Genomic DNA, 288358 nt, shown 5'->3' with positions numbered 1-288358 from the left:
AGCGAAGTGAGAGAGAGAGAGAGAGAGAGAGAAGCTCACCTGTGGTCCCAGGAAGTAAAAACAGAGTGATAGCTTCTCAGGAGCTATCTTATAGACCTGGTGAGCCCCCCTGCTGTTTGCCTGTCTGGAAAATTTGCGCCCAAAACGTTCCAATGCACAAGAGAAAAGCTGTTGATTGGATGATTCAAAGTGGTTGGAATGGGTTAATGTGTCTACACTGTGGGGCCGAAATGTTCCCACCCACATCCAGAGCTCACCTGGGCTAAAACAAAAGGGAATGCAACAGCCCTATTGTTCAGAATGATGGGTGATTTAAACCCATTCAATGCTTAAACTGTTCCCATTCAAAATCCGGTCCATGGTTTCAATGTCTCATTGTGTGTCTGAATTGATTGTCCTGTGGTTATTCTCAAGTGGGCTAATCTCTTAAGTAAATAAGCAACTTCAAGTGCTTCTGAAGGGAACCTCCCTTTGATTGGCAGGTCTATGACTGCCACTGTATCCTCCCACTTTTTCACACAGACAACTCGAGCTGCTTTTTTTCAAGCCCCATTCTTCGTGGACAATGCTTTCTGTGGCCATTTTAAAACCTTTTGTGATTGCCCAAACTCCAGGGAACAATTTTATTAATAAAAGCACTGTCTTAAGGTGTGTGAATATTTTCCACAGAGCTCTACGACTCCGGTGTTGTCCACATTCTGTCCATCTCAAAGCAGTCTTTTGCAGTTCTCGGCACATTTTAAAACACTGTAGACAAGTCACATCACCCAATTCTTTGTCCACGATGTGGACCAATATTTTCAATCTTCTGGGAAATAGGGGATTTTGCGAAACCCCTACAATATGTTTATAGATAAATGTATTAATTATGCTTGGAATAATATTGTGGTCTCTCTCATTTCACCTTTGGGCTTAGGAGGACCCTGTGATATGGCATGAGACAGGGATTATATGACGGGAATGTGGTGAGCTATGGGGATCTGGGGTTTCATTCATGCGAATCGGAGTCTGATGAGCCGCTCACGGACAGCCCGTCCAGAAGGCCAATTGTCTCACTGCCCCCGCTCCCTCCCTTCTGGAGGGCGAGGTCCACTGCCAGTACTGCCCCCATGACTTTTAGCAAGTGTTGTCGGTTGGAGCTTTTCAGAAATAATTATGGAGTTTTGTACTTGCCACAACACTCTGATACCAAAGAACCTTGAAATGAATAAAGAACACTCTTCCAGTAGCAGGAAATAGCACACAGCCACTCAAACTTCAATAACCTGTCAGGTCCAAGTGATTGGTGAGGATCCCTTTAAATAGCGTCACTGGAGCCAGCTTCCTGCTGCTGCACACCACCTCAACCTGTCGTTGCTTTCTCCAGCCAATAAGTTCAATGGCCGAAGTTGGGAGATCGGGCATCAAATGAGCGTTGCATACTTACTGACATCATGATCTCTGTGACTGCGAAGTCCCTGGCGATCCAGTTTACCGGCAGCGCAAGATAGATACAGCGTACGGCACTGGAACCACCATCAGCTAGTGGTAGAGCTCTGAACGGCGTTTAGTGCCATCTTGTGGTGCTAATGTATGGCGCTAAACATGTGAATTTCTAGCCCTAAATATTTTGTTTGTAATTTGAGAACATTTAAGTTTACGGTTGAGTTAGCTCAGTTTATAACTTTTGGTGGCAGTTCTCATGGTAAGGTACGTTCTCTTCTTCTGGAGTCTCCCTGCATCACATACCATCCTGATTAAGATCATAGGTAGGAATACTGCTGCCTAGCTACTGTCAATGCCCCTATAAAACCTGCCAAAGAAAGGTGTGAGTGAGCAGACGTTACTATCCCTCTAATTATTTCACTCTCGCTATGGGGCATGCCTGGCCTCTGCCTGGCACCTCTCAAATAGCATGACTGAAATTGGAAACTTAGTATATGTGGATGTGAACCACTCTGCAGTGCAGTATTTGGTTGCCTGAAGAAGAGAGTGTTTGAAGACCAGGACCTCAAACCTGGCACTAAGCTCATGGTCTACAGAGCAGCAGTGATACCCGCCCTCCTGTATGCCTCAGCGACATGGACTATGTACAGCAGGCACCTCAAAGCACTGGAGAGGTACCACCAAAGCTGCCTCCGCAAGATCCTGCAAATCCATTGGCAGGATAGGTGCACCAACGTCAGTGTTCTTGCTCAGGCCAACATCCCCAGCATCGAAACTTTGACCACACTCGATCAGCTCCGATGGATGGGTCACGTTGTCCGCATGCATGATACGAGACTCTCAAAACAAGCTCTCTACTCGGAGCTCCGACATGGCAAGGGAGCCCCAGGTGGGCAGAGGAAATGCTTCAAGGACACCCTCAAAGCCTCCTTTAAAAAGTGCAACAACCCCACCGACACCTGGGAATCCCCGGCCCAAGGACTGCACAAAGTGGAGGAGAAGCATCTGGGAAGGCGGCGAACACCTCGAGTCTCTTTGCCGGGAGCAAGCGGAAGCCAAGTGCAAACAGCGCAAGGAGCGCACGTCAACCCAAGCACCCCACCTACCCGTCCCTTCAGCCACCATCTGCCCCACCTGTGACAGAGACTGTAGATCCTGCACTGGACTCATCAGTCACCTGAGAACTCATTTTTAACGTGGAAGCAAGTCATCCTCGGTTCCGAGGGAATGCCTAAGAAGAAGAAGATTTGGGACTCCATTCCACTATGCCACTATGCCACCCTTTGATTTTCCTTGTTTGAATTGTTTAGTTTCCCTTTAGTTTGAAAAACATGACAAACCTCTAACAGTACAAAGAAACAGAGAAGTAACTGTAGCAAAGACACAAACACATTAATCAGTAAATGAAATGCTGCATGCCCTGAGAGTATCATCCCCTGGGAGAAAATACGTTGATCCTTTCAAGCTCTCTTCTACTGATTGAAGATTATGGACAACACAATATCAGGTGTCCCTTCTCTCCTCAAGTGAAGGACATCTTGACATTGAGAACATATTTTATAAACTTTATACTTAACAATATCATCATTCAGGACCACATCTCACAAACGAAGGGTCTCTCTTAGCCAATCTCTTGATGCCTTGTTTATTTCCAATAACAATCCAACACTGGGGAACTCAGGCCCCAGAGCAACCGTAGTGACACTCGAAGGGGTCACTGAAAGGGGTGATTCTAATTAACTTGCGGAAAATTCCACACAACTTGTTTGTTATAATGAATGAGCAGTTTCCACTTTTGTGTTTAGGTTTCAGTGCTGGATGCCAGTGCTCACTGGATAAGACGGGCTCCAACTTGGCATCTTTCACTATGGCTGGCCAGCTCCCCTCACAGCAATTACTTACATGCACAATCCTAAAACCCCTTCCTCCACTTTAGCAACCTTATACTCCCAAATCTCTTGCTTCACCTACCCCATGCCACTTGGCTGCCTTCCCTCAACTTAGCTTCCTTCACTCTATCTTCCTGCAGGACAATTTGGCACACGATGTCCATCACAGACAAGGCCCTGTAGGGGGACCCCAGCCTTTAGTATCTCCTTTGTGGACAGAGCCATGGAGCTCATGGGGAGGGGGCAAAATTGGGTCATGCCCCCTTTGGGGCACTAACTTTGCCGGGGCGCTACTTTTAGTGCCCCAAAAAGGTTAGCGCCCCCGCGCCCAAAATTCACTGGTAGCGCCCCAAGAGGGAGGCGGTGCGCTACTGGAAGTGCTGCTCCTCACTCTTGGGACGCTGTGAGTGAATATCGCAGCACTACGTGCAGCAACACCGCGGTACTGCAGGCCTTCCTCCCCTTATTAAAGGGGAGGGGCCTAGCGCAGCGTGACCTGGGGCCCAGCTGGGTCACCAGGGGTCGGAGTGCTGGCAAAAGAGCCCGGCACTCAAGAGAAGTGCCGGGCTCACGGAGTGCAGCCAGCACCCCATGGGGGGGGGGGGCTGCACAAGAGGCCTGGGACAGCCACGGGGGCAGGTGCTGGCAGGTGGCCAGCAACAAAAATGGCCTCCTGGCACCTCCCCTTTACTTTGCGCTGCCCCGGCCAAAGGTAGGCCCCCTTGACCCTGTCGGACATAGCGTCCTGTGGTAATTCAGGGGGTGCTACTGAAGATCGCAGCCATGGCGCGAGCGGGGCACTGCGCATGGTGATGACATCATCACTGGAGGGGCAGCGCCACGGGGTGCTAATGATTACTGTAGTGTATGTACTTTGCAGAAGGAACTATATTCTGCAGCCCCTGTATATTGCAGTACCAGTAGTGACCACCCCTGTATATAAGCCTGTGCAGTAACTTTTGCATAGTAGTTCCAGGTTGTCTCCACTCAGTAAAGACCTGTTATAACCAACTCCTGCAGTCCGTGTCTCAATTACACATGGACATAATACTGGCGACGAGCAGATCCAAACTTACCGACAGTCTGCACCACCTCATGGGGATCCATCCCTGAAGCGAAGTTATCAGAGGTCGAGGCCAGAAGGAAGAAAGAAAAAAAAAAAAAATCAAACGAACAGAAGAAACGGGCGTCGACCGTGGGCATCCGCCTCTGATTCATCGGAGTTGAAGATTTGCAGGAGAGGCTGTCGAGAACGGGGCTTGGTTATCCTGTTGATGGTGTTTCAGCTAATCGGGCTGGTGGCAGATAGTACACTGATCCTTCCTGGGCTGCGGCGGTCTAGAGCTCGATCGGGTGGCTTTTCAACGGGGCCGAGCAGCGTTGTCGGGAAGAGGAGAGAGAGAGAGGGTGGAGCACACAGGGCGCGGCCGGTGCTACGAAGCCGGGCAGTGTACAGACCCGAGAAGAGGGAGGCAAGTGTCCCGCAAGGTTGCGCCGACGACGGGGAAATAATAAAAATTAGAAGCGCAGAAAGCCATGAGGAGCTGCAGTTTGCTACGGGAACCGCAGAGAGCGGTGTTAGCAGCAGTGCAGGGGGAAGTGCGCGAAGACCATAGGGCGTCGCCATCAAGGCATAAAACGCCAGCAACAGCGCTAGCAGCAGCGGAGAAGACAGAAAGCGCGGGAGGCGCCATCTTAATCCAGCGGGGAAGAAGGCAAAGCACGGGAGGTGCCATTTTGTTAAATCGGGGAAGAAGGCAAAGCGCGGGAGGTGCCATCTTAGATTTCCAAGATGCCGAAGACTGGCAATATCACTGCCTTCGATAATGCAATAGAAGACTGGACCACGTATGTGGAAAGAGTCGAGGTATATTGCGAGGCAAACAAAGTAGCCGATGAGAAAAAGGCATCGGTACTACTAAACTTAATGGGCGCAAGAATGTACGGCCTATTGCGGAACCTGATTACTCCAGCCAAACCGAAGGCGAAGAGTTTTAATGAAATTGTTGATATCCTACAGGAACACCTAAATCCTACACCGCTGCTGATAGCAGAAAGATTTAAATTCCACAGGAGAAATCAGCATAAAGATGAGAGCAATGCTGATTACCTTACGGAACTACGCAAGCTATCAAAGCACTGCCAGTCCGGAGCAGGACTGGCAGATACCCTATGGGACAAATTTGTCTGCGGACTCCTGAGTGAAGGAACCCAGAAGAGGTTACTCTCAGAGAAAGAGCTGACGCTAGATAAGGCTTTCAGCGTGGCAGTATCATACGAAGCAGCAGCAAGGGGAGCTGCGGAAATACAGCAAAAGCCACAGGAATACGGCACCCACGAAATGACACGGGGATTTGAAAAATGTTATCGCTGCGGCAGAACAACCCATGACCAGAAGGACTGCTGGTCCAAGGACAAAATATGCAGGCAATGCGGAAAGATGGGACACATTGCACGAGTTTGCAGGTCTGGGAAGAAGACTAACGACAGCAAAAAGGCTACAAAGGAACAGTACAGGAAAGTACAAAAGATGACGGACAGTAGTTCCGAAGACCAGATGAGCGATAGTGAATCCGGGAACAAGAGACTAAGCTGTCTCAAACTTCACAACGTAATTGCAAAAGAGGATCACCGAACCATTTGGGTCACCCTCACGATAGCAGGGTCCCAAGTCAAAATGGAATTGGATACAGGATCAGCTCTGACCGTCATGAATCGACGAGACTATGAGCGGCTATTCTCACACATACCCTTGAAAGAGACATCCATTGTCTTGAAGACATATAGGGGGCAAAAAGTATACCCCAGAGGAAAAATAAGGGTGCCTGTCGAATACAACGGCAAGGAAATACAGAAATTGTATCTGTACATACTGCAATATGGTGGACCAACGTTATTGGGACGTGAATGGATCAGAAAGATAAGTTTAGACTGGCACTCCATTCAGGCACTGATGGTGGCTGGTAAAAAGGATGACGATGTCACTCCTGGACGATTGTCAACAATCTTAGCTAAAGCCAAAGAGGTATTTCAACAAGAACTGGGAACTCTTAAAGGCGTAACCGCCTCGATAAAAATAGAAGAGAATGCAATTCCCAAGTTTTTCAAAGCAAGACCGGTACCATATGCAATTCGCCCAGCCGTCGAGGCAGAGCTGGAGAATCTGGAGAATGCAGGCGTGTTATCTAAGGTAGACTGGAGCGAGTGGGCAACACCCATCGTTCCTGTCATGAAGAAAACGTTAAACAATAAGTCTGAGGAGCCAAGGCAGGTTTGCATCTGTGGGGAGTAGCATCAGCTCTGGCGATATGGCAAAGAGCGATGGAACAAGTCCTGCAAGGGATTCCATGGACTCAGTGTTAATTGGACGACATCCTAGTGACAAGTGAAGATAACAGTGAACACCTTGCCAACCTAGAGCAGGTGCTCACTAGACTAAGAGAACATGGGCTACGAGCCAATCGCTCCAAGTGCGAGTTTTTTAAGAAACAGATATCGTATTGTGGCCACGTGATTGATGTGAAGAGGGGTTACATAAGTCCCCTGACAAAATTGAAGCGGCAGTTAAGGCTCCAGCGCCTGAAAATGTGTCGCAACTGAGGTCATTCTTCGGATTGGTGAATTACTACCATAAGTTTTTGCCGATTTTGTCCACAATTCTGCACCCACTGAACGCCCTACTACAAACTGGAGTAGCATGGAAATGGAGCGATGAATGTAAGCGGGCCTTTCAGAAGAGTAAGGACCTAATGACTTCAAGAGAAGTATTGGCTCACTACAACCCATCACTACCGATAAGACTGGTGTGCGATGCGCCTCCCTACGGCATTGGAGCGGTACTGTCACATAAATTCCTTGATGGTTCAGAGAGGCCGATAGCTTTTGCGTCATGCTCGTTAACTTCAGCCAAGCGTAACTACGCCCAGATTGACAGAGAGGCCCTCAGCCTGGTGTGGGGGGTGAAGAAGTTCAATCACTACCTGCACGGTCAGAAATTTACTCTACTAACTGATAATCAACCTCTTGTCTCCATTTTCAACCCTCAGAAGGGCGTACCGATAATGACAGCGCAACGACTACAGAGGTGGTCCCTTTTCCTAGGGGCACACCAATATGACATCGAGTACAAAGTCAACTAAACAGCATGGGAATGCTGATGGATTGTCGCGCCTACCGTTGCCGATGGTGGAAGAAGCACCTGCAGTGGATCCAGTGGAGATATTCCACTCGACCATAGTCGAATGTCTCCCTGTGACGAATGCAAACATAGAAAAGGAAACACAAAATGACCCGACACTCTCCTGGGTCTATGATTTAACGGTGAAGGGATGGCCAGCACATGGCGATCCACTGCTGCCAGCATTCTCGCTGAGAAGAGAACAGCTGTCAGTGTGCAGAGGAACCTTAATGTGTGGATCCAGATTAGTAATTCCACCCAAATTGAAGGATAGAGTGCTCAATGAGCTTCATGAGGGTCATCTGGGAGGGGTAAAAATGAAGAACTTAGCCAGAGCGTTTGTGTGGTGGCCGGGAATCAATTGAGAAATCGAAGAGATGACCAAGAGCTGTACAGGATGCCAGAAGGTCCAAAACGCCCCACCACAAGCCCCTCTACATCCATGGGAGTGGCCCTCATCTCCATGGCAAAGGGTGCACATTGATTTTGCTGGTCCATTTATGGACTCGATGTTTTTAATTGCGGTGGATGCACATTCAAAGTGGCCAGAGGTAATAAAAATGTCCTCAACCACCACAGAAAAAACTATCACAGTCTTACGAACCACATTCACCAGAAATGGGCTGCCTGAACAGATTTGCTCTGACAATGGACCACAGCTTGTGTCTGAAGAGTTCCGGAGGTTCTTAAAGAACAATGGTGTTAAGCATTACACATCCGCCCTGTCGTGTATGTGCTTTAAGTCAGAACTACTTTTTACAGCTCCTGTATACTGTAGTACCGGCAGTAACCACACCGGTATATAAGCTGTGCGCATGCCTCTGTACTCCAGTCTCGAGATTGCCCTGCTCCAGTAAAGACCTGTTATTTGTTATGTACAGCATCCATGTAATTATTTATCCACTAAACCACGGATCTAACAGTGGCGACGAGTGTTGATGCGAATCTACCTGCAACATTAAACAAAAAAAATAAAAAATAGTCGAGTCCAGGAACACGGGCGTCAACCGTGAGCAACCGCCCAGCAGTCAGGCAGAGATCCAACTTCACTGGGGAGGCTGTGGAGAGCCGGGCTTGGTTCCCCAGCCACAACGAGCAGTAAGAGACCGACGACAGGTCCAGAGCAGACCCTTCCCAAGCAGCGGCGGCTGGAGCCGACCGACGGCAGAGAGAGAGAGCCGGGCAGCGTCGACGGGGTAAGAAAAAGGGTGAAGAGAGCAGGGCGCAGCCGGGGGTTGATCACCGAGCGGCGTCGAGGATAAATACTGCAAAACCGGAGAGAGAGAGGGTAAGAAACAGCCGGGTTCTAGACTGAGCGGCGTCGACAAATATCAAGAGAAGAATGCGCAGAGCACAGCCAGGGATCACGGGCTGATCAGGGTCCACGGGGTGAAGCAAAGGGAGACGCCATTGAGGCGCGGAGAAGCAGGGAGAGCGCAGGAGACTCCATTTTGCGAAGCCACAGCGGAGAAGACGGGCGAGCGCGGGAAGGAAGGAAAGCACGGGAGACGCCATTTTGTGCCAGCGGAGAAGAAGGGGAAGCACGGGAGGCGCCATTGGTGATAGTTAACGCACAACCAAGGATGCTGAAGAGTGGCAGTATCTCTACGTTCGACAATGAAGTCGAAGATTGGGTGACATATGTGGAACGTATTGAGGTGTACTGCAGGGCGAATGAAGTGCCAGATGCTAATAAAGCACTGGTTCTGTTAAATTCCATGGGTGCAAAAACTTATGGGTTACTGCGAAATCTAATAACCCCAGAGAAGCCGGTCAACAAGAATTTTGAAAGCATAGTAGAAATCCTACAGGACCACTTAAACCCCACACCGCTGCTGATAGCAGAACAATTTAAGTTTCATAAAAGGAACCAACACAAAGACGAAAGCAATGCTGAGTACCTAACGGAACTGCGCAAGCTATCGAAATACTGCCAGTTTGGAGCGGGACTAGCAGACACGTTAAGGGACAAGTTTGTGTGTGGGCTACAAAGTGAAGGAACCCAGAAAAGGCTTCTATCAGAAAAGGGACCTTACGCTGGACAAAGCTTTCAGTATGGCAGTATCACACGAAGCAGCCGCAAGGGGCGCTGCAGAGATACAACGGAGATCGCAAGAATATGGCACCAACGAAATGACCTATGGAACAGGGAAATGCTATCGCTGCGGCAGAACAACACATGACCAGAAAGATTGTTGGTTCAAGGACCAAGTGTTCAGACAGTGTGGGAAAGCAGGACACATAGCAAGAGTATGCAGGTCTGGGAAGAAAACCAACAGCAAGAAATCTCCACAGGAGAAGTACAAAAAGGTACACCAGGTGATGGACAGTGGTTCAGACGAACAGAAAAGTGACACAGACTCCGGAAGCAAGGAGCTGGGTTGTCTGAAACTACATAATGTAACCGAAATGGAGGATCACCAGACTATCTGGGTTACACTCAAGATAGACAGAGTCCAAGTGGAAATGGAATTGGACACAGGGTCAGCTCTAACAGTCATAAATCAAAGAGACTACAAGCGGCTATTTTCACACATATCCTTGAAAGCTACAGAGATTGTCTTGAAGACGTATACGGGGCAAAAAGTCTACCCCAAAGGAAAAATAAGGGTGAAAGTGACATATAAAGGTCAGGAAATACCTAAAATGGATATATATGTATTGCCAAATGGAGGACCACCACTGCTAGGACGTGAATGGATCCAGAAGATACATTTAGATTGGCATTCCATACAGGCACTGAAGGTGGAGGCCAAAAAGGATGATGACGTCACACCTGGACGACTGTCAAAAATGCTAACTGACGCAAAAGAAGTGTTCCAGGAGGGACTAGGAACACTAAAAGGAATAACAGCAACAATTAAAATAGAGGATAATGCAAGCCCAAAGTTTCTGAAGGCAAGACCAGTGCCTTATGCGATCAGACCAGCGGTTGAAGCAGAGCTGGAAGGGTCGGAACGTTCAGGAGTACTGTCCAAAGTGGACTGGAGCGAGTGGGCTACACCCATCATTCCTGTAATGAAGAGGTTGTTGAGTAATACGCCTGGGGAACCAAAGAAGGTCCGCATCTGTGGGGATTTTAAGGTGACAGTGAACCCAGTCCTTCACACGGTGCAATATCCGCTTCCACAAATTGAGGATATTTTCGCCTCGCTATCTGGTGGTAAACGCTTCACAAAAATTGATCTTGCCCAGGCGTACTTGCAAATGGAGGTAGAAGAAGCTTCGAAACATTACTCACTCACACTCACAGAAACCCCACAATGCAGATAGAGGCCATTTCGGCCCATCGAGCCTGCACCGACACATATCCCACCCGATCCCCGTAACCCCTACACCAACACATATCCCACCCTATCCCCGTAACCCCACGTATTTAATCCCCCTAACACTAATGGTCAATTTTTATCATAGCCAATCAACCTAACCCGCACATCTTTGGACTGTGGGAGGAAACCGGAGCACCCGGAGGAAACCCACGCAAACACGGGGAGAATGTGCAAACTCCACACAGACAGTCGCCCGAGGCCGGATTCGAACCCGGGTCCCTGGCGCTGTGAGGCAACAGTGCTAACCACTATGCCACCGTGCTGCCCTTACGATCAACACCCATAAAGGTCTCTATCAATACAACCGGCTGGTGTTTGGAGTAGCCTCGGCTCCGGCTATCTGGCAAAGGGCGATGGATCAGGTCCTGCAAGGGATTCCAGGGACCCAGTGTTATTTGGACGACATCTTGGTCACGGGCGAAAATGACGGTGATCACCTCGCTAACTTGGAGAAGGTGCTCGCCAGATTAAAGGAATATGGGCTACGAGCTAATCGCCACAAGTGCGGGTTTTTCCAGAAACAGATCTCGTATTGTGGCCACGTCATCGATGAAGAGGGGTTACATAAGTCCCCTGACAAGATAGAGGCAGTAGTCAAGGCTCCAGCACCGGAAAATGTGCCACAACTGAGGTCGTTCCTCGGGCTGGTAAACTATTACCACAAGTTCTTACCAAATTTGTCTATGGTATTACACCCACTGAACACCCTACTGCAAACAGGGGTACCATGGAAGTGGGATGACGAACGTAGACGAGCTTTCCAGAAGTATAACGAATTGATCACATCAAAAGAGGTGTTGGCCCATTTCAACCCAGCACTACCAATTCATTTGGCATGTGATGCATCACCCTACGGCATTGGAGCGGTGCTGTCGCACAAATTCCCGGATGGTATGGAGAGGCCAGTAGCCTTTGCGTCTCGGTCACTAACCTCAGCCGAGCGCAACTATGCCCAGATTGACAGGGAGGCCCTCAGCCTAGTATGGGGAGTAAAAAAATTCAACCACTATCTGCATGGACAGAAGTTCACCTTGCTGACTGACCACCAACCACTTGTCTCCATCTTTAATCCTAAGAAGGGCGTGCCAGTAATGACTGCACAGCGGTGACAAAGATGGTCCCTGTTTCTAGGGGCGAATCAATATGAAATAGAATATAAAGGCATGAGACAGCATGGGAACGCTGATGGGCTATCGCGCCTGCCACTGCCTACAGTGGAGGAAGCACCAGCAGTGGACCCTATCGAGATATTTTATTCATCGATAATTGAACGATTGCCAGTAACTAACGCGGATATAGAGAAGGAGACCCGCAGTGATCCGACGCTGTCACGGGTATATGAATTGATGGTGAGGGGATGGCCAACACATGGCTACTCACTGTTGCCAGCATTCTCATCCAGAAGCGAACAGCTGTCAGTATGCCAGGGGACAGTGATGTGTGGATCCAGAGTGGTGATTCCACCCAAGTTAAGGGAGAGAGTGCTAAATGAGCTACATGAAGGTCAACTGGGGGGAGTGAAAATGAAAAGCCTAGCTAGGGCTTATGTGTGGTGGCCGGGAATCGATCAACAAATTGAAGACCTAACTAAGAGCTGCTTAGGATGCCAGAAGGTCCAAAATGCACCACCACATGCCCCATTACACCCATGGGAGTGGCCCTCCTCGCCATGGCAACGGGTGCACATTGATTTCGCTGGTCCATTCATGGACTCAATGTTCTTAATAGCAGTGGATGCTCATTCAAAGTGGCCTGAGGTGATAAAGATGTCTTCAACCACTACAGAGAACACGATTGCAGTCCTACGGACCATATTTGCCAAAAACGGGTTGCCAGAGCAGATCTGCTCTGATAATGGACCACAGTTTGTGTCCGATGAGTTCCAAAAATACATGAAAAGGAATGGGGTAAGGCATTACACATCTGCCCCGTACCATCCAGCCACCAATGGATTGGCTGAGAGGTTCGTACAAACCTTTAAGAAGGCGATAAATGCCATGTGCGATGACGAAATTCCACTACAGCATAAGATGGACAGTTTCTTATTAGCCTACCGAAACGCGACACATGCAGTTACCAACCAGACCCCGGCCATAATGTTCTTTAACCGAAGGTTGAGATCTCGTCTGGAGTTGCTCAGACCAAATGTGCGAAGAAATGTTGAGGACAAACAATTCCAGCACATCAACGAGAAGCCGACAAGGAGCTTCAATGTAGGGAAACCAGTCTTGGCCCGGGACTATCGAACAGAGAAGTGGCAACCCGGAACAATATGTACAAGGCAGGGGCCATTAATGTACACAGTGGATGTCGGGGAGAACATTGTGAGATGCCAAGTCGATCAGATCTTAGCATCACAGGAATGCGTCAACCCCATGTCTCGAGTACCTGGTGTAGGGGGGCATCTATTACCTGGTTTATGGTAACATACCTGGCCAGCAGCCTTTTTGCCTGCTACACTGTAAACAAATTTTAACAGCGGTTCCGAATCGCTACCCCACCTTTCAGTTCTGACTGGAGGACTTACAATTAATGATGTTAAAGCGGACAATTGGTTTGGATATGAGCAAAGTCAAAATTTATTAAACTAAAGAACCATAATCAAATATAAGCTGTACCACACGAACACAGTAAATGCAGTAAAAGTATATAACAAGGGGGTACAGACGGCAAAAACGAGGGACACAATGGCTACAATGTTATTTAAACAATCTTAGCAATTCCCTTAAATCACCACCCCAAACTCCTTGCTAGGTTGTCTTGTTGAGGAGTCAGAACATTCTGCTCACCTGTGGTCCAGCGAAGTAAAAAGAGCCCCGATAGCTTCTCAGTAGCTATCTTTATACCTGTGTGCTGCTGCCGTTCTGTCTGGAAAAATTCCCGCCTAAAGTTCCAGTACACAAACAAAAGGACTGTGATTGGTTGCTGAATTGCTTGTTTAAACATAGCCAGCCATAATCGGCCTTGGGTCAAGTGGGCAACTCCTGACCTCCCTGGTTTGATTGACAGGTCTTTCATGCTCCTGCCGTTCTGTCTGGCCAGTACACAAAAAAAGGACTGTGATTGGCTGCTGAATCATAGCCAGCCATAATCGGCCTTGGGTCAAGTGGGCAACTCCTAACCTCCCTGGTTTGATTGACAGGTCTTTCATGCTCCTGCCGTTCTGTCTGGCCAGCACACAAAAAAAGGACTGTGATTGGTTGCTGAATCATAGCCAGCCATAACAACCTGTCTCTGTGGCCTCGGGTCAAGTGGGCAACTCCTGACCTCCCTGGTTTGATTGACAGGTCTTTCACACAAACACATTACAAGCTGTAAACCTCTGTGTTTGACCGGGCTCAAAAGCACAAGCCTTAATCAAGATGTTCCTTCTCAATGTGTGTGAATACTTCCACGAATTTCCTCGACTCCGTTGTTGTCCAGCCCAGCAGTCTTTCGTGGCTCTGAGCATGCTTCAAAACATTGATCTGACCCAGAGGCAATTCAAAACACATAAATCTTCATCCACGATGTGGACCAATGTTTCTCTTGTTTTCAGGGGAATTTTGCGAAACTCCTACATTCCCCCCTTTTGATACTTCAAACTTGATTGTAGTATCGACTCGAAGGAGTGAGCAAAATTCTCTGACCCCCTCACAAACAACCATCCCCTGTATTTACCTAATAGCTATCTGCCACTGATCCCCGTCCCGTCTATTCCCCTCAAAATTCGAGAAAAACAAAACTGTGGTACCGTAGGCATCTCACAGATACATCAATTTTCAATAAGGGGTCTTATACCCCTATACGCTTGTAAAATTATACAATGTATTCCAAATTTACAAACTTTTTCCATTATAACTTATTACAAAATGTTACAGTCTTAGTTACACAATGTAATCAAAATGATCCCAAGCACGGAGAGGGTCCTACGCCTCTGCTCAACTTGGGGCTGTAACACAAAATACAAAAAACAACTCCATTAAACATTTTAAACAAAATGCTGAAATAGAACCATGACCATCCCGTGCCAATGATGGGTCGCGAAACTCGAGTGGGTAATGCTCCTCCCACCCGGGCAGTAAATATTCCTTCCACCCCCCCCCCTTTAATGGTCTTAAACTTTAAAAACACACAGAATGGATTTTCCCCAACAGTCCGCTCCACCAGCCCCGAGCCGTTCCCTTGTCCCTTTGTGGAGGCAGGGTGCCCCTCATGTTTCCCGCGGGCCCCCAGGTGAGTTCCTCCCTCCCCCGAATGCACCCATGCAACTCTTGGGTCTCCCCCTCCCCTATCCAATCTTTCCCGGGCCATCACCACCCACTCCCGTGGAACGCGTCCTTATCTAACCAGGCGCCCGCACTTCCCCACCATGACTCCTCAACAGCGAGGTCTCCCGCAAGTGAACTTCAGTCAGGATAGTGCTGGGTTGGGGGCCGTGCCCCACCCAGCTGGGGCCATCTCCTCCCCGTAGGAGGAGTAGGCAAGTTCCTCCGGACCCTGTCCGGTTTTTCCCAAAGATCGCTGCGGGGTCTCCTGGATTCGTCCAGTGGCGAGGTAATCCCCAACATTCTGTCTCCATATCTTCATTCGATGCCCAGCTCGGGCTGGGTGAACAGGGCTGCTCCTTGGTTTTCGTCTATTCTCCTGCAAAACATAAAAGGACATGCAGCCAGGTCTCTCCCTGACCTGCTGCTTTGGCGGAGGCGTGGTCGGGTCCCTCGACCTCGGACCAAAACACAAACATTTGGCACACTTGTAAACTTAAACTTACACTTAAACTCAAAACATTTGCAATTTAAAATACATCTTAAAAGCACGCTACGATCAAAACGCAATCAATACAAAGCTATAATACAAATGCCGCCCGTCTCTGGGCAGCCAGGCTAATCTCTGGCCCCATCGCAGATTGCTGCTGGCTGCAGCGAAGCTGGACTGCCTCCTGCTGCTGGTCCCTCGCAGCTTCTGGCTGTTGAGTGGGGACCCCTGCTCTTTGGCTTCTCCCTGGCTCGGGAGACTGCCTTACTCCACTGTAAAGTGGGTGACCAACTTGTCTCGGGCTTGCGGACCCGCTGAGACCTTCTGAGGGGCGTCTCTGTGGGGGAAACTTTGGCTGGCGGACCCTGAGCTTGGGTCACAGCCCTAGCTGGCTGGGAGCCTTCTCCCCCATGTCCAAAGCCTGTTACCAGCTCCCCTGCAAGAGGAATTGCTATCCCTACCCCCCCAGGATCCCACATCATGGGGGGAACCATTCTAGAGGCTGGCTGGGAAGCTGGTCCCTTTAAACAGGCGAGTGCGCCTGCGTGAATCTCCTCCCCTGAGTCCCGTGGCAGAGGCTGTGAAGCCTCTGTATTCAAACAGGCGGCCGCGCCTGCGCAAACCTCCTTTTGGCAAAACTCTCCCATCAGGCGCGCAACCGCGCCTGAGGGAGAAAACTGAGGAAGGTCCGCTGGGGGTACGGGCTGGGGAACCGCGCCTGCGCGAGCAGTTTCAGTGGATGGAGTGGCAACAGCCTGCAGATTTCTGATCCCAGGCTGCTGTTTCTCTGTTCCTAAGCCACCTAACCATTTCAAATTTGAACTTTTGTTAAAATTAGGGTCCCATTGAGGTAGGGAAGTGTCCCAATTTTTGGGCTGGACAACTTTTCCCTGGGAACAAGCCACAGTGCCTGTTTTTACAGTTTGTGGACTTGAACTTGTCAGGTGGGCAAACTCATGTTCCCTTACCTGGGTGGCTTTAAATGGGGAATTTTGGACTTGCCTTTGGTCTGGGGCCAAAACTATTCCCTGTGTGCCTCCCTTGTCCAGGATTTCTGCTACTGGACCTGCTCCACAGGGGTCCCAGAACTCTCCTTCCCTGTTCCCTGGCTTAAACAGCTTACTCTGCACAGGGATGGCTCCTCCCCCCACACAAGCCACAGTGCTTGCCTGTGAACTTGTGCCTGCTGTGGGCTGAGGATTCCTATTCTCAGGCTCACTCCCAGCTGCCTGGTTGGGGTTGTCTTTAAACCCCTTTCTTTCCAGTCATTGTGGGGAGGCAGAGGTGGGCGAGGGGGCTGCAGCACCACTGATGGCTGCTCCCCTTCCCTGGTTGGTCAGGAGAAACCGCATTGCCTCCAGTAGCGACTCGACTGAGGCGGGGGAAATTCCTGTCTCTACCCTTTGGGCTGGGGCTGTGGCATTCCTGGCTGTATCTTTTCTCCCAGGCTTTTTACAATCCCTGCGCCAGTGGCCCTCCTCCCCGCACTTGTAACAAGTGACCCTGTTCTGGGAGGGATGGCTCCCCTCCTGGCGCCATTCTTTCCTATATAGATCCCCAGGTTTAACCTCGTGGACCTTACCCTTTTGCTGGGGGCTCTCCCCATTCCTCCCGTTCCTAAATGCTACCGTGAGTTGCCGGATTACAGTCCCCTCGGTAGCTAGGGGGCCTCGGGAGTCAAACTGATATACCTTAAATAGCTACAGAGACTGGTAGTTAATATTAAACAGTTGGCTTTTAATAGCTTAGAACTGGACAGAACAGAACACACATGTTAGCCTTCTGACCAGCTTCTCAGAAGTGAACTAGGAGGCGGAGCCAGGGGCGAAGTAACAGATCAGGACAATCAATGGCACAGCAGAGTGGTATACAGTACATCAGCATTCCTGGCCAACCAAGAAAACAGCAGGGTTACAATAGATTACAATAGGAAACTATACACAGGTAGAATAAGGTATATACTTATAAGACTTATTTCACCACATTCACCCCTCCTATAAGTTAAGTCTGACCGGGGGTTTTACAGTTTGTAGTGAGCGACGTAGCGTCAGCCGAGGAACCTCTTGGGGGACTTGCTCAGGTTCCTCCGCTGTCCCGGCGTCTGCTGGGTTTTCCAAAACGACGTTTTGTACGTCTTGTACCTCCGGGCATCCCACCCCCACAGGCGGCGCATCACGGTGCTCCACACCCGCATCTTCGCTAGCAGCATCGCTCTCTCTCTCTTCTGCCGGAGCCAGGTCCTTTATTGAAACAGTATCCTCACGTCCATCAGGGTATTGAATATATGCGTACTGAGGATTGGCGTGGAGGAGCTGTACTTCCTCCACTAGGGGATCAGTCTTATGACCTCTCACATGTTTTCATAGCAGTACAGTGCCCGGGGACATCAACCACCCGGGTAGTGAAATACCTGAGGAAGATTTCCTGGGAATCCGAACATCCTCTCATGAGGAGTAGCATTTGTTGCGGTGTACAGCAGAGACCTTATGGAATGCAGTACATCGGGAAGAACTTCCTGCCAGCGAGAGGTCGGTAGGCCTTTCAATTTTAAAGACAGAACGACTGCCTTCCACACTGTCGCATTCTCCCTCTCAACCTGCCCATTGCCCCGGGGGTTGTAGCTAGTGGTTCTACTAGTAGCAATCCCTTTTGATAGTAAGAACCGGCGTAACTCATCACTCATAAACGACGTCCCTCTGTCGCTATGGATATAGTTGGGCATACCGAACAGACAGAATAAGTTGCAGAGGCTTTTGATTACCGTAGCACTGGTCATGTCCGGGCAGGGAATGGCAAAGGGGAAACGAGAGTATTCGTCTATAACGTTGAGGAAATAGACATTACGATCAACCGATGGGAGAGGACCTTTGAAATCAAGGCTTAGGCGCTCGAATGGCCGAGTTGCCTTGATGAGGTGAGCTTGTTCGGGCCTGTAGAAGTGGGGTTTGCATTCCGCACAAACGCGGCAGGCTCTGGTCATCGTTCGGACCTCCTCAATGGAGTAGGGTAAGTTGTGAGACTTGATGAAGTGATTCAATCGGGTGATTCCTGGGTGGCAGAGTGCGTCGTGGAGACTTTGGAGCTTGTCAGTACTAAGGCTGGCACATACCCCTCGAGATAGGGCATCGGGTGGCTCGTTGAGTGCTCCTGGCCTGTACATAATATCGTAGTCATAAGTGGACAGTTCTATCCGCCATCTTAGGATCTTGTCATTTTTTATCTTGCCTCGCTGCTTCGTGTTAAACATGAAGGCCACAGACCGCTGGTCAGTGAGGAGTGTGAAACGTTTGCCGGCGAGATAATGTCTCCAATGTCTGACCGCCTCGATAATTGCTTGTGCTTCCTTCTCAATGGAAGACTGCCTGACTTCAGGACCCTGTAGTGTACGGGAAAAGAAGGCTACCGGTCTCCCGGCCTGGTTGAGGGTTGCAGCCAACGTGAAATCAGAAGCATCGCTCTCTACCTGGAAGGGTATCCTCTCATCTACAGCATATACCACGGCCTTTTCAATGTCCCGTTTGATGTTGGTGAATGCCTCCTGCGCTTCTACTGATAGAGGGAAGGACGTTGACTTGATAAGGGCTCGGGCTTTGTCCGAATAGTTGGCCACCCACTGAGCATAATAAGAGAAGAATCCCAGACACCTTCTTAAGGCCTTAGGGTTATGTGGCAGTGGTAGTTCTTTAAGCAGGCGTAATCGTTCAGGGTCTGGCCCGATTACCCCATTCTCTACCACACAGCCGAGAATACACAGACGAGTCATGTTGAAAGTACATTTGTGCTCGTTATAGGTCAGGTTTAGCTTTTGGGCAGTCTCTAGAAATTTAGCGAGATTCCGGTCATGCTCCTGTTGGTCGCGTCCACAGATAGTAACATTGTCCAGGTACGGAAATGTTGCCTCCAACGCATTCTCATCTACCATACGGTCCATTTCCCGTTGGAAAACGGAAACTCCATTCGTGACCCCGAAGGGTACCCTAAGGAATTGGTACAGGCGTCCATTTGCTTCAAAAGCCGTATAAGGACGGTCGTCTACTTTTATGGGGAGCTGGTGATAGGCAGACTTTAAGTCAATAGTGGAAAACACACGATACTGGGCTATCTGGTTCACCATCTCGGAGATGCGAGGCAAGGGATAAGCGTCTAGTTGCGTATATATGTTGATGGTCTGGCTGTAGTTGACCACGAGCCGTTTCTTTTCGTTAGTTTTAACTACCACTACCTGAGCACGCCACGGGCTATTACTATTTTCAATGATACCCTCCCGCTGTAGCCTTCCTACTTCTTCTTTTATAAATGTTTTATCTTCCGAACTGTACCGTCGACTTTTGGTCGCGATAGGTCTACAGTTTGGGGTGAGGTTCGCAAACAGGGATGGCGGGCTTATCTTTAAAGTGGAGAGGCCGCAAACTGTGAGCGGGGGCTGGGATCCGCCATATGCAAGTGTGACGCTCTCGTGGTGGCACTGGAAATCTAGGCCTAGAATTAGTTTCACGCAGAGCTGTGGCAACACAAGGAGTTTAAAATCTTTATACTCTGTGCCCTTAACAGTCAGTGTTACTTTACAGAAACCGCTTACCTCCGAAGTGAGGGACTTAGATGCCATCGCGATTTTGCTCCGGGTAGGGTACACCTTTAGAGAGTACGGTTTGATGAGGCTAGGGTGAATAAAACTCTCAGTACTCCCGCAATCGATTAAACACTTCGTCGGGTGTCCGTTTACCTTAACGTCCATCATAGACTTTGATAGTGGATGCGGTCTGGACTGGTCAACCGTGACTGAGGCTATCGTAGATCCGTAGGCGGCCGCTGAGACGGTATCAAATTCTGGGACCACGTGTAGGGCCGCAGAGACTGTATCAGGTACGGGATTCCCCTTACATACCTTGCTGAAATGTCCCCGTTTCTTGCACTTGAAACATGTGGCGTCTCTCGCAGGACATCGGTGTCTGGGGTGCTTGAGCTGACCGCAGAAGTAGCATCTTGGTCCGCGGGACATCGCTGCAGTGGTGGGGCTGGGTGGAGACTCCCGTGGTGTAGGGCTGGTCCGAGGCCCAGGCGGAGAGGATGGCGCCTCCTCGCTCGGCGCGCACGAGGCTGAGAGGGCCGCATGGCCTGACGCATAGGTCTCGGAGTTCTTCTGCGCCACATCCAGCGATCGAGCTGTAGCCACGGCCGTCTTTAGATCCAGAGTGTCCCTTTCAAGCAACCTCTGCCTAATGTAATTCAATCGAAGGCCCGATATAAGCGAATCGCGAACCACTTCTTCCTGGTACAAAATGGCCGTCATGGCCTTGTAGTTGCAGTCCTTCGCCAGGGCCTTTAGGTTCTGTAGAAAATCATCCAGCGATTCCTCCAGTAGTTGCCTGCGGGTAGCCAAGAGATGCCTGGCATACACCTCGTTAACAGGCTTCAGGTATTGGGCCTTGAGAGTCGCGAGTGCATCCTCGTATGTAGAAGCGTCCTCGATTAGCGAGTAAGTCCGATGACTTACTAGGTTAGTCAGTAGGCCCAGTTTGTTGGCCCCATCATCGAGCGATGCAATGAAATGTTCGAAACACCGGAGCCAATGTGCGAATTTCTTCGATACGTCCGCCGAATGTGGATCACTGTCTAGACGCTCCGGCTTCAGGAGTCTGTCCATCCCTGGAAGTAATAAGCTATTAAAATTGATATACCTTAAATAGCTACAGAGACTGGTAGTTATAACTCAAACAGTTGGCTTTTAATAGCTTAGAACTGGACAGAACAGAACACACATGTTAGCCTTCTGACCAGCTTCTCAGAAGTGAACTAGGAGGCGGAGCCAGGGGCGAAGTAACAGATCAGGACAATCAATGGCACAGCAGAGTGGTATACAGTACATCAGCATTCCTGGCCAACCAAGAAAACAGCAGGGTTACAATAGATTACAATAGGAAACTATACACAGGTAGAATAAGGTATATACTTATAAGACTTATTTCACCACACAAACCAAGCATCAGCTTTTGCTCTTATCCGGGGCAGGCAATTGTACACCAGGCAACGAAGCCATTGGGTCCGCTGCCGCTGGTTCAGCTGTGCTCTATCTTGTCCCCCTGTACACGCACTGTTGTAGACTGGCCACAGCCTATCTGCAAATGCCTGTGGAGTCTCCCCTTCCTGCTGCAGTGTTTTTCTTACACGATCGAATGGATTGCCGTCGTTCGCACCCATGGCTTCCAGTATTTCCTCCTTCATGTCCTCAAAACCCTTCTGCCCTCTCTTGGCCTCATCTGAGAGGGTCTGATAGAGCCTGCTATCCACAGAGAAAAGCAACATTCTGGCTTTCTCTTCATCATCACAGCCGTTAACACCGGCTGCCTGGTCTACTTGTTGGAAGTGCAGTGATGGGCCTCCCTTTTCAGAGAGCATGGGAATGTGTTTCACCATACCTCTGAGCTGTGAGGTATCATAAGGCACGAGGAAGGTATTCTGAACAGCCCCTGGATCATTAGCATTCACGGGCTGACCGTACCTCCGTTGTCGGAGGGGGTACACTGGTCCTGGTCCCTGCCTGCCTAGCGGGACCTGCTGGCATCCTCCTACTGCCTCATTGTCCACCCCATCTTGCCGCCAGAGCCCCTGGAGACTCGGGGCTGTGGTCTGCGGTCTTGGGATCTCTAATTCCCTATCCAGCCCCGTTCTGGGTGCTGCCTGTGGGATGGTTTCACTTGGGCTGCCAGTAAAATCCGGCTGACCTGCCTTCGGGCTGATCATGCAAATCAACCCCTTGCTTTTAAAGCCATCTAAAGGCTTTCGATCTCTGCCCTACAGGGGCCCTGATCTGCTTGACTAAACCTTTCCTCCTGCCCTTTTACTTCTGAGATGAGGCGGACATTCTCTTCCCGCAGTCTCATCTCACTATCTCTGACCTCAGTGACTTCCTGCACAAGGCACTCTATAAATTCCTGGCATTTTTCAAACAGGGACTCCTGGCTCTTGGCCTCTTTAACCTCCTCCTGCTCTCTCCTCTCACCCTTCCTAGCCCAGCCACTTATACCCCGATAGGTCAGCCTACACGCTGCCACTACCTTCCACAGGACTGCCCACAGACTGAAAGCAAGAAAGAGAAGAGCTGATGCTTGCTGCAGATCCAAATCCCTCATCAAATCAAGAACTGCCTCCAGTCTCATCTGGGTCGCCATTTTGTAGGGGGGCATCTATTACCTGGTTTATGGTAACATACCTGGCCAGCAGCCTTTTTGCCTGCTACACTGTAAACCAATTTTAACAGCGGTTCCGAATCGCTACCCCACCTTTCAGTTCTGACTGGAGGACTTACAATTAATGATGTTAAAGCGGACAATTGGTTTGGATATGAGCAAAGTCAAAATTTATTAAACTAAAGAACCATAATCAAATATAAACTGTACCGCACGAACACAGTAAATGCAGTAAAAGTATATAACAAGGGGGTACAGACGGCAAAAACGAGGGATACAATGGCTACAATGTTATTTAAACAATCTTAGCAATTCCCTTAAATCACCACCCCAAACTCCTTGCTAGGTTGTCTTGTTGAGGAGTCAGAACATTCTGCTCACCTGTGGTCCAGCGAAGTAAAAAGAGCCCCGATAGCTTCTCAGTAGCTATCTTTATACCTGTGTGCTGCTGCCGTTCTGTCTGGAAAAATTCCCGCCTAAAGTTCCAGTACACAAACAAAAGGACTGTGATTGGTTGCTGAATTGCTTGTTTAAACATAGCCAGCCATAATCGGCCTTGGGTCAAGTGGGCAACTCCTGACCTCCCTGGTTTGATTGACAGGTCTTTCATGCTCCTGCCATTCTGTCTGGCCAGTACACAAAAAAAGGACTGTGATTGGCTGCTGAATCATAGCCAGCCATAATCGGCCTTGGGTCAAGTGGGCAACTCCTGACCTCCCTGGTTTGATTGACAGGTCTTTCATGCTCCTGCCATTCTGTCTGGCCAGCACACAAAAAAAGGACTGTGATTGGTTGCTGTATCATAGCCAGCCATAACAACCTGTCTCTGTGGCCTCGGGTCAAGTGGGCAACTCCTGACCTCCCTGGTTTGATTGACAGGTCTTTCACACAAACACATTACAAGCTGTAAACCTCTGTGTTTGACCGGGCTCAAAAGCACAAGCCTTAATCAAGATGTTCCTTCTCAATGTGTGTGAATACTTCCACGAATTTCCTCGACTTCGCTGTAGTCCAGCCCAGCAGTCTTTCATGGCTCTGAGCATGCTTCAAAACATTGATCTGACCCAGAGGCAATTCAAAACACATAAATCTTCATCCACGATGTGGACCAATGTTTCTCTTGTTTTCAGGGGAATTTTGCGAAACTCCTACATTGGGGATGAACCCGACATACCGGTAGTATCTACTTCAGACCCAGTAGCAGTGGAACCCGATGAACTACCCGATCAAAGGGGGTCAGAATCGCCTCTGCACCAAGAACAAGAACCTCCGGAAAGGCGCTATCCCGAAAGGGTCAGGAAGCCGCCCCAAAGACTGAATCTATAAATGGACTTTTGTTATTTGAATATTAAGGGGGTATTATTAATCTAAAAAGGGAGGAATTGTAGTGTATGTGCTTTAAGTCAGAACTACTTTTTACAGCTCCTGTATACTGTAGTACTGGCAGTAACCACACCGGTATATAAGCTCTGCGCATGCCTCTGTGCTCCAGTCTAGAGATTGCCCTCCTCCAGTAAAGACCTGTTATTTGTTATGTACAGCATCCGTGTAATTATTTATCCACTAAACCACGGATCTAACACGCCCCATATCATCCAGCCACCAATGGATTGGCTGAGAGGTTCATTCAAACATTCAAGAAGGCTCTCAAGGCAATGTGTAATGAAGACATACCCCTACAACACAAGGTGGATAACTTCTTGTTTGCCTACCGGAATGCGACACATGCAGTTACCAACCAAACTCCAGCCATGATGTTCTTCAATCGAAGACTACGATGCCGCTTGGATTTGGTTAAGCCAAACATCAGAAGAGATGTGGCGAACAGGCAGTTTCAGAATATGAATGAAAGGCCGATCAGGAGTTTTAAGATAGGTCAACCAGTTTTGGCCCGGGACTACCGCACAGAGAAATGGCAGCCAGGAACGATCTGTACACGGCAAGGACCTCTAATGTATACCGTGGACGTTGGAGAGAGCATTGTAAGACGTCATGCTGACCAGATTCTAGAGTCACTGGAAAACGTCAATTCCACACCACGATCCGATACACCTGGCGATGAAACCGAAGTACCAATTGCATCTACCTCAGAATCGGTGATATTGGAAGCAGACGAACCAAACAACGACGTTGATCCCGAATCAACTTTGCCAGAAGAACCTGATACCCCAAAGAGGCGTTATCCAGACAGAATCAGGAAGCCTCCTCAAAGACTGAACTTATAATTGCTTAACTTCAACTATTGTATCTAGCAACTGTAATTGTAAATATGTTATTTAATTATTAATCGAATGTTATGTACTGTTTAGCTAAAAGGGGAGGAATTGTAGTGTATGTACTTTGCAGAAGGAATTATATTCTGCAGCCCCTGTATACTGCAGTACCAGTAGTGACCACCCCTGTATATAAGCCTGTGTTGTAACTTTTGCATAGTAGTTCCAAGTTGTCTCCACTCAGTAAAGACCTGTTATAACCAACTCCTGCAGTCCGTGTCTCAATTACACACGGACATAATAATTACCGCTGCCACTAATCTCCCGCTGAATTTTGCGGGAGGCGTTAGCGGCGCCGCGCCCAGGCACTAGTTGCTTTGTGCCCCGTTAGCGCCCTCTTAGAGCACTAATGGGAGGCGCAAATTAATCGCACTTGCTGTGGGAGATGGCCGGGTTAACAGCATCTTGCCAGCACTAGGTTACTAAGAGAGGTCCTACATTGTCACCCTGGCATTCCGATGAAACAGCACACAGACAGAACCTTCAACCCACTTTCTCTGCTTCCTTAATCCCAAGTGGCTGATGCTCACCCATTCTTAGCTTCTACTCCCCTCTCCTGCAGTTCCGCCATAGCAACGGGCGGCAGAGGAGGAGGAAGATGTTGATGATGGTGAAGAGAGATGGTGAGGACCAAGCCACCAGGTAGTTACAGCTGCATGATACTGCCATCTCTCAGAATAGCAGCACATGCCAGGCCTCCAGCCAGCCCATCATAACATTACACCAGTGAAATGTGGGAGGTGACTTCAAGCTGGCAAAAAGAAAGCTGACATAAGACAAGGCCCACCTCAGTGCCCTGAGCCTTTTGTGTAACATGAGCAGCCAACCACCCCCTGCCATCCTGGCCCTCAGGTGGCACCCAGAAGAAGCAACAACAACTTGTGCCTTTAACATCGTAAAACGTCCCAAGGCGCGTCACAGGAGTGTTATAAGAATTTTTTTTTACACTAAGCCACATAAGGAGAAATTAGTGCAGATGACCAAAAGCTTGGTCGAAGAGGTAGGATTTAAGTATCATCTTAAAGGAGGAAAGAGAGGTAGCGAGGCGGAGAGGTTTAGGCCGGGAATTCCAGAGCTTAGGGCCGAGGCAACTGAAGGCACGGCCACCAATGGTTGAGCGATTATAATCAGGGATGCTCAAGAGGGCAGAATTAGAGGAGCGCAAATATCTCGGGGGGTTGTGGGGCTGAAGGAGATTAAAGAGATAGGGAGGGGCGAGGCCATGGAGGGATTTGAAAACAAGGATGAGAATTTTGAAATCGAGGTGTTGCTTATATTATACTCATTGGAATTTAGAAGAATGAGAGGTGATCGTATTGAAACATGTAAGATACTGAGGGGGCTCGACAAGGTAGATGCAGAGAGGATGTTTCCCCTCGTGGGGAAATCTAGAACTCGGGGGCATAGTTTCAGAATAAAGGGTCGCCCTTTTAGAACTGAGATGAGGAGGAATTTCTTCTCTCAGAGGGTCGTAAATCTGTGGAATTCTCTGCCCCAGAGAGCTGTGGGGCTGGGTCATTAAATACATTTAAGGTGGAGATAGACAGATTTTTGCAAGATAAGGGAGTGAACAGTTATGGGGAGCGGGCAGGGAAGTGGCTTTGAGCCCAAGATCAGCCATGATCTTATTGAATGGCGGAGCAGGCTCGAGGGGCCAAGTGGCCTATTCCTGCTCCTATTTCTTATGTTCTTATGTTAACTGGGAGCCAATGTACGTCAGTGAGCACAGGGGTGATGGGTGAACGGGACTTGGTGTGAGTTAGGACATGGGCAGCCGAGTTTTGCATGATTTCAAGTTTACGTAGGGTAGAACGTGGGAGGCCAGCCAGGAATGCTTTGGAATACTGAAGTCTAGAGATAACAAAGGCATGGGTGAGGGTTTCAGCAGCGGAGGAGCTGAGGCCAGGGCGGAGTCGGGTGATGTTATGGAGGTGGAAAGAGGCGGTCTTAGTTATGCCGTGGATATGTGGTCGGAAGCTCATTTCAGGGTCAAATATGAACAGTGTGGTTCAGCCTCAGACACATGCTAGGGAGAGGGATGGAGGCAGTGGCTAGGGAACGGAGTTAGTGGCGGGGACCAAAAACAATTTGAAATATTTAATTGGAGAAAATTTCTGCTCATCCAGTACTGGATGTCGGACAAGCAGTCTGACAATTTAGAGTCCATGGTCGAGAAGAGTGGTGGTGAGGTAGAGCTGGGTGTCGTCAGTGCACATGTGGAAACTGATGCTGTGTTTTCGGATGATGTCGCCAAGGGGCAGCATGTAGATGAGTAATAGAAGGGGGCCAAGGATAGATTCTTGGGGGACACCCGATGTAATGATGCAGGAGCAGGAAGAGAAGCCATTGCAGGTGATTTTCTGGATATGATTAGATAGATGGAACCAGGCCAGTGCATTCCCACCCTGTTAGACGATGGTGGAGAGGTGTTGGAGGAGGATGGAATGGTCAACCATGTCAAAGGCTGCAGACAAGTCGAGAAGGACAATTGGGATTGTTTACCTTTATCAGTCACAAAGGACGTCATTTGTGACTTTGACAAGAGCTGTTTCAGTACTGTGGCAGGGGTGGAAACCTGATTGGAGGGATTCAAACAAGGAGTTCTGGGAAAGATGGGCACGGATTTGGGAGGCAACAGCACATTCAAGGATTTTGGAGAGGAAAGGAAGGTTGGAGATGGGGCGGTAGTTTGCAAGGACGGAGGGAACAAGGGTTTTTTTTGAGGAGAGGGGTGATGACGGCAGATTTGAAGGAGAGGGGGACAGTACCTGAGGAGAGAGAACTGTTAACAATGTCAGCTAACATGGGAGCCAGAAAATAGGAAAATAGCCAGAAAACCCCCGAGAATAGATGTCAATAGGAAATGCCATATTTGCTCCTGAGAAGTCCTGACTATGGCAGAGGGTGGGGGTTTGGAGGTCTAAAAATCTGCCAGTCATTGTGACCATATGAGGAGCAGTCAGGAGCAAGTGCAGGTGTTTGTAGATAGAATGGCAAAAACAAAACTGCTTTAAAAACCATTTCATACCTGCAGAAATCTGTATTCAAAGATCTCCAGACTCTTCTGAGGGAGAAATTGGCGGCATTACTGCAACACGCACCCAAAGAGTGCACAGAGCAATAGCGGCTGAATTGAACACTCGCACCAGTCCTCAGGTAGGTCGTTGGGGAGGGGGGTGGGGGGGGTTGGGCAAATGGGAGGGCTCGTGCTACTCCTGGCGACACATTAAGGTACGTGAAAAAATGTTTGTCTTTGGAAACCTCTAGCAGTGCCTTTAAGGACCTTTAGTTAGGCCGATGTGGAGCCGGAACATCTAGTCGCAGATTGCGCGGCGCAAGCTCTGACTAGTTTTTGACCAATTTCAGAGCAGGATCCTTAAACAGGCATTCGCCCCATCATTAGCATATGCAAGGGCCCTCACACCTGTTTAGGGTGGCCACCTGGGATGCCTGAAGTCAAAATGGCATCGACGTCTTTCAGTTGTCCTTGGGGTATGGGTCATACCCCTGCAAATATTATACCTTCTTGCCCTTGCTTTTCACCTGAGAAATGGATGAAACAAGGTCCAATTTTGCCCCCTCTGTGTCAGGAACTCCTCACTTCTGCCTTGAGTATCTGAGTCTGACAGCTGCTGTCCTTCATGTAACCCAGTGTAACCTACCCTGAGTGCAAAAGTGGTCCAAATTCAGGAAACTCAGAGATATTTTGCCAGTGGCTCTCACTTAATATATTCAAATGAGGCCATTGGCAACTTGCCTGGAGGGAGAGCTGAAAAACGCAACAAAATTTGGGGAATCAGGTTTAAAGGCAGAAATTGGGTGGAAATAGCTTCCACGTGAATTTCCTTGCAAAGCAAAGATTTTTATGCTGTTCCTGCATGATGATTGTGCTGGGAATGGCAAGAAAATTCACCCCCGTGTTACATTTCACTTATCTCCATAATCCTGCGATGTGTAGAGAACTCAAGTCCACCAAGAATCGTGGATCTATGCCAGCCAAGAGAGTGCCAGGGGTCACATGCATACTAACTTCACAAGACCACCAAAAATCATTGACATGCCATAAATCAGCCATATCCTAAGCCTGAAAGACATCAAATACCTCTTTGGACCACCAGCAATCAGATGTAAATTCAACACTATGTCAGCAGTGCACAAGGATGCAATATTGCTGGAAGACTACTGAGAAGAATGCAACTGCCATTTTGGCCTGTTCTCCATGGAAAGATGAGATTGATTCTCATCCATAAATCACCAAGGATCCTATTCAACACAGGTACACCCTATTCTCAATTTCTATATGGCTTTGTATCAAACTGAGTGATGCCTTTATACAATAATCCATATGGGAGCTGGTGGCATCAGCTTGTCTAAAGGTCACAGAGATCTTGAGGTGGGTCTTGACTTTGTGCGATAGTGTAAAACAGGTGATAGCAAATCAGCAGCCCCTTGTACATTGCTCCCAATTTGTTTTAATTGAAGTCAGCGAAAATAAAGATCGGGAGAGATTACACTATCACGCAAAGTCAAGATCTATTCCCATAATTGTTATCTAACCTGACTTTCCAAAAAGCAACTCATAATAAAAATTAAGAATGAGTTAAATATTACAAAATTTCACATTTGATTAGCAGTTCTCTCGAGCATTTGATTCATGATTAATTATAAGTATATAATTTGTATAAATTGTGCAACAATGTGTTACATAGAATTAAATATGTTTAGCACTCTCAAACCTGCAATGGAGCAAAATTAATATGGCCACAATCTCTGAATGAGGGAGGAAAGTATTTATGCTATACATTAATCTCAGAAATGCAAAGGTTCAATATTCAATCATGTAGTGCAAAAATCTTAATGCAGCTATTCAGAATAAATGAGTTTCATCTACGCAATAGGACATTGCATCAGCATTCAGGCCAAAGGCAAATATCAGACCCGCTTACTAAATGCAGAATGCATTAGTCATTTTGTGTAAATATCTCAATTCCAAATTAAAATTACCTTGCCTTAAGGCATTCTTTTACTGAAACATGAGGAGCATCAACTATGAACCAGAGGTTGCTCTCCATGGTACCATGTGACCTAATGCATTCATGTCAGACTACAAATGATAAAGAATTGACATGCTATAAATCAGGCACTCACTTATATATTGTAGTAGACACTGACGATTAGTCTCTTCCTGGGACTTGGCTGAGCAAAATGCTTTGAGCATCTTTTGGGCACTGATCCCTGTCCGTTGCTTTTAATTGAACAATATGCTTCCATCACCGTTTAATCATAAAAACAGATATTCTTGTAATGTTCATGCTATTGAACAGAATTTTGTTTGAAGAAGATGATACATGTGAACAGGATATTTTTAATGAAATACAATTGTACAATTTTTATATCGAGCTTAGCCTGATACAAGTAAGCTTTTCCCAAGTACTCATTTTTCCTGACTGCTAGAGCTGGTACAGCCATTGTAATTCTAAACAGAATAGGGGATATTTTCTTGGGTTTGCACCCAAGCACACGTGATCACCTGACTAAAATGCATATCAGACAATTAGGCTGGTCAGAGCGCACGTTTGTAAAGAAACTTATCCTATTTTCCTTCTGTAGGAGTCTCTGCACTCCTAGCAAAGAATCTATAAACTCACTAGTAGTTAACAAACTGAGTTTAATGTAATAAAACTTTACAAAACAAGAAAATGCAGGAGAAGCTCTAAACAGGTCTATTCACTATCACTCCACACAAGGACTACCTGGAAACGCCCTCTACCTCTGACGTCATGACGTCATCACGTTTCCCACCGTTGGAATGTCACATAACCCACATGATGACGTCATCGCGTCAGATCGCGATTTTGTCGATCTAGCTGTTTAACCAGAGCCAACATTAAAAGGTAATAAACATAATTAAAGGCAATTGTACCAGTCACTGTGAGAGTCTCTTAGTGGCTTTGCCACATACGCCACCCCAGAATTGTCTGTAATGAGAAGAGTCAATCGCTGAGGAGGTCGGACCAGCCTGTTGGACCGACTCCTAAATTCCCGGAAGCGCCGATCGCCATCGTGGCCACGGGGGAAGTACGGGACCGGCGTGCTTGACTCGCGGCAGTCTATTCGACAGTCTGGTAACGAAACTGCACGGTGGGCGGCAGCAGCGGGCCTTCGGGCCGAAACGAGCATGGTAGTAACAGTAACCAGTCGTCGGAGGCGCCGTGGTTGGAGCCGGGGCCGGGGTCCTCGTGGCGGGGCGTTGCGTGATGGCGCAGTTCTGTTGCCGGACTGCGTAAATCTTATCCGCCTCTTTGGCGAGCGCGACGCAGTCTGCGGTTTCTGCTCGGGCGAGGGTTGCCTGGACTTGCTCGGGGAGCTGAGTAAGGAACAGCTCGCGAAACAGAAAGCACTGGGGCTCGGACCCCAGGAGAGTCAGCATGTGGCTCATAAGCTCCGAGGGTTTGGAGCCACCTAACCCTGGTAGCGTCAGTAAACGGCGAGCGCGCTCCGCTTTGGTAAGACCAAATGCCTGCAGCAATTGTGTCTTGATGGCTACATACTTGTCAGCATTCGGGGGACTCTCCAGAAGGCTGATGATTCTCGACGCCGTCGAGGGTGGAGACCACGTGGAGATATCTGGTCTGGTCCTGTACGACGTTGCGGAGTTCAAATTGCGCCTCGGCTTGCACAAACCAAGAGGCCGCCTATTGTTCCCAGAATTGGGGGAGCTTCAAGGCCACTGTGTTGGCCTCCATTCCTGGCCCGTGTTCTGCGTTCACCGCGAAAAACGATCGCGAGGATTCGGGGTCACCAATGTAGGAGTCTCTGCACTCCTAGCAAAGAATCTATAAACTCACTAGTATTTAACAAACTGAGTTTAATGTACTAAAACTTTACAAAACAAGAAAATGCAGGAGAAGCTCTAAACAGGTCTATTCACTATCACTCCACACGAGGACTACCTGGAAACGCCCTCTACCTCTGACGTCTTGACGTCATCACGTTTCCCGCTGTTGGAACATCACATGACCCACGTGATGATGTCATCGTGTCAGATCGCGATTTTGTTGATCTAGCTCTGTTTAACCAGAGCCAACATTAAAAGGTAATAAACATGATTAAAGGCAATTGTACCAGTCACTGTGAGAGTCTCTTAGTGGCTTTGCCACACTTTCTTTAGAGACTAAACAATTTATTAGCTTTTCTGGGTAATCAAAAATCTTCTCACACCCTTTGTGTATGAAAGCCCTTCTGTCTGTAAAATAGGCTGAGAGAAAGAGGCTTTTTGAAATAGGATGCAATGTAGGTAGCAGAAAGCATACTCAGTAAAAATACAGGAGGTTACAGGGAGCAGAGGGTACACCATGAGTTGTAGGACAGAATGCAGAAAGGTTATTCTGTTTAAACTAAGATATTCATTCCCAAAGAAAGAATATACTTGCCATAGAGGGAGTGCAGCGAAGGTTCACCGGACTGATTCCTGGGATGGCAGGACTGTCGTATGAGGAGAGATTGGGTCGGCTAGGCCTGTATTCACTAGAGTTTAGAAGAATGAGAGGGGAGCTCATTGAAACGTATAAAATTCTGACAGGGCTAGACAGGCTGGTTGCAGGGAGGATGTTTCCCCTGGCTGGGGGGGTCTAGAAAGAGGGGTCACAGTCTCAGGATACGGGGTAGGACATTTAGGACTGAGATGAGGAGAAATTTCTTCACTCAGAGGGTGGTGAGCCTGTGGAATTCTCTACCACAGAAGGCTGCGGAGGCCAAGTCACTGAATATATTTAAGAAGGAGATAGATAGACTTCTAGACACAAAAGGCGTCAAGGGGTATGGGGAGAGAGTGGGAATATGGTATTGAGATAGAGGATCAGCCATGATCATATTGAATGGCGGAGCAGGCTCGAAGGGCAGAATGGCCTACTCCTGCTCCTATTTTTCTATGTTTCTATGTTAATACGATGACCCACTGATGTGGGGGAAGTGTAGCATGTTTGTTATGTTATTATGCAAATGCACGTTAATTGATTGAACTAAGGAATCCAACATATAACTTTGCTCTGTGTATTCACCTGGTGTGAAATAAAGCAACTTAACAAATTGTATCAAGCCTCATTTCATCAAATGTTTGCTTTAGAGAGTGAGAAAATGCATGTGCAAAAGATACAAATATCCAGTTCAGATCACAAGGATGTACCATTGTTTCAGACCTGTTCTGCCCTCGCAACGCGCTTCTATGCAGAGCTAGACAGATAGCGAACAACTCGATATCTTCCAATAAAATCACAAGGCTTGACTTTTCTTGTAACGCTTTACTGAACGATTCTAATTGTAAAACTGAAATACAACACAGAAATGGAAGGACACATTAGTATACAGACGCATAATTGATATGTATACACAAATTTAGGTACGCCTGAGCAACACAGTACATTTAGCAAGCTGGAAGGCATTCTCTTTAAATTAGCCCTGTACATAGTGTATCAAATACGGCTGCTAGTTAACCAACTAGACAGAAAAAGTTACAACTAAACATTTTCTACAACATACAGTGTACGCTAATCGTCTATAGCATTCTAAATACTCACAGACAAACAATTTCCAAGACTGAAGCATGGGGACAATACAACCGAGGAGCACCGTGGCGCAGGTCTTGTTCCGGCGGCAGCTCCACGAGGAATGAACTTGCAGTGCCGTGGGGAGCGTGATGACCTCATCACGCTCGGGGTCGTGACGTCGTCGCGTTTGCTGGTAGTTGCGTCGCTGGCCGTTGGGGCCTAAGTCGGGAGCGGAAGAGAGCTGGGGGCCAGGCTGGGCCGGTGCTTGCCGCGGGAGCGGAAGATAGCGGTGCTCCCGGCGGCTGCTCGATGCGGCCGAAGATGCTGGGCCGGCGGCCTTCTGGCGAGCCGGGTCGGGGCGGCAGCCGCCTGACGCACGTCCCGTAGTACGTGGCGTGACGTCATCACGCTCGGGCGCGTCTTAAAGGGGCAATGGCCCTAAAAGGCGAGTTAAAGGGGCAACGGCCCTAACAGGTAAGTCATGCATATATAAGTAGGTTATGTACATACAGTAAGGTTGGGTTAGAGGGAGAGACAGCACACTCCCCGCTTGGTACAATTCCATTTGTACCACTACAGATACAAAATAACCTGGAGAAAACGTCCTTTGGCTGCCACACGCTCAGAGTCCGTTCTCTAGATTTCTTCGGAAAGGAGGATCTCTGAGACTGGCCTCAGAAACACTTTGATAGGCCCCTCCTTGACAATCTTCACCTCCACCTTGCGGACCCTCTTGTCCCTGGTCGGCAGAGTTTTGACAACCAGGCCCACTGGCCATTCATTTCTGCGTGCTTGGCTGTCTTTCAGCAAGACAACGTCTCTCACTTTGACGTTTGGCTTGTCTTCTGTCCATTTCCTACGGCTCTGTAGGGTGGACAAATACTCTCCTCTTTGCTTGGGGAATGTCTGTCCCTCTTCAAGACATTTGAATTCCTCCTTGAAGACATCATGCTGGACAGAGCCAATGATCACACCTTTGGCTTGTGAAGGCTCACTTGTGCTGGATAGCTCTTTAGAACGTTTCCATCCTTTGCGTTCTATGTTGTCCGAATTCCTCTTGAAGGATGCTGCTACATGAATGAGTCGGGCTGTGGTTCGGCAGAGTGTTCTCCAGCTTGAGAATCGCTCGAAGCTTTGTGAGCCCAACTGAGATTCTGAGGCTTTGGTGACCAGGGTCGTAACTTCAGGCCGAATCTCAGTATCAGCTTCAGGCTCGACAAGGGTGAAGGGATTGGACTCAGGAGTCTCCTCTGTGTTGACATTAGACAGGAAAGAGGGGCCCGAGAACCAACTGCTTTGCTGTAGGTGTGCTGCTGGTATAGACCTGGTAGCATGGTCTGCGGGGTTCAGGTCTGTGGAGACATAGCACCACTGGTCAGGGTGAGTGGATCGTCTGATACGAGTCACCCGGTTGGGAACATACACGTAAAACCTTCTCGTGAAGTTGTGGATGTAACCAAGTACAATCTTGCTGTCCGTGAAGAACTTGACGGCGCCCACATCGATGTCAATCTTGTCTCTGATCAACTGTAGGTTCCATTTTGCTTCTTTTTCTGGGAGGAGTGGAGCATCCCACTCACTCTGATCCGATGAGAGTTCCCGTACTAATGCTTTTCCTTGTATTGTTATGGGAGCTACGAACCCCAAAGGGTCGTACAAACTGTTGACTGTGGACAGGATGTCTCTCCGTGTGAATGGCCTTTCTTCACGGGACACCAGGAATGTGACGCTGTCTGTTTCCAGGTTCCAGGAGAGCCCCAGGCTCCGTTGAAGGGGGGGAGGATCCACTCCAAGGTGCAAATCCTTCAGATCCTTGGCACGGTCCTCTGCAGGGAAGGCTTCCATCACCTGTCCACTGTTCGATGCTACCTTGTGTAGTCTCAGGTTGGGCTCTTTCCATGACCAACAACTTTCAGGACGGCCATCTAACTCCAGAAGGCCCGAACTCAACAACTCTCGGCGGATAAGGCACCCAGCGAGGTCCTGTGTACCCTGTGGCTCGGGTGAGGACTGCTTGGCTGGATTGGCCGAGTGCTGTGGAGGTCTCTGTAGGTAAGTCTTGCTTGTTTCTTCTCCTTTAAGCTCAGTGTCTCCAAAAACAGGCTGTTTGCTACTGTGTTGAGTAGCTGGTTCTGCGTTGAGATAGTTGGATGTTTCCTTGGAGAACAATTTGGAGTGTTGTTGGACACACTCACTTGTACGTTGCACTGGACTGAGGGGCTGTCCCAGAACATATGTTTCCTGGCTGGGCTCCCCGCCTTCGTTCTCCTCACCTTCTTCATAAGCTGCGGCTTTAGCTTTAGCGGCAGCGGCAGCTCTCTGGCTTTGGAGAATGTGGAGACTGGCAGCGAGGTCAGCTCTCTGCTTCATAACCCTAGCTTCTTTTTCAGCAAGGGCCAATTGAGCCTGGGCAGCTTTTGCCTTGGCACGTGCTTTGGCGGCTGCAGAAGCTGTCGATGGCGACGGTCTGCTGGACTGCCGAGATGATCTAGTGGATACTTTAGAGGACTGTGCTGTCTGCTTCATCACACTAGCGTCGAGGTCAGCTCTCTGCTTCATCACACTAGCGTCGAGGTCGGCTCTCTGCTTCATAAGGTCAGCTTTCTGCTTCATCATAGTAGCTTCGAGGTCGGCTCTCTGCTTCATAAGGTCAGCTTCTTTTTCAGCGAAGGACAATTGAGCCTGGGCAGCTTTTGCCTTGGCACGTGCTTTGGCGGCTGCAGAAGCTGTCGATGACGACGGTCTGCTGGACCGCCGAGATGACCTAGGGGATACTTTAGAGGGCTGTGACTTGGCATCGTTTGCTAGGAGAGGCTCATGCTTCTCGCTTGACTGGTCGACGTCCTCTAGGGTATATTGTTTTCCTGAGCGTAGACTCATGGTAGCTGAGTGGTATCTTCCTGCGCTTGAGCCCGCTGTGCTGTTGTCTTTTTACTGTTCTGCCCTCGCAACGCGCTTCTATGCAGAGCTAGACAGATAGCGAACAACTCGATATCTTCCAATAAAATCACAAGGCTTGACTTTTCTTGTAACGCTTTACTGAACGATTCTAATTGTAAAACTGAAATACAACACAGAAATGGAAGGACACATTAGTATACAGACGCATAATTGATATGTATACACAAATTTAGGTACGTCTGGGCAACACAGTACATTTAGCAAGCTGGAAGGCATTCTCTTTAAATTAGCCCTGTACATAGTGTATCAAATACGGCTGCTAGTTAACCAACTAGACAGAAAAAGTTACAACTAAACATTTTCTACAACATACAGTGTACGCTAATCGTCTATAGCATTCTAAATACTCACAGACAAACAATTTCCAAGACTGAAGCATGGGGACAATACAACCGAGGAGCACCGTGGCGCAGGTCTTGTTCCGGCGGCAGCTCCACGAGGAATGAACTTGCAGTGCCGTGGGGAGCGTGATGACCTCATCACGCTCGGGGTCGTGACGTCGTCGCGTTTGCCGGTAGTTGCGTCGCTGGCCGTTGGGGCCTAAGTCGGGAGCGGAAGAGAGCTGGGGGCCAGGCTGGGCCGGTGCTTGCCGCGGGAGCGGAAGATAGCGGTGCTCCCGGCGGCTGCTCGATGCGGCCGAAGATGCTGGGCCGGCGGCCTTCTGGCGAGCCGGGTCGGGGCGGCAGCCGCCTGACGCACGTCCCGTAGTACGTGGCGTGACGTCATCACGCTCGGGCGCGTCTTAAAGGGGCAATGGCCCTAAAAGGCGAGTTAAAGGGGCAACGGCCCTAACAGGTAAGTCATGCATATATAAGTAGGTTATGTACATACAGTAAGGTTGGGTTAGAGGGAGAGACAGCACAAGACCCATTTCCCCACTCCCCAGGTCCCTCTATCATACAAGTAGGGCAGTGTGAGTCAATGCCCATAAATATAAGACACTCAGGCCTAGAAATCCAATAAAGCCCGAAAACACGTGCCCGTAAAAAGATCGCAGGCAGCACCATTATTTTGGCTGGAATTATGCAGGGGGTCAGCGGGCGGGATCGGTGCCGGGTTGGGTAGGAAAGTGTTTCTTTTAACAGCGGGTCAGGAACCCGCTGTGAACCCGCCGCCACACGCCTTTCCCAATGTCAGGTCTGTCAGCTCTGAGCAGACCCAACACACAGCAGTGGGGGACCCAATTAAGCTCATTGTGACCTTGTTTAGACATCATTAAGAATACATTTTAGTTTACCTTTTGACTTTACGCGCTCACCCACGGGGTCCTTGCTGCTCGGGGATCACGTCTATTAAGCTGAGGCAAGAGATGAATAGGCATGGAATCAGTTGATTACTTGACAGCTTGAAATGTGCTGTAAAAGCTCCCACCTCACAGCTGTTCACTTTCCAAGCTCAGAAACTGTTGCTTACTGCATTTGGAACACAGATTGAGCTTTATGCAGGTTACAGGTATTTGGAGCAAAATCTCTATCCAGTGTCACCTCATTGGAACAACCTCTCTCACCATTGACAGATCGTTTCTGCCATCTATTCAATCAGCATGGGTGCCCTTTATACTCTCTCACCTTGGTCCTCAGAATCCCACCACGATCAGCCCTAACACCAGCAGTACCAGGCACACCAGTAGCACCAACAACACCAACATTCTCCACAATCAACTGATGCTGCACAGGACAGAAGGTATATGCATCCAACCACATTGCTGCCTGGGAGGCCAGGGATGGGCTCAGCATGGCCAGATTTACTTCACTTGATACTGTACACCCTGGCTGCCACATGATGCGCCAGGTTGGCATCGCCCAACACCAATACCATAAAGCATCCCTACAATGCCCAAGCCATTCCTTTCACACTCATGACCATTGCAGGGGTACCGTTATGTCTCACCATTCACTGCAACTCACTAAGCCACTTCCAAAGGTGCACACAAATCTGTCCAGGAACGCATAGTGTTGAAAATAAAGGTTTCAATGTTTGACACCACATTAACAGAAACTTTACATGAACATTGCATAAAACACCCAAGTGCCTACCCTTGTGTGCTGTTAGTTGGTATGATTGCACTAGGATGAGGGTGAGTGTGAGGGGTGGCTAGTGAGATGGGGATGTGATGATATAGATAGAGAGGGTTGGGTGGAGGTGCAAGGTAAGTTGGTGTGAGTAAGGATGAGCAGGAGTAGGTTAGGGAAGGCAGAGTGATGGGGATGTGATGAGAGGCACAGCAGGATGAGGTTGAGTGTGGCTTTGTACTAACATTTTGTGATCTAATGAGATCATTGAAACATTTGCGGCATTGCACCCATGTCCTCCTGACCACATCCCTGCTTGTGCCCTCCTGTGCAATGTGCAACCAGGCTGTGTTGATCTCCTGGGGAGGTTTCTTCCACCCATGGGAAGGGAAGAGGACCTCCCTGTATGCTGTGACTCCTTCCATAAGCATATGGAGGGAGTCATGGGATGGCGTGGGTGCAGCCCTGTGCCTTTGTGCAGTCATTGTCCGTGTTTGCAGCACCTCAATGCTGTAGAACACTGACAGCACAAATGTCAAAATAAATTTGGACATGGTACCTTTAAAAAAATCGCCTGATTACGCGTCAAAATGACATCACCGGACCCGCTTTCTCTAATTGGCCGGGAAACATGCTGGGTGGGCTTAACAAGCCCTATCAAAGGAAAGTAATTTCAGACAGCGGGATGGAGCCAGCAGTGGGGCCACGACCTGCCATCGCCCGCCACGGATCCACCGAGGTGAGCAAAATCTCGGCCATGGGTGCTGCCTGCTGATTAAAATGATTGCAGCGCACAGCCTAGAGTGCAACACGCTGCTTCAGGCTGTGTGCTCAGCAGGAGGCCCAATGTAGCATGGTCATAGCATCCCTGGAGTGAGGCAGCATTTTCTTAAAGCTGGGTTGTCATTTTAGAAAGCAGTCTCGAGCCCTTAAAGGGGAACTGCCTTCTAAAGTAAAAAAATAATTTACAAATAGGCAGTCTTTATCCCTTAGAGCTCAACTGCCTTCTGAAAAAAGTAAAACATTATAACTAATTCCAAAATGGCAGTCTTCAGCTCATAAGCTGAACTATCTTCTGCATGTAAAAAAATTGTAAATGTGCTTTAGCACTACCATAAATGGTTCAACAGGCCAGGGAAAGGGCACCCAGGGTCTCGCATGCAGCACTCCAGCTTTGTGCAGGTGGTCAATACTGCAAGAGAGGTCCTCTACCCACAGGGGGCCAGCCGGCCCTCCAGAAAGAAAGATGTGTCAACAGTGTCACCCCCAGGACCCGGCTCCAGTGCCCAAAGAAGTTTCATAACCTTAGATGAGTGGTCAAGGTCAGTGAATGCATCTTCAAAAGCTGACTCCTATCAACTACACCACCAGCCTCACACACAGCTCAATGCATGACCCTGCTCCCCCATCACGCACCTATCAACAATCTCTACCAAACATGAGACATACCTCACATTCCTAGCTTCACCTCACCTTTTTGGAGGAGATGGTGCTGGCCATTCTTGGCAGGGGCATGGCTGAACCCTTGGCCAGTGGCAGGACTGAAAGAATACAAGATGCTGGTATCCTCATACGTTATCCTCCTTCCAACGTCATCCCAAATTCGCTTCTGATATATAAGCTGCGCATAGTGTAAGCATCTCTTGCTTTCCCACCCTCTCCTCACCACAACCCTACCCTTGTGCCTTCCTCATTTCAGACACCCAAGAAATGCAGCCTGCCCAGTCAGTGGTTGACCAAGAAGAGGGAGAGGAGAGCGAAGAAGATGAAGAATAAACACCATCACTCGATTTCACACTCCCAGCCACCAGCTCCTCGAGGTTGTCCTGCAAGGCCATCTGCAGTTGCACATTGATTGACGTCACGATCTGCTCTTTTGAATTTGAGATGCCAGCGCTAGCAACAAAATGGTGGCTGCCATGTCCCACACCAGAAGTGGGCGGAAGCGAGGCGGCTGCCATTTTTAAAAGAAATACGGCACGAACACACGCTGCTAAGGTAGGAAATTTCTAGGTCATAGACTCAGACTGTTTATGAGAGCAACAGATGCCAATGAACCCGAGAGGGGATCTATGGTAGATAAATTTGTAACGGCTACTTACAAATTATAGTACGAACATATTTACAATACATCTGATAGAACTTGTTGTGGAAATTGATACATAAAGGAATACTACAGGATAAGGCCTCAAAATGGCCTTTTGCGCAATAATTCCTCGAACTCCTTCCCAAATTACATTCAAAAGATCAATTTTATAAACTTTTATTTTGGAATGTCTTGGCCTTCTGGATGGAGCAGCCATTTCTGCAGTACTTCTATTTCTGGAAACCCAAGCATACTGTTTGAGCAATCAATGTTAGCTCTCAGCAGCCTTGTTGGTTCGGTGGAAGCAATAGACAGTGAGGGAGAGGGCTTGCTGTACTGGAGAACGAGGCTGAGCACCAAAATATCATCCATCAGCACCTATTCCCAGAAATGACATGAAAATGGAAAAGTCAACTTGAAGGCCAGCAAGATAAAAGCTTAAAGTATTTCTTTTAAAAAACGTGTTTTTTTATTTAGTGAAATATGGGTGGGTTAATTTTTACTGGATAAGTATTGTTAAGAAAGCATAGAGCAAAAATGGTCAATTTGAGTGTTTCAAATACAACAACAACTTGCATTTATATTGTGCCTTTAACGCAGGTGGTCAAAAACTTAGTCAAAGAGGTAGGTTTTAAGGAGCATCTTAAAGGAGGAGAGAGAGGTAGAGAGGCAGAGAGGCTTTGGGAAGGAATTCCAGAGCTTAGGGCTCAGGCACAGCTGGCAGTGGTGAAGCAATGAAAATCGGGGCTGCGCAAGAGACTAGAATTGGAGGAGCGCAGAGACCTTGGAGGGTTGGAGGGCTGGAGGAGGTTACAGAGATAGGAAGGGGCAAGGGCATGGAGGGATTTGAAAACAAGGATGAGAATTTTCAAATCAAGGCTTTGTCAGACCAGGAGCCAATTTAGGTCAGCAAGCACAGAGATGATGGGTGAACGGGATTCAGTGCAAGTTAAGATTCTGGCAGCAGAGTTTTTGATGGGTTCAGGTTTATGTAGGGTGAAAGATGGGAGGCTGGCCAGGAGAGCATTGGAATAGTTAAGCCTGGAGGTAACAAAGACATGGATGAGGGTTTTATAATGTATGCACCTTTAAGGGGGGAACTACTTTCTACAGCTCATGTATACTGTAGTACCGGCAGTGACCACACTTGTATATAACGCTGAGTAGTAATCTGTTGTTTCAGTTGCAGTTTGAACCACGTTGAGTAAACACCTGTTGTACCGTTCTCTGCAGTCCTTTTTTTATTATTACACGGACGTAACAGTGGCGACGAGCAAGTTCAAACCTACCTGCAATTCTGCATCACCTCCCAGGGATTCGCTCCTGGGGAAAAGTGGAAGAAGGTCGAGTCCAGAAGCATGGGCGTCGACCACGGGCAACCGCCCAGTCATCCAGCGGAGATTTGAGCATCGCAAGGGAGGCTGTCGAGAGCCAGGCTTGGCTTTCCAGTCACAGTGGTCCAGCGAAACGGGCTGGCAACAGGTACTGCGCAGACCCTTCCCGCACAGCGACGGGCTAGAGCCCGACCGAGCGGCACAGAGAAAGGCCGAGCAGCGTCGACGGGGGAGAGAGAGAGGGCAGAGCGCACAGGGCGCAGCCGGTGTTCAGGACCAAGCAGCGTCAACGGGGGAGAGAGGGGAGAGAGAGCAGAGCGCAGCCGATGTTCAAGGGCCGAGCAGTGTCAACGGGGGAGAGAGGCACGCAGGATAACACGAGGCACTGCCATTGCCACGAGGACCGGAGAGAGTGGCGTTGGCAGCAGTGCAGGAGCAGCGCGCGAAACCCACAGGGCGTCGCCATTTGCCACGAGGACCGCCGAGAGCGGCGTTGGCAGCAGCGCGGGAGACGCCATTTTAAGCCGCAGCGGGGAAGAAAGGAAAGCGCGGGAGATGCCATTTTAAGCCAGTCTAACCACAACCAAAAATGCCGAAGAGTGGCAGTGTCACAGCGTTCGACAATGAAGTCAAAGATTGGACGACATATGTCGAACGCATAGAAGTATACTGCAAGGCGAATGAAGTGCCAGATGACAAGAAAGCGCTGGTATTGTTGAATTCAATGGGTGCAAAAACGTATGGCTTACTACGAAACCTAGTAACCCCAGAGAAGCCAGCAGAAAAGGATTTTGAAAACATAGTGTCAATCCTACAGGACCACTTAAACCCCACACCGCTGCTGATAGCAGAAAGATTTAAGTTTCACAAAAGGAACCAACATGAAGATGAAAGTAATGCTGAGTATTTAACGGAACTGCGCAAGCTATCGAAACACTGCCAGTTTGGAACGGGACTAGCAGATACTTTAAGGGACAAGTTTGTGCGTGGGCTTCAAAGTGAAGGAACCCAGAAACGGCTTCTATCAGAAAAGGATCTTACGCTGGACAAGGCTTTCAGCATTGCAGTATCACACGAAGCAGCAGCACGGGGCGCTGCAGAGATACAATGGAGACCGCAAGAATATGGCACAAATGAAATGTCATGCGGAACAGTGAAGTGCTATCGCTGCGGCAGAACAACACATGATCACAATGATTGCTGGTTCAAGGACAAAGTGTGCAGACAGTGTGGAAAAGTACGACACATAGCACGAGTCTGCAGGTCATGAAAGAAAACCAGCAATAAGAAACCGACCAAAGGGAAGTACAAGAAGGTACATAAGATAACGGAGAATAGTTCAGATGAACAAAAGAGTGATAACGACTCCGAAAGCAGGGAACTGCGTTGTCTGAAACTACATAATGTGATCACAACGGAGGATCACTGAACCATTTGGGTCACTCTCAAGATAGCAGGAGTCCAGGTAAAGATGGAATTGGACACAGGATCAGCTCTAACAGTCATAAACCGACGGGACTACGAGCAGCTATTCTCACACATACCCTTGAGAGACACAAAAATTATTTCGAAGACGTACACGGGGCAAAAAGTCTACCCCAAAGGAAAAATAAGGGTGACCGTTATATATAACGGTAAGGAAACACCAAAACTAGACCTGTATGTATTGCAAGATGGAGGACCACCATTACTGGGACGTGAATGGATCCAGAAAATACAACTGGATTGGCATTCCATACAGGCACTGACTGTGGCTGACAAAAAGGATGACGACGTCACACCTGGGCGACTGTCAAAGATCCTAACTGATGCGAAAGAAGTGTTCCAGCAAGGACTCGGAACACTAAATGGCATGACAGCGACGATTAAAATTGAAGAAAATGCAAGCCCAAAATTCTTTAAGGCCAGACCGGTACCTTATGCAGAGCTGGAGAGTCTGGAACGTTCAGGTGTACTGTCCAAGGTAGACTGGAGCGAGTGGGCTACACCCATCGTCCCTGTGATGAAAAAGTCGTTGAGCAGCACGCCTGGGGAACCAAGGAAGGTTCGCATCTGTGGGGACTTTAAGGTAACAGTGAACCCGGTCCTACAAACCGTACAATATCCACTTCCGTGGATTGAAGATATTTTCGCCTCGCTATCTGGAGGGAAAAGCTTCACTAAGATTGATCTGGCACAGGCGTATCTGCAAATGGAGGTAGAAGAAGCTTCAAAAAAATACCTCACAATCAACACCCATAAAGGTCTCTACCAATACAACCGGCTGGTATTCGGGGTAGCATCAGCTCCGGCTATTTGGCAGAGGGCAATGGAAGAAGTCCTGCAAGGGATCCCAGGGACCCAGTGTTATTTGGAGCACAAATTCTCGGACGGCTCAGAGAGGCCAATAGCATTTGCGTCACGATCACTAACCTCAGCCGAGCGTAAATATGCCCAGATTGACAGGGAGGCACTCAGCCTAGTGTGGGGAGTGAAAAAGTTCAATCACTATCTGCACGGGCAGAAATTCACCTTGCTGACTGATCACCAGCCTCTTGTCTCCATTTTTAATCCAAAGAAGGGCGTTCCGGTGATGACTGCGCAACGACTACAAAGATGGTCACTTTTTCTAGGGGCGCAACACTATGAGATTGAATATAAGGGCACGAAACAGCATGGAAATGCTGATGGGCTATCACGCCTGCCACTGCCTACTGTAGAGGAAGCACCAGCAGTGGATCCTTTTGAAATATTCCATTCGACTATAGTTGAATACCTACCGGTAACTAACGCTTGTATCGAAAAGGAAACCCGAAATGACCCGACACTGTCTCGGGTATATGATTTGATGGTGAAGGGATGGCCAGCATATGGCGACTCACTGTTGCCAGCATTCTCAACAAGGAGAGAACAGCTGTCAGTGTGCTGGGGGACCTTGATGTGTGGATCCCGAGTGGTAATTCCACCCAAGTTAAGGGAGAGAGTGCTCAATGAGCTTCATGAGGGTCATCTGGGAGGGGTAAAAATGAAAAGCCTAGCCAGGGCTTATGTGCGGTGGCCGGGAATCGATAAACAAATCGAGGGCCTGACCAAGAGCTGCTCAGATTGCCAGAAAGTCCAAAATGCACCACCACAGGCCCCCCTACACCCATGGGAGTGGCCCTCATCTCTATGGCAACGGGTGCATATTGATTTTGCTGGTACATTCATGGACTCAATGTTTTTAATAGCCGTGGATGCGCACTCGAAATGGCCTGAGGTCGTCAAAATGTCCTCCACCACCACGGAGAAAACTATTGCAGTCCTACGGACCATTTTTGCCAGGAATGGCTTGCCAGAACAGATTTGCTCCGACAACGGACCACAGTTTGTGTCCGAAGAGTTTCGGAGTTTCTTGAAAAAGAATGGGGTAAGGCATTACACATCCGCCCCGTATCATCCAGCCACAAATGGATTGGCTGAGAGGTTCGTACAAACCTTTAAGAAGGCAATAAAGGCTATGTACAATGACAACATTCCGCTGCAGCACAAGGTGGACAATTTCCTGTTCGCCTACCGGAATGCGACACATGCAGTCACCAACCAGGCCCCAGCCATCATGTTCTTTAACCGAAGGTTAAGATCTCGCCTGGATTTGCTCAGACCAAACGTACGAAGAGATGTTGAGAGTAAGCAATTCCAGTACATCCATGAGAAGCCAACAAGGAGCTTCAATGTAGGGCAACCAGTCTTGGCCCGCGACTACCGAACAGATAAATGGCAGCCAGGAACGATATGCACACGGCAGGGTCCACTAATGTACACAGTGGACGTTGGGGAGAGCATCGTGAGATGCCATGCTGACCAGATCCTAGAATCACAAGAACAAGTCAACCCCATGCCTAGCCCATACATACCTGGTGATGAACCCGACGTACAGGTAGCATCTACCCCAGAAACAGTAGCATCGGAAGCTGATGAACCAACTGACGACAGGGGGCCAGAATCGCCTCCGCACCAAGAGCAAGACACTCGGGAAAGGCGCTATCCAGAAAGGATCAGGAAGCCTCCCCAAAGACTGAATTTATAAATAGACTATTTTCAGCTAATGTTGCATGTTAAAAGTGTTAATTGTAATTAGTTTGATATTTAATTGTTAAATGAGTGTTATGGTACTGTTAATCTAAAAGGGGAGGAATTGTAATGTATGTACCTTTAAGGGGGAGAACTACTTTTTACAGCTCATGTATACTGTAGTACCGGCAGTGACCTCACCTGTATATAATGCTGAGTAGTAATCTGTTGTTTCAGTTGCAGTTTGAACCACGTTGAGTAAACACCTGTTGTACCGTTCTCTGCAGTCCTTTTCTTATTATTACACAGACGTAACAGGTTTCAGTTGCAGATAAGTTGGGGTGGAGCAGACACGTGCGATGTTGCAGAGATGGAAGTTGGCAGATTGGGTGACCGCTCTGCGGAACACCTCTGTTCAGTCCGTAAGGGGGACCCCGAGCTCCCGGTGGCCTGTCACTTTAATTCACCGCCCCATTCCCATTCAGATCTCACCATCCTCGGCCTCTTGCATTGTTCTACGGAAGCTCAGCGTAAGCTCGAGGAACAGCACCTCATCTTTCGATTAGGTACTCTACAGCCCTCTGGAGTCAACAATTTCAGATCATAACCTCGGCCCCTATCACATATATGTACATTTTTATTATTTTTTTATCCCTACTTTTGTTTGGCCTTTTTTCTTCTCTCCCACATGGCAGCTGTCCTTCATTCTGCCAGTGCAATTCACACCTCATCTGGAGCCATCCTTTATTCCTTAACCTGTCCCATTACCACCTCCTCTTGCCTTATATCTCTTAATGTCTCTCAATGTCTCTTAATCTCTCCTGCTTTCTATCCTATCTCTGACCTTCCCTTTTGTTCTTTCATCCCCTCCCCCTTTTCCCAGCCCCTAACTTGCTTCACAATCTATTCCTTTTACATAAGAACATAAGAACATAAGAAATAGGAGCAGGAGTAGGCCAATCGGCCCCTCGAGCCTGCTCCGCCATTCAATAAGATCATGGCTGATCTGATCCTAACCGCCAATCCACTATCACAGAACCATCTCCTGAATCTAACAGAATTAGACACACGAAATAGGAGCAGGATCAGGCTACACGGCCCCTGGGCCCGCTCCGCTACCCATAGGGCCATGACCGATCCGAACCTAGACTCATGTCCAAATTCCTGCCCGCTCCCCGTAACCCTTAATTCCCTTTACTTCTAGGAAACTGTCTATTTCTGTTTTAAATTTATGTAATGATGTAGCTTCTACAGCTTTTTGGGGCAGCATATTCCATGGACCTACCACCCTCTGAGTGAAGTATTTCCTCCTCATCTCAGTCTTGAAAGAGCAGCCCCTTATTCTAAGACTATGCCCCCTAGTTCTAGTTTCACCCATCATCGGGAACATCTTCCCTGCATCCACCCGATCCAACCCCTTCACAATCTTATATGTTTCAATAAGATTGCCTCTCATTCTTCTGAACTCCAATGAGTAGAGTCCCAATCTACTCAACCTCTCCTCATATGTCCTTCCCCTCATCCCCGGGATTAACCGAGTGAACCTTCTTTGTACTGACTCGAGAGCAAGTATGTCCTTTCTGAAGTATGGACACCAAAACTGTACGCAGTATTCCAGGTGCGGTCTCACCAATACCTTGTACAACTGAAGCAATACCTCCCTATTTTTATATTCTATCCCCCTAGCAATGAAAGCCAACATTCCATTGGCCTTCTTAATCACTTGCTGCACCTGCATACTAACCTTTTGAGTTTCGTGCACCAGGACCCCCAAATCCCTTTGTACTTCAGTACTTTCCAGTTTCTTGACATTAAGATAATAACTTGCTCTACGATTTTTCCTGCCAAAGTGCATAACCTCACACTTTCCAGTATTGCATTCCATCTGCCAAATCTCTGCCCACTTACTTAGCCTGTCTATGTCCGCTTGAAGGTTTTTTATGTCCTCCTCACTCACTACTTTCCCCCCATCTTAGTATCATCTGCAAACTTTGATATGTTACACTCGGTCCCCTCCTCCAAATCGTTAATATAGATTGTAAAGAGTTGGGGACCCAGCACTGACCCCTGCGGAACACCACTAGTTACTGATTGCCAGTCTGAGAATGAACCATTTATCCCAACTCTCTGCCTTCTGTTAGATAGCCAATCCTCTATCCATGCCAGAATATTACCCCCAATCCCGTGATTTTTTATCTTAAGCAATAATCCTTTGTGTGGCACCTTGTCAAATGCCTTTTGGAAGTCTAAATACACTACGTCCACTGGTTCCCCTTTATCCACCCTATACGTTACTACCTCAAAGAACTCCAGCAAATTTGTCAAACATGACTTCCCCTTCATAAAACCATGCTGACTTTGTCCTATTAAATTATGATTATCCAAATGTCCTGTTACTGTCTCCTTAATAATGGACTCCAAAATGTTACCTACTACAAATGTTAGGCTAACCGGTCTATAGTTTCCAGCCTTCTGTCTACTGCCCTTGTTAAATAAGGGTGTTACATTAGCAGTTTTCCAGTCTGCCGGGACCATTGCCGAGTCCAGGGAGTTTTGGAAAATTATTACCAATGCATCCACAATCCCTACCGCCACTTCCCTCAAGACCCTAGGATGTAAGCCATCAGGTCCAGGTGATTTATTCACCTTGAGTCCCATTATTTTACCGAGTACCACTTCCTTAGTGATTTTGATTGTGTTTAGCTCCTCCCCCCCTTTAGCCCCCTGTTTGTCCAGTGTTGGGATATTCTTAGTGTCTTCTACTGTAAAGACTGATGTAAAATATTCATTCAGTGTTTTTGCCATCTCCATATTTCCCACCAGTAATTTCCCGGTCTCATCTTCTAAGGGACCAACATTTACTTTAGCCACCCTTTTTCTTTTTATATAACTATAAAAACTCTTACTATCTGTTTTTATATTTTTTGCTAATTTACTTTCATAATCTATCTTCCCTTTCTTAATCAATCTTTTTGTTATTTTTTGCTGTCTTTTAAAGTTTTCCCAATCCTCTATCCTCCCACTAGATTTGGCTACCTTATATGCCCTTGTTTTTAGTCGAATACTATCCTTAATTTCTTTACTTAGCCACGGATGGCTGTCTTTTCTTTTACACCCTTTTCTTCTCAGTGGAATATATATTTTTTGGAAGTTGTAAAATAACTCCTTAAATGTACACCACTGATCATGTATCGTCTTACCCTTTAATCTATTTTCCCAATCCACTCTGCTGAATTCCGCTCTCATACTTTCATAGTCTCCTTTATTCAAGCTTAGCATGCTTGTTTGAGATCCAACCTTCTCACCCTCTAATTGAATATGGAATTCAACCATGTTATGGTCACTCATTCCAAGGGGATCCTTTACTAGGACATTTTTAATAAATCCTGTCTCGTTACACAGGACCAGATCTAAGGTTGCCTGCCCCCTGGTCGGTTCAGTTACATACTGCTCAAGAAACCCATCCCTAATACACTCAATGAACTCACCCTCAAGGCAGCCCTGCCCAATTTGATTTGTCCAATTAATATGATAGTTAAAATCCCCCATAATTATAGATGTTCCCTTATTACAAGCCTCAACTATTTCCTTCTTTTTTCTAGTTCTGACGAAAGGTCATCGATCTGAAACGTTAACTCTGTTTCTCTCTCCACAGATGCTGCCCTGGCTTGCTGATTTTTCCCAGCTTTTTCTGTTGTTATTTCGGATTTCCAGCATCCGCAGTATTTTGCTATCGTGGAAGTTGGCAGTCTTGGTGATGGAGTGGATATGTGGACGGAAGCTCCACTCAGGGTCAAATAGGATGCCTAGTTTGCCAATGGTCTGATTCAGCCGCAGACAGTGACCAGGGAGACAGATGGAGTCGGTGGCTAAGAAACAGAGTTTGTGGCGGGGACCGAAGACAATGGTTTCCAGTTTTTAATATTTAGTTGGAGGAAATTTCTACTCATCCAGGATGGATGTCGGACAAACAGTGTGACAAATCACAGACAGTGGAGGGGTTGAGAGAGGTGGTGGTCCAGCACATATAAGCTTCCAAATGGTGAAGCCCTATTTAAAAATTAAAGGAAAGCTTTTCTTTGTGTCTCAGGGTGATGTCGATGCTTACCTTTTCGGTGTTTGAAAATTGCAAATACTACTTCTAGAGAAATATAGGTTGGTGATGGAACCAAATCACAGAAACTGAAGATGCAAAGAATTATGAAATCAATGTGGATATCAAAAAAAAGCATTCTGAGAATATAGCTGGGAGCAAAGTTTTCATACCCTATTATAATATGTTAAGCTTTAACTATTTAGAGTTGCCTTTCTCTTTTACGGTCCCTGACTGTTGCCTCTTGCTAGCATATTTCTTTCTTTCAATCTAGGTAGTAGGACAATCTAGACAATGAATATCTCTGTGGATCCCATAACAGATAAATGAGTGGCCAGCAGGGTTCTGATTCTTCATGGCTCATCTTGATAGTTATTTTGTTCCTCTCTGAGATGATGTGCTCTGTTGTCACAATGTGTTATATCTAGTGACCTGGCTTAGATTTGCTAAAATAACTCAATGGGGCTTAAATTTGGGAGTGCCCCACCTGTGGTGCCACCCCCTGGCATAGCGTTCATTCCCTACCCATAAATGGTGAGGTCTGAGGAGCCCCGAATATTGGGCCTCAGACCTCATCATCATGAAGACGCTACTGCAGGAGGAGGTAGGTACATCAGCTCGGGGTCGGGGGTTGAGTCAGCATTGGGGGACTAGGGTGCAGAGAATCAAGGACTTCAGAGTCAGCATCGGGGACTGGTGGGGTAGGATTGTGGGTCAAGTCAACTTCGGGGACTGCGGGAGGATCATGGGCTTCGGAGAAGCTATCGTGTTGTCCGAAGCAAGGGAACGAGGGTCATGGGGCCTGGAGGTCGGGGCTGGGGGGAGAAGGTAATCGGGGGTCGGAGCCTGGGACTAGAGATTGGAGGTCAGGGACCTTGGGACCGGGAGCGGCGGCAATTGTGGTAAGTACTTAATTTTTTTTTTACTTGTGCAATGATTAGGGTTGGCAGTGCTGGCTGCTTCGATGCAAACCAATGTTACAGCAGGGACCTGAAGCAGGCGTTAGGCCCCTTATTTGCATATGCAAATGGACTAACATCAGACGTGAATAAAGGGCACCTCTTGTTTGTCCTTATCCAATATGGCGGGTGGCGCAAGCTTCCGACCCACCATTTTGGAGCCTTAGGAGGCTGCGTAGCGCCTGAAAAACAGATGCTATGTGGTCCATTTTAGCCCCCAATGAATTTAGACAAGTTTCTAAAGTCAGTCAAGTATGAGATTTAATCTAACAAACCAGTAGCTCTATTGCTAGAGTTTCAGGGTTTCAGTAATATGTTGCTGCCAATTTATTTATTATTCCTAATATAAATAAAAATATCAACAAGTTATATCTTCATAATAAACAAAATGGAACCAACATTTATAATTGTGATTGTTCTGTGGGGTTCAAAACCAACATTGGTGTTTTGGGCCTACATATATTTTCAGTGACCCTTCTTCTGGTCAATTGTTGATGATTTTTGCTTTGCAAACATATGCAACTCTCCCAAAATTCTGGTGGACTCACTTGATAGCTGGGATTATTTGGCATTTTTTGACTTTTTGCCTCTATATAACTATCATTAATGCATGAAGCCTGAAAATGGCATGTAAAAAGAATATGTGATAGATACCCACTAAACACAACAGAAAAGTTAAGGCTTGTCCATTCCAGTAAATTTTTAATGTCATGATAAGTCTTCATTACTGCCAAACAACCTCTCTGGCACTGAAAGAGCAAAATCTGGCCCAACATAATTGAGGACAGGAGAGTCATGTTACCAGTACATTCTGTGACAGGCAAAGGTTCTGTTTATGAAGGCAGATCGGCAGTGCTGGTGGCAAGACCTGTATCTTAACTTGGGCAGCAAATGGCTGCTGTGAATTTAAGAGAAGGAAAATTGAGGATTCAAAGCAGCAGTCTTGTTAAATGTTACTTTCTTCCACAGATGTTCCTACTGGAATTTATTTCTGAATTAGACAATGAAAAATATTCAAAGACAGAAAAATATCCACAGTTTTGGTTGGCTTTTTCCAGTATTGGAAATTTTTAGATCAGAAAATTTCCATCAGCTGCTAGGCGTCAGCTGTAGCTCAGTGACTCAAAAGACTTCAACACAAAAATCTAGGCTGACGCTCCAGTGCTTGTACTGAGGTTAGTGCTGCACTGTCGGAGGTGCCGTCTCTCAGATGGGCATACAGGATCCCATGGTATTATTTGAAGAAGACAGTTCTCCCTGCTGTCCTGGTCAATATTTATCCCTCAACCAACATCACTAAAACAGCCATTTATCACATTGCTATTTAAGGGACCTTGCTGTGTACAAATTGGCTGCAAAATTTGCTACATTACAACAGTGACTACACTTCAACGGTATTTCATTGGCTTTAAAGCGCTTTGGAACTACCGAGGTCCGGAAAGGCACCATATAAACACCAAGGGCTAGATTTTCAGTATAGACAGTTTTGGGGCGCTAACCTTAGCGCCCGCCCGAAGTTAGCGCCCGCCCCAAAGTAGCGCCCCGTTGCCGGAAATTCAGTGGCTTCGCCCTAAGAGATTGGTGGAGCGCTAAAAGAGGTGTTCCACTCCTATCTTTAGGCGCTAAGCCGGCGGTCCAGAGGGATAGCGCCCAGGCGGGGCGCAGCGCGGGTGCGGTCATTTTTGGACTGACAGCAGACCCCGTGGCGCCGACCAGCTCTTAAAGGGGGAAGGGACGAATTGGTCTGCTGCCACGCCCTGCACACTGCAGCCTTGCAAAGAGGCCTCAACACTGCTGCTCAGCCCCAGGGAGTCATGGCAATGCCAGAGAAGGCCCGTCAGCGTGCCCTGCGCTTCTCAGAGGGTGATCTGGACATAATGGTCACAGGTCTGGAGGTGAGGCGCAAGATCTTGTTCCCAGAGAGTGGGAGGAATCCAACCCACCACGACTACACCAAAGCCTGGAAGCAGATCGCCCAGAGGGTGACGTTCACCGGCGATGCCCCCAGGACCCACAAACAATGTCGTAAAAAATACAACGATCTGACCAGGATTGTGAAGGTGAGTAGCCTTTCCAGTCTCCTCCTCATTCTTGCATGTACACCTGACATGATGGGCAAAGGGAGCTGAAAGTCCTATTGGCCAGCCCTCAGCCAGCAGCATTGGGACAGTCATGAGCATCACATGGCCATTCAGCACTCTACACTTTGTCCAAGCTATTCCACCATGGGAGGCAGTGCACACTACATCAGGGCTTCACTCTGTCCACGCTATTCCACCATGGGAGGCAGTGCACACTACATCAGGGCTTCACTCTGTCCACACTATTCCACCATGGGAGGCAGTGCACACTACATCAGGGCTTCACTCTGTCCACGCTATTCCACCATGGGAGGCAGTGCACACTACATCAGGGCTTCACTCTGTCCACGCTATTCCACCATGGGAGGCAGTGCACACTACATCAGGGCTTCACTCTGTCCACGCTATTCCACCATGGGAGGCAGTGCACACTACATCAGGGCTTCACTCTGTCCAAGCTATTCCACCATGGGAGGCAGTGCACACTACATCAGGGCTTCACTCTGTCCACGCTATTCCACCATGGGAGGCAGTGCACACTACATCAGGGCTTCACTCTGTCCAAACTATTCCACCATGGGAGGCAGTGCACACTACATCAGGGCTTCACTGCGCACTTACAGCCCATCCTTTCTCTTGCAGGCTAAAGTAGCGTTTAATCGCCAGGCGCGTGCCAGGGGTGGCCGCGCCAAGCTGCAGAAGCTCACTCGGCTGGAGGAGCGCGTGTGTGTGCTCATGGGAGCCCGTGTGATTGTCCCCACAGCGTGCGGAGTATCCGACCCTCCACTGCCCGGCAATGGTAAGGACCTCGCCTTTTGGCCCTCTCACGTCGCACTGGCCCATCCGAGCTACCTCCTTTGCCACTGTCCCACCAATGCGCTGAATGCCACCAGTCCTAACTCCCTCGCTGACGCCGTCTCCTCACTCTGAAGCTGCTCTTGTGCATTCCTGCTTTCAGCTGGTGACGACCAGGACCCTGAAGCTGCCAGTGACAGCACCTCCGACCAGGAGGAGGAGGAGGAGCAAGCCGGACCTTCGGGGGAACAGTCACGTCCCGCAGCAGAGGAGGAAATGCTTGACACCTCCTCACTGGACGAGTGCCTGGAGGAACTGTCGCAGGGCAATGCAGCTTCTGGGACCAGTGGCGTCCAGCCACCCAGGAGCCGTGCGCGTGGCCCACGGCCTTCCCCCCAAAGGGGGGAAGGATCAGAGGGGAGTGCTGCTGATCGGCACATTCACCGCCACCAACGCGGCAAGGGTCCCCTAGTTCGGCCCCCTCCTCCCCAGTGGGAGAGTCGCGACTCCAGTCCGGACATCTTCACCTCGGAGGAGGTGCGGAAGCTGGATAAGATGGCCGAGGATTCGGACCGGCGCCACACGGAGCTCATGAGCGTGGTGGGGCGCATGCCTGAGGCCATCGAGTCGCTGGCGACCAGTGTGCGCGAGTTCGGGGCAGCAACTGCCGTGAGTGGCCGCATGCTGACTGATGCCGTCAAGACCCTGGCGGCTGTGATGCGCGCGCACACCAGGACCACAGGGGCACTCACTGCTGCCACACGCGCTGTCTCAGGCAGGCATCGCCAGGGCAGCCGCCGTGCTGGACCATCCCAGCAAGCCGCCCCTCGGCTGATTGTTGCGGATCCTGCAGTGCGGGCCCGGCCGAGTGCCACCGCGCCACAGCACCAGCCAGCGCATCCCAGACGCCAGCTGGCCCACATTGCGCCATCCGTCGCCACCATTCCCCCACTGGGGCGTCAAGGGCAAGCGGCTGCAGCTGATGGTGGCCAGGCTCAGGTGCGCCACTCAGCAGACGGCCTCTCGAGGCCCAAACGCCGTGTAGGCCGCCCCCCAGTGGCATCTGGCGGAAGGGCATCTGAGCCTCAGGCGCCTTCCCCCAGCCTCGCAGCAGCCAGTGGGCAGAGCTTGCGAAGGAGCAGCAGGCCGGGCAGGGGAGGCAAAAGGCTGGGCAAGGTCTCGCCCTCGTGGGCCACTCAGTAGAGGGTGTGGGCAGCTTTCCTTTTATATGGCGGTGGCCATCTTTATTTTGCCCATGGTTGTGTTGTTGGAGGGCTTATTTTTTGCGTTAGGCCGACGTTGAGGCCCGGTTTGAAGAAAGGTGGAGTGACTCCTCCCCAGTTTGTGGGAGTGAGTCGTTTGTTGGGCTTTTTGTGGGGCCCGTTTATTGTTTTTGGGGATTCATGTGGGAAGGGCTTTTCGTTTTTGTGTAATAAAAAATTATCTTTATTCATGCAGTCTCCATGGTTGTTCTTCTTAGTGTTTGTTGGCTTCGCCGGCTGAGGGCTTGCGGAGCGGCTGCATTCATCTTCCCTCATGGCCCCTGGCCATTCCCTGACAGGGGGCTTAGAAGTACCGTGTAATAAGGTGGCGTCGTGCGGCCCTTGGCCCTGGTCGCTCCCTCCTGGGAACGTACTCCTGCTCCTCCTCCTCCTCCTCCTCATGCTCCTCCTGCTCCTCCTCCTGAGGTGCTGGTCCAACGTCAGGTGGCAGTGCCTGAGTCCTGCGGATAGCCAGGTTGTGTAGCATGCAGCAAACCACCACAAATTGGGAGACCCGGTCCGGCGAATACTGGAGAGCTCCTCCGGAGCGATCAAGGCAGCGGAACCGCTGCTTGAGGACCCCAATAGTTAGCTCGATGATGTTGCGGGTGGTTTGATGGCTCTCGTTGTAGGCCTCTTCAGCAGTGGTCCTGGGCGCGCGGAGCGGGGTCATGAGCCAGGTGCACAAAGGATAGCCTTTGTCCCCGAGTAGCTATCCTCTTGGGGGAGGCTGTGCCTGGAACATGTCATGCACAGTACTCTGCCGCAGGATAAAGGCATCGTGGCTGCTGCCTGGGAAGCTGGCATTGACTGCCATGATGCGCTGCTTGTGGTCACAGACCAGCTGCACATTCAGAGAATGGTAGCCCTTCCTGTTGCGATACTGCTCGCCATGCTCCAGAGGGGCCCGCAAAGCCACATGCGTACAGTCAATGGCGCCCTGCACCAAGGGGAATTCCCCGAGTCTGGAAAATCCCAATGCGTGCTGATGCTGGCTCTCCAGGGCCATGGGGAAGGAGATGAATTGGCTTCTCCTTCTGAACAGTGCTTCGGTCACCTGGCGGATGCAGCGATGCGCGCCGTACTGGGAGATGTTTGCTATGTCCCCAGCAGCGTATTGGAAGGAGCCGGTGGCATAGAAGTTCAATGCCACCGTCACCTTCACTTCCACCGACAGAGACGTCCTGCACCTGAGCTTTGGCCGCAGATCTCGGCGAAGCAGGTGGCAGATCTCTGCAATCACCTCCTTTCGGAATCGGAGCCTTTTAACACATCACGCGGCACTCATGTTTAGGTAGGAGCGCTGCTGGCGGTATAGCCTGACTGGGTAAGGCCTACGTGGCCGACGCCTGTAGCCCCCTCTGCCTCTAGCCAGGGCTGCCCCTCTCACAATGCGTCTGCGAGCCCTACGGACATGGAGCTGCAGCTCCGCGTTGGCACCCCATGCAACCCCCATCAAATCCTGGCAAACACTCTAATTTCCAAAAGGCCACTTGCAGCGCTCTGGCCTGAGTCCAAAAATACCTGGCTCTTGCTGCTTGAAACCAGTTAGCTATCCTCCTTGTTGTGTCTCCAGAAATGCGTTGCACAAGAGTGTTTTCTGAAAAAAGGCTGGCCTTTATACTGGAGAGTACGTCCCCTTTAATTTGCGCCCCCCGGGGCCCGCGCTGGTTGTGTTGCGTTCCTTTTTCCAAACGCTCCGGCCGCCAGCCGCACAATGGGGCGGTCCGACTGAAGTTTGGAATCGGGGCACACAAAGGGTGTTGCACGAGGATGTGACGTCATTTTCTGCACGCGCATCCGGGCGGGCGCTAAACTTTGCGCCGGCGCTAACGGGCAACTTAATTTGGGGCGGGGCGCAAACTGCGCTGCGCCCGGGCGCTACACGCATAGCGCCCGAAAATCACTTCTCTTAAGGCGCTAACTGCTGGCGCAAGCGACTGAAAATCTAGCCCCAAGTTCTTTCTTTCTTTTATGTTATTATCTTTAAGAATGAATAAGACAAGTAAAGACAACGCTTGTTCTTGGCTATGGTTGAGCACAGAATGTCTGCACAGATTTCTGTGACAAAGCAAAGCTGCAGCCTGAAATGTTATTAATGACTTTCCAGTTGAGCCTGCCCTGCAGTAAATAGGATCACATGCATTCTGCTGATGGAGTAGGTTGCTATAATTAGAAAAAACTTTGCAATGTTGTCTGTTCAGAAATATTTATTATTTTATTCTTTACAAGTACTGGTTTTACAACATCCAAGCTTCATGCTCATGTTCTCAATGGACATAAGACCATCATGCATCAATGATACAGAGTGCACAAAGCAGGTAAAACGATATAAGCCCAACCATGATATTAATTCCCACTTTACATTGAAGGCTATCAATTTGGTAGCAGTACCTGCTTCAGAGCCATGTGGCCTGATAGCCCTGAGTTATACCTCTGGCTCCGCATCCCTATCAAATTTCCCTGCACATAGCTATCTAAAAACATTCACAGTGACCTGCTACCCAGGCCAGTGTTTTCCACTTTGTTAGAATACTGGTGCTAATTGATTGAGTTGGAGTTCTGACTGCCCCCAAAGACCTGCCCCTGGCTCGAGCCAATTTTACAGGATCGGGTTAGTTTGCATGTTTTCAGTGAAATCTGCAGCAACCCTCAGTTGCCTACCATGGTGCAGCATGGTTAGTGGTTTCAGGCAGACTCAAAATGCAAGTACGTGTTTTTTTTGAATAATGCCTAAAGATAGCTCTTTAACTTTTAGTTCCTTCCCCCCACCCCACCCCCTTGCTGCCATAGCAACCCTGGACGTCAGGCATACACAAGCATTCCTAGCGTCCAGCATTGCTGAGGCAGAAAAGACAGCAAATAAATCTGATGACATATTCCAGTCATTTGCATCCCATTGCAATATACCTGCTCATATTGGGCCGATGTACCATACATTCCCTGTCATTTCAGGTGAAAAATGGCCTTTCACGACCTCAGGACATCCCAAAACGCTTCACAGCCAATGAAGTACTTTTGAAGTATAGTCACTGTTATAATGTGGGAAAATGCAGCAGCTAATTTATGCACAGCAAGGTTCTACAAGCAGCAATGAGATTAATGACCAGATAATCTGTTTTAGTGCTGTTAGTTGAGGATTAATATTGGTCAGGACACCAAGGAATCTTCTTCTTCTTCTTCTTAGGCAGTCCCTCGGAACTGAGGATGACTTGCTTCCACATTAAAAATGAATTCTCAGGTGACTGATGAGTCCAATGCGGGATCTACAGTCTCTGTCACAGGTGGGGCAGACGGTGGTTGAAGGGGCGTGTGGGTGGGATGCTTGGGTTGATGTGCACTCCTTGCGCTGCCTGCACTTGGCTTCCGCTTGCTCCCGGCGAAGAGACTCGAGGTGTTCGGCGCATTCCCGGATGCTTCTCCTCCACTTTGTGCGGTCTTGGGCAGGGATTCCCAGGTGTCGGTGGGGATGTTACACTTTTTCAAGGAGACTTTGAGGGTGTCCTTGAAGCATTTCCTCTGCCTTGCTGGAGCTCCGAATAGAGCGCTTGTTTTGGGAGTCGCGTTTCGGGCATGTTGACAATGTGACCCGTCCATCGGAGCTGATCGAGCGTGGTCAATGCTTTGATGCTGGGGATGTTGGCCTGAGCAAGAACACTGACATTGGTGCACCTATCCTGCCAAAGGATTTGCAGGATCTTGCGGAGGCAACATTGGTGGTACCTCCCCAGTGCTTTGAGGTGCCTGCTGTACATGGTCCATGTCTCTGAGGCATACAGCAGGGCGGGTATCACTGCTGCTCTGTAGACCATGTGCTTAGTGCCGGGTTTGAGGTCCTGGTCTTCAAACACTCTCTTCCTCAGGCGACCTGAAGGCTGCACTGGCACACTGACGGCGGTGTTGGACTTCATCGTCGACGTCTGCCCTTGTTGACAGTAGGCTCCCAAAGTATGGAAAGTGGCCCACGTTGTCCAAGGCCTTGTCGTGGATTTTGATAATCAGGGAGCAGTATGATTGCGGTAATTACAGAGGAGTTTCCCTGCTGTCTGCCACAGGGAAAGTCATCGGAAGAATCCTCCTCAATCGCCTTCTCCCAGTGGCCAAAGAACTCCTCCCAGAGTCGCAATGCGGATTCTGCCCACCAAGAGGCACAATGGACATGATCTTCACCGCACGTCAATTACAAGAGAAATGCAGGGAACAGCACCAACCACTGTACATGGCCTTCTTTGATCTCACAAAGGCCTTCGACACTGTCAACCGTGAGGGATTATGGACTGTTCTCCTCAAATTCGGCTGCCCTCAAAAGTTTGTCACCATCCTCCGCCTGCTTCACGACAACATGCAAGCCATGATCCTGACCAATGGTTCCACCACAGACCCAATTCACATACCGGGGTTAAGCAAGGCTGTGTCATCGCACCAACATTCTTCTCGATCTTCCTTGCTGCAATGCTCCATCTCACCCTCAGTAAGCTCCCCGCTGGAGTGGAGCTAATTTACAAAACAAATGGGAAACTGTTCAACCTCCATCACCTCCAGTCCAGACCCAAGGTCGTCCCATCCTCTGTGGTCGAATTACAGTATGCAGATGACGCTCGCGTCTGCGCTCACTCGGAGGTCGAACTCCAACCCATCGTCAACACCTTCACCGAAGCGTACGATGAGCCTTACACTAAACAGCCGTAAGACAAAGGTCCTCTACCAACCTGCCCCCGCCACACAGTACTGAGGAATACTCTCCTGCTTTGAACGAAGGCTGGCACCTTGAACTCCTTACCCACCACATGTTTTGGCAGTTTGTTTCAGAGGCTATAAATATCTACGGAAAGAAGTACCTCCTGGCATTTAACCTAACTCTTTGTCTATGGATTTTATATGCATGATCATTAGTGCTAACATCCCTATTCATCTCATACAACCTATCCAATTGGACTGAACCCAATACTTTTTATTATTTTAAAAACCTCAGTCATATCTGCTCTAAGTCAATGTTTGCCCAAAATAAATAGCCCTAACTCTATCCTCATAACTAAGAGCTCTGAAGTTAAGTATCACTCTGATTGCCCTTCTCTGCATCTTTTCCACAGCCTTAATATTCTTCACCATGTCTTGGAATCTAAACTGGACACAATATTACTTGTGAGATTCCATTCATGACCAGACCCTAATCAGATGCATTTCCATTAATCTGAACTGACTGCTTACAGGATTTCAGCTAGCTGCCTATCCAACATAATAGCTGTCCAATAATCCTGTATGGTTTAACTTTTGTCAGTTGCTGTCCATGTGGTACTCTGTCAAACACTTTTTGGAAATCAAGGTACACAACATCAAGAGATTTGCGATTATCTACCATTCTGGTCACCTTTCTGTTTAACTTTGAAATTGGGCATTATTTTAACAATAAAGTGTGACACCTGGAGTATGGGGGGTGAAATTGGGTGCCTTTGCACCTCACATTAGCGCACCCCAGGGGCTTTGCGACTGGGCGCGGCACTGACATCAGGAATTTTGTGGCGGTGCTATGGCGTTGTGCCCCGATCTCCTTCGTCTGGAGATCGTGGCATCATCACCGTGCGTATCGCCCCAGTAACGCCCTGGACCCAAAATTGACTTCCACCCCCTGCAGCAGCGCCAGTTGGAAACACCGACAGCTGCAGGACGTGTGCATCAGGTGGCCGGCCGTTTCACGGGCGATGATTAAAGGCGAGGTGGCCGAGGTAAGTGGAAAAAAACTTACCTTTCCTGTTCTAGTTTTTTTCGGAGGATCCTACCTGCGATCGAGCAGCCCGGCACTCTGCTGGAGTGCCGGGCTGATTGCACGGGATCACGGCTGCCTTGGTGGTCCAGGTAGGTACTTTTTAAATTGCAGAGCCTGCAGCGATGGCTCTTCCCTTTCAGGGAGGGAAGGAGCCTTTGAACGCGGCAGCACTGCACGGCCCAGTGTGCACGGCCTAGTGTTCACGGCCCAGTGTGCAGCGCTGTCGAAGTCTCCACCCCGCTCTGACATTAGCGCTCCACTTCCCTCTTGGGGCGCTAAAACACAATTTTGTGGTGGCCGGCGCTAATTACCACCGGGCGCTAAAGTTAGCACCCAGGTGATGTTAGTGCCCCAGAATGGTCGATACCGAATTTTTTCCCCTCCTTCCATTTGGCAGAATCACAGGGATCCCTCATTATAAATTTACAGTCCCACTATTTAGTCCCATTCACAATGACTTATCAGTAGGACTTCCTGTGGTTTTTGTGCCTTTTCTCTCAGACAATGGATGAGCAATGGAATATAATTAGTTTTTAAAGTATAAACCAACTTGTAATAGAACATAATGTAGTCAAAAAGCAAATTAGTTTTAGCACAGCTCATAGCACAAAGGAATAGTCAATCCATATGATTAACAATTCAGATAATAGATTCCATTTATTCTGGACAAAACCTAAATTTTGGAAGAAAAATGTCCTGAACAATACGATTATATTTGTATCTATATCTTAAGACAGAAGGTCTTAAAATTACTTTCTTGAACTTTCGTAAGAATATAATTTGTTACATTGATTTAAGTATTTGTATATAATTCTGAACATGGATTATATTACAGTCTCAAGATACACTGGCACAGTCACACATTAGACAAAATTACAACAAATCCAGAAGTTCAGAGGTTGAAAGTGTTGATCTCAAACCGTTAAGCTCAGAAGAGTATTTGCTTGTTTTAGAGATTGGCGAGTTAAACACCATAGTATGGGATTGTAATACTACCTGTTACTCTTATCAGCAACCCGGAAAAGGCTTTCACGGAGAAACAGGTGGTTGCTGAACTCCAGCCATGAACATTAGTTTATTGATATATCACTATAAAAGCTAAGAGCCTGTGAAGAATGAGAATACATCTTATCCTGTTAATTTTAATTGATTTTCATTCTAAAATTCTATACGCTACTGGGTTAAAATTAAACCATAAACATACTGCAGCCAATCAGAGTTTTATATATATATTCAACCACATCACAAAACCGAAATAAATATTTTAAGCATTATTAGGGAAATAATGGACAGACTGTGCGACAATGACCAGCTTCTGAGCAAAAGCTCTGCAAGGCAGGCTGAGAGAGTAGTGCTGTTGAAATGAACATTTTTTTTTGACATTATGTAATGTGGTTCTTCTAATTTAATTTCCTCCACATATTTATTACTTGCTTGGACATTTCATAAAATACTAGTGGATCTCCTGTGGTATGCTCACAGCTAGTCTGGAGTACAGACATGACATTCCGTTGCTAAAATGAAGCCAAGCTTAACCTGTTCTGCCCCTTTAAGACCACAACTTAAGTACTGCCTGATGTCTAAATAGGCTTGTAGCTATGTATCTATAGCCCCTCGATCTGGATACTTCAATCATTGGAAACAATCTACTTCTATTTACCCTGTCACATCCTTTCATAATTTTAATTACTTCTATCATATTCTGCATTATCTCAAGTCTTTCTTTGTATTTTCTCATACCAGATGCAGTACTACACCTTCTCCAATGACTCTTGCTGTATGTTCAGTGCAGCCTCAGAAGATGTCATGAAGGCCCTTTTGCTCAATTACCATCTCTCTTCTGAAGGCAGGCTCAGTAGGGTTCCAATCTCTTGCCCATAAAGAAGAGGAATTCCTTGGCCTGTGACCTTGAGCAGCTGCTTGCTGTTCTTCGGCTGCCACCTCTCCTTGCTCTGCCTCACTTGTGATGGGGATGTCACCTGGTTCTCTTTTCTCAAACTCACTATCTTAATGCCCTGGGATGCTTGGATCTTTGATGAGTGTTGTTCCAGATGGAATGTGTGATATGACCTGTTGTGAAATGCTGGGGCCCTGGCTGCCCCCAGATGGTACTTCATCCTGAAAATAACCTAGAAGAAGAGAGAAGGAAGATAGTTTCCGGATGGAATTCCTTCTAACGCGATCTGACACTCACACCGCCAGTCTCCCGCGCGACAGAATCTGTCACCTGAAAGTCACCCTACTGTGTCATGACATCACTGCTGGGATTGTGTTACTGTTGTTGGAAGAGCTCTAGGAGGACCAGTGCCAGTGGGAAGATCCAATAAAGAGCTAGTTGCACGAGATCCATACTTTGGGAGCCATCAGCACAACAAGAATATAAAAGCCGCTGAAAAGAACATAACTTGCAAGGTAGTTTGTTTTCCACCTTGGTGAAGTTAGAAAGTTATTTCCGCCTGCTTAGTTCGCGAGTGGACTTTTTCAACCCTGAATAATCATCCACTGCAGTCAACACATTCACAATTGGCTGATTTAGAAAACAGCGAGACAAGTATTTATTATAGTAGCTATTAAAGGTTTGCGAGTCCAGGATTAGACAAAGGTAAAGTGTAAATAATTGAAGAGGGGAATACAAGCTTTGTTAATTATAAATAGAGAACTAGGATGGGTTTAAATGCTTGTTTTGTGGTGGAGTTAGATTTTTCTCATTCCTTGTTTTTCTTGTGTTGCTAACTTCAAGTGACATGTTTTGAATTATAGGTTAATAGTTCATCATCCATGCTGCTGCATCTTGAATGCATTTTTTTCCTGTACAGTTATTCAATCTCTTATGTCAATTCATGTGACACCCTCAGAAGCAATACAAAACAATCTTCAAATTAGTGGTGCCAGGGGGATTCATGTAATGTACTCTTTGGAAAGCCTAAAATTTAATTTTCATTTTGAAGGGCATGTGTATAATTATAATGGATCATAATTTGCTGTAGCAGGTCATCATCTCACAGTCTCTAGTTAGACCTGCCCTTGCATGTTTAGGTTTTTAATTTTTTGGCGTGGCAAGTTGCTGAAAGTGCGAGCTGATAACGTCGCAGCAAGGGAAGCTGGGCATCTGGAACCTGAGTGAACAGGGCACGCAACTGTGCACCTCCTTAACCAATCAGAGTGTAGGATTGTGAAATTAACAGCGCAAGCACTGAGAAGGTAAGTTAGAGTGGGTGAATTCTATGGGCCGTATTTTGCGGCCCCTATGAGCGCGTACGAGGTGCGAACCGCGTGTGCCCCTGAGATACATGGGCCTCTACGCATGTCTACGCATAGAGGCCCAGGAGCGTGAGTTTCCGTGGATCCCGAGGCAGAAGGTAAGTTTGTAGATTTTTTGCCGGTCAGAGGCATCCGCCCACGGGAAGCCTCCAACCACAAATTCAGGCCTAATGTCAACTCAGGTACAGAAAGAGAAATAAAAAGAGGGAAAGAAAATTGGATTAAGAGAGAGAGGGAAAAAAGAGACGGAAAGGAAAAGTTAATTTTTTTTAACATTTTAAATTTTACATTTTAAAAATCTCCAACAATTAAAACCTGAAGAAATGAATCTCCACACTTGTAATAGTTAATTTTCAGTGCTAAAGAGGTTGGCTGGCAGCAATGAACCCTTATCATGTTGTAAAAAGAGTACTTAGACTGAAATGCACAAGACTTAACTTTCTATTACAAGTTTAGTTGTATCTACCGCACAAGGCCTGGAGTTTAGGAACATAAGATATAGGAGCAGGAGTAGGGCACTTGGCCCCTTGAGCCTGCTCCACCATTTAATGAGATCATGGCTGATCTGATCTTGGGCTCAGCTCCATTTCTCTGCCCGCTCCCCATAACCCTTCACTCCCTTATTGTTCATAAATCTGTCTATCTCCACCTTAAATATATTCAATGACCCAGCCTCCACAGCTCTCTGGGGCAGAGAATTCCACAGATTTACGACCATCTGAGAGAAGAAATTCCTCCTCATCTCAGTTTTAAATGGGTGACCCCTTATTCTGAAACTATGCCCCCTAGTTCTAGATTCCCCCATGAGGGGATACATCCTCACTACATCTACCTTGTCGAGCCCCCTCAGTATCTTATATGTTTCAATAAGATCACTTCTCATTCTTCTAAACTCATAGAAACATAGAAACATAGAAGATAGGAGCAGGAGTAGGCCATTCGGCCCCTCGAGCCTGCTCCGCCATTCAATGAGATCATGGCTGATCATCCAAACTCAGTATCCTGTCCCTGCTTTCTCCCCATATCCCTTGATCCCTTTAGCCTTAAGAAATATATCCAACTCCTTCTTGAATATATTTAATGAATTGGCCTCTACTGCCTTCTGTGGTAGAGAATTCCATAGGTTCACCACTCTCTGGGTGAAGAAATTCCTCCTCATTTCTGTCCTAAATGGCTTACCCCTTATCTTTAGACTGTGACCCCTGGTTCTGGATTCCTCGACCATCGGGAACATCCTTCCTGCATCTAGTCTGTCCAGTCCTGTCCGAATTTTATAAGTTCCAATGAGATCCCCTCTCATTCTTCTAAACTCCAGCGAGTATAAGCCCAATCGACCCAATCTCTCTTCATACGTCATTCCTGCCATCCCAGGTATCAGCCTGGTGAGTATAGGCCAATGAGTATAGGCCCAACCTGCTCAACCTTTCTTCATAAGTTAACCCCTTCACCTCAGGAATCAAACTCGTGAACCTTCCACTAGGTTGCACTGTTTTTTCAGTGCAATTTGCCTGAAATCGGCCAAACCAATACAAAAGATCAAGGAATTGCAAGCGCAAACTGCGTCCAGGTAAATCGAGCTTCCGCGATCTTTTGCACTGGTTTAAAAATCATTGCGCTAGAAGCCAGACCGGCCCACAGATCTGGCCACGCTCCCAGGGCGAATTAATCACCATGGAGAGTTTCCGCTAATTGCACCATTTAAGGGCCTTTGAGGAGGCTTTTAAAATTAAGCTTTTTTTAGTCGCAATGACAACAATAGGCATGTTTTAAAAGCTTTTAACTATTATTTGTTTTACTAAAAAACTGACTGCTGTAGGCCAATGAAACTAATAAATGGTTCTGTATAGTTTTTTAATGTCATTTTCAGTTATTTAAAATCGGGTTATTCACAGGTGGTGGACTTTTTGGTGATAAACCCATTTTCAGCTGTATTAATAAAACTGTACCAGGTTACCACTCTTAAATATATCACAAAATATTTTTTAACACAATTTTTTTTTAAATTACATTCTAAAACTCTACTCGATTGCACTGGTTCATGGAAGAATTTACGTAGGATTACATAGGATATACAGCACAGAAACAGGCCATGCGGGCCAGCCAGACTATGTCAGTGTTTATGCTCCACTCGAGCCTCCTTCCGTCTTTTCTCATCTAACCCTATCAGCATAACCCTCCATTCCCTTCTCCCTCAAATGCTTATCTAACTGCCCCTTCAACGCATCTATACTATTTGTTTCAACCACTCCCTGTGGTAGTGAGTTCCACATTCTCACCACTCTCTGGATAAAGAAGTTTCTTCTGAATTCCCTATTTGATTTGTTGGTGACTATCTTATATTGATGGCCTCTAGTTTTGCTCTTTCCCACAAGTGGAAACACTCTCTTCTGTATCTACTCTATCAAAACCTTTCAAGATTTTAAAGACCTCTATTAGGTCACCCCTCAGCCTTCTCTTTTCAAGAGAAAAGAGACCCAGCCTGTTCATCCTTTCCTGATAGGCGTACCCTCACATTTCTGGTATCATTCTTGTAAATCTTTTCTGCACCCTCTCCAGTGCCTCCACATCCTTTTTATAATATGGCGACCAGAGTTGCACACAGTACTCCAAGTGTGGTCTAACCAAGGTTCAATACAAGTTTAGCATAACTTCACTACTTTTCAATTCTGTCTCTCTCGAAATAAAACCGAATGCTTGGTTTGCTTTTTTTATGGCCTTGTTAACCTGTATCCATACTTTTAGTGATTTGTGTATTTGTACTGCTATACCCCTTTGTTCCTCTACCCCATTTAGATTCTTATTTTCCAAGTAATATGTGACCCTCCTATTTTTCTTACCAAAATGTAATACCTCACATTTATCTGTATTGAATTTCATTTGCCTATAATATGCCCATTCTGCAATTGTCTTCTTTAATTTGTTGCAGTCTTCCTCAGTATTGGCTTTCCTCTCCAATTTGGTGTCACCGCAAATTTAGAAATAGTGTTTTCGATTTCAAGGCCTAAATCATTAATATAAATTGTGAACAACAGTGGTCCCAGCATTGATCCTTGTGGAACACCACTACCTAACTTCTGCCACTCTGAATAGCTATCCTTAACTCCTACTCTCTGCTTTCTATCTTGAAGCCAGCTAGCTATCCATTCTGCTACTTGTCCCCTGACTCTGCATTCCCTGACCTTATTCATTAGTCTATTATGTGGTACCTTATCGAAGGCCTTTTGAATATCTAGATAAATTGGGGTGGCGTTGTTAGTAAAAGATGAAGTCAGAGCAATAGTGAGAAAGGATATGGGCTCAGAAAATTAAGATGTAGAATCAGTCTTGGTGGAGCTAACAAGCACCAAGGGGCAGAAAACATTGGTGGGAGTTGTCTATAGGCCTCCAAACAGTAGTGGTAATGTAGGGGACGGCATCAAACAGGAAATTAGAGATGCAAGTAACAAGGGTACTACAGTAATCATGGGAGACTTTAATCTATATATAGACTGGCCAAACCAAATTAGCAATAATACTGTGGAGGATGAATTCCTGGAGTGTGTACGAGATGGTTTTTAGACCAGTACATTGAGGAGCCAACTGGGGAACAGTCTATCCTAGATTAGGTATTGTGCAATGAGAAGGGGTTAATCAATAATCTTGTTGTGCGGGTCCTTTAGGGAAGAGTGACCATAACAGTTAGATCCGTGATTCTGAGAGTAGGATGTTTTTCAATAACCACACGGATGCTGTAAATTAACAATCAACAGGTATTTACTGGAGTAGGGTAGTCTCAAGACTGGGGTACAGAGGCATGCTCAAGGCTTATATACAGGTGTGGTCACTGCCGGTACTACAGTATACAGGAGCTGTAAAAGTAGTTCTCTCTTAAAGGTACATACACTACAATTCCTCCCCTTTTAGATTAGTAGTACCCATAATATTCAAATAACAATTAACACTTTAACATGTACATTAAACAACAATAGTCCATTTATAGATTCAATCTTTGGGGCGGCTTCCTGATCCTTTCGGGATAGCGCCTTTCCTGAGGTTCTTGCTCTTGGTGCGGAGGCGATTCTGGCCCCTTTTCGTCGGTTAGTTCATCGGGTTCCACTGCTACTTGTTCGGAGGTAGATGCTACCGGTATGTCGGGTTCATCCCCAGGTACGCAAGACATGGGGTTGACTCGTTCCTGTGACGCTAAGATCTGATCAATGTGGCGTCTCACAATGTTCTCCCCGACATCCACTGTGTACATTAATGGCCACTGCCTTGTGCATATCGTTCCGGGTTGCCATTTCTCTGTTCGGTAGTCACGGGCCAAGACTGGTTGTCCTATGTTGAAGCTCCTTGTCGGCTTCTCATTGATGTGCTGGAATTGTTTATCCTCAACATTTCTTCGCACATTTGGCCTAAGCAAGTCCAGACGAGATCGCAACCTTCGGTTAAAGAACATCATGGCCGGGGTCTGGTTGGTAACTGCATGTGTCGCGTTTCGGTAGGCTAACAAGAAATTGTCCACCTTATGCTGTAGTGGAATTTCCTCGTCGCACATGGCCTTTATCGCCTTCTTAAAGGTTTGTACGAACCTCTCAGCCAATCCATTTGTGGCTGGATGATACGGGGCGGATGTGTAATGCCTTACCCCATTCCTTCTCATAAATTTTTGAAACTCTTCGGACACAAACTGTGGCCCATTATCAGAGCAAATCTGCTCTGGCAAGTCGTTTCTGGCAAATATGGTCCGTAGGATTGCAATCGTTTCCTCTGTAGTGGTTGAGGACATTTTTATCACCTCAGGCCACTTCGACTGAGCATCCACTGCTATTAAGAACATTGAGTCTATGAATGGACCAGCAAAATCAATATGCACCTGTTGCCATGGAGAGGAGGGCCACTCCCATGGGTGTAGAGGGGCATGTGGTGGTGCATTTTGGACCTTCTGGCATCCTGAGCAGCTCTTGGTTAGGTCTTCGATTTGTTGATCGATTCCCGGCCACCACACATAAGCCCTAGCAAGGCTTTTCATTTTCACTCCCCCCAGATGGCCTTCATGTAGCTCATTTAGCACTCTCTCCCTTAACTTGGGTGGAATCACCACTCGGGATCCACACATCACTGTCCCCTGGCATACTGACAGCTGTTCTCTTCTGGATGAGAATGCTGGCAACAGTGAGTCGCCATGTGTTGGCCATCCCTCACCGTCAAATCATATACCCGAGACAGCGTCGGATCATTGCGGGTCTCCTTCTCTATATCCGCGTTCGTTACTGGCAATCGTTCAATTATTGATGAATAAAATATCTCGATAGGGTCCACTGCTGGTGCTTCCTCCACAGTCGGCAGTGGCAGGCGCGATAGCCCATCAGCATTTCCATGCTGTTTCGTGCCTTTATATTCTATTTCATATTGATTCGCCCCTAGAAACAGGGACCATCTTTGTAACCGTTGTGCAGTCATCACTGGAACGCCCTTCTTAGGATTAAAGATGGAGACAAGTGGTTGGTGGTCAGTCAGCAAGGTGAACCTCTGCCCATGCAGATAGTGGTTGAATTTTTTTACTCCCCATACTAGGCTGAGCGCCTCCCTGTCAATCTGGGCGTAGTTGCGCTCGGCTGAAGTTAGACCGACACGCAAAGGCTACTGGCCTCTCCAACCCATCTGGGAATTTGTGCGACAGCACCGCTCCAATACCATAGGGTGGTGCATCACATGCCAAACGAATTGGTAGTGCTGGGTTGAAATGTACCAACACCTCTTTTGATGTGATCAATTCTTTACACTTCTGGAAAGCTCATCTACGTTCGTCATTCCACTTCCATGGTACCCCTGTTTGCAGTAGGGTGTTCAGTGGGTGTAATACCGTGGACAAATTTGGTACGAACTTATGGTAGTAGTTCACCAGCCTGAGGAACTGCCTCAATCTTTTCAGGGGACTTATGTAACCCCTCTTCATCGATGACGTGGCCACAATACGAGATCTGCTTCTGGAAAAACTCGCACTTGTGGCGATTAGCTCGTAGCCCATATTCCTTTAATCTGGTGAGCACCTTCTCCAAGTTGGCGAGGTGATCACTGTCATTTTCGTCCGTGACCAGGATGTCATCCAAATAACACTGGGTCCCTGGAATCCCTTGCAGGACTTGATCCATCGCCCTTTGCCAAATAGCCGGAGCCGATGCTACCCCGAACACCAGCCGGTTGTATTGTTAAAGACCTTTATGAGTGTTAATCGTAAGGTATTGTTTCGAGGCTTCTTCTACCTCCATTTGCAAGTACGCCTGGGCTAGATCAATTTTGGTGAAGCGTTTACCTCCAGATAGCGAGGCAAAAATATCCTCAATTAGTGGAAGCGGATATTGTACCGTGTGAAGGACTGGGTTCACTGTCACCTTAATATCCCCACAGATGCGGACCTTCTTTGGTTCCCCAGGTGTATTACTCAACGACCTCTTCATTACAGGAATGATGGGTGTAGCCCACTCGCTCCAGTCTACTTTGGACTGTACTCCTGAACGCTCCAACCCTTCCAGCTCTGCTTCGACAGCTGGTCTGATCACATAAGGCACTGGTCTGGCCTTAAGAAACTTTGGGCTTGCATTTTCCTCTATTTTAATCGTTGCTGTTATGCCTTTTAGTGTTCCGAGTCCCCCCTGGAACACTTCTTTTGCGTCAGTTAGCATTTTTGACAGTCGTCCAGGTGTGACGTCGTCATCCTTTTTGGCCTCAACCTTCAGTGCCTGTATGGAATGCCAATCTAATTGTATCTTCTGGATCCATTCACATCCTAGTAGTGGTGGTCCGCCATCTGGCAATACATATATGTCCATTTTAGGTATTTCCTGGCCATTATATATCACTTTCACCCTTATTTTTCCTTTGGGGTAGAATTTTTGCCCCGTGTACATCTTCAAGACAATCTCTGTAGCTTTCAAGGGTATATGTGAAAATAGCCACTTGTAGTCCCTTTGGTTTATGACTGTTAGGGCTGATCCTGTGTCCAATTCCATTTTCACTTGGACTCCGTCTATCTTGAGTGTAACCCAGATAGTCTGGTGATCCTCCATTTTGGTTACCTTATGTAGTTTCAGACAACCCAGCTCCTTGCTTCCGGAGTCTGTGTCACTTTTCCGTTCGTCTGAACTACTGTCCATCACCTTGTGTACCTTTTTGTACTTCTACTGTGGAGATTTCTTACTGTTGGTTTTCTTCCCAGACATGCAGACCCTTGCTATGTGTCCTGCTTTTCCACACTGTCTGCACACTTGGTCCTTGAACCAACAATCCTTCTGGTCGTGTGTTGTTCTGCCGCAGCGATAGCACTTCCCTGTCCCATAGGACATTTCATTGGTGCCATATTCTTGCGGTCTCCGTTGTATCTCTGCAGTGCCCCTTGCAGCTGCTTCATGTGATACTGCCATGCTGAAAGCCTTGTCCAGCGTAAGATCCTTTTCTGAAAGAAGCCGTTTCTGGGTTCCTTCACTTTGCAGCCCACACACAAACTTGTCCCTTAACGTATCTGCTAGTCCCGCTCCAAACTGGCAGTGTTTTGATAGCTTGCACAGTTCCGTTAGGTACTCAGCATTGCTTTTGTCTTTGTGTTGGTTCCTTTTATGGAACTTAAATCGTTCTGCTGTCAGCAGCGGTGTGGGGTTTAAGTGGTCCTGTAGGATTTCTACTATGCTTTCGAAATTCTTGTTGACCGGCTTCTCTGGGGTTATTAGGTTTCGCAGTAACCCATAAGTTTTTGCACCCATGGAATTTAACAAAACCAGTGCTTTCCTAGCATCTGGCACTTCATTCACCCTGCAGTACACCGCAATACGTTCCACATATGTCGCCCAATCTTCGACTTCATTGTCGAACGTAGAGATACTGCCACTCTTCGGCATCCCTGGGTTTGATTTAACTGTCAAAAATGGCGTCTCCCGTGCTTCCCCTTCTTCTCCGCTAGCACAAAATGGCATCTCCCGCGCTTTCCTTCCTTCCCGCGCTCGCCCTTCTTCTCTGCTGCGGCTTCTAAAAATGGCGTCTCCCGCGCTCTTCCTTCTTCTCCGCGGCTCAATGGCGTCTCCCGTGCTCTCCCTTCTTCTCCCCGCGGACACTGTTCAGCCCTTGAGCCCTGGCTGTGCTCTGCGTGTTCTTTTTTTTTGTGCGCCTTTCCCGTTTCCGCCGCTCGGTCCTGAACCCGGCTGCTGCTTTACCCTCTCTCTCTCTGTTTTGTTTTTCCTCGACGCCGCTCGGTTTTCAACCCCCGGCTGCGCCCTGTGCGCTTCACCCTCTGTCTTACCCCGTCAACGCTGCTCGGCTTTCTCTCCGCGTTGGTTGGCTCCAGCCGCCGCTGTCCGGGAAGGGTCTGCGCTGTACCTGTCGTCAGTCTATTGCTGATCGTCGTGGCTGGGGAACCAAGCCCGGCTCTCCACAGCCTCCCCTGCGATGTTCACTCTCTGCCGGACACCTGCGCGGTTGCTCGTGGTCGACGCCCGTGCTTCTGGCCTCGACTTTCTTCCACCGCCCTCCCGGAGCGAATCCTCGAAGGGAAATGCAGAGTTGCAGGTAGATTCGAATCGACACTCGTCGCCACTGTTAGATCCGTGATTCTGAGAGTATGATGTTTTTCAATAACCACACAGATGCTGTAACTTAACAATCAACAGGTATTTACTGGAGTAGGGTAGTCTCAAGACTGGGGTACAGAGGCATGCTCAAGGCTTATATACAGGTGTGGTCACTGCCGTTACTACAGTATACAGGAGCTGTAAAAGTAGTTCTCTCTTAAAGGTACATACACTACAATAACATGATAGAATTCTTCATTAAGATGGAAAGTGAAGAAGTCCAATCTGAAACGAGGGTCCTAAATCTAAACAAAGGAAACTACGATGGTATGTGGAGGAATGGGCCTTCACCTTGTGAATGAAAACCTCCCCTTCCTCCCCCACTGCAGCCAGGATCTTTTCCAGCAGGGGTTTTACTGTGAGGGGTCTCCCGTCAGTGGAGCTGTATCCACGGCGGGACCAGATGGCCAGGTACTCCGTACACGAATTGCACGTGAACATGCTGTCCGAGCAAATCGTGTAGGGGGTGGGGAAGATTTTGGGGTGTGTAACAACGTACACCACCGTGGACAGTTCAGCCTGCTGGGCGCTCATGGTGCTGGGGAGCTTAATCGCCAGGGCAATATTTGCCGCTGGGTCGTTAACTCCACACCCCATGAGACGCTCGCCAGCAGATACCGTGCTGGAATCGTCAACATATATCTCGCGGCCTGTGGGATGTATCCCGGCCCGCAAACCTATGTTTACTTCCTAAACCCCTTCAATGGAACATCGGTGGGCTGTTCCAGGATATACCAGGTTGGCTGCGAGCTTTGGCTCACAGAGACCCTTCACCTTCAGATCCATCTGTGAGAGGAGCAAGGTCCAGCGGGCAATGCGGGCACTGCTCACTGTCCCATCCTTGATCCTCCCATCCAGAAGCATTTGGGTGGGTGTTTGATGGGTGAGGAGGGTGATGGGAGAGGTGCATGTGAAGATCAATGATCTTTTCACAGCCCAATGTGAGGCCAAAAGGTGCCGCTCACAGTTGGAATAGCTCCTTTCCACATCCGTGAGTATCCTGGAGGAGTAGACCATCGGCCTCAACCTGCCGTGACGCTCTTGGAGCAGCACAGCACTCAGGCTGTCCCCGCTGGCTGCTACCTCCAGGAAAAACTCTTTCCCCCCATCTATGGCCCCTAGAGCTGGTGCGGTCTGCAATTCTTTCTTGAGCCTGACAAATGCTGCCTGGCAACCCTCATCCCAAAGCCACTCCACTCCCTTGTGTAGGAGTCGGTGCAGAGGGGCTGTGGTGGCTGCATAGTCCTCAATGAAATCTCCACAGTACCCGGTTAGCCCTAGAAATGACCTCACACCCGTTACTGTGTTAGGGACCAGTAACTCTTGTACCGCTTCTCTCCTAGCCTTACCTAAGGCCCTTTCTCCAGCGCGCACGGTCAGGCCGAGGAATTTCACCTCCTGCTGGCCAATCTGCGCTTTCTTGGGGTTTACCTTGAAACCCTTCTGCCCTAACAGCTCCAGCAGTTCGGCCAATAGCAGGCCATGCTCCTCTTTCGAATCAGTGAACAGGAGCAGGTCATCCACATATTGGGCCAACTGTCTGGGCTGGCTAAAATCCTTCAAACTGTTGGCCATGCCCTGGTGGAAAATGCTGGGGCTGTTGTGGAAGCCCTGAGGCAAACAGTCCCACGTGTACTGTTGCTCTTTAAACATAAAGGCAAACTTGTACTGATCCTCCCTCCTTACAGGGATGGACCAAAACCCATTTGAAATATCCAGCACCGTGAAAGTGGTCACTGTTAAGTCCGTGAATGATTTAGAAACGGACTAGCAGGAGTGAAAACAAACAGATCTTTACTGGTGAAAGGCAATAACGAAACTAAACAACCGAGGCTCTCTAGCGCCTTTTATACAGGGGTGGTCACTGCCGGTACTGCAGTCTGAGACCAGTTATTCTCTTAAAGGTACATACACAACAATTCCTCCCCTTTTAGATAAACAGTACATAACATTCATTTAACAACTAAATGATAACGAATTACAATCACAATTACTGTTACTAGATACAGTGGTTAAATTTAAGCAATTATAAATTCAGTCTTTGAGGAGGCTTCCTGATTCTGTCTGGATAACGCCTCTTTGGGGTAATAGGTTCTTCTGGCAATGTTGAGTCGGAATCAATGTCGTTGTTTGGTTCATCTGCTTCCAATATTACCGGTTCTGCGGTAGCTGCAATTGGAACGTCGATTTCATTACCAGGTGTATCAGATCGTGGTGTGGAGTTGACGTTTTCCAGTGACTCTAGAATCTGGTCAGCATGGCGTCTTACAATGCTCTCCCCAATGTCCACGGTATACATGAGAGGTCCTTGTCGTGTACAAATCGTTCCTGGCTGCCATTTCTCAGTGCGGTAGTCCCGGGCCAAAACTGGTTGACCTATCTTAAAACTGCTGGTCGGCCTTTCATTCATATTCTGAAACTGCCTGTTCTCCACATCTCTTCGGACATTTGGCTTAACCAAATCCAAGCGGCATCGTAGTCTTCGATTGAAGAACATCATGGCTGGAGTTTGGTTGGTAACCGTATGTGTTGCATTCCGGTAGGCAAACAAGAAGTTGTCCACCTTGTGTTGTAGGGGTATATCTTCATTACACATTGCCTTGATAGCCTTCTTGAATGTTTGGACAAACCTCTCGGCCAATCCATTAGTGGCTGGATGATATGGTGCAGATGTGTAATGCTTAACACCATTGTTCTTTAAGAACCTCCGGAACTCTTCAGACACAAACTGTGGGCCATTGCCAGAGCAAATCTGTTCAGGCAGCCCATTCCTGGCGAATATGGTTCGTAAAACTGTGATAGTTTTTTCCATGGTGGTTGAGGACATTTTTATTACCTCTGGCCACTTTGAATGTGCATCCACCGCAATTAAAAACATCGAGTCCATGAAGGGACCAGCAAAATCAATGTGCACCCTTTGCCATGGAGATGAGGGCCACTCCCATGGATGCAGAGGAGCTTGTGGTGGGGCGTTTTGGACCTTCTGGCATCCTGCACAGCTCTTGGTCATCTCGTCAATTTCTCTATCGATTCCCGGCCACCACACAAACGCTCTGGCTAAGCTCTTCATTTTTACCCCACCCAGATGACACTCATGAAGCTCATTGAGCACTCTATCCATCAACTTAGGTGGAATTACTAATCTGGATCCACACATCAAGGTTCCTCTGCACACTGACAGCTGTTCTCTTCTTGGCGAAAATGCTGGCAGCAGTGGTTCGCCATGTGCTGGCCATCCCTTCACCGTTAAATCATAGACCCGTGATAGTGTCGGGTCATTCCGTGTTTCCTTTTCTATGTTTGCATTCGTCACAGGGAGACATTCGACTATGGTCGAGTGGAATAACTCCATTGGATCCACTGCAAGGTCTTCTTCTTCCACCGTCGGCAACGGTAGATGTGACAATCCATCAGCATTTCCATGCTGTTTAGTTCCTTTGTACTCGATGTCATATTGGTGTGCCCCTAGGAAAAGGGACCATCTCTGCAGCCGTTGTGCTGTCATTATCGGTACGCCCTTCTGAGGGTTGAAAATGGAGACAAGAGGTTGATGATCGGTTAGTAGAGTAAATTTTTGACCGTGTAGATAGTGATTGAACTTCTTCACCCCCCACACTAGGCTGAGGGCCTCTCTGTCAATCTGGGTGTAGTTACGCTCGGCAGAAGTTAACGAGCGTGACGCAAAAGCTATCGGCCTCTCCAAACCATCAAGGAATTTATGTGACAGTACCGCCCCAATGCCGTAGGGAGACGCATCACACGCCAGCCTGATTGGCAGCGCTGGGTTGTAGTGAGCCAATACTTCCTTCGAAGTGATTAAGTCCTTACTCTTCTGAAAAGCACGTTTACAATCATCACTCCATTTCCATACTACCCCCGTTCACAGCAGGGCGTTCAGTGGGTGCAGAATTGTCGACAAATTCAGCAAAAACTTATGATAGTAATTCACCAACCCGAGGAATGACCTCAGTTGCGACACATTTTCAGGCGCTGGGGCCTTAACAACCGCTTCAATTTTGTCAGGGGACTTATGTAACCCCTCTTCATCAATCACGTGGCCACAATACGATATCTGTTTCTTAAAAAATTCGCACTTGGGGCGGTTGGCTCGCAGCCCATGTTCCCGTAGTCGAGTGAGCACCTGTTCTAGGCTGTTAAGGTGTTCACTGTCATCTTCACCTGTTACAAGGATGTCGTCCAAGTAACACTGAGTCCCCGGAATCCCTTGCAGGACTTGTTCCATCGCTCTTTGCCATATCGCCGGAGCCGATGCTACTCCGAATACCAATCGATGATACTGGTAAAGACCTTTGTGAGTGTTTATCGTGAGATACTTCCTAGAGGACTCTTCAACCTCCACCTGCAAATATGCTTGTGGTAGGTCAATTTTTGTAAAACGCTTCCCGCCAGACAGTGAGGCGAAGATGTCTTCTATCCTTGGACAGGGTTCACCGTCACCTTGAAATCCCCACAGATGCGAATCTTCCTTGGCTCTCTGGACTTATTGCTTAACGTTTTCTTCATGACAGGAATGATGGGTGTCGCCCACTCATTCCAGTCGACCTTAGACAACACGCCCGCCTTCTCCAGATTCTCCAGCTCTGCCTCGACAGCTGGGCGAATTGCATATGGTACCGATCTCGCTTTGAAAAACTTGGGAACTGCATTCTCTTCTATTTTTAACAAGGCGGTTATGCCTTTAAGCGTGCCCAGTTCTTGTTGAAATACCTCTTTGGCGTTAGCTAAGATTGTTGACAATCATCCAGGAGTGACGTCGTCATCTTTTTTACCGTCCACCGTCATTGCATGAATGGAATGCCAGTCCAAGTTTATCTTCCTGATCCCATCCTCGTTGCCAGTGTTAAGTCCGTGAATGATTTAGACATGGACTAGTAGGAGTGAAAACAAACAGATCTTTACTGGTGAAAGGCAATAACGAAACTAAACAACCGAGGCTCTCTAGCGCCTTTTATACAGGGGTGGTCACTGCCGGTACTGCAGTCTGAGACCAGTTATTCTCTTAAAGGTACATACACAACAGTCACAGATGCTGGAATACTCCCGATGAGGTCGGCAACTGCTGCTACTGTGGGTGCACAGGCTGGGATGTTACTATTGAGCACTCGATAGTCCACCGTGGCCCTCCAGGAGTTGTCTGGCTTTCTGACCGGCCATAATGGAGAATTCACGTGGGTAGCTATCAGTCTCAGAACTCCCTGCTGCACTAACGAGGACATGGCTGCTTCCATGTCTGGTTCTGCTTCCCTGGGGAAGTTATACTGTTTCTGTGGTCGGGCTGACCTCAAACCCTGTGACCCTCCAGCAGTCATGCTTGTGAGTGGCAAATGTGGCCAGGTGGGCCTGTACAAATGCTGGAACTCTGGTGGGGTGTTGCTGACCATGAGCCCGAGGTTATAATCCTCTTTGGGCTTCATGGTGCAGAGGGTCCCCTTCCCTTCCTTTCCCGGGATTACTACGATCTCTCCATTCTTTACTTTACCTGCCCCTCAAAGGCAGTGATTCCTCAAATCCACTAGGATCCCATGGCCTACGATAAAGTCGGCTCCCAGGACCCCTCTTCCACACTCCACGTCCCATTTCATCAGGACACAGGTCCACTTGGAGCGGAGCGGTCCTAACCAAATGGTGAGCGGGATGGAAAATGAGCCAGCCTGTTCCCTACCCATGAACCCTGATAGACTTTATGGGACCCCGCTGGAGAGAGGTGAGGTGGCGGGGTTAGCTGAGTAGACCACGGTGCATGATGCCCACATGTCTAACAGATAGGTCCTCGTCATCTTCTCCACCTCGATCTCCAAAAGGGGTCTTTTCCACTCATCATATCGGAGAGAACACAGATAAACAGGCTGCGCTGGCTCTAGTCACGGCTGTGGGTTGGATGGGGCAGATGGGTTGAGAGCACCGGTGGCGGCTGCTACTCTCCCCTGGCCAGTCAGTAAGGACCTCATGGTGTCCAAAAGTGAGTCGACCTCTGCGGAAGGGATCCCTGCCCCCGCCTTTTGGACTGGGGCTATGGGATGCTTTCCCTTGTTATCTTTCCAAGGGTTTTTGCACTCCTTCCGCCAGTGACCATCCTTCCCACACCCGTAACAATTGGTCTTGGTGTTGGGGGGGTTACTCCCTTCCTGGTGCCACGCTTTCCTACCCGGTCCGGGTTTTACCTCATGCACCTTTCCCTTGGGTGGGTGTGCATCGGCTCCCCTACCATTTTTGTAAGCCAGAGTGAGCCGCCTAATTACCGTAAGTTCGGTGGTCTGGGGATTTTTGGGATCGAACCAGGCTTCTGCCTTGGCCCGGACCTGTGGCAAGCTGTTCACCACCAGGCAACGGAGCCAATGCGTCAGGGAATCCCTGTTCAGGAACGCCCGGTCCGACGTCCCTGGACAGGCCCTCCGTTACACCGGCCACAGCCGGTCCGCAAAAGCCTGCGGGGTTTCCCCTGATAGCTGGATCGTCTTCTCCACACGGGAGAAAGGATTTCCCTCATCCATCCCCATGGCCTCCAGAACTGCATCTCTGAGCTCCTAATACCCGCTCTGCCCCCTTTTGCACTCGTCAGAGAGGGATTGGAGGAGACTGCTCTCCAGGGTGAATAGCAGCATTTTGGCCTTCTCAGCGTCATCGCAGTCGTTGACGCTGGCGGTTTGCTCTACTTCCCTGAAGTGGATCAAGGGGTCTCCCTTTTCGGAAAGCCTCGGGAGATGGTTGACCATGGCCCTAAGCTGTTGGGTGTCAAAGGGTAATGCGAACTGGTTTTGGAGAGGTCCCCTCAATGTCGCCATTGGCGGGTGGGCCGAACCTCCGATGCTGTGCTGGGCACATCGGTCCCGGCTCCAGCCTCTCTGATGGGGGTTGTTCTACCTCTGCCTCCACCTCTGGCTCCACTCCAGGCTCCACCCCGGGTTCCACCCCCCTTTGCTGCCAAACCTCACTGAAACTTGGCGCTACGGGTGGTGGTCATGAGGTCTCCTCTCTCTCAACCGGGTCATCCCTAGACACTACCGGTGACGTTGGAACTGTCCTCCCCTCTTTCCCCATAAAATCTGCCTGGCCTGCCTTTGGGCTTAAGAGGCACACCATGCCTTTTGCCTTCCGGAGGGCCTGGCTCAGATTTTCTATCCTCTCTTTACAGGGGCCATGGTCTGCCTCCTCAAACCCCTGTTCGCTCACTAGCTTATACGCTGCCTTTACCTACTGTACTTTCTCTTCCTGTTCCCTAATCTGCCTTGCCAAGCGGACATTCTTGTCCCGCAACCTTAACTCATTTCCCTTTGCCTTGGTGACTTGGCACTGTAGGTATTCCAACTGGGCCTTGTGTTCTCCCACTAAATGCACTCTCTACTTTTCAGAGCCTGCAAAGCTACTAATGACTTCTCCCCTGCAAGAGCCTTATCCTGGATCTCCAGGACTGACTCCCTTAACTTAACTGCCTGTGCTGCAACGAGCCTGTCCAAAAGCTGGACATGTTTTTTAAAACACATCAGCCAAACTGCCTTCTCTAAGGACTTCTTGTGTTCCTCTCCCTCTGTCCACTTAGCTGCTGCATCTACCGGATGCCCAGCCTTTAACAGAGTGGTGATCCACTTCTTAGTGATATTCACCTTGCTAAACACATAATCAGAAATCCTTTCCTCCATCATGGTTCGCTCATCCGAACCACTGTCTACTGCATCGCAACCTTGTTGCTGGTGTCCTGCCGCGGTCGCCATTTCTGTAGGGTGTGGGGTGGCGCATGCGCCCAGTCAGTTATGCCTCTGACTGTTTGTGAGCGGTTCGAATCGCTCCCACACCCCTGGGTTCTAGACACCGGACTTAGGTACAAGGTGGCGATACAGAAAAGACTCGAGTAGACAGGTGGTTGGATGTAAACAAAAACCAAGATTTTTATTGAAAAATAAATGAACACAATCTTATGAAAAGTTACTAGTATAAAATTTACAGGCAAAATACAAAATAACAAAATTATACTGGGAATGGGGACCACACGGCACATCGAGAGAAAGCAAACTATCTTAACAATCCCCTTATCCTTATCCCACCCCTTATACCTAACTAGATTAAGCTATGAGGGGCCAGAATTCATGCTTACCAATCCAAAATAAAAGCCAACTATTAACGAGTGCGAGTTTTGAAGTCTGGTCTCTGGTCCTTCTAGGTACCCCGTCGCCACGTGGTCTTCAAGGGCGCGATGCTGGGTCTGCAACTGCGACACACCTTCTCCCCTCCGCTACCGTCATCGTCTCGTCTCGATGGGTTCTCCTCTTCTTCTCCCTCGGGTGGTCATCGGCGGTAATGTTATATTTATCGAACAGTCATCAGTTGTTACCGTTTAGATTTTACTAGCCATGCATCAAACGCCTGTATATTCATTGTGGCGTAGACACCTGCGTTCTCGCAGTTTAATGAGGTATTTGTCTTCACCATCCACAAGGACTTTCTTCCCCAAGCGTCAGCTTATAACTAGGCGCTTGGTTTACTTATCGATATGTTTTTCGCTGCCCTGCTCTGCCCTTATTGAGTTATTAACGTCTTCTTCGTCTCCACTCGTCTCGTCTCGTCGGACTACTATACAAGTCCTGGGCTACCTGCTCAACTTCGTCTTGCCCCTTTCTGCGGCCTGGGCATCCTGGATGGCTATGGGCTTGGGCCTCGTTCCCCTTCCTAACAGTTGGTATGGTGTCCTTAGCTACTGAAAATCTGCTCCGGGGAGAGTACCCGCCACGAGGCCAGGGCACGAGTATGAGCGGCAGCCCAAGAGGCCGGAGCCACGAGAGCAGAGTCAAGGGCAAGAGCAAGAGTCAAGAGAGAGATTGCTACCCGGGGCCTGCAGTTATACTCCTCACGAAAACCCTTATCTGCGTGCCAAATCAGGTTAGCTCATTGTCCCCAATCTTGGCGGGCTATTTTAAATAATGGTAGCAATCTACACTAACTGATTTTAGATGGCCGGTAATCACATCTACTGGCCTGATAATTGACTTGTTTCGTTATTAATACATCTTAATGGGCCTGTCCAGCCTCGGTGGCTTCCTTAAGCTGTTCCCAACTATTTATGCAAACTGCTTGATGGCCTTAATTATAGGCCTAACTGGGTTTTGATCTGTCTCCGATTTGGTGTAATACATAATTCAAAGTCCTGTCTGGTTTTCAAAATGCAAAGTCTCTCTTCACAGAAACTGCAGCTTTGGTTTCGATTTCTCCACGAGCTGCCTGTGCTGCAGAGTCCAAGTTTTAAAAATCTCACAGGCTTTCTGCCACGAGGCGCAGACGCCATCTTGGGTACCCTTTGTCATTAAAATGTCCATGCAGGGTCCCTTTTCTTATTAATAACCTTTGGGGAAATGTAGAAATTTTGCGAATCTTACATAACAAAGAGCATTTTGGTGAGAATGGCATGTATTTGCAATGTAGACCACTAATACAGTATTCTCACGATGCTTATATGTTTAATTGCAATCAAATTAACATAATCAGCATAGCCACATCAACAGTAATTAATGTTTTCCCCTCTGGCTCAGCATTTCCCCTCAGAAATAGAAGGTTTGGCTGCATTTTCTTTTCAGAGCACAGGTCTCTTAGTAGAACAGATGTTTTACTGCTGATTAATCAAAGCTGTAGACAGTTGTTATTAAACATGTTGCTTTCAGACTTTAAAACTCAAGAGCTTTGGCCTGCTTAGCTTCGTTGTCATGGAGGGGGGGAGGTGGTGGGGGTGCATAATTTTGACTTCGGGTGATAGTGTAAAATGGGCGCTATCGATTCAGCCGCCCCTTATATATCTTTCCCGATTTTTATTGCCATTGAAATCCAGGAAGTGTTCTGGCCTCTTTGCTTATTTTCCTCCAGTATCACAAGTGGGTTGCCCCTAGTAAACAGTGAGGAGGGTAGTGATAGACTTCAAGAGGACAGAGACAGGCTGGTGGAATGGGCAGACTCGTGGCAGATAAAATTTAATGCAGAAAAGTGCGAAGTGATACATTTTGGTAGGAAGAACAAGGAGAAGACATAAACTAAAGGGTACAATCCTAAAGGGGGTGCATGAACAGAGAGATCTAGGGGTATATGTGCACAAATCGTTGAAGGTGGCAGGGCAGGTTGAGAAAGCAGTTAAAAAAGCTTTTGGGATTCTGGGCTTCATGAATAGAGGTATAGAGTACAAAAGCATGGAAATTATGATGAACCTGTATAAAACACTGGTTCGGCCTCAACTGGAGTATTGAGTCCAATTCTGGGCACCGCACTTTAGGAAGCATATGAAGGCCTCAGAGAGGGTGCAGAAAAGATTTACGAGAATGATTCCAGGGATGAGGGACTTCAGTTATGTGGATAGATTGGAGAAGCTCGGGTTGTTCTCCTTCGAGCAGAGAAGAGTGAGAGGAGATTTGATAGAGGTGTTCGAAATCATGAGGGATCTGGACAGAGTAGATAGAGAGAAACTGTTCCTATTGGCAGAGGGTCAAGAAGCAGAGGACAAAGGCGACATGAGGAAAAACTTTTTTATGCAGTGAGTGGTTAGGATCTGGAATGCAATGCCTGAAAGGGTGGTGGAGGCAGACTCAATCACGGCTTTCAAAAGGGAGTTAAATAAGTACCGGAAGGAAAAAAATGTGCAGGGCTACAGGGAAAGGGCGGGGGAGTGAGACTAGCTGAAGTGCTCTTGCAGAAGCTGGCACAGGCTCGACGGGCCGAATGGCTTTCTTCCGTGCGGTAACCATTCAATGATTCTATGATTCTATGATTTTGAGGGACACCCAGAAAAGAAGGTATTAGGCCCTGCACCAGCACTCTCCGGCAACAGGCAGGACCCCAAAATAATTCCCTTTTTGGTTCTTAAAGGGACAGTATGTTGGGGATCTGAGAGAAAATCTTCTGGTCTCTGTTTCTGAACAGCCCAAAGGGTCCAATCACAATGGCTCTCAGGCCTGCAGTAGCTGCCTACTTTCCTTTCTCCATTTCCAGGTGTTAGACCTCACCAGGAAGAGCAGGCCTGTTGATGAGCATCTGGGCCATTTAAATGACCTAAACCCACAAGTACCGGTGGGTCATTTCAGACAGGGCACACCAGCTCAGCCTGCCTGTTGCCCAGGTGCAGAATCCAGAAAAAGATTTGCTCTAACGTGTCTTGCTATCAATACTATCAATAATAATTTGGTTGATTATGGTTCATTATAAGTTCTTGTACTGCAATGATGTTCTCAATGACATGATCAATTTAATGATGAGATTGAGATTATGGATGCTGCTATGGCTCAGATGCCAATTTTTCTCTGTAGCCATATCTAATTACCATTTGTTATTGTTTTCCTCACTAGTGCCATATGGCCTAATGAATTCAGGTCAAACATTCCTTACGTCCTTCAACATTAAAGTAACCTGGTGTATATCATCTCCCAGCAGCTCTGTGCTGACATTATGGGACAATTTCCTGAATTCACAATCCTGGCATGGAGCTTTGTCTACCAGGAGCATGTATTGTCAATTTGACTGAAGAGTTCATTTTAATGGATGCAAAATCCTGCAGAACCCCCTTGTCTCTACAATATTGACAATATGATGCCCGTTTACAGGCCCAGACTCAGCGCTGTGTGATCAGCGTCCACCCGGACCGAGAGGTCTGAGGATCAATGGAAATTGGTCATTGGGCCCCATCAGCATACTTCGTGCGAGCTGTCGGCTCTAATCACATCTCCGTACCCGACTCGTCTGAGCAACGACATCAACTTCAGGCCATTTGCTTTGCTGGCAGCAACCAAGAGGTAAGCCCCAGGAGGGGGAATTGGAGCGGGCTATGGGCGGGGGTTGGGGGTGGGGGGTGGCTGATTGTGACTCCCGTGGAGTCAGTGGACCACTCCTGCTCCTTCTAGCTCCACAGAATGGGTTTTATCATAGAATCGTTGATTCATACAGCACAGAAGGAGGCCATTCGGCCCATCGTGTCTGTGCCAGCTCTTTGATAGAGCTATCCAATTAATTCCAGTGCCCTACTTCTTCCCCATAGACCTGCAAAAAAAAAATGAACTTACCTAGAGTTGGTGGAAGAGCGGGCTGCTGAAGAATCCTGAGCGGGGCAGGCCCAACACTTGTGCAGATTGGACGCTGACTGTCCCACTGCTAAATTGGTAAGTTTTTCACCAACTTATGCTTGAAAAACAGGCGCAATTAATACCAACTTCTAGCTCAATTCTGTTTTGTTTTCAGGGAAGTATAGGCCACAATTATAAGAAGCAGCACTATTTAAAGTAAAATTGAATTATAGGACAAGAGTAAATAATGCAGAGTGTGATGTCAGATAGATGTTTTGCAGTTTTGTTTCATTTACCCTGGTGCGGGCAGGGGCAAATTTGCAGAAGCTTTCTTCAGGAGATTGAATGAATTGTGCACAGATTATACTGGGGCAGACTGTGGAGGGAAAGGACAAGCTAAATAGACCATATGGCCTTTTCTCATTCTGTGCTTCCTTATGTTGTGTTTGGAACATATTCTGAATCTCTTCGTACAAAAGTAATTTAGCCTTCATGTAAACAACTGAAGACTACCATGTAACACAACTTGAACCAAATGATTTCTTTTTAAACAGCTTGGTTAAGAATTTCACAATAACTTCCCTGCAAACAAAACAGTAACAGTCACATATAAAGGTTCAATCTTAATGAAACCACATCAAAGCAAATGCTCTTGCAAGAAACAAGTAAATGTGAATGATGTGTTCATCATTGTTTAATTTGCTATTTATATTACAGGACACAGAATGTTTGAAAAGATTCAGACTGTGTGAACGGGTCATATTAAAGTAAAGGCCACATTAAACAATAGTAGCATTTCTTGTCAGAGCCTTCCTGCTCTGGGAGAAGTAGATTACATTGGAAAGGAAACATCTTTAACTAACTGATAGCACAACTAGCCAAAATCAAGAAAAAACACAGAACAAGCTGTGAACACACAGCAGGTCAGTCAGCATCTCTGGAAAGAATGACCAAGGTGCCACTTCAAGCTGGGCCCATCTTTGGAACAGAATAAAAGATGAACAAGCTCAGATAAAGAGAGGGGGGTAATATAGACAGAGAGGAAGCATTCCTTTGCCTCTTGATGCCACAAGGAAATTTAAACTTACCTTTTGGACCTCTTCTGGCTCCAATCCAATTCCTTGCTCATTAGCTCTCACGGGAAACTCAATGCCATTTCCTACTCAGGCTTACTAGTAAAGATTGAGGTTGGGCCCGATGACATCATCGGGACGCGACATGCATATGCTAAAATGGATTCTACATTTCTCTGTTGTTCTTATGGTCAAAATATTCTGAAATTTCCTATTTATGCGAAGGTCATGAGAACATCTCTCTTTGAAAATGATTTTGGTTACTGGTCAGAAATGCGAGATTCATGTGACCCGGGCAGTTGCCTAAAACAGGCGTTAAATACCTTAAATATATAAATTCACTTGTTGAAATTAGTCACCCATTGAGAAAGTAATCGGTGATGAGCGGGGCAGGTCTGGGGCCTACCACACTCAGGATTCTTCAGCAATCCTGGCGATTGCCAACTCTAGGTAAATTAAACCTTTTTTACCCCATCCCGTGGAGCCAGGAGGAGCAGGTGTGTGAGTGCCCCTCCCCTACCCCACATTTCACTTCAATCTCCTTCCCAGGACTTACCTGAGGGCTGCTGCCAGTGAGACTTTGATGTCTTCACTCCAGTGAGCTGCCTGTGGTGACCATTGGCAGTAGCACTCGGCGAGTATGTTAATGAAGCCCGAGGACCAATTTCTATTGATCCTCGGGCCCCTTGACTCAGGTGCACACTGGTCGCGAAGCGCCTAATCTTGGCCTGAAAGGAGGCCCAGACTAATTTTTAGGCCGTTGTGTAATCCCTTGAGACCCCTGTCAATTCTAGGGAATTCTAAGATCTTGGGACAAAACAAATCATCATAGGAACAGGAGTAGGCCATTCAGTCCCTCAAGCCTGCTCTGCCATTCAATTAGATCACAGCTGATCTGTACCTCAACTCCATTCACCTGTCTCAGCTCCAAATCCCTTGATATCCTTAGTTAACAAAAGTCTATCGATCTGAGTATTGGAAGCGCCAATTGTCTCAGCATCCATAGCTTTTTAGGGTAGAGAATTCCAGATTTCTACTTCCCTTTCAGCTTCCTGACTTTTTTTTATCATTCCCTCCTAAATAGCCTAGCTCTAATTTTAAGATTATATCCCCTCATTCTTGATTCCCCTACCAGAGGAAATAGTTTCTCTGTATCTACCCTATCGAATCCTTTTAGCATTTTAACCACCTCAACCAGATCATAGAGTCATAGGGCTGGATTTTAATTCAGGGGTGGGCTGGGATCGTGTAATCCGCATTTTGTGTTATCCACCGGAATCTAAATCAATGTGGGAGAATGATGCGATTTTAACTTAACTGGCCAATTGAGTTCCAACGTGTGGGAGCCCATGGCAAATGCGTTTTTCCAGTCTGAAAGTCACCTCCAATGATGTCTTCATTGCCGCTGCATTTAAGGTCTGCAACAAGCCTTGCTTCTTCTGCAGACTGCCAACCTTTTGGCCTTTCATGCTACAGGGACCTGGAGGCAGAATGACCAGCGAGAGACCTAGGTCTGCTCCCAGGTTTGATGACGTTGCCTTGCAGGCTTTAGTTGAGGGAGCAAGAGCTCATAAAGAGGTGCTCTTCCCTTCTTCAGGGAGGAAGAAGCCTCCCCAGCAGACCAAGGTTGTGTGGATCCAGGTGGCAGAGGAGGTCAACTCATTATCAGTAACCCGCAGAACCTGGATTCAGTGCAGGAAGAGATTTCATGACCTTCAGCGCACTGGAAAAGTGAGTATGAATTTCCCATCACCCTCAATCTGATCCCCATTGCCTTTCCTCACCAGCACTCAGCTTTAGCAATCTCTTCCTCCACATCCCACTTGACACTGACATCCATGCACCCTTACCCATTCCCTCTCTCTCTATGGTCACATTCACCTAACTATTCGATTATGCAGCCCTCACACTCCCTATCACTGCGATGCTATGAAAACAACTGACAACACACAGGGAGGGCCCTTGGTCTTGCCATCTCACTCCATCTTTGTCTCCTTCTAAGTATCTATGCTATGGAATCTCTACACTCACTCCTTCATTCTCACTCAACCTCCACTTGTCTCCCTCATTGCAGGAAAAGAGATCCCACAATAAGCGAGAAAGAGCAAGGACAGAAGGAGGGCCACCCTCAGTAGCCCACCTCACCCCCTGGGAGGAGGCAGTCCTGGAGATCGTAGGAGTGGAGGAAGCTGCGCAAGTGGGGGACGGACAGGGGGGTGCATCACAGCAAGCAGGTGACAGAATAGTTTTCCATCTCTCTCATTGACATTGCATGAGTCGCTGATAATGATTCTGAAGCTCTAACAGATGGACTTATGATCATCTGCAATATGCAATGTGCATGTAACCTTGACATCACATCTCTGACTCTTTCCTTTACTCCCCCACAAGACCATTGCAAGCACCCGTCCCCACTAGCTAGGAGGAACAGCATGAGCCTCAAGACTTCTCAGAGGAAGCTGCAACCTCTGAGAGCACAGCTTCAGCAGAATTCCGCACACCCAGCACCAGCGCAGACACTCACACCTCGGTGGGACCTTCGGGACATAGAGTAGTGTTGTCACCTGGTGTATCACAGCTAACAAGTGAGCATCAGCAGATTGTGGAGACAAGGACAGCAGTGGAGAGTCCTAGTCAGAGGGCGCAGGACTCTGCCAGCTTGACTCAGCTGCATGTCGACGCTCTGCCTCTGGGTCCATCCATAAGATCAGCGGTGCTGGAACTCCAGGAACAGATGCAGGAGTCTCTGGCAGGTTTTGTCTCCGGGGTCGCTGCGAGTGTGGAGTGAATGGAGGAGTCCATAGTGAACAGGAGCAGAGCCTTTGTGGAGTCATTGGCGCATGAACGCATCACCTTGGAAAGGATGGCAACTTCCATGGAGGTGATAAGTTGCCAGAGCAGAAAACATGGTGAGTGTTCTGAATAGAATGACATCTCTGGAGGAGCGATGGCCATCTATTGAACAGAGAAACCAGACCTTCATGGAAGTCCTTCTGAGTAGGACTGCCAGTGCAGATACGGGTCCCCATGGCCCCCCTGATGTGCAACAAGGTGCTCTCAAGCCACTTGCAAGTGCTGAGGGGGACCTGACCCATGAGAGGGAAGTTGGCTGCAGACATCAAGGAACTGGGGGCACCTCTCCAAGCACTCACACTTCCATGCCACTGCAGAGCCCTTGGTCAGAGCCCCACCAGAATCCACACCCATCTGAGATCGGCGTCTCAACCCCTGCACAGCCGCAGCAACAGCAGATTGTTGCCGAGCCCTCACAGATTCGCAACCCCAGAGGACGCCCACCAAAGGTGTCAAGGCAGGAGCAGCAGGAAAGTGATCAAGGGACCTCCACATCTGCTGAAGCCACAGGGGAAGCACTACGTAGGAGCACGCGTAAGAGAAAGATACTGCACAAATAGTCACAAGGGTAGTCACTTGGGTGAAATTTGATGTTTTCTGTGAAAAAGCCATCAGATGAATAATGTAAATAAAAAATCTGATGGCGACTGCTGTAGTGTGGCATGTGTCATTTGGTGAATGGAACTTTCACATTGAGGGCTTACGATTACTTGCAATTGTCAGTATGGTGGTCAAATTGCTAGGAATCCGTTGGTCCTTGGCCACTGTCGATGCTCATGTAAGAAGCTGCGAGGCAAAAAGTGCTTGATTGGCTAGGCTAGGCAAATCTGGCCAAGATGAGTGCGTTCCTTGCATCTCGGGCAGCAATGTTCTCGTGTACTGCTGCCGCTGGTTGATGGGCCTCTGCATGATGTTCATTTTCACTCTCCTCCTCCTCCTTCTCCTCCTCATCTGAGGAGGATATGTTACGAGCCACTTGGTCCTCAGGAATCTGCAAGCCACGATGCTGTGCCATGTTGTGAAGTGCACAGCAAACCACGACGATTCTGGAGACCCTAGCTGATGAGTGCTGCAGGGCTCCACCTGATTTATCCAGGTATCTGAAGCGCATCTTCAGCAAATATAGAGGAAAAAATAAGTCAGACTGGAAGGCAGAGCAAATATGTAATGGCACAAGGGAGTAGGGCAAGGCTAAATGGCATTTATTTTAATGCAAGGAGTCTTACGAATAAGGTGGATGAACTGAAGGTGTTGATGAACACATGGGAGTATGATATTGTTGCTATCACGGAGACATGGTTGAGGGAGGGGCAAGACTGGCAGCTCAATATTCCGGGGTATCGAATCTTCAGGCGAGACAGAGAGGGGGGTTGTAAAAGAGGAGGGGGTGTCGTAATATTAATTAAGGAGTCAATTACTGCTGTAAGGAGGGATGATATATTAACAGGTTCCTCTAATGAGGCCATATGGGTAGAACTTAAAAACAAAAAGGGGGCAAGCACTTTGCTGGGAGTGTACTATAGGCCCCCAAACAGTCAGGGGGAGATAGAGTAACAGATATGTAGGCAAATCTCAGAGAAATGTGCAAATAATAGGGTAATAATAGTGGGGGATTTCAACTTCCCCAATATTAACTGAGATAGTCAGAGTGTGAAAGGCTTAGAGGGTGCAGAATTCTTAAGGTGCACCCAGGAGAGCTTTTTGAGCCAGCATGTAGAAAGTCCTACAAGAGCGGGGGTGGTACTGGACCTAATTCTAGGGAATGTGGCCGGGCAAGTGGTAGAAGTGTTAGTAGGTGAGCACTTTGGTGACAGTGACCATAATTCGGTGAGATTTAAGGTAGTCATGGAAAAGGACAAAGACGGACCGGAAATAAAGGTTCTAAATTGGGGGAAGGCCGATTTTAATATGATAAGGCAGGATCTGTCCAAAGTGGACTGGGATCAGCTACTTGTAGGAAAATCCACATCGGAGCAATGGGAGTCTTTCAGAAAGGAAATTGAGAGAGTACAATGGCAACATGTTCCTGTAAAGGTCAAGGGTGGGACCAACAAGCCCAGGGAAACTTGGATGTCAAGGGATATATGAAAATGGATTAGGAAAAAAAGGGGGGCTTTTGGCAGATACAAAGGACTAAAGACAGAGGAAGCCCTAGAGGAGTATAAAAAGTGCAGGGGGATACTTAAAAAAGAAATTAGGAGAGCGAGGAGGGGCCATGAAATAACACTAGCAAGCAAAATAAAGGAAAATCCTAAGGTGTTTTATAAATATATTAAGGGCAAGAGGATAACTAGGGAAAGAGTAGGACCCATTAGGGACCAAAGTGGCAATCTGTGTGTGGAGCCAGAAGATGTAGGTGGGGTTTTAAATGAATTTTTTGCATCTGTGTTCACTATGGAGAAGGACGATGTAGACATAGAAATCGGGCAGGGGGACTGTGATATACTTGAACATATTAGCATCGAGAGGGAGGAGGTACGAACGGTTTTAGCAGGCTTAAAAGTGGATAAATCCCCAGGCCCAGACGAGTTGTATCCCAGGCTGCTGTGTGAGGCAAAGGAGGAGATTGCAGGGGTTCTGACACAAATTTTCAGAACCTCTCTGGCCACAGGGGATGTGCCAGAGGACTGGAGAACAGCTAATGTAGTATCATTATTCAAGAAAGGTAGTAGGGATAAACCAGGGAATTACAGGCCAGTGAGCCTAACATCAGTGGTAGGGAAATTATTGGAAAAAATTCTGAGGGACAGAATTAGTCTCCACTTGGAGAGGCACGGATTAATCAGGGATAGTCAGCATGGCTTTGTCAAGGGAAGATCATGTCTGACTAATTTGATTGAATTTTTCGAGGGGGTGAATGAGGGTAGTGCAGTGGATGTGGTATACATGGATTTCAGTAAGGCTTTCGATAAAGTCCCACATATGAGACTGGTCAAGAAGGTAAGAGCCTATGGGATCCAGGGTGCCTTGGCACATTGGATCCAAAACTGGCTTAATGGCAGAAGGCAGAGGGTGATGGTTGAAGGTTGTTTATGTGAATGGAAGCCTGTGTCCAGTGGGGTACCGCAGGGATCGGTGCTGGGTCCCTTGCTGTTTGTGGTCTACATTAATGATTTGGATGTGAATGTAAAAGGTATGATCAGTAAGTTCGCAGATGACACGAAAATTGGTGGGGTGGTAAATAGTGAAGAGGGTAGCCTCAGTCTGCAGGACGGTATAGATGGGTTGGTTAGATGGGCGGAACAGTGGCAAATGCAATTTAACCCTGAAAAGTGTGAGGTGATGCATTTTGGAGGGACTAACAAGGCAAGGGAATATACAATGAATGGTAAGACCCTAGGAAAGAAAGAGGATCAGAGGGACCTTGGTGTGCATGTACATAGATCCCTGAAGGCAGCAGAACAGGTGGATAAGTTGGTTAAAAAGGCATATGGGACACTTGCCTTCATTAGCCAAGGCATAGAATATAAGAGTAGGGAGGTTATGATGGAGCTGTATAAAACGCTGGTTAGGCCACAGCTGGAATACTGTGTGCAGTTCTTGTCGCCACACTATAGGAAGGATGTGATTGCTTTGGAGAGGGTGCAGAGGAGATTCACCAGGATGTTACCTGGGCTGGAGCGCTTCAGCTATGAAGAAAGACTGGACAGGCTGGGGTTGTTTTCCTTGGAGCAGAGAAGGCTGAGGGGGGACCTGATTGAGGTGTACAAAATTATGAGGGGCATAGATAGGGTAGATAGACAGGAACTTTTTCCCTTAGTAGAGGGGTCAATAACAAGGGGGCATAGATTCAAGGTAAGGGGCAGGAGGTTTAGAGGGGATTTGAGGAAGAACTTTTTCACCCAGAGGGTGGTTGGAATCTGGAACTCACTGCCTGAAAGGGTGGTAGAGGCAGGAACCCTCACAACATTCAAGAAGCATTTGGATGAGCACTTGAAATGCCATAGCATACAAGGCTACGGACCAAATGCTGGAAAATGGGATTAGGTTAGACAGGGCCTGATGGCCGGCGCGGACGCGATGGGCCGAAGGGCCTCTTTCTGTGCTGTGTAACTCTATGACTCTATGACTCTATGACCCATCATGTCCGCGCCGGCCATCAAGCCCTGTCTATTCTAATCCCATTTTCCAGCACGTGGTCCGTAGCCTTGTATGCTATGGCATTTCTGGTGCTCATCTAAATGCTTCTTGAATGTTATGAGGGTTCCGGCCTCTACCACCCTTTCAGGCAGTGAGTTGCATATTCAAACCACCCTCTGGGTGAAAAAGTTGTTCCTCAAATCCCCTCTAAACCTCCTGCCCCTAATCTTGAAACTATGCCCCCTGGTTATTGACCCCTCAACTAAGGGGAAAAGTTCCTTTCTATCTACCCTATCTATGCCGTTCATAATTTTGTACACCTCAATCAGGTCCCCCCTCAGCCTTCTCTGCTCCAAGGAAAACAATGCCAGCTTGTTCAGTCTCTCTTCATAGCTGAAGCGCTCCAGCCCAGGTAACATCCTGGTGAATCCCCTCTGCACCCTCTCCAATGCAATCACATCCCTCCTATAGTGTGGTGAACAGAACTGCACACATTATTCCAGCTGTGGCCTAACTACCGTTTTGTACAGCTCCATCATAACCTCCCTGCTCTTATATATTAAAGGCAAGAGGATAACCAGGGAAAGAGTAGGACCCTTAGGGACCAAAGTGGCAATCTTTCTGTAGAGCTGGAAGATGTAGGTGAGGTTTTAAATGAATATTTTGCATCTGTGTTCACTATGGAGAAGGACGATGTAGGCATAGAAATCAGGCAGGGGGATTGTGATATACTTGAACAAATTAGTATTGAGGGGGAGGAGGTACTAACGGTTTTACCGGGCTTAAAAGTGGATAAATCCCCAGGCTGAGACGAGATGTATCCCAGGCTGCTGTGTGAGGCAAGGGAGGAGATTGCAGGGGCTCTGACACAAATTTTCAGAACCTCTCTGGCCACAGGGGAGGTGCCAGAGGACTGGAGGACAGCTAATGTCGTGCCATTATTCAAGAAGGGTAGTAGTGATAAACCAGGGAATCACAGGCCAGTGAGCCTAACATCAGTGGTAGGGAAATTATTGGAAAAAATTCTGAGGGACAGAATTAGTCTCCACTTGAAGAGGCAAGGATTAATCAAGGATAGTCAGCATGGCTTTGTCAAGGGGAGACCATGTCTAACCAAATTGATTGAATTTTTCAAGGGAGTGACTAGGTGTGTGGATGAGGGTAGTGCAGTTGATGTAGTCTACATGGACTTCAGTAAGGCTTTTGTCAAAGTCCCGCATGGTAGACTGGTCAAGAAGGTAAGAGCCCATGGGATCCAGGGCAATTTGGCACATTGGATCCAAAATTGGCTTAGTGACAGAAGGCAGAGTGTGATGGTCGAAGGTTGTTTTTGTGACTGGAAGCCTGTGTCCAGTGGTGTACCGCAGGAATTGGTGCTGGGTCCTTTGCTGTTTGTAGTGTACATTCATGATTTAGATATGAATGTAGGAGGTATGATCAGTAAGTTCGCAGATGACATGAAAATTGGTGGAGTGGTAAATAGCGAGAAGCGAAGCCTCAGGCTACAGGACGATATAGATGAGTTGGTCAGATGGTCAGAACAATGGCAAATGGAATTTAACCCTGAAAAGTGTGAGGTGATGCATTTTGGGAGAACTAAGGCAAGGGAATACACAATGAATGGTAGGACCCTAGGAAGGACAGAGGATCAGAAGGACCTTGGTGTGCATGTACATAGATCCCTGAAGGCAGCAGTACAGGTAGATAAGGTGGTTAAAAAGGCATATAAGATACTTGCCTTCATTAGCCGAGGCATAGAATATAAGAGCAGGGAGGTTATGATGGAGTTGTACAAAACGTTAGTTAGGCCACAGATGGAATACTGTGTGCAGTTCTGGTCGCCACACTATAGGAGGGATGTAATTGCATTGGAGAGGGTGCAGAGGAGATTCACCAGGATGTTACCTGGGCTGGAGTGCTTCAGCTATGAAGAGAGACTGGACAGGCTGGGGTTGTTTTCCTTAGAGCAGAGAAGGCTGAGGGGGGCCCTGATTGAGGTGTACAAAATTATGCGGGGCATAGATAGGGTAGATAGAAAGGAGCTTTTCCCCTTAGTTGAGGGGTCAATAACCAGGGGGCATAGTTTCTAGCTAATGGGCAAGAGGTTTAGAGGAGATTTGAGGAAAAACTTTTTCACCCAGGGGGTGGTTGGAATCTGGAACTCACTGCCTGAAAGGGTGGTAGAGGCAGGAACCCTCACAACATTCAAGAAGCATTTAGATGAGCACTTGAAATGACATAGCATACAAGGCTATGGACCAAGTGCCGGAAAATAGACAGGGCTTGATGGCCGGCACAGACACGATGGGCCGAAGGGCCTCTTTCTGTGTTGTATAACTCTATGACTCTATATTCTATGCCTTGGCTAATGAAGGCAAGTATCCCATATGCCTTTTTAACCACCTTACCTACCTGTCCTGCTGCCTTCAGGAATCTATGTACATGCACACCAAGGTCCCTCTGACCCTCTGTCCTTCCTAGGATACTACCAGTCATTGTGTATTCCCTTGCCTTGTTAGTCCTCCCAAAATGCATCACCTGACACTTTTCAGGGTTAAATTCCATTTGCCACTGTTCTGCTCATCTAACCATCCCGTCTATATTGTCCTCTAGCCTGAGGTTTCCCTCCTCGCTATTTACCATTCCACCAATTTTCGTTTCATCTGCGAACTTACTGATCATGACTCCTACATTCATATCTAAATAATTAATGTACACTACAAACAGCAAAGGACGCAGCATCGATCCCTGCGGTACACCACTGGATACAGGCTTCCAGTCACAAAAACAACCTGCGACCATCACCCTCTGCCTCCTGCCACTAAGCCCATTTTGGATCCAATGTGCCAAATTGTCCTGGATCCCATGGTCTCTTACCTTCTTGACCAGTCTCCCATGTGGGACTTTGTCAAATGCCTTACTGAAGGCCATGTAGACGACATCAACTGCATTACCCTCAGCCACACACCTAGTCACCCTCTCAAAAAATTCAATCAACTTGGTCAGACATGATCTCCCCCTGACAAAGCCATTCCGACTATCCTTGATTAATCCCTGCCTCTCCAAGTACTCCAGTACGATTTGGACAGGTTGGGTGATTGGGCAGAAAAATGGCAAATGCACTATAATGTGGATAAATGTGAGGTTATCCACTTTGGTGGCAAAAACAGGAAGGCAGATTATTATTTGAATGGCAATAGATTGGGAGAAGGGGAAGTGCAAAGAGACCTGGGTGTTCTTGTGCACCAGTCGCTGAAGGTAAGCATGCAGGTGCAGCAGGCGGTTAAGAAGGCAAATGGTATGTTGGCCTTCGTAGCAAGAGGGTTCGAGTACAGGAACAAGGATGTCTTGCTACAGTTGAGGAGAGATTGTGTCAATTGGGCTTATACTCACTGGAGTTTAGAAGATTGAGAGGGGATCTCATCGAAACCTATAAAATTCTGTCAGGCCTGGACAGACTAGATGCAGGAAGGATGTTTCTGATGGCCGGGGAGTCCAGAAACAGGGGTCATAGTCTAAGGATAAGGGGTAAGCCATTTAGGACTGAAATGAGGAGGAATTTCTTCACCCAGAGAGTGGTGAACCTGTGGAATTCCCTGCCACAGAGGGCGGTGGAGGCCAGTTCATTAAATATATTCAAGAAAGAGTTGGATATATTTCTTAAGGCTAAAGGGATCAAGGGGTATGGGGAGAAGGCAGGGACAGGGTACTGAACTTGGATGATCAGCCATGATCTCATTGAATGGCGGAGCAGGCTTGAAGGGCCGAATGGCCTACTCCTGCTCCTATCTTCTATGTTTCTATGTTTCTATGGAGACTAATTCTGTCCCTCTGAATTTTTTCTACTAATTTCCCTACCACTGATGTTAGGCTTACTGGCCTGTAATTCCCTGGTTTATCACTACTACCCTTCTTGAACAATGGTACTACATTAGCTGTTCTCCAGTCCTTTGGCACATCCTCTGTGGCCAGAGAGGTTCTGAAAATTTGTGTCAGAGCCCCTGCCATCTCCTCCCTTGCCTCACACAGCAGCCTGGGATACATCCCGTCAGGGCCTGGGGATTTATCCACTTTTATGCCCGTTAAAACCGCTAGTACCTCCTCCCTCTCAATATTAATTTGTTCAAGTATATCACAATCACCCTGCCTGATTTCTATGCCTACATCACCCTTCTCCATAGTGAACACAGATGCAAAATATTAATTTAAAACCTCACCTACATCTTCCAGCTCTACACACAAATTGCCACTTTGGTCCACAATGGGCCCTACTCTTTCCCTGGTTATCCTCTTGCCCTTAATATACTTATAAAACACCTTGGGATTTTCCTTTATTTTGCCCACCAGTGTTTTTTCCTGCCCCCTCTTCACAGAATCACAGAATCACAGAATCTACAGTGCAGATAGAGGCCATTTCGGCCCATCGAGCCTGCACCGACACATATCCCACCCTATCCCCGTAACCCCATGTAATTAATCCCCTAACACTAAGGGTCAATTTATCATAGCCAAATTAACCTAACCTGCACATCTTTGGACTGTGGGAGGAAACCGGAGCACCCGGAGGAAACCCACGCAGACACAGGGAGAATGTGCAAACTCCACACAGACAGTCGCCCGAGGCCAGATTTGAACCCGGGTCCCTGGCGCTGTGAGGCAACAGTGCTAACCACTATGCCACCGTGCCCCCCCCTTCACTCTCCTAATTTCTGTTTTAAGTATCCCCCTGCACTTTCTATACTCCTCTAGGGCTTCCACTGTTTTTAGTCCTTTGTATCTACCAAAAGCCTCCCTTTTTTTCCTAATCCATTCTTGTATATCCCTTGACGTCCAGGGTTCCCTGGGCTGGTTGGTCCCACCTTTGACCTTTATGGGAACATGTTGGCATTGTACTCTCTCTATTTCCTTTCTGAAAGACTCCCACTGCTCTGATGTGGATTTTCCTAAAAGTAGCTGATCCCAGTCTATTTTGGCCAGATCCTGCCTTATCATATTAAAATCGGCCTTCCCCCAATTTAGAACCTTTATTTCTGGTCCGTCTTTGTCCTTTTCCATGATTACCTTAAATCTCACCGAATTATGGTCACTGTCACCAAAATGCTTTCCTACTGACACATCTGCCACTTGCCCGGCTACATTCCCTAGAATTAGGTCCAGTCCACACCCTCTCTTGTAGGACTTTCTACATGCTGGCTCAAAAAGCTCTCCTGGGTTCACCTTAAGAATTCCGCACCCTCTAAGCCTTTCACACTCTGACTATCCCAGTTAATATTGGGGAAGTTGAAAGCCCTACTATTATTACCCTATTATTTCTACACTTCTCTGAGATTTGCCTACATATCTGTTACTCTATCTCCCCCTGACTGTTTGGGGGCCTATAGTACACTCCCAGCAAAGTGCTTGCCCCCTTTTTGTTTTTAAGTTCTACCCAAATGGCCTCATTAGAGGAACCTGCTAAGATATCATCCCTCCTTATAGCAGTAATTGACTCCTTGATTAATATTACGACACCCCCTCCTCTTTTACACCCCCCTCTGTCTCGTCTAAAGATTCGATACCCCGGAATATTGAGCTGCCAGTCCTGCCCCTCCCTCAACCATGTCTCCGTGATAGCAACAATATCATACTCCCATGTGTTCATCAACACCTTCAATTCAACTGCCTTACTCGCAAGACTCCTTGCATTAAAATAAATGCCGTCCAGCATTGCCATACTCCCTTGTGCCATTACATATTTGCTCTGCCTTCTAGGCTGACTTGTTTTTTCCTCTATATTTGGCTGTGCATCACCCCCTACTATAGCTCCACTCCATATCCCATCCCCCTGCCAAGTTCGTTTAAACCTCCCCCAACAGTACTAGCAAACCTCCCCGCAAGGATGTTGCTCCCGTTGTGGTTCAGGTGCAACCCGTCTGACTTGTACAGGTCCCACCTTCCCCAGAAGCAGACCCAGTGATCCAGGAAACTAAAGCCCTCCCTCCTGCACCAACTCTTTAGCCACACATTCATCTGCTCTATTCTCCTATTCCTATACTCACTAGCATGTGGCACTGGGAGTAATCCAGAGATTACCACCTTTGAGGTCCTGTTTTTTAATTTGCTACCTTGCTCCCTAAATTCTTGTTGCAGGACCTCATCCCTCTTTCTACCCATGTCGTTGGTACCAATGTGAACCACGACCTTTGACTGTTCACCTTCCCCCTTCAGAATGCCCTGCAGCCATTCAGTGACATCCTTGACTCTGGCACCAGGGAGGCAACATACCATCCTGGAGTCACGTCTGCGGCCACAGAAACGTCTATCTGTTCCCCTTACGATAGAATCCCCTATCACTATTGCTCTCCCACTCTTTTTCCTCCCCTCCTGTGCAGCTGAGCCACTCGTAGTGCCACAGACTTGGCTCTTGCTGCATTCCCCTGAGAAACCATCTCCCCCAGCAGTATCCAAAACGGAAAATCTGTTGGTGAGGGAGATGGACCCAGGGGACTCCTGCACTACCTTCCTAGTTCTTTTACTCTGTCTGGCAGTCACCCATTTCCTGTCTGCCTGTGCACTCTTTACCTGCAGTGTGACCACCTCGTTAAACGTGCTATCCACGAAGATCTCAGCTTCGCGGATGCTCCGCAGTGACTCCAGCCGCAGCTCCAGCTCCGAAACGCGGATTTTGAATAGCTGCAGCTGGAGACAATTCCTGCACATGTGTTCACCCTGGACACCTAAAGTGTCTCTGACTTCCCACATAGCACAGGAGGAGCACTCCACAAAGCCGAGCTGCCCTGCCATGTCCTACCCTTAATTTACTCCCTTTACTTCCTTTAAGTTAAAGAATATTAAATACACTAGGGACCTTCCTTCCCTTTAAACTCTACTTACTCTAAACTAGAGACCTTACTTTGACTTTAACGACTGGACTGTAGAAATACTCACCCAATCAGCTCCTTCCCTGGTTGTGACGTCACTTTAGCTGTTTTGCAGTTGTTGTTGTATGACTGCTCCCGCTCCCGGGCTCTTTCCTTGGTGTAAAGTAAGAACAAATTCCTGCACGGTGATAAGTTAGGAAAAACAAAGGCGAAGCAAGGGAGCTCCTCCTTCCACTCCTCACCTAACTCCCTGACTCACCCAACTCACAGCACTCTGTTTAAACCGCATTCAGTCTCCACACTCGGTCTCCACCCAGGGCCGCTCTCGCTGCTGCCGCTTGTGAGTCTGGCCCGCTCTCTCTCTCTCCCCACTCTTTAAATCTTTGGTCTTTGCGCTCAATCTCCACCCAGGGCCGCTCTCGCTGCTGCCGCCGGTGAGTCTGGGCCGCTCTCTCTCTCCCCCACTCTTTAAATCCTCGGTCTCTGCGCTCGGTCTCCACCCAGGGCCGCTCTCGCTGCTGCCGCCGGTGAGTCTGGGCTGCTCTCTCTCTCTCCCTGCTCCTTAAATCCTCGGTCTCCGCGCTCGGTCTCCACCCAGGGCCGCTCTCGCTGCTGCCGCCGGTGAGTCTCCCTCAATCTTCTGTACTCAGGGGAATACAAGCCAAGTTTATGAAACCAGTCCTCTTAATTTAACCCTCTAATCCCTGGTATCATTCTAGTTAATCTGCACTGCACTCCCTCCATATCCTTCCTGAGATGCAGTTCAGAAAACTGAACACAGTACTCCAGATGGTGTCTGACCAAGGCTCTGTACAACTGAAGCATAACTTCCTCCTCTTTGTATTCCAGCTCCCTTGAGATAAAGGCCAATATTCCATATGCCTTTTTGATGTTGTACCTGTCTACTAGCTTTAAATGATTTGTGAACTTGGATTCTCAAATCTTATAGCTCCTCTACATTTCCCAGTTCCTCACCATTTAGAAAATGTCCTGATTTATCTTTCTTAGGTCAAAAGTGGATGACCTCCATCTGCCATAGATTTGTCCACTCACCTAATCTGTCTATGTCCCTTTACAACTTCCTATTTTCATCTGCTCTGCTACTGTCATTCCTAATTTAGTGTCATCTGCAAGCTTGGATATACAACTCGCTATTGTTTCATCCAAGTCATTAATAAATATGGTGAAAAGTTGAGGCTCCAGAATAGATCACGAGGGAACACCATGGGGGTGATTTTCATTCAGAAGTCGGGAAGGAGGCGGGACTACAACTTTTGCAGTTGTAGTCCCACCTCCATCGAGATGTGGCCAATCCACACGATTTTAACTTGATTGACCTTGTTGAGCCCGCCCAGCAGGCTCAGCAGGCCAATTAAGGGCCATCCGGCAACAGGTGACGTCACAGACTGAAATTTCACCTGTCAAGACGTTTTGACAGATGAAATATCAGTGTTTCACAGCTGTTTGAAGCTGTCAAACACTGACAGTCTTACTTCTAACCTGAGTCCTTCTACACAGACTCAGTTAGAAATCTCACCGGCACAGAAAGCTGCAGGCTGTCACTTTTGACAGATCGCAGCCATTCTGCTTTCTGTGCCGGTTAGATGATGGACTCCCGAAACCTAGAGGAAGGAAGGCTGTAAAGGTAAATACAGATAATTTAAACTTCTTTACACACTTTAGACACACCAAACACACTTACCTTTGCACTCATGTACCCATCACTCACCTGAACACCAACATCTCGACCCCTCCAAGTCCTTCAACCCGACGGCCCGACTCCTCTAACTTGGCGTGGTTTGGAGCCGTCGGGAATCCCACACATCAAGCTTTAAAATAGGGATTAGGCTAAAAACTGCCTGTTAACTACCTGTTAACAGGCAATTAATTGGCACTAATCCCTTCCCGCCTCGGGTAAGCGGGTCCCAGTGCGGGGCGGGTACCCACCTCCTTTGAAACTTACATGGAGTCGGGTTGGGGGCGGGATGGTGTCAGGAACCCCGAATTTGGGACTTTAACCCCCCGCACGCCTCCAATTCTGCCTCCACGGGTCAATGAAAATCGACCCCTATTTGTCACATATAAAAAAGGAGCAATATAATGAAAATCATAATGTTAGTTTCTGGGTTTAATTCCCATTTTACTAAATCTTAATTGACTTAATATACAATGCCAAGTAGTGTTAATGTAACAACATCAAACAACAACATTTATATGGAGCCTTTGAAGCATCTCAAGGGGCTTCACATCAGAAATAAATGGACAACGGGCCAAAGAGATATTAGGATGGGTGACCGAAAGCTGTGCAAAAGAGATGGGTTGTAAGGATGGTCTTAAAGGAGGACAAGAAGGAGAAGAGTGGAGGGATTTAGGCAGGGAAATCCGGAGAGTGGGGCCTGGGTAGCTGAATGCATGACCATCAATGGTGGGGCGAAGGGAAGGGGGGATGCACAAAAGGCCAGTGGCAGAGGAATGGAGAGTTCATAAGAACATAAGAAATAGGAGCAGGAGTAGGCCAATCGGCCCCTCGAGCCTGCTCCGCCATTCAATAAGATCATGGCTGATCTGATCCTAACTGCCAATCTACTATCACAGAACCATCTCCTGAATCTAACAGAATTAGACACATGAAATAGGAGCAGGATCAGGCTACAAGGGCCCTGGGTCCACTCCGCTACCCACAGGGCCATGTCCAATCCGAACCTAGACTCATGTCCAAATTCCTGCCCGCTCCCCGTAACCCTTAATTCCCTTTACTTCTAGGAAACTGTCTATTTCTGTTTTAAATTTATGTAATGATGTAGCTTCTACAGCTTTTTGGGGCAGCATGTAGAAACATAGAAACATAGAAGATAGGAGCAGGAGTAGGCCATTCAGCCCCTCGAGCCTGCTCCGCCATTCAATGCGATCATGGCTGATCAACCAAACTCAGTACCCTGTCCCTGCCTTCTCCCATACCCCTTGATCCCTTTACAGAAATCACAGAAACCCCACAGTGCAGAGGCCATTTCGGCCCATCGAGCCTGCACTGACACATATCCCATCCGATTCCCGTAACCCCACGTATTTAATCCCCCTAACACTAAGGGTCAATTTATCATAGCCAATCAACCTAACCCGCACATCTTTGGACAGTGGGAGGAAACCGGAGCACCCGGAGGAAACCCACGCAAACACGGGGAGAATGTGCAAACTCCACACAGACAGTCACCCGAGGCCGGATTCGAACTCGGGTCCCTGGCGATGTGAGGCAACAGTGCTAACCATATTCCATGGACCTACCACCCTCTGAGTGAAGTAGTTCCTCCTCATCTCAGTTTTGAAAGAGCAGCCCCTTATTCTAAGACTATGCCCCCTAGTTCTAGTTTCACCCATCATCGGGAACATCCTCCCCGCATCCACCCGATCCAACCCCTTCACAATCTTATATGTTTCAATAAGATCGCCTCTCATTCTTCTGAACTCCAATGAGTAGAGTCCCAATCTACTCAACCTCTCCTCATATGTCCATCCCCTCATCCCCGGGATTAACCGAGTGAACCTTCTTTGTACTGACTCGAGAGCAAGTATGTATTTCCTTAAGTATGGACACCAAAACTGTACGCAGTATTCCAGGTGCGGTCTCATCAATAACTTGTACAACTGAAGCAATACCTCCCTATTTTTATATTCTATCCCCCTAGCAATGAAAGCCAACATTCCATTGGCCTTCTTAATCACTTGCTGCACCTGCATACTAACCTTTTGAGTTTCGTGCACCAGGACCCCCAGATCCCTTTGTACTTCAGTACTTTCCAGTTTCTTGCCATTAAGATAATAACTTGCTCTACGATTTTTCCTGCCAAAGTGCATAACCTCACACTTTTCAGTATTGTATTCCATCTGCCAAATCTCTGCCCACTTACTTAGCCTGTCTATGTCCCCTTGCAGGTTTTTTATGTCCTCCTCACTCACTACTTTCCCTCCCATCTTAGTATCATCTGCAAACTTTGATATGTTACACTCGGTCCCCTCCTCCAAATCATTAATATAGATTGTAAAGAGTTGGGGACCCAGCACTGACCCCTGTGGAACACCACTAGTTACTGATTGCCAGTCTGAGAATGAACCATTTATCCCAACTCTCTGCCTTCTGTTAGATAGCCAATCCTCTATCCATGCCAGAATATTACCCCCAATCCCGTGACTTTTTATCTTAAGCAATAATCTTTCGTGTGGCACCTTGTCAAATGCCTTTTGGAAGTCTAAATACACTACGTCCACTGGTTCCCCTTTATCCACCCTATATGTTACTTCCTCAAAGAACTCCAGCAAATTTGTCAAACATGACTTCCCCTTCATAAAACCATGCTGATTTTGTCCTATTAAATGATGATTATCCAAATGTCCTGTTACTGTCTCCTTAATAATGGACTCCAAAATTTTACCTACCACAGATGTTAGGCTAACCGGTCTATAGTTTCCAGCCTTCTGTCTACTGCCCTTTTTAAATAAGGGTGTTACATTAGCAGTTTTCCAGTCTGCCGGGACCTTTGCTGAGTCCAGGGAGTTTTGGAAAATTATTACCAATGCATCCACAATCCCTACCACCACTTCCCTCAAGACCCTAGGATGTAAGCCATCAGGTCCAGGTGATTTATCCGCCTTGAGTCCCATTATTTTACCGAGTACCACTTCCTTAGTGATTTTGATCGTGTTTAGCTCCTCCCCCCCTATAGCCCCCTGTTTGTCCAGTGTTGGCATATTCTTAGTGTCCTCTACTGTAAAGACTGATACAAAATATTCATTCAGTGTTTTTGCCATCTCCATATTTCCCACCATTAATTTCCCGGTCTCATCCTCTAAGGGACCAACATTTACTTTAGCCACTCTTTTTCTTTTTATATAACTATAAAAACTCTTACTATCTGTTTTTATATTTTTTGCTAATTTACTTTCATAATCTATCTTCCCTTTCTTAATCAATCTTTTTGTTATTTTTTGCTGTCTTTTAATGTTTTCCCAATCCTCTATCCTCCCACTAGATTTGGCTACCTTATATGCCCTTGTTTTTAGTCGAATACTATCCTTAATTTCTTTACTTAGCCACGGATAGCTGTCTTTTCTTTTACACCCTTTTCTTCTCAGTGGAATATATATTTTTTGGAAGTTGTAAAATAACTCCTTAAATGTACACCACTGATCATGTATCGTCTTACCCTTTAATCTATTTTCCCAATCCACTCTACTCAATTCCGCTCTCATACCTTCATAGTTTCCTTTATTCAAGCTTAGCACGCTTGTTTGAGATCCAACCTTCTCACCCTCTAATTGAATATGGAATTCAACCATGTTATGGTCACTCATTCCAAGGGGATCCTTTACTAGGACATTTTTAATAAATCCTGTCTCGTTACACAGGACCAGATCTAAGGTTGCTTGCCCCCTGGTCGGTTCAGTTACATACTGCTCAAGAAACCCATCCCTAATACACTCAATGAACTCATCCTCAAGGCAGCCCTGCCCAATTTGACTTGTCCAATTAATATGATAGTTAAAATTCCCCATAATTATAGATGTTCCCTTATTACAAGCCTCAACTATTTCCTGATTGATACTCCGTCCAACAGAGTTGCAACTGTTCGGAGGTCTATAGACTACGCCCAGTAGCGTTTTTTTCTCCTTATTATTCCTTACCTCCACCCAAACTGTTTCATTATCCTGATCTTTTGACCCAATATCATTTCTCTGTATTACAGTGATTCCTTCCTTTATTAACATAGCCACCCCACCTCCCCTTCCTTCCTGCCTGTCCTTCCTGATCGTTAAATAACCTGGTATGTTTAATTCCCAGGCATTGTCACCCTGCAGCCATGTTTCTGTAATGGCCACAAGATCATACCCATATGGAGTTATTTGTGCCATTAACTGGTCTATTTTGATACGAATGCTACGTGCATTCAGAGAGAGAACTTTCAAATATGTTTTGTGACACTTAGTTCCTGCTTTTGCCCTTTTTATTACTTTACCTTTTACTCCATACCTTCTGCCCCTTCCTGACACACTCTGGTTTTTAATTTCCCCACTGCTACCTAAGTCTATGACCTTCTCTGTTGTCATTTTTATTATTTGCTCTCTAGGAACCTCCCTCCACTAGTTAGTTTAAAGCCCTCTCTACAGCCCTAGTTATACGATCCGCCAGGACTCTAGTCCCAGCACTGGCCAAGTGAAGCCCGTCCCAACGGAACAGCTCCCTCCTGCCCCAGTACTGGTGCCAGTGTCCCAGGAAGCAAATCCCATTTCTCCCACACCAGTCTTTGAGCCACGCATTTAACTCTCTAATTTTATTTGTCCTAGCCAAATTCGCTCGTGGCTCAGGTAATAATCCAGAGATTATTACCCTTGAGGTTCTGTTTTTTAATTTGACCCCTAGCTGCTCATACTCCTTTAACAGAACCGGCTTCCTAGTCCTATCTACGTCGTTTGTACCAACATGGACCACGACAACTGGATCCACCCCCTCCCACTGCAAGTTTCTTTCCAGCCCAGAGGAGATGTCCTTAACCGTGGCACTGGGTAGGCAACACAGCCTTCGGGACTCTCGCTCTCAGCTGCAGAGAACTCTATCTATCCCCCTAATAATACTATCCCCTACCACTACAACATTTCTATTTACTCCCCCCTCTTGAATGGCCCCCTGTTCCACGGTGCTGTGGCCAGGTTGCTCATCCTCCCTGCAGTCCCTGCTCCTGTCCCCACAGGGAGTAAGAACCTCGAACCTGTTGGACAAGAGCAAGGGCTGCGGCTCCTCCAGCTCTACCTCCTGGATCCCCGTACCTGCCTCACTCGTAGTCACACCGTCCTGTCCCTGACCATGGGCAACATCTGAATTAATTAACTTCATAGGTGTGACCACCTCCTGATACACAGAGTCCAGGTACTTCTCCCACTCCCTGATGTGTCGCAGTGTCTGAAGCTCAGACTCCAGCTCATCAACATGGAGCTGGAGTTCCTGTAGCAGCAGACACTTGTCACAGACGTAATCACCGTGAGCCTCAATGGGGTTCACCGGCTCCCACATCTCGCAACAGTAACACATCACCTGCTCCATTCTATGTAATTAATTAATTTTTTTATTGTTAGTTATGGACACCCCTGCCCGATTTTAGATGCTAGTATCCCCTTTAATTAATTGGATTTAAATTAAATCAATCCCTCTAGTTACACCAGTTAAATTGTTTACCAACAGTCACTCTGCAGCAGAAAGGCCTTATTAACTACAACCCACAGAGTAAAAGTTTGAAAAGAGCACCTAACACCCCACTTACCCTAACTCACACTTACCCAAACTCACAGCACTCTTTGATGACTCGCACTAGGACTGGTCTTTTTATACTGTTTGTTTGTTTACAGCCAAATGAGTCACCCCTGCTGACCGGTTAGAAAACTGGTTTCCACTGCCTGCTGTGACAATTTACTCCTACTGCAGTGTAACCTTGTTTTACTCTTCTTAAACCAACAGAATCCCAAATATTTAACTTTTCCCCTTTACTTAAACTGCGTATGTAATCTTATCAAGAATGATTTAAAGAGAAATAACAATTAAAGAACTCTCACACTTACCCAAACTCACAGCACTCTTCGATGACTCACACTCAGTGCTTGCTCGCACTAGGACTGGTCTTTTTATACTGTTTGTTTGTTTACAGCCAAATGAGTCACCCCTGCTGATTGGTTAGAAAACTGGTTTCCACTGCCTGCTGTGCCAATTTACTCCTACTGCAGTGTAACCTTGTTTTACTCTTCTTAAACCAACAGAATCCCAAATTTTTATCTTTTCCCCTTTACTTAAACTGCTTAAGTAATCTTATCAAGAATGATTGAAAGAGAAATAACAATTAAAGAACTCTCACACTTACCCAAACTCACAGCACTCTTTGATGACTCGCACTCATGTGTGTTGTAAGGAGGTTACAGTTATAGGAACAGGTGATTCCATGAAGGGATTTATACATGAGGATGAGAATTTTATATTCGACTCGATGGGGGACTGGGAGCCCATAAAGGTCAGCAAGGACAGAAGTGATGGGAATGCAGGATTTGGTGTGGGAAGCAGAGTTTTGGATGAGCAGAAGTTTACAGAGGATGGGAGGCTAATCATGGGAGCATTGGAATAGCTCAGTCTGAAGGTAACAAAAGCATAGATGAAGGTTTCAGCAGCAGATGGATTGAGGCAGGGGCGGAGGCGGGTAATGTTACAGAAATGGAAATTGTCAGTCTTTTTGATGAGATCAGAAACTGATCTTGGGGTCGAATAGGATGTCAAGGTTGTGAAAAGTCTGGTTCAGCCTGAGACAAGGGCTGGGGAGAGGGGCAGAATTGGTGGTAAGGGTATGGAGTTTGTGGCGGAGGCTAAAGACGATGGCTGGAATTTTTCCATTGCCGGGCGTACGGGTTTGGGGGCGGGGCGACAGTAAAAATCGTTGAAATTGCCAGTGCATCGGGAACCTGCCATCATCCCGCTGACTCCTACATTTAACTCAGGCGTGTTTGGAGGCAGGCCACATACTCGATCGGGAGAGGCGTGCGACCTCATTCAAGTAATTGAATGCTTGTTGAGAGATGCTTAAGATAATTTTTAACACCAGCTTTTGGCTTTAACTTCAGGAGCATGGGCATCACACACCCCGGGAACCTCACCTGTGAAGGGGAGGCAGAAGCTCAGTGGCTATTGTGGGAGGGCATTAATTGAGAACTGGAAAAAACACATAAATACTCCCACATTACACCTGATTACTTGCCTAAGGGAAAGGCTCTTGCTGACTCCATTTTGTGCAGAGCTTTAGCTGTCAGGAGTTTGCAGGTCATTTCTGCAACCTCGGAAGCCACTCTCACCAGATTGCTAGTCACTATCAGAACATTGAGTGATTGTGCCTCTGATCTCTATTGTACCTGCCATCTATTACATCAGCATGGGTGCTGCTTATGCTCTCACACCTTGGACCTCAGAATCGAACCAAGATGAGCCACAGCACCAGCCACACCAGCAGCAGCAGCCACAGCACCAGCAGCAGCAGCAGCAGCAGCCACAACAGCACCTTCTCCTCAGCGACCTGGTGCTCCACATGAGAGAGGGGGGTCAGCACAGGGCTCCACTGCACTGGAGGCGATACATCCAACACAGCTTATACAGGTAGCGGATGAGCTTCCTGGACATGACTGAGCAGCAGTGCTTAAGGAGGCTCAGGCTATCATGCAAGATCGTCACAGACATTTGTAGCTTGCTGGAACAAGACCTGCTGCCCAGAGGACCTGGTGGACACTCCTTACCAGTGGCTGTCTAAGTCACCACCGCCCTCAACTTCTTCACCTCAGGCTCCTTCCAGGGATCTGCAGCAGATATTTGCAGGATCTCGCAGCCAGCTGCCACAGATGCATCACCCAGGTGATCAATGCTATGTTTACAAGTCAGTCAATTGTGTCAACTTTGCCACTGATGAAGCCAGTGTTACTGAGTGGCACTCAGCTTTGCCACTCTGGCTGGCTTACCACAAGTGCAGAGCATCATGGACTGTACACATGTTGTTATCAAGGCACACCTTCATTACCCAGGGGTGTTTGTGAACTGCAAAGGCTTCCACTCCCTCAATGTGCAGCTTGTCTGCAACCATAAAAAGATCATCATGCATGTGTGCACCAGATTCCCTGGCAGTTGTCATGTCTCTTTCATGCTGCGCCATTCCGCCTTCGCTCAGCTCTTCGTACCTCCAAACAGAATTACTGGCTTGCTGCTTGGAGATAAGGGCTATCCACTGAAGGCGTGGTTCATGACACCCTTGAGGAGGCCAAGTACTGAGGCCGAAGAGTATTATAATGAAAGCCACATGTACACCAGATGTGTCATAGTGCAAGCAATAGCCATGCTGAAGATGTGCTTCAGATGCCTTGACGATCTGGAGGAGCCCTTCAGTACGCACCAGCCAGCGTCTCCAAAATCATCGTTGTTTGCTGCGGGCTGTACAACATAGTGCAGCAACGAGGATTGGAGCTGCAGGAGGAGCAAGGCGCAGAGCACACAGCCTCTTCAGATGAGGGTGAGGAGGAGCAGGTGGAAGACAAAGAGGAGGAGGAAGAGGAACCTGCACCAGCAGCGGGGCACATTGCTGCCCGGAAGGCATGGGATGGCCTCATCATGGCCAGAGTTACTTAACTTGCTCCAGTGCACCCTTACGGCTGCCACATGCTGTACTAAGTTTCCCGCCGCCCCCCCCACCCCCCAACAACACCATAAAGCATCCCTACAATGACCAAACCATTCCTGTCACCCAAACGCCCATTGCTCGAGGCTAAGTAGCATCTCACCATTCACTCCAAGTGACAAAGCCACTTCTAAGGTAGCAAGCAAAAATAGAGAAGGCCAGAAAGTGGTGCAAAGAATTCTGTGTCACAAAAATAACTGAAACTTAACACGAACATTTCTTCATACACCCATGTGCATACCCTTGTGCATCTACTTTTCTGTCTTTTTTCTTTTCCGAGTGCTTCTACGAGGTGCAGCCCCTGTGGCTTCAGCAGAGGTCGAGGCAGGCTGCTCACTTCTCTGCGGCGACTCGTTAGACACTTTTGGCGGACATCCTCTGGGTTTTGGAGCCTGTGAGGGCCCTGCCAAAGTCTGCTCCTCCTACAACTGTGCAGGGGCAGACTCGGCCATTGGAATCTGAAGAAGCATGTGGGGGTCTAACTGAGAGGGAGGCAATGGGGGAGAAGTGGGAGCGCTTTGAGCTGAGTCCCCACTTCCATGTCCCCTCTCAACATCATCCCTCTCGTGGGCCATCCGCACTTCCCTGCTAGCAAGGAGCTGGAGAGCAACTTGCTGCACAGCAGTGGGGCGATGAACGCCCAAGTCTAAGTTTATATCCCGCCTAGAGAGGAGGTCTATGAGTGCCTGCCATCTGTTATCCACAGCTAGCATGTGCTCATGTTACCGGTGCATTTGTTGCTCCATGCAGGTGGCCATCCTTTCCATGGAACAGCACATCGTTGCCATCGCCTGCGACATGGTGGTGCTCATGTTAGAGATGGACTCCTCCATTCTCCGCACATTTGCAGACGTCGCAGCTGAAAAAGCTGCCTGAGTCTCATGCAATTGTTGCTGCCCCTAAAATGTCACCCTCTTTCTCGATGGCCCCCGAGGCTCAGCATCCGTATGCAGCTCAGCAGAGCTTGGAGCATCCTGCGCCGTCCAGCCAGGAATCTCCACTGCTGTCCCTGCCAGCACCACCTGCTCTTTCTCACTTGTGCAGTGTGAGACACCAAGTGACAACACTACTCTATCTCACACAGGACCCACTGAGGTGCACATATCTGCGCTGGTGCTGGGTGCGCATCGGTCTGGTGACGGTGCACCCTCAGAGCCTGGAGGCTCCTCTGAGGAGTCGTCGCCCTCATCCAGCTGGATTGTTGATAGGGGGGAGTGGGGGGCAATTGATGGGCCTGTGGGAGAGTAAAGAAACATAGAAACATAGAAGATAGGAGCAGGAGCAGGCCATTCGGCCCCTCGAGCCCACTCCGCCATTTAATGAGATCATGGCTGATCATTCAAATTCAGTACCTTGTGCCTGCTTTCTCCCCATATCCCTTGATCCCTTTAGCCTTAAGAAAGATATCTAACTCCTTCTTGAATATATTTAATTAATTGGCCTCAACTGCCTTCTGTGGTAGCGAATTCCACAGGTTCACCACTCTCTGGGTGAAGAAATTCCTCCTCATCTCAGTACTAAATGGCTTACCCCTTATCCTTAGACTGTGACCGCCATCAGGAACATCCTTCCTGCAGCTAGTCTGTCTAGTCCTGTTAGAATTTTATAAGTTTCAATGAGATCCCCTCTCATTCTTCTAAACTGCAGCGAATATAAGCCTAATCGACCCAATCTCTCCTCAGACGTCATTCCTGCCATCCCAGGTATCAGTCTGGTGAATCTTCGCTGCGCTCCCTCCATGGTAAAAACATCCTTCCTCAGGTAAGGCAACCAAAACTGCACACAATACTCAAGGTGTGGTCTCACCAAGGCCCTGTACAACTGCAGCAAGACATCCTTGCTCCTGTACTCGAATCCTCTCGCTATGAAGGCCAACATACCATTTCCCTTCTTAACCGCCTGCTGCACCTGCATGCTTACCTTCAGCGACTGGTGCACAAGGACACCCAGGTCTCGTTGCACTTCCCCTTCTCCCAATCTATTGCCGTTCAGATAATAATCTGCCTTCCTGTTTTTGCCACCAAAGTAGATAACCTCGCATTTATCCACATTATACTGCATCTGCCATGCATCTGCCCAATCACCCAACCTGTCCAAATCATACTGGAGTTTCTCTGCATCCTCCTCACAGCACACACGCCCACCTAGCTTTTGTGTCGTCTGCAATCTTGGAGATATTACATCTAGTTCCCTCGTCTAGATCATTAATATATATCGTGAATAGTTGGGGACCTAGCACCGATCCCTGCGGTACCCCACTAGTCACTGCCTGCCACTCGGAAAAAGACCCATTTATTCCAATTCTTTGCTTCCTGTCTGCCAACCAGTTCTCTATCCAAGACAGTACCTCTCATGCGGGACCTTATTGAAAGCCTTCTGAAAGTCCAAATACACCACATCCACTGGTTCTCCCTTATCTCTTCTACCAGTTATATCCTCAAAAAATTCCAGTAAATTAGTCAAGCATGATTTACCTTTTGTAAATCCATGTTGACTTCGTCCGATCCTGTCACTGTTTTCCAAGTGCTCTGCTACTACATCTTTTATAATGTACTCGAGCATTTTCCCCACTACTGATGTCAGACTTACCAGTGTATAATTCACCGTTTTCTCGCTATCACCTTTTTTAAATAGTAAGGTTATATTAGCTACCCTCCAATCCATGGGAACTGTTCCAGAGTCTACAGAATTTTTGAAGATGACCAGCAATGCATCTATTATTCCTAGGGCCACTTCCTTAAGTACCCTAAGATGCAGATTATCAGGCTCTGGGGATTTATCGGCCTTTAATCCCGTCAATTTCCCTAACATCACTTCCCTACAAATACTGATTTCATTCAGTTCCTCCCTCTCATTAGACCCTATGTTCCCCGATATCTCTGGGAGGTTATTTGTGTCCTCCTTTGTGAAGACAGAACCAAAGTATGTATTTAATTAGTCAGCCCTTTCTTTGCTCCCCATTATAAATTCCCTTGATTCTGACTGCAAGGGACCTACGCTTGACTTCACCAATCTTTTTCTCTTCACATATCTATAGAAGCTTTTACAGTCAGTTTTTGTGTTCCCTGCAAGCTTACTCTATTTTCCCCCTCTTAATTGAACTCTTTGTCCACCTTTACTTAATCCTAAACTGCACCCAATCCTCAGGTTTGCTGCTTTTTCTGGCCAATTTATATGTCCTCTCTTTGGATCTTATGCTATCCCTAATTTCCATTGTTAGCCACGGTTAAGCCACCTTTTTTGTTTTATTTTTATGCCAGACAGGGATGAACAAATTCTGTAGTTCATCCATACGATCTTTAAATGTTTGCCATTGCCTATCCAAGAGATGAATTAGAAGTGTAATAATAAGGATGGGTTACTTTACCATTATGCACATGATGAAAATTCACTGGCTGCTGACATCAATCACCATATGAGTAACTGTTGTATGCCCTGTGGCTGTATGAGATGCAATTCTGTCACCAGGTCACTGAAATGTCCCCCTAGCTACGAGAGAGTGGCATGACATTGCCAAATAGCCTCCTTCTGTGGAGTCATTGCTATGATTGGATTAGGATGAGGGTGAGTGTCAGTGGTGGTAAGTCAGCTGGGGATATGAGTAAGTGCATTGACAGAGAGGGATGGATGGATGTGCAAGATAGGTTGGTGTGAGGAATGATGTGCAGGAGTAGGCTTGGGAAGGCAGAGTGATGGGGTTGTGGTGACAGGCAGATCAGGATGAAGGTGAGTGTGGCAATGCACTCATCCTTCCTGACCTCATGATATCATTGAATCTTTTCCTGCACTGGATGCACATCACCTGGCAACATCCCTGCAGTAAACCTCCTCCAACCATGCTCTTCTGGTTTCTTTGGGTGGTCTTTTACACCTATCAGCAGGGAAGAGGACCTCCCTGTGTGCTCTCACTGCCTGCACCAGGATATCGAGCGATGTATCACTAAACCTTGGTGCAGCCCTCTGCCTTTGTGTATCCATGAGTGACACTTTTTTCACTTTCGTAATAATAGCCAGACCTCTGGAAATGACCTTACAGATTCCTTCATCAACCTTCAAATGAGATGTGTGCAAGCTGTGTGACACTACCACCGTGCTAAATGGGATAGACTCAGAACAGATCTAGCAGCTCAAAACTGGGTATCCTTGAGGCGCTGTGGGTCATCAGCAGCAGCAGAATTGTATTCCACCACAATCTGTAACCTCATGGTCCGGCATATCCCTCACTCTACCATTACCATCAAGCCAGCGGACCAACCCTGGTTCAACAAGGCGTGTAGAAGAGCATGCCAGGGCCAGCACCAGGCATACCTAAAGATGTGGTGCCAACCTGGGGAAGCTGCAACACAGGACTATATGCATGCTAAAAAGCGGAAGCAGCATGATATCGACAGAGCTCAGCGATCCCACAATCAACAGATCAGATCAAAGCTCTGCAGTCCTGCCACATCCAGTCGTGAATGGTGGTGAACCACTAAACAACTAACGGGAGGAGGAAGCTCCATGAACATCCCCATCCTCAATGATGGTGGAGCCCAGCACGTGAGTGCTAAAGACAAAGCTGAAGCGTTTGCAACCATCTTCAGTCAGAAGTGCTGAGTGGATGATCCATATTGTCCTCCTTCTGAGGTCCCCACCAGCACAGAAGCCTGTCTTCAGCCAATTTGATTCACTCCACATGATATCAACAACGGCTGAGCGCACTGGATACAGCAAAGGCTATGGGCCCCGACAACATCCCGGCTGTCGTGCTGAAGACTTGTGCTCCAAAACTAGCCATGCCTCTAGCCAAGCTGTTCTAGTACAGCTACAACACTGGCATCTATCCGACAATGTGGAAAACTGCCCAGGTATGTCCTGTCCACAAAAAGCAGGACAAATCCAATCCGGCCAATTACCGCCCCATCAGTCTACTCACAATCATCAGCAAAGTGATGGAAGGTGTCATCGACAGTGCTATCAAGCGACACTTACTCACCAATAACCTGCTCACTGATGCCCAGTTTGGGTTCCACCAGGACCACACGGCTCCAGACCTCATTACAGCCTTGGTCCAAACATGGACAAAAGAGCTGAATCCCAGAGGTGAGGTGTGAGTGACTGCCCTTGACATCAAGACAGCATTTGACCAAGTGTTGTATCAAGGAGCCCAAATAAAACTGAAGTCAATGGGAATCGGTGGGGGAAACTCTCCACTGGCTGGAGTCATACCTAACACAAAGGGAGTTGGTTGTGGTGGTTGGAGGTCAATCATCACAGGACATCGTTGCAGGAGTTCCTCAGGGCAGTGTCCCAGGCCCAACCAGCTTCAGCTGCTTCATCAATGACCTTCCCTCCATTATAAGGTCAGAAGTGGGGATGCTCGCTGATGACTGCACAGTGTTCAGTGCCATTCGCAACTCCTCAGATAATGAAGCAGTCCATGCCCGCATGCAGCAAGACCTGGACGACATTTAGGCTTGGGCTGATAAGTGGCAGGTAACATTTGCGCCACACAAGTGCGAACCAATGACTATCTCCAACAAGCGAGCATCTAACCACTGCCCCTTGACATTCAACAGCATTACTGTAGTGTATGTAACTGTTCTACCTTTAAGAGAACTATTGTATGTAACTGTCCACCTTTAAGAGAACTATTTTAGGTGTGGCACTACTTTATCTTGGCTGCTGTATACTGTAATACCGACGGTGACCACACCGGTATATAAGTGCTGTGTCAGGATTTATTGGGCAGACTCGCCCTGACCTTCGAATAGTAAAGTCCTGTTAAAGTTACTCTTGTAGTCTGTGTATTAATTCGCCATAATACCTACAGACTTTACAGTGGCGACGAGTTCGATCTTACCCTGCGGCAACAATACTTCCGAAGCAGTTAACGAGCGTCGAGAAGAGGCACCCGCCCTCGTCGTTCTGCTGAGAGAAAACTCGAGTCTGCAGAGCAAGGAAGAAGGAAGAATTCAGACACGAAGCCTTCCATCAGCAACAGGCACTGATTGTCCCTTCTGCCACGGTGGTGAGTGAGCCGATCAGCACGAGAAGCAAGTCGGCCACGGTGACTGTGAGTAAAGGGAAAATAAAAAATAAAAATAAACGGAGGATAAGGGCGGTGAACTCGACCACGGTCGGGGGAAAGGAGCCGGACAGAAGTCGGGCCCAGAGGCACTGAGACTGGGGCAGCGTGGAGCACGGAAGCCGCGGTACAAGCGGGCTGGGAGACGCAACGGCGTCGTGAGACAGCTAGACCGCGACCGGCGAAAAAGGCCGGGCAGCTACCGAGGCCACGAGGCGCTGCGACCGGGATCGTAAGGCGCGGGAAGATATAAAAATAAATAAACCGCGGTGAACTCAGCCGCAGCCGGGGAGGAAAGCACCGGACTGCGAGAGGGCTGGGAGGCGCGATTGGAAGCCGCTGAGGGAGAGACAGAGCCCGAGCGGGCGGGAGAGACAGAGCCCGAGCGAGGGAGACTGAGCGAGATCCAGCCCAGCGGCTGAAACTGTTCGCCGTCAACGGGTTGTACCCAGCGCCGGTTGCCCTGCCGAGAAAAGGGAACAAGGAACGCACTGAAGCCGACGCGCAGGCTGCGAACCCCGAAAGCCAGCGGTCGTCGCCCGAGGGAAAAGCTTACCCCTCCCGCCAGGGGAAGAAATGCGGGAAGCCGCCAGTAGGCGGGGAAGAAGACAGAAGCGGGAAACCGCCATTTTGAAAGTGGGCAGGGAAAGAAGACAAGCGCGGGAAACCGCCATTTTGGAAAAAAAAAAGTTAAAGAAATATTTCGTTGTTGTTTCTCAGGAAGAGTGTGAAGATGCCTAAGCGTAGTAACATCAACGGTTTCGATTCCGATGTGGAAGATTGGGCCACGTATGTAGAACGCATCGAGATATATTGTAAGGTCAATAAGATAGCAAATTATGACAAAGCTCTAACCTTACTAAACTCAATGGGTGCGAAGACATACGGGTTATTGAAGCATCTTCTATCACCAGCTAAACCGGCGGATCAGTCTTTCGCTAATATTGTTGCTGCCCTGAAGGATCATTTTAACCCCGCACTGCTGATGTTAGCGGAACGATCAAAATTTTACGTGAGAACGCAACAAAAAGAGGAAAGCAACGCGGAGTACCTGGTTGAACTGCGTAGGCTAGCAAAATACTGTCAGTTTGGGGTAAATCTGACAGAGGCACTGAGAGACAAGTTCGTGTGCGGGATGTCGAAGGAAGGAACACAAAAACGACTGCTCGAAGAGAACGATCTTACACTTGATAAGGCTGTCCTTATTGCAGCATCGCACGAAGCCGCAGCGAGAGGCACGGCGGAAATGCAGCGGAAGACAGCGGCACTCAGTGTGGATCAAATGACTTCGGGTACAACAAAATGTTATCGTTGTGGGAAGACAACACACGACCAGAACCAATGCTGGTTTAAAAACCAGGAATGTAGAAAATGTGGCAAGCTTGGTCACATAGCTAAGGTATGCCGGTCAGGAAAGAAGACCAGCAATAATAAGTCACCGCAGAAGAAGTACAGAAAGGTACATAAGGTGACTGGGAAGAGTCCAGATGAACAGAATTCGGACTCAGACTCCAACAGCAAGGAACTGGGTAGTCTGAGGATTCACAATGTGAGTAAAGAAGCTGACCGACAAACTATCTGGGTCACACTACAGATTGCAAAAGTCCAAGTGAAGATGGAAGTGGACACCGGATCGGCGTTGACGGTCATGAATAAGCAAGATTACAAAAAGTTATTCAAACATATTCCCCTACGGGATACGGAGATAGTAGTATACCCCATCGGAAAGATAAAAGTCAAGGTGAGATACAAGGACAATGATCACCAAGGGATGGACATGTATGTGCTGCCCAAGGGAGGCCACCACTTCTGGGACGGGGGTGGATCAGGAAAATAAAGATAGACTGGCATTCACTAAACACAATGACGGTAGATTCCGGAAAGGAAGATGTCAAACCTGAACGGTTGTCCAGAATATTGGACGAAGCTAAAGAGGTATTCCAGCAAGGACTGGGAACACTGAGAGGAATTAAAGCAAAAATCAAGATTGCAGAACATGCAAGCCCAAAATTTTTCAAAGCCAGATCGGTACCGTACGCGATACTACCTGCTGTGGAGGCAGAACTGGAAGAGCTTGAACGTTCAGGGGTACTGTCTAAGGTGGACTGGAGTGAGTGGGCCACGCCCATTGTTCCCGTCATGAAGTCTTCATCAAGTAACAAGCCAGGGGGACCGGGAAAGGTCCGCATCTGCGGAGACTTCAAGATCACAGTTAATCCGGTGCTTCACACAGTACAATACCCGCTCCCGCGGATTGAGGATATCTTTGCTTCATTGTCTGGCGGGAAACACTTCACCAAGATAGGCCTGGCACAAGCATACTTACAAATGGAAGTCGAGGAAGAGTCGCGCCAGTATCTCACAATCAACACGCACAGAGGCTTGTATCGTTATAATAGACTGGTTTTTGGAGTAGCTTCGGCTCCAGCAATTTGGCAGAGGGCCATGGAGCAGGTCTTACAGGGTATTCCAAGCACGCAGTGTTACTTGGACGATATCCTGATTACGGGAGAAGACGAGGAGGAACACCTCACAAATTTGAAACTGGTGCTCACCAGGTTGAAGGAATATGGCCTTCGAGTTAATTGCCAGAAATGTGAATTCTTCCAGAAACGGACCTCGTACTGCGGTCATGTCATTGACCAAGAGGGGCTGCACAAGTCACCTGACAAGATAGAAGCTGTCGTGAAGGCCCCCGCTCCGGAAAATGTATCACAGTTGAGATCGTTTCTGGGGTTGATTAATTATTACCACAAGTTTCTGCCAAATCTATCCATGGTGCTGCATCCGCTGAATGCTCTGTTGCGGAAAGAAGTACCATGGAAGTGGAGCAAGGACTGTAAGAAGGCCTTTCGCAGAAGCAAGGCGTTGATTACCTCTGAGGAAGTGTTGGCTCATTTCAACCCAACGTTACCTCTTCGTCTAGCTTGTGATGCTTCCCCTTATGGAATTGGAGCAGTACTTTCACACAAGTTACCAAATGGCTCGGAAAGGCCAGTCGCATTTGCGTCCCGATCATTGACCTCCGCTGCGCGAAATTATGCTCAGATAGATAGGGAGGCCCTCAGCCTTGTGTGGGGAGTAAAGAAATTCAATCATTACCTGCAGGGCAAGAAGTTCACATTACTGACAGACCACCAGCCGTTGCTGTCCATATTCAACCCTAACAAGGCCGTTTCCACTATGACAGCGCAAAGGCTACAGAGGTGGTCCGTGTTACTTGGGGCACACCAATATGACATCGAATACAAAAGGTCCAAACAGCATGGAAATGCTGATGGGTTATCGCGCCTACCGTTGCCAGTCGTAGAAGAGGCGGCTACAGTGGACCCGGTAGAGATGTTCCACTCATCCATAGTGGAATGTCTACCAGTAACAAATTCGATGATCGAAAATGAAACAAGAAATGACCCGACTCTCTCACGAGTCTACGATTTAACAGTGGAGGGATGGCCAGCACATGGCGAACCAACGCTGCCCGCATTTTCGCAAAGAAAAGAACAGCTGTCAGTGTGCCGAGGAACCTTGATGTGTGGATCTAGAGTGGTGATTCCACCCAAACTTCAGCATAAGGTGCTAAAGGAGCTTCATGAGGGGCATCTGGGTGGAGTGAAAATGAAGAACCTAGCAAGAGCATTTGTGTGGTGGCCAGGTATTGATGGAGACATCGAAGAAATAACCAAGAGCTGTCTAGGATGCCAGAAGGTCCAAACGCGCCACCACAAGCTCCTCTGCATCCATGGGAGTGGCCCTCATCTCCTTGGCAAAGGGTACACGTCGACTTTGCTGGTCCATTTATGGACTCAATGTTTCTAATCGCGGTGGATGCACACTCCAAGTGGCTGGAGGTAATAAAGATGTCCTCCACCACCACGGAAAAAACCATCACAGTATTAAGGACCATATTTGCCAGGAATGGGCTGCCGGAACCGATCTGTTCTGATAATGGACCGCAATTTGTGTCCGAAGAATTCAGGAAGTTCTTAAAAAGGAATGGGGTCAAGCACTACACGTCAGCCCCATACCATCCCGCCACCAATGGATTAGCTGAAAGGTTTGTCCAGACCTTCAAGAAGGCCATAAAGGCCATGGGTAATGAAGACATCAACCTACAACATAAGGTAGATAACTTCTTGTTGGCGTACAGGAATGCAACACATGCGGTCACAAACCAAACTCCCGCCATGATGTTTTTCAATAGAAGACTAAGATGCCGGCTGGATTTGATTAAGCCAAACGTCAGAAGGGACGTAGAGAACCGGCAATTTCAGGGCATGAATGAAAGGCCAACTAGATCCTTTCAGATAGGTCAACAAGTTTTGGCCCGGGACTACCGGACCGAGAAATGGCAGCCTGGAACTATTGGGAAAAGGCTAGGGCCGCTGATGTATACCGTGGGCATTGGTGACAGCATAATAAGGCGCCATGTTGACCAGATCATAGGGTCATCCACAAAGGACCAACCTACTCCACAACCTTACACGGCTAATGTTGAAGCAGAGATACCCAGAGCACCTACCTCCGATCTGGTAATACTGGAATCAGATGAACCTGACACTGTCCTTCAAGCCGAATCGACCTTGCCAGACGAACCTACTACCCCGCCGAAAACTACTACACCACCGAGGCGTTATCCGGACAGAGTCAGGAAGCCTCCAGAGAGACTGAATCTGTGAACTGTTTTGCATAAGTTGTATATATGTTATGATGTTATGTTAATGGGGAATAAGTATGTTGTAAGCTAAAAAGGGAGGATTGTAGTGTATGTAACTGTTCTACCTTTAAGAGAACTATTGTATGTAACCGTCCACCTTTAAGAGAACTATTTTAGGTGTGGCACTACTTTATCTTGGCTGCTGTATACTGTAATACCGACGCTGACCACACCGGTATATAAGTGCTGTGTCAGGATTTATTGGGCAGATTCGCCCTGACCTTCGAATAGTAAAGTCCTGTTAAAGTTACTCTTGTAGTCTGTGTATTAATTCGCCATAATACCTACAGACTTTACAATTACCACCGCCGAATCCCCCTACATCAATATCCTGGGGGCCGCCATTGACCAGAAACTTAACTGGACCAGCCACATAATAACTGTGGCAACAACAGCAGGTCAGAGGCTGGGTATTCTACCATGAGTATCTCACCTCCTGACTCCCCAAAGCCTTTCCACCATCTACAAGGCACAAGTCAGGAGTGTGATGGAATACTCTCCACTTGCCTGGATGAGTGCAGCTCCAACAATACTCAAGAAGCTCGACACCATCCAAGACAAAGCAGCCCGCTTGATTGGCACCCTATCCACCACCTTAAACATTCACTCCCTCCACCATCGGCGTACCGTGGCTACAGTGTGTACCATCTACAAGATACACTGCAGCAACTCACCAAGGCTTCTTTGGCAGCACCTCCCAAACCCGCGACCTCTACCACCTAGAAGGACAAGGGCAGCAGTCGCATGGGAACACCACCATCTCCAAGTTCCCCTCGAAGTCACACACCACCCTGATTTGGAAGTATATCGCCGTTCCTTCATCGTCGCTGGGTCAAAATCCTGGAACTCCCTCCCTAATAGCATTGTGGGAGTGCCTTCACCACACAGACTGCAGCGGTTCAAGAAGGTGGCTCACCACCACCTTCTCAAGGGCAATTAGGGATGGGCAATAAATGCTGGCCTTGCCAGCGACGCCCACATCCGATGAACGAATAAAAAAAAAGCCTGCTTTAAATATTGGCACTGGAAACGGGTCATCGATGACGTCTTCAGACCCGCTCTTTAATTGGGCTGGGAAACGCACCATTAAGTAAAAGTCACACTGAACAACGCGCTGCTCACAACATCGCGTTCCCGACCCGCTATGCATCCCGCACGCACAAAACCCCACTTCAAGGTAAAGATTCCGGCTGATGTCTTCAGTCTTCCCAATGTATAACTTTTGGCAATCTTAGTGACAAAGAAGTCCATGACCTTCTCACACTTGTCGTTGGAAGTCAGGGTGGATAGGACAGGGGTGGGATTTAGGGAAATTGATGGTAGAGAAAAAAAAACAAGAGTTATCTTTGCTCTCCAGAATGATCCTGGAGTTGTGGGCCATTTTTGCAGAGTAGAGTGAGGCTCAATAGCACTTGATGTGGTCCAATTACATCTGGTAATAGATGGCTGAACCAGCTGTGTGCCAGATACACTCACGTCTGCACCCCTTGAACTTGAGGAGCAAAAGATGTGGGTCATACAGGTGATCAACTGGGATAGACAAGATCAAAGATTATGCCACTTCCAAGTCAGGTATGATAGGTAAGAGCATTAATAATATAACAAATAGCTTTCCTGACTTTACTGTTACACCAACTTTATGTTTTTCTATCCTCCTCAATCTTAGTCCAGATATCAGAGCTGGAAGTGTTGCATCCATTGTTGTTTTGTGCTGTTCTTGCAGGTTAAACTATGAATTGTGACTGCCCAGAACTTGGAATGAATACTGTCAACATCAAATTTTATTGTGACCTTGAGAAGAAATTAAACCTTTATCTTCTTATAGTGCCTCAGTAAAACATTACTGACAATAATCAATGGATCACACCCATGGTCATTCTGTGTTGTAGATTCAAATTGATTGACAGCTTTACTTTGATTGCCAGCATTAAATTTTCTTATGATCTTGACAACAGGGACAGGGAGAGAATTATTTATCTCCCTGCTAGGTCTAAGTTTGGCATCACTGATATTCAGATGTGAAAAGCAATGATTGAAATGAAAGATTTGTCAAGAGTTTAATTTTGTCTTTGTGCTATGTTTAGCACAGGGATTATACATGTTCACATTTACTTCCAGCTTGTGCTATTTTAATGCAGCCATTAACCCACTGACTAAGGAAGTAAAACCCCATAAGCCTGGGAATTATATTGTGCAATATATTATATTAACACATTCGTATATAATTCCTCTGTCTGCTATTTTAACTGAGGTGTTAATCCATTTATTTGAAATGGGATAGCACCTGCGTTGAACTAGCAGACAAAAGAATTTTAATAAATCGTTGAATGTTCATCACATAACGATTCCAAGCTACAGTTTGGTGCAACATTTAACCCCTTAAAATGGCTATCCCGCTGTACTTTATGTCTGTTCTGTTTCTCAGAAGCAATTTTAAGCATTTAAGTTCACAAAAATTTTATCCCAATTTAACCAACATCTGAGTTAAATTTTCAGATGACCATTTATAAAAGCGCTCATCCATTAATAAATTCACCACTAGAGATGCTACTTGGTGACATTGGCACTGCAGTCCCTGGACTTGGGAAGATGCCAGACAGTACCATTACTGTAGCTCTGCAGAGTAGCTGCACACTGTAGGCAAGTGATTCCACTAAGGTAGTATTCAGGGAACATGCAATCAATTTGGTGTGAAGCACACACTCGCAAATTAACTTGAAATATCTAACTAGAGCATGATGCTCAACAAACATTAGCAAGTCAATTAAAAAATGACAATTCTAAAAATAAGAGAAATTGCTATCTTGAAATTAATATCTTAAAATTAATGTTTATAAATTACAAAACATACCCATGTGAGACACATAATTATGAAATGCGTGATTAGCAGCAGAAAATTGTTGAATAATGTTTCTGATTTTAGTAACTTCAATTAACAGCAACCCTCAGCGTCAAGTACTTCACTAGATAAGCCAACTGCTTTCAGCTCTTGAAACCTCATTATTTGAAACATTCTGCAAATGAAGTTGCAATGCATATAGCTTTTTACTGGCATAATTAATGTCATCTACTACAGGAAACTTTGGTTTATCCGGAGGTTGTATGTCCAGAAACCTCGATCTACCGGCAGAAATCAGGAGCCGTTTTGTTAGTTTTTTTTTCTTCTCGTGGCTTTTTTTTCAACAGTCAGGCTCTGTAAAGTCTCTCTGAAGCTATTCCTAAGCTACAGAGACGCTTCTTAGGTACGGCCTGTTAAGTCCGTGAATGATTGAGACACGGACCAGCAGGAGTGAAAGCAAACAAGTCTTTACTGGTGGAAGTCAATAGAGAAAACTAACAAACAGAGGCTCTCTAGCGCCTTTTATACAGGGGTGGTCACTGCCGGTACTGCAGTCTGAGATCAGTTATTCTCTTAAAGGTACATACACAACAATTCCTCCCCTTTTAGATAAACAGTACATAACATTCATTTAACAACTAAATGATAACGAATTACAATCACAATTACTGTTGCTAGATACATTGGTTAAGTTTAAGCAATTATAAGTTCAGTCTTTGAGGAGGCTTCCTGATTCTGTCTGGATAACGCCTCTTTGGAGTATCAGGTTCTTCTGGCAATGTTGCGTCGGGATCAATGTCTTTGTTTGGTTCATCTGCTTCCAATATTACCGGTTCTGTGGTAGCTGCAATTGGAACGTCAATTTCATTACCAGGTGTATCAGATCGTGGTGTGGAGTTGACGTTTTCCAGTGACTCCAGAATCTGGTCAGCGTGGCGTCTTACAATGCTCTCCCCAATGTCCATGGTATACATGAGAGGTCCTTGTCGTGTACAAATCGTTCCTGGCTGCCATTTCTCAGTGCGGTAGTCCCGGGCCAAAACTGGTTGACCTATCTTAAAACTCCTGGTCGGCCTTTCATTCATATTCTGAAACTGCCTGTTCTCCACATCTCTTCGGACGTTTGGCTTAACCAAATCCAAGCGGCATCGTAGTCTTCGATTGAAGAACATCATGGCTGGAGTTTGGTTGGTAACCGCATGTGTCGCATTCCGGTAGGCAAAGAAGAAGTTGTCCACCTTGTGTTGTAGGGGTATATCTTCATTACACATTGCCTTGATAGCCTTCTTGAAAGTTTGGACAAACCTCTCGGCCAATCCATTAGTGGCTGGATGATATGGGGCAGATGTGTAATGTTTAACGCCATTGTACTTTAAGAACCTCCGGAACTCTTCAGACACAAACTGTGGTCCATTGTCAGAGCAAATCTGATCAGGCAGCCCATTCCTGGTGAATATGGTACGCAAAACTGTGATAGTTTTTCCGTGGTGGTTGAGGACATTTTTATTACCTCTGGCCACTTTGAATGTGCATCCACCGCAATTAAAAACATCGAGTCCATGAAGGGACCAGCAAAATCAATGTGCACCCTTTGCCATGGAGATGAGGGCCACTCCCATGGATGCAGAGGAGCTTGTGGTGGGGCGTTTTGGACCTTCTGGCATCCTGCACAGCTCTTGGTCATCTCTTCGATTTCTCTATCGATTCCCGGCCACCACACAAACGCTCTGGCTAAGTTCTTCATTTTTACCCCACCCAGATGACCCTCATGAAGCTCATTGAGTACTCTATCCGTCAACTTAGGTGGAATTACTACTCTGGATCCACATATCAAGGTCCCTCTGCACACTGACAGCTGTTCTCTTCTCGGTGAGAATGCTGGCAGCAGTGGTTCGCCATGTGCTGGCCATCCCTTCACCGTTAAATCATAGACCTGTGATAGTGTCGGTTCATTCCGTGTTTCATTTTCTATGTTTGCATTTGTCACAGGGAGACATTCGACTATGGTCGAGTGGAATAACTCCATTGGATCCACTGCAAGGTCTTCTTCTTCCACCGTCGGCAATGGTAGGCGTGACAATCCATCAGCATTTCCATGCTGTTTAGTTCCTTTGTACTCGATGTCATATTGGTGTGCCCCTAGGAAAAGGGACCATCTCTGCAGCCGTTGTGCCGTCATTATCGGTACGCCCTTCTGAGGGTTGAAAATGGAGACAAGAGGTTGATGATCGGTTAGTAGAGTACATTTTTGACCGTGCAGGTAGTGATTGAACTTCTTCACCCCCCACACTAGGCTGAGGGCCTCTCTGTCAATCTGAGCGTAGTTACGCTCGGCAGAAGTTAACGAGCATGACGCAAAAGCTATCGGCCTCTCTAACCCATCAAGGAACTTATGTGACAGTACCGCCCCAATGCCGTAGCGAGACGCATCACACGCCAGTCTGATCGGCAGTGCTGGGTTGTAGTGAGCCAATACTTCCCTTGAAGTGATTAGGTCCTTACTCTTCTGAAAAGCACGCTTACAATTATCGCTCCATTTCCATGCTACCCCCGTTCGTAGCAGGGCATTCAGTGGGTGCAAAATTGTCAACAAATTCGGCAAAAACTTATGATAGTAATTCACCAATCCGAGGAATGACCTCAGTTGCGACACATTTTCAGGCGCTGGGGCCTTAACAACCGCTTCAATTTTGTCAGGGGACTTATGTAACCCCTCTTCATCAATCACGTGGCCACAATACGATATCTGTTTCTTAAAAAATTCGCACTTGGGGCGGTTGGCTCGCAGCCCATGTTCCCGTAGTCTAGTGAGCACCTGTTCTAGGTTGTTAAGGTGTTCACTCTCATCTTCACCTGTTACAAGGATGTCGTCCATGTAACACTGAGTCCCCGGAATCCCTTGCAGGACTTGTTCCATCGCTCTTTGCCATATCGCCGGAGCCGATGCTACTCTGAATACCAATCGATGATACTGGTAAAGACCTTTGTGAGTGTTTATCGTGAGATACTTCCTAGAGGACTCTTCAACCTCCATCTGCAAATATGCTTGTGCTAGGTCAATTTTTGTAAAACGCTTCCCTCCAGACAGTGAGGCGAAGATGTCTTCTATCCTTGGAAGAGGATATTGTACTGTGTGAAGGACAGGGTTCACCGTCACCTTGAAATCCCCACAGATGCAAATCTTCCTTGGCTCTCTGGACTTATTGCTTAACGTTTTCTTCATGACAGGAACGATGGGTATCACCCACTCGCTCCAGTCGACCTTAGACAACACGCCCGCCTTCTCCAGATTCTCCAGCTCTGCCTCGATGGCTGGGCGAATTGCATATGGTACCGGTCTTCCTTTGAAAAACTTGGGAACTGCATTCTCTTCTATTTTTATCGAGGCGGTTACGCCTTTAAGCATGCCCAGTTCTTGTTGAAATACCTCTTTGGCGTTAGCTAAGATTGTTGACAATCATCCAGGAGTGACGTCTTCATCTTTTTTACCGTCCACCGTCATTGCATGAATGGAATGCCAATCCAAGTTTATCTTCCTGATCCATTCCCATCCCAATAACGTGGTCCACCATTTGGCAGTATGTAGAGATACAATTTCCGTATTTTCTTGCCATTGTATTCGACAGGCACCCTTATTTTTCCTCTGGGGTATACTTTTTGCCCCGTATACGTCGTCAAGATGATGGATGTCTCTCTCAAGGGTATGTTTGAAAATAGCCGCTCGTAGTCTCGTTGATTCATGATGGTTAGCGCTGATCCTGTATCCAATTCCATTTTAACTTGGGACCCTGCTATCGTGAGGGTGACCCAAATGGTTCGGTGATCCTCTTTTGCGATTACATTGTGAAGTTTGAGACAGCTTAGTCTCCTGTTCTCGGATTCACTATCGCTCATCTGGTCTTCGGAACTACTGTCCGTCATCTTTTGTACTTTCTTGTACGGTTCCTTAGTAGCCTTTTTGTTGTTGCTGGTCTTCTTCCCAGACCTGCAAACTCGTGCAATGTGTCCAATCTTCCCGCATTGTCTGCATATTTTGTCTTTGGACCAGCAGTCCTGCTGGTCATGGTTAGTTCTGCCGCAGCGATAACATTTTGCAAATCCCCGTGTCATTTCGTGGGTGCCGTATTCCTTTGGTTTTTGTTGAATTTCTGCAGCTCCCCTGGCTGCTGCTTCATACGATACGGGCAGCACGGTGGCATAGTGGTTAGCACTGTTGCCTCACAGCGCCAGGGACCCGGGTTCGGATCCAGCCTCAGGTGACTGTCTGTGTGGAGTTTGCACATTCTCCCCGTGTTTGCGTGGGTTTTCTCCGGGTGCTCCGGTTTCCTCCCACAGTCCAAAGATGTGCGGGTTAGGTTGATTGGCTATGATAAATTGACCCTTAGTGTTAGGGGGATTAAAATATGTGGGGTTATTGGGATAGGGTGGGATATGTGTTGGTGTAGGGGTTACGGGGATCGGGTGGGATGTGTGTCGGTGCAGGCTCGATGGGCCAAAATGGCCTCTATCTGCACTGTGGGGTTTCTGTGATTTCTGTGATACTGCCACGCTGAAAGCCTTATCTAGCGTCAGCTCTTTTTCTGAGAGTAACTTCTTCTGTGTTCCTTCACTCAGGAGTCCACAGACAAATTTGTCCCGGAGGGTATCTGCCAGTCCTGCTCCAAACTGGCAGTGCTTTGATAGCTTGCGTAGTTCCGTAAGATACTCAGCATTGCTCTCATCTTTGTGCTGAGTTCTCCTGTGGAATTTACATCTTTCTGCTATCAACAGCAGTGCAGGGTTTAAGTGTTCCTGTAGGACAGCAACAATTTCGTTAAAACTCTTCGCCTTCGGTTTGGCTGGAGTAATCAGGTCCCACAATAGGCCGTACGTTCTAGCGCCCATTAAGTTTAGCAATATCGATGCCTTTTTCCCCTCCGCTATTTCGTTTGCCTCGAAATATACCTCGACTCTTTCCACATACGTGGTCCAGTCCTCTAATGTATTATCAAAAGCAGTGATACAGCCAGTCTTCGGCATCTTGCAAATCTACAATGGCGCCTCCCGCGCTTTGCCTTCTTCCACGATTTAACAAAATGGTGCCTCCCGCGCTTTGCCTTCTTCCCCGCTGTTGTTAGCGCTGCTTTCCATGGTTTCTTGCGCATTAAATATTGATTCTTTTTCTTTTATTATTTTCCCGTCGTGGAGCGGACCCTCTGCGACACTTCCCTCCCTCTTCTTAGGTCCGAACGCTGCCCGGCTTCGAAGCACCGGCCGCGCCCTGTGTGCTCCACCCTCTCTCTCTCTTTGCCTCCCGACTCGCTGCCCGGCCCCGTTGAAAAGCCACCCGATCGAGCTTCAGCCCGCCGCAGCCCAGGAAGGATCAGAGCACTACCTGCCACCAGCCCGACTAGCTGGGAAACCACAGACTGGTGAACCGAACCTGGCTCTTGACAGTCTCTCCTGCAAGTTTTCAAACCGATGATTGATGGTCGACGCCCGTTTCTCGAGTTTCTTTGGACTCAATTTTGTTTTTGTTTTTTTTCTTTCTTCTGGCTCCGACCTTCAACAACGTTGTCTGAGGTGCTGCCGAGTTGCAGGTAAGTTCGTTTCTTACTCGTCGCCAGTGTTAAGTCCGTGAATGATTGAGACACGGACCAGCAGGAGTGAAAACAAACAAGTCTTTACTGGTGGAAGTCAATAGTGAAAAGTAACAAACAGAGGCTCTCTAGCGCCTTTTATACAGGGGTGGTCACTGCCGGTACTGCAGTCTGAGACCAGCTATTCTCTTAAAGGTACATACACAACACGGCCGACTGTTTAGAAGCTGTTGCTAAGCAACAGTGTTTGTTGCCAGATACGGAGCTGCAAATCTCCGTATGCTTCAACATTAACGCTGGTATGTCCGGCAGTTTTGATAGATCGGCAACAGCTCGGTCCCGTCGGTGCCGGATATAACAAAGTTTCCTGTATTCAGAAACATTTCTGCTCTTGTGACTTCTTTTAACCATATTCACAAAACCCCAAGCAAAAGCATTTGTTTTTTCTTTACCTTGGGAACAATCTACAGTGATGGGTGTACTCAGTGTTATCATCAAAATCAAGAGATCTTAAATGAGCAGAGCTTACTCGGTTAGTGACTGGAATACCATTGTAACCCAAGACTGGGCGAAATTGCATACTTCAGGTGAGTTATGACAGTATTCCTTTGGGTGCAATGAAAATGGCATTGCACCATTACCAACATAGTTGCAAGCTAGTTTTTTATATGTTTTTCATTTAGACTGATTAGATGACAATATCTTCTAATTACTGGCTATGAGATTCATTCTAACATGAGATTGGGTTGTCCTAACTCAGATTATAATGAGGGGAGACCAATAGCGGCAAACTGCCTGTAACACGGCATCAATTAATACAAGATCTGCAAATCCCATTCAGAAATGCTGGTGTGAAGAACATTCATACTGTTGCAGTAAAGGGTGCTTCACTGAGTTTGGGGTTGAAGCACATTGTTATGGTAGAATGAAAGGACCTTTATTCTGCATCTGGTTTTGCTAAGCTTTATCTGGGATGTGGCTGATGTTTAACAAAAATGGAAAGGCTTTTCATTCGCAATACTGATATCTCTCACTGTGATAGATACAACATTTCACCACAAGGCAAGCACTCTTTATTTAAATGTTAGTGAGGATTGTTATAAGTACATGGCTTTTGAGGCAGATTCACCTCTGATCAGATGTTTTTGTCCATCATTTGTTTTTTTCATTTTCCTCCTTCATTTTATTAGTTTCTTCTCTTTTTTCAGATTCTCCCATGAGTTAGATGAACAGGTGACCTGCTGTCAGATTTTTGCCCTTGTTACTTTTTCACAGTCTGCAAGAGAGGTACACAACAGCAAACCAGAATAACATTTTGTAATTACTAGTGAATCTGTCATGGTGTTGCTTTTGGGTAATGTGGGGCCTGAAGTTGCTAGCCTGCCCTATTATTTAAAGGGCATTGTCCATGTGTGAATCCAGGTAAGTGGAGATATTTGTAAACTCCTTAGGTCAATTTTAGGTCAGGAGATTGATTGTAAAGTTCATGCTCCAGGATAAAACAACTTTTACAACTGTAACACGTAAACTGTGACATCTGGAGGGTCATACATTAAACTGTAATATCTTTAGATATCTATACTAGTGGATCTCCCATGCAGCTGCTCCTGGTAAGTTGGTTATGTTATTTTATGACTGTTGCAGCATGTAATATATAATATAGTTGCGTTTAGCAGGATATTACTCATAGATTTAAAAAAATCTGTCTCTCTAGCTATTTCTCTGCTATCCTTCTCACTCTAAAATTCTGTTTCTGTCACTATCTCTGTCTTTGTCTTCTATCCTTCTCTCACATAGATAGACAGAGAGAGTCAGCTGTATTGCTTCTTATTGTGGTGTCTGTATCACTCTGTATCTGCATCGCTCTTTTTCTCCCAGTATCTGCCTCACTCGCTCTGCTTCCTAAGAACATAAGAAATAGGAGCAGGAGTAGGCTATTCGGTCCTTTGAGCCTGCTCTGCCATTCAATGAGATCATGGCTGATCTTCTGCCTCAACTCCATTTACCGGCCTAGCGCCATATCCCTTGATGCCCTTACTAGTCAGAAATCTATCAACTTCTGTTTTAAATATACCCAATGACTGAGCCTCCACAGCCTTCTGGGGCAGAGAATTCCAAAGATTCACCACCCTCTATATGAAGAAATTTCTTCTCATCTCAGTCCTGAATGTCCTACCCTTTATCCTGAGGCTGTGGCCCCTGGTTCTAGACTCCCCAGCCAAGGGAAACATTCTCCCAGCATCCACCCTATCAAGCCCTGTAATAATTTTGTATGCTTCAATGTGATCCCCTCTTATTCTTCTGAATTCAAGAGAATACAGGCCTAGTTTACTCAATCTCTTCTCATACGACAGTCCCGCCATCCCAGGAATCAATCTCGTGAACCTTCGTTGCACTCCCTCAATGGCAAGTATAACCTACCTTAGGTAAGGAGACCAAAATTGTACACAGTACTCCAGGTGTGGTCTCACCAAGGCCCTATATAATTGGAGTAAGACTTCTTTACTCCTGTACTCAAACCCTCTTGTAATGAAGGCCAACATACCATTTGCCTTCCTAATGGCTTGCTGCACCTGCACATTCACTTTCAGTGACTCATGTACAAGGATACCCAGGTCCCTTGGAGCATCAGTATTCCCCAACCTTTCACCATTTAGGAAATACTCTGCCTTTCTGTTTTTTCTACTAAAGTGGATAACTTCACATTTATCCACATTATATTCTATCTGCCATGTTCTCACCCACTCACTGAGCCTGTCGAGATCCCCTTGAAGCCTCTTCACATCCTCTTCACAACTGACACTGCCACCTAGCTTTGTATCATCAGCAAATTTGGAAATGTTGCATTTAGTCCCCTCATCCAAATCATTGATATAGACTGTGAATAGCTGGAGCCCAAGCACCGATCCTTGCGGTACCCCACTAGTCACAGCCTGCCATCCTGAAAAAGACCCGTTTATCCCTACTCTTTGTTTTCTGTCTGTTAACCAATTCTCAATCCATGCTAGTATATTACCCCCAATTCCATGTGCCCTAATTTTGTTCACCAACCTCTTATGTGGGACCTTATCGAAAATCCAGATACACCACATCTACCAGTTCCCCTTTGTCTACTCCACTAGTTACATCCTCAAAGAACTCCAGTAGGTTTGTCAAACAGGATTTCCCTTTCAGAAATCCATGTTGACTCTGCCCAATTTTACTATTAGTTTCTAAGTGCCCAGTTATTGCACCCTTTACAATAGATTCCAACATTTTTCCAACTACTGATGTGAGGCTAACAGGTCTGTAGTTCCCCGTTTTCTCTCTCCCTCCTTTCTTAAATAGCGGGGTTACATTTGCTATCCTCCAACCTGCAGGAACCATTCCAGAATCTATAAAATTTTTGGAAGATGACAACCAATGCGTCCACTATCCCAATGGCCACCTCTTTCAAAACCCTAGGATGTAGGTCATTCAGTCCTTGGGATTTATCGACTTTTAGTCCCATTAGTACTTTTTTTTACTAATAATAATTTCTTTAAGTACCTCATTCTCGCCACACCCTTGGTTTTCTCGTATTTCTGGAGGTTTTTTGTGTCTTCCTCCATGAAGACAGAAACAAAGTATTTATTTAATTTCCCTGCCATTTCCTCATTCCCCATTATAAATTCTCCTGCCTCTGACTGTAAAGGACCTACATTTACCTTCGCCAGTCTTTTCCTTTTCACATACCTATAGAAGCTTTTATAATCAGTTTTTATATTTTTCGCTAGTTTGTGCTCATATTCCATTTTCCCTTTCTTTATCAACTTCTTGGCCCCCCTTTGCTGATTTCTAAAGAGATCCCAATCCTCAGGCTGACCACTTTTTCTGGCAACTTTATAAGCTTCCACCTTTGACTTAATACTAGCTTTAATTTTTTTTGTTAGCCATGGTTGGATCACTTTTCCTTTTGGGTTTTTATGCCCTAGAGGAATATATGTTTGTTGCAAATTATGCATTGCTTCCTTGAATGTTAGCCATTGTATGTCCACCTTCATACCTTTGAGTGTAGTCTCCCAATCTACCATGGCCAACTTGTCCCTCATACCCTTGTAGTTTCCTTTGTTTCGGTTGAAGATCTTAGTTTCAGATTGGACTACATCACTCTCAAACTTAATGTAAAATTCAATCATATTATGGTTACTTGTCCCTAAAGGTCCCTTTACCAAAAGATTATTGATTAGCCCTTTCTCATTACACAGTACCAGATCTAGAATAGCCTGTTCCCTGGTTGGTCCCTCCACATACTGATCCAGGAAACCATCTCACATGCATTCCAAGAATTCATCCTCCACACCATTAGTGGTAATTTGATTTGCCCAGTCAATATGTAGATTAAAGTCCCCCATGATTACCATATTGCCCTTGTTACATGCACTTCTAATTTCTTGATTGATACTGTGCCCTACATTACCACTACTGTTTGGTGGCCTATACACAACTCCCACCAATGTTTTCCGCCCTTTGCTGTTTCTTAGCTCCACCCAAACTGATTCCAGTTCTACATCACGATCTGCTGAGCCAAGCTCTTTTATCTCTACCGTACCGATCTCATCCCTTATTAACAGCGCTATGCCACCTCCTTTTCCTTTTTGTCTGTCCTTTCTAAATGTTGAGTACCCTGGAACATTCAGTTCCCAACTTTGGTTACCCTGCAACCATGTGTCTGTAATTGCAATTACATCATACCCATTTACTTCTATTTGTGCCATTAATTCATCCACCTTGTTGCGAATGCTATGAGCATTTAGATAAAGTAACTTCAACTTTGCCTGTTTAATATTTTTCTGCACTTTGACCCTCTTTCCTGTTGGCCTTTGTTTCTGCTCCCTGCTAGTTTTGCTGACTACTTTTCTAACTTTCACTTCCAGCTTTGTTTCTCTCCATTCTGGACCCACACTTAGTTTCCCAGCTCCTGACAAACTAGTTTAAATCCTCCCCAACAGCACTGGCAAACCCCCCTGCGAGGATATTGGTCCCGGTTCTGCCGAGGTGTAACCTGTCCAGCTTGTACAGGTCCCACCTTCCCCAGAATTGGTCCCAATGCCTCAGGAATTTAAATCCCTCCCTCCTACACCATCTCTCCAGCCACACATTCATCTGGTCTATTCTCCTATTTCTGCTCTCGCTAGCATGTGACACTGGGAGTAATCCTGAGATTGCTACCTTTGAGGTCCTGCTTTTTAATTTATTTCCTAGCTCCCTATATTCTGCCTGCAGGACCTCATCCCTCTTTCTACCTATGTCGTTGGTACCGATATGGACCACGACCCCTGGCTGTTCACCCTCCCCCTTCAGAATGTCCTGCAGCCGCTCAGTGACATCCTTGACCCTGGCACCAGGGAGCAACATACCATCCTGGAGTCACGTCTGCGGCCACAGAAACGTCTATCTGTCCCCCTTACGATAGAAACCCCTATCACTATTGCTCTCCCACTCTTTTTCCTCCCCTCCTGTGCAGCTGAGCCATTTGTAGTACCATGGACTTGGCTCTTGCTGCATTCCCCTGAGAAACCATCTCCCCCAGCAGTATCCAAAACGGAAAATCTGTTGGAGAGGGAGATGGACCCAGGGGACTCCTGCACTACCTTCCTAGTTCTTTAACTCTGTCTGGCGGTCATCCATTCCCTTTCTGCCTGTGCACTCTTTACCTGCAGTGTGACCACCTCGTTAAACGTGCTTTCCACGTAGACCTCAGCTACGCGGATGCTCTAGCCGCTGTTCCAGATCCAAAATGCAGATTTCGAGTAGCTGCAGCTGGAGATACTTCCTCCACACGTGTTCGCCCTGGAAACCGAAAGTGTCCCTGACTTCCCACATAGCACAGGAGGAGCACTCCACGCTGCCAAGCTGCCCTGCCATGTCCTACCCTTAATTTACTCCCTTACTTCCTCTAAATTAAAGAATATTAAAGACACTAGGGACCTTACTTCACTTTAAACACTACTTACTCTAAACTAGAGAGCTTACTTTTATTTTAACAACTGGACTGTAGAACTACTCACCAGGACCTACTTACCAATCAGCTCCTTCCCTGGTTGTGATGTCATGTTAGCGGTTTTGCAGTTGTTGTTGTTTGACTGCTCCCACTCTCGGACTCTTTCCTGGGTGTAAAGTACGAGCCAATTCCTACAGAGTGAAAAGTGAGGGAAAGCAAAGGTGAAGCAAGGGAGCTCCTCCTTCCACTCCTCACCCACCTAACTCCCTCACTCACCCAACTCTCAGCACTCTGTTCAAACCACACTTAGTGCAGATTGCACTGAGAAGTCTGTTCTTATAGCCCTATTTTCCCTAATTAACTGCATTCCGCTGCTCTGAAATATCCTCTGCCTTCTCTGGTGCTGCCGACTCCTTTCAGGTTCACTGTTCTCAGCCTCCCGTGCTCTTTATCCTCTGCCTTCTCCGGTGCTGCCGGCTCCTTTTAGGGCATAGAGTCTTTGGCCTAGAAATTGGGTTGGTAGCGCCGGCGCTGAGCGCTTAAAGAGACCTAGAATTGGGGCGAAGCCCTATGTTGGGGCGAGCGCTATGAAGATAGCGCCAACTCAGGTATTGACTATACATTTAGCGCCTGCACTAAGTGTTTGCGCGCGCCCGCGAGCGCAAGCAGCTCATGATGTCATTTCAGTGTGCAACGCCTTTTAGGAGCGCCTGAGCGCATATTGGGTGGCGCCCGGAGCCTTAGCGCCCAGCGCTATTCGTGACAGTTCGAGGGAGGGCTAACAGGCCCTTCTCAGAGTAGGGCGGCGCTATTTAAAGGGGACAGCTCTAGTGCAGAATCTTCTGCCACTTGGCCTGCTCATTGCGATCGCTGCTAGAGAGAGTTGGCGAGCTAATGTGGAGCGGAGTTCTGGGAATTTAGCTTTACAGTACTTGGGACCTTCAACCCGTCCGAAGCACTTGCAGCACTACACCTAAAAGACTTTTGACCAACTGGCATCGGAATCGGAGCTTGTTTGGAGGGCGACGGCCTCATCGCCCAACACTGTGAAGGGGCAGAGAGACGGCGGGAGAGAGGGCCGGGATTGGCCAGAATGAGGAGGGGCAATGGAGGTCGGCCAATCCGACGGGATGCTGCGAGGGTCTTTAGGCAGCAGGTGGCAAGCCTTGACACGTCGGAGGAGCAGTGTTTGCGAAGGCTCCGAATCTGGAGGGACATTGTTACTGATCTGTGCCACCTGCTTGGTCAGCATCTGCAGCCGCGTGAACGCTGCAGAACCTCTCTGTCCGTTATGGCTAAACTGACTGATGGCTTCCATTTTTATGCCAACGGATCCTTTCAGTCAGCCATTGGGGACAATGCGACTGTCGCTCAGGCTGCAGTCCGCTGTTGCATCCGGCAAGTGACAGATGCCCTTTATAGGCGAATGCGTCAATTCATTACCTTCCCTTGGACCCTGCACAAGCAGGCGGAGGAGGAGGAGTATGAGGAGGAGGAGGAGGAGGAGGAGGAAGAGCAGGCGGAGGAGGAGGAGGAGGAGGAGGAGGAAGATGGAAGGGATGCTGAAACTGGAAGGTCCATACGTCAGAGGCTCCTCTGGACTTGTGTCGACACCCCTGTGGCGGAATGATGAGAGTCTTAACTCATGCGCACTTTGGATGTTTGAGGGCCCCTGAATGCCAGCATCACTGAAAGTAGTCACATGCACCATGCAACATTGAAACTTCTGTTTATTGACACAAAAGTCTTTCATTACAGCTAAACAACGTAATGTGAGCACAAACCATAACTTTCAAAATAACTGTTAACTGTTCGGCCAAGCCGCAAAACTCAACAAACCTCAGCAAATATAACAGCAGGTGAGGGTGTCCTTGAATTTGGACAAACAAATGTCTCAGCACCTCCCTCTACAACTGGCCCCTTGAGGGAGAACGACTTCTCTTCTGCGCCCGGCCCCTTCCCTCCCTGCTGCTCCTACGTAATTGGACCCCAGTGGTGGACTCAAGGCTGGGGGACGCCTCCTGACTGTCTGGAAGTGCAGAAGCCCCTGAGGGACGGCCTGGCCGACCTCTGGGCTTGGAGGGTGCAGACGCAGGATGCTTGCTGGGACCATGGCTGGAAGCAGTGTGGCCTGCAGGTGGTGGCAGCTGCAATGCAGGCGTCCCAGCGCTGGCATGTGCAATGCTCTCCTGCCGAGAGAGGACACCTGCACCATGGTCGGACGACACACTGGCTATCTGAGGGGAGCGGCTCGGCTCATCCGCCACAATCGCATGCTCCACTGATTCCTGGCCTTGTACGGGAGTGGAAGGGCCCGGGGTGATCCTATCTGATGCAGAGAGGGTGGCTGCAGTGAGAGATCGCGTTGCGTCAATCTGGCTGTGGAGGAGCCCAGCAAGTGACTGCGTGGCAACAGTGAGGACCTGTGTGCCAGGTGCCAGTGCTTCGGAGAAGGCCTAGACAGTTCTTCCCATGGCTTCGGACAAGGCAGGTGCTGACCGCTCCACTGCCTCGGACAAGCCCTGCACAGACCTTTCCAGGGATTGTCCGAAGCCCTGAACAGTCCTTTCCATTGCCGACTCAAAGCCGTGGACAGTCCTCTCCATTGTTGGGCCGAAGCCCTGGATAGTCCTGTCCATTGTGGCCCCGAAGCCCTGGATAGACCTGTCCATTGTTTCCCCGAACACCTGGACAGTCCTCTCCATTGTTGCCCCAAAGCCCTGCAGAGTCCTCTCCGTTGTTGCCCCAAAGTCCAACATACTCCTAGCCAATGAATCTATTGACTCAGGCATCTTCTCCACTGCAGCCATCAGCTCCGTGTGTCTGACCCGGGCCTGTTTGCTCATCTCAGCCAGGCGACGGACCTCATCTGCACTCTGTGCAGCAGTCATGACGACCTGCCTTGCCCTGCGGGGAGACGGGGGCCGAACTTGCCTATCCCCCGTGCGTTGCTGCATGCCGCTTGGTCCGGCAACTGGTTCATCCTCAGAGCCACCCCCCCTCCCCTCCAGGGGACTACTATCCCCAGTCTGCAGATGTCTCAGCTCGCCGGATTCTGCAGCGGCTGGACCGGGTTCCTCCTGGTCCTCGCCTCCGGTGACACTGGCACTGGCAGCTTCAGCGTGTTGAGCCCGAGTTGGTGCTGCTTCATCTGAAAGTGGGAGGTGGAAGAGTGGCTTTAGCAAAAGGACAGCTTTGCTGAAAGGCATGCCAGATTGCGGCAAGGCTCTGACATGGCTGCACACTGAGGATGCATGCTGGCGGGGGGACCAAGTGGAAGGCAACAGGTGAAAAAGGTGAGAGTCTTACCCTCGCTGTCGGTAATGGGGTCGGCAGATGCAGTGGTCACAGGACCAGACAGACGTCCTCCAAGTATCTGGTGCACTCTCTCCTCCAGATCCGTGAGAGTGACCACTTGTGCAGGTCCGCCACCGGTTCGATGCTGCTCCTTTCGAATCATCACCAGCTTGGACTGCAGGGGAAAGAAGGGGAGGTTCTGTTACACGATACCTTGAGACCTCATCGCATGCCCCCCATGGTGCAAGAGCCCTTACATGAGGCCTTGAGACCTCATCACATGCCCCCCATGGTGCAAGAGCCCTTACATGAGGCCTTGAGACCTCATCGCATGCCCCCCATTGTGCAAGAGCCCTTACATGAGGCCTTGAGACCTCATCGCATGCCCCCCATGGTGCAAGAGCCCTTACATGAGGCCTTGAGACCTCATCGCATGCCCCCCCATGGTGCAAGAGCCCTTACATGAGGCCTTGAGACATCTGTCCATGCGTGTGCCCAGAAAGGGCCATGGGTGCATACTGACAGATGGCCATTGGCGCATCATTGCAGCAGGGTGCCCGAAGTCAGCTGCAGATGGAGGGAAGCACAAGCTTGGTAAACCATCACTTACCCTAACGATCCGTGTGAGGTCGTTGAATTTCTTCCTGCACTGAACAGGGGTCCTGGTTGCCATGCTGCTGGAGTTCACCCTCACAGCAACCTCCCTCCAAGATCGTCGATAAGCCTTCTGATTCGGCCTCTTGCCATTAGCCGGATACAGGACCTCTCGACGGTGTTCAACTGCAGCCACCAAGTGGTCCAGAGCCTCAGTGCTGAAGCGCTCTGCTCTCTGCCTAACCTTCGCCATGATGAACAAGTTTGTACCGCCAGACAAGGGCGAGCGCCGAATCTGAGGTGTTGAAGCTCAGGCTGACTGACCCACCCCTTTAAGAGCCGGCCGGCGCCTGGAGGTCTCGTGCTTTCCCGTAATTGAGTTCACCTGCGCTGCGCCCGTCCGCGTCGATATTGAGTAGCGCCTGACCTTTTGCGCCTTAAGAGCACCGTGCAATGGCTGATTTAGCGCCTCAATCCCCTTTGGGGGTGATGCAACCCAATATCGCGCCAGGCGGCGATAAGTTTCGTCTGGCTATAAACTTTGCGCATCGCCAGTTCTAACGCCTCAAGCGGGGCTATACCCAATTTCTAGGCCATAGAGTCATAGTTATACAGCACAGAAAGAGGCACTTCGGCCCATCGTGTCTGCGCCGGCCATCAAGCCGTTTATTCTAACCCCATTTTCCAGCACTTGGTCCGTAGCCTTGTATGCTATGGTGTTTCAGGTTCTCATCTAAATGCTTCTTGAATGTTGTCAGGGTTCCTGCCTCTACCACCCTTTCAGGTAGTGAGTTCCAGATTCCAACCACCCTCTGGGTGAAAAAGTTTTTCCTCAAATCCCCTCTGAACCTCTTGCCCCTTACCTTGAAACTATACTCCCTGGTTATTGACCCCTCTACTAAGGGGAAAAGTTCCTTTCTATTTACCCTATCATAATTTTGTACACCTCAATCAGGTCCCCCCTCAGCCTTCTCTGCTCTAAGGAAAACAACCCCAGCCTGTCCAGTCTCTCTTCATAGCTAAAGCACTCCAGCCCAGGTAACATCCTGGTGAATCTCCTCTGCACCCTCTCCAATGCAATCACATCCCTCCTATAGTGTGGTGACCAGAACTGCACACAGTATTCCAGCTGTGGCCTAACTAGTGTTTTGTACAGCTCCATCATAACCTCCCTGCTCTTATATTCTATGCCTCGTCTAATGAAGGCAAGTATCCCATATGCCTTTTTAACCACCTTATCTACCTGTCCTGCTACCTTCAGGGGTCTATGTACATGCACACCAAGGTCCCTCTGATCCTTTGTCCTTCCTAGGTCCTACTATTCATTGTGTATTCCCTTGCCTTGTTAGTCCTCCCAAAATGCATCACCTCACACTTTTCAGGGTTAAATTCCATTTGCCACTGTTCTGCCCATCTGACCAACCCATCTATATCGTCCTGTAGCCTGTGGCTTCCCTCCTCGCTATTTACCACTTCACCAATTTTCGTGTCATCTGCGAACTTACTGATCGTACCTTCTACATTCATATCTAAATCATTAATGTACACTACAAACAGCAAAGGACCCAGCACCGATCCCTGCGGTACACCACTGGGCACAGGCTTCCAGTCACAAAAACAACCTTCGACCATCACCCTCTGCCTCCTGTCACTAAGCCAATTTTGGATCCAATGTGCCAAATTGCCCTGGATCCCATGGGCTCTTACCTTCTTGACCAGTCTCCCATACGGGACTTTGTCAAAAGCCTTACTGAAGTCCATGTAGACGACATCAACTGCACTACCCTCATCCACGCACCTAGTCACCCTCTCAAAAAATTCAATCAAATTGGTGTAGACATGATCTCCCCCTGACAAAGCCATGCTGACTATCCTTGATTAATCCTTGCCTCTCCAAGTGGAGACTAATTCTGTCCCTCAGAACTTTTTCCAATAATTTCCCTACCACTGATGTTAGGCTCACTGGCCTGTAATTCCCTGGTTTATCCCTACTACCTTTCTGGAATAATGGTACTACGTTAGCTGTCCTCCAGTCCTCTGGCACCTCCCCTGTGGCCAGAGAGGTTCTGAAAATTTGTGTCAGAGCCCCTGCAATCTCCTCCCTTGCCTCACATAGCAGCCTGGGATACATCTCATCAGGTCTGCTGTCCTCGTCCTCCCGCACTCTTTATGTTCTGTTTTACTCCAATGTCTCTGTGTTGTGTGCACACATGTTCCACTGTTGATGTAGTTAATATCTATCCCTTATATTTTTAAGACCCAGGATATGCAGGATGATAGGAGGCAGCATATGTCTGCTGGGATGGAGCTAGGGACTTCAATGGAAAGGAAATCGGGCAGGGTGATTAATGGGTGGCCGATCCAATATCGCCTGTTTCACACTATCCTCAAAAGTTAAAATGACCATTGTATTCAGTGGGCTAAATGTTCACACTAAAAACTAGAATCTACAAAGCCATAATCTGTAAATAAATCTCAATTTTAAAATAGTACTTCACTTGAACTGTTATAAATATTAAACTTGTGAGCAAAGTAACAGTTGATTGTGCAGCTGAACTGTCAAGTATTTATCTTCTAACATAAGTGTTGCGGGAAGTACAGCAGATTGCTGTTGTTATCACTTTGCCAACTGCTGCAGTTTTGTAGAGAATTTAATTACATTGATCATTTAGTGGATGCTGGATACACTTGCCTCAGACATGTATGACAAGAAAATGATCGTACAATAGGCATGTTCACAAATGTTTGTTATGAAAGGCAGAATTGACAATATTCAGTGGCATTATCAAATGATTTGGGGGATATTTAAGGGAATCCTAACCCATAATAAAAGACAAAAAGTAACATTAAAGAGCATATGCAAAAAAAAAGGCCGAAATTTTCTTTACCTGAGCGGGTCAGGTACTGGCGGTCGGCATGGCGTGTCGGGTCAGGATTGTGGGTGGGGTCGGGACTCTGTTCCGCATTTCATGCCACTCCTCAGACCAACTTTCCCTTAATGGCGCCTATTAAGGCAGGCCTGCACGTTGCCCGGCCCTATTAAATGGTGCAGGCCTGATGACGCAATCGATGACTCATTTCCAACCGGGATATTTAAAGGAGCCTTGGCCACATTGCATTTGAAGGTTCATCTAGGAGTGTGCAGGCACTATAATTTAGCATTTGGGTCTTCCTAAGCCTTGAACACATGACTGCACAGAGGCAGAGGGCTGCACCCAGGTTCTCAGATGACTCCCTCCATATGGTTGTGGAGGGAGTGAGAGCACTTCTGATGGGCGCAAGAGACCTCCACAGCTGACCAAAAGAGCCTGGCTTCAGATAGCAGAGGAGGTCAACAGCAGGGATGTGGTGAGGAGGACCTGGGTACAGTGCTGGAAGTGCTTCAATTATTGCATTAGATCAGGAAAGATGAGTGCAAAGCCACACTCAACTTCATCCTGCTGTGCCTCTCATCACATCCCCATCACTCTGCCTTCCCAAGCCTACTCCTGCACATCATTACTCACACCAACATACCTTGCACATCCACCTATCCTTCTCTATCTACATTATCACATCACCAACGGACTTATCACCTGTCGCACTCATCCTCATCCTAATGCAATCATACCAACTAACACCACACAAGGAGGCCATTTGGCATTGGCACTCCACTCCCTCATAGTCACCCTCTACAGATGTAACCCATCCATTCCGTACACTCATTCCATCACTCTCATTCAAACTTCTCTTTTCCTCCTGGCAGGAGAAGAGAGCCCACAATAAGAGGGAGAGGGAGAGAACTGGAGGTGGCCCTCCATCATTGGCCACGTTAACTACAGCAGAGGAGGTCGCCTTGGAGTTGCAGAGCAGTTGGTGCTGGGAGATGGAGAAAGGGGGACATCTCAGCAACCTGGTGACAGAATTACCTCTCATACAGCCACATGGCATACAGCAGTCACTCATATGGGGACTGATGTCAGCAGCCAGTGAATGGTCATCATGTGTATAATGGTATCGTTATCCATTCTTGATATTACAATTCTAAATCATCTCTTCCCTCTCCCACAGATCCATCAAGAGCCCCCCACCCTCACTGTCTAGGAGGAAGAAGAGGACGACTCCTCAGAGGAGCCTCCAGTCTCTGAGGGCGCACCGTCACCAGACATAAGTGCACCCAGCACCAGCGCAGGTACACACACCACATAAGATAGAGTCGTGCTGTCACCTGGTGTCTCACTACTCACAAGTGAGCAAGAGCAGATGGTGGAGACAGGAACAGCAGTGGAGACTCCTCGCTGGAGGGCACAGGATGCTCCGAGCTCTGCTCAGCGGTATGCAGACGCTCAGCCTCGGGGACCATCGAGAAAGAGGGCGCCCCTAGAGGTGCAGGAAGATGTGCAGGAGGCTCTGACAGATTTTGCGACTGCAATGTCTACAAATGTGCTGCGAATGGAGGAGTTCATCTCCAACATGAGCACTACCATATCACAGGTGATGGTGACTGTAGGCTCTTCCATGGATAGGATGGCCACCTGCATGGAGCAGCTAATGCACCACTCACAGGAACACATGTTAGCTATGGAGAATAGATGGCAGAGGCTCATAGACCTCCTCTCTAGGAGGAATGTCAACATAGACTCGGGTCCTGATGGCCCCACTGATGTGCAGCAAGGTGCTCTCCAGCTCCTTGCTAGCAGGGAAGTGCGGGTGGCCCATGAGAGGGATGACGGTGGGAGGGGACATGGAAGTGTGGGCTCCTCTCAAAGCGCTCACACTTCTCCCTGTTGCCTCCCCCTCAGTCAGAGCGCCACATGCTTCCTTGGACAGCGATGACCGAGTCTGCCCCTGCACAGTTACAGGAGGAGCAGACTTTGGTGGGGCCATCAGAGGCTCCAAAACCCAGAGAACGTCCGCCAAAAAGTGTCAACGCAGTCGCAGCTTTGTAAGTACAGGGTTCTCAAAATTCCCGCACTCCCCAAGTTATGGATCAAGGGACCCTGTTTTGGACAAGTTATTTAAAACCAGGGTACCCAAAATGGCTTCTGCAAACCTCGTGACCAACATTGACAGGATTTTTAAAAGCAAGGCTCTGCCAGCAAGCAGGCCTGCAGACAAAACATTAAAATGCAGGAATCTGTGATCAGAGACTCTTTGGAGCCCAGCCAGACAAAGTAAATACAGAATACGCATTTATTTGAATCGAATCGAATCACGCTAGATGGGCCTATAATGGTGGCCATTAGCTTCCTGCATGTTTAATCGATAACAGCTTATAGTAGCCATCAAAGTAGGATGAAGACAATCAAGTCTTATCCATGACAAAGCAACCAGGACATCGGGGCCATTAGACCCGGAGATAACCACTCCTAAAGTAGTTAAAATAAATGGTTGTAATCATTTAAAACAGCCCGCCAAAAGTGAAACGATGGACTGACCTGATTTGGCACGCAGATAAGGAGTGGAAGAAACGGGTATAATTGGAGGCCCATCAGTAGCAATCACTCTCTTGACTCTGACCTCTTGTTTGGTCTTGGGCTGCTGCCGCTCGTATTCATGCCCTGGCCTCATAGAGGGTTCTCTCCTCGCTCGCCGCACCGCGCAACAACCAAGGACATCCATACCAAACGCGGGAGGAGAACGAGTCCCGAGTTCAAAGTCATACAGGACACACGGGCCACGAAAAGGGCAGACGAAACGAGACGAGACGAAGAAGAAGGTAAAACTGACAAGTGCAGAGAAGGGCAGCAAAAGACGCATTGGTAAAAACCAAATGCCTAGTTATAAGCTGGCGCTTGGGGAAGAAAGTATATGTATGGACAGTGAGAATTAGTTGGCGTTGAATACTGCGAATAGGCTGGCATTAAACGAGGGTGTCCACGCCATAACGAATATGCTGGCATTCAAAGGATGGGTAGTAAAATCGAATAAGCAGTAAAGACCGCCAACCACCCCACGACCGCAACGTTACCGCCGATGACCGCCCGAGGGAGAAGAAAAGAACCCATCGCGACGAGACGACGACGGTAGCTGAGGAGAGGGAAGGTGTGTCGCAGCAACAACTCCAGCACCGCGCCCTGAGACCACGTGGCGACGGAGTACCCCAAAGGACAGAAGACCAAACCTCAAAACTCACAATGTTAAAGCAACAGGTTTTGGATTGGTGAGCATGAATTCCTGGCCCCTCATAGCTTAATCTAGTTAGGTATAGGGGGTGGGATAAGGATAAGGAGATTGTTAATGTAGTTGTCTTCCCTCGATGTGCTGTGTGTTCCCCATTCCCATATATGTATAATTATTGTATTTGCCTGTATTTCATACCAGTAATTTTTCCATAAGATTGTTGTATTCTGTTTTAATAAATCTTGGTTTTCTTATACCAAACCACTTGTCTACTCGATTTTCTGCATCGCCGCCTGTACCTAAGTCCGGTGTCTAGAACCCACGGGTGTGGGAGCGATTCGAACCGCTCAAGGGACAGTCAGAGGTGAAGCTGACTGGGCGCACGCGCCACACGCCACCCCCTACAGCTTCTACTTCTGCTGAAGCCACAGGGATTGCACCTCGTAGAAGCATGCTTAACAGAAAGATGACACAGAAGTAGATGCACAAAGGTAAGCACATGGGTGTTTAAATAATTGTTTTTGTTAAGGTTCTGTTACTCTTACATCACATATAAAGCTATTTATTTTCACCACTTTCCAGTCATGGCCAAGTTTGTCTGCAACTTTGGCAGTTGCTTAGTGAGTTGGAATGAATGGTAAGACATAATGTTACCTCCAGCAATGGTGGACAGTGTGAATGGAATGACTTGGTCATTGTAGAGATGCTTTATGGTGTTGCTGTGGGTGGGGGGGGGGGCACAATATGCTCAGGTGCTGCTGGCATTTGGACCTCAGGTTCCTCCAGCTCCTCCTCCTCCTCATCTTCCAGCTGATGCTCCTCCTCCTTCGAAGAGGCTGTGCACTCATTGCCTTGCTCCTCATGCAGTGCTAATCCTCGCTGCTGCGCTATGTTGTGCAGCGTGCAGCAGGCCACAACTACTCTGGAGATCCTGGCTGGTGGGTACTGAAGGGCTTCTCCAGATTTGTCAAGGCATCTGAAGCACATTTTCAGCATGCCTATTGTCTGCTCTATGACACTTCTAGTGGAAATGTGGCTTTCATTATATCTCTCCTGGGCCTCAGTACTTGGCCTCCTCAAGGGTATCATGAGCCACGTCTTCAGTGGATAGACCTTGCCTCCAAGCAGCCAGCCAGAAAGTCTGATTGGAGGAGCGAAGAGCTGAGAGAGGGTGGACTGGCACAGGACTAAAGAGTCATGACAGCTACCAGGGAATTTGGCACACACATGCATGATGATCTTCCTATGGTTGCAGACCAGCTGCACATTGAGGGTGTGGAAGCCCTTGTGGTTGACAAAGACTCCTGGGTTATGATGAGGTGCCCTGCTGGCCACATGTGTGCAGTTGATGATGCCCTGCACCCGTGGGAAGCCAGCGAGAGTGGCAAAACCTAGCACCCGCTCAGTAACACTGGCTTCATCAGTGGAAAAGTTGATATAATTGGCTGACTTGCCAAACAGCGCATCGGTGACCTGTGTGATGTATCTGTGGGCGGCCGACTGCGAGATGCCACAATGTCTGCTGTAGATCCCTGGAAGGAGTCTGAGGCAAAAAAGTTGAGGGCACTGGTGACTTTGACAGCCACTGGTAAGGCATGTCCACCAGATCCTCTGGGCTGCAGTTCTTGCTCTAGCAATCTGCAACTGTCTGCGATGACCTGATGCGGTAGCCTGAGCCTCCTTTGGCACAGCTGCTCAGTCATGTTGAGGAAGTTCATCCTCTGCCTGTACACAGTGTTGGGGTATTGCCTGCGGCATGGTGCAGCCCTGCACTGATGCCCTCTGCCCTATGAAGCATCAGGTCATTGAGAAGAAAGTTGGTGCTGGTGTGCCTGGTGCTGCTGGTATTGGGGCTCATCGTAGTCCGATTATGAGGATCAAGGTGAGACAGTATAAATGACACCCGTGCTGATGTAATGGATGGCAGGTCAAGTAGAGATCAGGTAAGCAATCTGTCAATGTTGTGATAGGTAGTAGCAATGAGGTGACAGTGGTTTCTGAAATTACTGAAAATACTTTCAACCTCTAGAAACCTAAATCTGTGCTGAAATTGCACTCAGCAACAGCATTTCAGTTAGGAAAGTAAGTAGGTGTCAGGTGGTAGTGTTTATTGTGCGCTCCATGCTGTGCATTAATGAGATGGATCAATGACCACTGAACTTCCGCCTTAGCTTGACAGACGTGGTTCCTGAGCTGCGTGATTCCCGTGATCATGCAGTGAAATTGCAAAGGTCTGGTTAAAAAGACGTTTCAGGGTCTGACAACAAGCTAATAATTATGTAAATTAGGTCACCAACCTCTGCCGTTCGGGTCACATGGAGGCAGGATGACAGCGGGGTCCCAATCCGCTATGATTTATTTCCACTTTCAGACCCAACCCGCCTCCAATCCTGCACGCAGGGCAGCAGGAAAACTCCGGTCAATAATTAGATTTCTCAAGAAAAAAAACTGAACATTTGTCCTAAACATGATCTTCAACAGACAAGTGCTCCCTGACACCTACAAGGTCAAAATATTTGTCCGTGTATCTATAATTTTTGTTTTTATGACTTGTTAAATTTGGAATAGTTTGTAGGTATGGGGCGAATAATTCACTAATACATAAATTCACCTGAATGAAATTTCATGATGACAATATCTGATGTCATCTCCTATAGGGGTGCTGTTGTCGGTTTTCAACAATGTGAAAGAATTCACATACAAAAATTTAGAAGGAGTTATTTAAATTTTACATACATTTTCAACAACTCCTCTCTACTTGGTACTTAGGTAATCAGTGTATTTTTGATGCCTACCTTACTGTTTGAAATAAATGCTTAATTGCCTTACTTTAAAAAAACAAGTTTGTTGAGAGTAAAGCTGGGTCCGCTTTATATGTATGCTGTTTATAGGACTTTTTTTTTATTCATTCATGGGATGTGGGCCGGCATTTATTGCCACAGATGTGACATTTTAATGACTACGGAGGAAGAAAGAAGTGCAGACCTATAATCCAGGTTAATGCTGTCTTTGAGTAATTGTCTTCAGTGCTAAATAGAGGTTCATGAAAAAATAACTTTCAGTAATGGGTAACTCTGTTGACTTTCAAAACAAAAACTTAATTCTGGATTTTAGTCCGGATTTTAACGCCTGGCAGGGGTAAGGTGGTCAACTTGATTGGACAAGGTTACATCTCGTGACCACCCACCATCGGTCGCCCAACATGTCCAACCACACAGTGCACTGACAATTGAAAAACAAACAGACTCTTTGTATGATTCTTGACTGTCAGTCAAATCGTCTTTTTCCCCCATCTCCGATACTTTTCTAACTAATAAATAAAAGTTCTCAAAGAAAATGTAATAAAAACTCCCCATTTTTTTAATGCCCCTATGATGTTTCTCCCGTGTTGCTCACAGCAGTGTCCTGGAGATTAATTTTTAATTCCTGGAGACTCCAGGGCAATCTTGGAGGGTTGGCAGCCCTAGGCAGGAGTTATGCGGGCGGGAGCGGGATTTCGGGCAGCAGGAGGCTGCCGTCACGGAATGGTTCCCGGCACTGAGGTAAGGTGCTTAGGAGGGGGTCATGAGAGAAATTGTGGTCGTGGGAGGAGGAAGGAAACCCGGGGCAATGGATGCAGCGGAGGCCCAAGGCTATTGTGTGGGGGACAGACCTGCTCCCCCTGGCCCACAAGCGAACAAAAATGACTTTGTTTTTTGGGACTCTTCTGGCCCCTGGGTTCACTGGCACTGGGCAGGACTGCCACAATGTTTAGTTAAAATGGTGTCAGGGTCCTAACTGCATCTTGTGACCCCGATTTTGATATATTCATGAAGCCCGTAACTGCTGGCTGAAAAGTGCGTGGTTAAAATGACGGCGGCCAGAAGCACAGTGGTAAATACTGTTTAAACCATCCGCCCACCCCCTTCCTATCGGGAGGGCAGAGTTAAAATCAGGGCTTCATTCAGCATCGTGAAGTGTGGTGTGCAGAATAAATTTCTGGAAATTTGCTGAATGCTGCAAAGGAGAAATACAAAGTGAATGGAAAAATGCATGTGTGTAAATCTGCAATATCTTTCTAATGCCTTTGTGTTCTTAATGATACAATTTTCAAAACAGTTAATGCAATTAGATTTATAGATCACCAAATAATCAATTTAGAATGTTAACTGACACTTGCCAGGCACTTGGATATTTGGTTCTTATCTGTACAGTATTTGCTTTTGCTAAGCTCAGCAATGTTAAAACCTCAATTTACTTTAAATGGTTTCAGTCAAAGAAGATAGATCTTTGCTGCAGGAATCAACAGGCATGACTCTGTAAGTTATTTTGTTTTGCTAAAAGTTCATGTTTGATGAGACTACACGATAGTTTATTTTACCAAGACAAATCCACTTTAAAGATTAAAGTACAATATTTAAATTATTAATGTTGCACGAGAGAAAACAAAGACCCTTTTGTAACAAAATCACACACTGCAGTATTTGAATTATTCCAGTGTAAACTAGCTCAGCCTGAGTAAAAATGGGAAACTTTGTTTAAAATATCTAATTGGTAATTATTTTCACCATCAGTTTCCAGTTGTTATCTAATATCTAATATGAAGAGATTTGGATAAAATGAGGTAAGAGATTACAACAACAGTAGATTACATTTGTTTACTGAACAAAACTAAATGAAAGTGAATGTTTTTGTATTTTGTATTTTTAGGTTCAAAATGTGGAAGTGACAGAATTCTGCATATGCTCAATTGGACGACTTTTTGACATAAATGTGGTAGTGTAGGAACGGAGGTCTGGACAAACTAGATGCAGGTAGAATGTTCCCGATGGTCGGAGAGTCCAGAACCAGGGGTCATAGTCTAAGGATAAGGGGTAAGCCATTTAGGACAGAGATGAGGAAGAATTTCTTCACCCAGAGAGTGGTGAACCTGTGGAATTCTCTACCACAGAAGGCGGTTGAGGCCAAGTCTTTAAATATATTCAAGAAGAAGTTAGATATATTTCTTAGAGCTAAAGGTATCAAGGGATATGGGGAGAAGGCAGGTACGGGGTACTGAGTTTGGATGATCAGCCATGATCTCATCGAATGGCGGAGCAGGCTCGAGGGGCCGAATGGCCTACTCCTGCTCCTATCTTCTATGTTTCTATGTTTCCTATCAAAAGACTGAGTTCGACTCAGATAATTAAATTAATGAACTTTAATGATAACAAACGAGTTCAAACTGGAAACTGCTAGGACACATCAATAACAGGTCTATTCTCTCTGAGGACTCCACGAGGACTGATCCCCTGATCAGGAGAGTGACGTCATGACGTCATGACGTTCTTCCCGCCGTTGGGGCATCACGTGACTAACGGCATGATGTCATCACGTGCTGTAAAGGTAACTGGCATTGTACAGTCAAACAGTGTAATTAAAGGTACAGGTACAGACAGTAACTACATCGCTGTTAAAGGAATTATGTACAACCGCTCTGAGTCCTTTGGTGGCTCCGCCACATGCGCCCCCCCAGAATTGTCTTTAACAGAAAAGGTTAGGCGAGGAGGAGGCCTGATGAGCCTGTCCGATCGACTTCGATACCCTGGTAGAGGAAGCTGATGACCGGTGGACGTGTTGGCTGACGGTGGCGGCTGAGCAGGTGCGGCGAGCGCAGGCGGGATGTCAGGCGGCTTTGGTTGATCAGGTGCGGCAGCCATGGGCGGTCGGCCACGTTTGGGTGGTTGAGCGACTATGACAGGGTGATCCAGGTCCAGATGAGCCAGCTTCAAGCGGTCCACTGAGATGTGATCCGGTTTCCCTCCGACCGCGACCAAAAAGGATTTGTCACCCGGTTCGATGACGCGGAAAGGACCAGTGTAAGGAGGCTTGAGCGGATCCTGGTGAGCATCGTGTCGGATGAATACATACTCCGCAGTCTTCAGTCCCGGTGGCACGTAAGAGGTCTGCAAACCGTGATTGGACGTAGGGATCGGGGCAAAGCATCTGGCCGCTTCTTGGTGGCGAACGAGTTGCCGGGAGGCGGACCATGGCTCTGTGGCCGAAGGGAGGAAATCTCCTGGCACCCGGAGTGGCTGGCCATAGACGAGTTCAGCTGATTGTAGATCATCTTTGGGTGCCGTACGGAGACCCAACAGGACCCATGGGAGTCTGTCCACCCATCTTGTGCCTTGAAGACTGGCCCGCAGAGAGGCTTTAAGCGGCCTGTGGAATCGCTCGCAAAGGCCGTTTGCCTGAGGATGGTAGGCGGTGGTGCGATGAAGCTTGGTACCGAGCCCCTGAGCCACAGCATTCCAAAGATCTGAGGCCCGCGGTCAGAGGAAATGTCTGCCGGTACTCCGAAACGGGCGACCCAACAGGAGATGAAAGCTCTAGCGACGTCTGCCGACGTGGTGGAAACCAAAGAAATTGCCTCTGGCCAACTAGTGGTGCGGTCCACTATGGTAAGGAGACGAGTATAACCTTGAGAAGGCGGAAGCGGCCCCACGAGGTCCACATGCACGTGATCGAAACGATGCTCCGGAACAATGAACGCAGCTACTGGAGCCTTGACATGATGCTGGACTTTGGCCTTCTGGCATACGACGCAGGTATTAGCCCAGTCACGGACATCGATGTGCATCCCCTTCCAGACGAACTTGGCTGACATAAGCCATTGTGACGCCTTCATCCCTGGGTGCGACAACCCGTGTATGGCATCAAAAACCTTCCGGCGCCATTCGACTGGCACTATGGGACGAGGGACTCCCATGGAAACATCGCAAAGGAGCGTGGCACTTGTGTCCTGGAAGACGACGTCGGTCGCTTGGAAACTGGAGGCAACGGTTCGATATGATTGGACATCCGAATCCGAAACCTGATCTTTCGCCATGAGGGCGTAATCAATCCCCAGGTGCACTGCGTGGACTGTCGCACAGGAGAGGCAATCTGCCACCAGGTTGTCCTTACCAGACACATGTTGAATGTCCGTAGTAAATTCGGAAATGAACGTCAAGTGACGTTGTTGATGAGCGGACCACGGTTCGGTGGTCTTGGCCATGGCAAACATAAGGGGTTTGTGGTCGACAAAAGCCGTGAAGGGACGCCCCTCCAATAAAAACCGGAAATGGCGAATGGCGAGGAAAAGGGCCAGTAGTTCCCTATCAAAGCTGCTGTACTTTTTCTCATTTGTTCGCAATTGACGGCTGAAAAACGCCAGTGGTTGCCACGTGCCATTCACCCATTGCTCTTGCACCGCACCAATGGCATAGTCTGACGCGTCGGTGGTAAGGGCGATAGTAGCACCTGGAAGTGGGTATGCCAGCATGGTTGCGTTGGCCAAAGCATTCTTGGTGTCACCGAATGCTTGGATCATTTCAGCTGTCCAGTTGATTGTGTCTTTACCGGACTTGCCCTTGAGGGCCCCGAACAAAGGTTGCATGAGTTGAGCCGCCTTGGGGACGAAACGGTCGTAGAAGTTGACCATCCCCAGGAACTCGTGCAAGGCCTTGACTGTCGACAGCCGCGGGAAAGAGGTAACCGCCTCAACCTTCGTCACCAAAGGGACGGCGCCGTCCGATGTTATGCGGTGTCCCAGGAAGTCGATTTGTTGTAGGCCGAACTGACACTTGGCCGGGTTGATAATTAACCCGTGCTGGCTGAGGCGCGTAAAGAGGGAACGCAAATGGGAGATGTGCTCCTCCTTGCTGGCACTGGCGATGAGTATGTCGTCCAGGTAGACGAAAAGGAAATGCAGGTTCCGTAGGACGGAGTCCATTAAACGCTGGAATGCCTGTGCTGCGTTCTTTAAGCCAAACGGCATCCGCAGGAACTCAAAGAGGCCAAATGGGGTGATGACTGCGGTTTTCGGGATGTCTTGTGGGTTCACTGGAACCTGGTGATATCCACGGATGAGGTCGACTTTAGAGAAGATCGTATTTCCTGCCAAGTGGGCCGAGAAGTCCTGGATATGCGGGGTCGGGTACCGATCCGGAGTGGTGGTGTCGTTGAGGCATCGAAAATCACCGCATGGCCCCCAGCCGCCGCCTGGTTTCGGCACGATGTGGAGAGGCGAAGACCAGGGACTGTTTGATCGCCTAATGATGCCGAGCCGCTCCATTGTGGCGAACTTCGCCTTCGCGGCTGCAAGCTTGCCGGGTTCGAGCCTTCTAGCCCGTGCATAAACCGGGGAGCCAGTCGTGGTGATGTGATGTTCAACACCATGTTTCGTCGCTGAAGAGGAGAAGGTGGGCTTTGTCAGCTCCGGAAACTCCCCGAGGAGCCGCGTGAAATCATCTGGAGGAGGAAAAGCACAGGCAATGGAGAGCGCCACGGAGGTACAGTGGAAACACAGGATCGAGTGGAAAGTGGCCGCGTTGATCAACCGGCAGTGTCGGACATCGACTAGCAAGCTGTTGGCACACAGAAAATCTGCCCCTAGGATAGGCTGTGAGACTGTAGCTGTGACGAAATTCCAAAAGAAGCGCTGACCGCCGAAACAGACTTCGACCCGCCGCTTTCGGAATGTTCGAATAGCTGCGCCAGTAGCCGCTACGAGGGAAAAACAGAGGTTCCCAGTCTGCGTGTCGAGCTTCGACGCAGGTAGAATGCTACACTGCGCCCCAGTGTCACATAAGAACATAAGAAATAGGAGCAGGAGTAGGCCAATCGGCCCCTCGAGCCTGCTCCGCCATTCAATAAGATCATGGCTGATCTGATCCTAACTGCCAATCCACTATCACAGAACCATCTCCTGCATCTAACAGAATTAGACACACGAAATAGGAGCAGGATCAGGCTACACGGCCCCTGGGCCCGCTCCGCTACCCACAGGGCCATGACCGATCCGAACCTAGACTCATGTCCAAATTCCTGCCCGCTCCCCGTAACCCTTAATTCCCTTTACTTCTAGGAAACTGTCTATTTCTGTTTTAAATTTATGTAATGATGTAGCTTCTACAGTTTTTTGGGGCAACATATTCCATGGACCTACCACCCTCTGAGTGAAGTAGTTCCTCCTCATCTCAGTTTTGAAAGAGCAGCCCCTTATTCACAAAGGAAACGGCGGCCCGAGTGGGAATCGGTGATATAGAGGAGTTTCCCCGTAGAACCGGCGGCCATCGCCACTGCAGAACGCCCGTTAGATTTGGTCATCCATCGCCAGGGACGCCACCTGCACCTTCTTGTTGTTTATTTTGGCGAAAAACTGCAGGCGGATCGGCAGCATCGTGCTTTCGTGCCAAAACGGGTATGGTAGGAGCACCAGCCCGTGGTAGGAGAAGCCGGGACCGCGTCTGTGGGGGGTGGGCGCCTCGTAGCCGCACAACACTGCTGGGTAACTGTGAAAATCTTATCGGCTTCGGCCGCAAGCTTGGCGCAGTCAGTAATGTCGGAGCTGGCCAGGGCAGCCTGAACCTGTTCAGAGAGTTGGTAGAGGAAAAGCTCCCGGAAGATGAAACATTCCGGTTCAGCACCCAAGAGCGTGAGCATTTGGCTCATGAGCTCGGACGGTTTGGAATCCCCGAGGCCGGGCAGCGTGATGAGCCGGCGAGCACGCTCCGACTTTGATAGCCCGAAAACCTGAAGCAGCCGCGCCTTAATTGCATCATACTTGCTGTCAGTAGGAGGACTACCGATGAGGCTGATGATCCGAGATGCAGTTGCGCTGTCGAGGGCGGTGACCACGTAATAATAACGGGTCTGATCCGCGTTGATGTTCTGGATGGCGAACTGGGCTTCAGCCTGGATGAACCAGGCGTCTGGTTGTTGCTCTCAGAACTGAGGCAATTTCAGCGTGATGGCGTTCATGTCCATGTCGAATCCTCCATGAAAATCGTTCGTAGAAGTCGGGGTCACCAATGTAGGAACGGAGGTCCCTATCAAAAGACTGAGTTCGATTCAGATAATTAAATTAATGAACTTTAATGATAACAAACGAGTTCAAACTGGAAACTGCTAGGACACATCAATAACCGGTCTATTCTCTCTGAGGACTCCACGAGGACTGATCCCCTGATCAAGAGTGACGTCATGACGTCATCACGTTCTTCCCGCCGTTGGGACATCACGTGACTAACGGCATGACGTCATCACGTGCTGTAAAGGTAACTGGCATTATACAGTCAAACAGTGTAATTAAAGGTACAGGTACAGACAGTAACTACATCGCTGTTAAAGGAATTATGTACAACCGCTCTGAGTCCTTTGGTGGCTCCGGCACAGTAGCGTGCTTTTAGTATTGCAGTGCGATGGATCTGAAATTCTGTGCCTATGAATTCACTAATACTCTGGTCAGATTACAAAAAATGTTTGATATTGGCTGAAATGAGGAAGAGGGGAAAGCTGAACCGAACCAAACCAAGGCATGCATCGAGACACCTTCATCATTCCTAATCTGGAACTATTTTCCTTCGAAAGCTAATTTAAGCAATGTGAAGTGGAATCATGCTCCGACAACACTATTAACAAGACCAAGAACAAGGATGGTATAATAATTCTAGAAAAACACTTATTCCAACAGAATTATGGAAACAAAAAGTAATGAGAATTGTTAATCATATTAAAGTTAGCTGAAGAGAACTAAAAGGACTATTAAAAGGAGTAACAGAAAATTAGGAAGGCAGGTTTTTGAAAACAGAAAGAGGCTGAAGAATGTTTTCAGTTAGATATGAGGAAGCAGAGTGTTAAAGAACAGCTTGGTGATTTTTGTTCCCCATTTATCTCTCCATCTCCTCTACTGGAACATCAACTCTTGATAGGGTGCAGGTCCACAGGCATTGGTTGTCCTCTGGTAGTGTGTCTAGCATCTACTCTTTGGCCGCGAATTGGCCGGCGCTCAGAGGGCGGGTTTGGAGGCGGATCGGGAGTAAAAATCGGAATGATTGATGGCAGGTTACGAACCCGCCGCCATCCTGCCTCCACGCTACTTTGCCAAGTGTCGGGTCTGCGAGTCCCGATCAGACCCGACACCAAACGGCAGGAGAGGCACTTAAGGCAGTTAACAGCTTGTTAACTGCCTTGCTAATCTTATTTTAACTGCCTGTTGCGATTTTTTGAGGTTTTTCTGCATGTTGCCCATCATCAGACAAACACGGCAGCTGCATTAGACCAGGTTTAGCAAGGACCTGAATTATTAGCAGCTGCTCCAGCAGCTTAAAAGCGGTCCTACAACATGGCTGAGTTTGAGATGGCACAAGTTAGTGCTTTGAGGGTTTGGCTAAAATTTTGCTGCTCTACTGATCTTGTGAGTGTTCAAGCTGAGGTCCATCTGCAGTTTGACCTCCTTGGAAGACCCTCTGGCCACTTCAACTGAGCGCTTGCAACCTCTATTGCTCAACTGAGATATCCACCAGTGAAATGGGAACCATTTATTTCCTTTCATCCTGGTCATCAGATTTGGAGGAAGAGCAGCCACAGCAACAGCACAGCCAGGCACAACACCAGCACCAGGAGCACCAACCTCCTGCTCAGCCACAGCATGATGAACAGGGCAGAGGGCGTCAGCGCAAGGTTGCACCTCGCTGCCGGAGATACCCCCACCACAGGGTTTACAGGCCAAGGATGAACTTTCTCAGCTTGAGTAAGCAGCAGTGCCAAAGGAAGCTGAGACTTTTGCGAGACGTAGTCGCTGACATCTGCGCAATGCTGCACCAACACCTGGAGCCCAGAGGAGCATGTGGACACTCCTTACCAGTGGCTGTTATAAAGTCACCACCACCCTCAACTTCTTTGCTTCGGGCTCCTTCCAGGGATCAGCAGCATACATCAGCGGCATCTCCCAGTCGGCCGCACACACCTGCATTACGCAGGTTACCGATGGCCTCTTTGCAAAGTTGCTCAATTACATCCACTTCTCCACGGATGAAGCAAGTATAACCTCACGTGCGGTTGGCTTTGCAAATATGGCAGGGCATCGTCGACTGCACACATGTGGCCTTAAAGGCACCCCATCACAGCCCAGCTGTATTTGTCAATCAAGGGCTTCCACTCCCTTAACGTCCAGCTGGTGTGTAACCACAGGAAGAACATTATGCATGTTTGCGCCAAGTACCCTCGCAGTTGCCATGACTCCTTCATCTTGTGGCAGTCAACTGTGCCTCAGCTCTTCAAGCCGCAAACCCAAATTTCCAGATGGCTACTTGGAGACAAGGGCTATCCACTGAAAAAGTGGCTCATGACACTGATGAGGAGGCCATCAAACGAGGCTGAGGAGTGCTACAATGTGAGCCACATTTCCACCAGAAACATCATAGAGCAAACCATCGGCTTGCTCAAAATGCGATTCCGATGCCTCGACAGATCAGGTGGAGCCCTGCAATAAGCACCAGCCAGGGTCTCCAGAATCATCGTGGTCTGCTGTGCCCTGCACACTATTTTGTGGCTTAGCGCTGCCTGAGGAACAAGTGGCTCAGCGTAGAGCCTCCTCAGAAAGAAGAGGAGGAGGAGGAGGCAGCAGATGAGGGACACCTTGCGAGGGTGGATGTGCCAATTCCACCAGTACGCGAGCACATTGCTGGCCGTGAGGCAAGAGATGCACTTACCCATGCCAGATTCGCGTAATGTGATGCATCAACCACATATGGCTGGTCAACCTCCTTTACACATCATACATCATCTATGCAATAAACTGTGGTTTTCTCTCACTCTCACCACCATCATTATAGATGAAAGGCACCCTGACCCCTCACTGTGCAACTTCCATTTCTGAGTACACATAGGCCAACTCTTTGAATCTTTGCCATCGCTTTTCCTTAATACATTAATAACGATGACAAAACTTTTGTATCCGATGAAAACACCCAAGTGACCACCCTTGTGACTATTTGCATGTTAACTTTCTCTTACGTGTGCTTCTACGTGGTGCTTCCCTTGTGGCTTCAGCAGATGTAGAGGCACCTTGCTCACTTTCATACTGCGCCTGCTTAAACGTCTTTGGCAGGCGTCCTCTGGGTTTGGGTGCCTGGCAGGGCTCCTCAACAGTCTGCTCCTCCTGCGGCCGTACAGGGGCTGAGATGGCCATCTCAGTTGGGTGTGGAATTTGAGGCTCTGACCGAGGGCTCCACAGTGGCATGGGAGTGTTAGCGCTTGGAGAGGAGCCCACACTTCCTTGTTGTTGGCCACCAACATCCCTCTCATGGGTCACCCGCACTTCAGTGCTAGCAAGTGGCTGGAGAGCGCCTTGCTAAACATTAGTGGGGCCATGAGGACCCATCTCTGTACTGACAGTCCTCATAATGGGGACGTCCATGTACCTCTGACGTCTCTCTTCAATAGATGCCCGTCTATCCTCCATAGCAGAGCACCTATTTAGAAGAGTCACCATGCTCTGTTGTCTGGCAAGTTATCTCCTCCATGGAGGTTGCCACTCTTTCCATAGCGGAACGTTCATGCACCATTGCCTCCACCAAGGCAGTGCTGATGTTTAAGATGGACTCCTCCATTCTCTGCACACTCGCAGTTACCCTGAATGCAAACCCTGTCAGAGACTCCTGCACTTGTTCCTGAAGTTCCAGCACCATTCTCTTTCTGGCTGGTCCCAGAGGCACAGCGTCTACATACAGCTGAGCAGAGCTAGGAGAGACCTGCCACCTCCGACGAGGACTCTCCACCGCTGTCGCTGTCTCCACCATCTGCTGATGCTCACTTGTGAGCTGTGATACACCAGGTGACAACACTACCCTATATCACACAGGACCCACTGAGTTGTGCGTTTCTGCGCTGGTGCTGGGTGCGCTGAGTCCTGGTGACGCTGCTCCCTCAGAGGCTGCAGGTTCCTCTGAGGATTCGTCTGGCTCTTCCACCTGGACAGTGGGGAGGGGGGCTCTCGATGGTCCCATGGGAGAGTAAAGGCATGAGTTAGACATCTGATATTTAGGTAGCAGACACATCCTATTGTGCAGATGATCAAAAGTCAATCTCTATGAACATCATATGCCATTTCAGTCAATCATGAAATCTAAATGAAAGGGTTGAAAATCTATTCTGTCATCAGCTTCCTCTACAGCGTCCGTCTCTCCGTCCCCCATTTCCAGCTCCTCACCACCTTCCACGATGTCATGTGCAGCCTCCTCAGCGATTGTCAAACTTGCGAGGGATGTCGTCACTCTCTCCCTCTTATTGTGGGCTATCTTTTCCTGCAAGGAGGGACACAAGTGGAGTTTCAGCGAGATTGATGCAGTGACTGTGAAGAATCAATAACATAGAAGCTTAGAGGGAGACCAAGAAGGAGTGAGGTGCCAAGAGGAAGGTGCTTCCCTGTGCATTGTTAGTTGTCATTGCATAACAGTGACAGCGAGTGTGAGGGGTGCATAGTAGGATGGTGAAGTGATTCAGTACAGAGAGAGAGATGGATAGGTCAGGGTGCAAGGGAAGTAAGGGTAAGGTGGAATGTGGAGGAGCAGGCTGACAATGCAGAGTGCTGGTGATGAGAAGAGAAGGGAAGCAGATTGAAGGAAAGTGTGATGTGATACTCAATTTTGGTGTGCGCAAAAGATCATTGAACCGTTTTCAGCACTGCACGCAGGTGCGTGAGCATAAGGACCGAGCACTTACCTCCTCAGCAATTTGCAGCCAGGCTGCCTTTGTCTGCTGAGGAGGCTTCCTCCGGCCATCGGGAGTGAACAGAATCTCCCTGCGCCCTCTTACTCCCTCCACAAGAGCTTTGGCAGCAGTCATGGTCACCTGGGCCGATTTCCACAGCAGCACAAACGAAATGAGAAGCTAAGGCTACAGGGGCCCCTTAAAAACAACTGAAGGAATGACATCATCAGAGGCGAGCAGCAGATCCGCTCCCACTCATTGGGCCAGGCAGCGTGCACAGCGGCCTTAATGAGTCCACTTAATCCAAAATCGTGTAATGGGAGCGGCTGAAACAGGCAGCGGGACCGAAACCCGCCCACCAGGCAACCCAACTCCAACCCACCTCCTCAAAGAAAATCGCGGCCTTTATGTATGAGGCTTGAGGTGAATGTTGGCAGACTATTGTACCATATGGAGCATCATAGCCCAACCCAAACATACCCTGATTTCCAGCAATCAGATGTGGGATTCTCTTGGGTACTGAGGCTGATTGTAGCAACCCTCTGCCCAGGGATAATTACAATCCTCCTCCCTTGCCCGGCTAAAATATATCAAGATTATATGGAAGATGTCCCTAGGTTTCTTCTTCTTCTCCTTCTTCTTAGGCAGTCCCTCGGAACCGAGGATGACTTGCTTCCACATTAAAAATGAGTTCGCAGGTGACTGATGAGTCCAATGCGGGACCTACAGTCTCTGTCACAGGTGGGGCAGACGGTGGTTGAAGGGGCGTGTGGGTGGGGTGCTTGGGTTGATGTGCGCTCCTTGCGCTGCCTGCGCTTGGCTTCCGCTTGCTCCCGGCGAAGAGACTCGAGGTGTTCGGCACCTTCCCGGATGCTTCTCCTCCACTTTGTGCAGTCTTGGGCCAGGGATTCCCAGGTATCGGTGGGGATGTTACACTTTTTCCCTAGGTTTAGTGCCCAATTAGCAACCATTTCTGGGGTGTAAGGTATAGGAAAATTGCAAGTTCTCCCACTGTTGCTGTTTAGCATTCCAAGAGCATTGCCCACATTTTTGCTGGGAAAAAAATATGGCTCACAAGGAAAAGGGGAGGGGGAACAATGTCATAAATTTCTGTGACTTTTCCTGTACCTCAGTCAATCACAGGTCGGGTACTGCTTTCTCCCCTAATAAATTGACTATAAGCCAGATATGTTAATGTTTTAGTCGCTAACATACAGGAGGCCATTGCAGGTTGGTGCTTTGTGAACTGGAAGCAGTAATTCAGCAAGAACTTGTGTAATAAATTGTTGGCAGATTCAAAACATTTTGCCTTTGAACTTGAGTACCAAAACATGCATAACATTTGTGTCATTCAGGGTGCTACTAAACCTGTGCTACCTGCAGAAGGAGGAGGATGAAAGAGAAATCATAATGGATGTTTGGGATTAAGGCACTATCAGAGGAGATGATGCCAGTTCTGCAGTTACTCTTGAAGCAGACGTTATTGCCCCTAGCTGACATTTTTAGCCCTGTATTTATAAGACATTAAGATGGGAGGGTGGGGATAGCACCCTCCCACCTCATTACCTCAGCAATACTGGGCGTGCGCCTGTTCCAGGCACAGGCCCATTTTTGCCCCTTTAGAAAACCGCTGGAAATCCCAGGCTAATATAAAGGGAGCAGAAATCTGATGTAATGAGTATCCACCCTCTTTTCCTCTCCGTAATGTCTGGGAACTGAGCATTCTCCGGGTGTTGCGGAGAGGAAATCAGCTCTATTTTCTGTATGTTTTAGAGGAGGAGGTAGGAGAACTTGCTGCTGTAGTTCAGAAAGTTTGGTTATTGTGACAGTTTGCAATTACCTTGTTAATTAGTGTACCGAAATGTATTTTAAGATGTAAACCATTGTTGTTTTTGTTTGGATTAATGTGGTAAACCACTTTTATCATTCACTATCGTTACACTATAGTTATCACTGTTATATCGTTACTCTATGGTTATTGTTAAGTATGTGTATTGTATTGAACAATTAACACAAAGACTTAAACGTATAACTCAAACAGGTCTTTACTGGTTGGAGGTAGGGACTATACGTAGGTCTTTACTTCATGCCCACAGGCAGGAACTGAGGGGAGATCAGTACCCACAGTACTATTTATACCCCTATGGCCAGGAGTGGTACTGCGTATCACTACGCCCAACAAGTAGTGCAGTCCTGTCCATAGGTTCAAAGTAGCACACATATTACATACACAACATTCCTCCCTTCCTAGCTTTACAGTCATCTCCCCATTTAACATAACGTAATAACATATATACATATATAACTTCAGGCTTACATAACAGAATAACATAGATACATAGATAACTTCATGTCAAAACAGATCACAGATTCAATCTCTACGAACAGTTGCAACATACTCTTAGTGGGAACAGTTTACAGGTTCAGTCTCTGTGGGAACAGTTCGTAAATTCAGTCTCTGATCTTAATTCGTTCCAGACAGCATCTTTTCGTAGTGTTCGGCCGGAGGTAGTAGAAGTAACAATATTTTAAACAATTATTATTTTCGGCCTCTTCTTTTTCTTTTCTGCCTTTTTACAACTCTTGTCGTTCCCATCTTCTCGGCGGACAGCTGTAATGCTACCAACTCTCTATGTTCTTTAGACCTTAAGTGCTTCCTCCGGATTTCAGCACTTTGGGAGTTTCCATCACAATTTGGGCATACCACATCCTCGTAGTATTCACTATCACTCAACAGGTCGAGAGGCCCTTCTACTTCTTCCTTACCCAACTGGACGCTATCCGACTGCTGTTCCTTCTCTATCTCTCTTACTTCCCGTAGTAGAGCCACCTTCTTCCGATGTTCCGTAGACTTTTGGTGCTCCTCCATGATTTCTGCACTTTGGGGGTCGAAGTTACAAGCTGGGCAGGACAGGACATCGTAATATTCGGAGTCGTCCGACAGGTCATGGTAATATTCGGTGTCGTCCTGAGCTAGGCCAGCGAGAGGGTTGTCTATTTCCTCCATACCCAGCTGGACGTTAGCCAGCTCTTGTTCCAAATCCAGACATCTTTCCTGAAGAGACTTCTTCATGTGTACCTCTGCATCCAGCTTTTTCTGGGCTTTCAGCAAGTCGTTTACTAGTGACCTCATTTGTGATTTTAATACTTCAACTTCCTTTGGAGATTGATTGCTCGGACTATGCAGTCCCTCTACCGGAGCAGCTGTTTCAGCGGTCTGTTGTTCTACATTGACGTGAGTCAGCGTACTTTTGGCATCCAATGGCTGCTCTGTTGCAGTCGTTTCAGTCTGTGTTGTCACATCAGCCATCTCAATGACTTTTGAGAGCTCCGAACCCTTTTCCTTTGAAGATCGCAGCTCGTGTTCAAGTTTTTCCCATTTCAGAGTCTTGTCCCTCAGCATATGAAGGAGTTGGCTGACCGTTAACTCTTCTGACACCAGATTATGGCACGCACCTTCAGAACCTGAATCAGCTTTGATTCGTTCGGCCTCCTCGCGCAGATGGTTGGTGTGCTCCTGCTCCATTTTCTCCATCAGTTGCTTCTGTTGCCTTTCCAGATTCTCCCACTCTGTAACAAAGAACTTTTTTATTTCATTCATCTCTTGCTCAAAACGGCGAATCATTTGTTCTAATTGCTGTTGTAGTTTGAAATGGAGTTGAGTTCGAGCCCAGTGTCCCTCAAAAATGTGCATATCAGTAGACTTGACAGACTCAGAATTCACTGTTAAACTATGTTGTTGTTGCTCAGTGGAATTCTGTGCTGAAACTTTGTCTTTTGCACATGGGTTGGTCTTACCATCATCAGTTCTAGAGTCTGGGCTGATTATCTGCACCGAGTTCTCACTCTTTATGGCTTTTAGCGAATGCCAGTCTATATTTATGTTTCTAAACCACTCCCGGCCTAGTAGTGGTGGACCTCCCTCCGGTAGCACATATAAGTCCATTATTTGGCTTCCTTCGCCCTTGTTGGCCACTGCAACCTTTATTGTCCCGATGGGGTACACTCTCTGCCCCGTGTAGGTTGTCAATATAATCTCCGTATCCTGTAGGGGAATATGTTGGAATAACCTTCTGTAATCTTTCTTATTCATGACCGACAATGCCGATCCAGTGTCCAATTCCATTTTTACTTGGACTCCTTCTATCTGAAGAGTAACCCAAATTGTCTGGAGGTCTGCACCCTTACCAATGTTGAGTACCCTTAAGCTAGCCAGTTCAATACTGCTTGCGTCTGAATCGGACTCCTGTTCAGCCACCTTGTGTACCTTTGCGTATTTCCCTTGCGGTGACTTCTTGTTGCTGGTCTTCTTCCCTGACCTGCATACTCTAGCTATATGTCCAAGCCTACCACAAGTTCTACATTCTTGGTTTTTAAACCAACACTGGTTCTGATCATGCGTTGTCTTTCCACAACGATAACATTTGCCAGAACTCACACCCAATTTGTGTGCACTGAGCTCCGGTGACCGTAGCTGCATTACTGCCGTGCCTCTCGCTGCGGCTTCGTGTGCTGCTGCCATAGTGACCGCCTTCTCAAGCGTCAGCTCATTCTCCTCGAGCAGTCGCTTTTGTGTATCCTGTTTAAATAACCCACACACAAATTTGTCTCGTAGTGCATCTGTCAGTCCCGTTCGAAACTGGCAATATTTCGCTAATTTACGCAATTCCAGCAAATATTCAGCATTGCTTTCATGCTGTAGCTGCCTTCTGTCGTAAAATTTAAATCGTTCCGCTAGCATCAGCGGCGTGGGGTTTAGATGATCTTTCAGGACAGTAACAATCTCATCGAACGTCTTATCCGCTGGTTCATCTGGTGATAACAGGTGTTTCAATTGCCCGTATGTCTTCGCACCCATTAAATTTAATAATGTTAGAGCTTTATCTTGGTCACGAATTTTATTGGCCTTACAATAATTTTTTACTCTTTCAACATATATGGCCCAATCTTCGAGGTCACTATCAAAGGTGCTAATATTCCCGTGTTTAGGCATTGTAGATTTGCAATTTCTCAGATTTTATTTTGTTTACTTGTTATCAAAGATGGCGGCTTCCCGCTCTTGCTGTCGTCCTCCGCCCACAAAATGGCGGTTTTCCTGCGCTTGGCGGTCTTCACCCGTCCCCTGACGCCGTCTCCCTTCAGCCCCCGAGTGCGGCCCTTATCTTTGGTCCCGATCGCTGGCCCGCGCTGCGCCTCGCATTTGAAGCGGCTCCCGGCCTCTGGCTCACCCGCTCGCGCGGCTCTTGCTCGCTCCCTCCCGGGCTCTGGCTTACCCGCTCGCGCGTTTCACCGCGGCTCTTATCAGGGATTGCGATCGCCCTTATCTTCTCCAACTTCCCCAGCCCTGTTTTTGCAGCCAACACTGCACGGCTTACCCCACCACCTAGGTTGAACAAGGAAACTGCAGAAAGACTTCTGTCAGTCGCTGGAAGCTGTCAGGATGTTTGCTGCACTCCAGTGCTCAGTCGCTGATGGAGGCTTCAGAGTCCTAAAGCCTGTCGCTTCTAGTGGGGTGGTGATGTTTGAAACCTCTCTTCAACTGCCGCAGGGTAAGAACCTGACTCGTCGCCAGTGTGAAGTATGTGTATTGTATTGAACAATTAACACAAAGACTTAAACGTATAACTCAAACAGGTCTTTACTGGTTGGAGGTAGGGACTATACGTAGGTCTTTACTTCATGCCCACAGGCGGGAACTGAGGAGAGATCAGTACCCACAGTACTATTTATACCCCTATGGCCAGGAGTGGTACTGCGTATCACTACGCCCAACAAGTAGTGCAGTCCTGTCCATAGGTTCAAAGTAGCACACATATTACATACACAACAGTTATCACTGTTCACACTGTTGTATCACTATACGAGGTCGCCTCTTGTCACGCTGCTAAAGCTGGGCTGACCACTGCTGACTCCGCCCATGACTCCACCTACCTGCCCAGGTATAAAGGTAGTCGACTGGCTGGCATTCCTCCTTGTTGTATCCGATCACCCACGAGGGTGGGCTCTGTTATTTAGCCAATAAAAACCTATAGTTACTTTCTTAACTCGTCGCTTTTCATTGGATGAATTGATAGGTATATCAATTTTATTGGCTAAATTTTAAAATGTCGACACCTGAGCAGTCAAACGACCAGCCAAGCGACCAGCCAGACGCCCAGCTACAACAGCCACAGCAGCCGGCCTGGCTGCGAGCCCTCAGACCACCGTACCTGGATCTAAACCCACAGGCAGCAAACTCAGCCCTCGACTTCGAACACTGGCTGAGCTGCTTCGAAGCCTACCTGGGAGAATCCGGCGTGCCTCAGAAATCCATGCTAAGAGTTCTGAACGCCCAAGTGAGCCCTAAAGTATTCGCACTCATCCGGGACCTTAAAACATACGAGGACGCCATCAACCGGCTGAAAAGACAGTACCAAACCCCGGTAAATTCCATGTATGCCAGACACCTCCTAAGATCCCGCCCGCAACAGCCAGGAGAGCCCGTGGAGGAATTTTTACGGGTGCTACAAGCACTCGGCAGAGACTGTAACTTTAAAGCGGTAATGGCGGCAGAAAATACTGAAGACAATGTCCGCGATGCCTTCGTGAAAGGCCTGCGGTCCGACTACTCACGGCAAAGACTACTGGAAGCAAGGGACCTCGACCTGGACAAAGCTGCAGCCCTCGCTCTCTCTCTAGAGGTGGCCCATCGGGACCTCGAGGCATACTCAAGGTACTGTAACTCGCGACCCTGGGACTTGGGACCGACCCCGACCGCGATACCCCCCGCAGCAACCCCCCTGGGACCTACCTCAGCGTCGGCGTCCCGGACCCGATCGAGACCGCCACCCCCGGTACCGGCTCCGACATCGGACCCCCGCGATCGGGCCGCTGGCTGCTTCTTCTGCGGCCAGGCGAAACACCCGAGGTCGCGCTGCCCAGCCAGGAACTCTACCTGCCCAAACTGCATGAAGAAAGGCCACTTCGCTAAGGCCTGCAGAGGTGGATCATCAGAGGCCAGCAGTGCCTCATGCGAGCTGTGGGGGCGGCCATCTTCCTTCAAGGCAACAGAGGCCAGCATCCCCACATGTGAGTCATGGGGGCGGCCATCTTTGATACAGGCAACCGACACCAGCAGTGCCTCATGTGAGTTATGGGGGCAGCCATCTTCTCCGCCATTTTGTCCAACCTCGTGGGAGACGCCATTTTACCCACCACGCCCGACCGCCACCGTGCCTTTAGACCCGACTACCGCCTCAACCGCAGACTACAACAACTCGCTCAGCTATACACTAGCCTCCGTCACACTGGACCAGGCCCGCCCGCATCACCTGTCCAAGTCGATGATGGACATCAAAGTAAACGGCCACGCCATGACCTGCCTGTTCGACAGCGGAAGCACGGGGAGCTTCATCCACCCAGACACGGTGAGCCACTACTCCCTCCCTGTCCTGCCAATGTGCAACCGGATCTCGATGGCATCGAGGTCACACGCCACAGACATCAGCGGCTGCTGTGTTGTGACCCTGTCGGTTAAGGGTACGGAGTATAAAAATTTTAAACTCCTTGTCCTGCCCCAGCTATGCGCTGCCGTCCTACTAGGCCGAGACTTCCAATCCCACCTCCAAAGCGTCACGCTAGCATACGGCGGACCCCTCCCCCCACTCACAGTCGACAACCAGCAGATTTTAAACCGCCCACCGCGTAACACCTGCGGACTATCCACCCTCAAGGTCCCGCCACCTTCCCTGTTCGCTAACCTCACCCCCGACTGCAAACCCGTCGCTACCAAGAGCAGGCGGTACAGCGCCGGGGACAGAGCTTTCATTAGCTCTGAGGTGCAGCGTCTCCTGAAGGAGGGCATCATCGAGGGGAGCACCAGCCCCTGGCGTGCCCAGGTCGTAGTCGTTAAGACCGGCAATAAAAACCGCCTGGTCATTGACTACAGCCAGACCATAAACAGGTACACCCAGCTGGACGCATACCCCCTTCCCCGCATATCTGATATGGTCAATCAGATTGCGCAGTACCGGGTATTCTCCACCATCGACCTTAAGTCGGCCTATCACCAACTCCCTATCCACCCTGAGGACCGCCAGTATATAGCCTTCGAGGCGAACGGCCGCCTCTACCACTTCCTTAGGGTTCCCTTCGGCGTCACCAATGGGGTTTCGGTCTTCCAAAGGGAGATGGACCGGATGGTTGACCAGAACGGGCTGCACGCCACGTTCCCCTATCTAGATAACGTCACCATCTGCGGCCGCGACCGGCAGGACCACGATGTTAATCTGGAGAGATTCCTCCGTACGGCCCAACGGCTGAACCTCACCTACAATAAGGATAAATGTGTGTTTAACACCTCGCGCCTTGCCATCCTCGGCTGTGTAGTAGAGAACGGAGTCATCGGCCCCGACCCCGAAAGAATGCGCCCCCTCATGGAGCTACCCCTCCCCCACTGTCCAAAGGCACTGAAGAGAACCCTGGGGCTCTTCGCCTACTATGCCCAATGGGTGCCCAATTATGCGGACAAAGCCAGACCCCTCATGAAGTCCACATCCTTCCCCCTTACGGAGGAAGCGTGCGCAGCCTTCTCCCTCATTAAGGGAGACATTGCCAAGGCCACTATGCATGCAGTGGGTGAGTCCATCCCCTTCCAAGTCGAGAGCGATGCATCCGACTTCGCCCTAGCCGCCACCCTTAACCAGGAGGGGAGACCGGTGGCCTTCTTCTCAAGGACCCTACAGGGCCCTGAGATCCGACACTCGTCGGTCGAGAAGGAGGCCCAGGCGATTGTGGAGGCGGTATGACGCTGGAGGCACTACCTGGCAGGCAAACGATTTACCCTCCTTACCGACCAACGTTCGGTCGCTTTTATGTTTAATAACAAGCTGAGGGGCAAAATCAAGAATGACAAGATCTTGAGGTGGAGAATCGAGTTCTCCACCTACGATTACGATATCTTGTACCGGCCAAGTAAGCTGAACGAACCCCCCGATGCTCTGTCACGAATTACATGCGCCAGCGCGCAAAGTGATAGACTTCAGACCCTCCACAACGACCTCTGCCACCCCGGGGTCACCAGACTTTACCACTTCATTAAGGCCCGCAACCTGCCCTACTCCATCGAGGAGGTCAGGACCATGACCAGGAACTGCCAGACCTGTGCCGAGTGCAAACCGCACTTCTTTAGGCCGGACAGAGCAAGCCTGATCAAGGCCACCCGCCCCTTCGAGTGCCTGAGCATCGACTTTAAGGGGCCCCTCCCGTCCTCTGACCGTAATGTGTACTTCCTCAACATTGTTGATGAGTACTCCCGTTTCCCCTTTGCCTTCCCCTGCCCAGACATGACCAGTACCACGGTCATTAAATGCCTGAACGACCTCTTCGCCTTGTTCGGGTTCCCAAACTATATACATAGTGACCGGGGCTCCTCCTTCATGAGCGAGGAACTCCGTCAGTTCCTACTAGCGAGAGGTATTGCTGCAAGCAGGACCACCAGCTACAACCCCCGAGGGAACGGCCAGGTAGAAAGAGAGAACGCGACGGTATGGAAGGCCGTCCTCTTAGCCTTAAAGTCTAAGGGCCTCCCAACCTCCCGCTGGCAGGAAGTCCTCCCGGCAGCGCTGCATTCCACCCGGTCACTACTTTGCACTGCCATCAACGCCACCCCCCATGAACGAATGTTTGCTTTCCCCAGGAAGTCGACTACGGGAACCACGCTACCAACCTGGCTGACCTCTCCGGGGCCCGTCTTGCTGCGAAAGCACGTGAGGGCCCATAAAACGGACCCCCTGGTCGAGAGGGTGGACCTCCTGCACGCCAACCCCCAGTACGCCTATGTGGCATACCCAGACGGGCGGGAGGACACAGTCTCCTTACGAGACCTCGCACCCTCGGGCACTCCGGAGACACCACCTTCACCCCCCCCCACCACCCCCCCAATTCCAGACCAGGTAGACAGCATGCCGGAACCCCACGAGCCTTCGCCGACCACGCAGACACCAGCATTAACACCGGATAATGCAACACCGCCGCTGCGACGATCAGAAAGGCTTACGAGGCCTCCGGACAGACTGACATACCAGAACTGGTAGTACACTTCACCCCGCCGGACTCAAATCTAAACAAGGGGTGAATGTGGTAAACCACTTTTATCGTTCACTATCGTTACACTATAGTTATCACTGTTATATCGTTACTCTATGGTTATCACTGTTCACACTGTTGTATCACTATACGAGGTCGCCTCTTGTCACGCTGCTATACCTGGGCTGACCACTGCTGACTCCGCCCATGACTCCACCTACCTGCCCAGGTATAAAGGTAGTCGACTGGCTGGCATTCCTCCTTGTTGTATCCGATCACCCACGAGGGTGGGCTCTGTTATTTAGCCAATAAAAACCTATAGTTACTTTCTTAACTCGTCGCTTTTCATTGGATGAATTGATAGGTATATCAATTAATTTAAAAATAACTGAAGAAAGACCAGGAAAGAATGAACACAACGAAAGAGATGAGAGCATTAACAAAGGAAGAAAAACAAATAAAAATAGTAAAAGACAAACGTCAATACTGAAATGAAAAGAAATGGAAAAAGACTCAGAAATAAGATTCAGAAGGAAAAGAAGCAATATTAAAAACTGTAAAATGCAAGTCAAAAAGAGACCAAGATACCAGGGAAATGTCTCCTCGGTCACAATGTGATCATTGCATTGCGAGTTAACATAGGAAATCTCCCAGTTTATCATTTTCTCAGGAAATCATAAATATGCTCTAAAAGAATGGGTCTGTTTTGCCAGATATATCGATCTGTGTAAATGTTGTCCTTATCCAAAAAACACACAAAACAAAAATTACAAATGTAAATGAAGAAAGAGACCAGAATAGTAAAACAAAAAAGTTTAGATTGGCAAAATTTCATTGAAAGTACAACAGAAAAGTAAAGAGAAATTGAAATATTTATGGAGAGACTGGGAATAAAAAAAGAGAAAATAAAAAGGAAGTAAACAGGAACAAAATATTAAAGAAAACCTTTTTCACTTGTTACGATTAAAATTTATGGAGCAGGCTCATTGTAGAGAGAAATTAATTATTGCAGCACAATTCTCTAAATTGACAGCTATTCCCAGGATAAGGAATATCATTCGGGCAAATACTTGGATTCATCAGCAGCCACAGTGAACTGTGCAGCTGTGTTTCAAGAATATATTCACCAAAAGACTAGATACATGTTAAGCATTTATGGAAAAAGATGTATAAAGATTTTCTTGCAGATCATATAGTTGTAAATCAATGTTTATGCCAATCAAGGTTACTTTAAAATAAATCCACTTTTTGAAGTCTGGAACCAAGTCAGCTGCAATGTGGAACAATTATTGCAGCGCAGCCCTATGGGAAAGAACAATGAAAGGTCCTTCAAGTACGTTCAATGAGAAGTCCCTACCCGCCATTATATATCACTGTATATGAAAAATAAATCTATATGGAGTATCCTGGAATTCCACACTGTTCAGTTCCTTTTTGCATTAATCAATACTACCCCGTCAGGCACATATACTGATCAGCACAGCACAATCTGGATTAGCTGACCTGTAAGTTTTTCTGTTTGTTAAATAAGTAGATTCATTCAGGGTAATTTTAAATACTGGGAGGTGCTGTGAGACGCCGAGCCTCATTTAAATACAGTGGGGGTAAAATTCATTGGGCACAACATGGGCAGTCGTGGAACGGCCATTCGTTATACACCCTGCCTAATTTTCCTTTCCACAATATGTGACTCCAGTCCCATACTGATGTGATTGACCCTTAATTGCCCTCTGCATTGGCCCAGCAATCCACTCAGTTGTATCAAATTGCCAATATCACTCCTCCCTGACATCTAGTCCAGTATTTCCATGCTCCCAAGACAAATGCAAATCACTGACCATCAGTGATACAGATACCACCTGGCAACGCAAGCTCTGTAGCAAATGTTGAACCAATCGGCACACATAGCTGCAAAAGTCTGCTTTTCTTTACTGAATTCAACAGGCCGGGTTTTCCCACCCCCACGGGTGCATACGAGGTGTGTACGCACCCGTAGGGGCCTCGCAAGTGCCGGAATTAGGCTTGCGAAGTGCATGCGCTAAAACTCAGCACGTCCGATCTGTGAAGAATCCTCTTGACAGATCATATGCCTGCCCGGGAGAAGGGCCTGTGCAGGCAGAAAGTTCTGCTTTCTGCACAACTTCTGCCCACTGAAAACCTTTAAAAATCTTACACCTGGTAAGGCCTGCTTTTACCAGCATAAGATTTTATAAAAGTAAAAAAAAAATGTTTTTCACACATTTATAATTTTAAAATACTTTTAAAAAAGGTAAGTTTACTTTTAGCCATGTAAAAAACTTTATTTTTTCAAAAAATTAAATTTTTGTTTAAAATATTTAACTTAATGTAAATTTAACTAATTTTAAATATGTGATTTAAAAGAAAAATTATTTAATGTTTCACTTTTTTAAGTGATCCCCATTCTGTCAAAAGTGTGAAGGGGGATTCCCATCTTTGATTGGTTCCCCATGGCCCATGTGATCCCAGGGTCACTTGCGAACCCCCTGCGCCCCTGGGATACCTGGGCCTCTGCGCACGCAGACCAGGAGAGGCCCAGGATCGCAAGTCTCAGGAACTACGGAGCCAGCAGATAAGTGCGTAGATTTTTTTCTGATCAGAGGCATCTGCACGCAGGAAGCCTCTGTTCGGAAATTCAGGGCCATTAAATGCCAGAAAACAACATATTCACCCAGGTACTACCCAATAATATCTTCTTCAAGTGCACTTATCCTCACTCTAGGGCATCGATGCTGTTCTGCACTGGCACTCCCCCACCCCTCCCACAGCAAGAAAGAAAGACTTGCATTGATATAGTGCCTTTCACAACCTCAGGATGTCTCAAAGCACAATACAGCCAATGAAGTACTTTTTGAAATAACAACAGAAAATGCTGGAAAAACTCAGCAGGCCAGGCAACATCCATGGAGAGAAATTAGAGTTGACGTTTCAGGTCGAAACCCTTTTTCAAAACTGGAAAGGAAATAAAATAGATCGAAGTCAGGGCTGCGATAGAACAAAAGAAGTAAAAGAGACATTAAGAGGTATTCAAAACCAGACGAGTTGCTAATAGGACAGTGGAGACAAAAGACGGCTCAGATTAGGTGTGAAGTGTACTGAAAGGATAAGAGACAGCTGCCATGTGGGAGAGAGGAGAGAGAAAAAAAAAGGTGGGGGGGAAGGGAAGACCCAAAACAAAGGGGTGGAAAAAAATATAAGTAAAAATGTAATGGGGGCTGAGGTTATGATCTGAAATTGTTGAACTCGATATTGAGACCGGAAGGCTGCAAAGTGCCTAATTGGAAGATGAGGTGCTGTTCCTCGAGTTTATGTTGAGCTTCCATGGAACAATGCAAGAGGCCAAGGATGGTGAGGTCCGAGTGGGAATGGAGCGGTGAATTAAAATGACAGGCGACCGGAAGCTCGAGGTCACCCTTACGGACTGAACGGAGGTGTTCCGCAAAGCGGTCACCCAATCTGCGTTTGGTCTCCCCAATGTAGAGGAGACCGCATCGTGAGCAGCGAATACAGTATACTAGATTGCAAGAAGTACAAGTAAATCGCTGTTTCACCTGGAAGGGGTGTTTGGGGCCCTGGACAGTGGGAAGGGGGGAGGTATAGGGGCAGGTGTTACATCTCCTGCGCTTGCACAGGAAGGTGCTGAAGTACTTTTTGAAGTGCATTCACTGTTGCAATGTCGGAAACACAGCAGCCAATTTCTGCACAACAGCAATGTGATAATGACCAGATAATCTGTTATTGTGATGATGATTGAGGGATAAATAGTGGCCAGGAGACTGGGGAAAACTCCCCTGCTCTTCTTCAAAATAGTGCCATGGATCTTTTATGTCTACCATAGAGAGCAGACGGGGTCTCGGTTTAACATCTCATCCGAAAGACAGCACCTCCAACAGTGCAGCACTCCCTCAGCACTGCACTGAAGTGTCAGCCTAGATTTTTGTGCTCGACTCTCTGGAGTGGGACTTGAACTCACAACCTTTCTGACTCAGGTGAGAGTGCTACCCACTGAGGCACAGCTGACAGGAAGTAGCCTCTGCCTTTTTGTGATGCTCCCCATCTGATGGGTGCACAAAATGCGCTCCTGGTGGTGTAGGCACCTGCCAGGATTATTAAAGCGAGGGAGATTCTACCTGACCTGGAAAGGCCAGCAGCAGAGGTCCTCATCAAAGGCCCATGATTTGTAGTGCCTATATCTCCAAAGCTATCTCAGAACTTTTCAGTGCAAATGGTCGGTTTGATCTGTTTTTGTAGGCAAAGTTGACTCGGATTCAGATTCTTTTCATCATTTCTACAACACAGAAGTCCTTATTAACCAGCAAAAGGCATGTCAGGAGACTTAAGTACTCTGCACATCATGGGGTAGAAATTGGCCCTTGATGTGTCCATATGCAGGCTTAAAAGAGGTGCAACAGGACACAATTTTGGAGATCAACATCTTCCACCTCTAGGGCCTGGAATTGGGTCAGGCCACTTTTCAAGCATTAGGTTCTTCAAATATGTAAATGAGGGCCCCCATGCCAAAATAGGGCCTGCCCCACCTCGGGATTCTTTACTGGCCGCCGCAGCCTAAGCAGCAGCTGCCAACGAAAGGTGAGTTACTTTTTTTTAAAAACGCTGTTGTGGAGCCGGGAGGTGCAAGAGCGCTCGTTCTGAGGGGTAATGGCGGCCCGCTATTGGCCCCCTTTCCCACCTGCATTTACCTGAGGGCTGCTGCCGGCGAGGCAGCGGACCCAAAATTCGAGCCAGCAGGAGGGCCAGCTGCCTTTGGAGGCTTTCCAAGCCCCGGCAGCTCGCCCCGATTATTTAGAGGAGGCTCGAGGCCCAATTCTGGACCCGGCCTCAGACCTCCCGGATTGGGCGCGTGTCGTGGTCGCCTCACTGCCGAAACCGCGCACCGACAAATTTCCATCCCCGTGCTTTGCGTCCGCTAGGGAATACGATGCAACCTCTGACAAATGATATTGCTGAGCAATTATATGCAAAATATTTCACGCACGACAGACAGTTACAGCAATAAAAACAGGAAAATGCTGCAAACATTCAGCGGGTCAGGCAGTATCTGTGGCGAGAGAAACAGAGTTAACGTTTCAGGGCGATGACTTTTCATCAGGACTGGAGTTCAAGCTTTTTCATTGCTCGCCTTTACATCTCATCCCTTGAATTCAGGGAAGGTTTATGGCCAGAAAATTAAAGTCACAATCAGTTGTACCAAATGTATGCTCACAATCTTGCAGGCGCACTGTCGTTCTCTTTGTTGTTGCTGCTGCTGCAGCGATTTTAAAATCCATCCTGCAGTGTAAATGGAAGCTTCAACACATTAAAAAACCAATTCAAGTTCACCAAAATAAGAACAAACAACTCATTTTTGAGCAAATTCTATGACACTGTCTTCTGGAATTTCCGTTGGTTGATACTGCCGATCATCTGCCACAACTTCTGCGGAAGATCAGTGGAAATCCTGGAGGAATGGCACCCAGCTATTCACAATATATATAAATGATCTAGATGAGGGAACTAGATGTAATATAAGAACATATAAGAAGTAGGAGCAGGATTAGGCCACACGGCCCCTCAGGCCTGCTCCGCCATTCAATAGGATCATGGCTGATCCGAACCTAGACTCACGTCCACTTCCCTGCCCGCTCCCCGTAACCCCTAATTCCCTTATCAGCTAGGAAACTGTCTATATCCGTTTTGAATTTATTTAATGTCGCAGCTTCCACAGCTCTCTGAGGTAGCAAATTCCATAGATTTACTACCCTCTGAGTGAAGAAGTTTCTCCTCATCTCAGTTTTGAAAGGGCAGCCCCTTATTCTAAGATTATGCCCCCTAGTTCTAGTCTCACCCATTAGTGGAAACATCCTCACCGCATCCACCCGATCAAGCCCCCTCACAATCTTATATGTTTCGATAAGATCGCCTCTCATTCTTCTGAATTCCAATGAGTAGAGGCCCAACCTACTCAACCTTTCCTCATAAGTCAATCCCCTCATCTCCGGAATCAACCGAGTGAACCTTCTCTGAACTGCCTCGAGAGCAAGTATATCTTTTCTTAAATATGGAAACCCAAACTGTACGCAGTATTCCAGGTGTGGCCTCACCAGTACCCTGTATAACTGAAGCAAGACTTCCCTGCTTTTATACTCCATCCCCCTTGCAATAAAAGACAAGATTCCATTGGCCTTCCTGATCACCTGCTGTACCTGCATACAAACCTTCTGTGTTTCATGCACCAGGACCCCCAGATCCCTTTGTACTGTAGCACTTTGCAGTTTCTCTCCATTTAGATAATAACTTGCTCTTTGATTTTTTCTGCCAAAGTGCATAACCTCACACTTTCCAACGTTATATCCCATCTGCCAAATTTCTGCCCACTCACTTAGCCTGTCTATGTCCTTTTGCAGGTTTTTTATGTCCTCCTCACTCACTGCTTTCCCTCCCATCTTTGTATCATCGGCAAACTTGGATATGTTGCACTTGGTCCCCTCCTCCAAATCGTTAATATAGATTGCAAAGTGTTGGGGTCCCAGCACTGACCCCTGCGGGACACCACTAGTTACTGATTGCCAACCCAAGAATGAACCATTTATCCCAACTCTCTGTTTTCTGTTAGATAGCCAATCTTCCACCCATGCCAGTATATTACCCCCAATCTCGTGATTTTTTATCTTGTGCAATAATCTTTTGTGTGGCACCTTGTCAAATGCCTTTTGGAAGTCCAAATACACCACATCCACTGGTTCCCCTTTATCCACTCTGTTTGTTACGTCCTCAAAGAATTCAAGCAAATTTGTCAAACATGACTTCCCCTTCATAAAACCATGCTGACTCTGTCTGATTAAATTATGCTTATCCAAATGTCCTGTTACTGTATCCTTAATAATGCACTCCAACATTTTACCAACCACAGATGTTAGGCTAACTGGTCTATAGTTTCCAGTCTTTTGTCTGCCTCCCTTTTTAAATAAGGGCATTACATTAGCAGTTTTCCAATCTGCTGGGACCTTTCCTGAATCCAGGTAGTTTTGGAAAATTACCACCAATGCATCCGCAATTGGTGGTTCTCTCAAGACCCTAGAATGTAAGCCATCAGGTCCAGGGGATTTATCTGCCTTTAGTCCCATTATCTTACCGAGCACCACCTCCTTAGTGATTTTAATCGTGTTTAGCTCCTCCCCCCCTATAGCCCCCTGTTTGTCCAGTGTTGGGATATTTTTAGTGTCCTCTACTGTAAAGACTGATACAAAATATTTGTTCAGCGTTTTTGCCATCTCCATGTTCCCCACCACTAATTTCCCGTTCTCCACCCTTTTTCTTTTTATATAACTGTAGAAACTTTTGCTATCTGTTTTTATATTTTTTGCTAGTTTACTTTCATAATCTATCTTCCCTTTCTTAATTAATCTTTTAGTTATTCTTTGCTGGCTTTTAAATGCTTCCCAATCTTCTATCCTCCCACTAGATTTGGCTACTTTATATGTCCTTGTTTTCAGTCGGATACTATCCTTTATTACTTTACTTAGCCACGGATGGCTGTCTTTTCTTTTATGCCCCTTTTTCCTCAGTGGAATATATTTTTCTTGAAAGTTGTGAAGTATCTCCTTGAATGTACACCACTGATCATGTACCGTCTTACACCTTAATCTATTTTCCCAGTCCACTTTAGTCAACTCTGCTCTCATACCTTCATAGTCTCCTTTATTTAAGCTTAGTACGCTGGTTTGAGATCCAACTCTCTCACCCTCCAACTGAATTTGGAATTCAACCATGTTATGGTCACTCATTCCAAGGGGATCCTTTACTAGGACAATTTTTATTAATCCTGTCTCATTACACAGGACCAGATCTAAGATTTTCTGCCCCCTGGTTGGTTCAGTAACATACTGCTCAAGGAACCCGTCCCTAATGCACTGTATGAACTCTTCCTCAAGGCTGCCCTGCCCAATTTGATTTGTCCAGTCAATATGAAAGTTGAAATCCCCCATGATTATAGCTGTTCCCTTATTACAAGCCCCAACTATTTCTTGATTTATACTCCGACCAATAGAGTTGCAACTGTTAGGAGGCCTATAGACTACGCCCACTAGTGACTTTTTCCCTTTATTATTCCTTATCTCCACCCATACTGTTTCACTATCCTGATCCTTTGACCCAATATCATTTCTCACTATTGCAGTGATTCCATCCTTAATTAACATAGCCACCCCACCTCCCTTTCCTTCCTGTCTGTCCTTCCTAATTGTCAAATACCCTGGATGTTTAGTTCCCAGTCATGGTCACCTTGCAGCCATGTTTCTGTAATGGCCACTAGATCATACCCATGTGTAGTTATTTGTACCATCAACTCGTCTATTTTGTTACGAATGCTGCGTGCATTCAGATAAAGAACTTTTAAATATGTTTTGTGAGAATTCATTCATGCTTTTACCCCCTTTACTACTTTACCTTTATCTTTATACATTCTGTCCCTTCCTGACACGCTCTGGTTTTTGATTCCCCCACTGCTACCTGCTATATTGCCTTCTCCGCTGACATTTTTATTTTTCGCTCTCTTGAAACCTCCCCCCCACTAATTAGTTTAAAGCCCTCTCTACAGCCCTAGTTATTTGATTCACCAGGGTTCTAGTCCCAGCACTGGCCAAGTGAAGTCCGTCCCAACGGAACAGCTCTCTCCTGCCCCAGTACTGGTGCCAGTGTCCCAAGAAGCAAAATCCATTTCTCCCACACCAGTCTTTGAGCCACGCATTTAACTCTCTGATTTTATTTACCCTAGCCAAATTTGCTCGATATCTCCAAGTTTGCAGACGACACAAAGCTGGGTGGGTGTGTGTGCTGGGAGGAGGATGCTGAGAAACTCCAGTATGATTTGGACAGGTTGGGTGATTGGGCAGAAGCATGACAGATGCAGTATAATGTGGATAAATGCGAGGTTATCCACTTTGGTGGCAAAAACGGGAAGGCTGATTATTATCTGAACGGCAATAGATTGGGAGAAGGGGAAGTGCAACGAGACCTGGGTGTCCTTGTGCACCAGTCGCTGAAGGTAAGCATGCAGGTGCAGCAGGCGGATAAGAAGGCAAATGGTATGTTGGCCTTCGTAGCGAGAGGGTTCGAGTACAGGAACAAGGATGTCTTGCTGCAGTTGTACAGGGCCTTGGTGAGACCACACCTTGAGTATTGTGTGCAGTTTTGGTTGCCTTATCTGAGGAAGGATGTTCTTGCCCTGGAGGGAGTGCAGTGAAGATTCACCAGACTGATACCTGGGATGGCAGGAATGACGTATGAAGAGAGATTGGGTTGATTGGGCTTATACTCGCTAGAGTTTAGAAGAATGAGAGGGGATCTCATTGAAACTTATAAAATTCTAACAGGACTAGACAGACTAGATGCAGGAAGGATGTTCCCGATGGCCGCGGAGTCCAGAACCAGGGGTCACAGTCTAAGGATTTAGGACAGAGATGAGGAGGAATTTCTTCACCCAGAGAGTAGTGAACCTGTGGAATTCTCTAGCACAGAAGGCAGTGGAGGCGAATTCATTAAATATATTCAAGAAGGAGTTAGATATATTTCTTAAGGCTAAAGAGATCAAGGGATATGGGGAGAAGGCAGGGACAGGGTACTGAATTTAGATGTTCAACCATGATCTCATTGAATGGCGGAGCAGGCTTGAGGGGCCGAATGACCTACCCCTGCTCCTATCTTCTATGTTTCTATGTTTCTCGGTTACAGGGGGAAAGTGGGAGAAACCTGCAGAAATTGTACTCCTGGGTGTTTCTGGAGACCATTACGGGTTTGATTTTGAAATGACTGAAATAAGAGTTCTGTGGCCAGTTAAATTACAAACCACATTCAAAGTCAAGTTAATTCCCAGCATCTGTTCTCCAGTCTTTATGTCCAATATTTTGTTGCATTGTCTCTTTTCATTATTATCTTCTATGGACTTTCTCTGGATTAGAGTTTAAAATGATTAAAAACTCCTGTGACATAAGAAAAATATTAACTTAAATATTCAGTAATGCAACATGCATCCTCCTGATATTCAGCTCTGACTGCCAAACTCTGATTCATTCATGGATTAGTGTGTATTTTATTTAGGATCAGATTTTAGTGTGAGGAATCCACGGCACAGTTGTTGGGAGTACTGAGAGGTTCATTTCCTCAAATTTGACATCCCTTTCATGTTTGGAGGCTGATTAGACATCTCTTTTGTCAGGATTACATCTGATTAATTTTTTATGTCAAAATCATTCTGTGATCTTGCACACTGCAGGCCTCTGTGCAAGTCTATTATGAGTCATGGGAATAGCTGCATAATTCATAATGTATTTTTTTCATGGTTGCATATAAAATAGGATAAACTGTAGCTGTGAATAGGATGCCAAATTTGTCTCTAAATGCAGAGGTACTTCCGTTTTATCCAGCATTTGTAGTCTGAGGATAGTTCCAGGAAAAGCATGGAAGAGAACAAAATGAGGTTAAAGCGAGGTTAAAAGATGATGGCCGCAAAATTTGGCTCCGTAGCGTTCATTGTTTGGCTGCTACAAATGTCGTTTAGGTTCTAAAATGGCATCCGTGGTGCACGTGCACATTTCTGGTGCGGACCGCACCAGATGCCATCTTGGTGTTGGTGTGCACGCAGGGAGCATCCACCGGATGTATGCAGAGTAGACAAATCGTGACGTCAATCCACGTACAGCGCTGATTTGACGCCAGCGCTGCCATTTTGGAGTTCAACGCTCCAGCTAATGCCCTCTCTTAAGCTCACACAGCTGAACATGCGTTCAGCAGCAGGAAGAACGCCCCCACCTCCCACAACACTATTTAAAGGATCATCAACTACTTACAGGTTAGTTGCTGATTGATTTCTACTGGATCTTGCTGTGTTTGTAGAAGTGTTTGGTGGTTTCTAGACTTCTTTAAAGTTGCTAAAGTCTACAGGAAATGGTGTGGCAGGTGCTGAAGGATTTGGCCCTGACGTCAAGGATTCTGCACAGACCACTTGCTCCAAGACATGGGTGCAGTGGTAGGCATTCCACTTGGCCTACAGCATGACGTGGAGAATGAGCAGAGATCACACAGAGCAGGACAAGTTGCTTGAAGAGGGAGGGGGAGGAGGGGGAGAACAGCTCTCAGATATGGCTCTCAGTAGGAGGCCATATCTGCCCAGGGTGTTCAGGGAGCAATGTTCATACCTGAACCTCTGCGAGGAACAGTGTGTCAGACGTCTGTGCGTCATAAGGACCTCCTCACTGAATACTGCCACCTGCTGCAGCCACAACTGCAACCTCAGAGCAGGGCGAGGACCACACTGCCAGTGGGTGTGAAGGTGACGGTGGCTATGAACTTTTATGCGTCGGACTCCTTCCAGGCTGGAGCAGGAGTTATTTGCAACATCTCACAGTTTGCTGTCCATTGCTCCGTAAGGGAGGTAACTGAGGCTCTGAATTCCAAGAGAGCTGAATACATTTCATTTTCTCTGGCCAGAGAGCAGCAGGCGGAGCGAGCATGTGACTTCGCGGGGATTGCAGGCTTCCCCATGGTGCAGAGCGCCATTGACTGCACGCACGTCACTTTGTGGGTGCCACATGCAAACTCTGAGATGTATCGCCACCGAAGGGGATTCCACTCCCTCAATGTCCAGCTGGTGTGCGCCCATACTCAGTGAATCATGCAGGTGAATGCCCAGTGTCCCGGAAGCAGTCATGATGCCTTTATTCTGTGGCAGTCTGCTGGGCCTTTTGCATTTGAGCCACCACGACAAACCAAAGAGTGGCTACTGGGTGACAAGGGCTATACGTTAACAATATGGCTCATGACTCTGGTGCGCACATAAACCGAAAACCATGCAGCCACATGAAATATCATTGAGCAGACCATTGGGGTGCTGAAGCAACGCTCCTGCTGCCTGGACCACTCTGGAGGAGCCCTGCAGTACGCGGCAGAGCAGATGTCAAGATTCATGTTGATCTGCTAAATGCTGCACAACCTCACCATCATGAGGGCACAGCCTTCGTCACCAGCTATACGGCGACCAGCGGAGGGGGAAGAAGAGGAAGGGCTGTCCGTGCCCAACTCATCCAGCTGCAATACCAGTAAACGCAACACCAATTCCCATTCACCAACAGTCCCACACTTTACCTTCCCTCTGTCATTGACCATCACGTCGTCCGTTTGGCCACAATGCAAAAATAAATGCCGCACAAAATAAGCATTCCAAACCAAATTTATAAATAAAATCATGCCGTATTGTATACAAAAGTCAACTAATCACCCTTGTGCATTACCTTAGTACCCGTCTTCCGTGAGCCTTTGCCTGCCCTAATGCTCCTACGCAGTGCTGTCCCAGTGGCTGCAGCATGGTTGGTGGAAGGCTGCTGAATTCAGTGGAGGAGATTGCAGATTGCCTTGGAGGACGACCCTGAACAGGTCTGGGCCTAGAAGGCCTGGCTGCGAACTGTGCCATCTCAGCATAGGCGACAGCAGTATGAACTTGCATGGCAGCATGCTGAGCCTGCATGACAGAGGTCTGAGCTTCCACAGCAGTGTCCGGATGTTGGGTGGCTTCTGCTTGTGCTGCAATGGTAGCTGAGCCATCGGCTATCAGACACATGATGGTTGGTTCCACAAGTTGATGGAGTTGGCCACCAATTCCATGCTAGAAAGGATGGGCTCCAAGCTCTGTGCAAAGCCCTGTGCCAAGTTGGTGCAGGACTCCTTCATGCTTTTTGACATTGACCGCAGGTTTTCTGGCAGGCCTCCCACTACACCCATCAGCCTTTTTCTGTAGCCTGGCCTATCAAAGTGTTCATCTGAGTCCTCTGCAGCAGAACTCATGTGCGACCTCGCCCTCGGGGGAGCAGGCACCTGTGCTACTCTTGCCCCTACCCTGGCTGTAGGCCACTCGAGCCCGGTGTCTCACCACGTGCAGATCCTGTCTCTAAGCTATCCTCTATATCATGCCCAGTGCCAGTGTCTGAGCTGGTGGTTGCAAGTGTGAAATCAAGTGACGGTGCTGTGTCTTCATCATCACTACCTTCTTCCTCTTCCACCTGTTGTTCTTCCATAACTGCCTAGCTAGGTGGCAGTTCTTGGGTATCTGAAAGGAGAAAGGCACAAGGGTAGGATTGTGGTGCGGGGAGGGGGGGGAAGTAAAAGGTGCATGCTCACACCATCTGCAGCTTTTAACCTGAAAGACATTGTGGGATGAGGGGGACGTGGGATGTGAGAAGGAGGATTAGCTATGAGGATACCGTCATCTTCGATGGTTTCAGCCCCACCGTTGGCCACAGACTCCGCGATGGCCGCTCCAATGATGACAACCACCGTCTCCTCCATCGGGGTAATGTCATGCAGGCGCGCCTCTCCCCCGCCGGTAAGCTCCTACTGTCGTCGGTTATGCACGAACTTGTCCTGTAAGAGAGAGGGAAGTGTGTCAGTGACTGTGGTGCATTGTATTTGGGTGATGTGCCTGTCATGGTTGAATAGCTGGCAGTGTGTGCAAGCTGTGAGATATGGGTATGAGGCTTGCAACACTGGAAAGTGTATGAGAGTGATGTGAAGCTATGAGTGGTGATAGGTAGAGATTGTTGGTCGGTGAGTGATGGGGGTGTGGTGCATCAAGCAGTGTGTGAGGCTAGTGGTGCAGTTGGTGGGATATGGCATTTGAAGGTGAATTCACTGACGTTGAGCACTCATGTGAGGTCATTGAACTGTGAGCGAGCCCCAGAGGCCCAATTTCAGGTGAGTCTCGGGCCTCATCAACATATTGTTGGTGAGCTGCAGATGTCAATTGGGTGTCCAGGGGCAGCTCACCAGTTCCACGAGGACAAAGTTGGGCCAGCTGCCTCCCTAGCAGAGACCCTCAGAGGTCCTGGCAGGGGTGTGGGGGAAGGCGTTCAGGAGGGAGAGAGTGGGGCAATCTGGAGAGAGGGAGCGGGCAATAGGGAGGTAGTGAGGTGGGAGCAGGGGGGCATTTGGGAGGGGGGCGATCAGGAAACAGGCTGCAGTCAACAGCGGGGGTGATCGAGGGGAAGATCGGGAGGGGGGACGTGATCAGGAGTGGGCCAATTGAGAGCCGGTAATAGACTTTGCGACTGCTGTGGAGCCGAGAGGAATACTCCTTTGCAATCCTACTCAGGCCCCTCCATGACATCTTCCTCTGTTACAATGATGGCTGTGTTGGTACTACTTCCTGCTATCACTCCCACCTTGAGAATTTTGTGACCTATGGTTCCAGTTCCCAGCTTTATGTGCTCCATTTCTAATTCTTCCCTTCCTGGATATCTGTCCATCTCTCATTATCTCAGGCAATAGGCTTTCCTCAGACATCTATTACAGTCCCCAGCAGCGGCCGCCAACAGACAGGTAAGGTTTTCTTTCTAAAACATACTTTAATGTGGAGCCGGGCGCGTTGGTGTTGTAAGATTTGGATCACAGGCCACACACCGATTACCCAAAGGGTCTTAGGAGTTGTAAGGCATTTTATTAAAGAGCTACAGTGTTGTGTATGAACCTTTAAGAGAATAACCAGTCTCAGACTGCAGTACCGGCAGTGACCACCCCTGTATAAAAGGCGCTAGTAAGCCTCTGTAGTTTCAGTTTCCCGATTGACTCCTTTCAGTAAAGACTTGTTTTGTTCAACTCCTGCTGTCCGTGTCTCAATCATACACGGACATAATATTGGCGACGAGCAGATACGAACTTACCTACAGTCTGCACCACCTCCTGGGATCCATTCCTGCAGCGAAGTGAGCAGAGGTCGAGGCCAGAAGGAAGAAAGAAGCAGTAGAAATGGGCGTCGACCATGGGCATCCGCCCCTGTGTTAGCGGAGTTGAAGATTGCTGGAGAAGCTGTCGAAAGCGGGGCCTGGTTCCTGTCGACGGTGCTTCAGCTAATCGGGCTGGTGGCAGGTAGTACACTGATCCTTACTGGGCTGCTGCGTTTGCGAACTCGAGCAGGTGGCTTGCAACGGGGCCGAGCAGCATTGTTGGGAAGAGGAGAGAGAGAGGGTGGAGCACACAGGGCGTGGCCGGTGCTACGAAGCCGGGCTGCATATAGACCCGAGAAGAGGGAGGCAAGAGTCCCACAGGGTTGTTCCACGACGGGAAAATAATTTAAAAAAAAAAATATTAAACGTGCAGGAAACCGCGAGGAGCTGCAGGTTGAAATGGAAACCGCGGAAAGCAGCGCCAGCAACAGCGGGGAAGAAGGCAAAGCGCGGGAGGCGGCATCATAATCAGCGGGGAAGAAGGCAAAGCGTGGGAGGCGCCATTTTGTTAAATCGGGGAAGAAGGCAAAGTGCGGGAGGCGCCATTTTAGATTTTCAAGATGCCAAAGACTGGCTGTATCACTGCCTTTGATAATACAATAGAGGGCTGGACCATGTATGTGGAAAGAGTCGAGGTATATTGCGAGGCAAACGAAATAGCCGATGAGAAAAAGGCATCGGTATTGCTAAACCTAATGGGCGCTAGAACGTACGGCCTATTGCGGGACCTAATTACTCCAGCCAAACTGAAGGCGAAGAGTTTTAACGAAATTGTTGCTGTCCTACAGGAACACCTAAACCCTGCACCGCTGTTGATAGCAGAAAGATTTAAATTCCACAGGAGAACTCAGCATAAAGATGAGAGCAATGCTGAGTACCTTACGGAACTACGCAAGCTATCAAAGCACTGCCAGTTCAGAGCAGGACTGGCAGATACACGACGGGACAAATTTGTCTGTGGACTCCTGAGTGATGGAACACAGAAGAAGTTACTCTCAGAGAAAGAGCTGACGCTAGATAAGGCTTTCAGCGTGGCAGTATCGTACGAAGCAGCAGCCAGGGGAGCTGCGGAAATTCAACAAAAGCCACAGGAATATGGCACCCACGAAATGACACGGGGATTTGCAAAATGTTATCGCTGCGGCAGAACTAACCATGACCAGAAGGACTGCTGGTCCAAGGACAAAATATGCAGGCAATGCGGAAAGATGGGACACATTGCACGAGTTTGCAGGTCTGGGAAGAAGACCAGCGACAACAAAAAGGCTACTAAGGAACCGTACAAGAAAGTACAAAAGATGACGGACAGTAGTTCCGAAGACCAGATGAGCGATAGTGAATCCGGGAACAGGAGACTAAGCTGTCTCAAACTTCACAATGTAATCGCAAAAGAGGATCACCGAACCATTTGGGTCACCCTCACGATAGCAGGGTCCCAAGTTAAAATGGAATTGGATACAGGATCAGCGCTAGTGTGAGGGGTGAAGAAGTTCAATCACTACCTGCACGGTCAAAAATTTACTCTACTAACCGATCATCAACCTCTTGTCTCCATTTTCAACCCTCAGAAGGGCGTACCGATAATGACAGCGCAACGGCTGCAGAGGTGGTCCCTTTTCCTAGGGGCACACCAATATGACATCGAGTACAAAGGAACTAAACAGCATGGGAATGCTGATGGATTGTCACGCCTACCGTTGCCGACGGTGGAAGAAGAAGACCTTGCAGTGGATCCAATGGAGTTATTCCACTCGACCATAGTCGAATGTCTCCCTGTGACGAATGCAAACATAGAAAAGGAAACACGGAATGACCCGACACTATCACGGGTCTATGATTTAATGGTGAAGGGATGGCCAGCACATGGCGAACCACTGCTGCCAGCATTCTCGCCGAGAAGAGAACAGCTGTCAGTGTGCAGAGGAACCTTGATGTGTGGATCCAGAGTAGTAATTCCACCTAAGTTGATGGATAGAATGCTCAATGAGCTTCATGAGGGTCATCTGGGTGGGGTAAAAATGAAGAACTTAGTCAGAGCATTTGTGTGGTGGCCGGGAATCGATAGAGAAATCGATGAGATGACCAAGGGCTGTGCAGGATGCCAGAAGGTCCAAAACGCCCCACCACAAGCTCCTCTACATCCATGGGAGTGGCCCTCATCTCCATGGCAAAGGGTGCACATTGATTTTGCTGGTCCCTTCATGGACTCGATGTTTTTAATTGCGGTGGATGCACAAAGTGGCCAGAGGTAATAAAAATGTCCTCAACCACCACGGAAAAAACGATCACAGTTTTACGAACCATATTCGTCAGGAATGGGCTGCCTGAACAGATTTGCTCTGACAATGGACCACAGTTTGTGTCTGAAGAGTTCCGGAGGTTCTTAAAGAACAATGGTGTTAAGCATTACACATCTGCTCCATATCATCCAGCCACTAATGGATTGGCCGAGAGGTTTGTTCAAACATTCAAGAAGGCTATCAAGGCAATGTGTAATGAAGATATACCCCTACAACACAAGGTGGACAACTTCTTGTTTGCCTACCGGAATGCGACACATGCGGTTACCAACCAAACTCCAGCCATGATGTTCTTCAATCGAAGACTATGATGCCGCTTGGATTTGGTTAAGCCAAACGTCCGAAGAGATGTGGAGAACAGGCAGTTTCAGAATATGAATGAAAGGCCGACCAGGAGTTTTAAGATAGGTCAACCAGTTTTGGCCTGGGACTACCGCACTGAGAAATGGCAGCCAGGAACGATTTGTACAGGGCAAGGACCTCTCATGTATACCGTGGACGTTGGAGAGAGCATTGTAAGATGCCATGCTGACCAGATTCTAGAGTCATTGGAAAACATCAACTCCACACCACGATCTGATACACCTGGCAATGAAATCGACGTACCAATTGCAGCTACCGCAGAATCGGTGATATTGGAAGCAGATGAACCAAACAACGACATTGATCCCGACTCAACCTTGCCAGAGGAACCTGATACCCCAAAGAGGCGTTATCCAGACAGAATCAGGAAGCCTCCTCAAAGACTGAACTTATAATTGCTTAAACTTAACCAATGTATCTAGCAACCGTAATTGTGATTGTAATTAGTTATCATTTAGTTGTTAAATGAATGTTATGTACTGTTTATCTAAAAGGGGAGGAATCGTTATGTATGTACCTTTAAGAGAATAACTGGTCTCAGACTGCAGTACCGGCAGTGACCACCCCTGTATAAAAGGCGCTAGTAAGCCTCTGTAGTTTCAGTTTCCCGATCGACTCCTTTCAGTAAAGACTTGTTTTGTTCAACTCCTGCTGTCCGTGTCTCAATCATACACGGACATAATATACAGTAATCAGATACTACATGCAATTGAAATAGATACAGTAGACATACAACCTGTGACAGATGAGAGTGTCCTACGGCCCTGGAATGAAACAAAATGACCGAACGAATGGACGGACGGTGAGGCAGTATGGTAGTCCCGGATTGGGTGGATTCCTGCAGTCTGCGGTAGCGGTCACTTCCATTGGATCATCCCTCGCGCTATTAGGCCATTAGCCAGCATTGATCCACCTCAGTGGCTAAATTTGACCAAGGTATTAGGTCGCAGCCTGCATGCATCCACCTCGGAGAAGCCTTCGTCCCTAACTGCCTGTTTTCCTCTCTCGATCGCCTGTTTTTTATACCTTATTTTGATGGGCTGGTGGATACCTGGTGTCAATCATTTTTACCCATCCCATTGTCCAATTACAAGGGAGATGGTACACCTCGTGCTGAGGACAGTTATTTCCCTATCTCTGTTTTCTAAAGGTCTTGTTGCCCTCTCGTAGACAGCTTGTTTATCCTATGTTTATCCTTATCAGGCCTAGCTATGCCCACTCGAAGCCCTGTTTTTGTGTTCTGACCTTGTACAGTAATTCAGCACTCTGTACAACTCTTTTTCTGACATATCTGGAATCCTTCTGTGTCATCAACTTATGCAAACTGCTGAGCTTGGGAACCTGTAACAGACTATTATTTCTTGCAATCCACGATTTCTTACAGTGCTAACATGATTTGCCAGTTATACATGTTGGGCGGTTTAATGGAGTCGCGCTATTATTATTGAACAAGACTATAGCAAATTACTGTTGAAGCTGTAACCCCACAGCACTTAGGAGGGATTAAGTACACAAGATAATTGGATTTTAACAAGGTGCTATTTACTTAGTGAACATGCTTGTTATTGCAGTCAGTGCTGAGTAGTGCAAGCTGTAACCTGACACCCGTTAGAGGTGATCAAGTATACAAGAGAATTGCACCTTAATGAGGTGCGAATTAGTGAGTAAACACATGTTTCTGACAAAATTAGCTGGCACGCTTAACACACTGGAAGCGGCAACTTTGTAATCGACTATAATGGAAATGGTAAATTGCTTTTTGGCTGATTTAAACAATTGTCCGATTTAAACATGGGTGGTTTTAAGTGGTGAGGAATGTACAATCCCATAGACTCCCCGACGTTATATTTCTTCCAATCCTGATTCCTATAAGAATTTTGGGGCATAAATTCATTATGGCCCGTTTTCAGGTGCGTAACTGATGGTGCCCAAGCACACACCTGAACCGGGAGGCCCGAGGCGTGACAGAAACTGGGTGTAGAGCCTCATGGTAATAATCAGGGCGAGCTTTTGTGATCCCAAAGGCCGCTCCCGGTGTAAAGTCTGTGGGTTGTTTAGTTAATTAATACACAGACTCCAAGAGTAACTTAAAACAGGACTTTACTATTCGAAGGTCAGGGCGAATCTGCCCAATAAATCCTGACACAGCACTTATATACCGGTGTGGTCACCGTCGGTATTACAGTATACAGAAGCCAACAAAGTAGTGCAACACCTAAAGTAGTTCTCTTAAAGGTGGACGGTTACATACAATAGTTCGCTTAAAGGTAGACGGGTACATACACTACAATCCTCCCTTTTTAGCTTACAACATACTGATTCCCCATTAAACATACATTATAACATATATACAACTTTATGCAAGACAGTTCACAGATTCAGTCTCTCTGGAGGTTTCCGGACTCTGTCCGGATAACGCCTCGGTGGTGTCGTAACTTCCGGCGGGGTAGTAGGTGCTTCTGGCAAGGTCGATTCGGCTTGAAGGACAGTGTCAGGTTCATCTGATTCCAGTATTACCAGATCGGAGGTAGGTGTTCTGGGTATCTCTGTCTCAACATTAACCGTGTAAGGTGGTGGAGTAGGTTGGCCATTTGTGGCTGACCCTATGATCTGGTCAACATGGCGCCTTATTATACTGTCCCCAATGTCCACTGTATACATCAACGGCCCTAGCCTTTTTCCAATAGTTCCAGGCTGCCATTTCACGGTACGGTAGTCCCGGGCCAAAACTTGTTGACCTATCTGAAAAGATCTAGTTGGCCTTTCATTCATGCCCTGGAATTGCCGGTTCTCTACGTCCCTTCTGACGTTTGGCTTAAGCAAATCCAGCCGGCATCTTAGTCATCTATTAAAAAACATCATGGCGGGAGTTTGATTTGTGACCACATGTGTTGCATTCCAGTACGCCAACAAGAAGCTATCCACCTTATGTTGTAAGTTAATGGCTTCATTACCCATGGCCTTTATGGCCTTCTTGAAGGTCTGGACAAACCTTTCAGCCAATCCATTGGAGGCGGGATGGTATGGGGCTGACGTGTAGTGCTTAACCCCATTGCTCTTTAAGAATTTCTTGAATTCTTCGGACACAAATTGCGGTCCATTATCAGAACAGATCTGTTCCGGCAGCCCATTCCTAGCAAACATGGTCCTTAACACTGTGATGGTTTTTTTTCCGTGGTGGTGGTGGACATCTTTATTACCTCCGGCCACTTGGAGTGTGCATCCACCGCTATTAGAAACATTGAGTCCATAAATGGACCAGCAAAGTCGATGTGTACCCTTTGCCAAGGAGATGAGGGCCACTCCCATGGATGCAGAGGAGCCTGTGGTGGCGCGTTTTGGACCTTCTGGCATCCTAGGCAGCTCTTAGTGATTTCTTCGATGTCCCCATCAATGCCTGGCCACCACACAAACGCTCTTGCTAGGTTCTTCATTTTCACTCCACCCAGATGTCCCTCGTGCAGCTCCTTTAACACCTTCTGTTGAAGTTTGGGTGGAATTACCATTCTAGATCCACACATCAGGGTTCCTCGACACACTGACAGCTGTTCTTTTCTCTGCGAAAATGCTGGCAGCGTTGGTTCGCCCTGTGCTGGCCATCCCTCCACCGTTAAATCATAGACTCGTGAGAGAGTCGGGTCATTTCTTGTTTCGTTTTCGATCATCGAATTTGTTACTGGTAGACATTCCACTATGGATGAGTGGAACATCTCTACCGGGTCCACTGTAGTCGCTTCTTCTACTATCGGCAATGGCAAGCGCGGTAACCCATCAGCATTTCCATGCTGTTTGGACCTTTTGTATTCGATGTCATATTGGTGTGCCCCAAGTAACACGGACCACCTCTGTAACCTTTGCGCTGTCATGGTGGAAACAGCCTTGTTAGGGTTGAATATGGACACCAACGGCTGGTGGTCTGTCAGTAATGTGAACTTCTTGCCCTGCAGATAATGATTGAATTTCTTTATGCCCCACACAAGGCTGAGGGCCTCCCTATCTATTTGAGCATAATTTCGCTCCGCGGAGGTCAATGATCGGGACGCGAATGCCACTGGCCTTTCCGAGCCATTTGGTAACTTGTGTGAAAGTACTGCTCCAATTCCATAGGGGGAAGCATCACAAGCTAGACGAAGAGGTAACGTTGGGTTGAAATGAGCCAACACTTCCTCAGAGGTAATCAACGCCTTGCTTCTGCGAAAGGCCTTTTTACATTCCTCACTCCACTTCCATGGTACTTCTTTCCGCAACAGAGCATTCAGCGGATGCAGCACCGTGGATAGATTCGGCAGAAACTTGTGATAATAATTAATCAACCCCAAGAATGATCTTAACTGTGATACGTTTTCCAGAGCGGGGGCCTTCACGACAGCTTCTATCTTGTCAGGTGACTTGTGCAGCCCCTCTCGGTCAATGACATGACCGCAGTACGAGATCCGTTTTTGGAAGAACTCACATTTCTTGCGATTAACTCGAAGGCCATATTCCTTCAACCTAGTGAGCACCAGTTTCAAATTTGTGAGGTGTTCTTCCTCGTCTTCTCCCGTAATCAGGATATCGTCTAAGTAACACTGCGTGCTTGGAATTCCTTGTAATACCTGCTCCATGGCCCTCTGCCAAATTGCTGGAGCCGAAGCTACCCCAAAAACCAGTCTATTATAACGATACAAGCCTCTGTGTGTGTTGATGGTGAGGTACTGCCGCGACTCTTCCTCGACTTCCATTTGTAAGTATGCCTGTGCCAGGTCTATCTTGGTGAAGTGTTTCCCTCCAGCCAACGAAGCAAAGATATCTTCAATCCGCGGAAGCGGGTATTGTACCGTGTGAAGCACCGGATTCACTGTGATCTTGAAGTCTCCGCAGATGCGGACCTTCCCCGGTCCCCCTGGCTTGTTACTTGGTGAAGACTTCATGACGGGAACAATGGGCGTGGCCCACTCACTCCAGTCCACTTTTGACAGTACCCCTGATCGTTCAAGTTCTTCCAGTTCTGCCTCCACAGCAGGTCGTATCGTGTAAGGTACCGATCTGGCTTTGAAAAATTTTGGGCTTGTATGTTCTGCAATCTTAACCTTTGCTTTAATTCCTCGCAGTGTTCCCAGTCCTTGCTGGAATACCTCTTTAGCTTCGTCGAATATTCTGGACAACCATTCAGGTTTGACATCTTCCTTTCCGGAATCTACCGTCATGGTGTTTAGTGAATGCCAGACTATCTTTATTTTCCTGATCCACTCCCGTCCCAGAAGTGGTGGACCTCCCTCAGGCAACACATACAGGTCCATCCTTTGGTGCTCTTTGTCCTTGTATCCCACCTTGACTTCTATCTTTCCGATGGGGTATACTTTGTGCCCCGTGTATGTCTTCAATACTAGTTCCGTATCCCATAGGGGAATATGCTTGAAAACTTTTTATAATCATGCTTATTCATGACCGTCAACGCCGATCCGGTGTCCACTTCCATTTTCACTTGGACTTTTGCAATCTGTAGTGTGATCCAGATAGCTTGTCGGTCAGCTTCATTACTCACATTGTGAATTATCAGACTATCCAGTTCCTTGCAGTTGGAGTGTGAGTCCGAATTCTGTTCTTCCGGACTCTTCCTAGTCACCTCATGTACCTTGCTGTACCTCTTTTGTGGTGACTCATTATTGTTAGTCTTCTTTCCTGACCGGCATACCTTAGCTATGTGACCGAGCTTGCCACATTTCCTACATTCCTGGTTTTTAAACCAGCATTGGTTCTGGTCGTGTGTTGTCTTCCCACAACGATAGCATTTCGTTGTACCCGAAGTAATTTGCTGCACCCTGAGTGCCGCTGCCTTTAGCTGCATTTCCGCCATTCCTTTCGCTGCGGCTTCGTTCGATGCAACAATAAGGACAGCCTTCTCAAGTGTAAGATCGTTCTCTTCGAGCAGTCGTTTTTGTGTTTCTTCCTTCGACATTCTGCACACGAATTTGTCTCGCAACGCCTCTGTCAGATTCCCTCCAAACTGGCAGTGTTTCGCTAGTCTACGCAGTTCGACCAAGTATTCTGCGTTGCTTTCGTCTTTCCTTTGCGTTCTCGCATAGAATTTGAATAGTTCCGCCAACATCAACGGTGTGGGGTTCAAGTGATCCTTCAGAACAGTCACAATATCATCGAAAGTCTGATCCGCCGGTTTAACTGGTACTAGTAGATGCTTCAAGAGCTCGTATGTCTTCGCGCCCAACGAGTTTAGCAAGGTTATAACTTTGTCATCTTCTTCTATTTTATTGGCCTCACAATAGATCTCAATGCGTTCCACATACGTGGCCCAGTCTTCTACCTCGGAATTAAAATCGTTGATGTTACCATGCTTAGGCATCTTCCTCTCTTTCTGATAACACGCCGAATTATTTCTTTAACTTATTTTTTTTTTTCCTAAGATGGCGGTTTTCCCGCGAAAATGGCAGTTTCCCGCGCTTATCTTCTCTCCCCGCCCCCTTCAATGGCGGTTTCCCGCTTCTGTCTTCTTCCCCGCCTAATGGCGGCTTCCCGCGTTTCTTCCCTAGCGGGAGGGGTACACTTTCCCCCACAGGCGACGGCCGCTGGCTTTCAGGTTCACAGCCTGCGCGTCGGCTTCAGTGCTTTCCCTTTTCTCGGCAGGGCAACCGGCGCTGGGTACACCCCGTTGACGGCGAACAGTTTCAGCCGCTGGGCTGGCTCTCGCTCAGTTCCCCTTGCTCGGGCTCGGTCTCTCTCCCGCTCTCTTGGCTCTACCGGCGCTGGGTACACCCCGTTGACGGAGAACAGTTTCAGCCGCTGGACTGGCTCTCGCGCAGTCTCCCTTGGTCGGCTCTGCCTCTCCCGCTCGCTCGGCTCTACCGGCGCTGGGTACACCCCGTTGACGGAGAACAGTTTCAGCCGCTGGACTGGCTCTCGCGCAGTCTCCCTTGGTCGGCTCTGCCTCTCCCGCTCGCTCGGCTCCCAAACGCCTCTCCCAGCCGTCTCGCAGTCTGGTGCTTCCCTCCCCGGCTGCGGCTGAGTTTATCTCTTCCCGCGCCTACGCTCCCGGTCACAGCGCTTCGTGGCTTCGGTTGCTGCCCGGCTTTTCCCGCCGGTCGCGGTCTAGCTGTCTCACGACGCCGTTGCGTCCCCCAGCCTATTAGTACCGCGGCTTCCTTGCTCCACGCTGCCCCTGTCTCAGCGCCTCTGGGTCCGACTTCTGTCCGGCTCCTTTCCCCCCTCGACCATGGTCGAGTGCACCGCCCTTATCCTCCGGTTATTCTTTTTACTTTTCCCTTACTCACAGTCACCGTGGCCGCCTTGCTTCTCGTGCTGATCGGCTCACTCCTCACCGTGGCAGAAGGGACAGTCAGTGCCTGTTGCTGATGGAAGTCTTTGTCTCTGAATTCTTCCTCCTTTTCAGCTCTGCAGACTCGAGTTTTCTCCCAGCAGAATGACGAGGGCGGTTGCCTCTTCTCGACGCTCGTTAACTGCTTCGGAAGTATTGTTGCCGCAGGGTACGATCGGACTCGTCGCCACTGTAAAGTCTGTGGGTTGTTTAGTTAATTAATACACAGACTCCAAGAGTAACTTAAAACAGGACTTTACTATTCGAAGGTCAGGGCGAATCTGCCCAATAATTCCTGACACAGCACTTATATACCGGTGTGGTCGCCGTCGGTATTACAGTATACAGAAGCCAACAAAGTAGTGCAACACCTAAAGTAGTTCTCTTAAAGGTGGACGGTTACATACAATAGTTCTCTTAAAGGTAGGCGGGTACATACACTACACCCGGCTTGTAGCCGGCTGAGATTTGGGCCACATGCCTCAAAGGGTGCAACCCTCAGTTAAGTCCTGAAGGAGAGTGGGAGAAAGAGAGGGGATAATCGCAGGCCGATAGCAGCCCGCAGTAGAACTGTGGAGCCAGGAGGAGCACTCCTGCTTCTCCCGGATCCACATTAAAGTATGTTTTTAAAAGAAAACCTTACCTGTTTGTTGGCGTCCGCTGGTTAGGCTGCAGCAAACTCCTGCACTACTCTGTCCAGCACTGACAAATTTCTCCAAACAGTCCTTAAACTGGTGTCAGGCCCTTCACTAACATATTCAATGTGGTCTAACACCTGTTTCAGTCGGACACCAGGGCGAGTTAAAAAAAAAAAAGCCCTGACAAATTTAACAGTTGCATGAACGCACGTAGAGGTCAAGCACGGGATGTTGCACTGCTAAATTAATCGATGTTGAGCCTGTTTTAGAACCATAAAATGGGCACACGATGTTGAATTTCTCCCTTACTGTCCCTTTCTCCCAGTTTTTCTGCTTCCATTGTATCTGATCTGATGACTCCGCTTTCCACACCAGAGCTATGGATTCCCCCTGAAAGATTCAAGGAAACGGTCAACTTTGGATACTTTTTCAGCTGCTTCTGTTTGTGAAGATAGCTGATTTCACAGCTCTAATCTGCTGTGCTTTCTGTGGATTCAATGAGCAAACCTTGCTTTCAAGACATGTGGAGACTGATTTTGAAATAAACATTTGCGACATTGATTAAGAGATTCTATGCCAGACCATTCCCAGAATTTTTACATGTAGTTAATCACCTGCATGACTGGCAATTAAAGATCCTGTAAAGGACCAACCATACACATGCTAATTGGCACTACTCGGAATCCAAAATGCCAGACGTGCCGGAGGGGACGTAATGAGATTTATACCTTCTCACATAATTGGTGGACAGATATCCATCCGTGAATCCAAGAATTCTGTGTTATGATATTGAATGAGGTTTAAGTGATCATAGGCTTCATGGTTGAGTCCAGATCACTTCACTCTCTGCTGGACTCCTCACGGACATCACTTTGGACTCTAAAATGGAGCACCTGGTTAATTTTTGTGCTATGTCAATGTGCCCCAGCTTTTTAGTTGATGTGGCTCTGTGCTCATCAGGGGTGAAGAGATTATAGAAGATAGCCTCATTAGGGAGGATTATATTTGTTCTCAGCCTCATTGTGGCAAAGTTCATTTGGGTGTAGTAGCATTTCCTTAACTACACTGTGGAGGATGGGGGAATACATCTCAGTTTGAAGTAAATATAAGGAGTGATTCCATGATCCAGTGCTTCCAGTGAGGAAGTGGCACTTGCAGGGAGAGCATCTTGGGAATCACAGGTGCACAGCCCATGATTTTCCATACATGAGTTCCACTGGATTTTAGAATCACCCCTGTAGTCTTCTTTTGGTTGTTCCCTTGCTAATGGTATGGTGTCTGTGGTGTATGTAACCTGTTCCACCTTAAGAGAACTACCTTAAGAGATGTACTACTTTCTCTTGGCTGCTGTATACTGTAATACCGGTGGTGACCACAGCGGTATATAAGTGTTGTGTAGGGATTTGCTGGGCAGTTCAGCCCTGACCTCCGAATAGTAAAGACCTGTTAAAGTTATTCTTGTGGTCTGTGTCCAGTGATTTATAATAAGCATAACTGGGACACACAGACTTAACAGTGGCGACGAGTCCGATCTTACCCTGCGGCAGTTTTACATCCAAGGCAGCTTCGTCCTCAGAACGGGCGTCGAGAACAGGCATCCGCCCTCATCATCCTGCGGAGCACCATCGCATGGGAGGCATCGAGAACCCGGGTTAAAAAGAAAAATTCTGACCACGAAGCCCTCCATCAGCGACAGGCAGTGATCATCCCTTCTACCATGGTGGTGGGTAAGCCGATCAGCAAGACGAGCAGAAAGTCGGCCGCGTTGACTGTGGAGTGGGGAAGGGAAAACGGAGGAAAAAGGGCGGAGAACTCGACCACGGCCGGTGAAAAGGGCCGGGCTGCAATCGAGGCCGAGAGGCGCAGCGACTGGGGCAGCTTAAGGCACGAGAGCCGCGGAGAACTCAAACGCAGCCGGCGTAAAGGACCGGGCTGCATGCGGGGCTGAGAGGCGCAACAGCAGGGGAAGCGTGAATACCCACGGGAACCGTGGGGGAGTAAAAGCAGCGTCGGGGAATTGAGAACCGCTGGGGAGGCGAGAACGGCAGCAGCACGGCAATCGCCATTGCAGCCAGCGGGGGAAGAAGGCAAACGCGGGAATCCGCCATTGTAGTCAGCGGGGGGAAGAAGACGAGCGCGGGAAAGACCGCCAAGCACGGGAAGCCGCCATTTTAGTAGGCGGGGGAAGAAGACAAGCGCGGGAAGCTGCCATTTTGAGAAAAAGAAAAATTTAAAAACTTGCAAGGATGCCTAAACATGGGAACATTAATACCTTTGATAGCGATATCGAAGATTGGACCACGTATGTAGAACGCATGGAAGTTTATTGTAAAGCAAATAAGGTACCAGATGATGAGAAAGCACTAACCTTATTAAGCTCAATGGGTGCGAAGACATACGGGCTATTGAAGCACCTTCTGTCACCAGATAAACCAGCGGATCAGACTTTCGCGAATATTGTTACTGTCCTGAAAAATCATTTAAACCCCACGCCGCTGATGATAGCGGAACGATTTAAATTTTACAGAAGAACGCAGCTGAAAGACGAAAGCAACGCTGAATTTTTAATTGAACTGCGTAAGCTATCAAAGTACTGTCAGTTTGGAACAGGACTAGCAGATGCGCTGAGAGATAAATTTGTGTGTGGATTGTTAAAAGAAGGAACACAAAAGCGACTGCTTGAGGAGAATGATCTTACGCTTGATAAAGCTGTCACTATTGCAGCATCGCACGAAGCCGCAGCGAGAGGCACTGCGGAAATGCGGCTACGGTCACCGGAACTCAGCACCAATCAAATGGTCTTGGGTACAGTAAAATGTTATCGTTGTGGAAAGACAACGCACGATCAGAACCAGTGCTGGTTCAAAAATCAGGAATGCAGAAAATGTGGCAGGCTTGGTCACATAGCTAAAGTATGCCGGTCAGGAAAGAAGACCAGCAACAAAAAGTCACCGCAGGGAAAGTACAGAAAGGTACACAAGGTGACAGAGAACAGTTCGAACGAACAGAAGTCAGATTCAGACTCCAGCAGTAATGAACTGGGTAGTCTAAGAGTACACAATGTTGGTAATGAAGCAGACCTCCAAACAATCTGGGTCACACTTCAGATAGCAGGAGTCCAAGTGAAGATGGAATTGGACACTGGATCGGCATTGACGGTCATGAATAAGCAAGATTACAAAAGGTTATTCCCACATATTCCCCTACGGGATACGGAGATTGTATTGAAAACATACACGGGGCAAAGAGTATACCCCATCGGGAAGATAGAGGCAAAGGTGGTCCACAAGGGCAAAGAAAGCCGAGGAATGGACTTATATGTGCTACCTGAGGGAGGTCCACCACTACTGGGACGGGAGTGGATTAGGAAAATAAATATGGACTGGCATTCCTTAAAAGCACTAACTGTAGATTCCGGTAAAAAAGATGTCAAACCTGAACGATTGTCCAGAATATTGGACGATGCTAAAGAGGTGTTCCAACAGGGACTGGGAACACAGAGGAATTACGGCAAACATCAAGGTTGAAGAACATGCAAACCCGAAATTTTTCAAAGCCAGACCGGTACCTTATGCGATACGACCTGCTGTGGAAGCTGAGCTGGAAGGGCTAGAACGTTCAGGAGTACTGTCTAAGGTAGACTGGAGTGAGTGGGCCATGCCCATTGTCCCCGTCATGAAGCGTTCATCGAGCAACAAGCCGGGGGAACCGGGGAAGGTTCGCATCTGTGGAGATTTCAAGATCACTGTTAATCCGGTGCTTCACACGGTGCAGTATCCGCTTCCGCGGATTGAGGATATCTTCACTTCGTTGTCTGGCGGGAAACACTTCACCAAGATGGACCTGGCGCAGGCGTACTTACAGAAGGAAGTTGAGGAGGAGTCACGCCAGTATCTCATGATCAACACGCATAGAGGCTTGTACCGGTATAATAGACTGGTTTTTGGAGTGGCATCGGCTCCAGCAATTTGGCAGAGGGCCATGGAGCAGGTATTACAGGGAATTCCAGGCACACAATGTTACCTGGACGATATTCTGATTACAGGAGATGATGACGAGGAACACCTTGCAAATTTGGAACTGGTGCTCACCAGATTGAAAGAATATGGACTTCGAGTTAATCGCCAGAAATGTGAGTTCTTTCAGAAGCGGATCTCGTAATGTGGTCATGTCATTGACCAGGAGGGGCTTCATAAGTCTCCTGACAAGATCGAAGCTGTTGTGAAGGCTCCCGCTCCGGATAATGTATCCCAGCTGAGGTCGTTCCTAGGGTTGATTAACTATTACCATAAGTTTCTGCCAAATTTATCCACGGTGCTGCACCCGCTGAACGCTCTTTTGCAGAAGGGAGTACCATGGAAGTGGAGCGAGGACTGTAAGAGGGCCTTTCGCAAAAGCAAGGCATTGATCACCTCAGAGGAAGTGTTGGCTCACTTCAACCCAACGCTGCCTATTCGTTTGGCTTGTGATGCTTCTCCATATGGTATTGGGGCAGTACTCTCACACAAGTTGCCAAATGGCCTGGAGAGGCCAGTTGCGTTCGCATCCAGATCATTGACCTCCGCTGAGCGCAACTATGCTCAGATAGATAGGGAGGCTCTCAGCCTTGTGTGGGGAGTAAAGAAGTTTAATCATTACCTGCAGGGCCAAAAGTTTACGCTTCTGACAGACCACCAGCCGTTGGTATCCATTTTTAACCCTAAGAGGGGTGTTTCGGTGATGACAGCACAGAGACTCCAGAGATGGTCCCTTTTCCTAGGGGCACATCAATATCAGATCGAATTCAAAGGAACAAAGCAGCATGGTAATGCTGATGGGCTGTCGCGCCTGCCACTACCTACAGAGGAGGAGGCACCGACGGTTGACCCTGTTGAGTTATTTCACTCGACCATCATCGAATGTTTACCAGTCACCAATGCAAGTATTGAAAGAGAAACCAGGAATGACCCGACACTGTCCCGGGTCTACGAAGTGACAGTGAAGGGATGGCCAGCACATGGTGATCCACTGTTACCGGCATTCTCAGCAAGACGAAAACAGCTGTCCGTCTGTCAAGGAACATTGATGTATGGAACAAGGGTGATTATTCCTCCTAAGTTAAGAGAGAGAGTTCTAAAGGAACTGCATGAAGGTCATCTGGGGGGAGTCAAGATGAAAAGCCTTGCTAGGGCTTATGTGTGGTGGCCGGGTATCGACCAGCAGATAGGGGATCTGACGAAAAGCTGCTCAGGGTGCCAAAAAGTGCAAAATGCACCTCCGATTGCACCGCTGCATCCATGGGAATGGCCTTCAACCCCATGGCAACGTGTACATATTGACTTTGCTGGTCCATTCATGGACTCCATGTTTTTAATTGCGCTGGACGCACATTCTAAATGGCCAGAAGTGATTAAGATGACTACCACTACCTCGGAAAAGACGATCGCGGTGCTAAGAACAATATTTGCAAGAAATGGATTGCCAGAACAAATATGTTCAGACAACGGACCGCAGTTCGTGTCAGAAGAATTCCAGAAATTCATGAAGAATGGGGTGAAACATTATACCTCTGCCCCATATCATCCGGCTACAAACGGGTTGGCCGAGAGATTTGTACAAACGTTCAAAAAAGCAATAAAGGCCATGAGCGAAGATCAGATTCCAATACAACACAAGGTGGACAAATTCCTACTGGCATATCGAAACGCCACTCATGCAGTGACAAACCAAAGTCCTGCCATAATGTTCTATAACAGGAGGTTGCGGTCCAGGTTGGACTTGTTAAAACCAAATGTGCGGAGGGAAGTTGAAAACAAACAGTTCCAGCATATAAATAACAAGACCACTCGGAGTTTCGAAATAGGACAACCAGTGTTAGCCCGGGACTATAAAAACGAGAAATGGCAATCTGGAACAATTCGGGCCAGACAAGGACCCCTGATGTACATGGTAGATATTGGTGAAAATGTAATACGGCGTCATGCTGACCAACTGGTAGAATCGAGAACAAGGGTCGAACCCATGGTTACGGCAGAGACAACCGTGGAAGAAGTTAGTGAACCTGAAGCATCTACCTCAGAAGTGAATGTACCTGATGATGATGTCCAATCCATAAGAGACCAACTAGATGAGTCACCCCAACAACGAGAATCAGAGACCCCTGAAAGGCGTTATCCAACTCGAATCAGGAGGCCTCCTCAGAGACTGAATCTTTGAACTGTTTTGCATGAAGTTGTATATATATATGTTATTATGTTATGTTAAATGGGGATATAACGGTTAAGCTAAAAAGGGAGGATTGTGGTGTATGTAACCTGTTCCACCTTAAGAGGACTACCTTAAGCGATGTACTACTTTCTCTTGGCTGCTGTATACTGTAATACCGGTGGTGACCACACCGGTATATAAGTGTTGTGTAGGGATTTGCTGGGCAGTTCAGCCCTGACCTCCGAATAGTAAAGACCTGTTAAAGTTATTCTTGTGGTCTGTGTCCAGTGATTTATAATAAGCATAACTGGGACACATAGACTTAACAGTGTCCACTTTTTGTTGCCTGTTTTCTATAGGCTTCCCATTGCTTGTGTTTGCCAATTTCCAGTGTGGATCTGCCCCATCCTCTCAACAACCTTTTATTGGTTATGTTGTCTCTGCTCTTCCTTGGGATAAGGGGATTATATTCTCCCCATTTGGTTCAACAGTTGGTCTGTTTCTTTCCTCAGGTCTCACCTTGAGTTTCCTGTATCCACAGAATTCCTCATTCCCCCTGAATTCTCCAGATTGATCCTAGTGATATTTTGATCATGGATTTCTAGATGTTTGCGCCATGTCTGCTTATTGCAAGTTATTGCGGTTTGATTATTTTCCTTGTTGAATTTGATAGATATTTATTTGTAATGAATGACATTTTGTCATCTCTGCTTCTGTTTTATTCCTGCAAAGTGTGTATGAACAATTTTAAAAACAAGTCAGGATTCAATTGCTTGGCCATATATCACTTATTACATGGATGTAAAGAAAAAAGCTGTTGGTGAGGAGAATGCACTTTTTGTAACACATACTGCTGCATCAGAAAACAAACACAGGCATGCCAGGATAATCAAGAATATGAAATATTATGAAAGAACATTGTACTTTTTTATTTTTCTGGTAAAACTATTGCTTTTAAATTCCATTGAAGGATATTGCACTGGTGGTGCTAGCTCACCTTTTGCTTATTAATAACCTGCATCTCATGAACATAGCAGGAGCCAGTGAGTTTTGAAAGTCTTTCTACCGGTGAAAGAAAAATTGCAGCATACTATTAAATGGGGCTATTTGTAGGAAACATATTGCTTATACTTGTCTTTATAATTTTCCTACAGATAGCAAAAAGAGAAAATCTTCATCGGGTTAGTGGATTTTATTGACGGAACAAGAAAAACCTCATAATCCATGGCAGATCTATTGAAGTTCAGCTTCAGCAATGTTCAATTTCGAACATGTTAGCATCTAATATGAATCCTGATAAATACACAACTGGCTTGGCAACATGGTATTCTTTCATCAAGTTATCTTTGAATAACAGCTTTTGTGTATACAGTAGATGCTCCATTATAGCCATTCCTAAGATCCATCATCTAAATTATCCACTAGAGTTGTAATAGAATTATTGTACAAGCTTCTTCCGTTATTGCATTTCATCTTCTTTTGTCAGTGAATAAAGTCACAAATGGTACCTCTATTTTACATGTCTCCATTTCCATTCTTAGTATATTGCTGCACTGTCTGCATAAGATCACAATTTAGAGGGTCTTTTGATTATCTGCCAATTTCCATTACCCATTTGGGGGCCACTATCATGAGGAATAACAGAGGTTCCACTGTAATAGGAATGCCACTTTGTGGCCTAGAAATTCATTTAGGCCCATTGTTGGGCCCCAAGTGGGCACAGGGAACAAGCTTGGTGCCCGACGAAAGAGGCCCGAGGATCACAAGAAATTATGTCTATAAAATGGGCGCAACGAGGTCCAATTTGTACCCCCGTAATTCGACACTATGGTAGGAATTGTGTTCAAATTAAGTATGGATTCATATGCACGGAGTGATTATTTACAATGCATTTTTGACTCTCTCTGCGCGTGGGTGCCCATTTCCTACCGCGCATGTGCACTCGATTCGGTCGCGCATACGCTGTACCCAACGGTGCGGCGGTGGCCTAAACTGCCACACTTCACTCTACTCTGTTCCATGTGGAGAAGGTCAGGGTATCAGGTTGGTGGCGCAGGGTGGGGGTGGGGTGGGGAAGAGAGAGAGGGAGGGGATCGTGAGGGGAAGAGAGAGAGAGGGAATCGAGGGGGAGAAGAGAGAGAAGGGATCGAAGGGGAGAAGAGAGAAGGGATCGAAGGGGAGAAGACAGAAGTGATCGAAGGGGGAAGAGAGAGAGGGGATGGTGAAGGGAAAAGAGAGAGAGGGGATTGGAAGGGAGAGAGGGGATCGGAAGGGAGAGAGGGGATCGGAAGGGAAAGGGGATCGGAAGGGGGAGGAGGAGAGGGAATCAAAAGGGGGAGAGAGGGGGAATCAAGGAGGGAAAAGGAGAGGAGATCGAAAGGGGAGAGAAGGGATCGGAGGGGGAGAGAGACAGGATCAAGGGGGGAAAGAGGAGAGAGATCGAAGGGGGTGAGGGGATCAGAGGGGGGAGAGGGGATCAGAGGAAGGGAGAGAGAGGGGGATCAAGGGGGAAGAGGAGAGGGGGTCGAAGAAGTAGAGAGAGAGGGGATCGGAGGGGGAAAAGGAGTTTGGAGAGAGAGGAGCTTGGAGAGGGAGGAAAAGGTCAGGAGCTGGGGGGTCGGAGGACAGGAGCTCAGTGAGAGGAGCTCGGAGAGGGGGAAGAGGGTCAAGAGTTGGGGGGAAGTCAGGAGCTCAGGGGATGGAGAAGGTCAGGAATTTGGGTGGGAGAGAAGGTCAGGAACTTGTTGGGGGGTGGGGTAGCACAGTGAGAGGGGAGGGAGAACGTGATCCAGGTCTAATAGAGGGGGGCGGGATGAGAGCAATTACGTGATCCAGATAGGAAGATAGATCACATTCTCCCGCTTTCTGTTAGGCCTAGATCATGTTCTTCCACCCCCATCCCCTTTACACGTGCACCACACTTGCCTCTCCGCCCCACCTCCGCCCCCACACCCCAAGGCCGCAGCAGTTGAAGAAGGCAACTCACTACCACCCTCTTTTCGTCAGAACAGTCATCGACCTGAAACGTTAACTTTGTTTCTCTCTCCATAGATGCTGCCTGACCTGCTGAGTAATTCCAGCACTCCCTGTTTTTATTTCAGATTTCCAGCATCTGCAGAATTTTGCTTTTGTATTAGGGGGAACATTGTCCACCAACACCTTGATTAAAAAAATTCTCATCCTCATGTTAAAATCCCCCCATGGCCTCACCCTTCCTATCTGAGGCCGTGTGAGTGCTCCTAAACATAGAAGATAGGAGATAGGAGCAGGAGTAGGCCATTCGGCCCTTCGAGCCTGCTCCGCCATTCAACGAGATCATGGCTGGTCATCCAAACCCTAGCACCCGGTCCCTACACCGACAGCCATCCCACCCAAGCCCTATCCCAGTAACCCCGTAACCCCACGTATTTAATCCCCCCTAACACTAAGGGCCAATTTTTTTTTTATCATGGCCAATCAACCTAACCCACACACCTTTGGACTGTGGGAGGAAACCGGAGCACCCGGAGAAAACCCACGCAAACACGGGGAGAATGTGCAAACTCCACACAGACAGTCACCCGAGGCCGGATTTGAACTGCACTGTTGAGCTCTGGAGTTGGCTGTCACAATGACAGGATCATATTACACATTGCAAAGTTCATAGAGTGCATCTGTGATGGTTTCCTAGAACAGTATGTGTGAGGGAATATGCCATATTTCAGAAAGATACACCATAATATGAACAGAATTCTGATATTATTAATACATGATATACTGGGTTTAAAAATCTGAAGCCTTGGAGACACAGGCTGCAAACAGAAAAACAGGCTTCTGAGATAAAGATCAGTTGTTAAACAAAGTTGTAAAAAACCAAACAAGCTTTGAAATGGGAATTAGTTAAATATACTAAAACAATTACCCCATTGAAATGGCAGTTTGGCACTTCCGAAAGGTCTAGAGTTTGGAGGGAACACAATGAAAATGCCCAGTTTAAGGAGTTACCAGCTAACACGTAAAACAGAAACACAAACATTAAAAGAACCATGTGCCTTTGAAAAGATGACATCAAGTAAAAGAAACACCTGCTGGTCAAACAGTTTTTATGTTAAACTTGGAAGACAGGAAACACGATTAAATATGCAACCAATTGAGATAGCTAGAAATGCATGAAACACTGGTCAAAGTGCCTTTAATTTATACATATAGTAAATATGATACCAACAAGAACACTTTGAAGATATGACTTCAATAGATACACCAAGCAATTACATTGGGGTAGATTTTCCCGAACCTGTCGGGAAGAAGGCGGGACTTCCCCTTTCTGGTTTTTGACCCGCCTACTTCGACGTCCGGCCAATCCACGCAATTTTCCCTTGATTGACTTTGTTGAGCCTACCCAGTGGGCTCAGCAGGCCAAATAAGGGCCACCTGGCAACAGGTGACGTCACAGACTGCAATTTCATCTGTCAAGAGTTATATTTGAAGCTGTGAAAAACTGACAGTCTGAGTTCTGACATGAGTCATTCTGCACAGACTCAGTTAGAACTCTTACCGGCACTCAAAGCTGAAGGCTGTCACTTTTCACAGATCGCAGCCGTTCAGCTTTAAGTGCCGGGTGAGTGATGGGCTCCCGACGGCTACAGGAAGAAAGGCTGTTAAGGTAAGTACAGGTAAGTAAAAGTTCTTTACACACTTTAGACACACCAAACACACTTACCTTTACACTCATGCACCCATCACTCACCTGAGCGCCAACATCGCAACCCCTCCAACTCCTTCAACCCGACGGCCCGCCTGCTTTAACCTGGCGTGGTTTGGAGCCGTCGGGAAACCCACACGAAACTCCTCAAAATAGGGGTTAGGCTAAAAACTGCCTGTAATTACCTGTTAACAGGCAGTTAATTGGCACTAATCCCTTCCCGCCTGGTTTCGGCGGGTCCCAGTGTGGGGCGGGTATCCGCCGCCCCTGAAACTTACGTGCGGCGGGGTTTTGGGCGGGATGGTGTCGGGACCCCCAAATTCGGGATTTCCCGCCCCCCCCACACGCCTGAAACCCCGCCTGATGGCTCCACGAAAATCTAGCCCATTGTGTTTGTATTGAAATAACAACAGAAAATGCTGGAAATACTCTGCAGGCCAGGCAGCATCCGTGGAGAGAGAAACAGAGTTAACGTTTCAGGTCTGGGACCCTTCATCAGAACTGGAAAAAGCTGGAGATGTAACAGATATTAAGCAGGTGCAGAGACCGGGGGGGGGGGGGGGGAAGATTAGGAGGGGAGGAAGGAATAGAAAGAATACCCTGTGCTTTTGTAAGAGGCAGGAAAGATAAAGGGCCAGAAATTAGGATCGGGTGCTTGCTGCGCGTGCAAGCCCCCGATCTGCACTCACCCTGCGCGCTGACATCTGAAGCCCGGGCCTGCTTGCATTTCCTGTCACTGGCCCGGTTCCGATGTCGGCGCGCTGTGCTTACCTGATCCAGCGGCATAGTTAGTGCGATGTGCTGGCTGGGATCAGGTGAGCACTCTGCAGCCAATCAGGGGAGGGGAAACTCATTCATGAGTTTGATAGTAAAGACTGTCAAACTCATGAAAAGTACGGGCGCCCAAAAGACTAGTTTAACTTTAAGTAAAATTTTAAAAAACATCCCAATAATTAAATAAACTATAAATAACTTTAAAAAAACTATTTAAAACAATTAATAGAATTTTTGAAAAAAATTTTTTTTTACAAATTCGGGTCTAAAAATAAACTTACCTTACTGTAAAGTCCTTAAAAACAATGAAGCTGTGGAAAAAATGTAATAATTTTAAATAATAGACCACTTACCTTCAAGAATCCACTGCTTACGCCTCCTTTTTTCATTTCCAAAAAGTTCAGTCCCTTGCACACACGCAAACCTGTCTAAACGAAGGAAGTCCAACGCGTGCGCGCAGAGTCCTGCGCGCACGCGTTGGACCTCTTAACCCCTTAGTTCGATGTAGAGGAAATGCCGGTTTCCCGCGCATGCGCTGTGCATGCTGGAATCCGGCACTTCCAACGGGCCCACGCGTGAGTACACCGTCCGTACTCGCGTTGGGACCGGAATTACTGCACCAAAATGTTGCAAATGGGAATGTCAAAAATCATACTGCATGAAAAATGGGGGCAGGGATAATTATCTGAAATTGTTAAACTCAATGTTGAGTCCGGCAGGCTGCAAAGTGCCCAATCGAAAGATGAGGTGCTGTTTCTCGAGCTTACGTTGAGCTTCATTGCAGCAATGCAATAGCCCGAGGACAGAGAGATCAGAGTGGGAGTGAAGCGATGAATTAAAGTGAAAAGCGACCGGAAGCTCAGGGTCACCCTTACGGACTGAACGGAGGTGTTCCGCAAAGCGGTCACCCAATCTGCATTTGGTCTCCCCAATGTAGAGGAGACCGCATCGTGAGCAGCGGATACAGTATATTAAATTGCAAGAAGTACACGTAAATCGCTATTTCTCCTGGAAGGGGTGTTTGGGGCCCTGGACAGTGGGAAGGGAGGAGGTAAAAGGGCATGTGTTGCATCTCCTGCGCTTGCACGGGAAGGTGCCAGGTGAAGGAGAAGGGCTGTTGGGGGTGATTGAGGAGTGGACCAGGGTGTCGCGGAGGGAGTGGTCCTTTCGGAATGCTGAAAGGGGAGGTGAGGGGAAGATGTGTTTGGTGGTGGGATCACGTTGGAGGTGGCGGAAATGGTGGAGGATGATCCGTTGAATGTGGAGGCTGGTGGGGTGAAAGGCGAGGACAAGGGGAACTCTATTGTGGTTCCAGGAGGGAGGGGCAGGGGTGAGGACAGGAGTGCGGGAAATAGAACGGACACGGTCAAGGGCCGTGTCAACCATGGTAGAGGGGAATCCTCGGTTGAGGAAAAAGGAAGACATGTCGGAAGCACTAGTATGGAAGGTGGCATCGTCAGAACAGACGCGGCGGAGACGGAGAAACTGGGAAAATGGAATAGAGTCCTTACAGGAAGCGGGGTGGGAGGAAGTGTAGTCCAGGTAGCTGTGGGAGTCGGTGGGCTTGTAGTGGATGTTGGTTGAAAGTCGATCGCCAGAAATGGAGACGGAGAAGTCAAGGAAGGGAAGGGAAGAGCCGAAGATGGACCATGTGAAGGTGAGGGAAGGGTGGAAATTGGAAATAAAGTGAATGAACTTATCTAGTTCAGGGCGAGAGCAGGAAATGGCACAAATACAGTCATCGATGTACCGGAAAAAGAGGCGAGGGAGGGGACCTGTGTAGGACTGGAACAAAGAATGTTCCACATATCCCATGAACAGGCAGGCATAGCTAGGGCCCATGCTGGTTCCCATAGCAACACCTTTAATTTGGAGGAAGTGAGTGGAGTCAAAGGAGAAGTTGTTACATTAGTGTTTGTATTGAACTTGGAGCAGTAAAGAGTCACAATGTCTGCTAAAAACCCGTAAAGCCAATATTAAGAATTGAATGAAAGAATCTTTGATAAGAATGGCTTCAAACAGAAACCATAGCTGTCATATTGTTTTTATGATGGTTTTTGAAACACCTAAAGGTAGAGACATAATTATGCATGCAATAGTTGAATTGACAGTAAGATAGAAAGCATTCAAAAGAGGTATAAATAAAGACAATTAGCTGACATCAGCAGAGAACTTCAAAGAAGAAACCAAAGCAAAAAGGGTATAAAAATAAGAGCTTTTCAAACAGAAAGTCAGAACTTGCTGAACAGGCAAAGCGTTTCTCAACTCTTCAGAGGCAGCTCTGTAAGCTTTTAACTTTGAGTCTCGGGTAATCAAAGTAATTGATTTTGGTGGATATTCGGGATTTAGAAATAAGTAAGAATTGTAGAAATGTAATGAAGTAAAGATTTGAGAATAAGGATCTCTGAGAAATAAGAAATGTAAGCTATCTGTATTTTGAATTGTTAATGTTGTGACTGATGCAACAGCTGTTAACTGAATGCCGGCTCTTAAATAAAACAATATATTTTTAGAATTGTCTCAAAGAGTAATTCTGTATAAACTCGCGAACCCAATTTCTGTACACTCTTTTGTAAGGAGTTGCAGAATTCTGGGTGGTATTCCGGACCCTCATAATATCCGGAAGTTTACAGTCTAGTTCAACTTATTAAAAGTACTATCTGCAGGACAGTAACATCTTCAGTCATTCCTTTCCTTTAGGGAGAGATAGCCTGAACCTTTAGACCCATTTAAGCATCTTATGCAATTCGGCTATCTCTAACTTAAGTTGAAGGTGAACGTCTGGGGAATACGCCTGATCTGGGGTAGCCCAAAAGGGCTAGGACTTGTAACTACCCCTTCATATGTAATGGAACCAACCAGGGAGCAGGCTATCTTGGATCTGGTACTGTGTAATGAGACAGAATTAATAAATGATCTCATAGTAAAGGATCCTCGAGGAAAGAGTGATCATAGCATGGTTGAATTTCAAATTCAGTTGGAGGGTGAGAAAGTTGTATCTCAAACCAGTGTCCTGATTTTAAACAAAGGCAATTACAATGGCATGAGGGCAGAACTGGCTAAAGTGGACTGGAAAAATAAATTAAAGGGTAAGACAGTTGAAATGCAGTGGCTGACATTTAAGGAGATATTTCATAACTCTCAATAAAAATATATTCCAGTGAGGAAGAAAGATTTTAAGAGAAGGGAGCACAATCCGTGGCTAACTAAGGAAGTAAAGGATGGTATCAAATTGAAAACAAAGGCAGACAATGTTGCCAAGATTGTTGGGAGACCAGAGGATTGGGAAATTTTTAAAAACCAGCAAAGGATGACTAAAAAAATAATAGAGAGAAGATGAATTATGAGAGTAAGCTGGCAAGAAACATTCAAACAGATAGTAAGAGCTTCTACAGGTATTATAAAAAGGAAGAGGGTAGCTAAAGTAAATGTTGGTCCCTTAGAGGATGAGACTGGGGAATTAATAATGGGGAACAGGGAAATGGCAGAGACTCTGAACAAATATTTTGTATCTGTCTTCACAGCAGAAGACACTAACAACATCCCAATAATGGATAATCAAAGGGCCGCAGAGAAGGGGGAACTAAAGACAATCACTATCACTAAGGAAATAGCACTTGGTAAAATAATGGGACTAAAAGATGACAAGTCCCTTGGACCAGATGGCTTGCATCCCAGGGTCTTAAAAGAAGTGGCTGCAGAGATGGTGGATGCATTGGTTGCAATATATCAAAATTCCCTGGACTCTGGAGAGGTCCCAATGGATTGGAAAACCGCAAATGTAACACCCCTATTTAAGAAAGAAGGGAGACAGAAAGCAGGAAACTATAGACCAGTTAGCCTAACATCTGTCATTGGGAAAATGCTGGAGTCCTTCATTAAGGAAGCAGTAGCAGGGCATTTGGAAAAGCAGAGTCAGCATGGTTTCATGAAAGGGAAATCATGTTTAACAAATTTGCTGGAGTTCTTTGAGGCGGTAACGAGCAGGGTGGACAATGGTGAACCAGTGGATGTGGTGTATTTGGATTTCCAGAAGACATTCGATAAGGTGCAACATAAAAGGTTACTGCACAAGATAAGAGCTCACGGAATTGGGGGTAATATATTAGCATGGATAGAGAATTGTCTAACTAACAGAAAGCAGAGAGTCGGGATAAATGGGTCATTTACCGGTTTGCAAATGGTAACTAGTGGGGTGCCACAGGGCTCGGTGCTGGGGCCTCAACTATTTACAATCTACATTAATGACTTGGATGAAGGGACCGAGTGTAATGTAGCCAAGTTTGTGGATGATACAAAGATGGGTGGGAAAGCAAATTGTGCAGAGGATGCAAAGAACCTGCAAAGGGATATAGACAGGCTAAGTGAGTGGCCAAACATTTGGCAGATGGAGTTTAATGTGGGAAAGTGCGAGGCTGGCAGGAAAAATAAAAAAGCAATTTATTGTTTAAATAGAGAGAGATTACAAAATGCTACAGTTCAGAGGGACCTGGGGGTCCTTGTGCACGAAACACAAAATGTTAGCATGCAGGTACAGCAAGTAATCAAAAAGGCAAATGGAATGCTGGCCGTTATTTCAAAGGGGTTGGAGTATAAAAGCAGGGAAGTCCTGCTATAAATGTATAAGGTATTGGTGAGACCACACCTTGAGTACTGCGTACAGTTTTGGTCTCCTTATTAAATGATGGATTACTTGCACTGGAGGCAGTACAGAGACGATTCACTAGGTTAATTCCAGAGATGAGGGGGTTGATTTATGAGGAAAGGTTGAGCAGGCTGGGCCTATACTCATTGGAATTTAGAAGAATGAGAGGTGATCTTATTGAAATATATAAGATACTTGATACGTCCGTGTATAAGAAGACACAGGCTGCGGAGAACGGTAAGATAGCTGTTTACTCAACGTGGCTCAGACTGCAACTGATCTGTACAGATTACTACTCAGGGCTATATACAGGTGTGGTCACTGCCGGTACTACAGTATACATGAGCTATAAAAGTAGTTCCCCCCCTTAAAGGTATATACATTACAATTCCTCCCCTTTTAGATTAACAGTACCATAATACTCTTAACAATAAAATATCAAACTAATTACAATTAACACTTTTAACATGCAACACTAGCTGAAAATAGTCTATTTATAAATTCAGTCTTTGGGGAGGCGTCCTGATCCTTTCTGGATAGCGCCTTTCCCGAGTGTCTTGCTCTTGGTGCGGAGGCGATTCTGGCCCCCTGTCGTCGGTTGGTTCATCAGCTTCCGATGATACTGTTTCTGGGGTAGATGCGACCTGCACGTCGGGTTCATCACCAGGTATGTATGGGCGAGGCATGGGGTTGACTTGTTCCTGTGACTCTAGGATCTGGTCAGCATGGCATCTCACGATGCTCTCCCCAACGCCCACTGTGTACATTAGTGGGCCCTGCCGTGTGCATATCGTTCCTGGCTGCCATTTTTCTGTTCGGTAGTCGCGGGCCAAGACTGGTTGCCCTACATTGAAGCTCCTTGTTGGCTTCTCATGGATGTGCTGGAATTGCTTACTCTCAACATCTCTTCGTACGTTTGGTCTGAGCAAATCCAGGCGAGATCTTAACCTTCGGTTAAAGAGCATCATGGCTGGGGCCTGGTTGGTGACTGCATGTGTCGCATTCCGGTAGGCGAACAGGAAATTGTCCACCTTGTGCTGCAGTGGAATGTTGTCATTGTACATAGCCTTTATTGCCTTCTTAAAGGTTTGTACGAACCTCTCAGCCAATCCATTTGTGGCTGGATGATACGGGGCGGATGTGTAATGCCTTACCCCATTCTTTTTCAAGAACCTCCGGAACTCTTCGGACACAAACTGTGGTCCGTTGTCGGAGCAAATCTGTTCTGGCAAGCCATTCCTGGCAAAAATGGTCCGTAGGACTGCAATAGTTTTCTCCGTGGTGGTGGAGGACATTTTGATGACCTCAGGCCATTTCGAGTGCGCATCCATGGCTATTAAAAACATTGAGTACATGAATGGATCAGCAAAATCAATATGCACCCGTTGCCATGGAGATGAGGGCCACTCTCATGGGTGTAGAGGGGCCTGTGGTGGTACATTTTGGACTTTCTGGTATCCTGAGCAGCTTTTGGTCAGGTCCTCGATTTGTTTATCGATTCCCGGCCACCACACGTAAGCCCTGGCTAGGCTTTTCATTTTTATCCCTCCCAGATGACCCTCATGAAGCTCATTGAGCACTCTATCCCTTAACTTGGGTGGAATTACCACTCGGGATCCACACATCAAGGTCCCCCGGTATACTGACAGCTGTTCTCTCCTTGTTGAGAATGCTGGCAACAGGGAGTCGCCATGTGCTGGCCATCCCTTCACCGTCAAATCATACACCCGAGACAGTGTCGGGTCATTTCGGGTTTCCTTTTCGATACAAGCGTTAGTTACCGGTAGGTATTCAACTATAGTCGAATGGAATATTTTGACAGGATCCACTGCTGGTGCTTCCTCCGCAGTAGGCAGTGGCAGGCGTGATAGCCCATCAGCATTTCCATGCTGTTTCGTGCCCTTATATTCAATCTCATAGTGGTGCGCCCATAGAAAAAGCGACCATCTTTGTAGTCATTGCGCAGTCATCACTGGAACGCCCTTCTTCGGATTAAAAATGGAGACAAGAGGCTGGTGATCAGTCAGCAAGGTGAATTTCTGCCCGTGCTGATAGTGATTGAACTTTTTCACTCCCGACACTAGGCTGAGGGCCTCCCTGTCAATCTGGGCATAGTTACGCTCGGCTGAGGTTAGTGATCGTGATGCAAAGGCTACTGGCCTCTCTGAGCCGTCCGAGAATTTGTGCGACAGCACCGCTCCAATGCCGTAGTGTGACACATCACATGCCAACCGAATTGGTAATGCCGGGTTGTAATGGGCCAATACCTCTTTCGATGTGATTAGTGATTTGCTCTTCTGGAAAGCTCGTCCACTTCCATGGCACCCCAGTTTGCAGTAGGGTGTTCAGTGGGTGTAGTATTGTAGACAAATTTGGCAAGAACTTATGGTCGTAGTTTACCAGCCCGAGGAACGACCTCAGTTGTGACACATTTTCTGGTGCTGGAGCCTTGACTACTGCCTCAATCTTCTCTGGGGACTTATGTAACCCGTCTTTATCAATAAAGTGGCCACAATACGAGATTTGTTTTCTAAAAAACTCGCATTTGGGGCGGTTAGCTCGGAGCCCATATTCCTGCAATCTAGTGAGCACCTGCTCCAGGTTGGCAAGGTGATCGCTGTCATTTTCGCCCGTGACCAGGATGTCGTCCAAATAACACTGGGTCCCTGGGCTCCCTTGCAGGACTTGTTCCATTGCCCTCTGCCAAATAGCCGGAGCTGATGCTACCCCGAATACCAGCCGGTTGTATTGGTAGTGACCTTTATGGGTGTTGATTGTGAGGTATTTCTTTGATGCTTCTTCTACCTCCATTTGCAGATACGCCTGGGCCAGATCAATCTTAGTGAAGCGTTTTCCTCCAGATAGCCAGGCGAAAATATCTTCAATCCGCGGAAGTGGATATTGTACGGTGTGAAGGACCGGGTTCACTGTTACCTTAAAGTCCCCACAGATGCGAACCTTCTTTGGTTCCCCAGGCGTGCTGCTCAACGACTTTTTCATCACAGGGACGATGGGTGTAGCCCACTCGCTCCAGTCTACCTTGGACAGTACACCTGAACGTTCCAGACTCTCCAGCTCTGCTTCGATGGCTGGGCGGATCGCATAAGGTCTGGCCTTAAAAAATTTTGGGCTTGCGATTCCTTCAATTTTAATCATCGCTGTCATGCCTTTTAGTGTTCTGAGTCCTTGCTGGAACACTTCTTTCGTGTCAGTTAGGATCTTTGACAGTCGCCCAGGTGTGACGTCGTCATCCTTTTTGTCAGCCACAGTCAGTGCCTGTATGGAATGCCAATCCAGTTGTATTTTCCGGATCCATTCACGTCCCAGTAATGGTGGTCCTCCATCTTGCAATACATACAGGTCTAGTTTTGGTGTTTCCTTACCATTATATATAATGGTCACCCTTATTTTTCCTTTGGGGTAGACTTTTTGCCCCGTGTACGTCTTCAAAATAATTTTTGTGTCTCTCAAGGGTATGTGTGAGAATAGCTGCTCATAGCCCCGTCAGTTTATGACTGTTAGGGCTGATCCGGTGTCCAATTCCATCTTTACACGGACTCCTGCTATCTTGAGAGTGACCCAAATGGTTCGGTGATCCTCCGTTGTGATCACATTATGTAGTTTCAGACAACTCAGTTCCCTGCTTTCGGAGTCGTTATCACTCTTTTGTTCGTCTGAACTATTCTCCGCCATCTTATGTACCTTCTGGTGCTTTCCTTTGGTAGGTTTCTTATTGCTGGTTTTCTTTCCCGACCTGCAGACTCGTGCTATGTGTCCTACTTTTCCACACTGTCTGCACACTTTGTCTTTGAACCAGCAATCATTCTGGTCATGTGTTGTTCTGCCGCAGCGATAGCACTTCTCTGTTCCATATGACATTTTGTTTGTGCCATATTCTTGCGGTCTCTGTTGTATCCCTGCAGCGTCCCGTGCTGCTGCTTCATATGATACCGCAATGCTGAAAGCCTTTTCCAGCGTAAGGTCCTTTTCAGATAAAAGCCGTTTCTGGGTTCCTTCACTTTGAAGCCCACACACAAACTTGTCCCTTAAGGTATCTGCCAGTCCCGCTCCAAACTGGCAGTGTTTCGATAGTTTGCGCAGTTCTGTTAAATAATCAGCATTGCTTTCATCCTTATGCTGGTTCCGTTTGTGAAACGTGAATCTTTCTTCTATCAGCAGCGGTGTGGGGTTTAAATGTTCCTTTAGTATCGTTACTATGTCTTCAAAACTCTTTTCCATTGGCTTTGTTGTGGTTACTAGATTTCGTAATAAACCATACGTCTTTGCACCCATTAAATTTAACAATACCGAAGCTTTCTTGTCATCTGACACCTCATTTGCCTTGCAGTACACCTCTATTCGTTCGACATATGTAGTCCAATCTTCGACTTCATTGTCAAATGCGGTGATACTGCCACTCTTCGGCATTTTGGGTGTGGTTTAAATTGGTGTCTCCCAATGGCTTAAAATGGCATCTCCCACGCTTTCCTTCCTCCCCCGCTGCTGCCGACGCCGCTCCTGGCGATTCTCGTGGCAATGGCGGCGCCTTGCGGGTTTCTGCGCGTCTCTCTCTCCCCGACGCTGCTCGGCCCCTGAACACCGCCTGCCCCTATGCGCTCTGCCCTCTCTCTCTCTCTCCCGTCGACGCTGCTCGGCCCTTTGCTGTGCCGCTCGGTCGGGCTCTAGCCCGCCGCTGTCCGGGAAGGGTCTGCGCACTACCTGTTGCCAGCCCGTTTCGCTGGACCACCTCGACTGGAAAGCCAAGCCTGGCTCTGGACAGCCTCCCCTGCAATTCTCTAGTCTCTGCTGGATGATTGGGCGGTTGCCCGTGGTCGACGGCCGAGTCTCTGGCCTTGACCTCCAATCCACTGATCTCCAGGAACGAATCCCCGGGAGGTGATGGAGTTGCAGGTAGGTTCGAACCTGCCTCGTCGCCAATGTTACGTCCGTGTATAAGATGACACAGACTGCGGAGAATGGTAAAATAGGTGTTTACTCAATGTGGCTCAGACTGCAACTGATCTGTACAGATTACTACTCAGGGCTATATACAGGTGTGGTCACTGCCGGTACTACAGTTTACATGAGCTGTAAAAAGTAGTTCCCCCCCTTAAAGGTACATACATTACAAATCTGACGGGGCTCGACAAGGTAGATGCAGAGAGGATGTTTCCCCTCTTGGGGAAATCTAGAACTCGGGGGCATAGTTTCAGAATAAAGGGTCACCCTTTTAGAACTGAGATGAGGAGGAATTTCTTCTCTGAGGGTTGTAAATCTGTGGAATTCTCTGCCCCAGAGAGCTGTGGAGGCTGGGTCATTAAATACATTTAAGGTGGAGATAGACAGATTTTTGCAAGATAAGGGAGTGAATGGTTATGGGGAGTGGGCAGGGAAGTGGCTTTGAGCCCAAGATCAGCCATGATCTTATTGAATGGCGGAGCAGGCTGGAGTGGCCAAGTGGCCTATTCCTGCTCCTATTTCTTATGTTCTTATGTTCTTAATTACTCAGGCAGGCAGGATCTAATTACACATTCCAAATGAACTGCTGGGTGTGTCTTGCCCCCCAAGGATACCAATCAGAAATCTGGTCTTGTCCTCCAAGGGGAACAATCAGAACTTTTGGATTACAAATAGTTACAGCCATTTATGCACCTCCACTGTATTTTCCAGTGACACAGGGTTTAGCAAAAGTAAATTTACGTCTAGTTGAAACAGCAATATTCAACCTGAAGAACATACATTTGTCAACATTAAAAAATAATTAATGATAGCTGAGTATAGTGTTACTGAATACAAATCTGAGCCCACAAGCTGAAGATATTCTATTCAAGCATAATTTAAATAACAAATGACAGCAGGATGATCAGTGTGAATTATATGGGTAGCTAGTCAGAAAAGAGTTAGTAATACACACTGAGCAAGGAAATTCATGCATAAATACAATAACTCTCTGCTCTTACCTTTGTCCAGAGACACACTTTCTATGTGCATGGAGTTATAATAATATAAGAGTACAATAATCTAACCAGAAATATGAATAGCATTGAAAGTAGAATCACGTATAAATAAGGAGTCTAATATATATTCAAGGAAAGGAGAGGGAGGTTACCACAGTAATTATAATTTCAGCACTAGGCTTAACCTTGACGTAAAAGCATTCATCATTATTATAAAAACCTTGGTGTACACACAAATTCTCATTCGTTATTCCCATTAAAATCTGTCAGGAAAAATAATTCAAAATGATTTACTTATTGACTCATAAAAATCCAATATATCTGCTACTGTAACTGTTACAGTGCAGTAATGTATTAAACTGCGCTTTGTGATGTAGAGATTATGAAAGGCACTATATAAATGCAAGTTCTTTTAACCAGTACTTGAAGAGGAAATGTCCACCAGTGAAAATGCTCTCTAGTGGAGAGTGGATAACAGTTATACTATAGTTTGCAATTGCTGGTAGGTACTGAACAATCAGATTTACATCAGCATCCACCTCTTCCTGAAAGCTACAACAACATCAACAACAGCTTGCATTTATAGAGCACCCTCAACGTAGTAAAATGTCCCAAGGTGCTTCACAGGAGTGTTATCAAACAAAATTTGACACGGAGCCACATAAGGTGATATTAGGGCAGGTGACCAAAAGCTTGGTCAAAGTGATAGGTTTTAAGGAACATCTTAAAGGAGGAAAGAGAGGTAGAGATGTGGAGAGGTTTAGGGAGGGAATTGCAAAGCTTAGGGCCTAGGCAACTGAAGGCACAGCCACCAGTGCTAGAGCGATTATAATTATCATTAGAGGAGCGCAAATATCTCGGAGGGTCGTAGGGCTGGTGCAGATTACAGAGATAGGGAGGGGCAAAGGCACGGAGGGATTTGAAAACAAAGATGAGAATTTTAAAATCGCGGCGTTGCTTAAGCTGTGAACTGTCTTGACCACTCCTGATGCAGGAACTTGTGATAGGGAATCAGTATTTGCTGAACATGAGAATGCGAGAGGTGTAACCAAAACCTCTGTGTTTGTGTTGGCAACTCATCTCGGTTTAGATCCCAAGAATGGTTCCAGTGGCCTGTAATCAATTTCAGTATAGAAAATCTTCCCATTTAGGAGGTTTCTGGATTTTTCATGTGTCCATTTATGGCCAAAGCTTATTTTCTATTCTTGAATTGCTTCGATAGCTCCGCAATGACACCAGAATGACACCAAGGCCATATGATGGAGCATCTGCTGGCAGAGAGGCCTAATTCTCAAGATCATTAATTGCCAGTCTAGGTGAACTGCACAATTCATTTTTATTTCCTGAGATGCCTGCCATAGAGCATTATTCCAACTTCAGGCATTTTGTTTATCCACAGATCCCAGAGTAATTTTATATTCTCTGTTATGAATGATGATTCTGCGGTCCAGCGCTCCCAGCAGGGAATGGTGCTCATGCGATGCCCTGCTGCGAATGCTGGCTCATAGAATCGCCCCTTTGGTGTGAACTTTCCTAGATGGGTTACCATATCTAGAAATCATTGAACTTCAGAGGTTTATCAGTACAGACTTGTCAGTAATCGCCTCCATTTTCTTTGGTTCCACTCTAAATTCTGACTTGTCAGTATTTGTCCTAAGAACTAGTCAAGAATTCACAGTTCTCATTCAGTGTAACTAGAAGCTTCCCAGAACTGATTTGAGTCATAGAATCATAGAATGATACAGCAAAGAAGGAGGCCCTTCGGCCCATTGTGCCTGTGCCGGTTCTTTGGTAGAGCTATCCAATTAGTCCCACTCCCTTGCTCTTTCCCCATAGCCCTGTAAATTTTTCCACTTCAGGTATTTATCCAATTCCCTTTTGAAAGTTACTACTGAATCTGCTTCCACCACTGCCTCAGGCAATGCAGTCCAGATCACAATAACTCACTGTGCAAAAAAATGTTTCCTCATGTTGCCTCTGTTTTTTTTGCCAATTACTTTAAATCTACAGGAAACTTTTTTTTATCTGGCACGGACGGGACCGACGTGGTGCCAGTTCATCAAAAATTCCAGATAACCGAATGCTATAGTAAAAGATACGGAGCTGAGAGCTCCGTATAAAGCAACAAACCCAGCTTCAAAACAATGGCCACAAGTTGCAAGCGTCTCTGTAGCTTAGCAACAGCTGCAGCCACACCCTTGCACAGCAACACATGGAGGAAGGCAAGTAATAAAAGTTACCTGAACCTACTCCTGAATTTTGCTGGTTAACTGAGATTTCCGGTTATTTAGGTGCCGGTAAATCGAAAGTTTCCTGTATGTCCTTTGGTTACTGATCCTTTTGCCACTGGAAACAGTTTCGCCTTATTTACTATATTAAAACCGTTCATGATTTTGAACACCTCTATCAAATCTCCCCTTATCCTTCTCTGCTCTAATGCAAACCACCCCAACACCTCCAGTCTCTCCACATAACTGAAGACCATTATTCCTGGTACCATTCTAGTAAATCTCTTCTGCACCCTCTCTAAAGCCTTGCAATCTTTTCTAAAGCGTGGTGCACAGAATTAAGCACAATACTCCAGCTGAGGCCTAACCAGTGTTTTATAAAGGTTTAGCATAACTTCATTGCTTTTGGCTCTATTAATAAAGCCAAGGATCCCGTGTACCTTTTTAAGTCTTCTCAACTTGTTTTGTCAATTTCAAAGACTTGTATACATATACCCCTAGGTTTCTCTGTTCCTGCATCCCCTTTAAAATTGGATCATTTAGTTCATAATGCCTCTCCTCATTCTTCCCACCAAACTGAATCATTTCACACTTCTCTGCATTAAATTTCAGCTGTCATGTGTCTGCCCATTTCACCAATCTGTCTATGTCATCCTGAAATCTATTACTATCCTCCTCATTGTTTACTACATTTCTGAGTTTTGTGTCATCTCCTAACTTTGAAATTATGCCCAAGTCCAGGTAATCTATATCAAAAAGAGCAGTGGTCCCATTACTGACATAGGGGAACACCACAGTATACTTCCCTCCAATCTGAAAAACAACCATTCACCACTACTCTCTGCTTTCTGTCCCTTAGCCAATTTTATATCCACACTGCCACTGCCCCTTTAATCCCATGGGCTTTAAAGTTGCTAACAAGTATATTATGTGGTACTTTGCCAAATGCATTTTGAAAGTCCATATACACATCATCCGCACTAACCTCATCAACCCTCACTGTTATTTCATCAAAGAGCTTAATCAAGTTAGTCAAACATCATTTGCATTTAACAAATCCATGCTGACTTTCATTTATTAGCCCATTCTTTGCCAAATGAGAATTAATTTTGTACCAGATCATTGGCCCAGAAATTCGGGTCGGAGGCTTCCCGCGGGTGCAAGCCTCTGACCTGCACTTACCTAGTGCGCCGGCCGTTGTGCTGTGGGCCCGCGTGGGATTCCGATCCTGGGCCTGCTCTAACTGCCGGCGCACAGTGCTTGCGTATCCCGGGGCGCAGTTAGTTCGAAGCGTCCCCTGGGATCACGTGGGCCATGGAGAGCCAATGGCAGCAGGGAATCTGCATTTATAGATTTGACAGGAAGACCTGTCAAATCTATGAATACAATTCAGCTCCAAAACATAACTAAAACTTGAAATAAATTTTTTAAAACATCACATTTTTAAAATAACTATAAAATACATAAAATAACTATTTTAAACAATAATTTAAATTTTTGAAAAAGTAATTACAGTTTCTAACATTGTCTCTAAAAGTGTCCCCACTGTTGTGTCTGTGTATAATAAGACACAGATTGCAGGAGAACGGTACAACAGGTGTTTACACAACGTGGCTCACACTGGAACTGATCTGTACAGATTACTACTCAGTGCTATAGACAGGTGTGGTCACTGCCGGTACTGCAGTATACATGAGCTGTAAAAGATAGTTCCCCCCTTAAAAGGTATATACATTACAATTCCTCCCCTTTTAGATTAACAGTACCATAACACTCATTTAACAATTAAATATCAAACTAATTACAATTAACACTTTTAACATGCAACATTAGCTGAAAATAGTCTATTTATATGTTCAGCCTTTGGGGAGGCTTCCTGATCCTTTCTGGATAGCGCCTTTCCCGAGTGTCTTGCTCTTGGTGCGGAGGCGATTCTGGCCCCCTGTCGTCGGTTGGTTCATCAGCTTCCGATGCTACTGTTTCTGGGGTAGATGCGACCTGTACGTCGGGTTCATCACCAGGTACGTATGGGCGAGGCATGGGGTTGACTTGTTCCTGTGACTTTAGGATCTGGTCAGCATGGCGTCTCACGATGCTCTCCCCAACGTCCACTGTGTACATTAGTGGGCCCTGCCGTGTGCATATCGTTCCTGGCTGCCATTTTTCTGTTCAGTAGTCGCGGGCCAAGACTGGTTGCCCTACATTGAAGCTCCTTGTTGGCTTCTCATGGATGTGCTGGAAGTGCTTACTCTTAACACCTCTTCGTACGTTTGGTCTGAGCAAATCCAGGCGAGATCTTAACCTTCGGTTAAAGAACATGATGGCTGGGGCCTGGTTGGTGGCTGCATGTGTCGCATTCCGGTAGGCGAACAGGAAATTGTCCACCTTGTGCTGCAGCGGAATGTTGTCATTGTACATAGCCTTTATTGCCTTCTTAAAGGTTTGTACGAACCTCTTAACCAATCCATTTGTGGCTGGATGATACGGGGCGGATGTGCAATGCCTTACCCCATTCTTTTTCAAGAACCTCCGGAACTCTTCGGACACAAACTGTGGTCCGTTGTCGGAGCAAATCTGTCCTGGCAAGCCATTCCTGGCAAAAATGGTCCGTAGGACTGCAATAGTTTTCTCTGTGGTGGTGGAGGACATTTTGATGACCTCAGGCCATTTCGAGTGCGCATCCACGGCTATTAAATACATTGGCCTAGAAATTCACTTTGGGGCGGCCAGCTCGCTCGCGCCCAAAAGTTAACGCTGGGCGGGGAGCCATTTGCGATCGTCAGATATTCAGTGTTTGCACCCCAATTCGGAACCGGGTGCTATACCAGGGTGTGCCCGCCTCCGCTTGGGGCGCTGACACTGAATTTCAGCGCTCTTGGCGCCGCTGCGCCAGCCGCTGCGGAGCGGCAGGCTGCGGTACTGCAGGCCTCCTCCTTCTCTTAAGGGGGAGCTGCCTGCAACGGGGAGAGCGCCGCTGGAGAGTGCCGGCAAATGAGCCCGGCACCATGGAGAAGTGCCGGGTTCGCGGAAAGCAGCCGGCAATGCCGCGGGGGGGGTGGTTGGAGGAGGCCGGGGAAGGAGGTGCGGGCAGGCGGCCGCCGAAAAAGCGGCCGGCCGCACCTTCCCCTTTAAAGCGCCCCACTAAGGCTACAGCACGGCCCCGTTTTCTGGTCGCTGTTTGCGGCCGCTTCGGAGGAGGCGGCCGCTACTAAATATGGGGATCGGGCCGGTTTCGGGGCAGAACCGGGGCACTGCGCACACCGATGACGTCATCGGTGCCGGCGCAGCGCTAACGGCTACCGCCGCCAATACCGCTGTGCTGAATATCAGCGCAAACTCATTTTTGGCGCAGAAGCCCTCTTTAGGAGGTAACTGGCCGCAAAGCTGGCAGCGCCTTAATGAATTTCTAGGCCATTGAATCCATAAATGGACCAACAAAATCAATATGCACCCGTTGCCATGAAGATGAGGGCCACTCCCATGGGTGTAGAGGGGCCTGTGGTGGTGCATTTTGGATTTTCTGGCATCCTGAGCAGCTCTTGGTCAGGTCCTCGATTTGTTTATCGATTCCCGGCCACCGCACATAAGTCCTGGCTAGGCTTTTCATTTTTACCCCTCCCAGATGACCCTCATGAAGCTCATTGAGCACTCTATCCCTTAACTTGGGTGGAATTACCACTCGGGATCCACACATCAAGGTTCCCTGGTACACTGACAGCTGTTCTCTCCTTGTCGAGAATGCTGGCAACAGTGTGCTGGCCATCCCTTCACCGTCAAATCATATACCCAAGACAGTGTCGGGTCATTTCGGGTTTCCTTTTCGATACAAGCGTTAGTTACCGGTAGGTATTCAACTATAGTCGAATGGAATATTTCGACAGGATCCACTGCTGGTGCTTTCTCCGCAGTAGGCAGTGGCAGGCGTGATAGCCCATCAGCATTTCCATGCTGTTTCGTGCCCTTATATTCAATCTCATAGTGGTGCGCCCCAAGAAAAAGTGACCATCTTTGTAGTCGTTGCGCAGTCATCACCGGAACGCCCTTCTTCGGATTAAAAATGGAGACAAGAGGCTGGTGATCAGTCAGCAAGGTGAATTTCTGCCCGTGCAGATAGTGATTGAACTTTTTCACTCCCCACACTAGGCTGAGGGCCTCCCTGTCAATCTGGGCATAGTTACGCTCGGCTGAGGTTAGTGATCGTGACGCAAAGGCTATTGGCCTCTCTGAGCTGTCCGAGAATTTGTGCGACAGCACCGCTCCAATACCGTATGGTGACGCATCACATGCCAACCGAATTGATAATGCCGGGTTGTAATGGGCCAATACCTCTTTCGATGTGATTAGTGTTTTGCTCTTCTGGAAAGCTCGTCTACATTCGTCACTCCACTTCCATGGCACCCCAGTTTGCAGTAGGGTGTTCAGTGGGTGTTGTACTGTAGACAAATTTGGCAAGAACTTATGGTAGTAGTTTACCAGCCCGAGGAACGACCTCAGTTGTGACACATTTTCCAGTGCTGGAGCCTTGACTACTGCCTCAATCTTCTCTGGGGACTTGTGTAACCCCTCTTTATCGATAACGTGGCCACAGTACAAGATCTGTTTTCTAAAAAACTCGCATTTGAGGCGGTTAGCTCGTAGCCCATATTCCTGCAATCTAGTGAGCAGCTGCTCCAGGTTGGCAAGGTGATCACTGTCATTTTCGCCCGTGACCAGGATGTCGTCCAAATAACACTGGGTCCCTGGGATCCCTTGCAGGACTTGTTCCATTGCCCTCTGCCAAATAGCCGGAGCTGATGCTACCCCGAATACCAGCCGGTTGTATTGGTAGAGACCTTTATGGGTGTTGATTGTGAGGTATTGTTTTGATGCTTCTTCTACCTCCATTTGCAGATACGCCTGGGCCAGATCAATCTTAGTGAAGCGTTTCCCTCCAGATAGCCAGGAGAAAATATCTTCAATCCGCGGAAGTGGATATTGTACGGTGTGAAGGACCGGGTTCACTGTTACCTTAAAGTCCCCACAGATGCGAACCTTCCTTGGTTCCCCAGGCGTGCTGCTCAACGACTTTTTCATCACAGGGACAATGGGTGTAGCCCACTCGCTCCAGTCTACCTTGGACAGTACACCTGAACGTTCCAGACTCTCCAGCTCTGCTTCGACGGCTGGGCGGATCGCATAAGGTACTGGTCAGGCCTTAAAAAATTTTGGGCTTGCGTTTTCTTCAATTTTAATCGTCGCTGTCATGCCTTTTAGTGTTCCGAGTCCTTGCTGGAACACTTCTTTCGCGTCAGTTAGGATCTTTGACAGTCGACCAGGTGTGACGTCGTCATCCTTTTTGTCAGCCACAGTCAGTGCCTGTATGGAATGCCAATCCAGTTGTATTTTCCGGATCCATTCACGTCCCAGTAATGGTGGTCCTCCATCTTGCAATACATACAGGTCAAGTTTTAGTGTTTCCTTATCATTATATATAACGGTTACTCTTATTTTTCCTTTGGGGTAGACTTTTTGCCCCGTGTACATCTTCAAAATAATTTTTGTGTCTCTCAAGTGTATGTGTAAGAATAGCCGCTCGTAGTCCCGTCGGTTTATAACTGTTAGGGCTGATCCGGTGTCCAATTCCATCTTTACCTGGACTCCTGCTATCTTGAGAGTGACCCAAATGGTTCGGTGATCCTCCGTTGTGATCACATTATGCAGTTTCAGACAACTCAGTTCCCTGTTTTCGGAGTCGTTATCACTCTTTTGTTCATCTGAACTATTCTCCGTCATCTTATGTACCTTCTGGTACTTTTCTTTGGTAGGTTTCTTATTGCTGGTTTTCTTTCCCGACCTGCAGACTCGTGCTATGTTTCCTACTTTTCCACACTGTCTGCACACTTTGTCTTTGTACCAGCAATCATTCTGGTCGTGTGTTGTTCTGCCGCAGCAATAGCATTTCTCTGTTCTATATGACATTTCATTTGTGCCATATTCTTGCGGTCTCTGTTGTATCTCTGCAGCGCCCCGTGCTGCCGCTTCATATGATACCGCAATGCTGAAAGCCTTTTTCAGCGTAAGGTCCTTTTCAGATAAAAGCCGTTTCTGGGTTCCTTCACTTTGAAGCCCACACACAAACTTGTCCCTTAAGGTCTCTGCAAGTCCCGCTCCAAACTGGCAGTGTTTCGATAGTTTGTGCAGTTCTGTTAAATAATCAGCATTGCTTTCATCCTTATGCCGGTTCCGTTTGTGAAACTTGAATCTTTCTGCTATCAGCAGCGGTGTGGTGTTTAAATGTTGCTTTAGTATCGTTACTATGTCTTTAAAACTATTTTCCATTGGCTTCGTTGGGGTTACTAGATTTCGTAATAAACCATACGTCTTTGCACCTGTGGCATCTTGAGGTGGCCATAGATGGAGACGGACACCGGTTAACTCCTTAACATGGTTTAATCAACCCTTGCACATAAAAGCTTCTGCCATGAGGCAGCAAAAACAAAGAGTACAACAGTACAGATCAGACTTAACTCAGGAGAGCAATTGCCACAGCACCACCTGGTGGATCAGGTTACTCATAACCTCCCAGGTTACTACACTCCTCCCCCCTTAAGATTGCCGTATGCAATTCTTAAACAATAACCCTTACTAGGTACTACGTTTTAATTAATCAGTATGCTCTAACCATGGTTAACCCCTGACTAATTTAACAGGTTTGTATAAGTCTTTCTGGTTGCTTGCAAATCCTTTGTGAACATCTTAATTCCACTTGTGGTGGATTCTCAGATTCATTCGCACTTGAGATTGGAGTAGTCTCTGATGTTGGTTTTACTCTGTCCCGCTGTGGCCTGGCAGTACCAGTCCACTGGTACCTTATAAGCCGTGCTGGGTCCTGGAACAGCCTCCTCCACCGCCCTTTGTTCCATCTGAGGCAGTTCCCCCTGCTGCCGGCTGAAAAGCTGATCCACATGCCAACAAACCCCTCGACCATCCCCTAGTAACACAGAGTATGACACAGGTCCTGTAATGTCCTGGATTAGTCCTGGTATCCATTTAGGTCCATAACCGAAGTTCCGGGTATACACAGAGTCCCCTATGGTGAAATGGTGAGCTTTAGTATGTTTGTCATGGTACGCTTTTTGGTTTGTTTGTTTTGTCTCAACCTTGCTTTTGAGATCTGGGTGTATCAGGTCTAACGTGCACCGCAACTTTCTCCCCATCATCAACTCAGCCGGAGAAAGCCCTGTGGTAGCTTGGGGTGTTATACGATAACTAAACAAGGCTCTATTGAGCTTGGTCTCCAGGGTGTCACCTGAGCTCTTCCTCATGAGCTCCTTAAAAGTCTGCATGGCTCACTCGGCTAACCCATTTGAGGCTGGGTGATATGGAGCCAAGGTGACGTGTGATTCCATTCCTTACCATGAATTCTTTGCTCCCTTCACTAACAAAACACTGTGCATTGTCGGATACAATCATTTCTGGAATACCATGCGTGCTGAAGCTGTTCCTGAGACAATTCAGTGCGGCATCAGTCGTTGCAGAGCTCACTGGATAAACGTCGATCCACTTTGAGTGAGCGTCAACCAGCACCAAACACATTTTGCCCATAAAAGGTCCCGCATAGTCTATGTGAATTCTCCTCCAGGGTTTGCTGGGCCACTCCCAGGGATGGAGTGGTGCCCCGGCAGGCACTTTCCTCTGTTCCTGACATATAGTGCATGACTTTACCTTTGACTCAATTTCAGCATCCAAGTTAGGCCACCACAGGTAGCTCCTAGCCAGTCCTTTCATTCTAGTCATTCCTGGGTGCGATTGATGCAATTGTTCCATCAAAGTAGAGCGTCCCCGCTCTGGGACTATGATGCGTGCTCCCCATAGCACACATCCATCTTGGACACTGAGCTCGTGCTGTCTCTGTCTGTACGGCATGAACTCCGGTCCCTCACGGTGATCTGGCCAGCCTTTCAACACATACTCACGGACCCTTGACAGAACGGGGTCCTTGGCTGTCCAGTCCTGGATTTGCGCTGAAGTCATCAGGGGACTGATCTTCTGATCCAGCATCAGGACATGCTCCTCAGGGGAAGTACTGCGAGGAGATTTTGAGAGGAGCAGGCGGCTGAGAGCATCCGCGTTCCCGTTTTCTTTGCCGGCTCTGTACGTGATCACATATTCATAGGCTCTTAGTATTACTGCCCCATCTCATTATTCTCTGTGATGCCATTTGAGGCACCGCTTTCATCTCATTCAGTAAGCTAATAAGAGGCTTGTGGTCAGTACTGATTACAAACTTCCTCCCATATATGTACTTATGGAATTTCTTTACTCCAAATATAATGGCCAACCCCTCTTTATCAAGCTGTGAATAGTTCTTTTCCACAGCTGTGAGCGTGCGTGAAACAAACCCGATGGGCCTTTCTGCTCCATCTGGCATGCGGTGGGCCAACACTGCCCCCACTCCATAGGGTGATGCGCCGCAGGACATTATCAGCTCCTTCTTCTCATCGTAATGCACCAACACCCTGCTGGACTGAAGTAGCTCCTTTGACTGCTGAAACGCTTTTGCTTGCTCTGGCTCCCAACGCCATGGCTCCTCCTTTCTCAGCAGTTTGTGCAGGGGTGCCAGCAGCATCGATAAGTTTGGAAGAAACCGGTTATAATAATTCAGGAGCCCTAGATAGGCTTTCAGTTCAGTCACTGAAGTGGGTGCAGGTGCATCCTGCACTGCCCGCACTTTCCCTGGTAATGGATGGAGGCCTGTGGCATCCACCCGATGTCCCAGGAATGTAACTTCCTTCTCCATGAAATTACACTTACTCCATTTCAGGCATAGCCCTGCCTCTTCCAGCCACTGTAGCACTTTGTCCAGTGTTTTTAAGTGATCCTGATCGTCACTTCCTGTTAGCAGAATATCATCTAAGTAAACGGCCACCTTTGGAATGCCCTGCAGAATGCCCTCCATAGTCCGTTGGAATATTGCTGGGCTAGAACTGACACCAAATGGTAACCTGGCATACGTGAACAGCCCCTTGTGCGTGTTCACTGTGGCAAACTTTTTTGATTCTTCATCTAGCAATATCTGCTGATACGCGTGACTCATGTCCAGTTTGCTGAATTTTTCTCCCCCAGCGAGCGATGTTAACATGTCCTCCATTCTTGGAATGGGGTACTGTTCCAGTGATGATACTCTGTTCAGTCATAGAGTCATAGAGTTATACAGCACAGAAAGAGGCCCTTCAGCCCATCGTGTCTGCGCCGTCCATCAAGCCCTGTCCAATCTAATCCCATTTTCCAGCATTTGGTCCATAGCCTTGTATGCAATGGCATTTCAAGTGCTCATCCAAATGCTTCTTGAATGTTGTGAGGGTTCCTGCCTCTACCACCCTTTCAGGCAGTGAGTTCCAGACTCCAACCACCCTCTGGGTGAAAAAGTTCCTCCTCAAATCCCCTCTAAACCTCCTGCCCCTTACCTTGAATCTATGCCCCCTTGTTATTGACCCCCCTACTAAGGGGAAAAGTTCCTCTTTATCTACCCTATCTATGCCCCTCATCATTTTGTACACCTCAATCAGGTCCCCCCTCAACCTTCTTTGCTCCAAGGAAAACAACCCCAGCCTGTTTAGTCTTTCTTCATAGCTGAGGCGCTCCATCCCAGGTAACATCCTGGTGAATCTTCTCTGCACCCTCTCCAAAGCAATCACATCCTTCCTATAGTGAGGCGACCAGAACTGCACACAGTACTCCAGCTGTGGCCTTACCAGCGTTTTGTACAGCTCCATCATAACCTCCCTGCTCTTATATTCTATGCCTCGGCTAATGAAGGCAAGTATCCCATATGCCTTTTTAACCACCTTATCTACCTGTTCTGCTGCCTTCAGGGATCTATGTACATGTACACCAAGGTCCCTCTGACCCTCTGTACTTCCTAGGGTCCTACCACTCATTGTGTATTCCCTTGCCTTATTTGTCCATCCAAAATGCATCACCTCGCACTTTTCAGGGATAAATTCCATTTGCCACTTTTACGCCCATCTGACCAACCCGTTTTTATCGTCCTGTAGCCTGAGGCTTTCCTCCTCGCAATTTACCACCCCACCAATTTTCGTGTCATCTGCGAACTTACTGATCATACCTTTTACATTCTCATCCAAATCATTTATGTAGATCACAAACAGCAAGGGACCCAGCACCGATCCCTGAGATACCCCACTGGACACAGGCTTCCAGTCACAAAAGCAACCTTCGACCATCACCCTCTGCCTCCTGCCACTCAGCCAGTTTAGGATCCAACGTGCCAAGGCACCCTGGATCCCATGGGCTCTTACCTTCTTGACCAGTCTCCTATGCGGGGCTTTGTCAAAAGCCTTACTGAAGTCCCTGTATACCACATCCACAGCATTTCCCTCATCCACACACCTAGTCACCCCCTCGAAAAATTCAATCAGATTGGTCAGGCATGATTTACCCTTGACAAAGCCATGCTGACTATCCCCGATTAATCCTTGCCTCTCCAAGTGGAGACTAATTTTGTCCCTCAGAATTTTTTCCAATAATTTCCCTACCACAGATGTTAGGCTCACTTGCCTGTAATTCCCTGGTTTATCCCTGCTACCCTTCTTGAATAATGGTACTACGTTAGCTGTTCTCCAGTCCTCTGGTATATCCCCTGTGGTCAGAGGTGTTCTGAAAATTTGTGTCAGAGCCCCTGCAATCTCCTCCTTTGCCTCACACAGCAGCCTGGGATACATCTCGTCCGGGCCTGGGGATTTATCCACTTTTTGGTCTGCTAAAACCGCTAGTACCTCCTCCCTCTCGATGCTAATATGTTCAAGTATATCACAGTCCCCTTGCCCGATTTCTATGTCTACATCGTCTTTCTCCATAGTGAACACAGGTGCAAAAAATTCATTTAAAACCCCGCCTACATCCTCTGGCTCTACACACAGATTGCCACTTTGGTCCCTAATGGGCCCTACCCTTTCCCTGGTTATCCTCTTGCCCTTAATATACTTATAAAACATCTTAGGATTTTCCTTTATTTTGCTCGCCAGTGTTATTTCATGGCCCCTCCTCGCTCTCCTAATTTCTTTTTTAAGTATGCCCCTGCACTTTTTATACTCCTCTAGGGCTTCCTCCGTCTTTAGTCTTTTGTAACTGCCAAAAGCCCCCCTTTTTTTCCTAATGCATTTTTGTATATCCCTTGTCATCCAAGGTTCCCTTTGCTTGTTGGTCCCACCCTTGACCTTTACAGGAACATGTTGGCATTGTACTCTCTCTATTTCCCTTCTGAAAGTCTCCCACTGCTTTGATGTGGATTTTTCTATAAGTAGCTGCTCCCAGTCCACTTTGGCCAGATCCTGCCTTATCATATTAAAATCGGCCTTCCCCCAATTTAGAACCCTTATTTCCAGGCCGTCTTTGTCTTTTCCATGACCACCTTAAATCTCACCGAATTATGGTCACTGTCGCCAAAATGCTCTCCTACTGACACTTCCACCACTTGCCCGGCTACATTCCCTAGAATTAGGTCCAGTACCGCCCCCTCTCACAGAACTCACAGAAACCCCACAGTGCAGATAGAGGCCATTTCGGCCCATCGAGCCTGCACCGACACATATCCCACCCGATCCCCGTAACCCCTACACCAACACATATCCCACCCTATCCCCGTAACCCCACGTATTTAATCCCCCGAACACTAAGGGTCAATTTATCATAGCCAATCAACCTAACCCGCACATCTTTGGACTGTGGGAGGAAACCGGAGCACCCGGAGAAAACCCACGCAAACACGGGGAGAATGTGCAAACTCCACACAGACAGTCGCCCGAGGCCGGATTCGAACCCGGGTCCCTGGCGCTGTGAGACAACAGTGCTAACCACTATGCCACCGTGCTGCCCAGGTAGGACTTTCTACATGTTGGCTCAAAAAGCTCTCCTGGATGCACTTTAAGAATTCTGCACCCTCTAAGCCTTTCACACTCTGACTATCCCAATTAATATTGGGGAAGTTGAAATCCCCCACTGTATTGATTTCTTTGTGGGTTCAATGACAAGACATTTATGAAAGAGAATGACTTTTAATCTAAAGCTTGTTCAACTCTTTATACAGCTTTTACAGGAGACACGATGCTAGTGATGCATCTAGAATGAAACTGAAACCAAACCAAACTGCCTTGCTTGTCTCGGTCACATGCCCTCTGCTGGTCAGGCACAAGCAATCAATACCTGCAAACATGCTGTTAAGGCATCATAATCGAACAGGCAAATACCATCTCTATTTGCTGATATCATTACATCTCCTTTTCTTAAAACAAAAGTATTTTACTTTTAACTAACAACATGTTTTCTTTGTATTAATCTGCATTTTAACTGTAACACTTAATGAACTTACATTATCATTATCATGATCAAGGTTTTTTAACCTTGCTTTGTGTGTTCACATGAAATATGTCAATACACTAGAACTTGAAGAAAGAATAAGATAACATTACTTCCTTCTATAACAATAGTCCTTAAATTTGCTCAATGAGTCTCTCAGGAGGCTTCACGTGTCTTGAGGATTTTCTGATTGATTGTCCTTGAATCTGAGTTGTTGCCTCAGATGATGGTTTCTCAGCTGTGTGATCAGGTTGTTCAACAGTATCAGTCTCTTGACCTGCTGTGGCTGGTCGCATGAGAAGATCTCGACGATTTCTTCTCAGAACAGCACCCTCATCTGTCTGAATGGTGTATGATCTTGGTTGAACGTCACTCAGGACAGTTCCCTTCTGAGTCCATGTGTTTGTTTTGTCTTTGAACCTTACTTGGTCACCAGTGTGGAGTTCAGGTAGGTTTTGTGTTCCTCTGTCATAGTAGTACTTTTGCTTTTCTTTCTGTTGCTCTTTGAACTTCCTCACTTTCTCCCCCTCTTTTGTTTTCAGGAGGTTCTCCGGGATGGGTAGGTTTGACCTTAGCCGACGTCCCATCAGGAGTTGGGCTGGTGACATACCACACTCGAGCGGCATTGTGCGGTATACAAACATGCTCTGGTAGAAGTCAGTTCCACTGTCTTTTGCCTTGTACATCAGTCTTTTCATTGTGTTTGCGGGCTCTCCTGGGTCAACAGCTCTGGGCAACGTGTCTGCTGTATACATCAGCTTACCCGGTGTGTACGCAACATTCAGTTCATCATAGACTGTCTCTCCTTCGCTTTCCACAATGAGGACTCTCTTTACCAGGTTCAGTCTCTCACAGGCTTTTAAACCTAGTATGGCTTGCATATCCTTTGGCACCACGATTAATGCTAGCGTGTGCTCTCTGTCCTTGTGTGTTACTTTGACAATGCATCTTCCTTTCACTGGTATATCAGTACCTGTGTATCCTGTCACTTTCACTTTTATTCCATGTATCTTTGGTCTGGGTCTAATTTTCTTAAAATCAGTCTCTGATATCACATTAACTTGTGCTCCAGTATCCAATTTAAATGGAATGTGTATGTCATTCACTTTTAGTGTCAACATCCAGTCTCTTTCTTCTTTTTTGTTTTCAGACACAACATCTACATTGAACTCCTCTATGTCGCTTTCATCTACTGCATGGACCTTGCTTTGTTGCATTTGGTTCTTACAGCAACGGGCATAATGGTTGTTCTTGTTGCAACTATTGCATGTTTTACCATATGCTGGACACTTTCTTGGTGGATGCTGTGTACCGCATCGACTACATGACTTTCGATTGCCCCTTTCATTTTTGTTCGCTGGCCACGCCTCTTTTTTCACATTGGCGCCCTTTTTGTTAAACAGTTTGTGTCCGTTCTTACTCACTGCATCCACGTTGCAGGTATTGTCACTGAACAGCTCCTTTGCCTGTGACTTCACAGTTTCTGTAGCCCTACACAGTGCTATGGCTTTTCCCAGGTCTAGATCTTGCTCTCTTAGCAGTCTTTCCCTTAGACCATTATCTGGAATACCACACACCAGTCTGTCTTTTATCAGCGAGTCTGTCAGTCCCCCAAATTCACATGTTTTGCTTCTGTTTCTCAGTTCAGTCACATACTGATCAATAGTCTCTCCCGTTTTCTGTACACATGTGAAAAATCTGTGCCTCTCAAACGTCACGTTATGTTTAGGTATGCAGTAGGCCTCAAACTGTTCCATTATTTTATCTAGCTTCATTTTGTCTCCATTAGCAGTGAATGTGAAGTTATTATACACCTCCAACGCTTCATCACCCACGACATGTAAGAACAGTGATGATTTCCTTTTATTACTTTTCTCGTCAGCTCCGATTGCTGATAAATACAACTCTAACCGTTGTTTGAATCTCCTCCAATTTTCAGCCACATTACCTGTCAACTGAAGCATCGCCGGTGGGTGTAAACCTTCCATTTTTCACTTTGTTAGCTATTCCCCAATGGTAAGCAACGATGTTCTCTTTTGGCTTGCTAATTTGTGGAGAGCTGATTTAACTTCAGATTTTTTCTCTTCATCTCTTTCAGCCACTTCTGACACCATGTATTGATTTCTTTGTGGGTTCAATATCGAGACATTTATGAAAGAGAATGACTTTTAATCTAAAGCTTGTTCAACTCTTTGTACAGCTTTTACAGGAGACACGATGCTAGTGATGCATCTAGAACAAACTGAAACCAAACCAAACTACCTTGCTTGTCTCGGTCACATGCCCTCTGCTGGTCAGGCACAAGCAATCAATACCTGCAAACATGCTGTAAGGCATCATAATCGAACAGGCAAATACCATCTCTATTTGCTGATATCATTACACCCACTATTATTACCCTATTATTTTCGCACTTCTCTGAGATTTGCCTACATATCTGTTCCTCTATCTCCCCCTGACTGTTTGGGGGCCTATAGTACACATCCAGCAAAGTGCTTGCCCCCTTTTTGTTTTTAAGTTCTACCCATATGGCCTCATTAGAGGAACCCACTAATATATCATCCCTCCTTACAGCAGTAATTGACTCCTTAATTAATATTGCAACACCCCCTCCCCTTTTACACCCCCCTCTGTCTCGCCTGAAGATTCTATACCCCGGAATATTGAGCTGCCAGTCCTGACCCTCCCTCAACCATGTCTCCGTGATAGCAACAATATCGTACTCCCATGTGTTCAACAACAACTTCAGTTCATCCACCTTATTTGCAAGACTCCTTGCATTAAAATAAATGCCTTCCAGCCTTGCCATATTCCCTTTTGCCTTCACATATTTGCTCTGCCTTCCCAGCTGACTTGTTTTTTCCTCTGTATTTGGCTGTAAATCACCCCCTACTATAGCACCACTCTGTATCCCATCCCCCTGCCAAGTTAGTTTAAACCCCCACCAACAGTGCTAGCAAACCTCCCCACAAGGATATTGGTCCCCCTCTGGTTCAGGTGTAAACCGTCCGACTTGTACAAGTCCCGCCTTTCCCAGAAGCAGACCAGTGATCCAGGAATCTAAAGCCCTCCCTCCTGCACCATCCCTTTAGCCACGCATTCATCTGTTCTATCTTCCTATTCCTATACTCACTAGCACATGGCACCGGGAGTAATCCAGAGATTACAACCTTTGAGGTCCTGCTCTTTAATCTTCTACCTAGCTCCCTAAATTCTTGCTGCAGGACCTCATCCCTCTTTTTACCTATGTCGTTGGTACCAATGTGGACAACGACCTCTGGCTGTTCACCCTCCCCCTCCAGAATGCCCTGCAGCCACTCAGTGACATCCTTGACCCTGGCACCAGGGAGGCAACAAACCATCCTTGGAATGAGTGACCATAACATGGTTGAATTCCATATTCAATTAGAGGGTGAGAAGGTTGGATCTCAAACAAGCGTGCTAAGCTTGAATAAAGGAGACTATGAAGGTATGAGAGCGGAATTGAGTAGAGTGGATTGGGAAAATAGATTAAAGGGTAAGACGATACATGATCAGTGGTGTACATTTAAGGAGTTATTTTACAACTTCCAAAAAATATATATTCCACTGAGAAGAAAAGGGTGTAAAAGAAAAGAAAGCCATCCGTGGCTAAGTAAAGAAATTAAGGATAGTATTCGACTAAAAACAAGGGCATATAAGGTAGCCAAATCTAGTGGGAGGATAGAGGATTGGGAAAACTTTAAAAGACAGCAAAAAATAACAAAGATTGATTAAGAAAGGGAAGATAGATTATGAAAGTAAATTAGCAAAAAATATAAAAACAGATAGTAAGAGTTTTATAGTTATATAAAAAGAAAAAGGGTGGCTAAAGTAAATGTTGGTCCCTTAGAGGATGAGACCGGGAAGTTAATGGTGGGAAATATGGAGATTGCAAAAACACTGAATGAATATTTTATATCAGTCTTTACAGTAGAAGACACTAAGAATATCCCAACACTGGACAAACAGGGGGCTATGGGGGGGAGGAGCTAAACACGATCAAAATCACTAAGGAAGTGGTACGCGGTAAAATAATGGGACTCAAGGCGGATAAATCACCTGGACCTGATGGCTTACCTCCTCGGGTCTTGAGAGAAGTGGCGGTAGGGATTGTGGATGCATTGGTAATAATTTTCCAAAACTCCCTGGACTCGGCAAAGGTCCCGGCAGACTGGAAAACTGCTAATGTAACACCCTTATTTAAAAAGGGCAGTAGACAGAAGGCTGGAAACTATAGACCGGTTAGCCTAACATCTGTGGTAGGTAAAATTTTGGAGTCCATTATTAAGGAGACAGTAACAGGACATTTGGATAAACATAATTTAATAGGACAAAGCCAGCATGGTTTTATGAAGGGGAAGTCATGTTTGACAAATTTGCTGGAGTTCTTTGAGGAAGTAACATATAGGGTGGATAAAGGGGAACCAGTGGACGTAGTGTATTTAGACTTCCAAAAGGCATTTGATAAGGTGCCTCACAAAAGATTATTGCTTAAGATAAAAAATCACGGGATTGGGGGTAATATTCTGGCATGGATAGAGGATTGGCTATCTAACAGAAGGCAGAGAGTTGGGATAAATGGTTCATTCTCAGACTGGCAATCAGTAACTAGTGGTGTTCCGCAGGGGTCAGTGCTGGGTCCCCAACTCTTTACAATCTATATTAACGATTTGGAGGAGGGGACCGAGTGTAACATATCAAAGTTTGCAGATGATACTAAGATGGGAGGGAAAGTAGTGAGTGAGGAGGACATATGAAACCTACAAGGGGACATAGACAGGCTAAGTAAGTGGGCAGAGATTTGGCAGATGGAATACAATACTGGAAAGTGTGAGGTTATGCACTTTGGCAGGAAAAATCATAGAGCAAGTTATTATCTTAATGGCAAGAAACTGGAAAGTACTGAAGTACAAAGGGATCTGGGGGTCCTTGTGCACGAAACTCAAAAGGTTAGTATGCAGGTGCAGCAAGTGATTAAGAAGGCCAATGGAATGTTGGCTTTCATTGCTGGGGGGATAGAATATAAAAATAGGGAGGTATTGCTTCAGCTGTACAAGGTATTGGTGAGACCGCACCTGGAATACTGCGTACAGTTTTGGTGTCCATACTTAAGAAAGGACATACTTGCTCTCGAGTCAGTACAAAGAAGGTTCACTCGGTTAATCCCAGGGATGAGGGGATGGACATATGAGGAGAGGTTGAGTAGATTGGGACTCTACTCATTGGAGTTCAGAAGAATGAGAGGCGATCTTATTGAAACATATAAGATTGTGAAGGGGTTGGATCGGGTGGCTGCGGGGAGGATGTTCCCGATGATGGGTGAAACTAGAACTAGGGGGCATAGTCTTAGAATAAGGGGCTGCTCTTTCAAAACTGAGATGAGGAGGAACTACTTCACTCAGAGGGTGGTAGGTCCATGGAATATGCTGCCCCAAAAAGCTGTAGAAGCTACATCAGTACATAAATTTAAAACAGAAATAGACAGTTTCCTAGAAGTAAAGGGAATTAAGGGTTACGGGGAGCGGGCAGGAATTTGGACATGAGTCTAGGTTCGGATCGGTCATGGCCCTGTGGGTAGCGGAGCGGGCCCAGGGGCCGTGTAGCCTGATCCTGCTCCTATTTCGTGTGTCTAATTCTGTTAGATTCAGGAGATGGTTCTGTGATAGTGGATTGGCGGTTAGGATCAGATCAGCCATGAACTTATTGAATGGTGGAGCAGGCTCGAGGGGCCGATTGGCCTACTCCTGCTCCTATTTCTTATGTTCCTATGTTCTTATTATGATTCACGTCTATGGCCACAGAAACGCCTATCTGTTCCCCTTACTATAGAATCCCCTACCACTATTGCTCTCCCACTCTTTTTCCTCCCTTCCTGGGCAGCAGGAGCACCCCCAGTGCCAGGAAGTTGGCTGCTGCTGCCTTCCCCTGGTAAGTCATGCCCCCCAACAGTATCCAAAGCAGTATACCTGTTTGAAAGGGGGATGGCCACAGAGGTCTCCTGCACTACCTGCCTGCTTCTATTGTTCCGCCTGGTGGTCACCCATTTCCCTTCTGCCTGTGCAGCCCTACCCTGCGGTGTGACCAACTCACTGTACGAGTAATTCACGACCCTCTCAGCATCGTGAATGCTCCACAACCCATCCATCCGCAGCTCCAGCGCCCCAAGACGGCCCGTTAGTAGCTGCAGCTGGATGCATTTCTGGCACACGTGTTGGTCAGGGACACTGGCAGCGTCCCTGAATTCCCACATAGAGCAAGAGGAGCATATCACGGGGCTGGGTTCTCCTGGCATGACCTACCCCTTTAATCAACTTAAATTAAATTAATTCAATACCACCAGTAAAGTAAGCCTTACCTGGTCTCTGGAGCCCTTCGTAGGCCCGCTCTACCGCTGAAGCACCCGCTGAAGATCTGAGGCCTTGCCTCACCTGACTCCCTGACTCACCCAACTCTCAGCACTCTGTTAAAACCGCACTCAGTGCAAAATCGCACTTCAAAGCCTGTTTTTATAGGCCCTGAAACAAAGACTTGCTGAGCCCAGCTACAGGAGAACCAGGTGAACCAGATTACTCCAGTTTCCCTTGTTAACTGCCTTCAGCTGCTCTGAGTTGTAGGACTTGTTGATCCCTTTTTAACCCTGCTTAAAGCTGGGAAATTTTGATTTTAAACAGTAAACAGTACACAGTAAATGTGAAACAAACAAAAGTTTGATTTCAGCAACCAGTTAAGACTCCCTGACTCACCCAACTCTCAGCACTCAGTTCACTGTTAACTTATAGTCACCACACACCCTTACGTTACCGTCGGGCTTCAATACCGGGACTATTGGAGCCGCCCAGTCTGAAAATTTCACTGGTTCTCTTACTTTGTCCCTTAGCAGGCGATCTAGTTCCGCCGCAACCTTGGTTTTCATTGCAAAAGGTACCGACCTTGGTTTAAAGAAACGAGGCGTGGCATCACTGGCTACATGAATCTTGGCTGTGGCTCCCCTTAAGGTGCCCAGTTCGTCCTTGAACACTAACTCATGCTTCATCAGCACTTCTTGCAGTGCCTCTGTACTGTCCTCCATTTTATTCATTGCCTGCCAGTACACACTCAACTCACTGATCCACCCTCGCCCTAACAGGTTTGGCCCTGACCCTGCTACCACTACCACCGTAAGCTCTTTGGTGACTCCTTTGTGTTCCACTTGTACTTCGGCCGCCCCCAAAATGTCCACCTTCTGTCCTGTGTAGGTTTTGAGACTAATGGGGCATGTACCTAGCTCTGGTACTTTTGCTTCCCCCCATAGCTTGGCGTACTCAGTCTGCGACATTATGGTTACACTACATCCGGTGTCAATCTCAAACTTTACTTGACCTCCGTTCACTATCAAATACTGAGTGAGAGGGGGTACGTTGGGCCTTGAAGTGTCTATACTGTATACAGTGAAAACCTCCTCAATAGACTCACTAGACTCTTCCTCCTCTTGTATGTAATTTGCCCGCTTTGTGTACTTCTCCCTCCCCCCTTTTGCATGCTTTGCCCCTTTAGCACTGCTTCTCTCACTCACTGCCCTTTTACAGACTTTCTTTAAATGCCCTATTTTTCCACAATTGTGGCACTTTGCCTTTGCAAACCTGCAGTCCTTTGCATATTGGCTCGTCCCGCCACATCGGTAGCAATCCCCAACCCCGACTGGTGGACTTTTTGCGCCAGCTTCCATCTTGAAAACAGCTCCTCCCCCTGGTTTACTCCATTTCTCCTTGCTCATACTATTTAAGTCCTTAATGTCCTTGTTAGCCGTCTCCATGGCTTGTGCTTTTTTAAGTGCCGTCTCAAACGTTAATCCTTCTTCTGACAGCAACCTTTGCTGTATACTGTCGTCGTTAACTCCACATACTAGTCTGTCCCTTAACATGACTGTGAGCGCATTTCCAAAATTACAGTCCTGTGCGAGCTTCCGAAGCTCCTCCACATACTCGGTAACGCTTTCTTCCGGCCTCCTAATCCTCGAATTGAGTTTCCATCTCTGTACTATTTCACTAGGTTTCGGATTGAAATAATTCTTTAGTAGACTCACCAACTCGTCAAAAGATTTTTCTCCTGGCCGCTCCAGGCTCAGCAGATTCCTCATCCGTGTATAGGTTTGCGCTCCCACACAACTCAGTAAAATGGCCCTTTTATTTCCAGTACTGTCCACCTCGTTTGCCATAAAGAAATGGCTCAGTATTTCAATATACTCCTCCCAAGACTGCGACTTGCTGTCAAAAGGTGCCACGGAGCCTACCGTTCCTGCCATCCTTGGAGTCCGGTCACTTCAGTCAAAAAATCAAACTCCGTTTCGACTCCCGCGGCCTAGCCTCATGCTTTTCCGACTAGTTTGCTAACCAACCCGAGCACCTCTTCCGAATACTCCCTAACTATGACTGATCCACCAAAACTTTTCCATCCTTTATTCTCATCGCAATATGTGGTATCTTGAGGTGGCCATAGATGGAGACGGACACCGGTTAACTTCTTAACATGGTTTAATCAACCCTTGCACATAAAAGCTTCTGCCATGAGGCAGCAAAAACAAAGAGTACAACAGTACAGATCAGACTTAACTCAGGAGAGCAATTGCCACAGCACCACCTGGTGGATCAGGTTACTCATAACCTCCCAGGTTACTACAGCACCCATTAAATTTAACAATACCGACGCTTTCCTGTCATCTGACACCTCATTTGCCTTGCAGTGTACCTCTATTTGTTCGACATATGTAGTCCAATCTTCGACTTCATTGTCAAATGCGGTGATACTGCCACTCTTCGGCATTTTGGGTGTGGTTTAAAATGGCGTCTCCCAATGGCTTAAAATGGTGTCTCCCGCGCTTTCCTTCCTCCCCCGCTGCTGCCAACGCCGCTCCCGGCGGTTCTCGTGGCAATGGCGGCGCCCTGTAGGTTTCGCGCGCTTCTCCTGCGCTGCTACCAACGCCGCTCTCAGCGGTCCTCGTTGCAATGGCGGCGCCTCGCGGATTTCTGCGCGTCTCTCTCTCCCTCTCTTCGACGCTGCTCAGCCCCTGAACACCGGCTGCGCCCTGTGCACTCTGCCCTCTCTCTCTCTCCCCCGCCGACGCTGCTTGGCCCTTTGCTGTGCCGCTCGGTCGGGCTCTAGCCCGCCGCTGTCCGGGAAAGGTCTGCGCACTACCTGTTGCCAGCCCGTTTCGCTGGACCACCTCGACTGGAAAGCCAAGCCTGGCTCTCGACAGCCTCCCCCGCAATTCTCGAGTCTCTGCTGGATGACTGGGTGGTTGCCCGTGATCGACGCCCGAGTCTCTGGCCTTGACCTCCAATCCACTGATCTCCAGGAACGAATCCCCGGGAGGTGATGCAGAGTTGCAGGTAGGTTCGAACTTGCCTTGTCGCCAATGTTGTGTCTGTGTATAATAAGACACAGACTGCAGGAGTACGGTACAACAGGTGTTCACTCAACGTGGCTCACGCTGGAACTGGTCTGTACAGATTACTACTCAGTGCTATGTACAGGTGTGGTCACTGCCGGTCCTGCAGTATACATGAGCTGTAAAAGATAGTTCCCCCCTTAAAGGTATATACATTACACCCACCACCAATGTAAAGCTGACTAGCTTGTAATTGCCAGTTTTATCCCTCTCCCCTTTTTTTAACATATGTGTAACATTTGTAATCCTCCAGTCCTCTGGCACCAACTCCATATCTAAGGAGGATTGGAAGATTGTGGCCATAGCCTCTGCAATTTCAACCCTTACTTCCCTCAGTAACCTAGAATGCATCCTATCTGGACCGGGTGCCTTTTCTACTTTGAGAACTGCCTCCCTTTTAAGTACTTCCCCTTTATCTATTTTTTTCCTATCCAATATTAATTACTAGCTGAAGTTCCCGGCGGTGCCGAGGGTCTTTTGAGGGCATGTTGTTGTTGGAAGAGAGAGAGAGAGCGACTGGGGGGAAGAGAGAGAGCGACTGGGGGGAAGAGAGAGAGCGACTGGGGGGAAGAGGGGGGGAAGGGGGGAGGGGGGAAGGGGAGGTGGGGAAGAGGGGGGGAAGGGGGGGAGAGGAGGAGGGGTGGGGGGGAGGGGGGAAGGGGAGGGGAGGGGGAGGGAAGGGGGCGGGGAGGGGGAGAGAGGGGGAGGGGAGGGGGGAAGGGGAGGGGAGGGAGGGGGGAGGGGGGGAGGGGAGGGGGAGGGGGAAGGGGAGGGGGGAGGGGAGGGGTGGGGAGGGGGGAGGGGCGGGGGAGGGGGAGGGGGAGGGGAGGGTGGGGAGGGGGGAGGGGGAAAGGGTGGGGGGGAGGGGGGAAGGGGGAGGAGAGGGGGAGGGAAGGGGCAGGGAGGGGGGAGGGGAGGGAGAGGGGGGAGGGGAGGGGAGGGGAGAGGGGAGGAGGAGGGGGAGAGGGGGGGAGTCCCCGAGCCCCGCCCCCCAATGTCCCGAGCCCCGCCCTCCCGAGGCCCGATCTCACGAGGCGCGATCTCCCGAGCCCCGTGCCCCGCCCCCCGATCTCCCGAGCGCCGATCTCCGGAGGCCTGATCTCCCGAGCCCCGCCCCCCCCGATCTCCCGAAGCTCGCCCCCCCCCAATCTCCGGAGGCTCGATCTCCCGAGCCCCGCCCCCCGCCCGAGCCGGCTTCAAGAGCAGAGAGAGAGATGCCGCCACACAACCTACCGCGTGAGGCCCGGCCGGACTCAAGTCGCGCGCGCTGACTCCTGCCCCACCCGCCTTTACTAACATGGCGGCGGTGGCGATGCTCGGCTCAGGCCCGCCCCCTCCAGCCTTCACAAAGATGGCGGAGATCGCGAGCCGCTTGTTCAGCGCGACGGGAGGTGCCTAGCTCGGGCGTGGCTGGGCAACAGAGGCCCAGGCTTAGAGGCCTGGAAAAACGGTTAAAGGTAGGAAAATTCTAGATGTTACAGAAAAGATTTACAAATTAATTAACTTTTTTTTAAAAAATTTGTGTTTTAAAAGCAACTTTTTTTTTGCTGGAAATGTAGATTTGAAAAGAAACACGCAGAAAGCGGGAAAAAGAAATGAAAAGTTTGGAATCAAGATGGTGGCGACTCACCTCGGTTCAGAACGATAAGGCCCGCCCACACACGCACCATCAGGTCACCGAAGCGTAGGATTTGTCAATTGTCCCATCACTCGACTCTAGGAGAGCTTGCCCGCAAGCAGCAGGAACCCGCTCCCGCCACGCAGCGATTGGTCGACCGTCGGGTCGCTCGACTGTACGATTGGTCGACCTCGACGTCACTCGATGCTAATGAGCAGATAATGAGCGGAATGTTGAACGTTTTTTGGATACCGCGGGCGCAATTTTTGTCTGGCCGAAACATAAATACGCTTATGACGGTTCTGGAATCATAAGCTTTCTTTCGATGTAACACACGTGTAGGTACGCTCTATAACTTTCGGGTTTTTTCAATACAGACAGACAGATGGAATGACAGACAGACAGAAGAACCACTTTATATATATATATACTAGCTGAAGTGCCTGGCGGTGCCGAGGCTTTTTCAAGGGAATGTTGTTGTTGGAAGAGAGAGAGAGAGTGACTGGGGGGAAGAGAGAGAGCGACTGGGGGGAAGAGAGAGAGCGACTGGGGGGAAGAGAGAGAGCGACGGGGGGAAGAGAGAGAGCGACTGGGGGGAAGAGAGGGAGGGGAGGGGGGAAGAGAGGGAGGGGAGGGGAGGGGGGAGGGGAGGGGGGAGGGGGAGGGGAGGATGGGAGGGGAGGGGGAGGGGAGGGGAGGGGAGGGGGGAGGGGAGGGGGGAGGGGAGGGGAGGGGGGGAGGGGAGGGGGGGGGGAGGGGAGGGCGGGGAAGGGAGGGCGGGGGGGAAGGGAGGGCGGGGGGGAAGGGAGGGGGGAAGGGAGGGGGGAAGGGAGGGCAGGGGGAAGGGAGGGTGGGGGGGGAAGGGAGGGGGGGAAGGGAGGGGGGAAGGGAGGGTGGGGGGAAGGGAGGGGGAGGGCGGGGGGGGAAAAAGGGGGGAAGGGAGGGCTGGGGGGAAGGGAGGGCTGGGGGGAGGGGGGGGCGGGGGGAAGGGAGGGCGGGGGGGAAGGGAGGGGGGAAGGGACGGGGGAAGGGAGGGCAGGGGGAAGGGAGGGTGGGGGGGAAGGGAGGGGGGAAGGGAGGGGGGAAGGGAGGGAGGGGGGAAGGGAGGGCGGGGCGAAGGGAGGGGGGAGGGCGGGGGGGGAAAAGGGGGGGAAAGGGAGGGCTGGGGGGAAAGGGAGGGCTGGGGGGAGGGGGGGCGGGGGGAAGGGAGGGCGGGGTCCCCCCCGAGTGTCGCGGCCCCCCCGAGGGTCGCGCCCCCCCCCGAGGGTCGCGCCCCCCCCACCGAGTTTTGCGGCCCCCCCCGAGGGTCGCAGCCCCCCCCCCGAGGTGAAGACCGCCTATTGCGCGTGCAGCAGGAGCTGAGACGCGGCGTCTCTCTCTGGCTCGGCCGGCGGGCCCGGTTGCCAGGGTAACCGTGACGCTGGCCAAGCCCCGCCCCCCCGGCCGTGCCAGAGAGAGAGACGCCGCGTCTCAGCTGCTCCTGCTGCGCGTGCGGCCCCCCTCCAAGGGTCGCGCCCCCCCCCCCGAGTGTCGCGGCCCCCCCCCCCCGAGGTGAAGACCGCCGATTGCGGCTGTGCGAGACGGCCGGCGGGGCCGGTTGCCAGGGTAACCGTCGATGCTCATCAAGCCCTGCCCTCCGGCCGAGCCAGAGAGAGATGCCGCGTCTCAGCTCCTGCTGCGCGCGCATCCTAGCGGCGCTGGGCTGAGGCTCGGCCCTCCAGCCTTCGAGTGGGGCCGGGAGGTGCCTAGCTCGGGCGTGGGTGCGGAGGAGACGCCGAGGCTTCTAGGCCTACCTGGAAAAACGGGGAAAGGTAGGAAAATTAATGAGATTAGATAAGTTAATTACTTTCTAAATCATTTTTTTTTAAAACAATATGTGTTTTAAAAGCAACGTTTTTTTTGAAGACGCAGGAAGCGGGAAAAAGAAAGGAAAAGTTTGGAATCAAGATGACGGTGACTCACCTCGGTTCAGAAGGATAAGGCCCGGCCACACACGCACCGATTGGCCCGGCGGCACACGCCAGCAACCCGGCGTACGATTGGTCGAGCTCGAGGTCACTCTGTCGCTAATGAGCGGATAATGAGATGCTAATGAGCGGAACGTTGAAGGTTTTTGGGATACCGCGGGCGCGATTTTAGCCCGGCCGAAACGTAAATACACTTAAAACTGTCTCGGAAGCGTAAGCTTTCTTTGGAGGTAACGCGCACGTAGGTACGCCCTGTAACTTTCGAGCGCATAGCCCGACAGACGCACAGGCGATGACAGACAGAATGACAGACAGAATGACAGACAGGCAGACAGATGTACCGATTTATATATATAGATATATATATATATATATATAAGATAGATACCTCCTTCTTTACTGCTACATTTGCAACATCCTCTTGTCTAGTGAAGACAGATACAAAGTACTCATTTAGTGCCTCAGCCATGCCCTCTGTCTCCACAAGAAGATCTCCTTTTTGGTCCCTAATCGGCCCTGCCTGTCCTTTGACTACCCTTTTACTATTTCTATCTTTATAAAAGAATTTTGGGTTCCCTTTTATGTTAGCTGCTAATCTATTCTCATACTCTCTCTTTGCCCTTCTTATTCTTTTTTTTACATCTCCTCTGTACTTTCTATATTCACCTTGTTTCTCTACTGTTTTATGAACTTACATTTGTTGTAAGCCTCCTTTTTCTGTCCCATTTTAATCTCTATATTTTCATCAAGGGAGCTCCAGCTTTGGATGCCTTTCCTTTCCCCCTCATGGGACTAAAAGTCAACAAATCCCCTGGACCTGACGGCCTACATCCTAGGGTTCTAAAAGAGGTGGCAGAAGAGACAGTGGATGTATTGGATTTGATCTTCCAAAATTCCCTAGTATCTAGAATGGTCACACCAGATTGGAAGGTCACAAATGTAACACCGCTATTCAAGAAAGGAGGGGGAGAAAAAATAGGGAACTACAGGCCAGTTAGCCTGACATCAGTCGTCGGGAAAATGCTGGAATCCATTGTTAAGGAAGTTATCAGGGCACTTAGAAAATCATAACATGATTAGGCAGAGTCAACATGGTTTTATGAAAAAGAAATCGTATTTGACAAATTTATTGGAGTTTTTTGAGGATGTAACTAGCAGGGTAGATAAAGGGGAACCAGTGGATATGGTATATTTGGATTTCCAAAAGGTGCCACATAAAAGGTTATTACACAAGATAAGGGCTGATGGGGTTGGGGGTAATATAGTAGCATGGATAGAGGATTGGTTAATGGACAGAAAACAGAGAGTAGGGATAAACGGATCTTTTTCAGGTTTGCAGGCTGTAACTAGTGGGGTGCCGCAAGGATCAGTGTTGGGGCCTCAGTTATTTACAATCTATATTAATGACCTAGATGAAGGGACCGAGTGTAATGTATCCAAGTTTGCTGATGATACAATACTAGGTGGGACAATAAGCTGTGAGAAGAACACAAAGGGCTCGATTTTACTAGCCCTGAGGAATCGGGTTTGGAGGCATGTCAGCTGGTAAAATCAGAAAAAATGGCTTCAGACGCCCAACCCACCTCCATCCCTCCCCCACGCGATTTTCCTGAGTGTCTGTTCAGCTGCTCCCAAACTGACCCGATTTCAACCGGTGGGACAGGTAGTTAAGGCAGTTAAGAGCCTGTTAACTGCCTTGATAAATCCTATTTTGATAGTGGTTTCCCATTTTCCTGCCTCTGGCTCCTGTTTCCCGTCTTGTCAGAAACAGTCCTGCTGCAAGGAGGCGAGTTGGTGGTGGACATGATCTGTAGTCATTATTGGTGCAGAACTTTAAAAGCGCTCCTGTAACATGGCTGGCATTCAAATGCAACAACTTTGTTGTTGGATGTTTGGGATAAGATTTTGCAAATCTACTGACCTTGTGACTGGTCAAGCTGACACACATCTGTTGTTTGAACTGATTGGAATAATTTCAGGCCACTTTGGGTGTGCACTTGCAAGCTTCTTGCCTCAACTGAAATCTATAACAACGGGATGGGAACTGTAGTGTATGTAACCGTTCTACCTTTAAGAGAACTATTGTATGTAACCGTCCACCTTTAAGAGAACTATTTTAGATGTTGCACTACTTTATCTTGGCTGCGGTATACTGTAATACCGGTGGTGACCACACCGGTATATAAGTGCTGTGTAATGAGTGATTGGGCAGATTCGCCCTGACCTTCGAATAGTAAAGTCCTGTTAAAGTTTACTCTGGTAGTCTGTGTAATAATTTGCAATGTAACACACAGATTTTACAGTGGTGACGAGTTCGATCTTACCCTGCGGCAGCAATACATCCGAAGCAGTTAACGAGCGTCGAGAAGAGGCATCCGCCCTCGTCGTTCTGCTGAGAGGAGACTCGAGTCTGCAGAGCAAGGAAGAAGGAAGAATTCAGACACGAAGCCTTCCATCAGCAACAGGCAGTGATCGTCCCTTCTGTCACGGTGGTGAGTGAGCCGATCAGCCACGAGAAGCAAGTCGGCCACGTTGACTGTGAGTAGGGGGGAAATAAAAAGAAACGGAGGATAAGGGCGGTGAACTCAACCACGGTCGGGGGAAAGGAGCCGGACAGAAGTCGGGGCCAGAGACGCTGAGACTGGGGCAGCGTAGGGCACGGAAGCTGTGGTACAAGCGGGAACGCAGCCGGTGTGAGAGACCGGGCTACAAGCGGGAACGCAGCCGGTGTGAGAGACCGGGCTACAAGCGGGTTGGGAGACACAACAGCGTCGTGAGACAGCTCGACCGCGACCGGCGAAAAAGGCCGGGCAGCTACCGAGGCCGCGAGGCGCTGCGACCGGGATCGTAAGGCGCGGGAAGAAATAAAAAAATAATAAATAAATAAAACCGCGGAGAACTCAGCCGCAGCCGGGGGAGGAAAGGACCGGACTGCGAGAGGGCTGGGAGGCACGATTGGAAGCCGCTGAGGGAGAGACAGAGCCCGAGCGAGCGGGAGAGACAGAGCCCGAGCGAGGGGGAACGGGACCGAGCGAGGGAGACCGAGTGAGATTCCGCCCAGCGGCTGGAACTGTTCGCCGCCAATGGGTTCTCCCCAGCACCGGTTGCCCTGCCGAGAAAAGGGAACAAGGAACGCACTGAAGCCGGCGCGCAGGCTGCGAACTCCGAAAGCCAGCGGTCGTCGCCCGAGAGCAAAGCTTACCCCTCCCGCCAGGGGAAGAAACGCGGGAAGCCGCCAGTAGGCGGGGAAGAAGACAGGAGCGGGAAACCGCCATTTTGAAAGTGGGCGGGGAAGAAGACAAGCGCGGGAAACCGCCATTTTTGGAAAAAAAAAAGTAACGAACAAATTCGTTGTTGTTTCTCAGAAAGATAGTGAAGATGCCTAAGCATGGTAACATCAACGACTTCGATTCTGAGGTGGAAGATTGGGCCACGTATGTAGAACGCATCGAGATATATTGTGAGGCCAATAAAATAGCAGATGATGATAAAGCTCTAACCTTACTAAACTCAATGGGGGCGAAGACATGCGGGCTATTGAAGCATCTTCTATCACCAGCTAAACCGGCGGATCAGACTTTCGCTAATATTGTTGCTGTCCTGAAGGATCATTTGAACCCCACACCGCTGATGTTGGTGGAACGATTCAAATTTTATGCGAGAACGCAACGGAAAGAGGAAAGCAACGCGGAATACTTGGTTGAACTGCGTAGATTAGCGAAATACTGTCAGTTTGGGGAAAATCTGACAGAGGCATTGAGAGACAAGTTTGTGTGCGGGTTGTCGAAGGAAGGAACACAAAAGCGACTGCTAGAAGAGAACGATCTTACACTTGATAAGGCTGTCCTTATTGCAGCATCGCACGAAGCCGCAGCGAGAGGCACTGCAGAAATGCAGCTGAAGGCAGCGGTACTCAGCGTGGATCAAATGACTTCGGGTACAACGAAATGTTATCGTTGTGGGAAGACAACACACGACCAGAACGAATGCTGGTTTAAAAACCAGGAATGTAGAAAATGTGGCAAGCTTGGTCACATAGCTAAAGTATGCCGGTCAGGAAAGAAGACCAGCAACAAAAAAAAGTCACCGCAGGAAAAGTACAGCAAGGTACACAAGGTGGCTGAGAAGAGTTTGGATGAACAGAATTCGGATTCAGACCCAAACGGCCAGGAACTGGGTAGTCTGAGAATTCACAATGTGAGTAAGGAAGCTGACCTACAAACTATCTGGGTCATGCTAAAAATAGCCGGAGTCCAAGTAAAAATGGCATTGGACACAGGATCAGCCCTATCAGTCATAAATCGAAGGGATTACAACCGGTTATTCTCACATATACCCTTGAGAGATACCAAGATCGTATTGCAGACATACACGGGGCATAAAGTATACCCCATCGGAAAGATAAAAGTCAAGGTGAGAGACAAGGGCAAAGAACACCAAGGAATGGACTTATATGTACTACCTGAGGGAGGTCCACCACTTCTGGGACGGGAGTGGATCAGGGAAATAAACATGGAATGGCACTACCTAAAAGCAATAACGAGTGAGAACTCGGTGAAGACAATCAGCTCAGACTCTGAAACTGATGACGATAAGACCAGCCCAGGTGCGAAAGACAAGTCTAAAATGGACTTGCTGACTAAGGTTGGAAAAACGAAGGAGTGCATAAATGCTTATGCTTCAGAGGAGAACAAAGTTTCAGAACAGAATTCCACTGAACAACAACAACATAGTTTGACAGAGAATTCTGAGTCTGTCCAGTTTACAGACATGCACAATTCTGAGGAACACCGGGCTCGAACTCAACTCCTTTTCAAATTACAACAGCAATTAGAACAATTGAGTCACCGTCTTGAGCAAGAGATGAAAGCAATGAAAAAGTTTTTTGACACAGAGTGGGAGAATCTGGAAAGACAACAGAAGCAGCTGATGGAGAAAAGGGAGCAGGAGCACACAAACCGTCTGCGCGAGGAGGCCAAACGAATCAAAGCTGATTCAGTTTCTGAAGGTGCGTGCTCTAATCTGGTGGAGCAAGATGTTCAGCAACTGAAGGCGCTTGTTAGCAGGTTGCAGGCAGAAAAGGCTGATTTGGTCGCCATGAATTCCGAGCTCCTACTGAAGTTGGGTGCAGCATCACCGGACGATTCATTTGTGGAAATTCGAATGGTGGAGGCTGCGGATGATGGCGAAGTAGAAACAGCAAAGTAGCCCCAGGACAAGGTTATAAACATCCCTGCAGCTATTGGGAAACAGATGATGTCAGAAGAGTTAACGGTCAGCCAACTCCTTCATATGCTGAGGGACAAGACTCTGAAATGGGAACAATTTGAACATGAGCTTAAATCTTCAAAGGAGAGGGGTTTGGAGCTCTCAAAAGTTATTGAAATAGCTGAGGTTGCAACACAAACTGAGAAGATGGCAGCAGAGCAACCCTTGGCTGCCAAAAGTACGCTGACTCACGTCAATGTTGAACAACAGAATGCTGAAACAACTGCTCCAGTAGAGGGATTGAATAATACGATCAATCAATCTCCGAATGAAGTTGAAGTATTGAAATCACGAATGAGGTCATTAGTAAAAGACTTGCAGGAAGCCCAGAAAAAGCTGGAGGAAGCTGAACACATGAAGAAGTCTCTTCAGGAGAGATGTCTGGAATTGGAACAAAAGCTGACTAACGTCCAGCTGGGCATGGAGGAAATAAAAGACCCTCTCGCTGGCCTAGCTCAGGACAACACCGATTATTACCACGTCCTGTTGAACGACACCGAATATAACGATGACCTGTTCTGCCCAGCTTGTGGGGAAATCTTCCGAAGTGCAAAAACCCTGAAGAATCACAAAAAGTCGAAGAAACACCGGGAGATGGTGGCGCTGCTAAGGCAACAGGAGAAAGAGGAGGAGGAACTGTGCATGCGGCTGGCAGCGGAGCACAGAGAGTCTCCAAGAAGCAGGAAAGGAAAAGACGAAACAGAAGAAGATGACCCATCTGAACCATTATCACCCCTACCAGATCACGCACGTGGTCCCTCCGAACGGAACCAAATCAGTTTGGAAGTAGAAAAACTTCCCAAGGTACTCAAGCTTTTAGAAGTCAGCAATGCTGGTTCAGAAGTGACGGAAGTTCAAGCTGTTAAGTCTAGTGAAGGACTATTGGATGAGTCACCCCAGCAAAGTGAACCGACTACACCACAGGGAACTGCTACACCACCGAGGCGTTGTCCAGACCGAGTCAAGAAGCACAGGAGGCGCCTCCACAGAGACTGAATCTGTGAACTGTTTTCCACAGAGACTGAATCTGTGAACTGTTTTCCGCAGAGACTGAATCTGTGAACTGTTTTTACATGAAGTTGGATATATGTTATGATGTTATGTTTAATGGGGAATAAGTATGTTGTAAGCTAAAAAGGGAGGATTGTAGTGTATGTAACCGTTCTACCTTTAAAAGAACTATTGTATGTAACCGTCCACCTTTAAGAGAACTATTTTAGGTGTTGCACTACTTTATCTTGGCTGCGGTATACTGTAATACCGGTGGTGACCACACCGGTATATAAGTGCTGTGTAATGAGTGATTGGGCAGATTCGCCCTGACCTTCGAATAGTAAAGTCCTGTTAAAGTTTACTCTGGTAGTCTGTGTAATAATTTGCAATATAACACACAGATTTTACAGGAACCATTTACATCCTCTCATCCTGGTCGCCAGATTTGGAGGAAGAGCAGCGCGGCTTAGTGCAGTCGGATGAACAAGTGGCTTAGCACACAGCCTCCTTGGAGGAAGATAAAGAGGAAGATGAAGAGGACAATGAAGAGGACGAGGAAGACGATGAGGAGGAGGACAAGGAATGACGCCTTGCGGGTCAGATGTGGCCAATCCAGCAGCAGAAGACCACATTGCTGGCCGTCAGGCAAGGGATGCACTCATCCCTGCCTGATTCGCGTAATCTTACGCTTCAACCACAGGTGGCTGGCACATGGAGATGAATATAAGTTTGACATTCTCAAAACTCCAGGCATCATCTGCCCAATAAATGATGGTTTGCGCTCAGCATCACCACCACATTCTACATGGAAATTGCCCTGAGCCCCCACTCTTGAACTTCCATTTCCCAGAACACAGAGGCCACACTTTAGGTGATCTCAGCAGATCTTTTTCCACACTGAACCCATGTGCGTCTGCACACAGGCCTCGAGCTCACCTCCTCAGCAATTTGCAGCCAAGCTGCCTTGGTTTGCTGAGAAGGCCTCCTCCTTCCATTTCCAGGGAAGACGACCTCCTGACGTCCTCTAACTCCCTCCACGAGAGCATGGAGGGAGCCCTCATTGGACCTGGCTGTGGCCTTAGTTATTGGTGCTGCCATTCCTGCAGCAGCCAACACCTTTAAGAGAAAAAAGCACCAATAAGCCAATGATTGGAACAAATCTGACATCTTTTTCATTTCAGTCAGATTATAAGTTGATATATACAAAAAACCATAAAAATCTTTCTGGAAAAATATGAGCAGCAATTTCATTCCTTAAATTTTGTTCAGAACAGATGCTGTCAACTCCCCTTTCTATATAATTACAGCACCAAACCATCACATTGACATTTTTCCCAAAGGGAACATGGCCCCTTTAAATTTTCTTTCAAACAATGCGTCATCAGATGTGAGAAACTGACAGCCTCCAAGCAATTGCCTGGAGGGACCCGCACATCGGCCGTAACAAGGCCAATCAGCGCAAATTCATAAGTTCTGGGAGGCGTTGCCGGGAGCGGGTCGGAAAGCCTCCGAGCAGCGGACCCGCACGCAAGCTGCCTCCATTAGTAAAATGGCAGCCAAAGAGTCTGCAAAGCGATATAGATAGACTGAGTGAGTGGGCAGTAAGGTGGCAGATAGAGTATAATGTAGGGAAATGTGAGGTTATTCACTTTGGTAGGAAGAATAGAAAAACAGAATATTTTTTAAATGGTGAGAAACTTTCAAATGTTGGTGTTCAGAGAGATTTGGGTGTCCTCGTGCAAGAAACACAGAAAGTTAGCATGCAGGTACAGCAAGCAATAAGGAAGGCAAATGGCATGTTGGCCTTTATTGCAGGGGTTGGAGTATAAGAGTAAGGAAGTCTTGCTACAATTGTACAGGGCCTTGGTGAGACCACATCTGGAGTATTGTGCACAGTTTTGGTCTCCTTATCTAAGGAAGGATATACTTGCCTTGGAGGCGTTGCAATGAAGGTTCACTAGATTGATTCCTGGGATGAGAGGACTGTCCTATGATGAGAGATTGTGTAGAATGGGCCTATACTCTCTGGAGTCTAGAGGAATGAGAGGTGATCTCATTGAAACATACAAGATTCTGAAGGGGATTGACAGGGTAGATGCTGAGAGGTTGTTTCCCTGGCTGGAGTGTCTAGAGCTAGAGGGCATAGTCTCAGGATAAAGGGTAGGCCATTTAAGACTAAGATGAGGAGGAATTTCTTCACTCAGAGGGTTGTGAATCTTTGGAATTCTCTTCCCCAGAGGGCTGTGAATGCTGAGTCTTTGAGTATATTCAAGGCTGAGATAGATAGATTTTTGGACTCTAGGGGAATCAAGGGATATGGAGATCGGACAGGAAAGTGGAGTTGGGGTCGATAATCAGCCTTGATCTTATTGAATAGCGGAGCAGGCTCGAGGGGCCCTATTGCCTACTCCTGTCTTATTTCTTATGTTCTTATGTAATGTGTCTATTCTGCACCTGAACCATCTCCTCTTTGAAGGCCTCCCATTGTTCAATTACTGTTTTGCCTACCAATTTTTGATTCCAATCCACCTGGGCCAGATCCCTTTTCAACTCACTGAAGTTAGCCCTCCTCCAGTGAATGTTTATGTTTGATTGTTCCTTGTCCTTTACCATAAGTTGACAATTATATTCCACTAAAACCTTCTCACATACCAGGATATCATCTATTTGGCATACAATGGGCTGAATCTTGACAGGGGTAGGCTGCATAGGGCGGGGGAAGGGGTGCGCGGTGGGTGCGGACGGAGTTTCTAGGAGGCTGCCACCTCAGTTAAGTGATTTGCTACTGCTAGTGGGAGTGTAGGGGGGACCCAGGGGGCATCCGATCTCTGACCCCAGAGATGTATGGGGGGGGGAGCTTGAGGAACCAGGGGGAAGCACTCCCCGAAGCTCTCCTCACCTCCTTTCAGCTGCTGGGTTTCCTGAGGCCTGGAAAACCTGGCTGGCCAGGGTTAAACCTGCAAACAGGTTAAAACAGAGGCTGCCAACCTCATTCAAATATTTAATTGGCCAACCCGCCTCCTGGGAGCAGGTTGGCTCCACACCCCTTGTCCCGCCTCCATTAAATCCAGAAGTGGGCTGGTTGGAGGCAGGTTGAGGTTGGGTTTGAGATTTTTAAAGTTTTAACATCTCACCCTACCATAACCCACACATTTTTGGGGATTAAGTTTCAGCTATATCTTCCAATCCTTGTAATAGCTGTGACATGTGTTTGTGAAAATATTATGATGCTGAGGAACTCCCAAACAATAGTTTCTTAAAATAAAATTGACCAAATTGCGTGATAAATATTGTTAGTGTGGCTGACTATCAAAAGTCAGCACACTAACAATGACAATTTGCCATAATCTTGAATTTGCATTCATTTTGGAGAGTAGTAACAAGGCTAAAGTCTGGTATACAAATGATAGTACACGTTTCTCATGGTATATACTTTACACTGGTTCAGTCAAATCTTTGCAGATTTGTACTTTGCCATTTGACTTCAGGACTATGGTGATACCAGTCAATGAGAGTTTAAACTCTAGAAATCACACTTACCTGTTCTATCCTGGCAAGCTCCTCTTTCACCATTAAAATACATGCCATGAAAATTGAGGGCCATGATCCCTCTAACACTGGCCCAGAGAAATTTAAGGGGTCAGTGGGTGGGTATCACATTTGCATAAGGCCAGTAGATGCCTATGCCTTCATGAGCATATCTCAAATCTCCATCTGTTCCATGCAGCTGGAAAATTACTGTCCTCCCCACCAATAGGAGCCTAGAACTTACACCTTTGGCCTGCTGTCCTACGCCCTCAGCTAACCAGAACTCTTCTGCCCATTATCCTATCTAAAACAAAGCCTTGCTCACCCATCAGTTGAGGTACAGATAAGCTATGATCTAATTGAGGGACCAAATGGCCTACTCCTGTTCCGGTTCCACCAGCCCTCTCCTCACTGACCAATATTGACTCCTGAGCTCCCAACACCTCAAATTTAGAATTCTCATCCTTGTGTAAATCCCTTCATGGCATCACCCGCTCTATCCCTGTCACCTCCTCAAACTATACAACCTCCCCCCTCCACCAAACTCTCCATTCCTCTGACTTTGGCTTCTTGAGCATCCCCACCCCTGCTTCATTCTATCATTTTATTATGCCTTTTCGAAACCCCTTGGGGATGTTTTTCTATTTTAAAGGTGCCATATAAATGCGATTTGTTGTTGCTGTAGTTGTAGTAGGAGGAGGCCAACTCCCTGCACAAGGCCAAAGCTCCACAGGCAGCTATAAATAATTATTCGAATGAGTTAACCATGGAAAATTGGAGCCAGTCAGCTCACTGTGCTGCTGTGCAGTTTCACACGAGCAACTAGACAGAAAAGCCTAAGCTTAGTATGGAGCAAAAATTGGGCTTCAATTTTTGTCCTAAGTGCCAATCTTAATTTATGTTGAAACAGGAACCTCTTATGCCTACTTTATTCAAATAAAAAAATGTATATTTCACCACGGTGTTCTGTTGTGTGCTGATACCATTCACGGAAGACTATTGTGCAATGTTTATTAGTAGGCATTAGTGAAAACAGTGTTTCCACATGTAATGGCTCTTAGCTAATTGTGTATATTGTTTTAATTCAGAGGCATAATAAATCATTCCATTCAGCTCAATCTGTACTATCAGATGTGTGTATAATTAAAATATTGTAAACCAACTAATGTGACTGCTTGAAAATTCTTTTGCATGTGTATAATTGCAAACTAGACCATACTAAATAGAATGATGTACATCTTGCCTTATTCATTATCAATTTGCATTTGATATATATTTTTTCAGTGTTGATGTAGCAGCATATGACCAACTGCAATTAGCTTGCCTAAACATCATATAACCTTGGATCAAATTTGTTTCTAAATATGTTCTTCTGCTACCTTCAAGAGGTCATTACTCAAACCTGTATTAGGTTGCTGTCTCCTGTGTTTTGAAGGTTATTAAGAAGTGCACTGCTCAGCTAAACAAAAATGACAGTTTAAATCCAAGCCAAGTTAATTGGTCAGCAACAATGGATAAATCCAGTCAATGTGTAGTAAAATTAAAGGGTATTGGAAGGACACAGGAAGCATTATTTATAACCATATATTGAACGACAATGGAGAGGTACCTTTTTGACTTTGCATCTTCCAGCTGGGAGTCTTACCTACGGTAGCACATGTCGGAGATTTTGGCATGCACTGCACATGATTTAATGACCCTTTAAGGTAACAGCAGTGCATGTCTGAATTTCCAATATGCAACAGCAACTGGCAAGGTAGTGAGGACTTAAAAGTTGTTTATCTATAATAATGTCTTTATGACTGTCAGAAGACTTTTTTTATTATTTGTTCTTTGGATCTAGGCAACACAGTAATTATTGCCCACCCAATAAGCCCTGATTTTAACATAACCTGCCAGCAGGAACCCTGCTCAATTTTACTTTTCATTGACTTCCTTGGTCTGAAAAATCGGATAGGATATAAAATGGGTGGTGACCCGAACCTGCCCATTTCCCTTCAGGTTTGTTTAAAATCGGAGGGCATTAAGAGTCAACATTTGTAGTGTGGACTGGAGTCACATGTAGGCCAGATCAGGTAAGGTTGGCAGGTTCCCTTCCCTGAAGGATATTAGTGAGCCAGTTGGGTTTTTACAACAATATTGTCCTGGTGCCAGCCCACAAATTACCAGATTTATTGAATTCAAATTCACAACTTGCCATGATGGGATTTGAACTCACCTCCTCTGAGTTGTTAGTCCTGTACTATAACCATTAGGCTACTGTAACCATTTAAACTCCTGAAATGTTAAGTGTTGTCTCATGTTTCTTATTTCTGATTGGTTAAATGTCAAAAGTGTTGATTAATCAACATTCCACAAAAAAAGCTTTCACCAAGTATAACCACACAGATTCTACAAAAAGCAATGCTACTCAGCATCCCCACCCCACTATGTACCCCCAAAAATTACATTTATTTTGTAATAAGCCCTACGAAAATTCACAAATCTACCCATCCCACCTTCCAATCTTCTCCAACAGCTCCCCCGCCTTGTACAGGGGCCTGATGCATTTCATCAGATCCCATCAACAGCCTCCACCTTGTGTACATCCTCACCCACTGATTGATAGCATTAAATTCAGCCATACCCTTATACTCCATAGCCCAGCCCAACTTAGGCTCCATCTCCTGCGGCCTATGTATCAGTCAAAGGCTTGCACATACTGAAAAGAGACAACTTTTTAAAAAGGTACCGGGCTCCCTGCCTTCCTGAGACCAGCCTACCTTGACCTTGCTGCAAGCTGCTCCCAGCCTGCTAGAGATAAAGGGCTCCACACCCCACTCTTGTAGTTTGTAGCAGAGTTTCAACCTGGGAAGATGCAATGAACAGATGGCAGTTTAATCAAGATTTTTAAAAGCTAACTGGGTGCAGGGAGAGTTCCTGAGCCCAAGCCTTATCAATTTTTTTACCCATATAGCTACAGTCAAATTTTCCACAATGCTTCCACCGACCGGAATGTGTCTGTACCTCAGGATAGCTCACCTCACTCACAGGCCTCTGCCCCAGGCTAGCAATCCTCTCCCAAACCCCAGGCCCAGTATCGCATTGTTTTCTGGCTCCAACCTTTGCCATTCTTCCTGGCCTCAGTTTGTCTCTCGCCGACACATGTTGCAGCAGGTGTGTGAAAGATGGGAATTGTCACTTGCTTTGAAACTGTTTAGTGATGCAAGATTCCATGGGTCAATTCAGCAAATGAGATGTTGGGATTGAGACCAGGATTGAGATGGATACTGACTCGCTTGTGGCCTCTCATGAACCCACCTCCCAAATTTCTCGATTTAAAAAAACAAACCAGACGGTGGTACTGAAGGTGAGATAAAGAGATGTCACTTGAAATAGCGATAAAACAATCCCCTGATCTGAAATGCTTAGGTTTTTCCAGAGTGTGTTTCAGGATTATGATAATGCCTAAGAGATGAGCCAAGGCTTTGTATCGGGGATAAGTGAGGTAATTTCTGAAGTTATTAGAGGATCAAAGGCTTGAGTCAACCTCATTATTCATGGGAGATGAGAGCAAAATTAGAGAATGAGAAGCACATAGAAAGAGAGAAGACATGTACATAGAGAAAATGTATGGGAAGCGTAAGGAATGGGAGCCATACAGACCTACAGAAAGACAGAGAGAAAGGATACTTACAAGAAGAGTGGGAAAGAGGGCATAGGAACAGGAGTAGGACATTCAGCTCCTCAACACTGTCCCACCACTCAATTAGTTCATGGCTCCATTTGATCCATATCCCTTGATACCCTCACCTAGCAAAAATCTATCAATCTCAGTCTTGAAAATTTCAATTGACTCAGCTTCTACAACAGTGAAATCACGTTTGTGAGAGCCATCAGGGAGAGAAGGGAAAAGGGGAACAGAAAGAAAGAAGGAGATAGAGAGACAGAGACAGAGACAAGTTATCTTTTTTTGTCCTTAAGCTCCACCATGGAAAATTAACATAAGTGACACATTTCAACAGTTCACACACTATCAAAACTGTCTGCATTATGTTCTAAGTGTTATGACATTATGCTCTTGAAAAATAAGGTTTAAAATGTTACAACCAATTCCATTTCTTATGTTTTCCACTGTTCTTTTGGGGTAGTTGAAATAAATTAGTGTCAGTGACATTTTCTTTGTGCCTGTCCTGTTTAACTTTTAACTATTTTAAGTTGTGTTCAGTAGAAATTTGCATACCATGACGACAGAACACAAGCTGCCCCATTAAGAATATACTGTGAGAAACAATGATACTTCTTGAGCGGAAAAATACAATTAAGAACTGGGGCCCATCACACTACAGCAACTCATAGCTTAGAACACTTATCACAAAATGAATGCTAAAAATGTTTTTATTCATGGAAGTTGAAGAGCCCAATTTGATCAGCATTCCAAGCCAGCAGGTTCTCTTCCTTGAGCTCCTTGTTCCATTGGATCACTTTCCTCCGTCGGGATAGTAAAAATGGACATTCTTTGGCTCCTTGCTTTCAAATCATATCAACCTTCAAACAAATGATGAAATGATATTTACAACAGTTGAGAAACCATTTGGTTAAATGATGATGAGTATTAGTAAGTGACTTGGAAAGATAGAAAATTGAGGCCAAAGACAGTCTAAATATGTAATTAATAATCTGAATATGTTCTGACAATTGAGTTAGAGATAAAAATGGATGCATTTTATATGGTTCTTAAATATACTCACTAATGGATCTTACTTGTCTTGGCTTCATCCTGGCATGCTCTTAGTTACCAAAGTGTTTATTTCACCAGGGACCAAAACACATCTTTGAAAGTTTGACACTTTAAAGGTCATATGATTCTTTGAAGTCTCTTGAAGCAACTGTTCGTTGATGACTGGAGCTCACATGTGACGTCAGTGTACTTGTACAGGGTCACTGTGTACCAACGTGCCACCAACTAAACTATCTATGGTACACCCACAGCAGCCTTCAAATAAATGCACTAATTTCTGTATTTCATTGACTAGAAGTATGACCAAAAATACAGGCATACTTCAGCAGCCTTGTTTATACTGGCAATGTTAATTAAAACCTCGTAAGAAATGAATTTCAACTTATCTTGGACTGTAGCACTTCTGTTGTATCCGTGTGTTAATGAAGACACGGAATGCAGGAATTGGTTTACAGGTGTTTACTGAACAAAGTCTGGAGGTGAACTAACAGATACAAGACACTATACAGGCTTTTATAGCCCGAGTGGCCATTACCGGCATTACAGTAAACAGGGGCTCTTAAAGGCACATACACCACAATTCCTCCCCTTTTAGACAACCAATACATAACATTTTAAGTAATCATTAATTAACATGTTACAAGAACAAGAATCTACACATTTGCGGCAGTTAATCACGTATAAGTCAGTCTCTCTGGAGGCTTCCTGACTCGGTCTGGATAACGCCTCGGTGGTGTAGTAGGTTTTGGTGGTGTAGTAGGTTCTTTTGGCAAGGTCGATTCGGCTTGAATGCCAGTGTCGGGTTCATCTGGTTCCAGTATCACCGGATCGGAGGTAGATACTATGGGTATCTCTGCTTCATCATTAGGCGTATAGAGTTGTGGTGTAGGGTGTCCCTTTTCGGATGACTCTATGATCTGGTCAGCATGGCGCCTTATTATGCTTTCACCAATGTCCACGGTATACATCAGCGGTCCTAGTCGTGTGCAAATAGTTCCAGGCTGCCATTTCTCGGTACGTTAGTCCCGGGCCAAAACTTGTTGACCTATCTGGAAGGTTCTAGTTGGCCTTTCATTCATGCCTTGAATTGCCGGTTCTCCACGTCCCTTCTGATGTTTGGCTTGATCAAATCCAGCCGACATCTTAGGCTTCTATTGAAGAACATCATGGTGGGAGTTTGGTTTGTAACCACATGTGTTGCATTCCTGTATGCAAACAAGAAGTTATCTACCTTATGCTGTAGATTTATGTCTTCATTACCCATGGCCTTTATGGCCTTCTTGAAGGTCTGGACAAACCTTTCAGCCAATCCATTGGTGGTGGGATGGTATGGGGCGGACGTGTAGCGCTTAACCCCATTGTTTTTTAAGAACTTCCTGAATTCTTCGGACACAAATTGCGGTCCATTATCAGAACAGATCTGTTCAGGCAGCCCATCCCTGGCAAATATGGTCCTTAATACTGTGATGGTTTTTTCCGTGGTGGTGGAGGACATCTTTATTACCTCCGGCCACTTGGAGTGTGCATCAACCGCGATTAAGAACATTAGTCCATAAATGGACCAGCAAAGTCGATGTGTACCCTTTGCCATGGAGATGAGGGCCACTCCCATGGATGTAGTGGGGCTTGTGGTGGGGCGTTTTGGACCTTCTGGCATCCTAGGCAGCTCTTGGTCATTTCTTTGATGTCTCCATCGATACCTGGCCACCACACAAACGCTCTGGCTAGGTTCTTCATTTTCACTCCACCCAGATGCAACTCGTGAAGCTCCTTTAGCACTTTATCCTGGAGTTTGGGTGGAATCACCACTCTGGATCCACACATCAAGGTTCCTCGGCACACTGACAGCTGTTCTCTTCTTTGCGAGAATGCTGGCAACAGTGGTTCGCCATGTGCTGGCCATCCCTTCACTGTTAAATCGTAGACCCGTGAGAGAGTCGGGTCATTTCTCGTTTCCCTTTCAATGGCAGAATTTGTCACTGGTAGACATTCCATTATGGCAGAGTGGAACATCTCTACTGGGTCTACTGCAGGTGCCTCTTCTACCATTGGCAACGGTAGGCGTGATAAACCGTCAGCATTCCCATGCTGTTTTGACCCTTTGTATTCTATGTTGTATTGGTGTGCCCCTAGAAAAAGGGACCACCTCTGTAGCCTTTGCGGTCATAATGGGAACACCTTTTTTAGGGTTGAATATGGAGATGAGGGGTTGATGGTCAGTCAACAAGGTAAATTTTTGTCCGTGTAGGTAATGGTTGAATTTCTTTACTCCCCATACAAGGCTGAGTGCTTCCCTGTCGATCTGGGCATAGTTACGCTCAGCTGAGTTCAATGAGCGTGACGCAAAAGCTATCGGCCGCTCCGAGCCATCAGGGAATCTATGCGATAATACCGCTCCTACGCCAGTCTGATTGGCAGTGATGGGTTGTAATGAGCCAAAACTTCCTTGGACTGTTCCATTTATGGAAGGCACGTTTACAGTCTTCGCTCCATTTCCAAATTTCTCCCGTTTGTAGCAGTTCGTTAAGAGGGTGCAGAACAGTTGACAAGTTCGGTAAAAATTTATGATAGTAATTTATCAATCCCAGGAATGACCTTAATTGTGAGACATTTTCAGGTGTTGGGGCTTTTATGACCGCTTCAATTTTTTCAGGTGACTTATGCAACCCTTCCTCGTTAATTATGTGGCCACAATATGATATTTGTTTCTGGAAAAATTCGCACTTGGGGCGATTTGCTCATAGGCCCCGTTCTCTCAGCCTAGTGAGCACCTGCTCCAAATTGGCAAGGTGCTCGTTGTCGTTTTCCCCTGTTACAAGGATGTCGTCTAGGTAGCATTGAGTCCCCGGAATCCCTTGGAGGACTTGCTCCATAGCTCTTTGCCAGATAGCTGGAGCTGATGCTACTCCGAAAACCAGTCGATTGTCCTGGTACAGGTCTTTGTGTGTGTTTATCGTGAGATACTTTTTAGAGGCCTCTTCAACTTCCATCTGTAGGTATGCCTGTGCCAAGTCAATTTTGGTGAAACGTTTCCCTCCGGATAGTGAGGCGAAAAGATCTTCTATCCTCAGAAGAGGATACTGTACCGTGTGAAGGACCGGGTTTACAGTCACCTTGAGATGCGAATTTTTCTCTGTTCTTCAGATTTATCATTATTCAATGTTTTCTTCATGACCGGGACGATGGGTGTTGCCCACTCGCTCCAAGCTATCTTGGATAATATGCCTGCCTTTTCCAAATTCTCCAGCTCTGCCTCGACTGCTGGACGAATTGCGTATGGCACCGGCCTTGCCTTAAAAAACTTGGGAATTGCCGCATCTTCCACTTTTATTGAGGCGGTGGTGCCTTTCAAGGTTCCTAGTTCCTGTTGAAACACTTCCTTGGCGTTGGCCAAGAGGTCTTTTAATCATTCAGGTATGACGTCATCATCATTTTTTTTCTTACTGGCCACCGTCAGTGCCTGAATGGAGTGCCAGTCTAAACGTATCTTCCTGATCCATTCACGTCCCAACAGCGGTGGACCACCATCTTGCAGAACGTATAAATACAACTTCTGTATTTCCTTGCCGTTGTATACAACAGGCACCTTTACTTTCCCTTTTGGGTATACTTTCTGCCCCGTATATGTTTTCAAGATAATGGATGTGTCTTTCAAAGGTATATGCGGAAATAGCCGCTTGTAATCCCGTCGACTTATGACGGCTAGGGCTGATCCTGCATCTAGCTCCATTTTAACTGGGGACCCCGCTATCGTGAGGGTAACCCAAATGGTCTGGTAATCTTCTTTGGCAATTACATTATGTAATTTGAGAGAGCTTAGCCTCTTGTTTCCGGAGTCGCTATTGCTCTTCTGGTCTTTGGAGCTACTGTCCATCATCATTTGTACCTTTCTGTACTTTTCCTTATTGATTTTTTTTCTGTCAGTGGATTTTTAGTTTCCAGATCGGCATACACGTGTAATGTGTCCCATCTTTCCGCATTGCCTGCATGCTTTGTCCTTGAACCAGCAGTCCCTCTGGTCATGGGTGGATCTGCCGCAGCGATAACATCTCTCAAAACCCCGTGTCATTTCATGGGTGCCGAAGTCCTGTGGCTTTTGCTGTATCTCTGCAGCTCCTCTTGCTGCTGCTTTGTATGATACAGCCACACTGAAAGCCTTGTCCAGTGTCAAATCTTTCTCAGAAAGTAGCTTTTTTTGTGTTCCTTCACTTAGGAGACTGCAGGCGAATTTATCTCGTAGAGAATCTGCCAGTCCTGTCCCGAATTGACAGTGTAGGGTATCAACAATCTCCTTAAAATTCTTGTCCATCGGTTTGGCTGGAGTGATTAAGTTTCGTAACAGCCCGTATGTCCTTGCGCCCATTAGATTTAGAAGTACCGATGCCTTTTTATCATCTTTTATTTCATTCGCTGTGCAATATTTCTCCACTCTTTCCACATATGTGGTCCAATTCTCTACATTACTATCGAAAGCAGTAATATTGCCAGTCTTAGGCATCCTGAAAAAAAAATGGTGCCTCCCGCGCTTTCCTTTCTTCCCCGCTTAAAAAAAATGGCGCCTCCCGTGCTTTCCTGCCGCTGCCGCTGCTGACAACGCTGTTCTCCGCGTTTTTTTTTACACAGGTATTTTTAATAGGTGGAGACTCGTTCCCGCCGGACTCTCTGGGACTTTTCCCTCCCTCTGCTTGGTCCGAATGCCGACCTGCTTTGCAGCGCCGGCCGTCTCCCGAGTGCTCCAACCTCCGTCTCTGTTTGCCTCCGCCTTCGCTGCTCGGCCCCGCTGCAGAGCCAGCCGATCCAGTCCCAGCCCGCCGCCCAGGAAGGATTATTGCAGTACCTGCCACCAGCTCGGCTAGCTGGTGAAACCACAGCTTTTCCCTTTCTTTCTTGTTTTTCTTCGACTTTCGTCTGAGGAATCGAACTCCTTGAGGTGCTGCCGAATTACAGGTAAGTCCGTTTCCAATTCGTCACCACTGTTGTATCCGTGTGTTAATGAAGACACAGAATGCAGGAGTTGGTTTACAGGTGTTTACTGAACAAAGTCTGGAGGTGAACTAACAGATACAAGACACTATACAGGCTTATATAGCCCGAGTGGCCATTACCGGCATTACAGTACACAGGGGCTCTTAAAGGCACATACACTACAACTTCAGAATAGCTTGTAGTGTCAGATAAAGAACACACTGCAGGAAATAATAGTTTTAGCATTGGATTACTTCAGCACCCTGAAAAAGACAAGAGGAGAGTTTGGCTTACAACATCACACAAGATTTATTTTATATATTGATTTTTACATAGCTATTCAACCTCATATAACATTTCCAGCACCTTATCAGAATAGACTGGGGTAGATTTTCATATCAGCTATTTCTCATGTATGCCAATTCACAGGCTGTATTGGGCTGGGAAAAGGGGTCTCTGGTGAACTGGGGCTGGGCAGGAACTTTATAATATTATAATGATACAGAATTAATGTCATTACACCATGCACGTCATTTTCTGGCCATTACACCAGTCCAACGTCACTTTCTAATTTTGTCTGTATATAATGGAAATCCAGGGTTACTGCTGCCTTCACCTCCTTCCAAGCATTCTGCAATGCTGAACTATCAGGATGATGCTGTGGAGTGGCAAACAGGCCCATCGTCACAAGTACCTCATGAAGTGCCACCTCCATTTCAGCAACCATGAAACAGGGTGTCAGGTATTGAGTTGCTTCATTATTTGCCTGCAGACTCATGCCTGGAATTGAATTCCCTTTACCTTCACTTCTTAGCTATCTCCCGCTTCAGCCTTAGGAAAGGCTACCAGTGGGTTGAGAGGGCTTTTAAACCTTTTAAAGACAACAGAGGGGGTGGTTTAACTCCATCCGATGGGCGGTACAGGAATTGAAATCAAAGGGGGAGAAACTGGCCTCCTTTGCGCCTCCCATTAGCGCCTCTGGGGGGACGATAACGGGGCGCTAAGGGCTTACCGACTAGGCGCGGCAAAATTACCGACACCTGCGAACTCCCATGGCGGGTCCGCCTCGATCTCCTGCACCCCGGAGATCGTGACGTCATCTGATGCGCATTGCCCAGCTATCGGCCGGATGTAAAATTCACTTCTGCCCCCTGCAGCATCGCTGGGCGTCAACAACGGGTGTCACCTCGGCTGGCCACTTGGGGAGCACTAATTAAAGGCAGTGGTGGTCAGGTAGGCCAAAATTTAATAATGTCGCCAGTGTGCTGTATTTTGATTTTTTTTCCAGCCCACAATTGATCAGCCCTGTCCTCTCAGAGTGCATGGGGCTGCAATGCGCGTATTGCAGGTGCCATCGACGACCATTCCCAGCTTTAGCCTTCAATGACCGCAGCATTGGCCCTTCCCTTTAAGGGAGGGAAGGAGCCTGTAAAACTGGCAACGCTGCATGGAACATTGTGCAGCGCTCTGCCACTACCACCCCTCTCGCTCCCTTTAACGCCCTAAGCGAAGTAGTTAGCGCTTGATTTAGCACTTCACTTCCCTCTTGGAGCACTAAAGCTGAATTTCCCGTCAGGAAAAAATCATTAGCGCCTGGCGTTACTTTTCAAAAGTTAACGCCCCAACCGGGACGATACCCAATTTCTAGCCCTTTAAAGCGTTCCACTTACTGCAGCTATTTTAAAGTCGGGCAGCTGAGGCGCACACCTGACTCAGATGGGAGCCTCATGATATTATGCTAGATAGGTCCCCGAGACTATTTTCACAGCCTACTGGGTGAAACATGCGCCATGGATGTTCCATGCAGACGAAGCTGTTGGAACAAAAGAGAAGGCCCTCGAAGGTAAGTAAAAAACTTTTTGTTGTGAGGCCAGGAGGAACAGGATTGCTCCTCCAGACCCCACAAAAATAGCTTGGCACGCTTCCACAGCAGGCTCCCCTTTCCATGTTCCCGAAACCCTCCTGAACATCTCCCCACCTGCAGTGTATGTACCTTTAAGAGAGAACGGCCTAGAAATTCAGTGCCCTTAGCGCCGATTTTGCAGCGCTAGAGGGCCTAGCGCTGCAATTGGCGCCGGCGCCTAAATTGCCTGGGGCCCTTCCGCCGCGGTAGACCGGTAGCGCTGCGCCGGCACCGATGACGTCATCGGTGTGCGCAGCGTCCCGGTTGCCATGGTAACCCGCCCGAACTGGGAAATTGACTTGCGGCCGCCTCGCCCGTGGCAGCCGCAAGCAACGTTCTGGCAGAGGTGCCTTGCACAAGTTTGCGCCGGTGCATTAAAGGCCCCGCGGCGGCCGGCCGCTTTCCCGCCGCCCGCCTGGCCGCAGCTCCCTCCCCGGACTTCCCCCCCCCCCCGGAACAGAAGCAAGCCCGGCACTTGTCCGAGGTGCCGGGCTCATTTTTAATAAGATTATCGCGGGCCGCGGCCGGGTGCAGGCAGGTCCTCCTTAAGGGAAGGAGGAGGCCTGCACTTCCCGAACCTGCCGCACCGCAGCGGGCGCCGCAGCGCCGGAATAGCGCCGAAATTCAGCGCATAGCGCCAGTTTTCAGGCGCTAACAGCTTTCAGCAGCGCCGGCAGCCGTTTGGGCGCAGAAGTAGTGAATTTTTGGCCCGACCAGCGCGACTTAGCTCCGGCACTAACTTCCGGCGCTAAAGCCGTTGCTGCGCCAAAACCCAATTTCTAGGCCAACGACTTTTACAGCTCCTGCATACTGTAGTACCGGCAGTGACCACACCTGTATATAAGCCCTGAGCAGGCATCTGTACTGTTAGTTTTTAGACTACCCTCATCCAGGAAACACCTGTTGATTGTTGATCTGCAGTCTCCGTCTATTTATTGAAGCACACCATACCTTAAGAATCACGGATTTAATAGTGGCGACGAGGTCGATTCGAACCTACCTGCAACTCTGTATTTCCTCCCAAGGATTCGCTCCTGGAGGATGGTGGAAGAAAGTCGAGGCCAGAAGCATGGGCGTCGACCACGAGCAACCGCCTAGTCATCCGGCAGAGAGTGAGCATTGCAGGGGAGGCTGTTGAGAGCTGGGCTTGGTTCTCCAGCCACGACGATCCAGCAACAGGCTGGCAACAGGTACAGCGCAGACCCTTCCCGGACAGCGGCGGCTGGAGCTGACCGACGGCACAGAAAAGGCCGAGCAGCGTCGACGGGGTAAGAGAGAGGATAAAGCGCACAGGGCGCAGCCGGGGGTTGAAGGCCGAGCGGCGTCGACGGAAAACAAAACGAGAGTGAGGGTAAAGCACAGCCAGGGTTCAGGACCGAGCGGCGGCAATGAGAGAGGCGCACAGGAAAACGTGCAGAGCGCAGCCAGGGCTCAAGGGCTGAGCAGCGTCTGCGGGGGAAGAAAGGAAGCGCGGGAGATGCCATTTGAGCCGCGGAGAAGAAGGGAGAGCGCGGGTGACGCCATTTTTGAAGCCGCAGCGGAGAAGAAGGGCGAGCGCGGGAAGAAAGGGAAGCGTGGGAGACGCGGGAGACGCCATTTTGAGCCAGCGGAGAAGAAGGGAGAATGCGGGAGATGCCATTTCAGCCAGTCTAACCACACCCAGGGATGCCGAAGAGTGGCAGTGTCACAGCGTTCGACAATGAAGTCGAAGATTGGGCGACATATGTGGAACACATTGAGGTGTACTGCAAGGCGAATGAAGTGCCAGATGCCAGGAAAGCACTGGTTTTGTTGAATTCCATGGGTGCAAAAACGTATGGCTTACTGCGAAACCTAACAACCCCAGAGAAGCCAGTGGATAAGGATTTCAAAAACATAGTGGAAATCCTATACGACCACTTAAGCCCCACACCGCTGCTGATAGCAGAAAGATTTAAGTTTCACAAAAGGAACCAGAATAAAGACGAAAGTAATGCTGAGTATTTAACGGAACTGCGCAAGCTATCGAAACACTGCCAGTTTGGAATGGGACTAGCAGATACGTTAAGGGACAAGTTTGTGTGTGGGCTTCAAAGTGAAGGAACCCAGAAACGGCTTCTATCAGAAAAGGATCTTACGCTGGACAAGGCTTTCAGCATGGCAGTATCACACGAAGCAGCCGCACAGGGCGCTGCAGAGATACAACGGAGACCGCAAGAATATGGCACCAATGAAATGTCATATGGAGCAGGGAAGTGTTATTTCTGCGGCAGAACAACACACGACCAGAAGGATTGTTGGTTCAAGGACCAAGTGTGCAGACAGCGTGGAAAAGCAGGACACATAGCAAGAGTCTGCAGGTCGGGGAAGAAAACCAGCAGCAAGAAATCTCCACAAAAGAAGTACAAAAAGGTACATAATGTGACGGAGAGTAGTTCAGATGAACAGAAAAGTGATACAGACTCCGGAAGCAAGGAGCTGGGTTGTCTGAAACTACATAATGTAATCAAAATGGAGGATCACCAGACTATCTGTGTCACGCTCAAGATAGACGGAGTCCAAGTGAAAATGGAATTGGACACAGGATCAGCCCTAAAAGTCATAAACCGAAGGGACTACAAGCGGCTATTCTCACATATACCCTTGAGAGCTACAGAGATTTTCTTGAAGATGTACACGGGGCAAAAAGTCTACCCAAAAGGAAAAATAAGGGTGAACGTGATATACAACGGCCAGGAAATACCAAAAATGGACCTATATGTATTGCCAGATGGAGGACCACCACTATTAGGACGTGAATGGATCCGGAAGATACAATTAGATTGGCATTCCATACAGGCACTGATGGTAGAGGCCAAAACGGATGACGACGTCACACCTGGACGACTGTCAAAAATGCTAACTGACGCACAAGAAGTGTTCCAGGAGGGACTCGGAACACTAAAAGGCATAACAGCGACGATTAAAATAGAGGAAAATGCAAGCCCAAAGTTTTTAAGGCCAGACCGGTGCCTTATGTGATCCGCCCAGCCGTCGAAGCAGAGCTGGAAGGTTTGGAACGTTCAGGAGTACTGTCCAAAGTGGAGTGGAGCGAGTGGGCTACACCCATCGTTCATGTAATGAAGAGGTCGTTGAGTAATACACCTGGGGAACCAAAGAAGGTTCGCATCTGTGGGGACTTTAAGGTGACAGTGAACCCAGTCCTTCACACGGTACAATATCTGCTTCCGCGGATTGAAGATATTTTCGCTTCGCTATTTGGAGGAAAATGCTTCACTAAGATTGATCTGGCCCAGGCGTACCTGCAAATGGAGGTAGAAGAAGCCTCGAAACAATATCTCACAATCAACACTCACAAAGGTCTCTACCAATACAACCGGCTGGTGTTCGGGGTAGCATCGGCTCCGGCTATTTGGCAAAGGGCAATGGATCAAGTCCTGCAAGGGATTCCAGGGACCCAGTGTTATTTGGACGACATCCTGGTCACGGGCAAAAATGACAGTGATCACCTCGCCAACCTGGAGCAGGTGCTCACTAGATTGAAGGAATATGGGCTACGAGCTAATCGCCACAAATGTGAGTTTTTCCAGAAGCAGATCTCGTATTATGGCCACGTTATTGATGAAGAGGGGTTACATAAGTCCCCTGAGAAGATTGAGGCAGTAGTCAAGGCTCCAGCACTGGAAAATGTGTCACAACTGAGGTCGTTCCTCGGGCTGGTGAACTTCTACCATAAGTTCTTACCAAATTTGTCTACAGTATTACACCCACTGAACACTCTACTGCAGACGGGGGTACCATGGAAGTGGAATGACAAATGTAAACGAGCTTTCCAGAAGTGCAAAGAATTGATCACATCAAAAGAGGTGTTGGCCCATTTCAACCCAGCACTACCAAGTCGGTTGGCGTGTGATGCATCACCCTATGGTATTGGAGCGGTGCTGTCGCACAACTTCCCAGACGGGTTGGAGAGGCCAGTAGCCTTTGCGTCTCGGTCACTAACCTCAGCCGGGCGCAACTACACCCAGATTGACAGGGAGGCCCTCAGCCTAGTATGGGGAGAAAAAAAGTTCAACCACTATCTGCAAGGGCAGAAGTTCACCTTGCTGACTGACCACCAACCACTTGTCTCCATCTTTAATCCAAAGAAGGGCGTTCCGGTGATGACTGTGCAACGGCTACAAAGATGGTCCCTTTTTCTAGGGGTGCACCAATATGAAATAGAGTATAAGGGCACGAAACAGCATGGAAACGCTGATGGGCTATCACGCCTGCCACTGCCTACTACGGAGGAAGCACCAGCAGTGGACCCTGTCGAAATATTTTATTCGTCGATAATTGAACGCTTGCCAGTAACTAACGCGGATATAGAGAAGGAGACCCGAAATGATCTGACACTGTCTCGGGTATATGATTTGACGGTGAAGGGATGGCCAACACATGGCGACTCACTGTTGCCAGCATTCTCATCCAGAAGAGAACAGCTGTCAGTATGCCAGGGGACAGTAATGTGTGGATCCCGAGTTGTAATTCCACCCAAGTTAAGGGAGAGAGTGCTGAATGAGCTTCACGAAGGCCATCTGGGAGGGGTGAAAATGAAAAGCCTTGCTAGGGCTTATGTGTGGTGGCCGGGAATCGATCAACAAATCGAGGACCTAACAAAGAGCTGCTCAGGATGCCAGAAGGTCCAAAATGCACCACCACATGCCCCTCTACACCCATGGGAGTGGCCCTCCTCTCCACGGCAACGGGTGCATATTGATTTTGCTGGTCCATTCATGGACTCAATGTTCTTAATAGCAGTGGATGCGCACTCGAAATGGCCTGAGGTGATCAAAATGTCCTCCACCACTACGGAGAAAACGATTGCAGCCCTACGGACCATATTTGCCAGGAACGGCTTGCCAGAGCAGATTTGCTCTGATAACGGACCACAGTTTGTGTCTGAAGAGTTTTGGAAATTTATGAGAAGGAATGGGGTAAGGCATTACACATCCGCCCCGTATCATCCAGCCACAAATAGGTTGGCTGAGAGGTTTGTACAAACCTTTAAGAAAGCAGTAAGGGCCATGTGCGATGACGACATTCCACTGCAGCATAAGGTGGACAATTTCCTGTTAGCCTACAGAAATGCAACACATGCAGTTACCAACCAGACCCCGGCCATGATGTTCTTTAACTGAAGGTTGAGATCTCGTCTGGATTTGCTCAAACCAAATGTGCGAAGAAATGTTGAGAATAAGCAATTCCAGCACATCAATGAGAAGCCGACAAGGAGCTTCAATGTAGGACAACCAGTCTTGGCCCGCAACTACCGAACAGAGAAATGGCAACCCGGAACGATATGCACACGGCAGGGGCCATTAATGTACACAGTGGATGTCGGGGAGAACACTGTGAGACGCCATGTCGACCAGATCCTAGCGTCACAGGAACGAGTCAACCCCATGTCTAGCGTACCTGGTGATGAACCCGACATACCGGTAGCATCTACCCCAGAAACAGTAGCATCGGAAACTGATGAACTCACCGACGACAGGGGGCCAGAATCGCCTCTGCACCAAGAACAAGACACTCAGGAAAGGCGCTATCCAGGAAGGATCAGGAAGCCGCCCCAAAGACTGAATCTATAAACGAACTATTTCAGTTACTGTGCATGTTAAAAGTGTTGACTGTTATTTGAATGTTATGGTACTGTTAATCTAAAAGGGGAGGAATTGTAGTGTATGTACCTTTAGGAGAGAACTACTTTTACAGCTCCTGTACCGGCAGTGACCACACCTGTATATAAGCCCTGAGCAGGCATCTGTATTGTTAGTTTTTAGACTACCCTCATCCAGTGAACACCTGTTGATTGTTGATCTGCAGTCTCCGTCTATTTATTGAAGAACACCATACCTTAAAATTCACGGATTTAATACCACCGATGACTGATCTTATTGCCACCAGGCTGCTCAATCTACTGCTGGCCTGAACCCAGTGAGCTGCCACTGAACTCTTGTTTGGGGTGAGCAGCTTTCCGCCTCCACTTAAATGAAGCCCAGCTGTTAAAATGGACCAGCCTCCTGCTGCGTCTCCTGGACACTCTGTCCAGGCATTCCGCTGCCCAAATGCCCGGGAGTTAAATTTCCCATTAGGAATTTTTGTCCCTCTATTCTACCACTCCCCTTTATTTGTCTGGATTCCTTTAAATCTCCCCTATGTGAATGTTCGGCTTCCAACACTAATATGCTCCCTGCATAATGTCCAAATCTGGAGCTGTGAATAATTATGCAAATGTTGCCCTATGAAAATCAGGTGCATTTGGTGGGATTTATACCAGGTCTTAACCACTTCGTACTGACTTACACAACAGTACATGAAAATCAGCTCCATGTCTAAGTGATTTTTACAGTTATTCATCCACACCTATATAGTTCATGGAGCTTTAGAATGGTAATGCAGGATACAAATCATTGGCTGCATTTCAGATTACCAGGTTATGTGCAAAGCATTATGAGAGTATGTCCATTGTCATAAACTGGTGTCCATATTTCCTCCTGCATCAGATTATAATTTAGAAGACGATGGAGGCCCTGTAATTCCTGGGATTTTGCTGCATCAGGGCAAGTGCAGCAGAATGGAACCCCTGTCCACTCATGCCTGAAGGTACCAAACCCGTCATAAATTGCATGGATGGCTCATTCAAATGGTCTGTGTGGGAATATCATGCCTGCAAAGGCTCTTCAGTGGTACCAGGCACAAATGGTAAACATTGGAACAGTGCCATGTTGTTCTGATAGCAGAGAGGAGGTCAATATGGACCCACCAAAGAACTTCCCTGGTGTGATCCTCTGCTCCTAATGGAGTAAGCAGGTCTCTTGAGATCGATTACCTTTCCCTAGTAAAGGTTTGGAGCCTTTTTAAGGCCCTCAGTGGGGCTGTCATGAGTTTCACTGAGGCCTTATCAGGACAGAATGGCAGAATTTCCCAGGGTAGTCTAGGAACTCCTTCAATGATGTGGGGTGGGGCAGGTGGAAGGTCCCATATCCCACCACCACCAGAATTGAAAGTGGAAATGCAAACGGGGTGGAATACCAGCATAACTGGGGCCTGCCCCACATTCCTACCCCTTCCAGAAACCTGCCCTCTTGGCATCCAGGAATTTCAAGGCCAAAATACTTTTCACATTTTGTTAAATGTGAGTGAAAAGCCAATAATTTACTAAATTGTACAGGTGGCAGATGTAACACATATTTTCTATTTAATATACTTTCATAATCATTTCAATGATTAGATGTCTTACAAAATATTCAGGAATTGGCACTCCATCATTTTATAGTGTTAAGACTTGCAGAGCCTGCAAATAACAAAACAGCTTACCTCACCTCATAGTCCTATTATATTAATCCTTTATTCACCTCAACACTCTAAAGCTTCATTGAACGCCAGTTCCAATCGTTATAAGCATATAAGGCCATTGACAACATGTCTTCCAGTGAGCACCAGAGCCCAATCTAATTGAAAGAGATATCATGCAAACTTTTTCTTAGTAGGGTTTACTTGGTTAAGAATAGACTGGTTTCAGTTCATTTAGATTTCAGAACTGAATTCTGGTTTACTCCTGCTAATGGTATAAGTGACATCAAACTACGTATTACTATCTCGGGGCATAACACAAACTAGGCCAAAAATCAAGAACAAACCAGGCCCCAAAAACACATGCAAACCAGGCCTATCTATAAGACAAGATAAATTAGCTTCTTTCAGTCAATCAATTCTGATTCCTTGCTAAAAAATAAAATCACAAATAACATAAAATACAAGGACAATGTTGTTCCATTGTCATCCCCTAATGTATATAAGGGCTAAGGAAGACCTATTTGTAAAATTGTCTTCCTGGCAGCATCTGTAATGAAATGTTCAACTTATTATGTAATGATGTCAACTTGAACTTTGATTTTATAATTACAAGACAGCTTCAGATGAAAAAAGCTCTTTAGCCCAATTTATCTCATTGCCCCAGAATATCAACTCTACCATCTTCCCATTTCAGCATATAGCTGTTTCTTAAATGAGTCCGATATCCGGGCTTCAACTGTTATTGCTGACAACCCTATTACAGCTGTTGATCACCCTCAGTCGAAAGAATTACTTCCGGACATCCGTCCTAAATTTTCCTTCATAACCTCGAGCTTGCATCCTCATCCTGCTGCCCTGACATAAGAATTGTTTCAGACTATCTGTATCCTGGTAAGCATCTTTTATACCTTTATAAGTAACCCTCTGAACCATCACTTTTTAAGGGTCAAGGGAGCTCTATCTTATCAATTGTTCCTCATAGAGATTCCCTCTGATGCTGGAGATCAGTCTTATTGCTCTCCTCTGCATTACCTTTGCGGCCTGAATGGCCCCTCTTATGTTGGCAAATAGAACTGTACACAATATTCCAAATTCAGCTTGACTGGGTAACTGTGCAGTTTGAACATGGCCATTGGGGATTTGAACTCAACTGATTTGGCAATATAATCCATCATCCTATTTGCTTTGTTTAATGCTGCCATACAGTGTTTAGCCTTGATGAGCGATAAGTCAACTGTTACCCATAGGTCTCTTTTAACTTGTCCCTTGGGAGTTTTATCGCAATGATGGAGTATATATGCCGTATATTTTTTTACTTCCAAGATATATAGGGGGAGAAATTCGGTAGCACAATTATGAAAAATTAGCGCCAGGCGCTAATGATTGTGAGCTTCCAGTAAATTGGCTGTTAGTGCTCCAGGAAGGAAGTGAAGCGCTAAATCAAGCGCTACCACTTCCCTTGGAGCGCTAAAGCCGGCAAGAGGGACAGTAGCAGTGCCGCGCTGCCCAATGTCGAGTGCAGCGCTGCTGGGAACAGAGGCTCTTTCCCTCCCTTAAAGGGAAGGGCCATCGCTGCAGGCTCTGCATTGAAACAAGATCCCTCGTCACCGACAGCAGCCACAATCTGACACGATCAGCCCCAAGAACTCTAGCAGAGTGCAGGGCTGATCGACCGCGGCCGAATAAAATACTGAAAAATGGACATAAGGAATTAAGATTTTTTTTTTTCACGCAACCATCATCACCTTTAACAATTGCTCCCTGACAATGCCTCCTACAGCTGTCGGTTTTGTTGCCCGGCGATGCTGCAGGGGACAGAACCGAATTTCGGGTCCGGGGCGCAACCAGGCCAATGCGCAGCACGATGACGTCACGATTTCCGGGCACAGGAGATCTTGGCGCTAGGGGTTACCGCCGCAAACCGCGACGGGAATTTTGCAGGCATCGGTACTCTCGCCGCGCCCGGTCGCAATGCCGGTAGCTCTGCGTTATCACCCCCTGGAGATGCTAACGGGAGGCACAAAGGAGATGAATTTCTAGCCCAAAGTACCTTATACTTGTCTGTATTGAAGTTTATTGGCTGGATTTCCCTCCTGACACTAGATGAGTGATGGGATGGCACTTCTGCCCCAATCCCGCCATGACACCGACCTAGTTTCCTGCATCACGGGACATTAGCTATGCAAGGTGAGCACCAGTCGGGATCTCCACTTCCAAGGAGGGAAATGTGGCTGGTGCTGTAGAAGAATTGTCTCTACAGCACCAGAAGGGAGGATGTAAAGGGGTAGAAGACCCCTGAAGCCAAGCCTACCTGTCTGCCATCATTCACATGTGGCAGGATGGAGAAGGGGCAGCCGGTGGCATTCCCTGCTTGGATGGGGGAGAAAAATCCAAGAAGGGATAGCAATGAGGTGATAGGCTATCCAGCTCAACTGTCCTCCAGTATACCACCCAATTTTGAGTACTACAACAGAGGAAGATCCAACTCTATTTGACATTAATCAGCCCACGTGCAAACCCTATCATGTTTTTTAAAAGCTCTATCCTAAGTACTATCCTATGGGTTTGTGTCATCTGAGAATTGAACTACCTTGCATAGAGACTGCAGGCATTTATGCATATCAGAAACAAGAATGGTCTAGCATGGAGCCCTGGAGCACCCTGCTTAATACTATTCTCCCTCACAAATAGTGCCTGCTTTCTTCTCATTAGCCAGTTACTAATCCATGCCCATGTGTTATTCCTGATACCCAACAGCCTTAGTTCTTGAAAGTCACAGAGCCACAGCTGAGGGCAGCAATGTGAGTACACAAACTTAGCCAATATTAATTTGTGTTTGAAATCAGTATCAAAAAAAATTAAAAGGAACTTTTGTATCAGACAGCCTTCTTTTGTGTCTACCTATGCAACACAAACATTATTTTGCAACAACTGTGAGATACTATAAATTTAATAATTTCTAGAAACAAGGTCATCATCCTTTCGTGCTTTATTTTTGGGCCTAGTTTCTTGTCTCTAAGCCCAATCAGCAACTCCTACTCTCAGTTCTTTTTCATCTATTAATATTGTTGGCCTCATTTTCTTCTCTGATCTCAAACAAAACTCTCATATCTCTTCCATTGCTAACGCTGCCTCCAAGAAGCTTAATTTCTTCTTAAGTGCTAAACAATTATTTTCCCCTCAACTAATCTAACCTTTTCATCACGCTCAATTCCATCCAGAACAAGAAGGCTGTTGCCATATCTGGAGAGTCTCTTGTAAACCCTCTCTCACAATCTTGAGCAGGATGAAAGGAAAAGCTTGTTGTCTGACAAGCAATCCTCTCTCTCTCTCCCTGATTCCAACCTTTCTTTCTGTCAAAAACTTTTCTGGTTTGTCTGTATGTTATCAATACTACAATGGTCATTGTTCCTCTGAATCTTCCTTATTCATTTTGCTCAGCTGTAAATATGTCATCTTCTTCCAACCTGCATCCTCACTGTCTTGAAACCAAGATTCATATTACTGTCTCCGATTCTAACTCATTCTTTTCCAGGCTGTCAGAGTTCTGGAGTTTTTTTTAGCTCTCTCAGATCTTCGTTTCTCCACAATTCACAAGCTTTTATAATTCATACTTGGCATTGCTTAACTACTACTTCTTGATTTACCTTGGGTTGATTTTCACTTTCTTTAACCTTGATAGTGACTGGCACTTTCAACCTTGACCCCTCCACCATGTTTTTCAATTTAAGGGGGAAAATTGGCTCCAGGAGATTTTGGGTGAATCCAGTCCTGCCCTGGTTCACTGAAAATGGTTTTCAGAATTTGTCCTGGTTTAATTGGCTGTGAACCGTAAACCCCTACGGATTGCCAGCATTCTGTTACCAACAAAGGCATTCAGGGGTCACTGAAATATTGATATTATGCAGCAACACTCTGCAAGAAGTTTACTTGTGCCACTAGAAAATCGTATTTGCTACCATCATTAAAGCAGTTACAGTGAAAAGATACATATCCAGTTTAAGGATAGATAGTCAGATGAAGTAGCTCACAGGAACGGACAGGCATCAAATTATGGTAGAGTCTCGTCATGCAAGCCATGTAAAGCAATGTGGAAAAACTAGTAATTTATTTCACTGAAATCAGAGGCTTCACAGAAATTGCTTTGAATAAACATCATGATGGTGCAGTGGGTAAAATGTGGTACTGATCCATACAGACTAGGAAGGTTCCAGGTTTTATCCATTGTCTATACTGAGTCAACTGATCAAAGTAGTGCAGCAATTGGGTGCGACCATTTACTTTAATGCCAAAGAACAGTAAAAAGAAATCCACTGTTCCCATTCCATACTGGTATTCAGTAACGACTGTGCATGAATGAACATCAGATGAGGAGGGTATCACCTATGAGACCCCTTGTTGAATCAGCCGCTAACAACTGGCTCACACAAGAAGATTGCCATTTGGTTAAGCTACCAAAGGGCTCCCAGCACCTGTATAGCTATACCTCACTATACCTGTATAACTGTACCTCACTATACCTGTATAATTATACCTCACTATACCTGTATAACTATACCTCACTATACTTGTATAAATATACCTCACTATACCTGTACAACTATACCTCACTATACCTGTATAACTATACCTCACTATACCTGTATAAATATACCTCACTATACCTGTATAACTGTACCTCACTATACCTGTATAACTAGACCTCACTATACCTGTATAACTAGACCTCACTATACCTGTATAACTAGACCTCACTATACCTGTATAACTAGACCTCGCTATACCTGTAAAACTAGACCTCACTATACCTGTATAACTATACCTCACTATACCTGTATAACTAGACCTCACTATAACTGTATAACTAGACCTCACCATACCTGTATAAATATACCTCACTATACCTGTATAACTAGACCTCACTATACCTGTATAACTGTACCTCACCATACCTGTATAACTAGACCTCACTATACCTGTATAACTAGACCTCACTATACCTGTATAACTAGCCCTCACTATACCTGTATAACTAGACCTCACTATACCTGTATAACTGTACCTCACTATACCTGTATAACTAGACCTCACTATACCTGTATAACTGTACCTCACTATACCTGTATAACTAGACCTCACTATACCTGTATAACTAGACCTCACTATACCTGTATAACTAGACCTCACTATACCTGTATAACTAGACCTCACTATACCTGTATAACTAGACCTCACTATACCTGTATAACTAGACCTCACTATACCTGTATAACTAGACCTCACTATACCTGTATAACTAGACCTCACCATACCTGTATAAATATACCTCACTATACCTGTATAACTGTACCTCACTATACCTGTATAACTGTACCTCACTATACCTGTATAACTGTACCTCACTATACCTGTATAACTAGACCTCACTATACCTGTATAACTAGACCTCACTATACCTGTATAACTAGACCTCACTATACCTGTATAACTAGACCTCACTATACCTGTATAACTAGACCTCACTATACCTGTATAACTAGACCTCACTATACCTGTATAACTGTACCTCACTATACCTGTATAACTAGACCTCACTATACCTGTATAACTATACCTCACTATACCTGTATAACTAGACCTCACTCTACCTGTATAACTAGACCTCACTATACCTGTATAACTAGGCCTCACTAAATCTGTATAACTATACCTCACTATACCTGTATAACTATACCTCACTATACCTGTATAACTAGACCTCACGATACCTGTATAACTGTGCCTCACTATACCTGTATAACTGTACCTCACTATACCTGTATAACTAGACCTCACTATACCTGTATAACTAGACCTCACTATACCTGTATAACTAGACCTCACTATACCTGTATAACTATACCTCACTATACCTGTATAACTAAACCTCACTATACCTGTATAACTGTACCTCACTATACCTGAATAACTAGACCTCACTATACCTGTATAACTATACCTCACTATACCTGTATAACTAGACCTCACTATACCTGTATAAATAGACCTCACTATACCTGTATAACTGTACCTCACTATACCTGTATAACTGTACCTCACTATACCTGTATAACTAGACCTCACTATACCTGTATAACTATACCTCACTATACCTGTATAACTAGACCTCACTATACCTGTATAACTATACCTCACTATACCTGTATAACTATACCTCACTATACCTGTATAACTATACCTCACTATATCTGTATAAATATACCTCACTCTACCTGTATAACTATACCTCACTATACCTGTATAACTATACCTCACTATACCTGTATAACTATACCTCACTATACCTGTATAACTAGACCTCACTATACCTGTATAACTATACCTCACTATACCTGTATAACTATAGCTCACTGTACCTGTATAACTAGACCTCACTATACCTGTATAACTAGACCTCACCATACCTGTATAACTATACCTCACTATACCTGTATAACTAGACCTCACTATACCTGTATAACTGTACCTCACTATACCTGTATAACTAGACCTCACTATACCTGTATAACTAGACCTCACTATACCTGTATAACTAGCCCTCACTATACCTGTATAACTAGACCTCACTATACCTGTATAACTAGACCTCACTATACCTGTATAACTGTACCTCACTATACCTGTATAACTAGACCTCACTATACCTGTATAACTAGACCTCACTATACCTGTATAACTAGACCTCACTTTACCTGTATACCTAGACCTCACTATACCTGTATAACTAGACCTCACTATACCTGTATAACTAGACCTCACTATACCTGTATAACTAGACCTCACTATACCTGTATAACTATACCTCACTATACCTGTATAACTAGACCTCACTATACCTGTATAACTATACCTCACTATACCTGTATAACTATACCTCACTATACCTGTATAACTAGACCTCACTATACCTGTATAACTAGACCTCACCATAAGTCACCCTCTTCAGGAGGGGAGTAAGGAAAAGGACATTTAATAAAAATTAACTGCAATGGGCCACTTTGCTAAGAATTCAGTACAGTTATACAGTCCTTTGTAAACTGGACTTGCTGTAAATGAAAAGTGGTGTAATGATAAATTAATCAACTCTTTAGAAGTTGCTCCAAATGCTACATGAGCTAATGAGTCTGATCCTTTCAGCATATTCATACTAATGCTGAATTAAACTGAAACACACTACATATACTTTTGCAGCTTGATAGGAAATAAGTGGAACTTTTTAATTATTTTGTTCCTTACCAAAGATTGTTCTTTAATCAAAAGAAATTATTCAGTTTTTGCCAAAACACAAATTGTTTCCAACACTACATCAAAACCACAAATTTAAAATATTCTGTTTTAACTTTGGACACAATACTGTCGAAAGATTTTGACAGTTTAATTTCACCATTTTCATTTTTCCTTGTATTGTTGATGTAGCTTGTTGTAGATTGGTCACATACAGATTGGTCAAGTGAGAACAAGGTCAAATTTGTTCGACAAACTAAATATGCAAAGTAACAGTCCTTGGAAGCTCTTGGGAATGGTCCAATAGTAGCTGATTGTTTCAAACTTAATTTGTCACAGTGGAGAGAGATAACATGGGTGGTGCGTCCCACTGAAACAATACTTGATATCTAGGTCTGCTTTTTTCAATAACCTTTCTGATTTCTGTTCTGTGGAATATCATTCATGTTTTTATGAAATTTGAACAGGCAGAATTCTATCAAGTGTAATAGTAATTTCCAGCATTTTCACACTGATGTAATGTCTTGATTCATGGAAAACAGGAAAAGAAAGGCTTTGTGAACTGTATCACCCCAGAGTGTTCAATATTCACTAGTCTAGCTGAGGTATGAAGTTGAAAGATATTGAGGGGTGTTGGTAGATACACTTACATACAGAGTGGTAACCGATAAATCCCCAGGGCCTGATAATCTACATAGACATAGAGATAGGAACAGGAGTAGGCCATTCGGCCCTTCGAGCCTGCTCCGCCATTCAATGAGATCATGGCTGATCTTCGTCTGAGATCATAGCTGATCTTACCAGTTCAGTACCCCGTCCCCGCCTTTTCTCCGTAACCCTTAATCCCCTTAGCCTTCAGAAATATATCCAATTCTCTCTTGAAAATATTTATTGAATTAGCCTTCACAGCCCTCTGTGGCAGGGAATTCCACAGGCTCACCACTCTTTGAGTGAAGAAATTCTTCCTCATCTCTGTTTTAAATGATTTGCCCGCTATTTTTAGACTGTGGCCCCTGGTTCTGTGCTCCCCGGCCATTGGAAACATTCTCTCTGAATTCAGCCTGTCCAGGCCTGCCATAATTTTATATGTTTCGATGAGATCCCCTCTCAATCTTCTAAACTCCAGTGAGTACAAGCCCAAACTATTTAATCTCTCTTCGTAGGTCATTCCCGCCATTCCAGGTATCAGCCTGGTGAATCGCCGTTGCACTCTTTCCATGGCAAGAACATCCTTCCGCAGATGGGGCGACCAAAACTGTACACAATACTCCAGATGCGGTCTCACCAGCACCTTGTACAGCTGTAGTAAGGTATCCCTATTCCTATACTCGAACCCCCTTGATATGAAGGCCAACATACCATTTGCCTTCTTAATCGCCTGTTGCACCTGCATGCTCTCCTTCAGTGACTGGTGCACAAGAACACCCAGGTCCCTCTGCACTTCCCCATCTCCCAATCTATTGCCATTTAGATAATAATCTACCCTCCTGTTTTTACCCCCAAAGTGGATAACCTCGCATTTATCCACATTATAGTGCATCTGCCACGTATCCGCCCATTCCCCCAACCTGTCCAAATCGCACTGTAGCCTCCTGACATCCTCATCAGAGCCCACCCCTCCTCCTAGTTTAGTGTCGTCAGCGAATTTGGAAATATTGCATCCAATTCCCTGATCCAGATCATTTATATATATTGTGAACAGCTGGGGTCCCAGGACAGATCCTTGCGGCATCCCGCTGGTCACTGCCTGCCACTCCGAAAACGAGCCGTTTATTCCAACTCTCTGTTTTCTATCCGCCAGCCAGTTCTCTATCCACGTTAATACTTTGCCCCCAATCCCATGAGCCTTAATTTTGCATGATAATCTTTTGTGTGGAACCTTATCGAAGGCTTTCTGGAAGTCAAGGTACACCACATCCACTGGCTCTCCCCCATCTATTTTACCAGTTACTTCCTCAAAAAATTCCAGCAGATTAGTCAAACACGATTTACCCTTTGTAAATCCATGTTGACTCTGTCCGATCCTTTCCCCATTTGTCAAGTGCTCCGCTATTTTATCCTTAATAATGGACTCTAGCATTTTGCCCACAACCGATGTAAGGCTTACTGGTCTATAATTCCCTGCTTTCTCTCTACCCCCCTTTTTAAATATTGGGGTAACATTAGCTACCCTCCAATCCACGGGTACTGTTCCCGAGTCAATGGAGTTCCGGAATATGATCCTTAGAGCATCTGCTATCTCCAGGGCCACCTCCTTAAGTACCCTAGGATGTAGTTTATCAGGCCCCGGGGATTTGTCGGCCTTCAGTCCCCTCAACTTACCCAACACCATATCCCTAGAGATACTAATTTCTGTCAGCTCCTCCCTCTCATTAGTCCCTATGTTTGCCGATATTCCTGGGAGGTTATTTGTGTCCTCCTTTGTGAATACAGAACCAAAGTATGAGTTTAATTGGTCTGCCATTTCCTTATTCTCCATTATATATTCTCCCGAATCGGACTGCAAGGGACCGACTTGGGATTTTACCAGTCTTTTCCTCCTGATATACCGATAAAAGCTTTTGCAGTCTGTCTTTATGTTTGCTGCAAGTTTACTTTCGTATTCTATTTTCCCCTTCCTGATTAATCCCTTTGTCCTCTTTTGCTGTATCCTGTACTGCCCCCAATCTTCCGGTCTGGTGCTTTTTTTTGCCAGTTGATATGCCCTTTTTTTTGATTTTATGCTGTCCCTAATTTCCCTCGTTATCCACGGTTGAGTCACCTTTTTAGGTTTATTTTTATGCCAAACCGGTATAAACATGTTCTGGAATTCTTCCATTCTATCTTTGAATACTTGCCATTGTCTATCCACTGTCAATCCCCCCAGAAACACCACCCAATCAATCTTACCCAATTCCCGTCTCATACCCTCGTAATTCCCTTTATTTAAGTTCTGGACCTTAGTCTCTGATTCAATTTCCTCACTCTCCATCTCGACTGAGAGCTCGATCATATTATGATCGCTCTGACCCAAGGGGCCTCGTACAAGAAGATTGCTGATAAGTCCCTTCTCATTGCACAATACCCAGTCTAAAATGGCCTGATCTCGAGTCGGCTCCTCGACATATTGGTCCAGATAACCGTCCCGAAAACATTCCAGGAATTCCTCCTCCTCAGAATTTTTACTAATTTGGGTAGTCCAATCAATATGTAAATTAAAGTCACCCATGATGACAGCTGTGCTCTTATCGCACGCTTCTCTAATTTCCCTTTTTATGCCTTCCCTCACCTCCATATTACTATTTGGAGGCCTATATATCACACCCACTAACGTTTTCCTCCCCTTGCTACTTCTCATTTCTACCCATACAGATTCCGTTTCATCCGAGTTAATATCCTTCCTTTCCATTGCATTAATCCCCTCCTTTACCAGCAATGCTACCCCACCTCCCCTACCTTTTTGCCGATCCTTCCTAAATATTGTATATCCCTGGATATTAAGTTCCCAGCCTTGCCCACCCTGCAGCCACGTTTCTGTAATCCCAATCAAATCATACTTGTTTACCTCTATTTCCACAACTAATTCATCCACCTTGTTCCTAATGCTTCTAGCATTAAGATACAAAGCCTTCAGGCTTGTTTTTTTCACACTCTCATTATGAATTAGTTTGGCCCTTTGTGTTTCTCTCCTTTGCTTATTGCTTCTCACCTTTCTACCATCTATTTCTGACTTCATATGACTTCCCTCTTTTCCACTACCTAGGTTCCCATCCCCCTGCCAAATTAGTTTAAATCCTCCCGAACTGCCCTAGAAAATATTACCCCGAGGACATCGGCTCCCTCACAGTTCAGGTGTAGACCGTCCCCTTGGTACAGGTCACTCCTCCCCAAGAACTGGTTCCAATGCCTCAAGAATTTAAATCCCTCTCCCTTGCACCACTGCTCAAGCCACGTATTTAGCTTATCTATCTTACTCTCTCTAAACTTATTAGCTCGTGGCACTGGTAGCAATCCAGAGATTACTACCTTTGAGGTCCTACTTTTCAATTTAGCTCCTAACTCCCTAAATTCAGCTTGTAGGACCTCCTCCCTCTTTTTACCTACACCGTTGGTACCTACATGTACCACGACAACTGGCTGATCCCCCTCCCCCTTCAGAATGCTCTGCACCCGCTCCGAGACATCCTTGACCCTTGCACCAGGGAGGCAACATACCATCTTGGAGTCTCGGTCTCGGCCACAGAAACTCCTATCTATCCCCCTTACAATTGAATCCCCTATCACTATAGCCCTATCCCTCTTTTTCCCGCCCTTCTGTGCAGCAGAGCCAGTCATGGTGCCCTGAACCTGGCTGCTGGTGCCTTCCCCTGATAAGTCATCTCCCCCAACAGTACCCAAAACGGTAAACCTGTTTTGGAGGGAGATGACCGCAGGTGACTCCTGCACTACCTTCCTGCCTTTACCCTGCCTTTTGGTCACCCATTTACTGTCTGAGCTAGCCTTTACCTGCGGTGTGACCAACTCACTGAATGTGCTATCCACAACATCCTCAGCATCACGTATGCTCCAGAGTGAGTCCATTCACAGCTCCAGCACCGCCATGCGGTCCGCTAGGAGCTGCAGCTGGACACACTTCCTGCACACATAGTTGTCAGGGACAGTGTCCCTGATTTCCCACATGGCACAGGAGGAGCATGACACGGGTCCGAGCTGCCCTTCCATGACTTAACCCTTACAATACCCTTTTATTTACTACGATTTAGCTTAATTATTGAATTCTACTTAGAATAAGTTTGTGAAAGTACTCACCAACCAGTCACCTACCTGTTTTCTGGTGTTGTATTTTCACTGCCGCCTCCTGTCCTGGAACCTTTTCCACCTAGGTTAGGCTCCTGAAATAAAATAAATTGAACCTACCTTTTCAACTTCCCCTAACCCCTAAAAGGTTAGAGGAGGTGGAAGGGTGGGAGACACTACACTGTAGTGTTTCGGGTTTAGCAACAGCTCCACCTATATAAGAGTTACTGGCCTCCTGCTCTCCCGACTGCACCAGCTGTGAAAGAAAAAGCCCGTGAAAGGTGAGCTTTTAAACTCACCAGTTACTGGCCTCCTGCTCTCCCGACTGCCCCAGCTGTGAAAGAAAAAGCCCCCGAAAGGTGAGCTTTTAAACTCACCAGTTACTGGCCTCCTGCTCTCCCGACTGCACCAGCTGTGAAAGAAAAAGCCCCCGAAAGGTGAGCTTTTAAACTCACCAGTTACTGGCCTCCTGCTCTCCCGACTGCACCAGCTGTGAAAGAAAAAGCCCGCGAAAGGTGAGCTTTTAAACTCACCAGTTACTGGCCTCCTGCTCTCCCGACTGCCCCAGCTGTGAAAGAAAAAGCCCCCGAAAGGTGAGCTTTTAAACTCACCAGTTACTGGCCTCCTGCTCTCCCGACTGCACCAGCTGTGAAAGAAAACATCCTAGGGTACTTAAGGAAGTGGCCCTAGAAATAGTAGATGCATTGCTGGTCATCTTCCAACATTCGATGGAATCTGGAACAGTACCCATGGATTGGAGGGTAGCTAATGTTACCCCACTATTCAAAAAAGGTGGTAGAGAGAAAATGGGGAATTACAGACCGGTAAGCCTGACATCGGTAGTGGGGAAAATGCTAGAGTCCATTATAAAAGATGTACTAGCAGAGCACTTTGGAAAACAGTGACAGGATCGGACAAAGTCAACATGGATTTACAAAAGGTAAATTGTGCTTGACTAACCTACTGGAATTTTTTGAGGATGTAACTGGTAAAATAGATAAGGGAGAACGAGTGGATGTGGTGTACTTGGACTTTCAGAAGGCTTTCGATCAGGTCCCGCATAAGAGATTAGCGTGTAAAGTTAAGGCACATGGGATTGGGGGCAAGGTACTGACTTGGATAGAGAACTGGTTGGCAGACAGAAAGCAAAGAGTTGGAATAAACGGGTCTTTTTCCGAGTGGCAGGCAGTGACTAGTGGGGTACCGCAGGGATCGGTCCTTGGACCCCAGCTATTCACAATATATATTAATGATCTAGACAAGGGAACTAGATGCAATATCTCCAAATTTGCAGACGACACAAAGCTGGGTGGGCGTGTGTGCTGTGAGGAGGGTGCTGAGAAACTCCAGGATGATTTGGACAGGTTGGGTGACTGGGCAGAAGCATGGCAGATGCAATATAATGTGGATGAATGTGAGGTTATCCACTTTGGTAGCAAAAACAGGAAGGCAGATTATTATCTGAATGGCAATAGATTGGGAGAAGGGGAAGTGCAACGAGAACTGGGTGTCCTTGTGCACCCGTCACTGAAGGTAAGCATGCAGGTGCCACAGGCGATTAAGAAGGCAAATGCTATGTTGGCCTTTGTAGCAAGAGGGTTTGAGTACAGGAACAAGGATGTCTTGCTGCAGTTGTACAGGGCCTTGGTGAGACCACATCTTGAGTATTGTGTGCAGTTTTGGTTGCCTTATCTGAGGAAGGATGTTCTTGCCATGGAAGGAGTTCAGCGAAGATTCACCAGGCTGATACCTGGGATGGCAGGAATGACGTAGGAGGACAGATTGGATCGATTGGGCTTGTACTTGCTGGAGTTTAGAAGAATGAGAGGGGATCTCATCAAAACTTATAAAATTCTAACAGGACTAGACAGATTAGATGCTGGAAGGATGTCCCCGATGGTCGGGGAGTCCAGAACCAGGGGTCACAGTCTAAGGCTAAGGGGTAGGCCATTTAGGACAGAAATGAGGAGGAATTTCTTCACCCAGAGAGTGGTGAACCTGTGGAATTCTCTACCACAGAAGGCAGTAGAGGCCAATTCATTAAATATATTCAAGAAGGAGTTGGATATATTTCTCAAAGCTAAAGGGATCAAGGGGTATGGGGAGAAAGCAGGGACCGGGTACTGAATTTGAATGATCAGCCATGATCGCATTGAATGGCAGAGCAGGCTCGAGGGGCCAAATGGCCTACTCCTGCTCCTATCTTCTATGTTTCTATGTAATCAAGAAAGCAAATCTGTAAAGTGTAAATTGGAGGATTGACTGATGAAACTGTGTAGTGCGCTGGTCAGACTGCACCTTGAGTACTGTGTCCAGTCTTGATTATCAAGCCACAATTCCAACATGAAAACCTTTGAGGTGGTGTAGCGAAAATGATAAATGTAGAGGATTCAAATATGAGGAAAGGCTAGAAAAACTTAGGCTCATCAGTTTCAAAAGAGATGACTAAGGGAGAACCTTATATGGGTACATAAGTTATTAAATGGTGTGGAAAAAGTAAAGTCAGAGCATTTTTTCAGGATAAGACTTGACAGTAGGAGAAGGAAACAAATGATCAAATTGGATAAAGGCAAATTTTCAAAGTTCAGCACATAAAGAGTGATTAACATTTGGAATAGACTTTTGGGTAAGGTTATGGAAACAAAGGGGGCTAATTTCGATTAGGCGCGAAAACGGGAGCA

Source organism: Somniosus microcephalus, chromosome 3 (genome assembly GCF_052327205.1).
Source record: "Somniosus microcephalus isolate GS21.2 chromosome 3, FLI_Smic_1.0, whole genome shotgun sequence".
Classification (NCBI taxonomy): Eukaryota; Metazoa; Chordata; class Chondrichthyes; order Squaliformes; family Somniosidae; genus Somniosus; species Somniosus microcephalus.
Note: the sequence above shows the minus strand (reverse complement) of the source record.